At 41.2% G+C, this 223445-nt stretch overlaps 7 protein-coding genes and 1 long non-coding RNA gene across 24 annotated transcripts; 3 read left to right on the top strand and 5 right to left on the bottom strand.

Annotated features, from left to right (window-relative positions):
- Window positions 1–2639: 2639 nt before the first annotated feature.
- On the bottom strand, window positions 2640–35256 carry RMI2 (RecQ mediated genome instability 2). 2 transcript variants are annotated; one of them, XM_064390242.1, is made up of 4 exons: window positions 35105–35256; window positions 34303–34455; window positions 23272–23353; window positions 2640–3034 (listed from the first exon to the last, which is right to left on the bottom strand). In XM_064390242.1, the coding sequence occupies exons 1-4, from the start codon at window positions 35105–35107 to the stop codon at window positions 2886–2888; spliced, it is 387 nt and encodes a 128-aa protein (XP_064246312.1). In that variant the 5' UTR covers window positions 35108–35256; the 3' UTR covers window positions 2640–2885. The 2 variants fall into 2 exon arrangements, with proteins under 2 accessions (XP_064246312.1, XP_064246311.1); XM_064390241.1 differs by lacking the exons at window positions 23272–23353; window positions 34303–34455; window positions 35105–35256 and adding an exon at window positions 3518–3865.
- SOCS1 (suppressor of cytokine signaling 1) lies at window positions 28944–32640 on the top strand. Its single transcript, XM_064390507.1, has 2 exons — window positions 28944–29156; window positions 31020–32640. Exon 2 carries the CDS (start codon window positions 31095–31097, stop codon window positions 31716–31718), a length of 624 nt encoding a protein of 207 aa, XP_064246577.1. The 5' UTR covers window positions 28944–29156; window positions 31020–31094; the 3' UTR covers window positions 31719–32640.
- Window positions 35257–84898: 49642 nt separating the features above from the next.
- CLEC16A (C-type lectin domain containing 16A) lies at window positions 84899–145125 on the bottom strand. 10 transcript variants are annotated; one of them, XR_010348065.1, is made up of 24 exons: window positions 144920–145124; window positions 138812–138940; window positions 138048–138181; window positions 137184–137332; window positions 136421–136526; window positions 134454–134577; window positions 133391–133565; window positions 132381–132434; window positions 129877–129990; window positions 125226–125454; window positions 123732–123861; window positions 119586–119686; window positions 118733–118855; window positions 117274–117383; window positions 116748–116792; window positions 115465–115515; window positions 114625–114753; window positions 111244–111364; window positions 106832–106983; window positions 105927–106131; window positions 105051–105218; window positions 99615–99761; window positions 89196–89975; window positions 84899–88785 (listed from the first exon to the last, which is right to left on the bottom strand). XR_010348065.1 is itself a non-coding variant. In XM_064390239.1 (24 exons), exons 1-24 carry the CDS (start codon window positions 144997–144999, stop codon window positions 89635–89637), a joined length of 3237 nt encoding a protein of 1078 aa, XP_064246309.1. In that variant the 5' UTR covers window positions 145000–145125; the 3' UTR covers window positions 84899–89634. The 10 variants fall into 10 exon arrangements, 7 of the variants coding, with proteins under 7 accessions (XP_064246309.1, XP_064246310.1, XP_064246304.1 ...); XM_064390239.1 differs by adding an exon at window positions 93794–93913 and having other exon boundaries at window positions 84899–89975; window positions 144920–145125; XM_064390240.1 differs by having other exon boundaries at window positions 84899–89548; window positions 89649–89975; window positions 144920–145125.
- Window positions 145126–145838: 713 nt separating this feature from the next.
- DEXI (Dexi homolog) lies at window positions 145839–154593 on the top strand. The gene is made up of 2 exons (XM_064390610.1): window positions 145839–147010; window positions 153883–154593. The coding sequence occupies exon 1, from the start codon at window positions 146510–146512 to the stop codon at window positions 146789–146791; it is 282 nt and encodes a 93-aa protein (XP_064246680.1). The 5' UTR covers window positions 145839–146509; the 3' UTR covers window positions 146792–147010; window positions 153883–154593.
- A 1708-nt stretch (window positions 154594–156301) lies between these two features.
- Window positions 156302–194175, bottom strand: CIITA (class II major histocompatibility complex transactivator). 5 transcript variants are annotated; one of them, XM_064390604.1, is made up of 21 exons: window positions 193521–194173; window positions 189055–189909; window positions 178660–178801; window positions 176897–177010; window positions 176407–176466; window positions 175030–175113; window positions 174422–174484; window positions 171605–171754; window positions 170326–170466; window positions 170135–170191; window positions 168095–168160; window positions 165940–167647; window positions 165653–165826; window positions 164720–164791; window positions 163352–163432; window positions 162244–162336; window positions 161811–161894; window positions 160996–161079; window positions 160431–160514; window positions 159668–159760; window positions 156302–158378 (listed from the first exon to the last, which is right to left on the bottom strand). In XM_064390604.1, the coding sequence occupies exons 2-20, from the start codon at window positions 189064–189066 to the stop codon at window positions 159688–159690; spliced, it is 3342 nt and encodes a 1113-aa protein (XP_064246674.1). In that variant the 5' UTR covers window positions 189067–189909; window positions 193521–194173; the 3' UTR covers window positions 156302–158378; window positions 159668–159687. The 5 variants fall into 5 exon arrangements, 4 of the variants coding, with proteins under 4 accessions (XP_064246674.1, XP_064246673.1, XP_064246676.1 ...); XM_064390603.1 differs by having other exon boundaries at window positions 189055–189249; XM_064390606.1 differs by lacking the exon at window positions 170135–170191 and having other exon boundaries at window positions 189055–189249.
- A 274-nt stretch (window positions 194176–194449) lies between these two features.
- On the top strand, window positions 194450–204354 carry TVP23A (trans-golgi network vesicle protein 23 homolog A). 2 transcript variants are annotated; one of them, XM_064390609.1, is made up of 6 exons: window positions 194450–194895; window positions 198716–198752; window positions 199800–199889; window positions 201664–201789; window positions 203412–203541; window positions 203940–204354. In XM_064390609.1, the coding sequence occupies exons 1-6, from the start codon at window positions 194744–194746 to the stop codon at window positions 203999–204001; spliced, it is 597 nt and encodes a 198-aa protein (XP_064246679.1). In that variant the 5' UTR covers window positions 194450–194743; the 3' UTR covers window positions 204002–204354. The 2 variants fall into 2 exon arrangements, with proteins under 2 accessions (XP_064246679.1, XP_064246678.1); XM_064390608.1 differs by having other exon boundaries at window positions 198716–198860.
- A 595-nt stretch (window positions 204355–204949) lies between these two features.
- On the bottom strand, window positions 204950–210730 carry NUBP1 (NUBP iron-sulfur cluster assembly factor 1, cytosolic). Its single transcript, XM_064390607.1, has 11 exons — window positions 210662–210730; window positions 210481–210582; window positions 209903–210039; window positions 209660–209728; window positions 209108–209140; window positions 208147–208237; window positions 207833–207987; window positions 206677–206787; window positions 206454–206556; window positions 205692–205775; window positions 204950–205117 (listed from the first exon to the last, which is right to left on the bottom strand). The coding sequence occupies exons 1-11, from the start codon at window positions 210687–210689 to the stop codon at window positions 205065–205067; spliced, it is 966 nt and encodes a 321-aa protein (XP_064246677.1). The 5' UTR covers window positions 210690–210730; the 3' UTR covers window positions 204950–205064.
- Window positions 210731–213791: 3061 nt separating this feature from the next.
- On the bottom strand, window positions 213792–221841 carry LOC135281599 (uncharacterized). Of its 2 annotated transcripts, none has more exons than XR_010348195.1 (2): window positions 214950–221841; window positions 213792–214638 (listed from the first exon to the last, which is right to left on the bottom strand). It is a non-coding gene; the product is annotated as an uncharacterized LOC135281599 (long non-coding RNA). The 2 variants fall into 2 exon arrangements; XR_010348196.1 differs by having other exon boundaries at window positions 213792–214634.
- Window positions 221842–223445: the final 1604 nt, after the last annotated feature.

Genomic DNA, 223445 nt, shown 5'->3' with positions numbered 1-223445 from the left:
ACTGACCCCGGGCAGCTGCCTGCACACAGAGCATGTATGAGACACCACTCACACTGAGCAGGGCTAACAGCCACCCTCAGAGGTGACCAACAACAACAACAACAACCCAAACAAAAAAAACCCCCACAAAACAACAACAACAAACAAATCCACACTTAAATGAAGTGTTCCAGGTCACGTTCACAATTGGAGTTTAGCACTGATTCATAGCTGTCATGAATAAAGCCTTATCTCCATGTTTCTGCACTGGCAGCTGTGCCTTTGCTCCCTGCCTGACTCTGCTGTTAATGCAAAGGCAAATGCTCTGTCACACCTGTTCACCAAATTCCTGCCCACAAACACAGCAGTGTCACAGGCTGTGACAGGGGTTCTTCAACTGAACTGTGCAAACCTTTTAATGAACCAATAAAACCATCCAGCCAGACTGTTCTTAAGTATACCTTATTTACTGCATGGTAATGTCTTACCTGAGGAATTAAAAATGGAGCCCACACATCACCCTCCTGCCTAACAGAGAGGTGGCAGCTCCTATCAGCAAACACAACACCAGTGACAGGGGGATGTGGGGAAGCCCATCCAGGTGTACCTGGAGGGAGGGACAGCAGTGTCCCTGCAGGGCAGTGTGCCAGCTCCACACTAAACAGCCCTCAGGCCAACTGAGACACCTTTGTGATTTCTCATGGATGTGAACCTCTGGAGAAGAACCACCTTGGAAGGCTTTGACTGAAGCATTTATCAGATCAATCCATCAGCTTCAGTATTTCAAAACTGGCTTTTATCTCTGCACTAGCCCTGGCTTTATCAGGACTGAGCTGTTAGTAGATAACTACTGGCAACGCTGCACATTATTGAACACCTTGACTGAAGTAATCCAAACTGTTTATGCCTCAGATGCAGGTCATGCAGAATATAAATTATATATAAACTATACATATAAACTGTGTTGTCATATGGCAAATACATAATATGCACTGCATATCTCAGGGATCTCCCCATCACAACACACAGGAATTTCTGCCTCTGTAATCCTGCTGTGAGAGCACTTTGAACACACCTGCCCAGAGCAGCTGTCCTTGCAGGGCACACACAGGTGCAGTCGTGCTTCCCAGTGTAGTTTTAGTGCTTACAACTCACCTCCAACATGTTCTTTATAGAGAACCCCCATGATCTATAAAGTTCACAGAATTTCTGCATATCACACCAAGTTAACCCCGAAACAAGAGCTGTAACAAGAGCTCAGCCTTGACCTCCTCCTCAACACAGGGCTAAAGAATCCCCTTATCCTGTAACTTCTCAGTTACATACTCTGCTGTTCAACAGCAACAAAAATCACAAACCCGCGTTTTAACTGCAGAATTTGAGATATAAGGTGAGGAAAAGGGAGAATTCCCAGTACCCAGCAGAGCCCCACAATGCTTAACTGTGGAAATCCAGAAGCAAGGCCCTTCAGCCCAGCCTTAAACAGGCACCATCAGCCTCTCATGGTGAAGCACAACTGAGCTGGGAGTCAAAGCAAATTCCAGCAGTCTTTTGTTTAGAATACAACACTCACCTTGGCTACAAGTGTCTTTTGCTTTGAACTCCTAGGAAAAGAATTTTTAGTATGAACCTGTTACCAGCTGATATGGCGGTCACATGGATTATTTCTGAAGGCTACAGCACTCCACAAGCAAATTTTTTTCCAGACTTGCAAACAATAAATAAACCCAGACTGCCAAAAGTCTTTATCTTTGTATGTCTTGGATTTCATCAGCAGAATCTCAAGAGCACAGGACTTTACTGCCTGTGATATGGTCTGGTTTGGAACACCAAACTCAAGGCTGGAATTGTACTCTGAAATCCAGTCCTTAGTCTGCTAATATCTGAAATCTTTAAAGGATGCTAGTTAGTTTCCACATGCTTTGAAAACCTAGTCCCACAATTACAAAATTTAATTACCACCACTTGATTCTCAACTTAAATTGTAGAGCATACAATCAGAGATTCTCTTTTCTTCCAATATGCATTCCTAATTAACATAACTCCAACACAGTCCCCAATCACAAAGCCATTGCACACAGATACTGCAATGCATTCATCAGGACCCAAATTCTCTTTAGACAAGATGGAAAATAAAGAGCAGTAATATTTGTACTTTTTATAGAAAAGGAAAGATAATATAATTTAGAATTATTTAAACAGTTAAAAATAGAATACACTGGAAGAAAACAACTTTCAAAAAGGAAAATGCTCTTAGGGACAGAATGCTTGTTTCTGGAGGTAAAAAGTATTTACATCTTGCACCTGGAGAACCTATTCCAAGGAATCCTGCATCACAACTTTTCATAAACTTCACTGGAACAGAGGAGTCATTACCACTTTCAGTATTTCAGAAACCAGAGAGGTATTTTAAGTCCAAGACACTGCTAATTGTTACCAAGAGACACCTGTCTTACAAGCAGTTTACAGTCATGGTGATTACTGAAATACAAAACACAGGTGAAAACGATTATTTCCAAGCACAGCCTAAATGGACTGAAACAAATTTTGCCTTGATGCCAGGTGCAGAATTCACCCTGGTAACGTGAGCCCCGTTCAGCCCTGCTGTAGAACAGCTGCCTCAACATGAGCTCCCCCAAAGAGCAGCTAACACACACAGAAACAAACATACAGCCTTTTTAATAGCATGGACATCTTAATCAGAACATCAAATAGGCACTTCTGAAATATGTTGGTAGAAAAAGAGAGAGACGTGAACTGTGATTATGATCAGATAAGCACTGGTCCCCACACTTAACTGAGCCCAACTTCTCACTTTGGAGTGGTTACACAGAATTGTCCAATGTTCTGCACCAAAAAGCAAAAGAAAACAAATGTCCAGTTCTTTTAGGCAGAAAGTAAAAGTATTAGGGGAGGACTCTGTGCAAATCCTCCACTTCAAGGTCCCACATACTCTTATGGATGGGGTTTTCAGAGAGATCTGTCATCTTTATTGCTCGAAGAACAGGCTCCGGACTGCAGCACCGCACCACACCCATCACCATTACATACTTCCCTAAAAAACAAGTAAGCATTAAATTTAATTAACCTTTGTATTATCATTAAAATTCATAAACCAAATTACTTAAAGTCAAGTAAACAGTGCAAATTGAAGATGGTGATACTTGTAAGAAAACTCAGGGAATGAAGATTGCTTACAACTGAATTTCAGAAAAAGGCTTCATTACCTGTACAGCCACTTCTAAGGCATATTTAACTATATTTCCACATACGATAAGAGCCAAACAAACACAAATTTGTGCTGCTGTGTGAGGGCCTGAGGGTAGGTCAGAAGGCTGAAGTTTTAAGCAATGGGCCTATTTTTTACTGCAATTTCTGCAACACTGCAGACCAACACTTCTCCATTTGAACTGGCAGTTCTGGTGAAGGGAAGAGAAGGAAAAGAAAGCAAGCAAGAAACAGGAAAGAGAAATAGGAGAAGAATTTCCTTGTTCGGGGCCGTGCGGAGGGGATGTGCGCTGGACCCGGCCCGCGGTACCTGCGCTGAGGCACGGCCGGCCCTGCGGCACCTGCTCCACGCCCAGCACGGTGAAGGCGCCGCTGCCGTCCTGCAGCCGGGCCGAGCCGCCTTCGGCGCCGCGCTGCACCTCCAGCACGGTGCCCTGCATCCACACGGCCCGCAGGGCCAGCGGCGCCCGGCCCGCCGCCGCCCGCCGCAGCTCCCAGCAGCCGCCCGCGCCGCGCTCCGCCCGCCGCAGCTGCGCCGCCAGCACCTTCACCGGCGGGCCCGGCGGGCCCAGCGCTGCCCCGGCCATGCTGAGGGGCGCCGGAGGGCGGAGAGCGCCCGGCCTCCAGCCGCTGAGGAGGAGGGGAGCGCCAGGCCCCACCCCTTCCCTGAGCGGCGGCAGCGCTGCGGCTGCGGAGCGGCCTGTGGAGTGGGAGGTGCTGTGCGGGACGGGCGGCCCGGGCCCCGCGGGGCTGTGTGGGTGCGGAGCGCGGCGGTGCCCCGGCCGCCTCACCCGCCCCGGCGCCCTCGCTGCCCAGCGGCTGCACCGTGTGCCAGCCCCTCTCACCTGGATCAGCCCAGAGCCTGACTGGCCGTCATTTTACCTGGTTTCAGTTCAGGAGCGGCCCCTTCACGCGCAGAAGGCAGTGGAGCTGGGGCTCGGGGCTCTGCTCGAGCTGAGGGTGCCGCTGAGCTCTGCCCCGGGCCCGGCCTCCCGCCCCGCTGAGCGGCAGGGGCCGCGGCGTTCACTGGCGAGGGGATGAAGCTCCGCTTTCGTGAGAAAACAGGAAAATGCACATGCTGATTTTCCCAGGGATGTTTTCTGGGGAAATCCAGTGCATAATGCACTGAAACCATGGGCAGTTTTAAGATGGGAGTCTTGAATTCCAAGACTGTAAGGAATTTATTTACTGTCTGTTGATATTACTGACAGGCTGCAGTCAATATTTGCTGCAGTCTGGTATTCTTGAAATGATATGGTTTCTTTTGGGTGGGTGGGTTGACATTTAGTTTAGAAAATAAGCCAAGAAATAAGCTAGTGAAGAAAGAGGAGGATGGAACAAAGACAATAATCAGGAAAACCAAAGGGATGGGTTCATTACTTTCACAAGTCCTATAACCTACAAAAGTGCAGAATGGGTAAAAATACACTGATTACAATCATTCTTCTTTAGAAGAGCTTTTGTTCTCCATTAAAATAGGCAGATACTTTATTTTAAAAATCTGGTTTTGTCCTGAGTAGCAAAATACATCAAAAGACCTTTCTTCCTACTCACCCATCATGTTGTGAATTATTTATTCAGTTTTTTTTTTCTAAATATATTTTCTGTTTGGAGACATTCTGTAAATGGGACTGTATTCTTTTTATAGTGTAAGGAAGCAGTTAATTTTTTGTTACCACTTACAGTAAGAATAAAACATAATATTGGTAATAACAATAAAAACACTGACATCTAAGCACAATACAGAACCATGTAATCTGGCAATCAAATCATATAGCTTACAGGAATAGAAAGACATTAGATAGTTACTGTATATGAATGCACGATTTGAGCAAGGCTCACAGGAGAATATTTGTAATTTATGCCCTTAAGCTGCAGTCACTTGACAGCATCAATATTTAGTTTCACATAAAAAAAAATTAATTGTGCCAAATATTGATAAAAGTATTGTATTCCTATTTGTTACTGCATAATAGGAGTGTCTAATGCTTATTAAGCCATTAAATCTACAGATCAAGGCAAGACCCCTACAAGAGTGTAATCTTCAGGAGAGACTAAGAGGTCCCTTTTAAAAGATTTGCCTTCAAGAAATGGTGTTATAAGAAGGGCAAAAGCACTGGCAACCTGCATCAAGAAATGGATTTGTTTTCCTAAACCAGAAAATCCTTATCTTTCAGTAAAATGCATAGTTATGCTGAATTATCTGCGAAGCTCTGCCCCAAGGCCTGGTGCAGCTCAGCACAGACACGTTCTGCAGCTGCAGGGAAAATGTCTGAGGCCTCAACAGACTGAGCTGGAGGTGACCCCACAGGGATCACCCTCTGATTTAAGGGTGGCAGAGGAAGCTCAGCACACAGTTGGAAAAGACACAGAGGTGGTGGCTGCCAGGCTCTAAATTGCACTGGATTAAACATGAGCAGATTTTTTGAGAGCACGCTTGATGCGAGAGTTTTGGTTTGCACGGATTAAAAAAGAAGGAATCAATCTGTCTGATACTACAATATGCACCTCACTTCAAAGCAATCTTCAAGGACATTATTCCTCAGGCTGACACATACATGAGATGGTCACAGCATGGTGAAAAAAGGTCAGACTACACCTAGGCAGCACAGTCCAGATGGAAGCAGGAGTCAGGGCTCCCTCAGTTTAAGGGCTCCCTCAATTACACTGGCAGGGTTTTGTTGGTATGGTGCCAAGAGAGCTTAGAAAAGAATTTTACCCCAGATCTCTGAGAAAAGAGATTTCCAAGGAAGCAGCAACTTGAAATTTTCTGTCGAGTCAGACCTTTTTGTGCTGCTACTGATAGTACTACTTAAAATGGAAGCAAGTCCCTGCTTGTCTCCATAATTTTGGTAAAAGGCTGATACTATGCAAGCAGAAAAATCCTTCTTTCCCTTGGCCAGGAAGTCTGATCTTTTACAGCCTTTCATTCTACCTGAGAGAGTTTAAAAAAAATCCTTCTTTCCAGTCCACTGGCCAATGTGTACAGAACAGGTTCTTCAATTTTATTTCTCTTTCCTAGTACTGAGAAGTTATAAAATGGATTTCAAACAAATTTTTAATTTGTGGAGCTGGGAGCTCCACAGCTGACTGCAAGAAAAGTCACACAAAGTGTGGAGCTGAAAAATACATAGATTATAATGGTTATGTCTGAATGGCCCACAAATGTCCATAAAACAGATCTGTAAAAAACCCCTTGTCTCTGGTCAGCCCAGAAACTCACAGGATTCAGAACTCAGAGGATGTGACTGGAGCAGGCCAACATCTGCTCTATTCTGGCATCTCCAGCAACAGTCACAGAGCAAACTGCAAATGATATGATTGAGCCTTTCGTATCCTCATGCAGAAAAAGGAAGCAGCACATGGGAGCTCAGCATCACTGAAGGAAGATGTGAAAACAATCCTTTGCAACAATTACTCTGCAAGTGAGGGCTCTGAGATGTCTTCCTTTCCCTGGTATTCATATGAAACTTCACTGAAGGACAGATTTTAGCACATACAGTGTCAGGTTTGACCTTCAAGAGATCTGTCCTAATTTAGACTTATTTTCTTACATTGCACATAGAACAATACGACACAAACACAAGAATATAAAATTCAGTTGTTCCTGGTGTTTGTTTTGTATTGCATAAAAGATGCAATGTGGACATGCTGACTGAAGTGTGGAAAAACATCATCCTTCAAGGTTTTTTTTTAGACTATCTCATCATCACTGAATTTAATTAATGATTTGAAATTAATGGATCAATGACTTGGAATTAATGGGTTGGAAGTCAGTTGTATTTACATCCCTAACATGAGCTTCAGCTGCTTGTAATTTATGCTTTGGGGCAGAGCAGTCTGGCAGATGGGTACTAAATTGTGTTCGACCAGGAATTTCAAAAGACCTGGAGCCAGCAAAGTCATATGCTGAAACAGGAAAACTCTAGGTGCAACCTGCCAGGGTTTTAATTAGGAGGTGGCTCTGAATAAGTGGTATTTTAGATATGACTTGGACAGGACAGGTAAATGTGAGCAACAGACATCAGAACTCCACTACTTACAACAGCAAGAAGAGTCTGGCCGCTCGCATGGTGTCATCAAGCCAAAACCTGCTCTTAGAGTGACAGAAGAGTCACTCTAACATACGGTGACCTAATTTTGTGGCAAATACCATGAACCAAAGCATTAGCAAGGCACCTCCCAGTGCTCTTTTTCCTTGAGAACCTAATATAGATGCTCTGCATCCCATGTGAGCTCATGCTTGGTGGAATCTGTGGTGGATTATGGCAAGAGACTTCCTGCAGCTGCCAGGAGCTGCCAGCTCCACCCAGCATGTGGAGAGGATAAACAGCATCTCCTCTGAGAGTGGGGGGAAACCTCAGCTTGTACAGCCAGCCTTAGCACAAGAAATTATTTCATTGCTGCCACTGGCATGCAGATGTACCCAGTTCCTGTCACTCGCCACACATCCCTGCCGTGGGGCCTGCAGGCTGTGAAAAGGGCAGTGCTGTCCTGCTTAGCTGACTCATTTCATTTACAAAGAATACTTAGAGGAAATACTTAGAGAACTGCAGTTGTGTTCTGCAGAAGTGGGTGTCACCTGTTGGTTTCTTTCCATGGTATATATATGCTAGCATGTAAATTAAATAAATCAGTGTTCTGTGGAATAGGACTATAACACGATTAAAGAAAAAAATAATGAATCAGTCTTTACTTTTCCAGTATTGTTTGCTGCTCTGGAAATAGTCTGCAGAGCTGGCTTCCAGATGGGCTTATTCAAACTCCTGCACAAGAAAAAAGAAATCTTTCAATAGGAAATATGAATGGCATATAAAACATTAGATCTTCATCCTGACTGAAGCTGGGCCAGTAGCTAGGAGACTTCAGTCACTTGCCTTTTGGACTGAGTTTCACTTTTTGAAAGAATTGGATATTTAGCAAAAGCTTAACAAGACTGGAGAGTCCCTATAACCAGTGTAGGGGAATACAGATCACAGTGCCTTCCCTTGACAGCTGCTGCTCTTGCACAAATACACTCTGATTAGCATGGTCAGCATCCAGTTCATTCAGCGATGTGACAGAAGAATAACTTTCTAAAGAACAGTAAGCAGCAGAGTGACATTGAAAATTTAATTTAAATTAAATTTAAAGTCTGGGTTGTGAAATAGAAATCTACATAGAAGCCAGTAAGGCTGAGAAGTTACAACCATTCCAGAGAATACATTGGCAGGATTCTGTAATAATCAAGGCAATATTCAAAAATACATGAAATAAATTTCTGGTGCTTAGTAGGGAGAGGCTTTTACTAACAGTCAAATTTTCATGCAGGTAAGATCTTTCTCAGGTCCAGCAAAAAGACTGTCTCTCCCTATGAACTTTATCTGTTTTAAACTAAAAACATCACAGCTACAGAACCACATTGGATTCACAAGAAACAGCTGAATGACTGAAAAAGCAAAAAATAATAATAAAGGAAATCAACAGCAATGAAACTTTGTTTGAAGCTGCTCAACAATAGCACATGGTTTTTTGTACATAGGTGGACAGGGACTTCAATCAGCTTGAGTTTCCAGTTTCTTATTATGGTGTGCATTCTGTAAGGCAAGATTCAAACCCGGAAGAATTTACAGGCCTGGATTGAGAATGCATTTATTGCCATAGCCCCTACAAATAGCAGCCTGCTGCCCAACTATGGGCATGAGTGAATGAATGAATGAACAAATGTTGGCATGTTAATAGCAGTAATGTTAGATGGAAGTCACATTAATATATGAATATACAAGACCTACTTATCTCTTAATAGGTCTAGAAGATATAAAATATCATGTTAAATCACAGAGTTCTTCCTAAATCAGAACACTTAGTGTCTAATTGATGAAGTACGTTTTCACATTCTTAGGGTTCTTTAATTTATTAAAAAAGTCAAAAGACTGCATGAACCAATGGGAAGACAACTCATCAGTTCATTTTAGAAAGACCTCTACAAGCCATATGGAAATGTCATGTTTTAAAATACAATTTGACATTAAAATGTCACAAACTGCCTCCACCTCTTGATTTAAGTAATTTTAATCACAGGTTTTAGTTTGTAGTTTGTAAAGCACCTTATGATACGCACTATGCTGAAACTCTCTAATTTAGACCCATCTCTTTCCACTAAGCCCAGAATATGCAAGGTCAAATATGAATTTAATGGAATGAAGGTCAGAACTTTATTGCTGGCATTCACTGTTATTGAACAGCCATCACTGGCAACTGACCCATGAGCACATCAGTGGTGCTCCAAGATTTTAATCAGCTCCTCCAGTAAGACTTCAGAACCTCATGGTATGAACTAAACAGGAAAACAAACAAACCAGAGGAACATAGAAAGAAACTGTGAAAAGGACCAATGAGAAGTATTAAAATAACTTTTTATGTATAGGTAAGCTGACCTTTCTACTAAACTACAGGTTGTGTGACGTCTGCAGTGAGGCAACTGTAAGAACATTTATCTACCTGAATATATTTGAGTATTTACTAATGACTTATATGAAAATATTTGATTTTTATAGAAGGCTAGAAGATGGCATATAGTGTGCAACACAATGGTTGTTTCTGAGTGTAGTTCTCTATAGGGCAGCCTTCCAAACTAAACAACAAATCTTGGACTTGAAATTCAAATGCAGCCAAAAAAATGACTCATCAGGGATCCAAATATATTGAAGCCAAAAACTTAGCAAGCTTTCAGCTTGTCATGAAAAGCAGCAGTAAATGATAAATGCAGACCCAGTACACCTTATTTTCAAAACCTGACAAGCCCACAAAACCAGACTTGCAGTAGTGCACTCTATTGCAAAAGCCATCAGTGCTTGTTTGTTAAAATAGAAACTGTCAATACTGTAAGAGCCAACAGGAGACATCAGTTCAGCACAGATGGTGCCTCAGACTCATGCAAATGTCACAGAGTGTCTGTGCAGAGCTGGCAGGGCACTGCACATTTTTGGTTGTACCTTTGGAGTTTTGATGTTCCAAACACAAAGCATTTATATTCAAGTAATTTCACATTTACACAGGAGCATTTGAAGAGCTGTAGCTCTGTTACAATTTGAATAGATATCAGATATCAGACAATAGACACTTGAGAACGGAAAAAGGCAACACATGACCTTGGATTTGCAAGGCAAAGCTTGGCAGGTCTTGGGCTCCACTGCCGGTTACAGCTTCATTTATGAGAAATCATATTATCATATTAGGTGAAAGTGAAAGGCACATGCAAGTTGTTTTTTTTTCTTACCTGCAGATCTCTGATGTGCCAATACCTTATCTAGACTCCCATAAAAATAACACTGTGATTACTAATAACCACAAGATGTGGGTTAGATATTTTCATTTTTGTTGTTTTCATAGATTTTTAAGGCAGAGGGAGACTTGAACAGTTGACCCTGCTGTTTGACACAGACATTGGTTTATTTGCATTCTGGTACCTCTGGGTCTTCCTTTGCTGAGAATTCAGTGGTGTTTCAGTCCACTGCAGACCACAAGAGCTTCCAGCACTCAGTGGAGCTAAGGAGGCTGAAGCACACTCACTACTGCTTTCATGCTGCCATTTAATGGAATCGGTTTTACATTCATTTCTGGCAAATGAAATACTTGAGTGAGTGTCTGGGGATAGCAAAAATAGTCTCCAGGCCCCTTTTTTACATCTGTCCAGGTTTGTGAACAGCAGTTAAGCATATTGATGAAGGAATTAATACCTTTGGGCAGACATTTTGCAAATTTTGCAACTGAGCTGGCTCCAGTCACTCTCCAGTTCCACTGTTCTTCCCTGCCCGGAAAAATTAGGCATTCAGGTATGTAGGTTAGATTCAGAATACATAATGTGGATAGTTCACAAACCACTTTGGCTGGCCCAGTTAAATAACAGTATATACTGCTCATAAAACCAGTGCTGCTCATTATCAATCACTGATTCTTCTGACTGAAGGATGTATTTCCTGTTTTGATGGATACACAGTGCCTTCTGAAAAATGCTACACACTTCAGGCCTCCTGTGATATCAGCCCAAGTAATGGTCACTAGCAACTTCCAAAATCAAGGCTGGGAGGAACAGTCTTTGCAAAGAAAATCTCTGAAGTTTACTTCAGTCACAGGAGTGTTCATTTAAATAGTGCCACATTTTACTCAAAACTGGCAGCGTTTGGAGAATGTCCCTTTTGCTTGTGGCAACTTTCCCTTCTGTTTCTTAGAAATGTCATTCTACTACCCTGGGTTCTGGCTGGACATATGATGTCTGGGGAAAACATAAATTCCAGCCAAAGAAAACAGAACTGAAAGTAACTGGAGATCTTTCTCATTCATCTTTTGATTTGTACACTAGATAGATGTGTTTCCTTCTAAAGGCTGCATTTCCCAGATAGAAAGCAGTAAAGCTCCACCAGTACTTCTGCAATTTCCGTCACACAGCTGTGGAGTGCTGTGAACTGATAACGTTTGTAAAAAGTACTTGTAAAGTCATAAAAGGAGCGGTGCCATGAAATTCTTACTCATAAACTGTGGTAAAAGTTTCTGTCCTTGAATTCCAAGCATTTTTTATGTTTTGAAATGTCCTCAAATTATAGTTTATGGTCTGTAATCTTACACTAATCTTGGTTCAATTCCTGGTACATGAGTAGGAAAGAGTGTATTTATTATTTCATCAGAAGTTACAGATATATGCCTTAGGAGCAATGCTTTCATCTTTCCTGGTACCTGTGTCTTGCAAGCTCATACTGAAGAACAAGTTTCCATCATGGTTTTCATTTGCTGCTTTTCATTCACACGTTTATATTGTCTATAAATGTCTGGATATGTAATGCCTCAACTCAATAGCTCTCAAGTTGTATCTTCATGTTGCAGCTCTGCCTAAATGGGCAGACTGTGCATTTCAGATGGTAAGAAATGAACAGGCTCTGCATGAAAAGGCCTCTGGAAAGAAACAAGTTGTCTCCTGGGTCAGTCCCTGTCCTACATCCCACTGAGTGGCAGGAGGGAACTTCTGCTTGTTTTTCCAGCACTTCTACCAAGTGCTACAGCTTGGCAGGGCACAGTTGGCCTCTGGAAGCAGGTTAGCTCTGATCATACAAGCACAAAAGTCCTGTGAAGGTGGGATGAGACCCCTAGACTGCAGACCTAGGAACTCTGCAGTGTACCTAATCATGTCCAAATGCCTCAGCAGGATGGTGCTCCTGCTGTTGCAGAGCTGATTCTGGTTACCTCCTGCTTGGGACAGAGGCACTTCCTGATATCTTTCCCCACTCCCCTTCCTCTCTTCTTCCTTCAGTGTACACAGACCCTGCAATAAAACCTCAGTCAGAAGGAAAGGGAGCTCTTTATTGCATTGAAATTATAAAGCAACAGATGCCTTGCACCTGGGAGGTACTGCAGCTGCATTTCATCGGCCAGGAAATGTTGCACAGTCACAAAATGTTGCATACAGGAGAACTGAGACTACTTGTTTTTAACCCTCTGCCCTGCTGGGCATCAGTTTCCAAAGATGAGCTGGGTTTTCTAACTTCCCTAGAACTCAGGGCTACTTCTTTCTGGTCCAAACCTGTTGTAAACTCTAGCATTTATTTTGGCTATTGGCTGAGTAGTCATTTAACCTCACATGCTGTACTTAGAGTACATTCTAGGAAACTTCAATTAGTTCATGTTTTCATCTGAAATACAATTACATTTTTAAAAGAATATTTTTTAACATAGAACACCAATTCAGTATGTTTTTTCCTTCCCTCAGTGTTGCTAGTTTGATGTTTATAGAAAAATTGTCACTATTTTTTCAAACGGAATCTAATAATAGAGGCTTGAAGTATTTTGCAACCCTTCAGAGACTTCATTAGACACATTTTCTTAAAGGGGTATCATTATTTTTTTCAGCCTCCTCTGTTTTATTCAGCAGTTTACTAGTGAGATCTTTTGTGGGAATGTGGGTGCTTCAAGCTTCAGTTTGGGGAATCAGGCTCAAACCCCTCCCTGGCATGGACTCAAGGACATGCTTCTCAAGCTTATTTTGAAGTTAGGACCTCACACCACAAACTCATAGAAGGAACATTCTCTGGTCTTCCTGTGAACTTGCTTTAGTTCACAGAAAGGCTTTCAAGAGCCATTGACCTATAGAAAGAATGGGCCTTGCCTTTAGGTCTGCAGGTTGGGGGTTTTATTTGTCAGAGGTGAGCCACTGACTTCTGTCTCAGCCTCAAATACCACTTCAGTAGCTTATCTAAGAACTGATTAATGTGCAGTAAGCACTCAGAGAGGTCACCAGAATCCAGTGTTTCCCAGTCACAAGTGACTGCTCTAGATGTTAAGTTCCCAAATACTTAACAAATACTCCTCATTCCCTCTCAGTGAGAGGAGACTGCTACTTACTTGTTAGGACAACTGCAAGAAAAGGGAGAAACTGAAGTTTGACTGCTCTCTGCCAAGCAGGGACACAAATCGCACTTTTCCACATTCTGAGGAGGTCTAAGTACAAATCAGCTGCCCCAGCAGTGCTCTCTTGGCTTGCTCCATTTTTAAAAGACTGCCTTTCTTCAGAGACCGATTTTTGAACAATCTCAAGGGGGGAAAAGCTGCAGCTCTGTAGGCAATAGCTCCTTACTGGCTGCTTGCACAGCACACTGGCTGCTTTGAATCCCTTTCAAAGCTCAGTGCTCTCAATGTACACCACAGAGGACCATAAACAGGTCCAGCACTTTGTCTCACAAACCTCCAACTTTTCTTGGGCAGTGCTCAATGTTGTGACACATTTCTTTTCTGGCTTTTAGCCTAATTAACTAGAACAAGTTCACCAGGCAGTGTGTTTCAGAGCAGGGCTGAAATCCATGTCCTCATTCAATGCTGAAGCTATTGGCTTGTCTTTCTTTGCTGTTCCTGTTTCCTGATCTGTGATATAAAGCTGGTCCTTGCAAAAGGGTTTGTTGTACTCAAATGACAAACATGGTTTAACCAGCACATCATCTTGTCTTTCACCCACTGACCTGCTCTTGCCACACTTGAGAGACAAGCAGAGCAGTCAGAAAGACAAAGCACATCTCTGCAGTTTGAATTGCCTTGGAAAAGCATGTGGGTTTCTTGCAGTAAACTTTTCCTGTTTGCTGTATTATGAGTTCACTCTAACTGTGTGTAATGATTGCTGACAAAGGATGTAGATGATACATACGAGATATAGCAGGGGGATGAAAAGGGTGGACACTACTGAAAATAACTTAGATGGTAAAAGAATCAATTGAGAAGATGAATTTTCAACACACTGACTCATTCAGATGGAATAATTTGAACAAATTTGCAGTGATCATCCAGACTCTTCTCTTAAGCACAACTTATGACAGCTAATGACAGATAATAATAGAAAGGTAGTAAAGATCTTGTGAACTCTGAGCCTGTAATCACTTGCACAGTAAAAGCTGGAATGCTTTTACTAGATGTCTTCAGCATGCAGGGATGAAAACATAATTTTTCCCTCCAGCAGAGGGGGCTTGGCAGTAAGTTTTCTAAACACAAAACCAAATGATTTCTTTAGAAACTGAGTAATACTAACATTGAACTGACTTTTGTAAGAACTTGCGTAGTATTATAGGTAAAAGCAGAACTTCCTCCAAATGAGATATTTAAATATAAGCAGACACAATTCCAGTGAGTGTTTTTCTGGCTATCTTGGTTTGCCTTATTTCTCAGTGTGGCTTTTCTACTTCAGCAGAAAGCCCCTGCAGTTATACCTGACTGGCAGCGTGCAAAGTTCCTGCTAAATCTGTCCCTGTAAAACACTTCAATACATGCACAATTAAAAACAGAGAAGGCTCTAAGGTAAAGTCCTGGTGGAAAGTTTCCCAAGCCACATCAAAGGTGTGTATTTGAAGGCAGAGCATTTCCTCTGAGTAGTTCAGGAGTTTGCAGTACAGTTATTTGAGGCCATAAACAATTGACCTAAATCTGGATGGCCAAAAGAGACACTGGCAACATCACAATATGGATGAGACCAAAAGTGTGAATGTAATCCAAGGTGGTACAAAAGCCTATCTGAAGCTAATGCTTAGTGTTAAGTTGCACACAGTATTATGTAAAGACAAAAGAGTGACACAAAATTCCCTTTAAATTAAAACAGGCTTGCTAGTCATCTGGTAAATTCCTCTTTTTCATGGTTAATTGGACTTGTTCCCCAAGTACTGTTTCCTTGCTTGATTTCAGCTCTAATAGGGGAAAGGTACAGGCAGGTGCATTTGAATACCTGGGATTATATTCTCTTTATTTTTTCTAATGGACAGTCTTACTCCACATGCAACTACTTGAAAATGGCACTGTTTAGAGCTGTTCAAAACCTGATTCTTTGACTTCTAATGAGAACCAGCTGTCAGTTTTAATGACAGATTCTGGTAAATGTAATTTCACCTCTGTGGCTCCAGCTTCTGGTGAAGGAAATATTGAAAATAATGATGCACAGCAGTAACTCAAAATGAAATTCGTGCCAGATGTAGCAAAAGGTGCAAATGACTCACCATGACCAGTAAGGGTGCAGCACTTTCCCTCCCTGACGTGGGCACAGGCTGTCCTGTCACAGCCACAGGCAGCAGTCACCTTGCAGGATGCTGGCAGGTGCAGCTCCCCCAGCACTGGGCTCTGCCCACTCACTGCCCTCACTGGTCATTCTGGTGAGCTCTTCTCAGAAGGCAGGATCTCAGCACCCACTCTGTTTGTGGGGTACCTCCCACGTAGCCCCATAATCTTCCCTACGTACTATACTTAAATGAAGAGTATGTGGGGGAGGAAGAAGAGGAGGAGGAGAAGAGTTCTGGTCACCTGGTGAAATAAAATTGTCATTTATTGTGGATATCAGAGTGATCAGGTTGTCTATTAAACCTTCTATTTGGATGTACTATGTACTGGCACTATTTCTGGTATTTCTGGTAAAATAAAAAGGGGGTTAGGGCAGTTCATTGGGAGGAAGGGGGATGGGGCAGGTCACTGTGTGTCCTAGGTCCCCAAGCCACAATCCCAGCTGATGGCACCAGCTCTGAAAGATGGTGAGCCCCAGCCCCTCCTGCCTTTGAGTCCCCTCATCCCTGCCACATCTCCAGCACTTCCACCCACTGATGTCAGCTCCCCCTGTCTTTGGACCTGGTCCCTCTGCGTCCCTCACCCCACATCTCCAGTGGCAGGTCCCCAGTGCCAGCCACCCCTCAGCTCCTCTGGCCTCTCAATAACGTGAGTTCCTTCCTGGCCCCAGCTCTTTGGCTATCTTCTCCTCAGGTGCACTTGGGAAAACCTTGGCTCCTGCTTTTCAGATGGGAGGGCTGCAAACACACCAAGTCCTCCATCATTCACCCTTGGCTGAGGGAAAGCAACTGAGTGTCAGCTTTGGTAAGGCCATGCCCTGCAGAGCACTGCTGTGGGGGGCACTGGAGGGGACTGGGCAAGAGAAAAGAGAAGAAAAGTGGGCAGTTATAGGAATTTGAAAGAAAAAGAAGAATGTACTTTGATGCTAATGACTTGAGTCAGAATACAAAGAGGCTGAACTTCCCAGAAAGGAAGTTCACTAACAAGGAACCACAGATAACCTTCAGATGCCAAACTGAAAACTCTGGAGAAAGTAGACAATTCTCAGAATGGGAAAAAAATAAAGCCATGTACAAACTATACTTAATATAACAAAGAGAAAGAAAGCAAAAGGGAGACTGGATCTTGAAACTAAAAGAGGTATTAAGCAGAAATTAAAGGGTCACCTAGATAACATTGGGCTGAAAAGCAGAAAAAACTGGAGCAGAGTAAATTTTAAACCTGGGCCTGTGTATTTTAAATTTGAAACCTGCTCTGTGTATTTGTTCACACAGAGCAAGGTCAGATGGAACAACGTTCCAGCACTATTATGGAGGAAACCAATAAGGAGTTAGCTGGGACTAGCACAAAGGGAGTATAATAAATAAAATAAGGAAAAGGACTGTGGGGGAGAAGAGACAAGGTAGAAACAGAAGTGTAAACTAAGAAGCAGCATAATAGATATTGTATGGATAAAGAGGGGAAAAGAACAGTTTGTTCTAAGTCAGTTCATGGAAACCGGCAGATCTCCCAAACCTGTTTTATTAATTCCCAATGCCAAGTTGAAAGCTGTGTGTGTACAGAACTTTTCACATGGAGAGGCAACTGTCTGTACAAATTCAAATGGAAAGCATTATCTCAATGGCAAAGGATGTTCCAAAACCATGAGTCCAGAGGAGTGAAATGACATGTAACTGCTTCAGACATAAAATATTCTAGTGCAAGTGAGAATGGATGCTGCTGATCTAAAAGCTACTAGACATTGCTACTGCTATTACTTTAATATGGGATTCTTCCAGCTCAGTTCATCTTTCCATAGGTGTTAATTCTTTGAAGGAACAGTAGGTACATTAGAAAATGTATTATAAACAAATACATAATTGTCTCCTATTCAGCATATTTACACACATACTCTTAAAAAAAAGAAAAAAAAAAGGTAATTTCTGAGTATTCTTGCACATGAAATGAAAGCAAGAAAAATGTGATTTTTAGGCCATCAAGAGAGATGCATGTAAGAGCCCAGTAAAAGTATGTGAATATAAGTCCTATGAACTTTCATGTGAAAGATCCAAGCAGACACAACATTTTGCAGATGTGGGTGGGGTCACTGCTAACTGGAAAAGAAGTCTGAACAGTCCTGTTGGGTCTACTGTGAGATCATTACCTTAAGACAATAAAAAGTAATGGGTCATATTTGTCAATTCAATTCCTCCAGGGATGAATGGAGCCCCTCTTGGTATGGTGCAAAAAGAGAAGTAAAACCACCCAACCAGAAAAGGGTGTCTGTGCTGAGTTCCCAGTGACTGCACCGGCTGAGTCACAGCGGGTTCTTGGACATGCAGGGGAGTTTTAGCAGGAAACCGCCTACCACTTTATTTACAGCTCTCCTCAGCCCCGCCACTCGACTCAGCTCAGGAGGTGATTTTATCATTCTGCATGTTGGGGATGCAGTTGCACAGAGACACTTTCCAAAAGGCCTCATATGTTTAGTGTTGGTTTTTCATGAGGTTTCAATGCATTCACTTCAGATGGAAGAAATACTGTCCCTTCTGCCTCCTCTCCATTGACTCAGATTTGTTTGAGTCATCCCTGACCTGCCCAGATACTTTGCAATGCTCAGCTCTGTTTAGAAACCAGCACGATGGCACTGTGTGCCTTGTGAGCACAGGCAGATGCAGTAGCACAAAAGCACTTATCTTCAAAATTTGAACACTTCTGGTGTCTTGTGATTAATTTTAAGTAGGAGTTCCAAGATCCAGAAAAGCAGGGAGAAGCTCAGTTCTGCCAGCCTATCCTGCCTCAACTCTGTGATTTCCACATTCAGCACCTGGGAGAGTCCTACACTCCCACGTGCAGCACATTATCTTTTTGGCTATTAACATAATTAAAACAATAGTAATTTTGTGTTTAAAAAAACTGTTCTGGAATGCTAGCAAGGTTTCTTCTTTGTAGAACACAGGATTGTCTATAGGAAATTGTGTTTAAAAAATCTAATTGCAAACTCCAGGCCTTAAATTTGAGAAAGGCCTCCTTGTGTTTCCTGCCAATTCTGTCCTAGCTTTGTGAGAGTTGAGATCACACATTTCCCCAGCACCCCTGTGTCAGTCGGTGCACACATGTGTGAGTGGGCAGATTTCAGGTTGCATATGCAAATATAAATCTGATATTGCCCAGTTTTTCAGTTCTTGGCTTTGTAACCATGTACCATCACCGTGGTGTGTACCAGGTACAGGATGGCAACAAGGCTGTGGTAAGTGCTCTACTGAAGTGCAAACTCCTAATTAGGAGAACAGAAGAGGAAATGGGGTAACGATTCTCTGGAAGAGTGATGGGCTCACTGCCCAGCCTCATGACTGCACTGAAATCCCATTTTCAGAGGGGAATGGTTACTAAATCCCCAGTGATGAGCGCTTGTGTCCAGTCATGGAGTGCTCCTCAGTGTGGTAAACCCAGAGCAGAAAAATGCACGGACCTTCCCAAATCTGCTTCTGCCTGCTCAGGCATCTGTCATATTTCCCCAGCCCTGAGAAGGGGGCTGGGAGGAGATAAGGGAAGAAACAAAACCCAAGTAGATAGCTATTTGTGTCTGCATATAGCAGTATGCAGAATAGTTTATGTAAATTAGAATCAGCTACAGGACTTCTGGGAAGTTGGCAGTGACACTCTCAGTGTCTCAAAGTTAAGGTATGAGTGAAATTAAGAGAGGAAAGTCTCTTAAAGCTGTTTCTAAATAACACGTACAAACGTGCCGTTCATTCAGCAAGAATTGCTTTGGCAACCTACATTGGCAGCTTCAGACACTCGGGATCACTTTCTCCTTTTTATGCTTTCTCCTTTTTTTGTGCTGCTGCACAAAACTCTGCTTGTGGGTCATGTTTTTGAAGCCAGATTCAGATTCAGCTTTAGCCCTGCCTTTGAAGGTCACATTTGAGACATCATCATAGGTGGAGCAGCGGAAGGATGCTGCATGAATCATGAGAGATGATCTGTTTGCCAAAACCCTGCAGGCTGCACCACTCTTGGCATTTTGTGCAGCAGGTCTGTCACATGAAGAGGATTCATACAGAAAAAACTCAGTGAGTGCCACTGCCTAACAGCCAATGGGTTTTAGCTCCCCAGGCTCCAGTCCAGGGTTTCCCTCTCCTTGCAGATCACAGCCCTCCTACTCTTCCCCCACCATCACAACCACAGCTGGTTCAAAATGAACAGGAAATAGCCACACTCAGATCTGCCTGCCACCCGCTAGTGGAAACTGGGAATTCACTGGATTTCATGGAACTGGAGGCAGGTCACACACACATTATGCCCCTGATACCACAATGATGCCACGATTTATCTACACAGTTGATATTTTAGAGTTTCATGTATGTAGTTCAGTTTCCCTGACATTAACCTTTGGAAAAAAAATAACAAAGAAAGAGAAGAAAAAAAAAAAGAAAGAAAAAGAAAAAAGAAGAAGAAGAAAACCCCACAGCCTTTTGGGGGATCAGAAACCAATTTCAGGAAACATTACCAACTTTGATGGTAAATGCAGCCACTGAGAGTAAATGCATTCTTTTGTGTGTGTGTGTGTGTATCGGACCAAGTTTTTAATTGAATTTCCTACAAACAGAGAAGTAAAAGTGTGGAATGCTATGACTTACTGCTGCAATAACACAATGCACCATTATCAGTGGTGATCTATTTTTAGTATGGCCCATGAGCAGGCAAGAAGCGAGGGCTTTTTTGATCCAGGCAAGCTGCTTTTTCCAGCCTTGACACTTGGAACCCTCCAGTGCAGGTATCTCTTGGCAGCCCTGCCTGGGGCTCCCCTGGTCTCTAGCCTAATGGTCAATCAATGACTGTCCTGGAGAAAATGGGACACTAAGAAAGAAAGGATAAAATATGCAAGGAATAAAAAGCCAGAATTAAACTGGAGAAGTTAGGCAGTGTCCTTTAAGTTAATTCAAAATTTGTAATGGAAGTGTATCTAGAAGAGAGCTTTGAATGTCTTTGTCCTTAATCTCTTCAAAAATAGGCTATTTTTTAGCAGTAGATCTAAGGTCAGGACTGCTCTGTTGTGGGTGCAATCCTGCTTTTCCGTATTGTTAAAAACATCTACTTGGAGATCTCTGCCCAGCTGCCACTGGCAGCATTTTGGATGAACCAGTCAAGTCTGCATGTGAAGTCACATTTGCATTTTCCTATCACCACAGCACATCCATCACATTCCTAATAAAGCAACAGCACCAGCTAGAGAACAAAATGTTCACCTTGCATGACAAAGAAAAAAATTTCTGAGATACTTCCTAAGAACACAGCTACTATCCTATTGTTGCTGTGTTTATACACCACTGGAACAGGAAATCTTCTGAAGGGTTCTGATGAAACTCCTGCCAAGTCTTTAGCTAAGAAGTCTAAACTCGAGGAAATTTCCTCCTGATGAGAAATTCTGGGTGTCTGGCTGGCCTCTGAAGCTCAGTAAACTCTCAGGATATGCAGGACCATGTCTGTAGCTGCTCCACCTTTACCAAGGGTAAGGACAGCACTGTTTGAGGATTACAAAGGGTCTAAATGCAAAAAGTAGTAATTTAACTTGTTAGTAATTTAACCTTTCTTGCAGACCCAGGAAGAGAGTATATAAACCTATTTATATGGGAAGTCATGAGAGAGAGCACATTATTTAAATTTATATTAAATTTGCATTCATACATTTATTGGTATTTCTTGCTGGTACTGTAGTAGGTGCTTAATTGTATCCATTTGCCTATAAAAGCTCTTGAGGGAAAAGGCCCCAACACTTGGCATAGGAAGAATTCTATCTGCTTTTTCTTTACAACTTATCACACAGCTAATCTGAATTTTTAAACTGGTGATTAGAGAAATCTAATTATGGAACTTCAGCTTTGATATGGACTAAATCAGCATTACCTGAAGGCTGTATGAATTTATGCTGGATGAGGCTGCAGTGTCAGCAATATACTGATCACTTTGTTTAGAAGTAAATCCTGAAGGTCATGGACACAGTTTTGATACTGCTGCAAAAACTGAGAGGGAACTCAGTCCATACTCCAGTGGTATCAGAGACAGCACAGGGCAGCTGGAGCAAAGAACGAAGGAGAAGTACAAATGTAAACTGTTCTCCTGTAAGAATAGCTCCTGTTACCTTTCCAAAAGGCTTTTCTCTCAGTAAAGGTGTATTAGAATCACCAGTTGTTTCAGGCATCACAGGTCACTACCCACATGTCCAGTAAGTTTTACATAGTGATCTTGGCAAGCTCAATGCAATTAATGTGATTAAGGGTAAGGCTTCCTCTAGACTCATTATCAGAAATTTTCCAGTATTTTCTTGTGACGTTATTGTGAACTGAAATAGATTTGCAGTTGAAATGCAGCACAGCACTCATTTCCAGTTTAACACAAGTGACAATAGGACTTCTTGCACTCTCAGAGGACAAAGTGGCCCTGGAAAAGTGAGTCACCACAGACAGAAACCCTCCCTACAAGGGCAACTCTGTAAGGTCTCTCCAGAGCTCCTGCAGGAAATCCTCCAGGCTGGGCACTCTTCCCACTTTCATATTCTTAATTATCTAATTTACTGATAGAGGACATCAAGACCTAAGCATGCTAAGCTACACTAGTTTTACATAACATAATATTTCTTCTTAATTAATCCAAAAGTATGTGTGGTGAGGTCTGTATATAACTTATAAAGATATTTCTAAAATTAGAAAATGCTTCATTAATATCTTTGGATGATGTTTCTTTAATATCAGATGCCAAAAATTCTAAATTTAAAGTACTTTTTTATCTTTCATCAGAAACTGTCAGCTTATTCTCCTGATTCCTAGAAATTTTCCTGGAGCTGGAACATGGTGAAGCTAATCCATTTTGCACTCAGCTTGTTGAGTTCACATGTAAAATTGGCTGAGGTTTGCAATAAATCTGGAGAGGGAAAATGTCTGAAGAAAAAAATCCAATTCTTTTTCCACAAGAGCAATTATGGTGGGGTTTTTTCCTTTTATTTTCTTGGCAAATGAGGAATTAATATTTGTACTCTGAAGAAAACTATTGACCCACCTATCAGGACTTATCCTTTCTCCAGTGACAGAGGAGGAACAGCAATCTGGATCATTTCTCAATACTTTGAAGAGCATAAGCCAATAATAAAATCTATATTGGACCAATCTGTATAGTAGAATAAAAGGTGCACATTCAGTAGTTTCTGTTTGTTTGGTATAGGAGTTGTTATATACTGCAGAACCAAATGTATTCCATCATCAGTAGTTTGGTGGTTTATGATTTGGGAACTGACTGCAACTGTAAAAAAGATCTGTCAATGAAGTAGATTCCAATGACAGGAGGAATACAGAGGTCAGCATATCATGCCCATGAGATATGCCATGAGATCTTTTCTCATACCCATATGCCATGAGATCTTTTCTCTGAGTATTAGCAGTGATTTATTCAGATTTAGTCATCCAGGCTTGATGGCTTCAAGTTTTAAAAATCCAGCCAAATAATTTGAAAGTGCCTCAGTGAGTTACCTACCTGGATCTGGCTGAGATGCTGCAAAACACTGCTCTGCCATCACCTTCTCATTTCTCAACTTCCAGTGTGCTAATTCTGCCTCCTGTAACAGCACCACATCAGTCTTTATTCACTTTAAGAACAAGACCACTTTTTTCTTTTTAATTTGGAATCTCTCTACATCCAAAGAAATGGAACTGAGATTTGTATCCATTTGACTATATTAAGAATGAATTTTATTCAATTTCTGTGGACTGAAAACCAAATATGAGGGAACAGTTGAATAATTTCCTTTACCTCATCCCAACCATAAAAGTCTCCCCATGTGCTGATTAGGCCCAAGAATAAAATGTGTTCCTCTAGCCTGCACTGAAAGCTCTGTAGTCCAGCAGATGTATCTGGAAGCCAAACTAGCTTCATATGCTTCTGCTTCAACATCTCCAGCCCAGTATTTATGGCTGCAGTTCCCCTGAACAGCACCCTGCTACCTCTTCAATTAGCACCAACATTATTTTTAGGGATTCAAAGTTCTTTCATCAGTTGTGGAATATGCACATACAGACACACTCACACACAATCCAGCAAGACAAATTTGTCATTTGGATGAAAAAAAACATCACAAAGCAGGCTGCCCTTTCACAATTCTTTACCAACAATTTGACTTTCCCTTTTTTTTCCCCCAGTCAACTAATTACAAAGAAGGATGTCTAAACTACTGAAATGCAGAAAGCCCAAACCACATTTTCATGTGGTTAAGTGCTCAGCATTTGAATTCATGAGACTAATGTGAATCTTGATTTGACTTAGTTATATCAACAAGGAACTTCCACTGAACATCACACAGGATCCATTTAGTTTGGGCTCAAGGAAACCAGCATTAACTACTCTGAGAAAGTAACTAACATAATTCAAAATAAACAATTCCAGAACAGCCAGCTGAGAAAGAAACTTTTCTCATAGCCTCAGACAGTTAATTTATTGGTTATTTGAAAAATAGCAGTTTATATCTGTTACAGTGAAATATTTCAGACAACATGGACTATTCAAAGGAACTTAAGGGACAGAGAGGCTCAGCTGTTACTCAGCCTTAGTCCACAATTAAGCTTAATTTGCTTGTTTTCCAAACCTCACAGTTCTCCATTCTAGCCAGCACACATATGCATATCCTTTTTAGAAGACAAAACCACTAATTCCTCTTATCTATCCCATCTGGATGGGATCTGACTTAGACATTCTCTGCAGAACAGCACAAATTCCAGTTCAGACAGAATTAATTATTGCTGTACCAACTGACTTGCCCTTTTCTAAGTAGATGCTTATCAAGGCTTGATAACAAATTGGTGACATCCTCAAAATGTATTTTTTTCTTGGCATAATGATGAATTTGCTGTGACTGACAGCCTGGCCAGACACACATTGTTCTTCAGTGATACCTAGCATGATAACTAATACCAGTGTAAAGTGAGTCACATCTGTAGCTGTTTTACCTGGAAGAGTTGATTAAAAGGATAAGAAGATGAGCTGTATTCATCAGGCCCACTTTATTACCTCTTAACTTAGAAAATGATTGATTGGCCAGTATGGGCATGGAAATGTGTGAGGCAATGTGACAATGGCTGCATCTCTTGGACGAGTCCTGTTTAAATGCATCAAACTCTAACCCAAACACTGCATGAGAGTGGGTGACAGCTTCACGCTTGGCTCAGTGCTGCTGGTTTCACTGCATCTGAAAGCAGACTCACAGACAGTGTGGTGTCTAATTTACTTGTAAAATCAAAGAATTCCGATTTCAAGGGTTTCGTTTAAATGAAAATTCAGATTCTGGAGAAGAAAACAAAACCCACTAAAACAGGAAGGATGGTATTGTGGTTAAGTTTCTAGTATAGGGCTGTGAAGACCTGAATTATGTTCCATTCCTAGCCCTTCTGCAGACTATCTCACTCTCTGACTTCAAGCAAATCACTGAATCTCTTGGTGCTTCAGTTCCCCTTTTCTAAAGATTATGTTGGTGATTTGATCAGTGTAGATACTGAGCACATTCATATAAGAGCTATCATGTACAGTATCAGCACAAGAGAGGCTCCAACCTCCAAAGACAAATAGTCAAATATAACTCTATTTACTGAACCAAACTGTACCAAACTCTAAACAACATGCTGTCCCACAGACACATTGGCCTGTCCATTAATCCAGATTCATAACAGAATCAGTGTCTGCTTCTATTCTCAAAAGCTAGGAAAAAGCTAAAATGGGGAGTGCCTGCTGATTTCCTAAGCCTTTCAGGTTTTCAGATTTTTTTTTTTTCCTGGAGGACTGTCTCTGCAGTGGGGATGAATTCAGCAGGGTGTGGAATGCCCCATAATGGAATTTATCGTGGGGAATACCACACATGGTATCACAACCTCATCCCTCCTGGTGGTGTCAGAGGGTGAGGAAAGCTTTGGAGCACAAATAGAGGAAGCTCTGTCTGCATTATTCTGCTGTTAGTTGGGCTAAGTTTGGAACACTAACAAACAGGCAAATGTCTCACATATCCCCAATAGAAACAGTACTCTCTCACCTTCAAAACTATCTTCAAAACCATGTTTTTTCTCCTGCTGCCTCCTGGCAGACCTTACCATCCCTATTCCCAGTGCTTTCTAACAGATTCCCTGTCACTTTTGTCCTGTTTCTAGCCAGTAAGCCATGCTCCTGCTGCACAAATGTCCAGCAATTCCTCTGAATTTTCTGTCATTTTTCAAAACAATGTTTACAAAATAGGGCTAATGACTTTCATTTTTAACAAAAGCTGAGTTTGTTCTTTATCCTAACTTTTGGAGGTTTACTGATATAAACCTTCAGAGCAAAAGCATTTACTTTCCTGCTCTAGAAAAAAGGGAGAAAGGAAGATGGGGTAATGTCTCCCAATAATTTTCTCTCCAGATTTTGCTTTTCTTTCCTGAGACCATCAGCAGGGAAGGAAACACAATTTGTTTCTCCACATGGAGAAAAATAGGCATTTCACATGGAAGGCCTTACTTACCAAACAGACTCTAATTCACCTTGCAAAAAGCAGCAAATGCCCCTTAATCTGCCAGAGCACGGGTCAGAATCACCTGGACTGGCAGCATGTTTTCACCTTCAGACCTTTACCTAGAGATGCTTCCCCGTGTGCTCTGTCCAGCAGCTCTGCCCGGTTCCCCTTTCTGCGCTGCCCTCTGCTGGGTTCAGTGACAGCACCCTGTGGCATCCTGGTGGCACGGAGCTCCTGCCAGGGCACACACTGCCGGGGGGCTGAGGCGAGGGAGAGCATGCAGGAGAGAGAATGCAAGGACGGAATGGAGAGTTGCAAAACCAAAACATGAGTGCGTAAAACTGAAGATTTCCCAAGAAAGCTCAACTTGTGGGACCTTCACATCTAAACCCTCAACTCCTATCACAGAAACTTCACTCACTGTGCAAATCTCCTTCACACAATACAGCTGAAGCCCATTTCTCTTGGGCAAGTCTTTCTAAGGCACTTCATGGAGCACACCGGACCACTCTCACTGTGGGTCACGTAGGGATGGTGTCAAACTCCATAAGCAGCAGCCTGACACGCTTGGCTTCTGGTGTCCAAGCTGGCAGGTTCACTCCATCACTCTCCTCTGCATCTGGGAGTTCACCTGCCCAATTAAGCCTTGCCAAGTTCTGAAGCTTTGCAAGTGAATGTTATTACCACATTCCTGCTCAATGAACACAACTTATTGGATGGACACTTTGTCAGCTGCACTAGACAGTCTATGGCAGACAGACTGCATGAGCACCTGCAGGATCTTTCTTTCCCCTGTGATCTTACAAAATTAAAAATTATATGAGAGTGAAACAGCTTTCCTGGCACATCTACAGCAACCTTCAGCCAACTCTGTCTCATGTGAGAAACACGCACCCCACTGTGCTGCATGAAGTGCTCTGCCCCTAACAGCCACAGACGGCAGGACAAGGCTGCAGAGCAGGGAGGGAGCTCGCTGGGCGCCCCGGGGGCTGGGGGAGGAGCTAAGAGGATCTGAGCTGCACTTTTGGTTCTGATTTACCTTATCTTGACAGAGTTAAGCACTTCAAAGCCCTTTTCTTTGAAGAGTCGGGGGGAGGAAGGGGACTTTGTCTTGCCTAAGTAGACTTTAAGCTGTTAAGGGCAAGGCCTGGCTGGGCTACCTATGTGAACACCAACAGTGCCATGTCCAAACCAGCCGTGGAATCCACTCCTGCAGGGAGCACGCTGTGCCAAAGAGTGGCAATACTGCAGTGCAAATTCTAAGGGAAGTTTCAGTTCCACCAGTCCTTCATGCATTTGCTTTACACAAATGAGCTTCCCCCAGCAGCTTACGCCAAACCTTGACTAAAGCTCTGTTGCTCAAAACTTGAGAGAAGAGTCTGAGCATAAAGTGAATCTCTGTGCAAGGTCTTAAAATTAATGGCATACTGCTTCTCCAAATTCATGAGAATCATTCTCCTGCATGACAGAACATAAGCAGTAAATTTTGGTGGCTAAAACATCATCAGAAATGTCAAGATTCACCCATTGTACACTGGCTGCACATCACTGTAAGGTGCTGTATTGCCATCAGGTTAAGTCAGTCTGTGATCACACTGGATTTTGAAAAGAATATTTAGTCTCAAAGCAAGAAATACATTCCCTCAACTTCATCCCAAAGGACAACTCACAAGGCATTGCCAGCCCCTCTCCCCTTAATCACTTGACAGAGACAATTCCTTTGCATTGTTACAAAACAATCATGTTAACTACGGGGAAACTTGGCCTTTAAAACGTGGTGGCTATTTAAGACACATCCTATTTGGAAGAAAGCACACTTTACTGGGCCTGCTTAAGGGAGCACATAAGACACTGGTGTGGTATTTGAGGTTTCAAATCTCCTTCTGGGTGAGCAGGAGAGCATTCCTGCACTGGCTGCTGGCAAGGTTATAAATACAGCTGGGATTTGAACAGCTACTTTTAATACTGATTACTCTGGAGAAAACCCCAGGGAAATTCTGCTTTAAGAACTGAAACCCCAGTGTAGCATCTTTACAGTCTTCTCAGTGGAAGGATCATAAGCTTCTCTGAATGCTTTTTGCACTTTGAGATTATTAGTCTAATATTTTGTCCTTTCTTTAACATTTAAGTTATACATTATGTCCTCTTACCTCTTCTGTTCATGATGACAGAAGGTTAGCTCTGAGGAGAGCAGCTATTTTCACGTTAAACCTCCCCGCAGTGGTTGCTTGCTTGCTTTTCTTGCCATTTCCCCCCCACGTTTTGAGACAGCTGCCATCAGAGCCTCATCCATCACCTACCTCTAGTGTCCCCTGGCCTCCCTGGGGCCTCTGAGCGATTCCGTGCTCGGATTTCCCCCCCAGCACCTCTCGACCCTGCCCGCGGCCACCGCCTGCTCCTACGGGACTGTCCGAAAAAAAAAAAAACAAAAAACCAAAAAAAAACCCAAAAAAAGAAAAAGAAAAGAAAACAAGTAAACCCAGCGTAGTGGGATAGAAGAAAAGAGGTTGAAGAGCATCCCCAGCGGCGGGGCAGGGGACCCGGGAACCCGCTGGGCGTTCTCCGGAGGCGGTGCTCAGGGCCACCCAGTCTGAGGAAAGCGAAAGTGAACGTAAGCCACATGTTTTCCGAGAAGGCGGGGAGGAGCCGAGCCGAGCGTTAAATAAAAAGCCGGTGCGATGCGCCGCCACAGAGCGCTGGAGGGGCCGGGAGCGCTGGAGGTGCCGCTCGCCCGCCCGCCCCGCGGCAGCCCCGGCTCGCCGCGGCGCCAGGCAGGGCCCCCGCCGGAGGATGCTCGGCCGGCCCCCGGGGCCAGGACCTGGACTAGCAGCAGGACTGGGACTGGCAGCATGTGCTGCGCTCCGGGGACGGCCCCCACCCGCGGCACCCCGAGGTAAGGGAGGGTGTCTGCCCAGGGAGTCCGCGCCAACAGCGACGTGCACCGAGAGGGCTCGGGCGCCGCAGCTCGATGAGCTCAGATGTCCGGAGGAGTCCTGCCAGACGTGCCAAGAGCGTGGTGGCTTCGGGAGTGTTTGCCTTTTAATTATTTTTTTTAAAATACATTTTTTTCCTCCCTTTTTGGCTCAGTGTCTGTGCTCAGACAGACCTGTTGTGCCTGGTGTAAAATAGTGGGACAAGCACGAAAGGGAACACGCAGCGGGGTTTGCAGGGCCCGCGCCGGCGGTGGGAGCCGGGGCAGCCCCGGGCCCGCGGTGCCCGCACGGCCGCCGGGCCGGGCCGGGCCGGGCCGGGCCCCGCAGAAGTCTCCGCTCCGCCGCAGTCGTGGCGCCCTCGTCCCAGATCCCTGCCCTGGCTTTCGGGCTCCGAAGACTGGCGTGTCTCCTGTTCGCTCTGTGCGCTTTGGAAAGGCGCTGCTAACTCGCTTGGCTCCCTACGGCTTCTGCTGGGGAGCCCTTTGATTTTTAGATCGCGGGCTTAGTGCTTATTTCTCCCCAGGGTGTCCTGAAACTGAATTTTTAACTTTAAATACTGAGCGATAATCCTGGCTCAGTAACTGGAAAAGCTGGCATCAGTTTCCGTCTGCTGTGCAAAGCAAAGCGAATGCTACTTTCAGCCTGTTACTTACTAGCTTAAGGATTTTACAACCCTTGTAGGTGCTTGAGGAAGTAATATGACCTAAATGAAACTAAACATCAAGTTGTTAAATTAGCACAGACAGAAATCCAGCGGATGCTTTCTTAGAAATTCTCGTTAGCATGTTAACCTGAACTGTGAGACGGGTGAGGGATTCATTTCTGAGAATCCTTCAAGGTTTCTCAACAAGCTGCTGCTGCAGATCTATATCTGACTATAGGGATAAATCCTAAAATCTATGCTTGCCAGTAAGGTCAAGGCAGCCAGCGGAGATGTATTGAACCACACTGTCAGAGGCAGACATTTCAGGCCAAACTCATTCCTGGTGCAGCCCTGCTAATTCCTTTGAAGTAACACGAGGGATGAATTTAGTCCCTCATGTTGAAAGATATATCAATAGGAAGCAATTTAGATTGGGCCACTTAAAGTGCATGTGATACAAAAAAGAGAGAGAGACTGCAGAGTAATGCTTTAAGGGTTCACAGAGGTTGATTTGTATAAGCTAGTAGGTTGTAGCATTGCTGTCCCAAGGGAAACTTGGGAGAATGGAAATGGCCTTTTATGGCTGAACCTTAGGTTAACAGGAGAGAGGAAAGAAGTTTTAGGATTACTGTGTAAATTGACCTTGTTACAGGCTGTCCCTCCAAGTTACACTTCAGTCATACTATAGAACCTCACCTCACCTCACTCTCTTCCCCAATTATCTGGGTACACAGCCTTCATCCACTTTTTCACACAATGCATGCACCAAATAACACTGTGTGCTGAGTTCTGACATTGTAGTTGGGAAGGCAGAAAAAATGGTAATTCAGTTGATTTGTTGATTTGTTCTTTAAAAACTTGAGAATGGGAGAGGGTGTCCACTCATTGAGAAGTCATTTGAGTTGCTAGGCCCTGAAAGGGCTCATAGCAGGGAAACTTACTGTCTTCTGTAACTGTTAATGATCTTCGCTAAATATTTTTGGAGTGTTGAAGTTTGCCATAGTGATAGGCTTCTAATCTTGTCCAAAAGAGAGCAGTTGTTTGCCTGGTGTAAATTGGGAAGTGAATATTTTAATATTTGATAATGGGTGGGAGGTGTATCAATGGAAGAGCTGGTCATTCAGCGATTGCTGCCTGTCCCTGGGGATCGATCTCACACTGTCTCTCCTCGGCATTTCAGAGTAGCTGCTGGAAGGCCGCCCTGCCGTAGCCGCTGACGCTATGGAACACCGCATCCGCTGCTCTCGGCTGTAGGATGGTAGCGCACAGCAAGGTGTCAGCAGATAATGCACTTGGAGCAGACCCAAGACGGCTTCTTGACCCTCCGGCACGGGATTGCTCGCAGGCACGAGGCTTCCAGGGCCCCGGCCGGCCCGGCACTGTGCAGGCACAGGGCAACACACACTTCCGAACCTTTCGCTCCCAAGCCGATTTCAGTAGCATCACTCGAGCCAGCAGCCTGCTGGATGCCTGTGGCTTCTACTGGGGCCCTCTGACTGTCAGTGCTGCCCACGAGAAGCTGAAGTCTGAGCCCGAGGGCACCTTCCTCATCAGGGACAGCACACAAAAGAATTGCTTCTTTGCCATCAGTGTTAAGACTGCAACTGGGCCCACCAGTATCCGGATTAACTTTCAGACTGGGCGTTTCAGCCTGGATGGCAGCAAAGAGACTTTTGACTGTCTTTTCAAGCTGCTGGAACATTACCTAAGCTCCCCGAGGAAGGTACTGGTTACCCCCCTTCGCAAGGTCCGGGTGCAGCCGCTGCAGGAGCTCTGCCGCAAAAGCATCGTGAAGACTTTTGGAAGAGAGAACTTAAATCAGATCCCACTCAATCCTGTTTTAAAGGACTACCTGAAATCCTTCCCATTTCAGATATAAGTGCAGCATTAACTGTATAGGGACACATTAGACATGTGTAACAAAATCCATCTTCCTGGATTTTTAATTATGTTTGACAGTGAGCAAACTTATTTTTGTAGCAGTTTACTGTATTTTGTGATGGAACCTGAACACTTGACTTCTTATGTTTACAAAAATTGTTTGCACAAACCTGGGGTTTTAAAACCCTGGCATAATTTTTCTGCCAAGCAGAATATTTTACTATTTTATAATATTTTTAATGATATTAACATAATAAACTTTATTGTCACAGTTTTTAAAAAAATAGCATCTCTGGTTTTAGTTTTAAAGGCTCTGGCACCTATCCTGCTGGCAGATTAACTACTTAACTGAGTGTGTAAGTACAGACAGGTCTCCACATGGTCCTGCTTCTTTGCCCTAGCAAATTAGTCTGTCTTAGTGCTGGTCCAGCAGGCAGAGGATTCCTGCCTGCAAAAGCCTACAACAAAAAAGGGCAAGCAAGTAGAAAATATACTCAGGGTGAATCTGCCCAGGAGTCCACCTCTCTCCTAAATCCATGAGAGCAGGAACACTGTATTAAGACTGCAGTGATGCATAGTTTATGACAGTGTAAATCAAACCCTTGACTGAGCAAGCTGCACCAACACTGGTTTGCCTTATTTCTGTGGAAAGGTGCAAAACCCTAAGCTAGAAGACATTGCTGTCTGACATAACCAAACCCTATGAACCTCGGTGGGGAAAAATAAAATTGTCCAGAAATGCTCTTCACACACTTTAAAAGTCTGTGAATGCTGTATCATTGTGGTGCACTGGGGAAAGGATAGCTTAGTTCTCTTTGAAAATTTGCGTACACAAATGGCAAAGGTGCAGACATACTTACACATAAAAAGATGCTTCTAATCTTGAATTCCTCCTCATCTACAGAGCAGAGATTTGGCATGTTAAAAGAATCTATTACTTAGATCCATGACAGGATCCAGAGAACCTAAGCCTCTACATTTGCAGCTGTAATTTCTAGTGGCTATACTTCATTCAGAGAAAGTTAAACTACACTAACTGTTCTGTTTCCATCTGCTCATGAAACACAAAAACAGTGCCCCCAGAAACTGCAGCTGTGAATGACTTGAAATGCCTGATTTGGCAAAGTGTCACCTGTATTATGAGAAAATTATTCTCCTCTCCCCCAAGCATTTCCTGAAATCCATGAAAAGCTGACTTAGAAAAACAGCTGAACCAAATCACTTCAAAGAAGGCACAGAGTCTTTCACAGAAATGTACTCTATCAGCCCAGATCTACAGTGCTTACAGGAACTGCAAGCAGTAAATGAAGTAATCTTCAGAGTTTGGGAGATAAAAGATCTCTCTCCCCTGCTGTAATTCACATTCCTTTTAAAGATAAAGCCACTTTTAGGAGACTCTGAGTGTATGTTCTATAGTGATCCTTACTGAATCATTTGTTTAATATTTACCAAATCAGCTCTTACTTCATTGATATTTCTTTGGAATAAATAGGTTTCCTCCTTAGGGATGACTAAGGATCACTCAGTGGACTGGACAGGATGAAAAAAGGGAAAAAGAACGCACAGGCAGTATCACGTGAGTTTCTGGTGTGTTGCTTCCCTAAAAATGTTCTTTGGATCAGTCCTAAAACAGCATAAAGCATTTCTGCTTAATTCTAAAGCTGGAGTTAGTTGTCAAATGATGCATGTTTTCCCACAGCAGCTGCAAGGATATAAATTTGGGAAGTAGTGAATGCTGTGCTATGCAACACATAGGAGACTGGAGCAATACTGCCTGAATGTGAATAGCATTGTTAAACTGGGAAAAAAGTCTTTGTAGGGTGAAGGCTGCCAGACTGGTTTGCTGTCAGCAAAGATTGTTATCCTTTCCCCATACTCTTTCCCAGCTCCACATTAGTATCTTTTAACCCTTCAGGCTCTGAACTAATGGCTCTTGCCCTGCTACACAGAAGAGTGCCCACATGACAGCATTACTGGTAGAACAAGCACAATGTAACTGAGAAGGTTCTCTGCTGCCTCTGAGAAAACCAAGCAGAACTAGATCTAGATATAGAATAAGGGGCTTCCCACTGAGAGGTGTGGAATGAAAAGCATAAGAATTGAGTCAATTTAATTTTCTTCCTGGCAGAAACAAACCCATTTTCTTTTTCTCTTCAATTGCTTTAGAGCAAGTTTAGCAGAAATAAGCCATATCCTCCCACATGAGGTGCCTAAATGTCTTCATTTTGTCTTTATTATGAAATGCAAATATGGGATAACTCAGAAAAAATATATATAACCAGAACTATAAATTAGGACAAGAAGGTCAGAATTGTATAAAACGTCTCTTAAGAGGAGACAAAGCTGACTTGTATTTTTAAATTACATTATCTTTACCTGCCTTATTTTTCTTCCCCTTCCTTTCCTTCTCACTTTCTCCCCAGCATATAACATAGTGGCCAGGCAGATCCTCCTTCTAATAGGTATACATGAGTTGCTCCAATGCAATAAGGAAATCCTAACCACAGCATGTGTGTTCACAATATCACTCTGGCTTTCCTTCTATAAGAGCAAATGAAGGGCTCTCTAAAATATCTGCTTACCTGTGTACACTGATTTAAGGATGGTGTCACATCTAAGGAGCACAGCAGGAATCTCCTGAAGATTTCTGTAGTAATTTCAGCTGTCAAATCTCTCAGCCTCAGTTTTAATAAAGTAGCAGCAAGGTCAAATAAGGAGTTTGCAATACTCTGCACCTGAAGTAATAGAAATATGCAACAGATTTTACTCCCTCCTGCTAAATAGTACATGAAGAGTGGTGATTCCAGTCCCTTCCCCTCACCCAACTCTTTCCTCTGACCTTTGACTGTGGCTGAAAAGTAAACAGTCAATTAAAGGACTATGGGAGAATTTGAGCCATGCTCAGGAGCCCAGCAAAGCCATGCTTTTGAAGAGGCTGCAATATTTCCAGTTCGTGGGGAAGGGACAGCTTTGAGATAATGCCCTTTGCAGCGTGGCTGTGTCCCCAGAGCAGCAGGGCGGGCTCTGAGCTGGACCCGGCCCTGCTCCTGCTCCCGGCACTGCGCAGGCCGCAGGGCTGAGGCCTCCTCACTCCAGGCTGAAGCATGTTTTGCTTTCTGAGTAGTTAAATTACATACAACACAATAGACCTGTAGAAATTCAGAAAGCTGTTTATTTAAGCCATGGAGAGCTACTGAGTGCTCAGGAGGAGGAGCTTGAACGCCAAGCAGGGCCGTCGCCGCGCTGAGGCTGTGGTCACACTAATTCTGTTATGATTGAAGTCATTTACAAGAAATGAGCCTTCAGCTGCAGTCAGCACTGATGCTATTTTCAACAGACAAGAAAAAAAGTGTCCCCTAGGGCAACACGCTGCCCATATCTAACCATCAATACTCTTCACCCCGCTGGTACTGAATCCTCTGTTGAGCAGCACATCCACCATCCTTCTCCTCAGTTCCAGCTCAGCCCTTTCTGTTGTGCTGGGCTGGCATTCAGGCCCTGGCTCTCCTGCCTCCCTCCATTCACAGTGCCAACAGTTGTGTGAGCAATGCATTCATTCATTGATTCCACTGAGTTGTGACAAAGGCAGTGTAACAGGGGCTTATTTTGGGACTCCACATGGCTTTCCATGCCCTAAGTTTCCAGGAATTTTCTCCCAATTGCCACAAAGTGCCATTTAAGTCTTTTCATTGCCTCTGACTTGTCATACTTCTGCATAACTCAGATCCTGTCAGTGTGTGTGTAGTTTTCATCCACAGCTGTTTCCCAGTACAGCAGCCAAATTTGCAACACCCTAGTTGAATTTGCTCCTTGTGTCACCATGGAATAACAGAAACATGGGCCAGCAGGAAGTGTAAAGAGAAGCCCAACTTCTCCCACACAAACCACTGCTCAAGTAGGGCAAAGCAGCAAAGGCCAGAGTCAGAATATAAACTCCTGACTGACAGACAGCTGAGTTACCCATATGCCAGAAGTATTTCCCCTTTGTCTGCAGTTCAGTGACATGCTTTGGATGTAGCTATTGAAGAAAAGAATGATAGATAATTGTGCCTAGCAAAACAATTTCTCCATAGTCTTCAGCTATGAGAGGAGCAGATACACTGTGAAGATGGAGTATCAGCCAAACAGAATAAAACAATTAACTAGCTGCACCATAAGCCCCATTTGCTCAGTTTCTTTCATTCTGTTCTTCTTTTTAGCAAGGCAAAGTAGGATCACCTTTCTGTTGTCATTTTAATCTCAGTTACTCTTAATTTCAGTTTTTCTTTGTAGCTCCCAGCAAAGTAAATGAATGGTAAATCTGGTCATCACTCTTAAAGGGATACAGCAGATACCATCCAAACATCTGTAGCAAATTTTAGGTCCACCAAAGTCAATTACCAGGGAATGACCGACTTCTCTGCAGATAGTTTTATTAAATAACAGTAAGTATCTTTTAAAATTAAATGCAAGAGCTATGATTGCATCACAAAGATTTCTTACTTGATGGAGCCTCAACAAATTCACAGGCTGAGAATGCTCTGTTTTGATGCTGTGTGTACACAAGGTTGTGTGCAATTTCCTACCTCTGTTCCTTGCAGCTCTGCAGAGTATTTGCAAATCAACCCTGTGCCCTTCAAACTGAAACTGCCCTTCAAACCAAACTTTCCCCAAATCAACTTCCCTACAGCAGAAACTAATTATTACTGGAATTTGAGTCAGATTGAACTTTCAGGCTGAGATTTTAGGTCTTCTCTCTGGGATTTGAACAAAAGACTGGTTCCCAGTCTGAGCACTGAAAACAGAAGATAAAATATTGTCCCCAAAATGTCACAACATAGACTTGACTGAGGCTTACAGATTTTGTAATTTCAGTGCAATGGTCTCATTTGGTTATTTCTTGACCTGCCTGTGTACCATCACTATTCAGACAGTCTAGACAGTTCTGGAGGTGGAGTTGGTATATCCTAGACTCATGAAACTGAAGTAGGATAGGTATTATTTCTATTACCATCAGGATGAATTTAGGAGATAAATCTGCTACTCAACAAGTAAGGTTAGTAGCTATTTTCTTAGCTCTGCCCAGATTAAAAAAAAATCTTTTTGTTAGACTTTTCCAGCATCTATTCTACTTACACAGTCTGTTCAGAAGTAGCTTTGAGAAATGTTTCAGAAATTATTTTGTTTTCTGTCACACTTACATCCTCATTTGCTCCCATCAGGTCAGTTGTTCACACCAGCTAATTTAAACAACTGAATTAGATGAAAATCAGAAGCTTTCAGAAAGTTACATAACTGCCAGGACCTGCCAACTCGGTGCCTAAAAGACACTGTGTGAACCCTCATCACGTTTCTCCCTAGTTCCCAGCAAGGCCAGCTATACTAAATAAAATTAAGTGAGCCATGAAAGCTTTACAAGTGTTATATACAACTGCTTCTGTTTAAAATAAACTGAAACTACATTTCAGTACCTCAAGCCTTTTTCAGGTCAAGATAGGATCTTCCCTTTACTAGTACAGAATATTCTTTATCTAATCTCTCATAGTCTGTCAACAATTACATGATTAACAGTAAATCCACAATGGCCTAAGACTAAATGTTTGCTACAGTTTTCCTCTCTACAGATGCTGATTACAAAGGTTTAGGTGTACAATGGCATTTACAACCAATACTGTTGTTCTGATTTGTCAGCTGTGCTGACAGTGGTTCTTCTGAGTTTCTGGTCTGTAAAGAAAAGGAGAAAAGGCTGCAGTGAGAGAAATGTTTGACCTGGCAGGGAAATCACTACTGGCCTAGGGAGCAGAGCTATCTAAAGCACCCCAAAACTCATGCAGATTGCTGAGCACAGAATGCTGTGGTGCACTCCCAACAGCTGGAATGTGCACGTGCTGCTGTAACTCCTCACCTCACTGAACAAAGCACTTCACTCCTTTCTGGCATGGATAACTGAGGCAACAAGAGTCTAGAAAGATGCTCAGAGATGAGTGTTTGCACACAGGGACAGTGATTTCTCCATCTTCCTTTAAAGCCTGAGAAGCCAGACACAGTAAGCACCTCACAGGGTGGTATGGGTGACCTCCTCAGTGACCCTGTTTGTCTTTAGGGCCATGGCTGTCATGGTCCAGGTCACATTGCCATTTAGGGATGTTGTTAAGGGATTTCTCAGTAGGCTGCAGTGTCATTTGTCCTTGGGAATTAAATAAGAACATCTCACCTAATTTCTGTGTTGCAGTTGTAAAGGTCTCAAGCACTGGTGAGACTAAATGTCTTCAACTTTGTGCCAGGGACAACACAGTTCTGAGTACTCCAGCTTAGTACAGAACACACCTGGAACACATGGTAAGTTATAATAGGCAAAATTGAAAGAGTAGCCTACACTGGCTTTGAATTTTAGGAATAGGAGCCATGTACATACTGGTCAGAAGGATTTTGTGTGGAGTCTAAATGCAAATAAAGGAGGTCAGCTTTCCTTTTAGGAGCCGTGAGAAAGAATGTGAATCAGCAGGGCCTACTGAAGCTGTAAAGCACAAAGGATGATCCAGTTAGGCACACAAGTACTTGGGACAGGAAAAGAAAATAGGAAAGATCAGAAATCCAGCCCTTGGCTGAAGTGATACTGAAATGAGGCTTAGGACTCCGAACTCCAAACAAGGAAATTTTCTCTTGCCCTGTGATTTTTAAATATTGCATTATATAGTTTGAGTTTCATTTTCAACTCTGCCAGCAAATTATTCTATATATGATACTACTTTGCTTGCAATCTCCCCCCAGATTTTAAAGGGATAATTTAGTCTGATTTTCACAGCACATAACAGTATGTGTACTATCTTTTTTCTGGACCCTTAGCACTACAAGTGCCTCAGTAAGAGAGTACGCAATAAAGAGAGGTTTGGCCTTTTTCAGTTCATTAAGGCCTATTCTCTTTCTAGTCCTTTTACAGCTGCCCTGCTGAAACAACAGCAAACTTCACATGTTTTTGACACTAGAATAAAAGTCGCTTGATACAAACCTCCCCATGCATTCATTTCCTTATCAGTGCATGCTCTAGTCCTGGAAGTACAATACACAAATGAATTTAGGAAAAGTCTTTAGGGACTAGAAGTACAAAGGCATCAAGAAATACTTGCTGATTATTCTCTCATCTATCCAAGTATTACTTTATACCTGCCTTTAAAGCAAATGTGTCTAACAAGGAAAACATTATCCTTGTGAACTGCACAGTCTGCACTGTGTATCTTTTTATTATGCTTTGGAACTAATTAAACCTAGGTAATCTTTCTTCCCAATAAGTGTAATTCATGCACTGTGTGCAAGACCATACTCAATCTTACTGCCAAGGTAAACACAGTGATGATTTCAATCACTGATCCTGAACTAGCTTAGCACTTCCAAATCTGCATTAAAAGACACAAGTGAAGAGTCCAGGTAAGGCTATTTCTGTATACGAAGTATCAAGGGAGGGCTACACAGTCCAGGGCTGCCTTTCCCAGCCATCTTATTTTCTCCTTGCTCTCCTACATATTTAATTTCCTTTGTAATTTCAATATAGGTTTAAGAAGAGGGTGATTTCAAAATGCAGCACATTTCACATAATTCCAAAATGTACATTGGGTCTGGAAGCTCAAGAGAAAGGTTTTGGCAGTGAAACTTCCAGCAGGGAAGAACAATCTCTTCTGATCCCCTGGAGTTAAAATATTACAGTTTATCTGCCAGACATGAACTTCTGATTCATGGTGAGGAAGAGCTGACTGCTGCACACAGTCTGCTGCACACCAATTATTATCTGTTAATGTTGAATATAAGCCCAGCTGAAGCCCATGAGCAATTGTATATAAATGCTAAACACAAACCACATACACCTTCCATGATGGTATAAATAGGCTTTGAGTGAATTTATGAGTGCATGTGTAATTCCATGAATGTTGTAGATTGAGTGTTGGTCATTGGTGGAAGAACAACAAAAAAAACAACTGCAGGGCCAGCTTGAAGCAAGTGCCAGGTTTAATTTAGGACCAGCAGAATTCAGGGTCTAATTAAAGGGGCTTAATTCAATCTCTAGTGAAATCAACAGAACTGAGCTGAAAAGCAACTTTGGAAGAAAATATTTTCTTTCTAAAGAAAAATTCTGTGTGAAATATGGGAAGACTGTAGCATGCCAGAGAAAAGCATTCTGGAAGGCTGTGAAATTTTGGAAGGTGGTCATGTATTTGAGAGAGCCAGATAAACTATGAGCTGGGTTTTGAAAGTATTGCACAGGGACATACAACTGCAAGGGGATCCAGGTGGTCCACACAAGTTCTCTCGCCAGCTCTAATATCCATTACAAAAATGGAGTTCCAGGTGCAGAACAGCTCTGCACCTAATTTAGAGTTTCTAACTCTAACATTCAGGCCTGTTATGTAATCCAGCATAGTCCAAAACTGCTCAGCTTCCACTGACAACAGGGAAAGCCTGAGCCTTTATTGAGGACTTGAAGAAGCCAATTATTTTCCATGTAATTTATGCTACTGTTAGTCCAAATCTTTAAAACTTGAACTGACTGCAAGTCAGTTTTAACAGCCTCTAGTGCTAGAGGTGAAATAAATGCAGTCCCTTTTATTGAAGCTTAATCCACCTTAAGGGTACAATTAAGATAATGTGCTGATTGAAGAGGAAAAAAAGGAAAAGGAAGAGACACCTTTTAAGCACCTTCATAAGGAAGCATCTTTTTAAATAACCATTAGCAAAGTATTTATGAAACTCCTCCAGTCTGAGTCATAAAGTGTTTATGTAGCAGGCAGATTATGAAAGTAGCTTGGTCTCAGTAGTTCTAAAACATACAGAAGTGACTGGATTTTAACTACTCTCTGTTGGGTTATTTCTACTAGAATGGCTCTGACCAAAAGTAGCTCAGAAATTTCTTCAAATTAGCACCTTGAAAATTTGTTGATAATCTACAGCCTTGACCTGTGGAGACCATGTGGTGCTACATCAAAACTAATTAAGAGAAAAGAAACTAAATTCAAAGTAAGCGTATGTACTGTCCACTCACTTTAATTTTCTGCAGGTTTTTCTTTTAGTTAAGTTGCATAATGAGAAGTAAAGATTGTACAGTAAATCACTAGTGCAACAGGCACTGGCATTCAAACACAAGGAAAACAAATCCCTTCCTTTTAATTCAAGTCCATCCGGCTTCCCATGATTTCCTGTTCTCCAGCACAATTCAGTTCCTAGGAAGACTTGCACAATGCAAATATACTGTTGCCTGTGCTAACAAAATAATTGACCTGTCATGAAAAAGCTGGCATAAATATTATCTCCTCCTGGTAACTACTAACAGTGAAATTGCATGTGGTAATCCTTTTTGCTATTAATGTCATTTTAAACAGACATAATGTTTAAAAATCTAAACAGAACAAACAGTGGCATGCCCTGTTCCATGCAGGATGTACAATAAATGACACATTTACTGTAAAACAACTATATCAGCACCACCACAGTTAAAAAACATATCTCACAGTCACAGCCATCTAAATTTGCTGGTCAGATATGATTCTCCGGGAAATTAAGGGCTGAGGAGGGAAAGAGCATAATCAAACAATTCTTTCTAATGTTATTGGACTGGGGGGGAGGGGAGCAACCATCTTTCCACTGAACTCAGTTTCTGCTTTATGAATCAACTCATGTTTTCTGCTCTATATAGTTCAATACAAAGAGGTCTGAGGAGGATGAACTAGTCAATGTTCAAAATCTAGTCCAGTTTTACTAATTTTACTGTAAGTCTAAATGAAATAAATATACTCATATGATCAACTTGGAGCTCAGACTAGCAAACACTAGTCCTGCTTTGGAAATACTCCAGTTTGTGACCTTTGGCTTAGCCACTTTAGGAAATGGAGTTGATAACCCAGGAGTAAGTCCAGGAAAACAAATGAAGCATCTGGAAACTGCATAGGAGTGTGCTTAGGAGACGGAATAAGAATTTAACAGTGAAAAAAGAAAATCCAGAAATATTTCTGGAGCAGTGACTAAGTCACAGGATCTCTTTTGCAGACTTCCCCTGCTCTCTTCTGCTCAGCCAGAGATGCCCTAGGGATGCCTCACTGTTGCACAGCCTTCACAGGCCACAGTGCCTTCCCCTCTGCCACAAAAACCTGTGGAGTGCAGGACTTTCACCTCTGAGGGAGGCAACAAGGACTGAAACCAAATCCACTCCTGGCACAGGATCTCTTTGGCTGCTGAGGGAAGAAAAATCTTGGCAAATGCAACTACTACATCAGGAGTGTCATGCTGAATTGTGAAATGCTGTGAAAGGCCAAGCCCATCCATACACCTAAGACAACCATTTCCCAAGACCAAAAGGATGAAAAGGAGAACTTCTCAAGAACTAACTACTTCCATAAATCTCTGCTTAAGTAGGGGATATTTTGCTATGGATTTTAGAGGCAACAAAAGCAGAACTGGATCACACACGTACACAGCAGGCGTTCTCCCTCCTAGGACTAGGCAAGAGTCTTGACTTCAGTACAAAGATTTACTCACTGTGTGGCCCATCACATAACATCACCTGGCCTGCACCAGTCAGTTCTACCTGTGAAATGCCTGTGTAGCTCTGACAGTAAGAGAAACAGGGTGCCAGTACTGACAGAAAATTCAGGAGTACAAGAAAGTCAGAAGTGCTTCTTTGCCAATTCTTGCACAGACAGAAGGTGCATGACCTAATTCAGGAGAATCAGCTTGCAGATCAGAACATTGGTCTTCCATTTGCCATTTCACCAATGATAAAAATGAATATGGTGGCTCTTATATTTCAGGAACTTGCCATTGCTCAGATGCTTAGAGGCTCAGTTCTGATTTTTAGCACTTGATAAGAGTAACACTGAGATATCTTTTCAGGATTTTGCTCTTTCCTTTGTTTTATTTTGACAATCCCAAAGGACATAGCTAAAAGCCGTAGTCATATCTGGGTCAATATTTTCACATCTGATTATTGAATCTCTTGGAAAAATTATTTACCTGGAATCGGAGGGAAATTTATGTATTAATTTCCATTAATATAATATAATATAATTCTAACAGCTTTATTTTTGATCAATATCTAGCTACAGTTGTTGTGGAAAGGGGCTCAGCTGCTCTACATGAACAAACAGGGCTTTGCAGAGAACTTTCTACAGAGGCAACAGAGGGAAATCATGTCACAGCCTCATTTTCTCTTCTACACCATTTGCCTTCTCTTCAAACCCATGACACTCAAGGAGTATTTGTACTCACAGACAATCTGGGGGATGAGAGTTTTCTTAAGAAAACCTCTGCTGGCTTCAGAAACTCCAACATGGCAATCAGGCTGCAAGTAAGCAAGGAAGAGATAGGAAAAAGTGACAAGTGTGGATGTCCTGACTCCTTCACCCTCAAAAAGCTGGAAAATACAGTGGTAGGGGAAGGTGATCATGCCCTCACCCGTAAGTAGAAGTGGAGGATTTCCCGCCTTTTCCCAAGGTAAAATCTATAAGGAAACGATTGTGGCATTTCCTTGTGTGTCTCCTCCTGTGTGATTTCCAAAACTGCTGTTACACAAGTTGTGGAATCTGGCCTGTCCCTTCCAATTGGGAGGGAGCAAGCACAGACTTGCTGCAGCTGGATGACAGCAAAGGACAGAGGCAGGCAGACTTTATCACCCTGTGTCTATACTGTCACGAGTAAGAAGTTCTGTAGTACAGGAGGAGCTGGTTCTGAGCCAACCTACTCAGGCTTTCAGCAGGCATTAGTCATTTTGATAATGGTCTAAATGCAGCCACCCAGTTACTGCTTGGCAAGCTTGAATCTCTGTGCCATGTGCACGCTGATAGAAGGAGTTCCAGGCACCCATGTCAGCTGAAAGATACGCTGCCAGTGGCTGGGAGAAAGCGAAACAGAGGAGGTGGGTGTGGTGTGAGCACACAGATGAGTTGGGCCAATGAATATACTCAAGTAAGTAAGAACCAAAGCAGAGACTGCTGGACTGTTTGAAAGTAATGATGGAAACAGTTACCATTGGGAAAGTGGTGCCTGTTCACTCGTTATGATGTCGCTATGTGAAATTTCCATGATTTTCCTTAAAATGATCATTTGTTACACTTTGAAGTCCTTACTTGGTAGGACAAATACATTTACTCATGGAAAGTGAAAAAGGATCTCATTTCATCCAAGGAGCTGTATGGAATTCCTTTAACCATTCACACATGGCAGATCCTACTCCTCTTTCTAGCTGTAGCAGACAATTCTTTCCACTTCCCACATAAACACTGCAGTGCCCTCAGTCTGTTCCTGTAACTGAGTGGCTGATCCTCCAGGCTGAAACTGGTAAGCAGATTTAAAAAAGCTCTGAAAAACTAGACTCACCCATACTGTTTGTGGTCCCCACTCTTTACCTTACCTTTACCTATAAAAGTGTTAAAGGTAACCTGAAGGACTTAGACCAAGTAGCTGGGACCCTCAACAGCCAGTATAACCTTTCTTTGAGTTGCTCTAAATGAAAACTGCTCATGTCTGGTAAGTAAAGCCAGTCGTAATCCATATTTTGCATTTCTGAAAGTGAAATTTTTCTCCATAATTTATTCTTTTTTTTTCTTTTTTTTTTTTTTGTGAGACAGAAACTAGAAGGCTGCTGGTCATGTATTTTGCATGATAGAAACAATGTAGACAGAGCATTTTTAAACAGCTCAAGAGTGTGGAGTCAACGATAGCTGCAACAATCCAGCAGCTTCCCCCTCAACCTGGCCTTTCTCCATCCCCACTCCAGAGCCATGGAATCCTATGGTGGATCCTTTATAGTGGCTCTTGGACCCTTCTAGAGCCAAGACAACTTGTTATTTTAGGGGGAAAAAAAATTCAGTCATATCACAGGAAGGAGAAAAAATGGCTAAAAAAAGGTCCAAGCAATGTGGGAACTGATGCAAAGCAGAGGAGGAGCACGTGGCTGGGATGTGCCAACTCCTGTTTGCTTACAAAACTGGCAAACCCATCATACAGAACATCAATAAAAGACAAACTTCTCATTCCAGACCAGAGTCACTGGACAGCTATTGCAGAAACCTGCTGTTGAGTTTGGCAGAATCAGACTGGAAATAAAATGCTGAACTGAAAGCACATACCCCATAGCTGAGAGAAATAATTCAGAGTCTATTAATAATGTGACACGTAGGATCCAAAAAACATGTAAAGTGATTGACTTTGCTAAATCTGTCACAGAAAGTGCTTTTCTGATATGAAAATCCTGAAGAAAAGTTGAGTACAAATGTCCTCTCTTAATTCTCCAGGAGGGATAAGATAAAACTTTAAATACTAAATTTAGATTTCATAGCAAAAAAACCAAACAACCCAAACCCCAACCAATAATCCCAAACTAAAACAAAATAGCTGTAATTAAGGCTGAATACATATGGAGTAAAATGAAAGACTGCCCAAGAGAAAAAAACATGTCACTGGCTAATCAAAGAATATTTCAAATTAGTCATTGAATTTGCTGCAGAAAGTTTACAGTGGCCACAAAATTGATTTTCAAAGAAATCTCCAAAAAATTAGTTTATCCTAAAATATAAGAAATTTCTTTTTTGAAAAAAGTAATTGAGGGGCTGGAGGAAAAGCAGCCAGTTTTATTTGGGTAATTACCCAAATACTGGATTTAATTTGTGATTTTGTGGGTAGGGCCATCAGAGGTTAACTTTGCACAAACCATGCTCTTCTCAGGGGAGAGCTGCAGCTGAGCAAGAGCCCGAGTGTCTGATCCAAAAGCTATTGGCAAGGGAGAGAATGTTTCCAATGATCTGTGGAGCTCCAGACCTCAGAAGACGAAGAAATAGGGGAGTCTTTTCTGAGTGTACAAAGAACCAAAGCCTCTTGGCCAGCAGCAGGCACATGCAGGGGCTCCACAAGGATTCCTTGGGATGACTGGTACATACACATCGTCACTGCTTCAAAGAAGGCACATAAGACAATACTGAGTTCTTGGAAAAATGGGAAGAGGAAGGAAAAAAGGAGGGGAAAAAACAACAGTAATTTTTAACTTACTGGAATCCAAAATTATTTCCACAGAAAATGTGGTTGGTTACTATAATTTGGAAAATTATTTTTGCAATCTGCCCGTTGGTGATTCCTTGAAATGAAAGAGCAGGCTTTAGGCCAGTAGGCTTATTTTCTTGCACAGGAACTGTTAAGTCCTTTCATCTTGCTGCAGAATACTTTTTTAAAACTTTAACTTTCTCAGTGTTTGAATCATACATGAGGTAAGAGCGTAGCTCTGTGAGAGGAACCCCTCAGGGCAGTAGTTAGTTTCTCCCTGGAGGATGCTCTTCCCACTCAGGGAAGCAGCAGGAGCTGTGGGCTGAGGCTGGGTGCCGAGCCTGCTGTGCTTTGGTTATTCCTCCTGGCATGGATTTAATGAAGGCTACAGGGAGAACAAAAGGGGCCATAAACCAACTGCTCTGCTACATGGTCTCACCTCAACTCAGTGCAACAGCATCAGCCCTTGGCAGGGCTGGGGCAGCACAAATTAACTTTTTCACTGTTCACTGACTAGCAAAGTGCTTCTGTGGCTCAGAGATCCCTGCCACGATCATGTGTCTGCCTGTAGCAGAACTTGGCACACCTGTGCTTTCTGGAGGTGCTTCAGGTGCAGCAGGCACAGCACCAAAGAACTCAGCTGTCCTGGGAAACACTGAGGGAATACACAACAGGGATTTATTTGTTCCCACACATTCACAAAAACACCAGCTCAATCTGCACTAGAAACAAATCTGAAACGAAAGAGGATATTATGATGTATATCAACAAAATGTTCCCAGGCAAAGTTCTGGAGAAATGATTACTCAGCTAGTAAAAGTATTTTAACTAGATTTGCACAGCTGTTGTCATATATGCTCAAACATGTTTGCAGAAAAACATTCAGAGTGGCACATGCACGTTGATGTCAGCTCCAGTGACATGCTCTCTGCACGCCTGAATTGTCCTGACAGCAGTGTAGCAGCAAAGGCTGCTAGAACAGTTGTTTTTAAAGAGGTACAGGAGGTCAGCTCAACACGAGAAGTGACTGTAACTTTCAGTAAAGTGCCCGTTTAGTGAACTGAGTCTGGGATATGTTGTGCTTTTGTAGTTCAAAGGGAGCGTCTCTCTACACGTTTGGCTTTTAACACCATCCCTCCATGTGATTAAAGAAAGCCACAAGAAAGAGGTTTCTACATTATCATCTCTTCCTGGAAAACAAACCTGTCTGTTTCCCCGAAGTTTGCTGGTACAGAATTATGCAGCTTTAAAGGCAGCCAGACATTTTGGCTGCCCATCCACTTGCTTTCCTTGCAGCTGTCATTATCTCTGTTTTACTTTACCTGAACTTAACAACCCCTCACTCCCTTTCCTCCTCGGTTTCAGTAACTCTTCAAAATGAAAATCAATAGTGCTCCTTTTACTCCAAAGTACAGCCTTTCAGATAATCACGTCATATCGCGCAGAGCTGCTTGGAGCCTGTGTGGCAGAAATAGCCCTTGGATGAAGGGTTTCCAGTAAAGAAGCTGCCTTTTTCTAGCATTTCACTCTTAGCTTTTTACATTGGTTTAGTTCAACATTGGGTTTTTATCAAGGGATTCAAGTGACATGTTAGTGGCATGGCTAAGAAAATTCAGAAAGCTTTTAAAAAGTATTTCATGTAAGAGACACTAAATAAACAAAGATCTCAGTCAGTGCATTACATTCCTGTCAAATGGTCACTGAATTAAAACAAAATTACCTCAAACCTCTCATTAACAGAAGAACTGCATGTGTAATGTTTTGCTTTTAACAGGATTATAAATGGATTATAGTAATCCTACTCCTTTTTAAAAAAGTTGTCCTTATGACAGATACATGAAAAGGCCTCAGGAAACCCCCTCCCTCTTCCTCTAAAAGTGTCAGGTTTGTGAGGAAGAGATGGTATTGCAAAAGTCTGGACATAATTTAGCAAATTTTCCCAGCCAGACCCTGACACCCTGAGGATCCAGGGCAGTCTCCCTGCTGCTGCTGTGCAGATGGATGGCCTGGACCCTCCCTGGAAGGGAACAGCACAAACTGAAAGACCCGAGCACTGAAAGTGAACATGCTACAGCTGACAGTTCTCATAATCCAAGTTATCTGAAATACCAGATCACTTCAGAGACAAGCCAGGTTTCTGTCAGCACTGTGGAGAAGCTGACTTCTACAAACTTCTAAAGGAGTTCACAGTATAAGTGACACATGGAAAAGCTGAAAGTGGCATTTCTGAGAAACACGGTGACAGGGTTGTGGGCAAAGGACTGCAGCAAGGCAAATTTTTGCATTTGTTTTATCTTGGCTCTTCTTAAAAGAAAGCTTAGTTCTTCTAGTTGGTGTGGTTTGTTTTTTTTGTTGTTGTTTTTTTTGGTTTTTTTTTTTTTAAGAAAGCTTAGCTCTTATGTATTTGGAATATTTTTTATATATATATATATACACTACAAATGGAGATGACTTTGTGGTGAATTGTGGCACCATAATATAAATGCAACTAGTTGCCCTTCTGCTTTGTCCTTGTGAGCTACACATGGGCATAACTGTCCCTTTGGCCTGTCCATGGGACAGAAGTCACCCTGCTAAATATTTCTCTTTTTCTGTTTTCCTCTACCATCAGCTAGTGTGGGCTGTTGCCTTATGTTTCATTTGCCTCATCTGTTGCAACCAGAGTGAACTCTCAAGAGCAAAAATAGCAGGTGAAGACAGATGTTTTATCTTAAAAAAAGATCCAAAACTTTCCTTTAAGGGACTCATCTCTTTTAGTAAGAATAACTGAATGCAACACTGCCACAACATAATTTATGATTAAGCAATTTTTGTTTTAAGATTTCTAAGAAGAAATTGCCGTAACTTTCCTTTTCTTTCAGAGTCTTCTGCCCTTGTGTAGAGGAAACTTGGGTTTATAAGCAAAGAGCTAGAAAACCAAAGAGCAAAACCAATCACAATTTACAAGTGTGCCACTTGGCTAAGAGGCTGCCTTGTGACAGTCACAAAATCTTCACCATCATTCCCAGGCTAAAAAATGTTCTCATTGAAGAACCTGTACAGTGAAGAGTCCTGAACACTATTTGATTTACAAGGAGGGTCCCAAACCCCAGTGGAACTTGTCCATATTGGGGCATTTCAGGATGTCACATAATTTCAACAAAACCAAGGCCTGGTGAGAAACTGATTGCAGATTTAGACATGGGTGTCTCTCTCTAGAGTTGGTAAAAAGGGGGAAAATACATATCAGTCTTGGTCAGAGAATGGGCAGCCTTTTCCTTTTAGAGACAGTTGCATCCTACAGGAACACTGGAGCTGAGGGTGTGTGAAAGCTTTGCTGCAGCTGCATAGTGACCTCTTTATAACTTTTTTTCTGCCTGCATGAAGGACCAGTCAGCAGCTGTGTCACTCAGCCTGGATTTTAAGATTTCTTCCTTTACATAACCCCAGACAGGTTTTCCCTTGTTCCAGAGAATTGCAGCTGGTTTTGTCCCAACTCCCTGTTCCTCACAGCCCCTTCCTGTGCAAGCAGACACCCTCATCACGATGGCACTGTCAAACAGCAGCAGCTATGACTACACAGACTGCATTTGCTTCCTTCCTTCCTCCCTCCCTGTGACAGGCACAAGAACCCTGGATCTCTCTCTCTCCCCTGTTATGGTGCTGCCTGGCTGCCCAGGTAATACCTGGTGTTTTGCTGGGTTTGCAGTGTCTTCTGTGGGAAGAAATGACAGAACAGAAGCAAGGGTCCTGCAGGCTAAAGCTGACTCACAAGTGCCTTGGCTGTTGTAGTAATGTTTCCCTAAGTCCAGAGAAATGAGGCTGAATTCCAGGTGGGGTGTCCAGGGAGAGTACAGACACTTCATCTTTGTCAAGCAGATGGGAGAAAACAAGAGAAAGAAAGAGCAAACTTTTCTTTAGCTTACACACAGGCTGGTTGTATGATCTGATATCAGAAATACATATAAAGCTAGAGACAAATGTGACAGTAAGTCACTTAGTTGGGTGTCTGTTCATTCAAACCAGAATTACTCTACAGTGCCCACAATCCATTAGAGACAGAGTGCCTTAATTGAAAATAATCTGGTGAGAGACTTATTTAGCCCAGATGTTTGTGGATGATGAGCAGGAGTTCCAGGTTCCAAAATAGCCCCATTAAAGCTCAGCAAACTAAGGAAGCATCTATCCAATGATTTCTGCCAAATGCAGGACTCCAAAGCCACCTCATCTGGCAGCCTTCCAGAACTGATGTTCACTGAGAGTAATGATTCATATTACACTGTTCTTCCTCAAAATGCAGGGGAATTTTGAAGCATATCCAGACATGTGAAACTTTTCTTTAAGCAATAATCTCATTGCAAAATATTTATATACTGAGAATATAAATATATATATATTTATTTATATATTATATATATAATATAATTCCCCCTACTTCTGGAGGTAACTGCAAGATAGAAAGTAACAAAATACATCTCAGTATTCTGCAGCCCTGTCTGACTGGGGCACAGCTGAAATGCTTCTTGTTGGAACTTTTTAAGACATAGATTCTAAGATGAAGTCTTCAACCAGGACTTAAGTCCAGCTATTTTCAGCCCACATCCAAAGTTCATGCCTCACTGAATGCCATCCAGTGTTTTAAAGATAAGCATTTTGAGTAAGTGCCACCTTCACCAACGTTAAAAAAGTACTTCATTTTTGACTCACATTTTACTTTCTTCCTAGATTCCAATTCCCTGTTCTAATCAGCATTTCCAGTTAACCCTTATCCATTTCTGGAGATCTATATGTTCACTTGTTGGAGAGAAGAAACACTGGACTTAAGCACCAGAATTACTCAGTAATGAAACAAGGGTTTGCTTTATGACCAAAAAAAAAGCCAGACTGGAAAAAATGTATCCTCTGTGGAACTGACTCAGTGTGATGGAAAGTGGCAGACGATACTATTGATAGTATTGTTCTTCTCAGGGCATCCCGACAGGCTTCTTCAGTGCTGCAGTACAAATTACAGGAATTGGCCACAGCCAGACTCACAATCCACATCTTAGCAGCAATAACAAGGTTCAAAGGTGGATTACACATATGTTGATTATGGGAAGAAGGAAATTGATTCATTATTAGAGAACAGAGCATTTTATACAAGCTCTGTTACCAGGAATATTCAGAAATGTATTCCCCCTCAGAACTCATGTCACTCACCTATTCTGGAACAGGAAGTGAATGAGCTCAGACTTCACCTCATGCACACACGTCCTGTCCCCCATGCAAGTCCCTCAGCCAGGGTGCTCACAGCACTCTGGGGAGATGCCTGCTGGTGGTGCCAGTGCTGGCTGGCTGCTCATTCACATGGGCATCCCCAGCTGGGGCCTGGAACCCCCCTTGACTGCAGAGCCCTTCCTCACCTGAACAAATACTCCTGCTGTGGTAAACACCAACCAGCAATCAGGGTGAATGGCATGGAGGGGATAGCAAACAACAATAGAAAAGTTGGCAGAGAATTCAACATCACCAAAGGAAAATATAATTCAATATCATTGAGCTTAATTAGCTCAGGAAAATATCCCAGAATAGCTCTTATTTGGTAGTTAAAATTATTGGGAAAAGCAGCAGGAAACATGCTGGAGAGAAGGGGAAATCCTGCTGCTATACCATGAGAAGTTGAACACAATTTCTATTTTCACTCTAGGCTGCACTGTGCCACTTGCTCCTACTGACAAAAACCACACACCTTCAGTTAGTATCAAGACCACATTGAGTAGTAAACCTGCACAAAGTCTAGCTTTGGTAAATCACAAAATGAAAACACTCACATGGTAAATACTCCAATTCAGTTTGCTGAGTCTGATTAATATAGATGGATATTTAAATTTCTATCTGACAAATCTCAATTTTAGATTGTTCATACTTCCTTTGGAAAAAGCTATATTTATAACAGCTTTTTATAGAGCATAGTCAATGAAACTAATGTACAGTACTTTTAGTGAGCTTATATCTAAAAGGACACCACTTTAATATTTTAAGAGCGGAGAAATACACATAGGTTGAGAGAAACGAAAAAGAAATGTTTGAAGAGAAAAAAGGGAAGATGTGAGATGTGGAGTGTCTGCAGTGAACCCCAGAGCAAAAGGCTGGAGGGGGCTGAAAGAGAATATCAATCCTGTATGGTCAAAACAGGGGCAAGAAGGAAATAAGAAAGAAAGTGCAGAAAAAATTAAAGTCCAAGGATAAGGAAGAAGTGTCTTACAGCAACACAGCCATTGTAAAGCTCTTACCTCTAGTTTACTTTGGCACCTTTACTAGATATGGTTTGATCTGAGATGGGATGAAATCCTATATTGATTTAAGAACACTTAGTAAAATGTCCCAACTATGAACCATGCAGGGATTCCTTTTTTACATATATTTTAGTATAAATATTGCATTATTTTATTATTCTAAAAATGTGCTTTATTTGTTTTAGTATAAAAAAAAAATGTACACTGTAGTGTCCTGGAAGAGGATTAACAAAACAATTCTGTCACTGGGGCCCAAGCTTAAAAGGGCACAGGCAGTCAAACTGCCTTAAACTTCAGCTGGGTATTAGGTAAGTGACATATAAAAGATTTTGGTGGAGAAAATATATCAGAGTGTAGTTAAATGGAGTTTCTGGAATGCTATATTGGGTTGTTGTGAACTCTATCAGAAGAAATGAAATCCTGTTAGCAGGATTTTAAAGCACAATTTCACCCAGCAGCCTGCTGAGGTTTGCTCAGTGGCATCTGCTGAACATGTTGTCCAATTAAGCAAGACACTGCCAAGAGTCATAGAGCTGCAAAAGATTTTCTTCTCCTTTTAGACATTTCTCTTTTCAAGAACCAACCTTCAAAATTGTGTGTGGAGGGGGGTTCTGAGCTCCAGCTCTAAGCATAAAACACATTTTGACACAAGTTTGATCACATGCTAGAGGTGACATGTGGCTCCAAATTCAGTTCCTATAGTGCTGCTAGGGAGAGCAGAACACAGCAGAGCTTGAGAGCAAGAGCAAACCGTGAATGGCTCCACAGGAGCTGTGGGCTGGCTCAGCTGCTGGCCTCCTGCAGTGCCCACTGCTTCCAGGAGTCACTGCTGGGGCTGCAGGGACTGCAACACTGCCACCAGCACCAGCAGCAATAAACACAGGCTGCAGCTGCTTGCTGCAGGGACAGCAGCTTGTGGTGAGGGGAATCCTGTGTGTGACAGCAGTGCCAGATCTTCAGAGGCACGGTGCTAAGGAGCAATGTTTTAGGCTAAAACTAATTACACCAGCAAACAACGCACTGTTTATAAAGCTTATACTCTTTTGTTGATATTAGGTATGGAAAGCAGGCTTTAGACCTCCCACAGTGAAGATCAAAGCTGTTTTGAAAGGGTTCACATATCCCAGGATCTTAAGTCTTACCCTCAAGCCAAACCACTCCTTTAATAACAAGACTGTCAGCTGGCAAAGGGTAGGTCAGAGATTTGGATGTGGGTGAACAGAGAAAGACTTTAGCACAAACTTGTCATTCATGTGGGACACTTTTTTCTCTTCATCTTCCTGCTCTCAGCTTTGTCTCTTAACAGCTTTGAATCTCTTATCTTGGGCTTATTCCAGGCTCAACACAGCAACAGACCACAATCCCCCCTGTGCCTTGCGGGGAAAAATAGCAAGGAAACAGGAAGCCATCTGAATTGCTTCAAAGATAAAAGTATATCAAAAGTCTGTCTAAATTAAAAATACATTAAGTTCTTGTCTTCTAAGTCTTTGAATTTGAGTCTTGCGAGCTTTATGAGGTGACAATTCATATAGACAATTGTGCAGGAACCAAGAGTCGAAGCACAAACTGTGCTAAAAGGTCTGCCACTACTAATGAATTTCCACACTAACTTTTGGTCTAATCAAGCCTAGTTTTACGCTGCTAACATTACTTGGTCAAAACAGTTATACCAGAATATGCCCCACTATGAAGTTCACTCTCCATTCCAGTAGGAATTACCTTAATTACTTTAAGGCACCTCCAACTCTGTTCATTTCTAATCATCTGATGCTGCTGGACTCCATCATAACCCTACAATCATGAACAAGGACTTCTGCTTTTAGAGACATAATGGTCTCTATTCTAGTACAAGAGGTAGAAACCAAAAGGAGTTATAGCTTCATACTTCTTGTAAATACTCCTCTTATGCAAGCATGCTTCTGCCTGAGAGAAGCTTTTTCTTTTTAACTTTTGGTACCAATTTGTTTAAACTACAAAGCAAGGGCTTTATACTTGCAGAATTAAAGATAGATACAATCTTTAGAAAAAAACCCACATTTATTTTCCCACATCCTGGGCAGCTGCAAGATCCTTTGCATGTTATTAATGACCTTTCTATATACTTCAGACTCAATCACTCTGGGAGAATACTTTGTTTTAACTGCTTCTCTGAACCCCAAATTTTTCTTAATGCTTCTTACTCCCATGTTCCCCTCCTAACTGTGTCAGGGACTGTCATTCAAAGAACATTTTCTTCACTGCCTGCAGGGCTGTCTATCTGCATCAGTGTGGAATGGATCTTTCTCTTAATGATCTATGGTATCAATTCAAAACTATTTTCACAGTTACAACAGCATTCCATACATCCTCTTTCAAAGAGATCCAGGAACAAAAAAAGCACAGGGTTGCCACCAGCTGTCCTAGTGGGATAGATCTTGCAGGACCTAAGTGCCTTTGAGGCACACTGAGCAGGGTCTGACTACAGGAAACACAGATTGTTCCCAAGTTGCGCAGAGCTCAGCTGATGTTAACAAGAATTTCAACCAAATGAGTACATTCTGTGCAGGCAACAGCAGCTCATTAGATATTAGAGCACTCTGAACAGATAAGGTAAAAGATACCATATGCACTATTTGCTAAATGATTTAGCCAAATGTCTTGCAGGAAAATGTTGATGTATTCTATTCCAGGAATGTTTCCTGGGAAAAACAGCTGTTGATGCAGGAGAGAAGATTTCAAGGCTGCCTCCATATGACAGCTGCAGCTTTTAAAGTAGAACCGAATTATATAATTTAACTTATATTCATAGTTAGGGTATGTTTTCACATAATTAAATGGAAAAGAGGAAGGGCATCTATCAGTATGAGCAGATTATATTACACAAGCAGGACTAACTACTGAGGTTTAAAACTGGACCCACGAGCTCAAATATAACTGGAGAAAGGACTAACAGACAAAGCCTGTCCTGATGCCCACTCCCAAATGATATAATGCGAAACTCAGTCACTTTGCTACCTCAAATTTAGGTGGTCCTTGCTGGTTTCAGACTGTGTCCTCTTCTTTCATATGTATTTTTAGTGCTTGTAACTGTCAAAAATCTGAGGATATAGAAAACATCTTTTGCATCAGCTTCTCCTTTAGCTCTGCTACAAAGAACTGCTAGTCAGCTGAGCTAGAAATTGTGTTGGTTTTGACTAGTTAGCTGGTATGTGTTTTCAATTTGTGCTGAAAATAGTATTCATAATTCAGGGATGTTTTTGTTATTGCCAAGCAGTGCTTACACAGAGCCAAGGCCTTTTCTGCTCCTCACCCCACCCAAGCAGCCAGCAGGCTGTGGGTGTGCAGGAACTTGGGGGGCACAGCCAGGGCAGCTGACCCCAGCTGACCCACGGGATATCCCAGACCACACGGGTGTTATGCTCAGTGCATAAATCTAGACAAGAAAAAAGGGGGAATGTTCAGAATGACAGCATTTTCTTTCCAAGTGACTGGCATGACAGAGCCCTGCTTTCCTGGGATGGCTGAACACCCACCTGCCCGTGGCAAGTGGTGAATGAATCCCTTTGTTTCTGCATGGGGCTTTTGTATTTCCTATTAAACTGTCTTTATCTCAACCCACGGCTTTTCTCACTTTTACTCTTCTAGCTCCCTCCCACTGTGAGAGAGTGAGCGAGGGGCCGCGTGGGGCTCAGCTGCCAACAACAGAACAGATCGATGGGCAGCTTCTGTGTGCTATAATTGCTTTTGTGGTCCTTGCTATTCTTGCTTGTTTTTGCTCAGCTGCTGAGGAGGAAGTGAAAGGAGAGAAGATGTAACCGAAGGGGTTTGCATTGAGAAGCTGTTCTTTCTCATGCAATTTTTTTCACACCATCACAGCACAAGATTTTTCCGGCAGCACACTTTGAAAGTTGTAAATCTTGAGGGCAACAAGGGTCAAAGGTCCTGCATATCCAACTGGCAAGCTGAGAAGTGCTATCCCACAGTACTGCACAACATCACAACCATCCTGTCTTATTTGAATGCTGATGCTCTGACAGGTGAAAGCCACTTTCATGCTTGTGGTCCATCATACAAGAGCTAGATAGCACCTTGCTAAAACAGCACAGCACCTACTGATTGTGGGCATCAAACTGAGCATTTCTCCTGCTTTTTGGTGAGAAGTCAAAGAACAGGGAGTCCCTGCAGATGCCTCCACAGAGGGCAGATGGAGGAAGCTGTCACCATAATGATGACTGAGCAAGGTTGTTCCCTTGGGTACATCCTGTACCAAAAGCCAGAAGTGTTTAAGAAAACTAATAACCGGATATCCTGTTCTTTCATCTGTCATGCATGGAACTGAACATGCAGGGGTTTCTTTTCAAGGACACGACCAGCACCTCTAACCTACAGAGCCCGTGAGCCCAACCTGCAAAGGATGAAGAATGAATTGTCCTTCCCTTTATAAGTCAAGATGTTCCTGTGAGGAAATAATGTATGGTAGAAGCGAACCTACCAGACAACTGCAAGGCAAAATAATTTGGTAAAGCTGTGGGATATAAAAATGAAGAATATTAATGTTCTTGGGTAAAAAGCATAGATGAAAATAGCAGAAGAGTTTCAATTATGCTGAGCTGCAGTTCAATAATTGTACAAAAGTTTCATCTGGTGAACTCAGATTTGAGATGCAATCAAAAATGGGATAAAGCAGGGAGAGAGACAGAAAATACCATGAGGCAACCTTGATGTGTCTCAGTGTAACAGAAAATAGAGTAGGCTTGGGGGTGCTCATCATCTGTGAATTGGATCCTAAAAATTGATAGGATTGCATAAAATTTTGCAACTTCATAATTAACTTTGGATCCTGCTGGTCAACAATTTTTTTTGGTCTGGAGGTTTTAATTTTATGGTTTATACTTGCCGGTTATTTCTCCTTGACAAAAGCTTGGTTTTGTTTGGGCAATTTGTTAGTTTGCTGTTGAAAACAGACTGAAAATTTTATATCACTAAATGTTATGAATCTGTAATGAAACTGAGAGAGCTGGTAGTGCTGCCAAAGCCACTGCACCAGACACGTTTTCTGCTGAGCCTTCTGCTTTGTCTGAGTTCAGGGGCTCTGTGACCTGCTGATGCTTCCAGCTGTGCTATCCCCACCTTCCCTCCAGGAGACAAGGACAGAGGAGCAGACCCTGGCCTTTGCTGCCTCCACCAGTCACAGGCTGGAGGGCTGTTTGGTACAGTGAACCTTTCTAGTGCCATCATGTAGCCAGGAAAAGAAACTGCTCCTTAACAAAGAGGACAATGTCCAACATCCTCTGCTGCTCTGCTCCCCAGAACAGCGGCACCCCTCTGGAAAGAGAGGGGTTAGCTGCTCTCTGCACAAAGGAGCCCTGGCCTTTAAGAGAGGCTCTGATCTCTGAGCCTGCAGATGTTGGACCAGCTCTTGCCAATTAAAGAAATGACACAACTTCCTATTGCATAAGAGTCCAAAGGTTAAAAAAGAAGGCAAAGTAATATAGGATAACAGCACTGCACAAAGCCAAATCCTTCTGTTGCCAAAATAAAACTTTACCAAGTTATATTCTTCAGTAAAATCGCAATAGTATTCCATTTACAGCTTGGTGACTTGCCCAAGTCATTCACTATGTCACTAGCCGACTCAAAGAGAGGGGTTAAACATAAATTTCATTAAATGTAGTCGTGCCCCTGATTGATTTGGACACTAAAGAATCTAGCTGTGTTTCGTCTCAACCTAAAGCATAATCTAACACACTTCAGGGCATTTATGCCCTCAAAATGCTAATTTCTCTCCACCGACTCCAAAGAGAGCTTGGGGTACACACATCCATGCTGTGTGCCAAGGATGGGATACTGCACTTTCACAGCTCTAAAAGCTGCACTTTTTGAGAAGGAAAAGAGAAAGAGGGTGAAAAAATATATGGGACTAGGAAAAGTGACGCCATTTCCAAGAAGAAAACAAAGAATCCATCCAATTGAAGAAAAAAAGCAAAGAAAAAGTAGCCTTAGGAAAACTTGTCCTCTGAAAAACAATGCACTGAGATGAAGAAGAAAAACATGGGTAGGAAGGGCACGTGGTGTACTTGAGTTTTTTTGTTAGAACATGTGATTAACAGGAATTTAAATTTCCTTTCCAGGGAAAATTACTATTGCTAACACTGCTCTCATTTCTAAAATGTTTTCTGAGCTCCTGACAAAGATGTGTCAATGATCCACTCCTTAGGTGGCCCCTCCAGACACCGATGTTCCCTTGTTTTCCTTGGAAAGCCATTAACAGGTACACCTGGCACACCCCAACACCCCTTCAGGCGATCTGATCAGCTCCTGGCTTAATGATAACCCGACTGATCCTCAGCCCCTGATCTTTGTATTTTGGGAAGGTGGGGAAGAATATTTTGTTTCTACAGGGACTAAAACTGATGCCTGGAATGCCAAATGAATTTTCCTTTTCCTGAAACTCGAGGTCTCCGTGGCGCATCAGTTAGAAGGGCACTGGGCACCAGGAGCCATCCTGAGAGGGAAATTGCCTGCTGAGGCACCAGCACAGCTCTTACAGCTCTGCAAGGAAATCTTCCCTGCATGCTGCTGGAACAGTGCCAGCAGGACATGGCACGAGTGACTGAGGGGCCATGTCCTGCCAAAGGATGCTGCTCCAATCATTAGCTGGAAGCAGTTTAACCCCTGGCCTGCAGCACTCAGCTGTGGGTGTCTGCTCAGGCACACACATTACCTTCCCTGATCGTGTGCACAGGCAGGCGTAAGGAGGCAGAGGATGTTGTAAACCCTTTCCAAGCTTGTTCCCTGTGTGTATCCTGCTCTCTGCATCCCGGGGCACTCCTGCTTTCAAAATATTGCTCATTTAGTGTTTACAATGTCAGTTATCTCTTTTTTTTTAAATTTTTTTTTTATTTAATTGAGAAAGGAAATAAGAGAAAAAAAGAAGAGTGCTGCACAGACAGTCCTTGAAACTGCTGTGCATGAACTCATCTGATGGAACTTTGTAGCTGTTCCAACAGCTGTTCAGGTGATTGGGATGCAAAAAAATGTACCACAAATCAACACTCTATGGTGTGACAGCACATGCACACTCTGACCCTATCTCATGCCTTTTCTCTCCAGAGGAGGGCAAAGCCTTGGCAACCTCTAGCACAGTTATGACACATGTAAATGATTTTATGAATGCTATTTATAAAAGGCTCATCACAGTCTCTGTGTCCTTAAATCACAAATTAAGGGTGGGGATGTTATTTCGTTAGAAGACAAATCACATGTTCTAACATGAAGGCAGTTTTAAAAAAGAAACCACCCTAGAGCAGTTGGACCAGCTGATTAGATATTTTGCTCCTGAGCTTATAGGCTTGCCCCAGACAAGAAGCTGCTGAGCAGAACTGAGCCCATGCCAAGTCATTGTTATGCCTGGACAAACACAGAATTCTTCTCCCTGCTCGTGATATAAGATATCCTTGCAGAAACATAGCTGCTTTGAAAGTCCCTTCTCACACAAGAGAAAATCCTGAAAAAGCTGGGATCTCTATCATCAGGGCATCAAGCCTGTTTCACTCACATGACAGGAGATCTGTGCCTGTGTTGGGGGGTGGGGAATAATGAAGCCTCCTCTCTCCCCTGCAAGAGAGATTTCTTTAGCCAACTGGTAAAACATGCTTTGAAACCCAAAGAGTTGTGGTGGGTTTTTTTTAGACAAAGTCATTCATGCTCACACCACCTGAATTTAAGCTGATGCTGTTTTCATTCTTGTGGATGAGGTTTGGAGCACATACATATGCTTGCTAAAAATAATGAAGTGGCCACAGTCTTTTGAGACTGAGTATCACAGAGGACTACTAGTGTATTGTTCCTACTGTTATTTGTGGTCACTGAGTATTATCAGCCTCTTGGTTAGAATCTTCATTTGTTTGGCTTGGATCCATTAAAAAGGCATAAAACATGGCGATGGATTTTTAATTTGAAATAGGAGAAGGGAGTTTTTGGTCTTTTCTGCAACTGCCTCAAAGGAACCATTTCCTGCAGACTGCAGCCAAAGCACAGGGAAGCCAGGAGCATCCTGTGCCCTGCCCCAGACACTGCACTTGGGCAGGAACTGTGACTGGCAGTCGAGGCCAGTGCTTTCCTTGCTCAGAAGAGGTGCCAACAGGGCTCAAAGCCTTGAGCCAGTGAGAAAAACAGAGAGTATGTTGTTAGTGTGGGAGATCCATACAAGCACAACAGTAAGATGAAGAAAAATGATTCATAGCATTATTTGTACACCCCTCAATGTGAAAACTTTAACTTGTCAAGTGTAGAGGAATTGAAGCCTCAGTAATCCTGGAAACCCCTGATTCACTGTTTCTGGGGAAGGGATCACTTTCAGCCTCACAACGTGAAGGAAAAAGGCTCCATCCCAACCTTCTCTTCTTCTTCTTCCCACACCTCTGTATTTCCCCATCCTCAAACCTGATATTCAGCTCTGCCAGGTATGCTGCTGTCAGACTTGTCCTTGAATGACTCCAGTAAACTGAAGCAGATCAGAGCAGGGATAAATCTAACTTGCTGGCCTGGAAAACCAATATAGCTCCAACATTTGTGTTTGGATGAGGTTCCCAGATGGGAGCAGCTAAGCTAAACACTGGCTCCACACACTTCTTGGAAACATTCCCAACTCCCAGGGGAGGGGCTGTGTCAGTGCTGGCCCTGTCACAGAACAGGAGGGAGCCTGCAGCTCTCACACAGTTGTCTTTTGCTCTGACCTTATTCTGCAGCTACATTTTGAGAGATGCAGCACAAGAATCAAAGGATTTGCTGTGCAATCTTTCTTTAACCTGTGCTCTGCAGTGTCTCAACACAACTGACACTGCTGGTTCTTTCTGCTGCAAGGAGGGCAGCAGGGAGGGATTCATGCACTGCTTCTCATGACATCCCCACTTACTGCTACGTGTCAGACCAAAGACACTGCAGGCCAGTCAGTAACTGAAGGAATCATCAGACTTTTCTTCCCCAGGAACCTTTACTGTACTAATCAGTAGGAAAACACAATTAAAGCCCCAGATTTGTCTTTGGTTCAGCCTTTTTGTTCAGAGCCCAGGATGTCCCTTCTACCACCCTGTTTAATTTCTCAAGCTGTCACATATCCCTTGTTTCTGGAGGCAGAAGGCTCAGTCATTGGCCATCAGCAACTTTTGACACCAACACACAGACATCATGGCTCATCCTACACATACCACAATAAACCACTTGTCACTGAGACATAACTAAATGTACTGAGAAGATACCATAAAATACCAATAAAATCCAAGTCAGTATTTTAGGTTTTGACCTGATGTACCTCTTTTCAGCATTGTAGTAAACTCTTTAGTACCAATTCTCTAGTAATCCCAAGCTCCTCTGGACATCTTTACACTTTCCTGTATAACCTATGTTTAGATGCAGAGAACTTAATAGGTTTTGGGTGTAAGATGTTAAAAAGTTCTCCATTGAGTTCTAAACCTCTCCTTCAGAAAGTTTCATTCACAAATGAAATGTTTCAGGTTTCACATTTGATCTGCTATAAAGCAAATCATGGCAAGAAGCCTTTTGTGTGATGCAACTCAACACAGGGAGGTTTTCCCATGGCTGTGCAATGCTCTGTCCTTACAGCCCTGCATGGCTACAGTGGCTGCACTGATGCTGCCCCATACCAGTAAATGAAAAGCTTTTTTGTAATTCAGTCTAATTTCAAAGAGTAATCAGAGTTTTCTATGGTTCCTTCAAACTCTTCTTAAAAACCTACAAGAGTTTTAACAGAAATGTGGCCATCTTACTAACATTTGACTGAGCCAGATGCTCTCTGATGCCACGAGTAAGCAGGGGGGAAAGTGGAACAGTGAAGCAGTGGAAATGAGGACACCAGGGTGAAGGAGAGTAATGTAGCCATGCAGGTGGCAGGCAAAAGGCAGCATTGATTGCTAATGCAGAAAAGCCAAGGACACAAAATCTGTTTCCTGTTGCAGCACTGGGAGGAGAAAAGTGCTGCCTCCTGCAGGAAAGCCAGCCAGGTTTCTGTGATTTCCAAAGGTTTCTAAAGAATTTGAGTATTAGTTCCCTTGATTTGAAGATAAAGGCATAAAAATCCCTTTTGTTTCCTTTAGAGATCACAACACTTTTTGGCACTGTGTTGTGTGATGTCTATCATGAAGTGGATGAAGGCAGAATTTAAAAGATGAAGGCAACAGGATTTAACAGGACAGCAGAATCCAGCAGGCACTCAGGAGGCATAAAAAAACCTGGTGAGTCAGGTCTCACACCACTTTTAGTGCACTATGTAACACAAAATACAGTCTCTTGGGGTGGTAGGACATGACACCTCTCAATCTGCTATACACTATCACGTCATGAAGATGTCTGAACTGCAGTGAAATTTCTTCTTCCCAGGGGATGAGGACTCTTTTCAGTGATATCATAAACTGTAAAGAAATAAGAAAGATGCTAAGAATGAAAAGAGTTTGCCTGAGAAAAAGTTTCTCTGAGAAAGTCAGTAAAGGTGGATATAATGGAAAGTACTGAGGGTGTTACACACCTCCAGACTTGCTCTAGATAGTTCTCTCTTATCAGAGACAGACAGAGATAATATAAGGAACCAATTCATCATGGACTGCTTTGATTTTCCAGACAACTGCCATGCAACAACTGCTTCCAGCAGTGACGGATCCCAAATATTTTTGTAGGATACAGTTATTAGTCAATAAAGTTTTGGACTTGTTTTGGTAACTATGACTCGTCTGCTACTTTCAATGTGATATTTCTGGGCACCCTGCATCCTGGGGGTGGTTCCACACAGTCATTTTAAGCAACAGTTTGTCTGTCTTATGACAATCCCCCCCACCTTTTTTTTTTAACCTCCCCCACAGCCTTTTAGTCTCCCTCATTTGGCTTGGCATGGAATTTTAGCTTTGGATCCCAAGATCTGCATCACATCCAGTCTGTTTCTCCATTCTGTTCTGGGAGTGTATCCTGCTCTGCAACTCACCAGAGTAAATATGACATAATCCTCCTAATTCCAAAAGAAAGCACCTGTAAGCAGCCTGATCTGGGGAATATTTAAACAGGATGTTAATGCTTACAGACACAATTCCAGCAGAGCAGATGCACGTGAGTGCTAACATACACCCATATCACACCACAGACTGTTTTATATCCTGATTTTATATATGGTGGTGCCAGAGAGTCTATCAAGCTTCTCAGAAAACTGCTGTACTCTCAACACAAGCTGAGAGAGCCAAATAATGCAATTACCTTTAGAATGAACTTAAGCTAAAATACTTATGGGTACTCTCAAGGCTGAGAACCCAAAAATATGTACATAGAGAATCTTACTGATACCAGGAATGTTTGGATAACACCCTTTACTAGTTTCCAGGGGAATTTCATCCATCTGCTAATTTCTTTACCAGGGAAACACCTCTGCAACAAAAGTAGGTCATTGGGAATGCAGGGATCCCTTACAGCTGCTGTGTGGCAGCAGGAAGGCGTGAGGCAGCAGCTGGCTGAGGATGCAGCATCCACTTGTCTCCTTAGAACAATTTCTGACTGAAGTGCTGCACAGTCAGCACTCTATTAACAATGGCACACTGGAATTGTCTGGACACTCTCCTGCTTTTTAGTCAATGACTTAGTCAATACAGGACTAACTGCTGGAGGATGGCTGCGGACTGAATGGTTTTGGACAAGTGAATAGATCAGTTGTAGCATAAGAAATAACAGTCTGAGGATCATCAAGCTGCTGGGTGGTAGAGAAACAGCACTGATTTACTGAGCGGGGTCCTGAACACAAGCATGGGCTCTCAGCTGGGTGGGGAAGCCCCATGGCCAGCACAAATCACTTCCCAGCAATCTTGGCTTAGTGTGAATTGCACAGTTTGCACTGATTTCTTCATCAAGATACCGGAGCTCCCACTTAGGGGAAGCAACTCCTGTTGAATTCACAGGACTTCCTTCAGATACTTAACAGTGTTCAGCATAACTGAAAGTAAAGCTAGGTAGGAAATTTTCTGTGAACTTTAACAGAAGCAGCTTGACCACTGCTGCCAAGTTCAAGGCTCCTTCCTGATAAACAATTCAACACCATATGGAATATCAAGTTTACAAGATACAGCCTGCAATAAGCTGCCCACTGACTTTGCTTAGTAGTTTATATCCAGCAGTTTCTACTCAAGAGAATGTTAGAAGTAGGTTCATTTTTTTCCAATTAATCTACTGAGGAAAGAAGGTTAAGGAGAGTAAAGCTATCCTTGATGACAGTCAATAATTTCTCAGTAACTTTACGTGGTTCTCCTGATCATTGCTTTTGCTAAAATGCTTTGTTGAAAAGAGAGAAGTGTGCACATATGCAGATCTCCTATTCATGTAGGCTGATGTGACATGCTCTACTCTCCAGCAGTCTTTCTGGCACAACTTCTCCCCTAAAAACAATTTCAGAAACATCCTTTGCATTATTCTCTGTGATTTCTGCTGGCTTACTTCCAATACCCAAAATAAGCAGGGAGAGAAAAAAATCAGAAGGAAATTGGTCCATGCATAAAAATTAATTCTTTCTTTTCTCTGGAACTGCAATTACAGCTCATAAGCATTTGTGAGGCCACTAAAGGGCTGTGAGAGTCCAAGGAATGCTCACACAGTGGGAGGAAGATCATCCCACAACAAACACAGAAGGTTATTGGAGCAAGGAGGATCCTGAAGGGAACTGTAACATGCTCAAAGTACTTTCATTTGTTTTGTGAAGAACAGGAACCCTTCTCCTCCCTTAGTCACAATGCTTGCACTGAACTCAGCCTTGGGATCTGGGAGTGCGTCAGGAAGAGCAGTGCCAGCAGGGCAGGGAGGTGACCCTGCCCCTCTGCTCAGCCCTGCTGGGGCACATCTGCAGTGCTGGGTCCAGCTCTGGGCACCTCAGGACAAAAGGGACACGGAGCTCGGGGAGCAGAGGGTGACAAAGAGAACGAGGGGACTGGAGCATCTCTCCTGTGAGGAAGGGCTGAAGGAGCTGGGGCTGTTCAGCCCCCAGAGGAGATGGCTGAGAGCAGACCTCGCCAGTGTGTGCCAGTGTGAGCAGGGAGGGCTCAGGGCAGGGACCGGGCTCTGCTCCCTGGGCCCAGCAGTGGCACAGGAGGATGGGCAGGAACTGATGCCCAGCAAGTTCCACCTGAGGAAGAACTTCTTCCCTGTGAGCGACCGAGCCCTGGGACAGATTGTCCAGAGAGGCTGGGGAGTCTCCCTTGCTGCAGATATTCCAGAATATTCCAGAATTGTGTCTGGACACAATGCTGTGCTGTGTGCTCTGGAAGGACCCTGCCTGAGCGGGGAATGGGAGAGGGGCACTGTGCTCCCTGCCAACCCAACCCGTCCGTGGTTCTGTCTCAGCACTATCCTTACAATGTCATGAACCATTACAAACCCCTGAGCTGTACCAGCTTTAACAAGAAATCTATTTCCTTATCATTCCAGGAAAAGCCTAAACTCCAACAATTCCCTGGCCTTCCCCTATTTACTTATCCTGGAGTGGGATTTGCTTACAAAGACTTTAACAGTCACATTTTATTGCACAACAGCAATTAAGAAAAGCAAATTTCACCTTCTGATGAATCAGATATTACTTTCATGGTTCCAAATGCTTCAGTTGAGCAACTAATTAACTGCTTATTTCATTGAAGGAAAACAATGTGCAGAAACAGAAACAAGATAGTCCTTCTTTGTGAAACATTTCCTAGGAAATTCTGGTGATATTAACCAGAAAAGAGGAAGCAGCAGCAATGATTCAATTTTGAAATAATGAATACCTCTGTATTTTTATATTGAAGTCTTGCCAAGTGACAGCCAAACCATCTCCTAAAATAGGTTTACTTTCTGGGTATGAGGATGAGCCCTCCTTTCTGCACACACTTCTCATCACAGTCTATTATTTCCTTCTTCCAGGTCACCTGACTGCTGAACCCCCTCCCCTGCTCCTGATGCAAACCAGAAGTGCCTTGGGAAAATACATTGTAAGAGAACCTGGGGTAAATCTTCCTGCTGTGTTCAAGATCTAGGCAAAGTATGAGTGGCTTTGGTGCAGTCCAAAGCTGATCAAGGTTGATATAGCTGGGAGAAAGGAGGTGGCAGCTCATACAGCTCTGGACAGCTACAGGAGGGGGCATCTGGAAATGAGCTTTACAGAGCTTGTGAAGGTTTTGAAAGTACTGGACCATAAATCATCATATGTATATAATGACCTGATTTTCATGTGCATGCTTCACGTTATTTGTGCTTCAGATTTCTGAAGTTTAATATGGAGCAGAGAACAAGGGGTTCAAGTTCTAACAAGGACTGTTGTTTGACTATGCTGAAATCTGATTAAAGCCTAACTATCAACTTAATGTTTAGCACTGCATTTCAACTTTGTTTCTTTTTGTTTCCAGAAGCACAGAAACAATAATCTAAGTTTACAAAGAAATTTTGGATATATCTAAACTACAAAGTTTTTTTCAGGCTGGAATCCTGTCTAAACTGGAGAATAGGTTTGAGCTATTTGCTCCTTGCACATTTTTTGAAGTTACAGAGAAACCAAGGTATGTAACTGAAAATCCAAGATAAGATTCCATGTAATAAGGAGAGGTCAGAGGTGTCAAACTCAATCACTTACATATAAACTACGGCTTTTTCAATGCTAACACCACTGAACTACATCTAGACTGAGAAGAAGAAAAAAACCCATCTGGCTAAGATGTAATTAACTTTGGTACTTCATCTTTTAACATTTTAAGGTATAAGGAGGCCATTTACATAAAGTTATTGTGACCATTTCAGTCTAATTTGGAGTTTTGGAACTCAAGAGTCTTAAAAAAGACTACTTTTATGACCCTAATATCACATCCTAATATGTGATGAAGTAATACTAACTAGATCAGGCTGGTTTGGAAAAATAGCATCAATCCAACTAAGAAATCAACAGGACAAGATGTGGGAAGTAGGCATTGTTTTTTGGATGCCTAGCTGGCCAGAACAGACTTTTGCACAATTTCAGTTCCTAGGCATGGGCAAGTAAAAATAACTAGTGGCAGTGAGATGAGCAGCTATGTTTTCAATCATGACATCAACACACACCTGTCAATATTCTGTGGTTTGCACACATGCACACAAGTTTTCTGCTGCATTATTTTTGAGCACAGTTACAATGGCATGACAGACACATCCCATAGGTAAACATCACTAAACTCTCTGGCCTACTGGGCTCCTCATTCTAAGTGTGGTGGTGCAGCTGAAGCACTGAGCCAAGGAAGAGGCAGGCTTAGGCTCTGCAGATGAGTCCCAGCCCTTGGAGCTCTCTGCACAGACAAAAACCTGGCACTGCTCTCTGTGCTCTGGCTGCTGGTGCTTGGCTCTCAGCTACCTGCCAGAAAGGACTATCCTCAGCTTTACAGTGGATAAAAGGAATTGAGAAGTGTTTTTGGCTACAGCATTAAAGTCTGTCCACGCCTGTTTATACAGGAAGATAAACAATTATCTGTTCCTTTCCCTTTAAACAGCAAACACAATACAGTGAGGTTTTGAGCAGGTTTTTTTGTTTTTTTTTGTTTGGTTGGGTTTTTTGTTGTTGTTGGTTTGGTTTTTTGCCTAAACTAACATTAGACTTGTTCTTAGGGAAGCTCAGCACTGACTTACAGCCAATAGGGCCTTACTGGGCAGCAGCCAGATGACAATATCTCCTCTCAAAAGAGGTTTCCCTTTTCAGATATCTCTGTGTTATTTATAGGCAAAAAGCAATGCATACAAAACCTCAGGAGAAAAGGGAGGGGCAGCATCAAGCATCTTGAGACTTTATTCAATTACTGCCTGACAGAGAAATAGTTGCCAAAGTCTTTTTGAATAGTTTTAAAAATTTTCTATTATAGGAAAAAACGTCCATTAGTCAATGATCTGTCAGACCAAAGATAAGGAAAAGGCTTTAATTTCTAAATAGAAGGACACTTAGTATTTAAACCACCTGCAGCGTACTTGTTTCTAGAAAATGATGGAGGATTTGTTTGCTTTTGGGTTTTTTGGGAGGGGACTGAGGAGGGAAGCTTTAGCTTACTTTAGAAAGAATGCCTTGGATAGAAAAACAGCTGCAGTAGAATAGAGTGGAGGCAGAATTGTGGTTCCCTGGGACAGCCAGGAAATTTCAGTGGAACTGCTCCCTTGCTTTAAATTCGGCAGCTGCTGACGCACATAGCAGAATTCTCTCAAAGCACACTCATTTTTTGTCTTGATTTTTCAAGAAAATATAGTTCATGTTAATGTCCCTCTTCTGCCTCCTATTCCTGCCATGAAGGCTTCAATGGATTGGTTGATTCTAATCCAGTTTGCTACAGACCTTGAAACACCAGAGTTACCCACTCTCTCCAACCCTCTGAATATGCACAATTGAGAAGAAAGGAGAAACTACTTTCGTTTTCTCTGCTCATGTCTCTCAGAGGAAAAAGTACAAACAGCTCTACTTAGATTTCCCTGGGATGACTGATCTCCTACCTGGGGGGCAAGAGCCAGCAGCTACTTAACTCCTGGCCAGCCACAGGATGTGCTGCTCCCTGCCCTGTGAGCAGGTGAAATAAAAGAAGGTGGAGGCTTGGCCACTACGTACTGACAGGAGGGGAGTTAAAAATACATCTCTGAAGGAAGATGACCTAAGGAGGAGCTCAGAAATGCAGGACAAAGTCACAGAAAGATGCAATTGTGTAAGGTCTGCTGTTAACAGCTGAGCTGCTCTCCCACTGCACTCATCACCCAAAAGGCAGCGGGCCGTCTCTTTCTTAATTAGCCCTGAAAAGTTAATGACCCGTCACTTTGGCCGCGTTACAACTTCTGCTCATAAACAATAGATTAATCACTCAGGGACCAGCACCAACAGCAACAATCTTAGTTCAGCAATTGTGAAAGACCAAACTGTCAAACAAGGTAGTGCTAAAAGGAGGTTGTGTCAGGAACACCTGAACTCCCAGACCACAGGGAGCCCAGGAGCTCCCAGTTTGCCATCACAGGCCATTGGTCACAGAATCAGCAGAAACATTAAACGAACTACAAGTGATGGAAAGCCTATGATGTACTGACTTCCTCTATATTGCTGGATTTAAACTTCTAGGTTTTTACATTAGAAGGCAAGCTAAAAGCAAACATCAGAAACAAGGCTATGGAGCAATCAGTGAAATTTCTGATAAGGGCACTAAAATTCAGGAGAAACAAAATGTCAACGTTTTGCCATCTCAATGTACTCAAGCCTAAAACAACTAAATCTAGTCATTGTATACAGCCTTTTCATAACAATCTCTACCTCAGTTATTTTGCTCCGCAAATATAGAGGAAAAGTGGAAAGGCAGATATAAAAGGGGGGAATTAACATTGGATTTGCAAGGTAAAAGCTCCAAACCCCAGTAAACAAGACCTGATATAATTTTTACTTTGAACACTAAAGCTCTTGGCACATTCAACTTCTTTTAGGGTTAAGTAAATTACAACAATGTCAACTCTTGAATTAAACCAGGCAATTCCTGCATTTACACAAGTCTGACATGGTTTCAGTTGAAGGTAGAAAATCTACGACTACAGTCCATGCCCCTGGCTGTGCTGCTTAATCTCCTGGAGGTGGGAGCATCCCCCTGAGCCCTGCAAATGTTTTACTGCAGCAAATTGCACTGATTGTTCAGTTATCCAGGGGAAAAAACTGCCCTCTCTCCAGAGGCTGTGATGGACAGTGAGGGTGACCAGGTCCACCCAGATTTTGCTAGTAATTGAACTGAATGAAGCTCTTCCCTAGCCAGCTCTTTAGCCAGTGAGGCTTAGGACCCTGGTGACATCTTAAGTGTATTCAATTTAGATCTGCCTGAGAATTTTGTATATTATTTATGAGAATTGATTGATTTTTCTTTTCTGTGAGGGAATAATATAGCGTGTATCCCTCCCTCCCCATCATATGTACTTCTGATAAAATAGTTCTTACAAAAATACCAATGCATCACTGTCAGAAGAATTGTACAGTTTTAAAAGACTGCCTCATTTTGTAGTGCCTCACTTTACTGAGGTAACAAAAAATTAATGGAGAGGAAAAAAATACCTGAATACACAGAAAATTCACAATAATGTTTCCTGCTTGCTGTTGATAGCCCATTACAGTATAAGGTTAAGTTCTCCAGCTACTTCCTTACTGTCTTTCAATTACATGTTATACAGATATTAATTTAACCTTGTCCCAAAATATCTTAAAACTGAGAAGGAAAAAAGCATGGAGATGGATAGCAATATAATCTTACTTTGTCTCAGAATATAATTCATATAATTGCTCTTTCCTGGCTTATACTTGAAAAATCAGAATTCTTACATAATTTATGTCCATGTTTTTCTTTCACAGGATGAGGTTTTCATTTTCATAAGACATTTAAATACCCTTCCCTCCAGCAAGCTGGACAAGAAATATAGGTTTATGAAAGAAGATTATGGTAGATTTTGGGTTCCTAAATTCAACACTGTGCTCACAAATGTGCGATTCTGCTGAGCAATTTTTGGGCTCTGGAGATTCTCTTAACTCCAGTGACCACTTTTGGGTTTATTGCCAAAGACTTAAATGCTCTCTAGACAGCATGCTGGCTTTGCATCTGGTTCTAAGGGTGGGATTATAACAGAGCTCTGAATTATTGCTAGTGCTGTCAGCCTAGCAGGGGAAGAGTGTTTATAGTTAGGCACCAGTGGATTTATTTCTCTGGAACACTTGATCTCCTGTGATCCATCCAACATCAACCGTTTTCCACAAGGTTGTCCCTATTCAAGCAAGCCTTTGCCCCATATCCTATCAGTAATTTGTGTGTCATTGTTTATGTCAAATGTTATCTACTGCCTTCTCTTGATGAAGTCTCTGCTTCTGTCTCTGTGTTCTCCATCTGCTTTCTCCCACAACTATGGAGACATCAGTATTTCCACCCATTCCCTCAAGGAGACTGAATGAGGCTTTACCTTTGAGCAGGGAAAAAGAGTGGGAGATGGGCCTCAGACAAAGCAAAGTTTATTCAGAAATTTCCTATTGGGAAATAAATGGCTACAAAAGTTTGTTTAAATTCTGAGCCAATTGGAAAATACCACAGCAGTAGATATTTCTAAACTTTAAAAGAAAAAAAAATACAATGTGCACACTGAACTCAGAAGAGGTCCATCTTTATATTTCATGAAAGCATGTTTTTATTTATTTAAACTGAACTGAAAAAAAATAGGATTACTACTTCTGTTTCAAAACTGGAGAATTTAAGTTGTTTTCAATTTCCCAGATGCATTCACTGCATCGGGGAAAAGCAGTAAACACAAGAACCTGAAAGTGAAACAGTATCATAAAATGTCACCTGACTCCACTGAGCTACCTTATCTCAGGGTCTAACACAAGCTGGGGCAGCTACTAGAACACTGTCACAGCTCTGAGCAGCTGCAGAGGGGCTCACATGGCCTCCCATCCCAAAGCTGCTGTAGGACACTTCAGTGGTGACAAGAAGGTGCACCTTAAATTAATCAGCGGCTAAGGAAAAAAAACTTGGAAAAATAATTCTCCCCTCAGCTGTGGGAAAAACTTCTGCATAGAAGCAGTCTTGCTTGGTGCTGAGGGAGAAAAGAGGGTTGGACAAAAAAGCCTCCAAAGCTGAGATCAGTTCAGCTGCAGCAAAGTCAGTCTGGCAAATTTCCATGGATATGGTTTGTACTGAGGCTGCCCAAGGGCCAGTACTGAAACTACTCTGCTAAAAAATCCTGCAATTCCTTCTTGTCCAACACTGCCTTCCCACTGTGTGTGCCAATGTCAGTCTGCCATGAGTCCTGGAAATAAAACAGCACTACAGATCACAGCTCTGTGGCAGAGTTTGCTCTGTAGGAAGTTGCTCTAACACCTAGGACGGGTCCAAGTACTCACTAGGGGAAGAGCTTCACCCCATTTGGAAGAAAAAGAGGACTAAGTGCAATTTAAAGGCTCAGTGGTAAAAGCCTGGCCTCTAATCAGTAGCACATACATTACTGAAGTGTCCATATTGCCACTCCTGCATTTAGTTTTGCAAAACACTCGTTCTGACCTGCCAGACATCTCCAGTGCCCATGCACTGGCAGCATGGCATAGGGGTGCTCTGTAACCCAGAACACTTCAAATGTCCTGGGCCTGTGGCCAACACACCCAGGGACACTGCTCAGACCACAGAGGGAAAGCCTGAATGTAGCTGCACAGCCCAGTCACACCTCTTATGTTAGTGCAGAAATGAGCATTTGAGAACAGATGATTGTTGCACTTGGAACTGAGCCCCTGGACCACAAACCCTGTATCTACTGAGCCAGTGTCTTCCCTCCCCAGGCCATCCCTCATGCTCCAAAGAAGGAAACAAACCAGAAAGAGCAGAAGACTATAGAATCTGCTGGCTCCGATGCTGGCTAGAGTGATTCAAAAATAAGATGTTTTGCTTTTCTCAGTCCCCCTTCATTTAGGCATTTAGAAGAAATCTATTTCATATGTTCTGAGCCCTCATTTTAAATGGAAACGATACTGTGACCATGCCATTAAGGACTGCTTGCAAATACAGTTTTGATCCCTCAGTGCAAATTCCACAGATCTGCTCAGTGCCTTTCACTCAGCACTTCAGACTAAGAACAGAACAGGATTATCTGTTCCTTTCTAAACAAATATTTGTATAATAGTTAGAACCAAAAGGAAGCTACAGCCCACAGTACTGCTGAATGTACTAAGACCTGACAAGGGTTAAATCATATTTCTGAAGGGTTTCCTTTAAACTGGACAAAGATGAAGGAGTCGTAAAGTGAATGACTGGCTTTATTATAGAGATAAGAAGAGAACAGTAGCAGCAAATACTGTAGGCTCAGAGGAAGCACATGCCTTGCATTTGACCTGGGACATACTGAGAACTTTGAGTAAGATTTCATGGAAGTTTAAGTGAATTTCAGACTGGATGTTGCGGTCCTGTGCCTGTCCCTCCCTCCCTACATCTCTCTTGTGCCAGCAGTAAAGCTCATGTGGCTCTGTAACAAAAATGTCTGGCAAAGAAAGAAGAAATTAAGTATTTTGGAACTTTATTTCTTCTAGTTAGAGTTCAGACAGATTATTTCCCTCACTACAGTCACATGAGCACTGTTTGCTAGTAAACAAGTTCCCTAAGTCCTCACCTCAGTCCTTTCCAACCTTCTAGAAAAAGTATAAAAAAAAAATCTCAAACACTGCCAACCCACTTGACATTAATAAACTGAACCACTGGAACATTTTATCTTTAGACTCACCAGTTTGAGTTGCAGAAAAATCTTTTCATCTGAGTTGTACAGGTTGGCTCTCAATACCAAATGGACACTGATGTGAGGGGAGAAGAATTTCTGCTATGGGAAGATGACATCTAGCCAGAAAATGTCAAAAGCTTGGAAGCCAGTTCTTAGGAAACAAGCTGCAAGAAATGGGAGATGCCAAATTATGATTGTCAAATGCATGTCAAGAGAGAGGAAAGCAAAACATGGTTGACAGAAAACAACAATGTCTTGATAATCCTGCCTGAGAGCGGAAAGCGGCTGATGGCTGGCTACAAACATCCTAGATCATCAGCCAAAATAAATGAAGAAGATTCCTACGTTATAAATTATGAGGCTGAGTAGAAATCTGCTCAGCCACACCTAGAGTAAGTGTACTTCAAGCCTCTGTCAGCCTCTCTTCCCAGCAATGTGACAGTGTTCTCAGTATCAAACCATTCCAAGACCATGAAAGTGTGTTCCCTAAGTGCACCTCTTGTCCACACACAAAAAGTGCTCTGCACTGGGAAGGAAAAAACTGTACAAGATGGCCTGGCAATGCCTGTGAAACACAGGCAAGGGAGGGGGAGAGACCATCCTTCTCTGCTAGGTCTTCAGGCACTATGAATCTCTGGAAAGAGTCTGGGTAGTCTGCAGTAAATCCAAACACTGCATACTACTTCCTTCAATCTGGTATTCTTCACTTTCCATTTTGTTGTCTCCATGGGATTATTGGCTGGAAACAGACACACTTGATCATTTCTGAGACCTCAGATTCCATTATTCTGCCACAACATTTACTAATTATAAATGCTTTACCAAATATCCAATGTTTTCACTGGCTGAAAGCCCACACTTAATGGGCTGATAAAGAACAAATGCTGTCAGAGAATGGCATGTAATTGGTTACACAGGTCAGCTGAAACCGTGCACTCAGGGGGTGCCTGCCTGAGCAAACAGCATAAATGAACTTTTCCTGGGTAAGAAGCTGAATGACCTCTACTCCTAGAAGGGAATTTAATATGTTTAACTATTCACACTGCTATTAAGCCTTTCCCTTCAGTGATGAAAGATGTACATGTCATGCATGTTACTCTCCCAAGAAGGCTGTGACCTATCTTCAGTGACTGGAAAACAAACTGAGAGAGTTGACTCAAAGAGTGTGTGTTGGGCATGCATAAATACCCATTCCTCTCTTTTCTGGGCACACTGATCATACAGGAGGATGCTTCCAACACTAATCTGCACACCCTGGCTGGCATATATCCATAAGACAGTGTCTTTTTAAATTCTGCTGTTCTGCTTCCTCCACAGTTCCCTCACTCTGTTCTCTCCCTTTCCTGCATTACCACTGCAGACCATTGTCAATTCACACCCACAAACCTGCAAAAAACCAAAGAGAAATGAAAGCTCCATTTTTCTCCATTCCACCTGATCACTCAGAGCCCTGTTTCTTGGAGCAGGCCTAAGGCCCAAACCATCACAGGCCAGTGCAGCTGCTGGACCAGCAGTGTCCCACCCAAGCAGGCAGAACGGCCTCGGGCTGGGGAAGGGGCACAAGACAAGAGGTCTGTATCCATGTGACAGTGCCCTTGTGCTCCAAGTAATTGTTGGTTTCAGGATTAAATCCTTTCTGTGAAACCATGTCAATGCATTAGCTAAACAGAGTGTGGAAGTGAGAGCACAGAAGACCAAGCAGCTAAAGTAAGATGGTGATCAGTGAGAAAAGCTGCAGAGGACAACTCAGAGATATGTGAGATATCAAAGGGCTGTTTTCCAAAAAGCTTCAACAGTTGTTCTTCTGGCTTCAGACTTTAGTTGACTTTCTTTGCTTTGCTCTTTCCCTTTCCAAAAAAGCTTAGTGCTGGTGGAAAGGGGAACAATACTGAATGAGTATTAATATATTTGTTTGCTAGATTCCTCAGATATTTATTATCTATACCCTCTCAATAGCTAAAAATGGTCTTCTCTCACCTTCTGGAGGTTACACTGAAGACATGTCTTTAATTTGACTTATCAGCTGAATGAATGCTCATTCAGTCATCTGATGGCAGGCATTTGTAGGAAAATTTCCAGAAAAACAACCCCAAATAATAATTTTCCTTGCAATCAATCTAGTTCCCAATTAAAATCACTCATTCCTTAAACTTTCTTCCATGAAGTCTTTGCTTCTAACTGTGCCAAATTCAGGGAGTTAACCCTGTGAAGACAGGGTGAAGGGAAAACAAAGCAAACCCCACTGCCTGTCCTGTCACCCAAACTTGTCAGAAGTTTGAGGAACTGTGTGTGGGATCCACAGGGGAACTACAAGAAAAGCAATGGCACAGGTGTGCAGAACATTCTGGAAATTAGTAACTCCAGGGACAGCTTTGTAGACACAGTTCCTGACTTTTGTTGTTATTGATTATGCCCTTACACCTTTTCACTTATTTATTATTCATTTTACTTGCTATCTCACTCTTTTTTGGTAGTGCTTTCTTCTTAGAAGTATATTCAAGTAGTTTATTCCATTTTGACAGAGAAGGGAAACAGAAGCTGCCACCACCTGAGTGATTAATCTGAGTGATTAAAGGTATTTGCAACATTACAGACCTGGCCTTAACAGATACCTTGTAGGGCTGTCTTTTTTTTAGCTGGACTATTATTAACTCAACTCTGTTTATGATACTTTGGCTTACTTCCGTAACATCTGTTAAACGAACATTTTGGTATCACCACATCAGGATACAGAGTAATATAAAAGTGAAAGTAACTTATGCAAAGGCTGCAAGACAGGGGAAATTGGACTATTTAATTGCATCAGACAAAGTTTGCATCAGCCTAACCCATCCAGGTTAAAAGGCCTCTGTCTAGGTGGTAGGGAATTCAAACACCACTTTAAAAAGGAATATAAGTTTTAATACCTTTTCATACGTGGTTTAAGAAAAACCCCAACTTTGAAAGCTAACTTTGAAAAGCCTCACCTATTTCAGTGGTGGACATGCAAGAGCCCAGCCTGCAGACAGGTTTTTTACCACCTGTTGATTCCTGTGTTCAGGGTCCTGGTGCATTAGCAGGGAGCCAGAGGTGGAAGAATTATTTAACCAGCTGTCAAAGTTGAGCCTTATCTGAGTTCCAACTCAGGTGACACCTCAAAGTGCAGTTCTGTACCATCTTTGTTGAAATCCCAGAAGGGACAGCGGTAGTTTCACTTTTCGTTCTGCTGTGTCTGTGGAAGGGAGGAGCTCAGTTTCCGTTTCTCAGAAATGGTCTCTTTACCCGGAGGTCTCCTGCAGTCTGACAGGGACTGCTTCCAAGCTGAGGAATCCTCAGACATTCCCAGGAACCAGCAAATTCCTGACACATAAACACTGTGTCCAATGGCCAGGAATACATAAATCAGACTTCCCCCTGCTCTGGTCCTCCTTCAAAGCACAAAAATGATGGTATTTTAGTTCTGGACACAGTTTCACCCACATAACTTAAATTTGTTTCTGTTGTTTAATTTGTTTTCACTAGTGGACCAAATATGGCAAAAATCAACAATTTCATATTAGCTACTTCTAGCTTTTTCACCTTTTATATTTTATGTTTTTGTACTTTCAAATCCATCTCATTTAATCAAAACTAGTTGTAACACATGCAACCCAAAATGAATTGCATCAGTATAAACAAGGACATAGAAATTTAGAGAAAAAAGGCAGAATCAAATGACTTCTTAGACCGTTTTCTGCATGGAAAAATGCATTTGAATGATACAGTCCTGAGAGCAAGCAATTCAAGCTTTTGCATTACTAACTTGACATTAAAATTCCAACTCTGGACCACCGATAGTGAAATAGTCACCCACAGGATGAGTTTGCAGGCATGGCTTGTTCCACCAATGGACTAAAAAGGATAATCAGATATTTTTTCCATTAAAAAAATGGTTTGAGGTTTCTTAACTAATTTATTTTGGCAGGCCTGTAGTGGGTATTACTGTCTTAATGCTTTGAAGAACTCTGTTTTTTTCATGTTCCCACAGAAAATCATTTGAAGGACAAAAAAAAAAAAATCCTTTGCCTCTTTATATAACAAATGGCTATGGTCTAAACCAATATAAGAGCTTAAAATTAGTGTTTCTAATGCGACCACTGAGACATTTCAGACTTAATTACATCTGAGGCAGACTTAACCACCCATTTCTCTCCAGTTTCACACAAACAGTAATTGCCCTGTAGCCACACTGCAGCACTGGAGAATTAACCACATCCTAGAGGAGCTGGAACAGCACAAGGGGAACCAAGGAGACTCCAGAGTGGCTGTGCAGGCAGAACAGGCTCGGGATCAGTCCCACAGGTCTCCATTCTGCAGTGAGAACCAGAACCAGGCCAGTGGTGCTCTGTACCAAGCACCTGCACCAGGTAATGCTCCACTTCCTCTCTTGGCTTTCTACTTTAGTTCCTGTTGAATTAACATGGAGTCAGAGATACAAACTGGATATTCCTGAATTCATATGCATACATGCACTGACGCTCATCCTAATTAATCTACTTCTTAAAAACCCCCACTGTTTTTACTGGAAGCAGCTGTGCAGATTTTCCTGCAAGCACCAAACGATACACAACCCCTAGGCAAAAATATAAGTGCTGTTCAAGTTAGTGGACTAATATAAACACAAATAAATGATCTCTATTAATAAAACTGTTGAAATTAATGTTCCCACAAAATTCTTACACCTGCATCTTACACTGCAGGCCAGCAACTAAACCATGGAAGCAGAAATGTGGTTCTGCAGTTCCAGTATGGCTGGACCACTCCAAATATGCTGCTCTGTGGCAGGCAACAAATCTTCAGTGAAGGAAAAGAGACAGCAAGATATTTTTTTTTACATACTTTGGTCCCGTGAGTGAAAGTGCAAAGTACAAACTTAGGTGCTGTAATCTGTGGAGCTATAAACAAGATTATCTGTCAGCCACAGAGTTTGGAAACTGCAGAACCAAAGCCAAAGAGGCAGCAGAAAAGTCCAGGAGTTCCCTGGCAGGGTAGGTAGTACAATTCAGGATGCCTCTTCCTCGCTGCAATGCTGCTCAGCACTGTGGTAACTCTTGCACAGGGAGAGATTTGCTCTCATTTTACAAACCAGCCACTGCACACTGTTCAGAGAGCAGAGCTCCCAACCACCCTCCCACTGCTACGTGCTCCAGACTGACTCTGGAAGCAGCAGGGAGCAACAAGCTGTTTGCTTTGCTCCAAGATTGCAAAGTTCATTCAGGGCCCCTCGCTTTATGCCTTGCACATCCAGGTTTTGGTTTGCTGTCTTGGCTCAACCAGGTTGAATTACAGATTCCCACTTTATTATCTTTCTTCGCTGCCTGTTTTAATATACAGAATAGGATTTCACATTGCACACTGAGCTGAGAATCCACCCTCCCAAGCCTCCTGGAATAGAGGAGGAAAGCAAAGAAAACAAGGAGCAGCTGCTCCCATTTGCCTGGCAGGTTAGGCTTCCTAGACATCCTCTGGATACACCATACAGGTGGATCTACCACCTAAAAATAAGGCATCTTACAAGGAAATGTCACTGTGCACAGATTTGGAATTGCTCCAAAATGAATGCTCCACACCATGGACCAAACACTGGCTCACTCTGACAAAGGAGTGAAGGGTGCAAGTTTTCTTTTCCTGACAGACTGAAGCTGGGTACAGCTGCAGATCTAAACCCCAGCGCACAGGAGCGTCTTTAAAGGACCAGCTCATACTTGTCGAAGTATCACAGCTTTCTGCTTTCAGGTGGGATAGATTATGTTTTTAAGTTCTCTTTCTTCCAGTGAGAAAAAAACAAGCCAAACCAAAACAACAAAAACCATCACAATGGTAAATTAAGAACTGCCCCAGAACTCAAGCCTGAGGCACATCTCAAGCACGGACAAAGGCAGAGTATTTGCACTGCAATGTCTGGAAATTGCCCATTTGCGGAACTTTATTTCTGAGAGTTGAGAAATACTGTGGTTTTCTTTCCTATTGTTTCCTTAATCTAGAAGCAATTCAGAAACATCACAGCTCCATGGGTAAAGCAGAACAACAAGAGCTAACACTGACAAATCCCCAGTTACCACTAAATCTGTCTCTGTGCAGCCTTTCCCCTGAAATAGCTCTTCAGAGGGAAAGTGCATCCCACTGAACTCTGAAAGACACCTTGTGTGTGTGTGTGGGGGTCTGTGCTTGCTTGGGCAGAAGAGATAACTTATTGCAAGATTTCTAGTAATTCTGGCTAAGGAACGCTTGCATGGACATTTGTTAATGCACTTTTGAATTAAATATTCCCATTTAAAAAAATCTGAAATAGATTTTTTTTTCATTCCCATTTTCTCTTACCAAAAAGCTTGAAATCAGAGATTTTTCATCTAATCTCCCCAAAAATTTTTTGGTTTAGATAGCTCACATGAAACCAAACCATGCAAAACTGCTCTTTTATCAGTTCTTGTTGACAGCTGGGGCAATATTCCAGATGATTCTCATCCAGACTGGCTGAACAATCATTCTGTGCTTGTCCTATTACTTTTCTAAAAACATCTCTTTAGTCATCATATTATTCTGAGGACTAGCATTACATGGAAAAGTCTCCTTATACATATTAGTAAAAAGATCGTGTCTAGAAGATATATTTTAAAATCAGATATTACATATAATCTCTCTTGCCACTGGAAATTCAAACCAGCAATCAGTAAAGGCAGTTGCTTTGTGTTCAGTTGAGTCATTCACAGACTCCATGTACATTCTGAGCCATCAGTCTGTCATGTCCTTTTCTTATCTCTAACAGAGAAACAATGCCACTGCCTTGCACAAGTCACACACCTGCCCTACACACAAGTCATCCCCACACACTGTAAACAGGGTTTGACAATTCACATCTGGATTTTTGTTGCATTTTCAGTATGAGCAGGGATATCTGTGACATACCATGGTGGGGAATGAGGAGTTCTTGAATCAACTTCTGGTTACCCAACTCAGAGTCAGTAAGTAATTAAAAAAGAATACATCATTCAGTGTTTCACATTAACAAGGTTAGTCACAGGACTACTCAGAAATTTCAGTTTCCAGAATGAATGGTACATTATGAACCAGGGGGTAAGGAAATCCTACCAAGGGTACATTGTAGCACCATGTTGCAGTGAATTCTGTATTTGTTTTTTGAAAATACAGAGAAATCAACAGACTAGTTTCCCTCAGATACATTGCCTTCATTCACTCAGGTAATGTTTAATTTACTGTCTTAAGAAATACTTATCAAGTGAGTTTTGGTTAGGTCTTGTAGTGCTTTATAGGACCCACACAACTGGCCACTTCTGGTTCTTCATTTTGGGATATCTAAAAAAAACTTCAGAAGGAATTATCTATTTCTTTCTGCATACAGACTATCTATTCCCATTCCAGTTGTTCTCAGCTACTTCCTGATAAATCTTTTTCTAACAAACAGGCTCCACATGAAAAATTGCACCAAAACCAAGCTTCCTATGGTGTTTGACAGATCCTCTGTGCAAGAGACAGACCAACTGGGATTGCTGAATTATTCTGACAAACAATTCTTTATTGTACTTGACCTTTACTGGAGGTTCTTAGGCTCACAGATACCTTGTTTTCAGTGGCGTAACTGATAACTCAAGCAGTTAAGGATTTCTTCATGACTACTAACACATAACACTTCCCTCTAACAGAGCAAAGGAGGAAAGTTTCTCATGTCCCAGCTCATAGATGGCAAAAGGGAATGTCTACTCACCTACACCAAGCCCTCCACATTATTTCAGATTACACTTCCTATCAGTTTCAGATAAGACACGGGGCTGCCACTGAAGCAGATTAAAAGTGTTCCTTTTTAGTGACTTGGCATTTTACTGTCATATCTTGAAAGATTCCATTCTTGCTTTTTTTTTTTCAAATAATTTTGCTACTAATACCTGAGACTTTTACAGAGGTGATCTGTACATCACACTGCTATGGTTAAATGGAAGGCAAACTCTTCACTTTCTTGCTTTTCTTAGCAATATTATTCTCTTTCTTAAGTCTGTTTTAGCCTACGTATGAACAGATGCTTAAAACAGTTTCAACATTCTAAGACTGACTCACACATTCAATTTGATGTCTAAGAGAGTTAATAATTTCCTTACAGTCATTGCTTTGAAGCAGAAAAGATTGAAAAGGTTTTAAATATACTGATTTTTTTCCCTTCCTTTTTTTCCCCCCTAAATTTAGAAGAAACCAGGCTTCCTTTCAAACAAACCCATTCCTGTGAACTAATCATTCTGGACAATAGCAAACCATTGCAAATTATGACCAAATCTTAAATCACACATTCCTAGAAGCTAGGAGAAAGACTTTTTTTTCCTTATAGTTTTGAAGTTGTTCTGATGACACAGATATGGTGCAAACAAAAAACCAAATAGTATTTGCTTTGAAAATTACAGCTATTCAGCAGGAGCTACATTAACTGGAGCAAGCAGTAAGACTGGAATGATGTTTTTAATGACATTTCTTTAGACAAGGTGATAAAATGATTAATGCTTAACATCAAAGCACTTTACAAACACGAACTAGGCTTCCCAAGTGCAGCACTAATCTGTGTAAAAAGGGTGAACTCAGGAACAGGAAGGACCTGTCCAACGTCCTGCTAAGCTGAAGCCCAGGTGAAGCCTGCTGTTACCAGCCTGAGACACACTGTGCAGCGTGAGCTGACCTGAACACAGGGGGAGAAAAGGCACCTCTGATTTCCCGTAACAGCTCTGGTTTTCTTTGCAGATTCAGACAAAACAAGAGGAAGCTTGGCTCCAAGACTGTTGTTCAAAGAGATCTGTGGTTTGACAAAATTTGAGAAGTGTCCCTCCCTCACAAAACCTCTCATGTGCAGATCTGTTCAGAAACTCTCTAAGAGGCTTGCAAGACCTGTTTTCACCAAAATTTAGTGAGCTGAGGGAGCCTATCTCCCCCTCCAAAGCACTTTGGCAGCTACCTAAGACTGACAAATTATTTAACAGACAGTGGTTACCAACAACACTTTCGCAGGAAAGCCTTGAAGCTGATAAACTGTGATAAGCAAATTCAAGTGAACTGCACGGTGGAGAACAGCAAAGCAAAGCTTTGTTCCCAAGAACTCTGGAATTAACTACGCCCCTCTCACATCAGCAACTGGGTTTGCATAGGATAATATGGTGGTGGAGAAAGAGTAAGACTTAAACACAGGTGTGGCTATGGGCATTTGTATCTGATGTTCTTACAGGTGATGAGCTTTTTGTAGTATCAGTTAAGTAACTGATATCCTAAACAGAGGTCATGGTTTCATATAAAGTACTATAAAATGATGTTTCTTCTCTCTTGTCCCTCAAATTAGCTATTAGAAAGAGCGAGACTACTTTCCTCCTTTGCAGATCCCATCTCTCTGCAGACTAGAAATTCTTTTTCCTAAGACATTATGGTTACCTGCCACTCTCCTCCTTCAGAAACTCCTTTTTCCGTCTCTGGTAGCTCTGGCTGCTGAGGCAGAGAGCTCTGAGCACCTCTGCAGTGGTGACCCAGTCTGGCTGTCTTCCTTCTCAATGCACTGGTCCATCAACAATGCAGTTTCAAGCAGCTGCTTAAAACTGCTTCAAATAACTGACCCCTAAATGAGGACAAATTTGCACAAATATGTCTTCATTCAATTAACCAAAAAAACAAAATTTGTTTCTGTAGCAAAATAACAGCTTGTTTTCCCATCCGATGTAATGATGTTTATTCCATACTAAAGCTGAGAAAAATGTTGTGGAACTAAGAAATAGAGCTCAAGAATTCATCTGTCCTTATCAGTCATCCAAACAGGCAAAAAAAAAAAAATTAAACTGTGGCCTTTGTGAAATATAAACCTTCATTTGAGGACAAGACAGTGAGAATGGAATGCCGAGATCAGTATTTTCCACTCAACAAACACAACATTTCTGAGCTTTGTAGAGCTGAGTGTCTGAGGACAGGCAACTTTCAACTTATTTCAGAAAATCTCAAGTCTGAATAATAAGGCACTTAATAATCAGAAATTTCACCTCATAAAATCCATTAGAGAACTGGCATAGAAAATCAGTAATAATTTTAAGACCTAGACATATTTGCAGATAAGCTGATGGTAAAATCCTTCAGCTAAAAGCAGACACACAACTGAGCACCATCCAACCACACTGACTTACTTCTCATCAGCTCAATTGCCTTAACTGTGTGTGAACATTTGTCTGAAACCTTTCTTCCAATTTTGCTACTGGAAATTTGCAAATCCAGGTGCTGCAACTCCCTCTAATTCTCCTTATTTGAGAGACTAAGCATATGAGATTAAAACTCAATCAAATTTTCAGGGAACACTCATAAACAGCCATCTCTCACTCCCAGTTGTAAGCAGCACATACTCAAGATCACCAGAAAGTACCAAGACAGCTTTTGTCTTCACATAAACTCTAACATAGCAGAATAGAAATGCTGTTTCTTCTGCATCCATGAAGTCACAAAGAACTCCCTCCTTGACAGGGAAACAAAGGTTACGTGTCAAAGAACAAAGAGATCTCCAAATGCCATGTCTTTACTTAGACAAGAGTTACTTTGACAAAGACATATGTATTGGCAGAGTTTCACTTATTTTTATACCTATGCTGAAATTATCTTGCTGATAAAGACGTAGATTTACCTACAATAGGACTGTTCAAGTTGCTACACTTAGGTCTTTCTGGGGACTAAGAAAAGAGCGGACTAATGCAGCAGTGCATTTCTGCCCAGTAAATTTTCAATTTTCAGCATGACAAGAGGTTGGAGGCAGTGCTTTCATTCCCTCTCTGATCGTTATTAACTCAGGGCAAGAGGCTCAACCTGACTCAGTGTCCAAGCCTGGAAAGGTTTAGTACAGAGACACAGGAAAAGTGACAGGACAAAAAGCTGCAAGAGTTCTGAAGCATCAGGATACAGAACCACAAAGCAGTTTCAAACATGAAGGAAGGGACCTTCCTGACCACAAATTGGCATCCTTAAAGCAGTATTACTGGCAAAATGTAGGAAGTTCAGCTGCCAGGAGCAGATTTTAACTAATTTTCCACAATACACCATGATTTAATATTTGTATCTCACAGTAAATCACAGTGTTGTCTCCTACCTCTGATACCTAGCTTGCTTATTTGATGGTACAATGTAATTGAATTTCTTCCTAAGAAAGCTTCTGGAGCAATTACTATTTTGAGAAATAACATTTCCCAAGGAATGTATATTGACTGTGATGAATTCCTATAGATGTAGAGGGTAATTAACAACAACCTAACTAATAACTTGGTTGGATTTAAGCCATATAGTGATCTGGCAACATGCACCAGGGAAAAAGGCAGAGGGTGAAAGCATATATTTGGGGAAGAAATCACACATGACAGGCACTTTCCAAGTGGTTCACAGATATTTTAGATGTTGCCCAGCCCCTCTTAACCCTTGGTCTCATGTACTTTGCATCACCCTTCCAGGCCTGTTTCTGCTCCCCCTCCTGCTATGTCTTTCCTGCATACAGAGTGCAAATCACCCTGACTCAAAGATGAAAATGCCTAACAAGTCACATATGCACAATATTCTTCTAAATAAAAGCAAGGTTCTGCAAATTTTGCCTTTCACTGCTCGTGGATGTCCTTGTGAATCAAATGCATGCAGCATCACATGAAAGGGAAGGAAGTTTTCTTAGTAACACCATTTTTATTGCCAAGTTCCATTTACAAAGAAAGGTCTATTCCTTGTTCTTGTCCAGGTTTTCAATAGCCGCAACAAATTCTCAATGCCAGCAAATACAGACTGAGAAGTCTGGATTTCAGAAACATACACCAATTTTTTCTAATTCCACTCCCTTCCCAGATGCTTAGTTACATTGTTCTTTAAATTAACATAAGATATCACATTTACTCCAAACGTCTAACTTAACTTACATTAAATAATTAATACTTATTGCCTGTAGAAAGACATTTCAGAATTTAATTCACACCATGTTTGGGCTTTTTTCCATGTAAATGTAAGTGCATGTTCAGGACTTTTTTTCTCAAATGAACTACATTTCAGACAACTTTACTGAAATATATTTCATAGGAAGGCAGTCCATGTTCATTAAATGCTTTTTGTAGTGCTTAAATCCCAGGTACATTCATTCTTCTAGAAAAATACATTTCCACCTCTTTGCACTGAAAACAATCAAACTTACAAAGCAGCTAAAAATGAAGGAAAAAGTTTGCAACAAAAATATCAACACAGCTATTTACAAGTGGAGATGCCTAAAATGATCTTCTAAAGTTTGTAATGTTTCCAGAGGGTTTCCTGAAGTTGTGACAATGTATAGTTAGTGCTGTCTCTGGACAAAACAAAGCTCCTAGACATTGTAATAGTCTATAAATTTGCACACTTGAATCGATTCTCAATCTGTAAAAAAATTATCTTCATGTTCATTGTAAATACTTCTGCCACAGTTAGTCCTTAAATACAGCCAAACACTAACCCTCAGATCTTCTCATAAATGCTATCAGATTGCAATTACTATGTGTCTTAAAGTCACTTGAGTATGAGTATCCACAACCAAAAGTAATGGGAAACAAGATAAAAATCTCATGAATCTTCAGATAACGATCTTAAAAGAATCCTGTGAACTAGTCTGGACCTTAACTTTTGTTATCAAGTATTCTTAATCATTACCTGCTTAAGCCATTTTTAGTTACTTTTAAAATAAATGCACTCCACACATTTATTTATGGTAACAAGACAGCCCCAACAATGACAAGTTTTTCCTTTTCATATTAAGAACCGAACAATTCAAGTTAACAAAACAATAAACCAGATACCACCACAGTGCACATTTATTAGACAACCAAAATTTAGCTTTACATTTATAATACATTAACAAACACAAAATATATATTTTATAATACCTTGCAAAAGAAATCAAATCTGAGCAACGTGCAAATCTAAAAATGCTGGGAGATCAAAATAGGGAAAATTCTGTACAAATGCAATATAAAAATATGTTTCCATATGAAAGAACCCTCTGTTTGAGACTCAGTCATGAACTGCTTCTCCTATGTCTTTGTTGCTGCTCAAGTACTGAGCAGCAGAAAAGCCCCCAAGAACTACTCCCCTCCCAACCCCTAAAAACATCCCACCCTAGCAAGCCCTGCTTGGATCACCCTCTGCTTTTCAGAATCCAATGGGAGATGGGAAGAGTTATTCTATTTGTTTCTAATTCATGCTGAAAAAGTTGGGAAAGGTCAAGAGAAACACAGCAGGCAAGCACAGAACTTCTCCAAAGATTGCTAGATAATAAAGAGCAGTGCCCAGGTGAATGATATCCCAGGGTAGGGCAGTGGTGGTGAATCAGGGACACACCAAAAAACTCTTTTAAGAAGGACAGTAGCAGTTAAGAAGAGAATTTTCAACATATATTTAGATGGCTACATTAGGCTGTCTGAAAGAAGGAAACTAATTACCTTGGAGGCAAAAGGCCTCAGTCTCCCTGCCCCCAGCTGATGTCTCTGCAGATCTCTGATTCAACTACAGGACTAAACCATTTATTTTCCCAGGCAGCAGCTGCCTGCCTGGGCAATGCTCTTTTAAAAGCAAGTTTAACTTCAGCTGGTTAGTGGAGACAAGAGCAGGATGTTTAGCTTGGTAAAGGTTTTGTGACTGCAATTCCCTGGTGGTCAGTGCCACTGCTCCTGAGGCTATTCTGGGGCTCCCTGTGCCCTGCAGGGGAGTGACTGATTGCCCCAGAGTGACAGCACCACAGCAGTGACATGTTTGCTCTTAGTGGCTTCATCCTTACACTCAGTTTAACCTGCTTGTCTGGTAGCTTCTTCAAGCATAAAGTTTATTTTACTGCTAGTGAAATGACACTCAATTCCAGGGCAATTACTGAATTCCTGCATTGCTTGAAGTAATCACAAATTAACAGCAAACCTATTATTCTATTTTCCTAATAAAGCATCTAAATTATTTCCTGTGAAGCTCTCACTAAACAAGTGATCAAGAGATTTAAAAGCCACTCAAAGGTAATGAAAAGCACAAAGTCACCTTCCTTTTCCTTGCCCCATTTCTTGTGCAGTACAGCTCAAGGGTGAGATTATTCACATGCATTGAAGAGACTCCTTGTGAATGGGTCTAATCTTGCTAGAACTGAATTTGAAATGAGATAAATAAAGATCAAGGTTTTCCAGTCTAAAATGAATCCTATTTAAGGGAACTGAGCCTGCACAGTGGTATTTTGTGTAATCCAGGTCAAGAATTTAAGGTTAATAACGAACATAAAATGCTTTCTAATTAAGTGAGGCATTTTTTTATAATGGTCTTCAGAATATTACTCAGACTACAGTGTAATGCTGTACCATTTTAGAGAAAGTCTAGACTGCAATCACTTCAGCTAATAAAAATTCATGTGGTTCTTGTGCCCAGATTGCTACTGATGTGCTTGTTCAGGTACATGCACATTAGCTGCAATAGTGACTGCATGAGTGCAAATACATCTTCAGCATGAGACCAAAAAAATCCAAAAAAGTAGGCTCTTATTCCAGTAATGTGAGATTTTCACACAAAATCCACTGCAGTGCTGAGGACACCCAGCTCTGAGTTCATTTAGAGTCTGGGCCACTCTGGAATGGTCAGAGTATCAGTTAATTCAATTTGAGATAAAGTAGAAATCACAGAAAATTAGAAATCAAAACTGCATGAAAAAGTTAACAGGGGGAAAAAATTACTGGCATTCAGTAGCAGACACCTCATATATCCAGTGGGCAAAGATTCAATTATTATGTGAAGGAGAAGACAGAAAAAGTGAGAAAAGTGGTACCTGTGAATTAGTCAATCTCATATATACACATATACACACATATATATCTATACATGTGTGTATATATACATATATACACATATATACACACACACACAGAGAGGTATCACTGAAAAATCACTTCAAGTATTCCATATGACAGCCAGAAAGAGGTTCAATAAGCAACTGGGAAGTGTAAAAACTTTGCAGGTTCACCCGTTTGGTAAGAACTCAATGCCAGTAGAGACAGAATGAGGACACAGACTGCAGTGTGACTGAAATCAATACCAAGTAAACAGCAGTCCTGCTCTGAGGAACTGCCAGCTCAGTGTTAAGAATAGACCAGCAATGACAAGCTACTCATTTTACTATTAATTTAAATTAACTTACTTGGAAATTGATGAAAAATCTTAAATTCCTTTCATGTTAAATTATGTATCAAATCAGCAAAGCACATTCCAAACTTTAAGAAATATCTTTCCCTTTTCTGTCAACTTGGTGTCAGGATCTAGGAAGTAATGTTAACACTTTTATGTAGCAATGTTGTTTAACTGGGCTACTATCCCAGACAGGAAAAAAAAAAACACAATACCTTTCAAGATCAGACTTGCAAAGGAATTATCAGTTAGATATGGTGACTTTCTTCCTACATGAGTATGAAAAATTTGAAAAACCTCTTTAAAGTAAAACTGCTTCTGTCTGCTTCTTGAAGTTGTTGTTCAGTTGCAGGGATATCACCATTCCTCAGATGTGTAGCAATTTGACTGTCAGAAGTGAACAAACAAGCTATAGCAATCTTTTAAAATATTTTACATTCCTTTCTAGGTGGCTAAGCAAAGACTAAAGTAGTCTCAAAAATCCCTTATGTTAATTTGAACAAACATTGTGTTTTAACTTTGAATCAAACCTTGAAATAAATATTACATATGGAAAACATAATATTTAAGTCTGGAGTCCTACAAAGACAATACTGAATGTGGCCAAGCCTGCTGGTATTGTGCAGATCTCCAAAAGATGAACAAGATCAGGATTAAAAAAAAACCAAAAACCAAAACAACCAATAAAAAAACCCAAAAACAAACCCAAACCAAATAAAACCCCAAAACCCCTCTTCCACAAATAAAACCCCAAACCAAACTGATAAAACACACCCTGACTCAAATGGAAGTGTTACCTCTGTCCTATAATATATAATTTTTTTCTGGTCAATGGCATGTCTCCCGTTTCAGAGACGTAGTAATGCAGTACCATGAAGCTGGGTATCCAAAAGTCTCTTCACTTTGCCATAATACTGTAGACCTTTTACAATTAATTAGTTCCTATTAGAAAGACAGTAGGTCCTCTGAAATATGTCCATATTCTTGTATAAGAGAAACTGGTAGGAAAGAACCAATCCAGATTCAAAAGTTTGGGTTTTTCTCTCTTACCCAGTTCAGATATGCTGAGTATCTGATGTTGGCTCTAAAAACTGCTGACATTCTCTGTCACCACTTGGTCCCTTCATGTGGACCTGAGGCCTCTCAGGCCTCCAGAAGTATCTGCACTCCCAGAGGAAAAACAATCACAATTTGGTTGCACTTCCTTCACTGTTTATTACAGTCTGCATGGTGGCTTTAGTCAGAAGATTCTTCCTCTACCTCTTTCACCTTGTCAAGCTCCGTTTCAGACTGCAGAGAGGCCTGAGGGATGCAGCTGAAGGTTCGAATGCTGTGTGGATCCACTGGGGGCACCAGCGTGAGCGACTCCACGCTCAGCGTGTCCGTGCTGTCATCTGTGAGTAGGGATATCGTGGGCTGCTGTGCAGGAATCAGGCTGGGAGACAGGTTGGCTGTTTCTATGTCACTGCCTTTTACAGCATTTCTGCTGGACTTTGAAACAGCTGAAAGAGTTTCATCAGTCAACATCGTCTGACTGGAACTGGCCGTCAGAGGCTGCTCTGGAGCTGAAGCATCATCTGAGAAAAGAGAACACCAAGAACAATCAATATTCAAGTCAGTATGCACATTAAGCCTAACAAGACACCATTATTCATGAGTGCTCAAGAATAACTGGGTAGAGAACGCAGTTCTGTGAAGCACTATGTTTACATATCCACATTTTAGTAATTAGAAATAAAGCTAAATATTATAAAGGCATAACCTAAAATGCCAGCAGGATTATGTTCAAATTAGGAACCAGGCAATTATGTACATTTAGTATTAGAATATGTATCAATATTAGAAATATTCTTTGAGAGAGGAAGTTGAGGGAAAGAAAACCTCTCCAGTATGAACTAAAATGAACCCACTACCCCTTATCAGGAAGATCTTTAGAAATGAAAGAAAAAACTGAAGAACCACTCTACAGCCAGCTTTCCCAAAAGGGGCCTGTTTCTTACAAAAATTTGGAAGTCATTCTCTCAATTCATCCTCCAGATTCACATTTAAGCAACACCTCAACCACAGAAAGCAGAATTATGGCAGAAGAGGAAGGAGGATCATTTCCTTACTGCAACTGAAAGGTGCTGCAAGAGGCCTGCTTTACACAGCCTTGTGAGACATGGGCATTTTGTCCTCTAAGCATGGAGCATCCAGCACTCAAAACTGAGAATAAGCATACATGCTACTGAAAACTGATATGCTGCTGCACCTCCTACTTTATGAAAAAACCCTGCAACATGAATAGCTATTTGTGCTGTCCTTTCCCCCTAAAAATCCTAGTGAACTGTCAAGCAAGCTGTTCATTTGGCTCAGGATGGAGAGGGAATGGACGGGATGAGGTGAATCAGCCTTAGATGATCAAGTATGCCCAGAAAAGTCATTTTTTTTTTTTCTTTTCAGACTACAATAATAGATGCCATTAAAGTAACAGGTATCCAGCTTCAAGACAGACCAGTTTTAAAGCTTTTGTAAGAAACAGCATGTGTTCAAGTGTACAGGAATCCTCAGAAAAGCTTACGAGGCAATGTAGTGAATAAAGAAGCTAAGAATTAAGTTATGGTTCTAATACACAGTGACCTTAAAAATATTTCCGTTTCAATATGATTCCAATTAGTCCTGGAAAAGAACAGAAAGCATGAACATAAGACAAAGGGGAAAAAAAAAAGGAAAAGCAAAGTAGAGAATGGAATGGGTATCAGTAAGGTAACAGTGGATAACACTACAATTACTGATTTTTTTTTACCTTTCTGGTATGATAACCCAAACAATGGTGTAGTCTCACTCCAGAAACCACTCACATGTACTTTTTGCTGAATTGGTGACTAAAACTTCTTGCTTTGATAAAAAGATTTATAGATGGTAAAAAAGTCTACTTTTAAATAAAAGAGACATCAATGGTTATTTTTGAACTATAAGGACATATTCAAAGTAACCCCACAGATTCTTCTGTCAAGAAGCTTTAGTGAGAATGTAGCAACTGATAACAGAGGAAGTGATGCAAGACTTGCATGGAAAATGAACTGCTAAAACCATGAAATACAGGCTCATTTCTCTGAATTCCAAGCTAAACACTAACATTTCAGTATGCACAGAACAGTGAATTTCTGCTTTTTGAAACTACACAGTCTTAAAAGGACATCAAATGTTCTTTGCCAAGATAACTTTTTAATCTTACTTATAGTATAGCATGAATAGTCACCCAAATTCAGGATTCAGAAACCTGAGGCATTCTGGTAAGTAAAATATTATCAATCAATGGCATTCTGCTCAGAATGTTGTATACAGCACATTTCTATTCAACTTCTGAATCCGCACTTCATTTCTTAAATAATTCCTGCCCCTCTGCCAATAGAATATCAATGTCTTTTCTTAATACCTGCATTTACTGAAATGATGAAAGACATTATATTATTTTGTTATGCTGGACGTTTTGGTCCCCAAATCCTTCCAGGTAGGTTCTAAGTCAATGCTGAAATGACTCCCTTCTTAATGCCACAAACAAAAAGTATTTGGAAAAAGTCTTCATAAAAAAAAGTATCTGGAGCTAACAAGTCCAAACTTTCTACACAAAAGTCTCAAAAAATATTAAGAAAGATAAAAATATCAAAAACTGTAAGCAGAATATGCTGCCCAGTGTTTCAGTGGCAGCATTTGTAGAGAATACAAGATCAGAGCTCTCCTCTGCTTCCCTCCAGCTGTTATTTAGCATTGCCAGAAGCCAGTCTCTCTGCTCTCAGTGTCTTTAGTCACTGCCAGCCTCACTTCCACCACTGTGGCACTGAATTCAGGGAACAGTGGCTGACTGCTGTAACCCAGGGTGGCACTACTGCCAAAATGACCAGAAAGCAAATCCCAGCACAAGGAAGGGTGGAGGAGGGAGAGTTCTGAACACTGTCTAGAGCTCCCAGAAATGTGTCTTTAAGCAGGTACCAAGCTCTTGCTTCTAAAGAGTTTCATGTACCCAGCACGTTTACAGATTAATTTCTCTACTTATTATCTGGAACTTCCCTTTATACTATATATAAAAATACTAACTGGCTTTCAAAAAAGCCAAACTCCCAACACTTTGTTGCAGTTTGAATTTTGGATAGAAAGAAAATTTGTAATTTTTCCCTGGATAAAACCACCAGTCACTGAGACTGGCGCTCTGCTCTTAAATATCAAAAGGTTATTGCCTAATACTCGAAAACAGCATTTCTGTTTATCTCTCCCCAGTCTCTATGTATTTAGGCAAGAATGTTCTGGCACAAAATATATGCCAAATCTGCAACAAAACCAGGGAGAGTGAAGTCAGTTTCTTAAAATGGTTTTTAACTTAATACTGAGCTCTAACAGCCTTCCATACCTCCAAACTTACTGTACTTATTGAAAACAAGGTGTAGTTTTGCAAGTTTTGGGGTATTATTAGCTTTCTTTGGATGCAGAGCCTTCACCAGCCTTACATGTTTTTCAGTACTTCTTTAATGCTACAAAGATTATTGTCACAGCAAAAAACCCAACTAGAACATTCAACTTGTTATATTAACTTATGTTGAGAAGGTTTATTGTGAAAGAAGTTAGAAAAGAACAGAAAAAGGAAAGAATTAATATCATCCACAGAAAAGTGTCCTAAGCTATACAGCAACATATTATGAAAGGATAGCAAAAATACAAATTACAAGACATGAGGCAAAAAGTTGCAAAATAAATCTATAAAGATGAAAAAGGGTGTTTATAAAATATTAACAGAGTAAAATATCTTCATGCCATGACAGTAACAAAAGAAAAGAAAATTAGATACAAGTTCAAACAGATTATATAACAAAGGTCATCTGGAGTGTATTTCCATATTTGTTTGCATCTGCTCCTTCTCCTCACCTCCTCAGGTAAGGATAATCAAACAGTCCATGAAGTCATCTGCCAGAATCTGATGATCACAGAAATATTAAGCTTGTGCCATCAGAGTCCAAGGACAGTCTTATGCTGAATGCCTGCCCATTTGACCTGTGCTATAAAGAGATTTCTTCCTGCTGGCCAAGGACCTGCATTACTGTCCATTCAGGAGCCTGTGCTTACTAAATTTCACTACAGCCAGGGCTGCCCTGTGCAAATGAAGACATGGCTGCTTTGAAGCTGGAGGCTTGATAGCACAATTTCCACCTTTGGCACGAGTGCCCAGAGACATGGGAGAAGCTACAGACAAGGCTTTCAGAAACAGCTCATCATTGCTTCACAGTTGTCCCAAACAAAACGCAGAGACAAATATTATGACGTATTCTTCAGTTTCCTACCTCACTGTCATTGCTGTCAGCATGGAAAGCAAATATGTTCTATTGATTGTTATGGGCTTGTGAAGGCTTATGGAGGAACCTGCCTGAGTGGGTATTGCGGGAGTTTCTGCTGCAGCTGCTGCTGGAAGGCCTAAACCCAGTGTCCACCGTGACTGTCAGCCTCCGACAGACTAAACACCCGCCGGCGTCCTTTCCTGCCAGACCTTACTAGAGGGAAACACAGCCAGAAATCATACAGAGGCTTCAACAATGACACAGGGGAGGGAAACTGGAATGGAGACAAAGGATAAATGTTAGAGCAGCAACAAGAATAAGTGACAAGGACACACCCGTAACTGCTGGTATCTTGAATACAATCTGACACCACACCGAGAGCCTTCTACATTTGGGAAATACTTCTGAAGCTGGAAGTATTTACTCTTTAGAAAGAAATGAGTTTATATGAATTTAATGTTTTGCTTTCTATCTGAAAATGTTCATAAGTTTGGGCTATGTCTAGCAACACCAACAGAACTTACATCAAGGAGGGCTGGCAGGTATTTATTTGCATTACAATCTACTCACCTGCTTTAGAAACTTTGAGAGAAGTTATTTACCACAAATTCTGGTGACACAGAATTATTCTCCTTTCCCCTGGCCATGAATTCTATGTGGTGCAGTACTGTGCAGGTGACAACACTTCAGACCATTCAGCCCTACTATTCTGAAACCCAACAGTAGCATTTTCATTTGGTTTATGATAAAGTCAAATACAGGGTTTGAAAAGATAACAGCAGTTCAGATGATGATGCTTGGCGCATAGAAAGTTCCTAGAAAAGAAACTTTCTAAGAACAAAAGTACTTCCTCACCTAGTCAGAAAATTACTAGAGCTTCACAGAACAGGAGGTCAAACCACATTTACATTACTATTATAGAGGGAAGAGACAGAGATGGTTTCAATAGGAAGGCAGGCACTGCTCTTATAAGCTCTCCAAGCTTGATTAATCACCTTCTTGGAATGGAAATTTAATTTTACAGACTGGAATCCAATATGTTCTCTGCAACAAGGGACAGCTCTTAGTACTTATTTTAGGTCTTTTATCATCAATACCTGCCAGAAGCACAAAATACAGCTCAAGTGGCACAGATCAGTGCCTTGTGAAGCCCTCATTACCTATTGCTCAGATGTAAACATTTTAAGTACTGAAGCCAACTGCTTTTTATAAGTTAAGACAGCTTAAAAAGTAATAAAATTCAGCACAGATGAGATTAATATATTCATAATTCTGGAAGACTGCTAACTTACAGTAAGAGAGCTTCTATATCTAATCCTTGGCATATATGAAAATAAGCACTTTAAAGAAGTGTACAGTTCCAGCAGGGGTAGCCAAGACCTGTATTCTAAGCTCTGAAACTTGATGACTAAAATCTGGCTAATGAGAACATTTCTACCTTATGCATAGCAACATTTCAAAAGCACATGATTAAAAAAAAAAAAAAGTAAATACGAAGAAGAAACTAACCTGATAGCAGCACTTGCAGAACCCAATACTGATTTTTCTGTCTTGCTAAGCATTCTACTTTCTTTAAGGGATGATTTCTGCTTTTTCAATTTTAAAGAACAATAATCTTGTAAAGGGCTAAGCTTAATCCCCAAACACTGCAAATGGGGGAGTTTCCAGCCTTTAAAATATCTGTGCCATAAAGCAGTGTGACAACTACGAGGTAGGATAGCCAATGAACTTGGGAATCATAGGAGTTTATTTCACTCATGACAAAGCAACTGATGCAACATTGTGGGACTCTTTGATGCAGGTATGAGTGTTAAGCAAATTACTTTTACAAAACATTGAACTAACATAACTTTTCCCTTTTACACATTTTTAAAAGCTCTTTTGCTGTTTAATCATCAATACATCCTCTGTTGTAACATTTTCTCTTAATTAACATGCAATTTGTCCTTATTTTGTTCTTATCTATCACTGTTCTATATAAAAATTGGTGTCTATGTTCCAATCTTATTTCCTGAAACAACTCTGTGAAGATTTACAAGTACCATCTCTAATATATCAAACTCTGATCAGTTTAAATCTGTCAACAGACTGTAGCTTAGGACACTATAATCACAAGTTCACAGTATAAAAAGCTGTGTGGTTTAACATGTTGCTCTTAAGGAAGGTAGCTGAGGTAGTTTCATTGAAATCCAGATAGGCATCTCCCCTTTATCTAGTCTGGCCTTCTTGTCTGAAGTTCCTGAGCAACCCAGGATGCTTTTCACGCTCAACAGCTTCAGCAGGCGCCAGAACAAACAGGGGAGCAGGGAAGGAGGGGCAGAGAGGGGCACACACACGTGTGTGTGTGTTTGTGTGTGTGTACGTGTGTGTACATGTGTAAGTGTGTGTTCAAAATGGAATGGGAAATGACACAGATGTCAAATGTGACAGATGGCAGCAGCACCCCAGGGCTACCTTGGGACATAAAATAGATTTTGGTAACTGCTTGCTGCTCATCAGAGACTCGTTACTTCCTCCTCAAAGGAGCTACTTCACATCATGCACTGCTGAGAAGCAGAAGAGGAAAGGCACTTTAGTTTCAACTGTCCTCAAGTGGTTAGCTAAGGGAAAACCACTGCTTTACTCAGAAGTGAGTGAATACCAACAACTGTTTCCATATCCCAGCTGAGTGGTCAGTATGACCTGATATAACACAGACTGTGCTCATGGTGCTGTCACCGACTTCAGCAGAGCTCTGTTCATGCACAAGCCCACAGAACAGCCACCTGCACATGCCAAACAGACCAACTTTCATGCTACGTCCCTGTCAAGTTTCCACTACAGATCACAATTACATGTAAGTACTACAAAAGGGAGAACACTCAAACTTGCAGTAAACTGGTCAATCAGTTCATGCAGAGACACCCATCCCAAGAATGACACTACTGAATGGACACTGAGTATTGTCAAAAAGTGTCAAAAGAGCTCTGGGGGGTTGGGGAAAACCCTTCCTACATTCACACCTCCCAAAAGACCTAGCTCCAGGAATTTCAGAATTTTCACTAGTCTGTAATAAGGACCTTGAGACACCATCAGACACTCAGCCACAGGTTTTAAACCACTACTTGTGCTCTTTATTGCCTGCAACTACACTAAGCAGCTTGGTACAAACCAGGGCAGCAGCTTTGAAGAATTATGCACACTTATTGCTTTAGTCTGATTTCAGGAACAGTTTCTGTGCACAAATGAGATTCTTTTAGAAAGAAACTGAACTATAAGATATGCTGCAACTATGCACTAAATACACTTCCAACACTAACAGCAACATATTAATTTGACCTGATCACTGGTCCTTTGAACAGCCACATACATGGCAAGGATTCTTGGTCCTAAAGGTCAGAGCAAATATGGTCCAGCAAAATCCCTAAGCCACATGCATGCACCTCAGTACCAACTGTGCATTATCCTACTGTGATAAAATACCTGCTCATGCACATAAAGTCACTGCCTTCCTCTCTGCAACTGCCCTCTGAGGAGAATAAAAGCCATCCCTGCAGCAGGTTAGTGCAAGTTGCTGATTTGGGACTGAAGCAGCTGATGCCATTGGCAGGTTCATTTCCTCTGACTTGGCTGAAGGTGACTGGGCCCAGTCCTAGGACTCAGAATTGGATCCTCACAGCTACATTTGCTACAGCATCACATTAAAAAGAAAAAAATCAATGCACACCCAAAGACAGTCTTCCTGCATAACATGTGACATTTTGCACATACTTTATGATTAAGTCACAATGAAGGTCAAGGTGGGCAGTTCATGCAACCTAACTGGTAAAGTGCATACTGAAACCAGGCACTCCAAAATACTTTTATACTTTTCCTCTGGTTTTGGTTTGGGTTTTTCCATTATTTTCATCTTCATTTTTTGGGGGATGAGGAGAATAGGAAAGAGTTTCCAGTTTATTGTTGTTGTTTTTCTTTTTTTTTTTTTTTTTGGAAATCAATGAGCAGCCTCCTGTCACCAAGCTTTTTAAAATGCAGGAAAAACAGAATTTTATGATACACAAATGCCAACACACTGTGTAAGCAGACTGCAATTTTGTGAACTGCAGTCTGTGATTATACTTCAATAATTCACTATCTTTTCATACTTGATAACTAATTACATGATCTATGCATTTTTTTCATAGAAGCCAGATTACGTGTGCTTGAAAGACCTCAGTCTGAAACAAAGCATAGTCTTGCTTGATATTTTTGTGAACTAGCTTGAATTGCTTATACCTACAGAAATAATATAGATTCTTTATTTTCATTTCCTTTACCACAGTTTTCTCTCAGCCACTCTTGGTAAGAATCTGTAGCTGCATTTCTCTTCTTGACCATAGAGGATTCAAATAGAGCAAAGGACACTGTACATGAGCCTTTTCACACTGCTAAGGAGAAACACGTCATCAAATTCATGTTTTCTTCTAGTGTCGATCCAGCCTGAGGGTTCTGACAAATGACAGCACTTCTCTGTGCAATGACTACATATTACCTGGGCCATGAAGAGCCTGGGTAACAGCAATCACTTGCCAACAGAGAAAATAAAATTTTGAATAGATGGTATATAAAAAAAGGCTCCAAATTTTATTCTGAAATTACACATACTGCAGGACTATTTTGACCATATGTTAGTCTCTCAAGGTAAATAGATGCTTTTTAATCTAGAATCTGGGTGCTAGAATGCTTTAATATTTATTGCTCCTTAACTTCATCAGCACCCTTTCATTACCCTTTCCAGCAGTATTTCTTGCAGGGAGACTCACTTTAAACATATAATGCACATTGATCTGCTGACACTGTACAGTGAAACCTAAAAACACTCAATACCTAACAAAGTTGCATGATTTCCTGTAGGACTGCAAAAAAATTTAGATCTAGATGGGCCTTCCAAATAAAGGCAAAATGGCATGTCTTAGAAATGGAAGCCAGAACAACCCTCTCAAGGAATGATCAGCATTGGAAATAACCATTAAAATGAGGGCTTGCTTGAAAAGGAGTTGAGAATCAAGTTACCTCTATTGTTTTATAACCCAAATGAGGCAGAGTACGTCACTTCCAGCATGAAAACATTTCAGGATGCACTCTTTGGGACTTCCTTGTCTAGTCTCCAGCCTGAGGCTTTGCCTCACACAATTTGCACTCAGAACAGACACTGTTACAAGTTATCTACAAATACTACATAAAAAGGAGGAATAATACAACAAGAAGTTCCAGTTTAAGCATACCCACTAAAAATACCGACCAATGCAAACACATGCAACCTACATTTGTGAAAGTTACACTGCCAGACTATTTATATTGCAGCCTGTTCTGCACCAATGAAACAGCCTCCTGAAATGTGGAGGGGTTCAGCCACAAAAGTGTTATTGCAAAAACTTTAAATATTAACATCCTAAATAATTATTTTCAAATATTTCATATTTGGCCCACTGTTACAAATTAACCTGAGGAAGAGATACACACACAAAAGAACATGTCTCTTGAGTTTAAAAAAAGATGCTTCATGTGAAAATCAACTTATCCACTATGGTGGAAGGCTACCAGTTTACATTACAGATTTATTCAAAGCAATACTTCAGTTAAAACAAACCACGGACAAAAAAAAAACCCCTCAACATTCTAAACTGTTTGTGCTAGGAGAGAAGTCAGACAAACAGGACATTATTGCACCAGTACTTGAAGTCTCTACTGAAAAAGCCAAGTATTTGGAGTTCCAGAAAGCTGACGAGATCCCTGCAATTTATACCACAATTTACTTTTAATTGGCTTAGTCAATTAAGTGATCTAAAACCATAAAGCCCTACTCTTTTAATCCAATAACACAGCAACTTCATTTTACAATAAACTGCTCTGTATGCCTTAGTGCCTAGGCTGAAGGTGCTGAGTGAATACCTGCTGGGCTCTGAGCAGCAGAAGGAGTGGACGTCGAGCTTGCAGTCACTGAATCACAGCGCCCTGTACTGCCACTGCCGCTGGAAGGGGATGGTGATGACAGTGGGGATGGATTGTGCTGATTGATGCACTGGGCTACAGCAAAGCCTGCAAAACAGGACAGTAAAGTTTACAAGTTAAATATCATCTTGAAAGAGTTAAGCTGTTGAACAAATTGGGAAAGGGTAAAAGCAAATCCTGTATCAAGGTGAAGCCAACCTCATATAGTGACCCAGAGGATGTGCCCTCTCCCTCCTTCATCCTGGAAACCAAAAAAAGTCTGAATGTACCCTACTGAAAACAGGCTACAAGTGCTGATCAGTGAAAAAGCAAAGAGTTTAAGGGATTCAAAGCATTTTAAAACGTAGAGATTGCACAAAAAGTCAAAACACATCAAAACTCTTCATCTAGCCAATATATTCACAGGTCACAGACCTTAACATGATAAAGAAAATAATTAAGTCAAAAGTGAACAAAAAACCTCTAGGATAGAAGACATACATTTTTTACTAGACATAACTTCAGAAAGTTTTAATCAATCACATCTAATGCTGGCATTGAATTTCATCCAGCCTCTCACAAACTAATTTTTTTCCAATCTGAAGACTGGAAAGGTCTATATATACAGTGTCTGACAACACTTAGATGAGTCATCTTCTGGCTTCTAGTGTAATACTTCTTCAATCTCTTTGCATGTAGCATCTTTTTCTTTCCTGGCCACCTTGCATTCATTCTTTTCTCCTTCTCTAAGTACATACCTATAGCTACTTCTTCTAGCTTTGATAGCAATCAGCTTTTCAGAAGTTGATGCACTTCTTACAGCAAAAATAGTGTTTTCACCATGGGCTGTAGGTCAGGTGAGGTACAGCCTTTTTCTGCTTCTGCAGCTCTCCTCCTTCTCTCCCATGGCAAACTACTAATTCAGAAGTTTTGGCAGTCCTGTGAATTACTGATAGCAGCCACCACGTGGCCTGTAAAACACCTAACAATACTCTAGTTGCTACCTTCACTGAACAGTCAACGCTGAAAGGAAAAGTATCTGACAATCAGGTAAGACTGAAAATGCACCACACAGTTCTTTATTCTTTTATACAGGGAATCTCCCATGGCACTGGATGGATTATTCACTCAAAGAATCTCCAATATGGGGAAGGTGCTGGTACCATACAGGACACAGCCACCCAAAACTCACTTTAAATGGACATGTTACAAGAAGCTCTGAAAGCTTTGAAACATAGATATACAAGTCAGGAAAATGCTGTTAGCAGCAACACACTGACAGGCTGTGCTACAAGTGAAAACAACACAGTGATGAGAGCACAGAAGAAAGCTCACAAACATCTGTCATGTGAATAATCTGACTTGATCTGCAGTCACACCTCCTACCTCCCACACTTACCCAAGAACTAGACTCAAAACCACTTGCAGAAACACAATGCTATTCTGAATTTCTATAGTACTGCTGCATAGTTTCATATAGGTATTTAACTGTCACTTTTACAAAGTTAAATTACAATTCATTATGTCCAAGATGAACTTGAAAGAACCAAATCACCACCAAGGCAGGAGAGATCTCTTTCAGTGAAAAACAAAATAGTTGGTAAGGAGCTAATTATCCTATACATGTAAATAAATCCATGTATTTTATTTCAGAAACCAAACTGATCGATCTTCTACAATCATTTGGGCAAGTTAAACTGAGGTTACACAAAGTGACGCCTGACAGTCTGCAAAAAGTTAACCACAAACTGAACCACCTCAAATGTGAAAGACTTCCACATGTATCACTGGCCCTGAGTGCTACAGTCTTTAATCACAGAAAATGTACATTAGATTTTTCATACACAGTTCAGAGTTTGAAATACCAGTTAGGATGGGGAAACAAGGAATAACCAGTGGACTTGCGACCACAGAAGTGAGGCAAAGCCAACTGTTAATGCGAATGAAATGAAGAAGAGTTCCTAAAGGCACTGATACAAAAGAGCTTACATCAAGATACTCAGCTTCCCTTACAGTGCTGGTAAAAGTCGCACCCATCTGAAGCATTCTGTATCCACAAAGTTTGCACTTCAAGGGAGAAGAAACCTTCCACCCTCACCAGAACAGCAGGAATCAGTAAACAAGGTCTCCCATGACTGCCACAGGGAAAGCTGGCCTGATTTAGCAGGATTGCCAGCCCAAAGCTCCTGCAAAACAGCACTCTCTGATTCATGTCCTTACACAGGAGCATTTCCTTCAAAATGACTTCAACGTATTTTCTCTCTCCAAACAATTGGAAAGGAAGAATTTTAAGTGTGCTAACAGAAGCTAATTTAGGTAGGAGGAAAAGGTAAGCCTAAATCATTCACAATACTGTAACTAGGAAACTACTGACCAAGAAAAAAAAAAATCTAATCAGGAAACTCCTACAGGGAATACCTGGAAAGAAAAAGTGAATGGAACTAATCATAGCTACAGGAAGCAAAATAACAGTTAGGAGGTTCATCTGATGATGACAAGAATATTGGTTCATACTACACAAAGGGTTCCAAATCCGTGAATTATTTTTTCCTTCAGACTTTAATATTAAAGATGGTTATAGCTTGATTGCCATGCTAATGGTTAACCAGTTTTTCTCCTCCTTTTTTCCTCTCAAAACCTTATTATAATCTACTAAGATATTAACAATGGATAAAATATTAAGAGAAATCTATTGATTCCTTTTGCTTTTCAAAAAAAAATTACTTAGTAGGTAAGCAACCGCACTTGTTAAAATATTTAGATGTACCTTTTGCTGGAAATCGTTAACATTTCCCTTAAGACATGCTGGGCATATAAATCTCAGAATAGAGCTGATACTTGAAACAAACTCTTGAGTTTGCTTGAAGAGGAAGTCATTATTTATTTACTTTCAGTAGAAAACCTTTGTTCACAGGGCCCCTACCAAATCTGCTGGTTTCTTTGAAAACAGCGTTCTTTATTTACACAGATGGCTTCAGAAGTACAACACATTCATACACAGCTAACACAGGAGATGGTGAACAGTCCAGCCAGCTACACTATCCCTAAAATGCTCTAACATTCTAGCAAAGGCCAGTAACTTAAAATAGACCTTGGAGTATACTCATAGCCATGACTTCATGATGATAAAATTCATCAATTGATTTTGCTTACGTTGCTCTCTGCTGAGAACTGTCCAGTCCAGCAGGAGACAATCACAGCATGTCCCTGCACTTTTCATTGTGTTCAGGGGGATGTTCTGAAGCATCGTCTGTGACATTCCCATCACCCTCCACTTGCCCTGCACAAAATCCTGTTTTAAGCTATAACAATCCTCACCCTCTTTCTCCCAGACACCAAGATTTTAATTTTGCACTGTGGAGCAATGAAGGAAAATGAAGCCCAGTTTGACAACAATAAGGGACCACAGAAGGTAACTGCAGTTCTCTAGTGACATATGCAGAGCTTTATGTAGGCACTATGAGAGAAACTGAACCAGACAACTGCAATGAGTGTTCTCGAAAGTTCTAAATTCATTGACAATAGGAATGAGGGAACTGATTTAACAGCTGTATCCAAGTTCACAGACTGAAACTTGCAGGAGGAATGAAAACATTTATATGATAGTTAATTTTTTAAAAACCATGCTGGATGTACAGCACTGACAGCCAACACAGTCCTAACAAAATACTACTTAATTAGTATTCAAAAAATGTTGCCAGAAAAACAACACTGCTTTGAATCTACAAAGGACATCATCACCAAGGGAAAGGGAAAGCATAGTTTGATTCTTGAAAGTACAACCAAATTAACTGATTGTGAGAGCTCTGCAGAACTCAAACACCAGCTGGAGCTGTAGCAGTAAGAAATGAATACATGAAGCCAGTAATTTAACTGCAACTTGTTCAGTAATTTTTTCAAAGCCACAAAATTCTCTTGAAGTAAAAATCATTGCAAGCCTGATTAAGAGATAAGCACAAACAAATTCCTATAAAAATCATTAGCAACAAGGAAACCTAATTAATCCCTCAGCAAAGATAAGATAACAAACCCACATTTGATACTGGTTTTGTAATCAGATATAAAACCAGGATATTAATCCATTTTTATTATATTATTGCCTGTCATAAAATGCATTTCAAAGATGCTGTACTTGAAATACTTCAATTTCCGCGCTCATTTCTTATACTTTGTATCAAATAAAAACTTCAAAACACTTTTCCTTCTGGATCTGCAAGTGGAAGTCTACATTTCCTGGATTCAAATAAAGTATGTGGTTGCTTGAACAAATGACTATGTTGCATCATCCCCAATATTACCCTTCAAATTAGAAGATGAAGTCATTAGTTAGGAACACAAGTGCAGTCTCCTTAGAGAAAGCTGAAGTAGTAACTCTGGACTCTTTACAACCACACCTTTTCTGTGGAAGTCAGGTCAAACAAGGCAAACACTCCCCTCACACAACATACACTTGTCTTTGAAATACCTGACTGACAATACCTATGGTTTTATAATTTCTGTTCCCCAGCCAGGACTCGGGTAACTGAGCTCCAATTTAGTCTTAAAGCAGTAAAACATCTGTGTTCTAAGTAATATGAATTCTGTGCATTTGAATTCTGAATCACATTTAAAGAGAAATGCTGAGTTCTGTGAAATGACTGGCGGCAAGTGGTAATGAAATCTTTTGTGTAATACAGCACAATTAAGTACTTCCAAGCAGAATGAGATTTCTCTTTAAAATGACACAATCCAAAAGGAAAAATGTCACCATCTGGAAAAGAATTTGTGCAGAGAAGTCAATTTGTGAAACAGACAATAAGGAGATACAAAAGCAAAGAACTCATTGATTTAGAATAATTCCTTTAATCCCAGTTCCAAGCTAATGTTTTAGGAATAGCTGTGGCCCTTTTTTGTCTTGCTCACTCTGAGGGAAATGAGGCAGTGCACAGCATTTTTCACAATCCAGCATGAAAACATTCATAACCAAATTAAAGGAGGAAATATTCACAACTGACTGGGACTGGTCTTAGAATCTACATGGGAGGTGCTGGGCTGCAGCTCCAGAGCTGTGTCCAAAACCCATAACTTCAGCTGAAGACTGAACAGGAAGATCCAGATGTGTTGCATAAATACTGACTATGCAAAGCATGATTTAAACTAACTTGATTTGTAAGGAAGGTGAGGTATTAAGACATCTGGAGAAACTGCCATGGAAGTATTGCTCACAACATACCCAGAATACACACCCAGGTGTTACTTGTTTCTCTCAGAGTACCTTTTGTCACAAGCCTCATCCTGGAGTTGTGTGTTCAGGTACACATCACAATAAGCTTTTAACTGCTTGGACAAGTTATAGTACAGTTTCCGCAGATAGAAATCACAAAGCAAAAACTGCTTGTTAATGAATGTTAACCTTACCTGGGACTTTGTCAACAGATGCAAAGACAGAGCGCTGCACTGTGGGGTCACTGCTCCCACGCCGGGACTGGTCATAGAATCTAAATGGGAGGTGCTGGGCTGCAGCTCCAGAGCTGTGTCCAAAACCCATAACTTCAGTTGAAGGCTGAACAGGAAGATCCAGGAGAGCTATGTTTAATCACAATTGATAGTTTTTGTTACTCAAATACATAAAAGGAAAAAGAGGTGACAAGAAAATTGATAGTTTGCTCAGGACCTAAGACTAAACCAGATTTTAACATAACTTGCTTTCATTTGCCTCTTAGTTATGGTTACAAATGCACTAACAAATAAAGAGTCAGTGCTTCTGGCAACCTTTTCCACATTGCTGTCCACACCACATTCACACTAGGGAAACCTCAAAACACAGTGGAGAAGGAAAAAAACCCCAGGATTACAGGAAGCCCCTTGCACCAAAAAAACCATAGGAATTATTAACAATAAAAAACCCCTTTTGTTTTTCCCTGCAGAAATAAAATAATTCATTAGTTACAATGGAATACTGCAGAAAGCCAGTTAGAGGCAATGGGCTTTAAAATAGAAAAGAAATGCCTCTGCATTACATTCAACCCAAAATTTTTAATATCAAGTAGATTGTAATATCCACAAACTTGCTTTCAATTTTTTTTACATGGAGCAAGGCATTAAAGTGTGACATATCCACTTTATAAACTCAAAGTTATAGATGAAACTAAATCTGTTCCTTGGAAACTCAGCCCTGGTATAGAGCTTTCTGTGGCCCACCACTCCTCAGCGTGGCTCAGCCTTACATTACAGAGTGACTTGCAGTGACAGCCAGTTGTTGTCCCCCAGCACCCTTTCAGGACAAGCGCTCACCTGCTATCCTCTGCATTTTGGTGCGCCGAGCCTGGATGCGGCCTTTGGCCAGGCGCTGCTTGGCGATGATGCAGCGAATGTGATCCGCAAAAATAAACGTGGCCTGGAGGATGGGGAAGGGCTTCGAGTGAGGGCTGGAGGCAGGCTTGTGAATGATTATGTTCAGGGCTCTGCTGTCATCCTCTACTCCAGTCACCTGCATATCCTAAAGAGAAGAGGAATGCAAACAGTTAAAGAAAAAGTAAAGAAAAGTTAAAGAAAAAGCTTTTCTAAAACTACAGGTTAAATATTAACATTGAAAGAAAATACTATGAGAATGTTCCTTTAAAGCTCTTACTAAGACAGTTTCTGTGTCAAAAAACCCAACAAAATAAAACCAAACCAGACTCTGTAAGTTGTACAACTTGGATTTACTTCTTCAGAAATCGGTATTTATAGATTGTGTTATTTAAGCACAGCAAATTTTCAGGAAATACAAACAGTAATGGTTAAGGCAAGAAAGAGAAATGAGAAAAACTTCCTTAGATAAGCATAGACCATTTTGAAATTACAACCTGCCATCTTTTCTACCTGTGCAGGAAAATCAGAACTCTAAATGAGTTAATTAATGTACTATTTGAGTAAAGTGCTTGGACAGATGTGACTTCAGTGTACAAATGAGCACAGTCCAACATATGTTAAGGAAGTTACCCCATCTGCAATTGTGTCTCTGGTTACCTACGTAAACTTCTTCAGAAAATCAGAATTGTTTTAAAAGGCAGGAAGCAGAAAAAAGAGGAAAGAAACAAGGAAGCATGGTACAGAGCTTAAATACGTAAGCCAATACTAGTATTACTATTTATCCCACATAAAATGTAGATTTTCAGCTTGGAAAAGCTGGCCACCCAAACTACAACTTGCCTTACCTGCAGAAGGCCTGCAAACTTAACTACTCCCCATCCGAGTCTGGCAACATCTGGTTCAACCAAACTCATCTGGTAAATATCCACAGCCAGGAATCTTTGAACTTGACCCCCATCCTTTGTTACAACTGTGCAAGCAATCAGATCACTGTTATCTAAAGGAAGGAAGGAAGGAAAAAGGTTACATAACACTGAAGTTGAGGATTCTGGGGTGTGGGTATTTTACATAAGAGAAAATGTTAACATATAAAAATTTAACAATCTGGACAACACATGGTTAAAGCTTCTGTTCACATTATTAACAGATATTTTAACTTCCCTATCATAGTTACGCAGAAAGGGCAAGAGAGATTTTAACAACAGTGGTTCCCACATACAAGTTAAATGTAAGATGGGTACTAGATACACCTTGCTTTCTCTTAACGCCTCTATTACATTTCAGAAAAAAGCATCCTCCATCTCAGGGGTGAAATTGCAACAGTGCCAATTTATCTCACTATGTGAAGTCTCAAGAAGTCTTGTTAAAAAACACAGCCAGACCCAACACCACTGCAGGCCATGACTTCTACATTGTTGTAAACTTTGTCTCCTGACACAAGCTACCTTTGTACAGGTCTGAAACCTATGCTGGCTCTTGGATGCACTTCAATTTCAAGATTATTTGGACTCTCCAGGTAAATTGTAGCAGTGTTTTGACAACATTTGTTAAATGAGGTGACAGTTTTTCCTTTATCAATGTATTTCATTGACTTATATTGAACAAACATACCCTCTCCAACTCCAGAAACCCCTCCAACAAACCCTAAAATACATTCTCCGCCATTTCCTCACTGCCCCAATCCAGTTGACACCCATTATTAATAAAAAGGGACTAAATCACCCTCTTTACACCAGCTGAAATCTACCAAGCAGCCCTCAAACTGGCAGTGCCAACCCCTAGCAGAGCCCTGCTAACTACTAAGATTTGCTTTCTCCTTTGCTTCATACTGATACTCTCATTCATATATTTGATGCACACAGGTCTTTTCCGCTCTCATCTAGTACAACCTACAGCAAGTAAAATATTGTGAAGGCTATATAAAACAGAACTTATTTACTCATCCGAACATGAAACAAGCATTTAACACCATTTTTCATACAAGAAACATTTGCAGGATAAACTACAAGTGAAGTGTACAGCTCTTCACAGTGGCAGGTCATACAACTACAGACAACAGCCATAACTTATGGTCAGGAGGTGGAACAAATTCTTTTGCAGCAGGTTACCCAGAGATGTTGTAGAATTTACATCACCAAAGGTTTTCAAGCTTCAAAAATCAAACCAATTTCCTCTTCCCCACAAAAAAACCCCACAACACAAGTGAGAGATCCTTTCCAACTAACATTTATACGAATCTACCAATTACCCTTTACCAGCAGGATCCATTCAAAATTCATTGAGTGGTAGGAAAGAAAAGCATGAAATACAGAACCCTAACACAATTAAGAGGATAATTAATGCTAACCAGTGTGAATCTACTGTCAGCTTTTGAAATTTGAGAAAACAAGTTTAATCAATAAATGCAATACATACAGGACATGATTCAGTTAACGTGAGGATTGATTGCTATTACCTTCTCACAGCCCTGGAAGGCTCAAGAAATCCATAAAGGACTGGCAAACATTACTGTAAAAACCTGTGGAGGATCTGTTCCTGTTTAGAGAAGGAGCTGAGACACCAGGCAGAAGTGGATATTTCTCATTTTGGTATGCTTTATTTCTTGCCTCTTTTACTCTTTAACCAAATTAATCCATCAACATAGTTATTTCAGTTGACTTGAATTCCTGGAGCAGTCCTGTTCTTCTCAAGACACAAAGTGCTTGGATTAGGACTCCTTCAAACAGGGTATGTCAGGCTGATGAGTTTTTTGGGAGATATCAGCTAACAGGCCACAACACCAAATAGAGTTGAGGAGTTCTCAAATAGTAGTTTGTGACGAGCATTTACAAAGTTTGAAGTGCAACAGCAAGCGGGTTAAAATACTTGCTGTACAAATTCAACTGCCTAAGTACAAAAATGCACTACTTCAGGAACTCAAAGGGCAGAATGCCTTCCAGAACAGAAAGTTTTTATTTTAGACCTAACAACACCTTGAAGCAAAGCATTACTGTAAAAGTCTTTAAAAGAACAGAAAGGAAAGTCACTCATTTACTAGGCAACTGTTACAGGAATCCTTTGAGCCTATACAACTGAATGTAGTCATTTACATGACTGTTTCTAGTTCACAGCTGCTGAGGAGTCATAAACTGTCATCTTTGATGACAAAACAGAAGAGAAATGTGGTTAAACACATTTTCAGTGAACTGATATAAGAATACTTACAGCTATGCTATGAAACAGCTAGAGATACCCAACCACACTCAGGTGAAAATATCAAGCCCAGTAAACTTCAGTGCTATTCAAATTTAGTCTGATTACAATGAACCACAGGCTGAATGGCTTCCTGGTGTGACACTGCTGCAGAGAACTGGAGTGCCTCTTCTGAGAATAGCAGTAATGGCTAATTTCTCCTCATGCAAAATGAAGCTTGCAACCAGTTTGGACACTACACCTCCATTATATGGATCCAAGACTTCTGTGGACTCTCTCCAAGAAAAATCCAAGTTTTAGGAAATACAGCCAAGGAAGGAGAGTTTATAGACCTCAGCTGCTTGCAGTGTGGAAGATGTAAATTCAGGGAAAATAGTTGCCTGTGTTTATAAAAATATTTGCCTGAAAAGACTGTATTGTAAGAAATCTTTATGAATGTAACAGCTACTCAATATGGTCTAAATGCACCTGATCTGCCTTGGGGCTTGATCTTTAATGATTTTATAATTTCCAGTCATTCCAATTCCAGAAATCATCTGCAGACATTAAAAGCTCTTACAGAAAACTTTTAGCCCTTTGTACACACAGCTGGCAGCCCAAGATAAGCATTAAGCTGGAGATAGTGAATGCAGCACCTCCCACTTCACAGGAAGAACTGTTCCCAACAACAGGCAGCCCTTCTGGGATGATATTCTGCTTTACTAACTAAGAAAGCAACCAATCATGAATCCACCTTGTTCCCATGAAGTACATTTAGTTGAAGAGAGAGGATGTGTCCCTGGTCATACACCTGCACCACATTTTGGGTTACTCTCTTTGCCACAAATATGACAAATTGTCCTGGATGCCTTTTTTAGCTGACCCCGGGTTGAGCAGGAGGGTGGGACTAGATGATCTAACGAAGTTCCTTACAACCTCAATTATTTCATCAAACTTGTCTCAAATATTTTTTAAAATTGTTGACTGTGATGGCCTTTTAAAGCCTGCTCACTCTGTCTGCCAAGCAGGCAAAGAAACTTAACTATAATGTTACTCTTTTTTCTGTTTCAGCAAAGAAATAACAGCTTTAAATGTATCCTCATTTATCTCTTGGCCATGGCATTTAAAACATTAAACTAACAGAATCCTGTTATCACCTGAAACCAAGCCCTGAGGCTGGTAATTTGAGCTGCCAGTGACTTTACACAGTGAGCTGCTGAACAAGACTGAAAACACCTCCAGACTCACAGGCAGTCTAAGTTAAACAGTTGTCACAAAACACGTAATTGCTTCCAAACTATTTACAGTGGAAAAACACTGCAAAGTAACAGCAGTTCTAATTTTGGATATCTAATTCTAATTCTGCATATCCAGCAGGATGGAATGACCTAACTCTCTAGTCATACATTCATATATACTGGTGACAACCTTGCAACTACACCTAAAGGTTTGCATTCAACATATGTGCATCAAAATATTAACAATGCTTCTTTACAAGAAACTTGAATCCCTCATCAAGCTCACATAAAACACCATCATTACATTCAGGCAAAAGGAAAAAAGGAGCTATTTTGATACAGTTTTGTGGGATTTTTCCAAATCCAAACAGTAGCTGAAACCGTTACTGGATCATGTTAACCTCTACTCCCTTCTTGAAACCATTTGTATACAAACAAGCATAAACACTGAAGGCATCTTAATGTTCCCAAGAATTTTAAAAGCCCAACACCACCTCCAAAGTGATATTAAAAAGGCACGCAAATGTAATTTTTTGGGGTCATGCTTTGCCCACTGCAGTTTCCTCCCAAGGTCTGGCACCTATGCAATCATGTGCATCCTCTGTGCTTTATGTCAAAATGCTGATATTCTGCTGTCTCTCCTGTTTGGGCAAAGACTCAAAAAATACATTTTTATGTTACAACACACAGCAGAACCTTAACACCGTGCTATTTCAATTCAGGCAGTTTAAGTAAGAATAGCAGTTCAAGCAGTTTAGGAAAAAATAATTTATTAATTAATTAATAATTAATTATTTTTGTAATTTTTGTATCAATGAGACTGTTTAGGAAATTGAGGGGCTACTTACTCAAATCCAGAACATCATCTGCCTTTATCAGATCTCCCTCCCTCGTGAGTGGTAACTGAGTTTCCAGCTCACCTTGCAAGTGCAGCGACAGCGAACGGAGCATAAAGAAAACTCTGATTGCCTTGAGAAATGAAAGAAAAGATTATCAGAATATTTTTACACTCAATAACTACATATTTTAACAGCATCTTACAAACATATACTGGCTTTTACAACTCCCAAGTTTGCTGTCCTATAGTAAATCTTTTTAATACATTTAAAATTCAAATTAAAATTTTAATACCTTTTACATTGAAAAAGTAGAATGTAATCTCCAACTTAGTTTAAAAAAAGACACGAAAGAAGCTGAAACATGCCATTTATTTTCAGTGAAGCAGAAGTAGCAGAGCTTTTTCTTACTGGCACACTTACACAGATTGTGACTGACAGGGAAATGATTACAGGAGCTGTTTAAGCAAAAAAAAATCTTGGAATATTTTTATTTAATCATTACTTTAAGACTGATTGTATTTGCAATACTTCTATGCTATAGACACCTACACAACCAACCTTCAGAGACTCTCACATTTTTGAACTTAAAACAGTAATAACTTTTCTGGCCAAGTCCAGCCAACATGTCTACAAGTTAAGAGAGAAACAGAGGGGATTTCTGCATTTCAATTTGCTGTTCTCACTAAAACTAGCCACATGCAACGTAACTTTCTTGGAGTACTTAATTTATATTCTCAGAAGGTCTTCACCAGGGCAAAGCATTCTGAAAGCTGCAACAGTCCCAAGAAACTTTCAACAGCTGCTCTGTGAAATGAATATGCTAGTTTTGATTTACAAATTCATGACATATGGTATGCAAAGACCCAAGTGTCAAAGAACAATCATTTTATTAGCCACATTTTGAAAGGCACCATTTATAATCCTCTTTCCCTACAAGAACTGCATTTTCAGTACAGCAAATGAAAAATCATTTTTTATTACTTCCGGTGTTCTGCTTTTTAAGAGTTTCCTACACAGTAATTCTGTGGTGTACTGTAAATTAACTGCTGCTTTACAGTAACAGCATTGAATTCATGAACAGCTGCAGTGCCCAGAAACTCCCAGATTGCAGGAAGTATCAGGAAAAACAAATCTAAAGTGCTTTAAGGGAAAACCCTTCACTCCTCTATTTTTAAAATCAACAGAACAGTGGCTCCTGTGAAGTAGAACTGTGAGTGTTTGGCCAGCTCTCCACTGGCAGTGCTTCCAGGAATTTCTGGCAGAACAGGGATGAAGAGAGGGAAGCCATGTATCAGGTTCTTCCATGAAATGACCCCAAAGCAAAGGACATCAAGGGTATCTAACAAAAATATGATAATACTATTTAATTCATGAGAAGAGAGTCACTTTAGAATGCGAGATGATCACTCTCATTTAGGCAGACTGCCTTCTAATGTATTGTGGATTTACTGATATTATACAGGATTACTATAAAGCAGTTTTCCTACCAAGGGCTTCAAGAAGAGTTCACAGTATTTGGTTTAGTATTTGCCAAATTCAATCAAGAACAGGAAAATCTTGGCATTTTTGGTAACCCAAAAGCTAAACCAACAAGGTTTTTGTTTGGCTTTGGTTTCTTTTTTTTTTTAATTTGGAGGGCAACCATCACTCAGCTTTCACTTATCTTCCCCCTCAAAGCTCTTCCTCCTAGACTGCATTAATTTTTATCACATTCATTTCCTATAAAACTAATGACACTCCTCTCCAAACACGGAATCACATTTAGGGCAGAACAAAGTACAGGACAAGAAAATAAAACTAGAACTTCAGCTTTTGCAAAAAAAAAAAAAAAAAATCAACAAGAATATCAGATGAAATGGGAATTGTGCTGTGCTTCCTATGACACTGACAGCCCTCACATTCCCACAAAAAAGTGTTCTTAGTACTTCAAAAACTTCTCACAAAGTGAGATTTTTGAGAGCTTCTCCTGAAGTTGTTAAAGAGGAGAACAGCTGCCACTTACAGGGACTTTCTACAGCAAGGAAACAAGTTCCTAACAGTTAAGAACTCATAATATAACCAAAGTTCACTTGCTAGTGAAATAAAACTTGGAAACTTTCTGAATCATGTCAGAGCATGCTCGGAATCAAATCATTTCCATTTGAAACCATGCTTAGAAGCTCAGCAGGCTGAGTGGCAGCAGCAGTGTCACAAGGTGTACCTGAGTCCAGTGTTTTGTCATGGCAGGTCAGCCGGGGCGAGGCAGCCTGGCTGCAAGGAAGCAGCACAGGAAATGAGGAGATACCAAACCCTGGGTGCAAGGGACTGGGGAAGGAGCACCAAGGAATCATTCTGGGAATTCCAGCTCGTGATGGAGACGCTTTCATCCCAAAGGATCTACACGAATATTTGTATTGATTTTTTTATCTCCACCAACAGAAGTTAAGCTATTCCTTACTTAGCACATGAAAATCCTGGAACAGTCATTTCCCACTAATGTGCATTTCTAAGTATCCTTCTGTTGAACGCCACAGAGAGAATTTCAGGAAGCATTCCTGCTTTCTAAGAATAATACTTTTCAAAATAATTCACTGTATTCTAACTTGCTGTGATAACAAAAGCTGTGTGGCTTATAAGCAATGAAAACAAACCTTTCCAGAAGATTCCTGGAAATATTTTTTCTTCAAGAGTAGTTGAATATACTTACACAATACAATTATATAAATGCAAAAAAACTTAGAGAACAGCACTTCCCAAATAATGATTTCATGCAGTAACATATCTCTTAGATTTACTGACAGTGCAAGGCTGCTGGGACACACCCAGATAAGGGCCAAGAACTGATTAACCAAGAATGGAAATAAGGATGTTGTCACTCAGGTAAATATCACCTTTACAGATTGTGTCAATCACAAAAATAGATACTTTGCTGGTTCTCTCTTTGTTCTCAAATCTCTATCACAAATTATCTTGCCAAGATGAACGCTCATGTAAAATTAATTTTTTTGCCACGTCTAGAAATATGAGCAATACAAAAACAGTCAGACTTCCACGGAGAATATTACAGGAATATAATTGAGATAACAGATCACAAGAAAGCTGACAATATACTGAGTATTATCAAAATGCCTTTCTTTGTAGCTTTCTGTATGGTCTGAAAACTTAAAACCCCAATGCAAGAACACGTTGCATTGACTAGACACAAGAAATCAGAGAGAAAGTTTCTCCACTGGGGCAGGTAATTATTATATATACTCTACACAGGTCTGTCTCCAGCAAGCTTTTAGGATTTTATGGATGAAGCTTCCAGTCAAAGAGTTTTCAAAGAAAAGTACTTGTATTCCTAGAATTACTCAATGATTTTGGCATCATTTTGTCATGAGCAGATATAAGAAAAATAGTCTTACTCACCCTTCGTGTTCTTTCCACATCTCCACAAGGCAACCTTTTCACAAAATCAATCCCAGTCAGAGGTGTCCCCGTTGGGGGTAGCAAGATTGAGGCATCCATCATCAAGTATTCTACATTCATAGGTTTCATCTACAAGAATATGTTAGCACTGGTTAGTATACAGAACAATAAGCATTTGCCTCTAGCTTCAAATACAACTCATTGGTGTGTATTTTAAAATTCTGAGAATTTTTAATACCATATCTTATTTCCTTAAATAAGGAAATTCCTTACATTCAATCTTTCATTTACTACATGCAACTTCTCATTGTTCCAGACACAATGCCAAAGTTTTCATACAATAAAACACAGGAACAACGCCAGAACATTAGAGAAAAGACATTTCCCAAATACTGAAAACCAAATTCTGCCAGGTTAATTTTAATTTTTGACTTGAATTTGTGGTTACTTCAATCACAAGGAAGTTTCTTGTAACTTTTTCTGTCCAAGAAGAACTTTCTCAAAAGAGAGAACATACTGAGCTTCAGGTATAGGAAGATTTTCATATTGTTTAGGGAAATCCAATAAATCCAGTGTTCCATTTAGTAGGCTGAAGCAATTTTTGTATATTCAATTTTATAAGTAATGGAATTTTATTAAATGAAGAGCTGTGAAGTTTCACATAAATAATTTATGTAAGTATAAACACAACTTGTCAGACACAAAACCACCACCTATATTTTGTTATCCTACTCCCAGCAGTAAAGGCCCCAGTGTGCCCAGCAGCTATCAGCACTTGTTCTTGTTCCTGTGCTGGATCTGAGTGTGAGGATTTGCCTGGGCAGAGGGGGTCTCACTTACTGTCATACTCCGGTATTCATCTTCAAACATATCCAGAAAGATCTCTTCTCCCTTCCAAAAGAAAGAACATGGACACCCCATGAAGCCTTGCTGTTTGGGCTCTGTCAGGTTTGGTTCTGTACAGTGTGTCTGTGAAGGGAGGCCAGGGCTGCAGGGCACTGCTGAGCCCTTCAGCAGCACTGCTGACACCTCTGGGAAAACACATTTAGGAAGGGGAGAGATTTCTCTGCAGCCCCTGGAGGACCATGGTGGAGCACAGCAGGCAGATGTGCTCTGAAGGAGCTGCAGTCTGCAGGACCCACACTGAAGCAATTGTTGTTCTGAAGGACTGAGCCCATGGAGGAGGGGGCCCACACTGGGGCAGGGAAGGTGTGAGGAGGGAGGAACAACAGAGAGAAGCTGTTCTGGACTGACACCAAATCCCTACTTCCCATTGCCCCTGCACCATTACAGGGGGAGAAGGTTGAAGAGCTAGGAATGAAGCTGAGCCTGGGAAAAGGAAGGGTTGAGGGACAGCAGTGTTTTAATTTGTTTTTGTTTCTCACTATCTAAATTTTTTTTTCTTGGCAATAAATGAATTTCTGTGAAGTTGAGTCTGTTTTGCCCAAGACTGTAATTGGCAAGTGACCTCCCTGTTCTTTATCTTGACAAGATATTCTATTCTCCCTCCATCCTGTTGAGGAAGGGCAATGAGAGAGCAGCTGAGTGGACCTCTAGCAGCCAGCCAAGGTCAAACCACCACAAACTACTTATTTTTTGTAAGCCACATTGAGCAAACATCCTTCAAGAGAATTCTAAGAAAAACAGGAAGATATTTCAGACACTTGAAATCTGTCATGGATTTACTGCTTCTTATACAGAAGTTAATGCCTAGGGCTAAAAAATTTAATTTCTTTCATTGTTTACAACACACGTGTAAAAGTAAAAAGCTACAAACATTTCCAATAAGAAAAAAAGTTAGGCAAAACTTTAGATCACAATTTCAGATATGATACAAACAAAAAGCAATGTCAAAACCAAACATATTCCATATCAGTGTCAATGATAAACTTGATCTCCAGGACAAACCCTGTGAGTCTTCCAACAGCCCTTTGTGACACATGTCAGGGGGGCATGGGAAGGGTGGAAAGCGAGGAATTCTCCAAGAAAACACTTCCTTCTCTATCACAAATTTGGAGTTCCCATCTTAAGAAAGGTGCTTCTTTGGTCACTATGTAAAGACTGGGCTGCAGACATTCCCCATATGTAAGGGATCTTTTTCTCACAGCATTTTGCATATTTACCTTATAGAAGCGACGAAGGAGATGAACACTTTCCTCCCTTGCACCCTAGGAAAGAGAAAATGCATTTCAGGGAATACATGCACCACTTATTTATTAGTCACATTAAAAAAACACCCAAACACTCATACAGAACAGGAAATCTAATAATTCATAGCCTTAATCCCAGAATTTGATAGAATACAATTCTCGCACCTATGAAAATGCAGCTTGAGTTTATTAGTTATTATTTCAAAAGCACTTTACATTATTGAGATGGATAACATACAAGTTTCAGAGAAACAAAGAAATAAAGAACTGTTGGAGAAGTTACAAGTTAAAATAACACAGATGAGAACAGAGCATAGGTTATGATGTTCACAGCACAGAGCTACCAACACAAACATCTTCTAGAAGCTCAAATTTCACATTAAGGCTTATTGCAATCAGAAATGAAACAAATTTATTCAACTAAAATTTATTCAACTTGGAGTACCAAGACCCAGACACCAGTAATGCAGTGACTGGGAATTTGAAAGAAAATACTCACCTCAAGACAATCAAGGTGAACACTTTTTATGATCCTGCCATTTTTGGAAAACACAAGCTGCTTCAGCAATAGGCAGCCAAGTTCTAAAGTTGCCAAACGAATTTTCCCATCTGTGAAAAGAAAATGTCAACACACAAAATAGTAGCAGTTTTATTACAGCTCTTGTGATCATCCCATGATCTGAAACGTTTCTACTCTTCCTGCAATTGTCAAACTTTGCTCCTCTGTCACACCTCCATCAGACAGGGATGAGTGCTGGTGCTGCCTGACTATGCTGATGGCTATAAAGAAAAAAACTGGAAGAGTAATTTAAAGCTGAAGAAAATTTGAAGCAGAACCATTCCGGAAGAAGGCAAAGATTAATACCATTGAACAGTAAGCCCAAACATTGGGGTTTGCTGCCTTTATCAATCTGCTGCACAGGTTGAATTATGCTAAAATTACAAAAGGATCCCATACAGTTGGGATGGAAGAAGTTGCAAGGTGTCTATAGCACACTCATAAGGCACAGCTTTTCCTTGAAGAGAGAAAATGAGATGTTCTACACATCATGCAGCAAGTTGAATAAAAAATCCCCCATTTCCATCCTTCCCCAGCACCTCCCTTCCCAGACATGCCTTTATTTAAATAAATACATATCCTCATTTGCACTCCTTCCTGCTGCTGCAGGTACAAACTCTTCATATATTAACATGTTTTTCATCTCTGACACATCAGCACAAGTTAATATGCTGTAGAGCAGTTTTGCAAGTCAAACAAACAAATTTTTCTTCTACAGACATTCAAAAATTTAACAGTGTGTCAGTTTCTGGGGAAATCCAATTCTACCCATTTAAAGTTTTAAGGGGGCAAGTGCAAGGAGGAGAGGTGTGGCTTGAACAAAAATCTTATTTTCATGGAAGAGGTTGTGGAACATTGTAACCGTCATTTCACAAAAAAAAGGGAAGAAAAAACCCCATGTTTTCTGCAGAACAGTTCAGAACTGAAAATACAACCTGAAGTAAAAAAACAAGTATGGGAAAATTTGCTACCACCTAGAGCTGACATACAAAGGACTGCTATGAGCAAAGGACACCACAGTTTTCAAGATTATTTCTCAACTGAAATTATTTCTGCAAGCAAAGGTGAGACAGATCATATTTTCAGGATGAAATCCATTAAGGTAAAACCACTCAAAAATCTCAATTTTTGTTTATTCAAAAGTGCAAAAAGTAGGAATTAAGACAATAGATCCTCGTACAGTTCTGAGTATAAAAACTACTCAGCACAAATCCAGAGTTTCTGGTTTCTCACCAACAAAGGAAAAGCCAATTGTCTTTCAGGAACCACATCTACATGCTGCTCATCAAAGAGCATGCTGAACAGTCACTTTCCCCTCAAAGACAAGAGGCTAAGCAGCTTTTTTATATCTTCAAAAATTTCACCTTGGAAGAAAAAACAAATCCTGGAAAAGTAATACCTGGTTGTGCAGCATAATTCATTATCCTGATAAGCCCTTCTGCAAGGACATGATTGTACGAATTTCTCTCTTCAGAATGTTGAGCTGGAAGTTGAATTCTCTCCAGCTTGACTGAGTCAAGTCCTTTCATAGGGGTGAAGGAAAAAAATGCAAATTAGAAAACAGGAGCGTGCTGTGCTTGGAGGCAAGCATTCAACAGACCACAGCAATTTTCTCAGAAGAGAACAATTAGCAATAGGAAACTAGGCTTTGACTTTGTATTACAAGGAAAAGGAGGAACAACAAAAACCAAGCACATCCCTGAAAATTCTCAGCCTTAAATGAGGCCTACTGGGTGGCAGCCCTCAAATCTCAAAGTGGTTGGTGAAATGCAAATGATTCTGCTGTTTCTGAAATTCTCAGATTATTTGTTTCTATCTAAATAAAATCAAAGTCTAGCCATATATCTGGAGAGCATAATGGCCAAAGGGGAAAAGATCCAAGTCTGATTTTAAATTCTGCTTTGGTAGCTAAGTAATCTGTTCATATATGTTTAAATAGGAATTTTATTTTGTAGTAGGCCTATTTAGTATCCTCCCCAAGACAAGTAAAATTTTCACTGACTTGTTATATAAGGAAACTAATCTCATCATTCTTTAACATATTCCTCTGAAATATCAAAGTTATTTCTCAGGAAAGGCTGGTTTGCTGGGAGACCTCTTAGAACAATACACAATTATGGACTGTGGGGATCTTCCTGTCCCATTCTAAAGAACAGCAATAAACAACCCTATAAATCAGAAGATTCCTCTGTTGAGGTTTACAGTGTCTTCCAACCACGGCCTTGCAGTTAACTCTACATAACAGCACTTACCTTTGTTGTGTGACATTGCATATAAAAGACAGAGCACAAAGAGGGCATAGTAATCATCTTCAGGACAGTCCAGTGCATTATAGACCATATCAAGAAAAGGCCTGTGGAGAGGAGTAATTTAGAAACAGTTAAAAAAATCTATGGGTAACTCTCTTATTGTAGAGGTAGCCAATGGAAGAAGCAAATTCACAGCAATGCACATTTTCAGGCATTATAACAAAAGACTTCTGTTACAGAGTTTCTGTTGCAGATTACAGCCATGCTTTGTATTTATATACTGACAATAATTCTGACTTTTAACTGGATTCATTACATAATACTTTCCCAAGAACTGCTTGTTCAAACATTTACTAGGTTTATTTGTAACTTGTTTAGTAAGTACACAGAATCATTGCAGAGCTTGCTTTAAGTGCATAGCTAACTAAATTTAAGGACCTGCTATCACTGTTGTATAAAACAAACTCCTTTAAAACACATGTGCTAAACAGAATTGAAAAATTCTTACTATTACAAATAAGCATTTTTACCAGAAGTTTGGAGGAAGCTAGGTTTTTCTAAAACAACAGTTTTACTGTCCAACAGTTATAGGAAAGAAAAATTAACTAGGAGGGAATATCCAAAGAGAAAAAATCTGAAGAAAAAAAAAGCTTAGGAAAACAAAGCTCATCTGCAATCCAGAGTTTAAAGACTTGTGACCTATGACACACATATAGGAAGTTACAAACAGTGCTAAGTTCACCTTTTCTTTACCTGCACCTTGGAAAGACAACAAAAGTCAGTGTAATCCAGAAGGCATTTGGACTGATCAGATATGGCTGAGATTAACCTGATATTAGCACAGGCCTGATGGCAAGGCAGCTTCACTTCTGGTCTTAAGATGGCTTGCATCCAGCCAGCTGTTCAAGTTCAGAGCACATGCAAAAACTAAATATATTTTCACAACTGGCCCAGATAAATAAATGACGTGTCAGGGTAGTGTCACAGTCATCAGAAGATGACAGTGTGGAAGCCCAAGAGGAAAGGGTTTATTCCTATCTGTTAAACTGTACTTTAACAGTGAAATATCTTTACATTATCTAAATTAAATTCAAAGAAAAACCATTAAAATAACATCAAAGTCACAGAAGCAAACACACTGTGCTCTGTTCAGCCCTAGCAGATGAGAAGCAGGCACTACAAGCTCCCTGCTGTGGTTCCAGGGGTCAGAACGGCTGTCACAGACCAGAACACAAGACCCGTCAATCCCCACTCCATCCCCGTGGTGCCCTCCTGGTCACACCGAGCAGCCCCAGGAAATCCACAGGCATAAGAAAGCTCTGGGAGCTCCAGGCACGTGGCAGCACAGGGCTCCCTCCTACTGAAAGCAGGCATGACCACCACGCCAGCCCCGCTGCTCCCTGCTCAGCTCGGCCACAGCAGTCCGTGCATTCTGAGCCTGGACTGCAGCGCTGCTCTACACAGCTGCCACCGAGTGATCCCTCCTTGCCCGAGCTCAACACTGCTCTAAGCGCTCAAGTCAAATGGCCCACATATTGTGGATCTCAAAAGAATGTAACTGCTCAAGGAAAAACAACCTGAAGAATTAGCAATGTTGAAAATGAGCCAAGAGGGCCTTCAGGTTTCCTAAGCATTACCCAAGCCCCACAAGCCCCGTGTCACCCTCAGATGGGGGGCTTTTCACACCATAAAATGAGCTCAGCTTCAAGGTCTAAAGAACAGAGGACCAAGATATTAAAAAACTTAAATGCAAGATAACATTTGGTTGTTTTCAGACCAAGAGCAGACAGTAAAAAACCTAAACCCTAAACTCTAAAAGTACTTTTTAATATAATTTCATTAAAGCCAAAGTTTTACCAGGCCAAAGCTGCTGAGGTATCAGTAGTTGTTCCATTAACACCAATATTACACAGTATTAAATGACTTCTGTGATGTCTAATGCATGTTTCATTGTTTTCCCCATATACTAATTAGATTAATGAAATTATGAAACTTGAAAAAAAATCATTACACAGCAGCAAGAGATACAATTTTCATTCCAGATGCTTCTTCACAGCATCTTATCGGCATTATCTGTCTCAGCCACAATAATCTGAGGCTGAAACAACTTCCAAGAATCCCCCTCACCAATGTTCCTCATTTAGACTAAATACACAACAGACCCAGAAAACCTTCAGCCTAAGAAAATAGCAACACAAGCCACAACATAGCATGAGGATTTGATATGCTTTGAAAAAAAGCTGTGCTGTGCAGCATTTCATAAAATGAATTTAATTTAAAACATGTCTTTAAGCTTAAACTTTCCAGAAGTGAGGCCTATCAAAATAAAATAACACCTAAAATACTTAAGCTTTTTCTTTTGTTTTTCACAGTAGGAAAAGGGCTAAGGGAAATTAAAAGCTTGACTTAGCTTTTACAGCTGCAGATTTTTAACTGCCATCTGTGCTGTTTTCCAGTTATTTTTCAACAACTATTGGACTGTTTTAAACAAAAGCCCAGTTTTCATAGTAAAGGCTATATGGTAAGTATTTTCAAATGTATTTCTTAACTCTGTAAGCATTTGCTTCCTTTACTAGTCTTTTACTAAGAGTTTGATAGAAGCAGCAGATCCAATGCCATCCAAGTGTTCCTCAGATTTTTTTTTCTTGTGGAGTATGTCCACAACTGAAGACTGCAACACACTAGGAACCATTGTCACCACAAGCATTAATGATTATTGCAGGTGTGGAAGCTTCAGTTCCAGCATGGCACCATTTTCCACTCCCACATGGTGCCCTATCCACAAGGATCTGTGATTCCAACCAGGGTAGGACAGAAACTACACATACTGAAGCAAGTCTCTTGAGAAATTTAGCTGCTGTTTCAAATATTATACTTGGCATAAAATAATACAACATCTTAAGGTATAGCAGCTAATCCACTGACATTTCAAAAAAAACCCATATAAAACAAAGGCCAGAATTGCCCTATGCAAGGTATATTCTTGTTTTAAAACTATTTTTAGCTCTGCACATTCTTTGATGTTGCTTATTTTTAGAAAAGATGCAGAATGCTGTGAGACCACATCTGCAGATCAGGAGAGGCCTGAACTGCAGACATCTGCCAGATGCACTGGCAGCTCACTTCTACGCATTCTGCACTTTTCAAGACCCGAGCATCCCAGTCACTTTAGTATTCCATGCACTCACTGCCAATTTCTTTCTAAAAGCCATTTGGCACATATTTTAGTCAAATTATCAATAATCTAGAACAGTGTGCTTTAAAGCCAGTTCAAGTCAAGGTTCAATTTCACTTTTACAATGAAATTAAATGTTATCTTTATTAATGAATGTAATCTAAACTACAAAGCTATAATGGAGACAGAATGAAATTCTGGGAATACCAGGCAGCATTTCCCAAGTTTAAAAATAAATTTTAAATCCTATCAAACGTGTGCATTTCCCCAATGGACACATCTGCAATTACTTTTGTGTCAGGCACATTTGGTTTCTTAATATTCTATTAACAGGAATGCAAAATCTCTAGTGAGAAGGTGTCTTAGGGATATTCATTATATCCAAGCCTACATTTTGAAGTCAGGGTAATTTCTGCTCCCAGAAACACTTATAAACTGTATTTCCAGTAGAAGTTTCCAATAATCCTAAAACATACTAATGGACCCTGGAACCAGTAAAAGGTTACAAGGGTTTTCTATAACTACTGCTACTAAAATTCTGCCAAACTCAACCCTGAACTGATGATTTTTCCTTGTTTTCTCCTTATAGGTGCATACAAAATGGACAAATGCAACCATAGATATGATTAATGAAACTTCCACCTTAATTTAGAGGTTTAGGAAATTACAGAATGGAAACATTTATATTCTATTTTTGTCATGTGAATATTCTGCAATTTAACTTTACCAACTTAATGCATCACAACTGCCCAAAGGAAAGCACAAACTAGAACGGAACAGGATAATTTCCAAAACTGAGCAGTAGAGAGGCTACCCCTCACTTTTGTATTGATTCACTCACTTGTGATCCAGAAAAAACCCTGTAATTTTAACTTGAAGCAGATTTGAAACATCCCTTTAAGAAAAGCAAAAGATTTAAGGGGAGGGTAGGTAAGCAAACAATTTCAGCAACATCTTTTACAGTTCCTTCATACCTGTTCCAGTTTGTCATCTCACTCCCAGAAGCAGCTGCACTCTTTTCTTCATCTGTTGTATTCTGTTCTGTCACAGCAGAGATAGACAGCTCTGACAGCTTACACCTTTCCATGATCACCATCTCTATTTCTAAAAAAAACAAAACACACCACCAAAATGTGATATTTTCAACAAGATTATCACAAGCTCTTCTGTATTTTCTGTTTGGTATTGAAAGCATCTCACACATTTATATATAAGAGGTATACCATTACCTCACAAAGATTTGTAAGCAGATGTGGGCAAATTTTCTTCCCAGCAGAGCCAAGAAATTGGCTTACATTCGTTAAGGAATGTAACACTATAAAAAATGTATACATATAATATGTACAGAAAATATACATATCATTTTGGCAAATAAGCCACAGTCAGCTCCCTTCCCACACAAACCACAGGAAGAAAAGCCATAGAACCTCGTTCTGAAGAAAAGATTTGTGAAAAAGCTGGGTGGACATCAAGTTTCACTGAGGGTGTAAACAGGCCTCTACAACTGCAGCAAACAGGACACCTGGTCCCCAGTGCTTCTCACCTACTGAGTTTCAGTAGAACAAACAAATCTTGACTTCCCTTAGGAATTTGGACAAAGATTACAACTTAAATGCACCAGTTTAAACAGTAGATTATTTCAGATTTTCTTCAAATCATGGTGGAAAATACACCATCAGTTATTTGACACCATTTAAGGAAAGCCTTCTCAAAAAGACTGTTTACCTAAATCTAAACTCAGTCATGTTTGGACAGGACTGTCAAAGCATAACACTCTTGCTTTCAATTGCTTGCAGGCAATCCTGCCACATTTTTCTCAATTTATGTTTAATGTAGGTACTAGGACTTATATACATCCTTCTAAAAGTTAGTAACCATAAAATGAACAGTTATAATATGCTCTAAGACCACTCATTCTATAAAAGCAGTTCTTAGGTTTGTGTTACAACAAAAATGCAGAAAAAGTCCAAGTAAAAAAAATGTAAGAGTCAAAGATATTTTCAATTTTGGACTATTTAATATCATCTTCTATCATGTACTGTCACTTCTAGCACACCAGTTAAATTTTATCATTGAAACATACATAAAATACTGCTGATTATCTTGCAAAGGTGAAGTGCCTACAGCTCTCCCTTACCACAAAAGGACAAGTCACAAAGCTGTCAAGCTTGCTTATCCAGTGCCCACAGCCATGAACACTGAGGTGCAAGGCATGCATTGTGATAAGGGCCAAGGCCTACAGGCAGATATGAACACACTTTCTTAGCTTTTAATGAGATTAGAAGTACATGTTCTCACAGCTTGATTTAACATGAGAAAAAAAATCCAGCCAAAGCCTTAAGCAAGGGTTATAGTCCCATGTTCACCTAGTGCAGCAAGAGAACAAGTCATGTAAGTCATCACACCTAGGTCCATCAGTAAACAGAAGTACCTAAATCGTAAGCACTGTTTTCTTATGGAATACTCACCTTCATTTTCGGTGCTCATTCTTACACCCTTTGAACTTCCTTCTGTACCTTTACTTTTATCAAGGTCATCTTGGTTGTCCTCAGAGCCTCTCTCCTCTTCATCTTCTTCACCAACATTTTTATAGTTGGGTCTTTTCTGCATCCTCTTCTTCCCTTTCTGTTTGTTAATTTCAAGAGACCTCTCAAGTGATTCTGTGGGTTTTATGAAACATCTGATACTTGACTTTGCCTGTAAATTTGAAGAGTGTACACTGAATTACAGCACAGCATTTTAAACTCTAATTGATAAAGAAACTTCAGTTAATATGAAACGCAAATCAGGACACTATCCACAAATCTCAAATCCATTTTAAAATACAAAAAATTATACCAAATCATCAGTAGCACAACTATCCCCAAAGTAACATACCCCAAAGATCTATCATTAAAAAGCAGGCCTTCTTGAGACAAGACAATGCACAACTACTTATTTCATCACCACAAGTTTTAGATTGAAGGCGTGAGACATATTACACATAAAATTCAGACACCTTTTGTAAAAAGGATAAAGGCAGCAAAATCCTACATGTGTGTTGAAGAAAATAAATTTAGATAACAAATTTCTCCCAGAAGAAATTAAGTATTTCCAATTATGTGGCATCCTAACAAGACAGAACAATGGATTCTTATAAAAAGTGACCAAGATGCTGAAAGCTTTGCAAATAGAAGGAGTAACAAATTTTGTTTTTAACAATTCTGCAGCTTGTTTGTGAGCTGTGCTGTCTGAGCTCCCCTCTGCCTGCCAGCTGATCACCAGAGTACAAAATAAGCACTAATCAGCCAAACCTCTCTGTTACTGAGAAGTGAAACACATGGTTTGGAGCTTTCTGCCAGGTTTACACTAAACAAGACAGCTGCAGAAACCCCATTATCTTCCAGAGCTCAAAACCTCAGATTCAGCTCACACTGCCTAAAGGGATAAAACCTTAAGGGCAAGCCAGAGAATGAAGTAAGACTAAATACCAAACTGATTACATTCTTTGCCTTAGGTGACTCAGTACAATAAGCACTCAAGAGGACTGCATCAAAGAAACTTTTCCCCCAAAGTTTGAAAAAATCCTTCCCTTCACCTAATTAGGAGGATTTCTACATAAGAGATTAGGAAAAGATCAGGGAAGAAGCTGTCTACAAGCTAAAAGGCCAAAATTATTCTCTGAATCTTCTGATATTTTGCAAATGCTTTATAGAACTGTTGCATAAGTGAATTTACACTTGGCACTGAAACAAACCACATAGTGGGAAGAGTATTTTACAATACCAAAAAAATCCCCATAATACAAAATTTGCTACACTTATATCTCCTGATAACCTCTTGGATGCATTTTTTGTGTGATCCAACTGCAACACAGGAAGGTTGTAAAATGACCATGTTACCTTTATTGATGGCTGCTGGCTAGAAAAGTCACAAGAAAAGGGAAGAGCACCTTAAGTCCTATTATTTAGGGGAAAAACAGAAAAGTAGCATGCAAGTTGCGTAACACATTTTCCCCTTTCTGCATTCACTTCTAACTTCTGCATTGCTTCCTAGAATCTTGCAGCTACTTCTTTATGGAGAAAGCATGTACTTAACATCCTTGCATTTCTCATATGCTGTCAGCCACAAGAGCAAAGTACCACGAGACACCAGTAGACAGTGATGTGCTTGGAAACACTGAGCCATGGTCTGCTCCAAGAAGGAATGCTGTAGAAAAAACCCTACACAAATATTCTGTTCTGCTAAAGGCAACAAGTCTGTATCATTAAAACATTTTAAAAATCAGACTTAAAATAATTTTAGATAGCATTTGGTTTATAAGTTGATTATACAGGTTGAGGGTACTGCCAATTTATATATTTAAAATGTCTTTCAACCACATTTTCAATAATGGTTTATCTTGTGCAACGTGTGATAGTAAAATAAGGCAATACCAGTAACACCTTTTACGGGAAGGAGAAAGTAGGTTAAAGAAGAAACATGCACTAGGTAGAACTGGCCCACATCTGAATGATGCAGAAAACAGATCTCACAGGAAGTAAGGTAAACCTTAGTGTGATATCTGACAAGTTTAAATAGATTCTGCTGCCTAAACATATTCGGCTCTCATTATGACATAGGGTTTGTATTCTTCTGATGATGTCTAAAAGCAGAAATACAGGGAAAAAATATGGAATGATGTGGAGAACTTGTCATTGGAGCGTGGGCAATCACTACTGCCCAGTGATGTCCAGCAGATCTCCATAGGTAGGCTCTAGCCAGTTCATAAAATATCACCAGTTACAACTGCTGGTCATTTTTCCATAAACTGATTTACAATAAACAGTATCACTTGTTCCTCTCGTGAGAGCTACCACTGCCCTTTGCCCTAAATAACTCAGGGTATTTTGCATTTATACACAGCAATTGTGGTGCTTCTCAGTTTTTGTTTCTGTGAACTGTTCTTTACGCAGTGTCCCAGCAAGAGGACTCTGCATGTAGGAAACTCAGTCCTTACTCCATACCTCATTCCACTTTATCTTATTAGAAAGATGAATATAGATATGAGGTTCTGCTTACTTCTGGGTTTAGAAACTATGTGCTAATTAGAAACTGACAGTTACATTTCAACTTAAACATATCACGACATCTCAGTTACAGCAGTGTTAGGTACAGAGCCAGGGTTCAGAAATAGCTGCAGTTCACCACAATAGACAGATATCCCCACAACAACAAGCTTAGGACAGTATCAGAACAGTTATCATGACAAATCAGAACACAAAGGAAGTAGTAAATGATAAATTTGGGTCTGATTTAAGAAAAAAAATTATATTCAGACTAAAAGTAAGTTAAAAAATTTGCTCATCACTTTAACAATTCTAAACTAAATTCTGAAGAAGCTTTCAGTATTCAACAGAGGTTTGCTATTTCTTTGCAACAGAAAATAGCACAGCAATAACCCTGCAAGGATCCTGATGTATCTTCACTTGTACAGCTGATCTGAGCCTCCCCTGTGTCTCAGCAGGGAAGCCCAAGCAAAGCCTGCAGCAGCTCCCAGACAATCCTGCAGAACAGCTCCCTCCATGGCTCCCCTCCCTGGAAGCCGAGCACGGAGCTCTTCTGCTGGACACTGCACCCTGCTCCTTCTGCAATAACCAACCTCCACCAGTGGGCTTCTGACAGTCTAGGCTCTCCCCTCCAGGGTCTCACTGAACAATATAAGATTTCTTCCACGGAAGTTTTTCCCTTTACCCACTGCTCCGCACTCCCTGGAAGACAGCTCCACCTCTGGCAGTTTCTCTATTACAGAAGGGCAATACCCCTCCTCTTTAGTACCTGTTCAGCTACAACAGAACCCCCAGTTTACATGTTAAGAGGACACATTCTTTAAAGCCAAAAAGCAGCAGCAACCTAGTAGCTTCACGAAATTAAGAGATGAACAGTCTATAGGAAACCCTTAATATTCCTAACATAAATGCAAGTAATCAAACACATGCTATAGGTATTTTGTAACTCTGTACAGTAACCATGACAGGAAAAGAAAATCTCACTTCTGTAACAACTGGTACTCCACCCTCTTGCCACAAATTTCCTAGCAACAAAGCTCCTTCTGCACAAGTAACACACAACACTCAGTATGCTGTTAGCAGTATGTCAGACATTTCCTAACAAAAGTAAGAGATTGCTTTATCTTAAAGCAATCAGTCAACTCTAACATTCTACCATAGTTTTTTCTAAAAAAGGTTAGATTCTAAATATCAAGGTCAACAGAACAAAACACCAGAACCCAAAAGGTACTGGCTAAGATCAGTCCACACAGCTTCCAATGCCCAGTGGGAAGAAATCTGGAACATCTGATGTGTCTTGGAGGAGTTGGAACATATCTTCCCCCCTTGAAACTCCCAGAGCTATAGCCACTGCTAGGAAAGGAGGTGCATGAGAACCAATCTATTACTTGTTATGAAGTAAACATTCAGTCAGCAACTGCTGGCTAGTCAGCCATTAGGGGTCATGCTCAATTTTTAGGCAGAACTACAGCCAGAGGCCTGTTACAGTAAGGTCATGCCCCCCTACCTGTTACCATCCCCAAAATAGGCCTTTAAAAGGTAACAGGCAAGCATTACACAAACTGTGAAAGCCACAACAAAAGGGAAAAATATTAAAAACATGACACCTAGAAAACCAGTAACAACAGCATCAGCATCTAGCAACATCTACCCATGGTTAAATGTGAAGGTAGACAGCCACTCTCCCCTCTCTCTGTGGCTGCCCTCTCTTCTCACATGCTCACTGATGCACAATTTTCAGAGATGATCAGTTTTACTGCTAAAACATTGGGAATATTCAGACGAAAATGTTAAGCCTGGAATTTTTTTAAGTCTCTCATTTGTACTACAAGTTGCACAAGGAAATTTCACAGGAAAGTTGTGCTGAATCATTTTTATTTCACTACCAAAGGGCAGATAAAAACTGAACACAGAAGATTGGATTACAGAAGTGTCCCATCAAAATGATGGTCCACCAACAAAGTCTGCTGCTGCTGTCATCTCCTAAACATAAACACCTTGGCTTATCAGTTTCCAGACACCTGCTTTTATTTTTCAAAAATCTTCCTTGCCTTAAAAAAAAAAAATAATTTACAAACAGTTGGCCACTTACTGAGTTTTTCTGTATATCTTGCTCAATCTTAGAAGAAAACACTGAGAGGTCCCCATTGAGTATAACCTCAGCCAAGGAGTTCACCAAAGGAGCATAATGTATAATCAGAAAAACCTATTGAAAGAAGAGCAGAAAAAACAATCAGACATATTTATAGAATACATAGTTTCACAATTTCACTAGCTGAACATACTTTTGACCTTGTTAAGTGCTGTCTTTAGTTTACTTATAAGTACAACTGGTAACAGAAAGCTCATAAAATCGACTTTAAAACAAAGGAGACAAGGGTATCTGACCTCTCTACCTTTGAAGCTACCTGATTTTACTAATTCTTCATATTCTTTCCTCCTTCTGAGAAGTGTAAATTCTCTTTCTTCAACACCTTTGAAAGGAAAGTCACGTGATATTCTAGCAAGGAACTAATTAAAACCATTCCAGAAATTTTTTTTTTTAGAATCAACAAACTGATTATGGTGCACAGCATGCCCAGACCTTCCTGTGTGCCAGCAAGTGGCCAGACTCCAGAAAGTTCTGTGCACACAACCACTGTGCAGTGATTTGTGACTAAAGGCTGTGCACTAGGCTGAGCTGGATCAGAAGCAGCTTTCCTGGCTCTGAAATTGCAGCAAATCAGTGTGAGCTACACAATGGCCACAGAACACAGGAGTAAGGGCCACAGTGACTGGAGCATTGAAGCATTTCACCACAAGTGCTTTGGTGCTTTACCAGAATTCTATGTTTACACTGACTACTCTATTTTGAGCCAAGGCTTACAAGTCTGGGCCAGCAAACAACTGGCTCCTGGACAGAACCAGCTCAGGTCCAGCTGCAATAGCCTTCTGTCAGCTTATATCCATTCCCTTCAGAGGAATATCAAGGCTAGATCCCTTATCAGTGATTCTAGCTGTAAAATTCCCAAATAATTCCTAAGTCATTAAACCTAATCACAGCTTTGAAAATATTTAGCTAAATGTTCTCCACAGGTTTTCTGATTAAAGTCAGAAGCATTCCAGACCTCCAAAAGGGAAGTGATTATTAGCATGTAGTGGTGATCTACATTAAAGTTTAAAGTCACAACACACTTCAAAAGTGCTTTGAACAACCTCCAAATCACTCCAGCTTCTGCCAATTCAGCAAGTGTTGCTTGACTGTCCACAGGCCTGATCTGGTGCAAGAACAGCACATGTTCCCTTTGTCAGAGTGGCTGAGAAATCCCAGCAGTGCATTTTCAGGTGCTGGCATGAGTCTCTCAAGCACTTGTGTCTAATATAAGAGCAGTGCCTAGAGCAGATGCCTGGTGTCAGGAACAGAAACAGTCAGCAAGGTTTGGCAGATCCCACCCCACCACAGACAAGCTCCAGGTTAAAAGAGATGGGAGAAGATGTTCTGCCAGTCACAGAAACAGTCGCTTCATTTTCTATACCACATCCCATTCTGATACACAAAATATGTTCTCAGTTCTTTATGACTACTTCCATTTTCTTCTTTAAAGAGAATGAAGAACATAGATAAAAATCCTGAAGTGATACCTTGTCAATACTTCCACTGAAAGCAAAGACTTTAAAAGAGATCACCTTACACAACTGTATGATGCAGATCCCTTTGGTTCCAAGAAGCTGCTGCTCCCACAGTTTTATCTGTGGTAAATAACCCTCACACCACCACAATATTTTAGGTTTAAATTAAGGAGCATCAAATTATATTCTTCTAGGAAAAAAAAGCCCCAATCCCATACTTCCAGCAAAAAAGATGAAATTATGGGCCAGATCACAATGAGTATTGAGAAATTCTAAGATCAAAGAAAAAGAAGTATAAATTCTATGAACACATGTCAAAACTCTTTTCAGACAATGTAATTTAAAAAAAATTTGTCTCACAGAAATGCACTGAAGACTACAGGGAGAACAGATGCATTTTCTCTACAATACAATAAAATCTACTGTAAGACTCTTAATTTGAAAATAAGTTCCAGAAGGAAAAGGAGGTGGAACTGATACAAGCAAGACATAAGTACTAAATTACAGATTTAAGCTATAGGCATAATGAAATTCATATTGTGAGAAAGTGAGATTTTGGTAGTGGTGGTTTTTGGGGTTTGGGTTTTCAAAGAGGAAAATTCAAACCTGAGATTTTCCATAGCTCAAGCAGATTCAAAATGCAATATAGCATCTAGGTACATTTCATCTGCCATTGTACCAAGTTCTGACCCAGCATGTTGCAAGTCTATTACACTTGATTTATCAGGGGGTGTACGCAATTTGAAATGCTCTAAAGGTCACCATGTGCAATGGGATCCACAGAAATAAGAAGCTACTTCCAAATAAGAAGCTACTTTGTTTGCCAAAAATGTTTTACTTCGTTTTTCTCAATGAAAACAGAAAAGTTAGAAATTTGTTTTGATGAATTTTGATGGTTTTGCCAAAATGATGAAAATACACTATTTTATAATCACAAGAGTACTGCAAAATTTGTTCTGAAACAGGACAAACACTTAAAATACTTACTTGAGAAAGAAGATAGAGGGAAACCTGGAGACTTATTTTTGGACGCTCTCCACCCTACAGAAAAAGTTATGAAAAATGCTTACTTATTTATACAAAGAATTTATATGGCTTAATGTTTTATTTAAAATGAAACTTGTATTGTACCACATTCTGCTACAAAGTATTCAGAAAGCATCAAGCTCTTTATCTTTAACATTCACTACTTGTAAATTATTTGAAATGGAGACTCTCCAAATAAGCATATCCCTCACTCTTCCTTGGTTAAAAAAATTGCAATTAGTTACTGTCTCTCATGATCACTTCAGTAACTTAAACAGGTGAACATCTGAGAAGTACACTCATTTTCACTATGCTACTATTCATTGCAAAAATTCTTCTCACTTAACATTCATTAAAGACTGCTCTGAAAATTAGATATTCAGATAGAATGAAATATTACCCATAACAGAGAACTGAATGCAGGACCCTGTGCAGGTTTAAAAAAATAGTTTCTATTTCACTAAAAACCTGTTTGTGTGAAACCACCACTTAATTTAAAGGCTATGCTTTAAAAATAAATTCAGCTACATCATGTTAAAACACAGCTTCTCTACAAATAGAAGAAATGAGTATCAAACCCAAAAATCTGTATTTTCTACCTGGACAGATTTTTAGAACATGGCAGATTTGCTTTTTCTGCTTTTGCCAGAAAACAAGTTAGCTTATCAGAAAAGGAAATCACACATCTCCCAGTGTCACAGAAATTTAAACCCTGTTCCAAATTTGCAGTTCTTCTTGGTCTCCACTACTGTGAGCTTTTAACCACCATGTCACCCAAAACAGCATTTCTTTGGTGAATAAAATTTGATCTGCTGTGCTCTTGAATTCCATTTCAGGCTATTTCCTCTACAGCCACCTTATTTAAGCTGTTTTATGTAAACCACACATCATACACCTACTGCCCAAATCACTTTGCACACTGAAAGCAAGCAGCACCTTTGAGAATTAGCTGTTTGCAGGTATTAGCTCACCTTGTCTTGATTTACTAATGAATACACGTAGAGGGGAAGAAAGAGCCTATTAAGTAGGTGGTCTGTCAGCACATCATTTAAAAATTCACAGTTAATGATAAGGATATCATTCAGGTAATGCAAATGATCAAGATGTTCTGCTACCAGGTCACTCAGTTTGCCCCTATTTCTGTGCCTGAAAAGAGAGCAGAAATAAAAAAATTTATGTGATCAATTGTGCAAATCTTAAATGCTTAGGGAAAAAATTAACATACATCCCTGCCACAGATCACCTGGCTCAGGTAGACTGCCCAAAGCAGATATTTCAGTGAAGTCAACCAATGCAACTGTTAAACAGTTGTCTGTATTTTCTTTAGGATGCACACACCCAGTTTTTTTCCCAAGTTTTCACAAGACATGTTTTTACAAAGCTTTGCTTCCATTGCCAGTCTTTTCACAAGTCAACTACAAAAATGAAAAGATTTTTTTTCCAAAAATGAAAGAATTAGATGTTGTATTTAACACCTACCTCTTCACTTTAGGGAAGCAAGAAACACATGGCCACTCTCAGGTGGGGGTGGCAAGACAAACCAAGAACAACCTGAATCAACAAAGTATTTCTGTAGTTGACAGTGGAATGTTACGCTGTCATGTTAGGTCTGACAACTCACAATCAAGTTAATCTTTCTAGCTTAAATCTTTTTCCTAGAATCTTTTCAGAAAGCTCCTCGAATGAGATGACACATAGAAAAACAATGCTAGAAAGACAACGTTTATAAGATTGAGAAGCACAAAATACCTGTTGTGTCTTCTGGATATCTGCTATTTCTAGCAGAACAAAAGAAAGAAAGAAAAGGCTTGTTGCAAACACTAAATTTACTTGTAGGGATATCAGGACAGATCAGACACACAGCACTGTTACCTTAAAGAATCAACTAAACTTTAAAGAGTGAAAAGTCTGGACTGTCTACATGGGAACATATCAAGAAACTAACTTAACTGGACTACTATAGACAAAAAAAGGACACCACTGATATCTGGGAAAAGCATTTGCATTCAATAGGCAGCATTTGTAAAAGCTTACTCTTCATCAGTCTGCACGCAGTTATCCAGCTCTATCACGTGGCTGCCAATAAACCAGACGAGGTTGGAGAAATAAGGAACTGCAGTTTTATCTCGAATGTAATGCAGCATAGGCTGGTTGTCCACTGAAGAGAAATCATTAAAAAGAAAAATCAGTTGCCAATATTTTTTTATTGTTTTTTTAAGAAATACAATAAAATATCTTCTGAATTTGATTACATGCTGGTTTTCCATATGAGTATATACCTGACACAATCTTAAGCATGAAATGGAAATCTATAAAAATGTCACATCAATTCTTATCTGTCTTGAATGAGCCTAATGTTGATATATTTACAGATGTCTGAAAATAAACAAATCTAGTGGAATTCAGCAAGGTTCTTTTAGCACATTATTTATTAAAAAGAAGAGAGAAGCACAAGAATAAAGCAGTAATGCTGAGAGTCAAGCTAGTTAGACTTACATGACACTGCATTAAGGAACACAGGAATCATCAGTGAAGGAAGGGCAAAAGAAACAGACAACAGTTAACAGGATTAGGAACTGGGATAGTGACATCCTCTAAAAGGGTTTAAAATGCTAAAGCACAAAGCATCTAAACTAAAACGTATGGGGAAGCAGTTAGAGCAGAATATATGCAAACAGGTAGTCAAAAATATCAATCCTGAACATCTGAGCTCTGCCTTTTCAACTCTATATCACTACAACAGTCAATGAAAATTCTAGAAAAGTAATCTTTTAAAAATAAAAAAACTTAGTTGCATAAATATATCACAAATAGGATATGAAGCCTATAATCTGCTCTTTTGTGTGGGCTCATGTTTGCATTTACAGTTCCTTGAAGCAGAAGGCAAGTACCAAGTGCCCATTTCTCATACTAGAAAAAGTGTCGCAGCCAACACTGTAAAGATCCCATTTGCTGTGCAGGCTCTCCAGTCACTTGCAAAGCAAACAGCTCACTGTTTTAAAAAAGACCTCATATGCTTCTATGAAGACTGTCAAACCACTTCTCTTAATTGACAAAGTTGTGTAAATTCAACACTTAATTTAACTTAAAATGGACTAAAGAACAAGAGATCCTGCATGAACATATTGCATAATACATATTACTTTATAGCATGCTGATTTCAGAAGTAGAAGTTCAGAATAAACAATTTTTTACAGAGAACACTGTGAATAGTTTATTAAAAATCTTAAATATCCCAAGAAAAATTTAGGGGGAAGTGACTTTCTGACATTGGGTTTAGAGTAGACATTTTCAAAGTAGTGCTAACTTCAAAGTTCAACCAGGTTGCTGAGGTCCCTGCTGAGTTTTGAAGACCTCCAGCAATAGAGATGCCTGAGTTTCTCTGAAAAACTCATTCCATTGCTCAACTACTCTAACAGTGAAACTTTAGGTTTCTTCTTTATGTCCTACTGGAATGCCCAGCAGAGGAGTTTGAGACTGCAGCCTTCACTGAGCACCTCTGGTAATGGTCCAGCTCCTCTTGAGACTGGAGTGACTGCAGCACATAACAGTTCTCCAGTCACTGTAATGCACTTCCAGTCCAAAAGGCAGTGATGCTGGTTACTGCTTCATACACTAGAAAGCTCAATCTCATGAGTAAAAGATAATTCATTCTTAAAACACTCTGGCTTTGGGGTTGTTGTTTGTTTACTTTTTAAATACAGTCACATTCTGACCTCTCTTGGAAGGGAAGCTAAAGTTCCTTGTGTATGCCTGACACTTTTGGGGTTTTTCTTTCAACCAGTTTCATTGGCGAGAAAATGCTATTTATTTACAAGTACATACTGCAGGTTTGGGATAGCTGTCACAAAAGTAAAAAATGCGTACCTGAAACTTGTCAACATGCTAAGCTTTTCAGTCTCACAAAAAAGAAGAAAACCCTCACAAGTAAATAAGTCAGAATTACACTACAATGAACCAAGATTTGCACACATACCTTTTTTAATATATAAAAAGCGTACCTTTGTAGACATTTAAAGTTATAGTCCTAACAGCAATCCTGACCATGCTTTCGGGGTGGTTAAAAAATTTAATAGCTTCAGTGTACAAAGCAAAGTCGTTAGTGTGCTGTAACAAGAAGAAAGAAAATATTTATTCATTGAACATGTAAAGAATAGGGGTTGGGATTCTGTATAAATTATGTTTTCCCTATATTAACCTGGTATCTTTACCTTCTACTTAAGTAATCAAAATGATTTTACAATGTACATTCAGCTGCCTTTGTAGCTGTGCATTAAAATGAGCTGTTTTAAGCACCAGAGCTTCCCAGGATAACTGCACACATAGCCAGTGCTTTCATGCCCTCTTCTGGCAGAAAGCAGAGTGCAGAGGAAAAACCCAGTTCAACTTTGCCCTTTGACTCAGCTTTTTGGACTTGGACTAAACCTCTTAGAACCAAGTGATGCAATAGAAAAGATCCTGTTTATGAAAGCACAAGAAAACAAAGCATAAACAAGTTGAACTCTCAAGGAAGCAGACTTTAAAACTACTGAAATTATCCAACAGAACACTAACTTCGAGATTTTTAGTTTATCATAGTTGTAAGAGGACAAAGCCATGCTTGTGCAGAGATCCTCACAAACAAATTCACAACCACTGGTATGGCCATTATAAAAATAAAAGCAAGACATTATGAGACAAGAGACTAAACAGAGTATGGGCCATACTCCTATCAATTTCTAATTCAAGTCCTCTTATCATTATACTGCAACTTTCTTTACTTACCTCATTATAAAAGAAATGTACAGTGTGATTATTGAGTTTCAGGGAAAGAGTTTTCAAAAATGATATGTAATATGCCATGATTTCCTCATCAGAAAAGTCAAATTTGTGGACAATAATAGAATTCACATGGTTATTAGAGAGCAGGTAGTCTGAAAAAAAAATTATTTACACAGGTTAACAAAAAAAAATCGCTGTGGTAAGAGGCTGTATTTAAAGTGACAGCTAGAAAGCAGCAACCTGATGCTTGAAGATCACAATTTTGAGCCAAACAGCTCAAATGATGCCTTTGAGCATTAATATAAAGGATCTACTCCCTAGAAAGGTCTTTGCTACCAAGAACAAGACAACTGAGAATATACATTATCTTCCTCAATTCAGGTAGGCTCTGCAGCTAATCACACTTAACTCTCCAGGGCTTGATGATGACTTTCATAACAGTTGTGGAGTATTTCAAATTATTAATTCTCCATCCTCGATGTATTTTGCCAAAAACCCTGAAGGAACCTCCTGTGGCTGACTGCCAGCACCAATGATGTCAGAACAGTTACAGCACAAATGACACACCAGAGTTTCACCACATGACCTCTGGCAGCAAGTGAACATTTCAGATCACAAACAATTTGACTTAAGGAATCCCTTGAAATGTGCTAAATTCTTGTTGTACCAAAAAACCACCGAAAATTTACATTCAAAGGTATTGTGAAATCAGTTTATACCACATTTTTGGTAGTGTTCAATTTAAAAGACTGTTAGTAATTCATATAGTTCTGTTCAGGGGTACGAGGACTAAATTTCATTGAATGAAAGGGAATCCAATCAAATCTAGATCACTTCATCCTAAGCAGTTTGGAAGTGTGTCCTTACACAGGGATGTTTCATGGCTGATGTTCTCAAAAAGGATGTTCAGAGTCTGCAGCAGCTGCACACACACATAACGACCTGACTTCTGCCGCAGGATGTTCAGGAAGAACTCAAACATATTCTTCTCCAAGAAAAAGCTGAAATAAAATAAAGGTGTCATGAAGTCACATGCTGTAAGCAACAGGAACATAATCTGGCTAGGAGCAGGGATGATTCAAGGCAGCTTTGACAAACAGCATGTTTTGCTTTTATGAAGAATTACTTTGCAAAGTTGCATCTGTATAACAAAATAATATCTTTGAAAAAACCTTAAATACTAAACAGGAAGGCTTAAAAATTCAAATTATGCAGGAAAAAAGGGTATCAAGTAATCAGGGCCTTTCTTGCTGTATTTTTAGTATATTCAGTTTATCAGGCAGCTCTAAATACCACAGCTAGAACTTGTAGTATCTTAGGTACAGACGTACTGAGTAAATCTGGACCCTAAAATAGGCTAGAGTTCATATTTATATCAAAAGAATGGAGAGTCAAACAAAAGCAGTACATGAAAGGGGCTCTGGAATCCAAACACTTTTTAGAAGCAGCAAATTCCTGCATGACATGAATATGAACCTGCTCACACATCTACTACAGGACACAGCTTTTTACACACATTCATGAAATACATCTTAGAGGAGTTAACAGTAACAGTGTACAGAACTCTGTACAACCCAAAGCATTCTTCAAACACAAAAGCAGAGTCTCAGAACTGGCTCAGGAGTACTCACTCAAACACTGAGCTGTCATTTTGATCCCCCCAGATCAGGATCTCCGTTATGGAACGAATGGTCTCCACCAGCAGGTTGCGGTTGTGGTCTGTTACTACTGTATTTTTACTCAAAATATGATACATGTACCTAAAAGAGAAAAGAAGTACAAGTGATGTGCTATCCTGCCACTGTCACATGCACCAGGTTTGTCTTTCATCACTTTCCTAATGCAGACACACATATATGCACACACTAAGTCTAATAGTTGTACAATTTTAAAACCCTAAAATTTCCTTCTAACACTGATGCAGAGAGAAAAATAATTGTTAAACAGAGTGACAAAGGAAACAAATATCCCCCAGGCAGGTGAGTTATGAGTGCTTATGCATATGTTAACACAGAACTAGAAACTGTGCAACTGGTCCCAAGGTGCTTCTTCTGAGAATTTCTTTGGAACATGTTGAAGTCAAAGCAGTGATGAGCAAGAGAAATAGAAACAGAAGAAGCAGATAAGCATGCAGGAGCTGATATGGAAAAGTGGCAATGAGGTCCAACCCTTCTCTTGAGTGGCACATGAGTTCAATCCCCTCTCTTGCCCACAGAGCCCCCTCACAGACTCACATCAATTCTGATGTTTAATATCAGGACTCTTAAAGACTATTCATTCACCTTGGCAAAGCTTCATCAGGTTTCTGGTCCTTTGAGCACTCCCAGAAATCCGTATTTCCCAGAAACACTGATTGGAAAGGGGGTAAATCCAGCTTTGTCATTTCAAAGGGCAAGAGTTTCAGACTGTCTGGTGAAGTTTAAAAAAGGGTATGTCTATACCACAGGTGAGAGGAAGCTACAGAGAATGCAAGCCCTTCAGGTTTTAAGTCTCAGAAATTCTAACAAAAGCACAAAAACCACCACTGCTTTTCTCCCTCTTTTTTTTTCTTTTATATAGTGATTTAAAAAAAAGGGTAAATATAAGAAAGGTGCACAGTTTTTGAAAATAAATTTCAAAAGAGAGGGAAATTTCATGTCATTGCAGAACTGCACAAGTTTAGATTCCTAAACACAGCTCCTATGTTATTATGCAACACCTCAGCATTTCTGTGCAAATACTCACAAGTGTTTGGAAAGGATGACAGATTTCCCATATTATTAATCTTGCCATAAATAGTGGAGTTAATCAAACTTCCAGGATCTAATTCTGTGAAAATAGCCTGTGACCTGACCCTGGGGCAGCCTTCATTATTGTTTTGGATTCCATGAGAGTTTGTTCAGTGATTCAGACTAAAATTTTAGGAATCTCATTAATAGAATTTTGCCAAGCTTCTGTAAGGTTCCAAAAAACAGTGCATTTCTAAAAAAAAATTTTGGGGTGTCTGGTTTATGGCTTAAAGTAAGATGTTTAGGTCAAAAAACAGACTTGAAATCACATTTCAAAAAACAGGATTCCCATCAATTTTATCAACACTAAAAAATGGAATCACTGCCCTGGGCAAGCATGCAGCCAGAGATTAAAATGCCATTTAACTGAATACTCATGTGAGGCTGTTCCAAACAGTTATCAGACTTCCAAAGACAAGACAAGATATCACCTAGTTTCAGAACCTTTTGCTTGAACTCAAAATACCTCTCACAAACACACAAGAACTTTAATCATATCTACAATTTATTCAAAATCTGTCAAATTCAGTTTTGGAAGCCTTCTTCAACTGCTGAGCTGCCACTGAGTTGGGCAGAGTTTGCCAGGACTTGCAGCAGTCTGTCCTCACAAGCCATGCAGGGAACAGGTGCTATTTCAGAGAAGCTGATGGCAAAACACTGTGTGCTTCCTGTTCTTGATATTACAATCCTGCTGTGTTGAGCACTGCACAAGGACACAAGAGGTAAACAGCCCTCCGAAGTCCACAGCTCTCACAAACTTGAAACCACATGCTGCCTTCCCTCACGCCCCTAATCAGCAATGTGACAAAGCTGCACCACATCACCAAAGGCATTATCATACTATATATATCACCAGGCAGCCAAAAGGAGGAAAAAGGGACTAGGTGGTTGGGGGGGGGAGAGGTGGAGGGGGAATTGTTTTTTCTTAATCTTTCTCTTCAGTAAAAAAATTCTCTCCCTCTTCATGGTGTTTCCTCCTCTCACTCCTAAATCAACATTCATTTTCAAAGCCAAAACAGTCACTGATCACATTGAAACCACTCTAGGAAAAGTTGATTCTCAGCTGTGTCCTACAGTCACAACTACCTGGTCACTGCTGTACCACAATAGTCATTAAAAGCAAGGCAGAGAGCTCCTGGAAATCCTCTTCCACTAATCTGAGGATCACAGGTCAAGATTCCTTCTGTGGGACTGACAGTGGGATGTCTCACAGGGAAGATGGGAGAGCTTAAGGCTGACCACCTGTGAGAATTCCTGGGGTTTCTAAAACAGCACACGAAAAAACTTCCCATTAGGGCACTTAATCATCAGGACAGTGAATCAAAAGACAGAGCACAAAGTCAGTCCCTGCTCTGAGGATGCAGCCATTAATGGAGCACGGAACATCTGAAGAGATGGCAATTAGATCAGTTCATTCCACAATAATTTTAACAACTTCCTGAAACAGTTAGTAATTAATACTGTATTACTTCACATATTTTAGACTATTAATTTGAAGTCACAGAGAAATTATTGCATCTGTGAACATGTATTTCTCATTAATAAGTTACAATATACAAACTTGGGACTCAAGTTTACTCCAGCAGTAGAATTTTGGCTATGGGATGCAGTGGGAAGAATAACAAGCTATTATTTCATTTTGGGAGCCTATGGAACATAAGCATTACAAGCACACAAAGCAAGAAGCATTTAACAATCAGGAATACATTACCTCCAAATTTATTTACTTAGTAGCAGCATTACTGCAAAATTCCTTAATCTGTTAAGGCACTGATGCACTTAGAGGAAACCTGAGCTACAGCTTCAAGCTATTCCTTTTTATTTCATTTTTTATTTATCCTATTTGCTGGAAAATGCACAAGGAAGCATGCACATACTTGCTTTTCTTTACAGACACATGAAATACCATATTATGAGAACATGATATATCACACAAACCCAATATTTTTGTATTTAGATAAATCCTTAAGGGCTGAGTCTAAATGCTGATTACAGAGGGATCAGGTTTGTGCTTCAAAACATGAAACTATCAAAGAGGAGACTTCTGTCATCTCTATATCTGAAGACTGGGTTAAACAAAACCACATCATGCAGGAAGTGCCAAAGCACTCAGCAGCATCAGAATCAGTGGCAGATGTTGCCAGCACCTTAACAAACCAAACAAAATTTTGAACATTTTTTCTGGTTAGAACCCATGCTCAAAGGGGTAACATAGTAACTCATGAACATTGTAAGTGCATAATAATGACTTTCCTACTTATTACTAACAAAAATACACTAAAATAGGTAAGAGTTTAAGAAGTCAAGCGCTCAAATTTTAAAAGGCCAGACCTGACCATAACAGGCTTGCTCCTCCACACTGCCTGTAATCAGGTAATTGCACATTGTTCTCACAGAGGAAACCTGCTGCATGGCCCTGCCAGTGCCTCAGGAAATGAATCAGCCACGAGAAAAGCCTTCAAGCACACCTTTATGGACACTGCATGTGACCAAGGCATGGGAAATGTTCAGCACCCCATTTTAATGGCATGGAATCTTTTGTGCAATCACAATGCAATTCAAATACCAAGCACAGAAGCAACCATGGGAAATGTGCTTGACAGTAACAACAGGGCTGTGTAAAATACCATAGAAAAATAGGGGGGGAAAAGTCTGACTTAGAAACAAAGACACACAAAAAGATCAAGATCTCAGAAATACCCAGGCAGGGAGTAGCACTGTGTCATCCTTCTCTAGGTCACATTGCAGAACTGGATTAAATTTTAACTGTTTTCACTAGATTATAAACACCTAATAAAAAGTCTCACAATTTTCCTTCAGCCAATCCATTCTCTGGCATGTTTGCAGGAAGACTGAATATCAAAATTTCAAAAGCAAACCTCAAACAAACTACATTAAAGCTGATGAGAAAGATCCAGCATTTACAGACAAAAAGCAGGAATGCTGCTGGTATCACTGAGCATGTGGACTGTTTACAATTTAGACTAAACTCTACCTTATGCAAGTTTAAAAATAAAAATGTTCCCACAAGGCTAACCCAGACTGATTTCACCCCTGTAACACAGCATAATATACCTTTTACAGGCTGAGCTAACCTGTAATGGCAAGGCAGGTGTCTTGAACTCAGCTTCTTCACATGAAACACAAAATGGGGCTTTGATGAGTTGAAAAGATGAGAAGGTAAACAGCTCATCAAGTGAGCTTACTGAGACTTTCTTGCATGACCCCAAAAGAAAGGCTCACTGACCTTTTCCCTTTTGTTACTTTACCCACTTCAACACTTGGAAAAGACCTAAATTTCACCTTTCCTGTTGGCATCTAGCTAGAAGGTGAAATTCACACAGCCTGGATAAACAAACACTTGAAATATACATAGTAGAAACAGATCAAAGATCTCATCTGTCCTTTACATACGACCATTTCAGATTCATAATTACAGAAATCACATGCAAAAAAGCAAACAGACCAAAGCTTGTACTTCAGTAGATAAATACATACTTCAGCTCTCTGATAACAAGCCACAACACTTAGAGCCCAATTCCCCATTGCTACAAATGAGGTAGGGTATTATTTTTCTATTCTCTGTGGCCCCAACAGATCATATGGACACATTTTTTGGAAATGTGAAAGTAAGTCTCAAGTCTCTTTTTTTCCCCTAAGTTTTTTCAAATTTCATCACACATCAGCATTCTTGCTCTATCTTCAAGTCATGTATCAAAGCCAGACAGAGCTAAAGCTCCACTAATGCTGAGCAGTACACAATAACTACTCCTTGTATGTTCAACAGAACATTCCTATGTTTTCATTTGAGCATGACTTTTCCCTTTTTCCTGTAAAACCAGATTACATTGGCTTGCTAGTCTGACCTACAATGCTTTCAAAATTATTTCTGCAATGCTACTGCCTCATTAGTTTTTGAGGTCTGTGTCTTCGGTACAAAGCATTGCATTTCAGATAGTCGTGCTCATTTTGAACATTCTTCCAGTTTAGAGACAAGGACCAGAATCCATAAATCATCTTGATAAAGCAACTGCAAGATCCAAATCTTGTACAGGGCATCCTGCTCGTTACTGTCAGAACCCATTCATGCCCTCCTTGTAAGATGACTGAAAACTACTAGGCACTTTTTCTCAATGAGCTACAGAGTCACAGTGATTTCATTTAGAAAGTGCTTCGTCTCTTAATGACCTCTTTTTCTCGTTCAGTCCAAAGAGAAGCTATCAAGGTGGTTCTCATTTTTCTTGCAACAGCGGAACACTTAAAATGCAACAGGGAAATCAAATCTTTTATCCCTTGCCACCCTTCCAACTCTCCAGTGGCAGAGCAAGTGAAAAACTATTCCACCTTGGGCAGCCAGCAGTAACACGCGGCTGCGGGGCTCCGAACACATCCCAGCTCTGAAGCTCAGAGCTCTGCTCCTGCGGAGCGGCTGCGTCCCGCAGCGCCGGGCACATCCCGGCCGTGAGTCACCGCTGCCCGCGGCCATCCCCGCCCGCACCGCCACCAGCCCCCGCACCCGCGAACAAACAGAGCTCTCCCTCACGAGGAATGTGGCATTGCTTGTATTTATCACGCCTCGCACTCTACTCCACCGAAGACTCTGTGGCATTACTAAAAACAAAACAAACACGTATGGCAGCCCGGCGTGTGACATTACATGACGAGCTACGTCTGCCCTGAAGAGCTCCTGGGACGGATGAGCTGCTTTCCGTCAGGCAGACACCAGACCACAGAGCCTCCGCCAGCGGGGGCTGCTCCGGCGCTTTCCCTGGGGAGAGCTGCGGCAAAACGCCCCGCCGAGGGCAGCGAGCGCCGGGGCAGCGTCCTCCGCCCAGCCGCCCTCTCCTCGGCCGGCCCCGCAGCCGGCTCCGAGGGAAAGCTGCCCCCAGACCCGCCCCGAGCAGCTCTGCGCCCCTCCGAGCCCCCTCACAGCGCCGCCACCCTCCGCCCTCACCGCCGCCCCCCGCTCACTTGAGGTGGTCCAAGGAGTGGATGCTGCGGGAGGCCTTCCCGTGCCCGCCGCCCACCCAGCTGCGGGAGCGGCCGAACATGCTGGCGGCGGAAGGCGGCTCCGGCCCGCGGGCCCTACGGCCTCATAGCCCCGCGGGGCGAGCGGCAGGCGGGGACCGGCCCGGAGCCTCGGCGGCGGAACCGGCGCGCACGGCGCATGCGCGGCCAGGGCACGCCGGAAAGCGCCGGCCCGGCCCCGCCCCCGGCCCGCGGACTGCGAGTCCCAGGGAGCACCGCGGGGGGCGGGGCCAAGCACTCACACGGGCGGGGGGCGGGGCCTGCGCCGGGCGCGCTCTGGGGCCGGCTCCCTCAGAACAACATAAAAATAATCGGAACCCGAACCAGAAAAAAAACCCCAAACCACATAAACGTGTGAGTGTACGTCCTAAATGTATTGTAATTTGAGGTAGAATTTGGCCCCTGACATTCCTTGTTCGACTTGCACAACCCGAAGCTGCTCTGTGGGCTCAGCTCCTGTGCTGCAAGACGCAGCGTCAGAAATTCAGCTGCCGGCATTCCCCTTGCTGACGTTGTTCTAGTAAGATTTTGAATCGGCTTAAAAATTAAGGAAGAACGAAGAGAAGGGGACACTTGACTGTCTTGACCTAGTTTTGGATTTTAATTACTTTTTTGTTTTTGCTTTAGCCAGAGAAATAAACTAAATCTAGGTAAAAGCTGAAGAGTTTGTCAGGCAGTATAAAAAATGCACCGAGTTTAAAATCCCGCCTTCGGTTATATTTTGGTATGGGTAAAGCCTTGGTCAGCAGAGAAACACCCGCACCGCAGGCGAGGGTGCCGGACCCGCAGTGCTGCTCCAGGAGGGCCTCGGTCACAGCCGAGGGCGTGGAACACCTCCAGGGGCGAGGGCACAGCCCCGCGCTGCCCCGCTCCGCAGCTGCGGCACAGCTCGGGCAGGCGGCAGCGCGCAGCCGAGGCGGCGCAGCGCGAGCGGCCCCTGTCCCCTGCAGCCCCCGTGCAGCCGCAGCGGGACCCCAGTGCCGGGGGCGCGGGCCGGCCCGCGCCAGCTCAGCGCGGCGCTGGTAAACAACGGCGGCGTGCGGCGGGGCAGGCGCGGGGCGGGGAGCGAGGGGCGGGCGGGCAGCGCGGTCCTGCCGCGCAGGCCGGGCTCGCTGGCAGGTCCTCCGAGCCGGCCTCCCAACGCGCCTGCGGGCTCCTTCCGCAAAGTTTGCGGGCGGCAGGAGGAGGAGGAGGGAGCCGCGGCGGGACTGCAGTAGCCGGGCTGGAGATGCCGCTGAGCAGCCTCCTGCCAGCGGCGGGGCTGCGGCAGCGCCGCTGAACCCGCGCTGGCCGCCCGCCCGCTCGCCGGGGCGCCTCTTCCTCCGGGACTGAAGGGACCGAGCCGGCCGCTCCGCGCCCCTGCGGGGCTCGCTTCTTCCCGGAGTCCGGATCCGGCTCCTCAGAGATTCTGCCCTTTGCTGCCACCGGGGCTGCGGCGTACCGTCCTGCCCCGCTCCCAGCTCCGCTGCCGCCCGCCCCCCCGCGCCGGCCGGGCGGGTCGGTGCCCGCTGCCCCCGCAGCCCCCACGGCTGCATGACCGCCGCGGTCTCCGCACGTCTGGATTCGGTGGAGTCCTGGGCCTTCCATGCGCTGCTGGTGCTGCCCTATATGTTTTACGTGGGTTTATTCTTTGTCAATGTGCTGATCCTGTACTATGCCTTCCTGATGGAGTACATCGTCCTCAATGTGGGCATCGTTTTCCTGCCCGAGGATATGGACCAGGCTCTGGTGGATCTGGGGATGCTTTCCGACCCTGGCTCCGTGCTCTACGAGACGGACAGCGAGCTGGATGTCTTTGACGGGTACTTGGAGTGACGCCCCAGGGCGCTCCGAAGCGACTGAGCTCCGCCGCCGCCCGGCCCGGGGCAGGGGCCCGGCGTGCCCGCATGGCCGCGGCTCGGCCACCGCCGCGGCTGCTGCGCAACACCTTCCCTTGCAAACGACACCCGGCCCGCCGGTGCAGGGGCCAGAGGGCCAGCCGGGACCCGCTGCCGCCGGGCAGGCCCGCGGCGGCGCAGAGGGCTCGCCAGGGAAGTAAGTAACGCCTCAGTGTCCGGCCGGGCACAGCGGGCACGGCCCCGGGGCGCGCTCCGCCGCCGCTCCCGGCCCGGGCGAGCCCTGAGGGCAAAGGGCCGGGGCCGCCCCCGCCGCTGCCCCCGCCCCGCAGCGCCCGGCGCCGGCGGGGACAGCGACCCTCTCCCCGGGACTCATCCTCCGGGCGGCTGCCCCTGTGCTCGGGGGGCTGCCTGTACAGCCGGGCAGCAACTCTGCTGGTCCGGTCCTGAAAGCAGCCCGGAATCGAAATGAGCATCCCGGTTAACGATTATTACAATTCCGAGACCTTAATCGAGCCAGAAATGTTAATTTGTGTCCTTTAAAACCACTCTCTTGGATAATGACAAACTCCCCAGCTCACCATTTTAATTGTAGCACGAGGGTTTTGCTTGGTTTTTTTTTTTTTTTTTTTTTTTTTTTAGTTTTGAGTGATTCTAAAACTCTGGAAATGTAAGGATTTAGCATTTTAAAACTCTGAAATGCATTTGGGAAGAAAAATCACTATTTCTAGCTAGGACTTTCTGTGCCAAATGTATGTTAATGAAAACATTCACAGTTTAAATTAAAATGTGTTAGCAAATCTGCCAGCAGATTTTTTTAGCAAAATATTGTCTGTAAATCTGAAATCCAGTTCGAGACATATTTATTTTTTTGTTTGTAATGGTGGAAATAGGGAATTCAGTTATAAGGTTGCAAGTATAAACTCAGTGACCACACTACACAAATTCCAGTTAATATTAAACTATTTTAAGCAGTCTTCTAATTTAACAAACCCAAACAAACCTTTCCTGTAGTTCTGTCCTTCATATAGGTTAAAGTTATCTCCTGAATACTTCTAGTCAGATTCTGTGTAAAGCAATATTACCTGATTCTGGTCAGTAATTTAGAAGGAAAAATTGGACATTTTTGGTGTTGGAGTAACATTGATTGCACAAACACAGCTGAACAAGGCTTGGCCAAAGGCATGTGGGAGCCTAACGAGGGAGTGAACAGATTTTGTTGCTGCTGAAGAAATCTCACTGCATATAGTCACTGCAAATGGAAGTGTCTATGCCAGCACTTGGTGGTCCATCCCAAGCAACTGGATGAGAATCACTTCTGCTAGAATAGAAAGTGTGGAGCAGAACAATCCTCCCCACAAAACACCATTGACTACTTTTGTGGTTGTCTCCTTTTTCAGCTGGACAAATAATATACATGCTCTCTATTCCAGGGAAGAAATTCCTAAAAATTAATGGGAATTCAAGCAAAATCTTTCTTGCTAAAAACTGTATCCATTTTCTTTCCCAAAATACCTTTTCCTAAACTCCAAATCTTAGTGCTCCAATGCTATTTAGTAGAGGGATTAAAAATATTTTTTTAAAATCACTTTTTTTTTTCTGTCTAGATTTGTCTTGATGTGTTGTGTCTAGTTTTCAGGAAGACCTAAGGAGAGCATCAGACACAATTTTCCTCAGTGGGAAAAAAAATGCCTACTATACAAATAGCATTTGATATGAGCACATTTGATATGTGCTCATTCAGTTCAGTGTAGATTATTTGGCTTCTTAAAATTTTCTTTCTTATTAATAAGATAAGCAGCTCTGGAAACTTCTTGATACTCTAACTATAAAGTCGTCCACATGCAGAAAGCAAAATGCAGAGGTTTTCTCAAAGCTCAGAAGTAAGGCTCCATTTTTACCCACCAAGAGCTCATGGAGCTCTGCACAGGTACCAGCTCCAGCCTTCATTTGGAAGCTGTCAAGGTAGATGGTGGTTTCCACTGAGAATCAAATCACAGATCCCAAAAGTTTGATCAATTCTTAGGCAGCAAAAAATTTACTGTTTCATCTATTTATATATTTAATAATACTTACAGACATAGCAACCAGGCCACAAATTGCATAATTTCTTAGCTACCAGGCAAAGACACAGCCTTTCCACCATGAGGGATTTGAGTTCATGTCCTGTTCCAGGTTTCTCCACTGTTCTGTGCCTTTCCTCCTCGCCAGTTCTGTAGTAGCAAAGCAGGCAGAAGAGGGCCCTAATTTGGAGCTGTGTTTTCTGCTTTGGGAGCAGCACTAAGGCCCTGAAAGGGAAGATTTAGATTCTTGTGGTGCCTTGCCTGCAGTGACCGAGTTTGGTGTGAGTGTTAACCCCTGCCCCCCTGGCCTGGGAAGGTTTCCCACCTGCCCTGTTCCCTTCACCCAGAAGTGCTGAGGATTTACAAGACACTGCAGGAAGAATGGGTCTGTTTTGGCAGCAGTGATGAAAAATACGTCGGCCCACTCTTTGCATTAAAGAGCAGGGTTCTTCATGTGACTCACCAGTGATTTCTGAGAGCAGCCAGAGAGCTGTGATTATCCTGAGCTGAAACCTTGCAGCGTCCTCCGTGCCTGGGAGAGCGGTGCCTCTCACCCTGGGTGAGTGATGTGTGACAGGAAAACAGAGGGGGCACATCCCAGGAGGCCCTTCTGCAGTATGTGGAGAGGCTAATTTAGATGTAAAAATAAAAGAACACATGGATCAGAACAGCTCTGTGCTCTCTGGCAGCAAACCCCTCACTTGAATAACTCAATAGAAGTAAAATGATGTTGAAGTTTCTGAGCAAAATTGGTGGCAGAGATTGAAGGCAGGCAGATCAGTAAGCAGCTGAAAAATGTTTCCTGGCCTATTCAAATGAAGAAATTAATTTGTGTAAACTGAACAGAATTGGGCTTGTTTGTGTCATCTAGTGTTTTCGTGAGTGTGCCAGGTTATTTACTATGTATTTGAAGCCCCCTGGAATAAGGTCATATGACTATTCTAATAATTCCATAAAATCAGATGTGATTCATCAGAAAGTACTCCTATCAGAAGGAAAATGGGAAAAGTAATCAATAATGAAAACTGACTGAATAAGACGACTGAATTTATGTAATCTTGCAGTACATGCTTTACCTGTATTTTTTCATAAGATGAATTGTGATGAAAATCTTCAGTGAGCAGAATCCAGCACTCAAAAACCTGTGACTCAGCACTTCCAAGGAATGCCAGCATCTAAATTCTGAATCAAAAAACCCCAACACAGCTTAACTCTCCAGCTCATCAATATGGTGCCAATTAGAACTGCAGGCTCAGTGTCTATGAGACAGCCACCCCCTGTGCCTCTGTTCTGAAGCAGAGATGTCCTGCAAAGGACAGATCAGAGGAATGATGTCACTAGCACTGTCAGGATTCATTTAAATGTATCAGAATCTACTTCCTGACTTCTTTCTTTTCAGACTTTAAATATTAAAAATAAGAGCAGAGTGGTTTGTTACTTAATTTACCTTGCCATTTTTCACTATTTTCCCCTTTTGGTAGAGATTGCCAAGGTGATTTGTTGGCTCCATGATACAGAGCAGTTGGCTGTTTTATGAGTTACAGTAGCAACAGGATTAAGAGCATTTGCTATGATTTTTAGAACCATGTTTTGAATTTTTAGCTGTTACTAAAATTAATAGAAGTCTAATGTTCAAACTCACCTGAGAGCTCTGCTTTAAAGAAATACTTAACAGGAATTCCATTCTAGATGGAAGGAAGACAAAATCATGGTTAACTGTTCAGCTGTCCATACTCATTAACCACAGCCATGGACAGCACTAAGTGATTTTCTACCAAAAGCATTTATTTATATAATGTCGAGAGAGTAAGCAGATTTTTCAAAAGTTTTCCAAGCAGTGCTGTTAATAATGTGAATTAAAATGAGGCACAGAAATTAGAGAGATGTTCAATTTTTGATAGACATCATTTACACCTGAGTATTGCATGTGTTAAAAGCCTCAGCCACAAGTAACTTTAAAGAATAATTTTTTAAATAATTTGTCATTCTTTTCTATAAAAATCAAGCTTTCTGTAATAAACTTGCTTCAAGAGGTTACTGGTTAATTGGTTAATAGCCAGTTACTACTTTTAAGCTGTCAAAGGAATTAAGAAACAAATCCAATTTAATTCTTCATGTTTGTTTCCTCTGGAGGAGGAACAAAGTGACACTATAGTTCAGCTAATAACTATAAATCCTAAAATAGAAGAAAAGAATAATGTTCTAAATAATGTTTAGAGACATTTAGTCTCTAACTCTTTGCATTTGCCCCTCATAATGATCCTACCTTATAAGTAGTACAACTATCCCAAAGGATTAAATATGCACAAGTGGGTAAATCTTTCCAGTTGCTCAGGGAGACTGTCTGACTGTCTTTCTTTTCACAGCTGAATTTTATTACTTCGGCTACAGTTTAGGAAAGGAAAAATAGCTGAATTGTTGGAATGATGCTCTCTGAAGACGCAAGCATGTGTCTAATATATGTGATGAAAAGGGCAAGGACAAATAGGAGCCATGTATGGGAAATGATGGTATAATGGAAAATGATGATGTGCACTGAGTGATGGATTGCTGGGGAACCTCCAGGTCAGCTCACAGACTCAAGGCTAGATTCTCTTTTGCAGGGTCAGAAAGAAAGACCCAAGGGCTGCTCAGGCAGTGGAGCCCAAGTAGGCCATGAGAGCTGAAACACTGCTGCAGAAAGTGAGGAAACAGAAAGCAGACAGTGTCAGGATGTGAAACAGTCACACCATGTGTCCCTTGCTCCAGCCTGCATTGTGAGGAGCAGCAACTTCAAGGGCAGAATTAACAAAGATATTGTGACTGAGCTGTTAATGCTAGTACAGCCATACTGTTCAGTGCTTGCAGGTATGTTCCAGGCTGTTGAAAGTTCTAGTTCTGAGATCTAAAAAATATTTTAAAATATTGCCTACCTCTTGATTTTCCAGTTTTCTGCAATTTTTGAAGTTTTCTGTTAAAAAATAGGTTCCCATGAAATTTGAGGGACAGATTTCTAATCTGAAAATTAGAAAGGCAGGATTGAATATCCTGGCCAATTGTATAATTTACACCCCATTTAATATCTGCCACAACAAATCACAGTCTTGGACTAGCAGCCCTACAGCAGTGTTTGGAAGTACCATTAGACAGCTTTACCCTTTGCTTTGGAGGCCCAATACGTTTTGCTGTGCTATTTTTAAGTCAGCCTAGAATCTGATCTACAGTGCAGAATACTAACAACCACACTGTACTGTCTGCTGTAGATGAGGTTTTAGTTCCACTTGGAAAGCAATCAGATAAACATGAAGTGAATAACCTGGTCGAGCTGCTGTTCCCCCTTTTCATGTCCTCATTTTGAGAGAAAGGATTTTGAGCAGATGTGTTCTGTTAGCAGCTACTGTAGCTGACAGACATTTGACAGAAATGCCTCACTGGACACAAAAGTGCTTCTTGTTTCTGACCTAGTATCTGCAGTAAGTGGCACACAGGACCATGGGAAGTGCTGTGGTGAGTCAGACCACGATCTCACAGCCCTGTGTTCCACCTCTGGCAGAGCTCATGTCCCTGGCCAAAATCTGCAGGCTGCTCTCTGTTCTGTCCAAGGCAGAATGCAGGATGTTGGATGACACGTTGCTGCCCAGCCCTTTAGCAAATGTTTTCCAAACCCACCACCCTTTGCCCGCTCTGTGTTATGAAATCCCTCTGGATTTCCTTCCTATCAGTGCATGATCTGAATATTTGAAAGAGCTTATTTTCTGCAGTCTGGAGGATTTCTCTATTCATCCTCTTCTTTGAGTCACTAATGGTGATGAATAAAAATTGGTCCCTGGTATACTCTGCTACTGAGTTCCTTCCTACCAAGTTTTATTCTTTGCTTCCAATCTTTTAATCTGCTTTCAATCCATAAAAGAACCTTTCCCCTTGTCCTGTGTCAACCTGTTTCCTTTTGGCCTCCTTTAAGACCTGTGTTAATGACACTGTGGCTGTGCCTATCCAAGCTCCTGCAGAACCTGTGACATCAGATTTCATTCTTCATTCAGACCCAGAAAGGGGAAGGAGGGAGGAGCTGTCCATTCAGACACAACACAGAAATGTCCTGAGCTGCAGGCACCACCTGCTCGTGGTCTTCTGTACCTCAGCTCCTCCTCAACACAGACTCGTGCCCAGTCCCCTCTCAGAGCTGCACCATTCCACACCACACTCATTGGCCATCTGTAAACCACAAGACCAGGTGAATGCTGCCACTAGTGCCCAGCACCTTTGTAATCCACAGCTCTGCTTCTACTTAAAGGAGTCTTCTCAGCTTTTATTTACCCCTGATGATTGTAAACAATCACCTCCTAATAGCAGAGTCAGTCAAGGAAAATTAGATAAACTGGGATAAAGCAATATAACAGTAATTTATTCTTGGCAGCAAGACCAAGAGCTTACCCCAAAATGTTATTTAGCTCTGTAACTACTTACCAGTGGATCCAAAATAGTTGGAACAATGCAACTGAAGTGGGACAGAAAGTGACCAAAATCAGAGACTACATCAAATGTAGGCAACACTTAATGACCACAATGATCCAAACAATAAAAACACTCTAATGAATGGTATCTAGTCAAGATAATGAGCCAGTTCAAACATCAGTTTTAATTAGTAGGTGTAATGATATCAAATCTGGATAAAGTAGGTTATCCCACTGTGTGTCACAGCTGTTTTTACTCTTAAGAACATCCCCTAGGAATTGATGTGGTGCACAGCTTACTCTCACATCCCTCACACTGGTATCTTATGGCTCTGTTAAAACTCCTAAGGACTGGTGTGCTCTGACATTAACAGAAACTGTGGCATTGGTTTTTCTGAAAGGTTGTGCAGGTCTTTACTTCTCAAAGAACTATTATCCATAGTCACATAAGGGTTTGAGTTTTACATTTTTTTTTCTAATAAGTCAACAACATGGTGCTGTATGTCACATACTCAGTGACTTTTCTGTTCATTTTAGGTATGGAGGGTCACTGTATTTATGTGTTTTCTTTTAAACAGATTCATTAAACGCCTGAAATGGATTATGACCAGGTTAATGGATCAAGTCCTGGAAAGAAACTGTACTCTGAAATGTAGAGATGAAAATAAGGACAAGAGAACCAGAAGAAGAGTTGTCATCAGACCTTGTCAGTTGTGACTTCTCTTCACGGTCTTTGCCTCTTGTGTGTGCACTTACTGCAGTGATTCATGCACCATACTGGGCTTCCATAGGTAATTCTGGGATGGACTAGATGAAAAAATAAGATAAGCTATGTTCCATTGTAACAGAAAATCAAGTTGTTACCCAGATTTGATAAACTTTTGAATGAATACCATGTCACCCAAATGGACACACTCTACATATAGCTTAAGCCAGTTTTACAATCACATGTTGAAAATTCTACCAGCCAGTAGTTCAAAAGCAGTGCTTTCTCAGGGGAAAATGTGCAGGAGTGACTGAAGGAGGTTCTGTTCAGGGAGTATAATGGCAAGAACTGTGCTAGTAAGATATTTTATTTAAAATGAGAGTTTTGAAATAGATCAGAGAGTGAATTTTATATAAGTCAGGTGGATTCATTATTTAACACAGGATACTTTGCAGATTGTTTAAGCTCACGTTGCTATGTACAGATGTGAAAGCAATACAATAAAGACTGTCCTTTTCCATGAAAAATTAAGCAGTTTTGAAATTGTTCTTCTTCAGTTTGAAAATAAAATAATTGAAATATGCTTTCAAGGAAATTCCAGTTTTCCTGCAGCTACCTGCAAGTAATTCCAGATTGCTGAGATGGTCAGCAGGTAGGAAATCCTTCTCATGAACAGCTTAAACAAAAATCAGACCTGAACTGAAACATCTGGCACCGTGTGTGGGGGGAAGGGGCAGTAACCCACATGGTATTAGGGCAGGCATCAGACTGGTTTTGTTTTATTGTCATTATACTTTTTTAGAAAAGTCTGATTTTGTAACTGTGCAATTTTTAAATTGAATTAATGTATCAAGAACATTTTGGATAAAGCAGAACTGAAAACAGTTCTGCTGACACTCTCTGCACGGTGTCTGTCCTCTGCAGTCTGTGTGTGCATCTGCTCCCAGCGTGGGCTCCCTGCTGCACACAGATTGTGTCAGGAGTCCCTTTCAGCCAGTGTGAGGGAACAAGAGGGTGATGGCTTAGATCCCCCATGAAACAATTACAAACTTGTGTATCCTGATACTCCCAGTGTGTTGTATTTTAGTTCCTAGGCAGTAGAAATGAGCTCCCAGTTCCCAAAATTCTGTGCTCCAAATGCAATTTTCAGCAGCTGCTGCAGGAGGGGAAGCACTGACACCAAACCAAACAGCATTTCTCCAAGATAGGTTTCATCAGGTGCAGTTCAGGACCATTAAACACTGACAAGCGTTTTGTTCCACATAATCCCTGGACAGCAATTCAGGAATAAAGTCAGGGCACAATATTCTAACACATTATATATATATATATATATTTAGGGAAGACAAATCCCCATTTAGGTACTGTAGGAAGAATAACCAAGTTTACAAACTTGTCAAGCCCATTTGGTACTAACACAGTAAAGGCTGAATTTTGCTACTGCTGCCTCTGTAATTATTAATTCATAGTGTTCATAGAGGTGGCTTCACTAGTTGGTCAGGTCCCACGTAAGCCTTTTTAACATGGTTCAGTTTGTCACTACTGGTACTTACTGCAGTACCTAGGAGTTTGTAATAAATTCTCTGCAGTGCACACAGTGCACAATAAAACAATACAAATTTCCCTGAGTCAGTCACTTTGGAGATTCTGAATCTTAGACCAAGATTCCTGATTTCTCAGAACAGCTCAGCTCAATGCATTTAAAGGATGGGGAGAGTGTTACTGGCACTGACTTGCATTTTAGCAAGGCTTCTTTGACAACAAAAAGAGATGGACATAAAGAGAGCAGCATTTTTCTCATCCTAAAAGATTGTTTTAGAATAGAGATTTGATCACAACAGCTTCTTAGAGGATAGCTAGTGAATTCAGTTTCTATACACAAGGCACTTCTTTGACAACAATATTTTGGAGGAGCTTGGTGCCATAAGAATATCCAGACTTGCAAGCCAGATTAAGTTTAGAACTTTTAACTGCAAAGATTGAGAAAGGATGAAAACCCCTTTTTGCTTTTATTAGCAGGTGGCCTCAGTCAGCACATTTGTATCTCCTGATCCTGAACTTACAGTCTGTCAGTTGGCATTGCAAGAACTTGTTCCTCTTAAGAAAGAATTATTTCTCCATTTCCAGCTCACTGAACTGTTCTGTCCATTCTGTCTCCCTCACACACAGTGCTTTCCATTAGCCTGCAATACAAAGCCCCAAACCTGTTACTGTGGCAGAAGCCAGCAGTTCCTCTGTGGCTTCATAGTGTTTCCAAGAGAAAAATCAAAATTTCAATGGGAACTAGAAGGTACTGTTAAACAGAATACTTACTTTTATTAATACTTTAAAAAAGATATGTAAAGACAACCAAAACACTGTATCAAAATTTACAATCTGTACATTATAAACATACATTCCCACTAATTCAGAGAACAGCAGTACACCCAACGTGATTTTAGCAGTCCAGACAGCATCCTGTAACATTCAGCTGCCTGTGGAATATTTAGCACATTCTGAGACTCAGTCATGGTAAAGTTCAGCAGCAGAATATATCCCTAAAGGGCATTTGTCATCCAAAGCTTAGTTAGGAGAGGTCAAGACAAGGGCTCACCACGGATGTGTGTAGCTGGAGTGCCACAGGCTGATGGGAATATCACACCAGATTTGACTCAAAACTACCTCCCATTCAAGCTCCAAGAGGAGAGAATAAGTAAGATTTTTATCCATGGCTCTGGCTAGAGTTTGGCCACAGAGAACCATGCAGATAGTTAAGAAAAACACCACATCTAATTACAATCATATTCTCCACAGAGTTTTCCCACCTTGCTTTCTGTTCCTTTACATGTCACGTCTCATTCCCTGCTCTCAGAAATAACAAACAGACCTTTATTCCTCCCTTCTTTCTTTAATTTGTCCACTCTCTTTAATCTGTCTACATCCCTGCTTAAGCAGAGAACTTTCCAGAACTTGCTGGAAAGACAATGGATGTTGTGATTTTGAGCTGTTTAAATCTGGGAATTTTTAAAGACCAAGAAACAGAGTTTTTGGGAGGTTAGTTGAGAGATTCTAGTTTGCACAGATCCTTGGGTTGGTATTGTCAGTGCTTCCTAGCAGAAGAGATTTCAAAGAGGTTGTTGAACTAATCCTGAGCTAATTGTGAAGTAAGGACTTCCCAATTTGTAGCATTTTGAGCATTCCTAGCTTTTTCCAGCCCTTTTTGTTGTTCTGTCTCAGTCTGTATCTGGATAGGAAGGCTCCTGACCTGACAATTGCCTCTGCACAATTTTAAGCTCTCTTCATGTTCACAGAGCAGAAAAAAAAGAATAAAAGAGAAAATTGGTTTGCTGTTGCAGTCAGCAGGATGAATATTTGGCCCACATATGACTGAGACCAGCAGCATAAGCATGACAGTGCTTTGAAATGTGCTTTTGTCTGACTGCCTGGTTACTCATAACTCTGAACCAAAGGCCACATAAACCCCACACAGTAGTGATATCACTGTCAAGTATAAAACTGGTGCTTGTAAACATTTATGCTGCCAGCTGCATTTAAGAAATGAAATAACAATCCAGGTATATGAATTCAGAGTTCTCATTTGAGACAAAGTAAAAACCTTTAAAGATTGTTTGAGGATTGGTGTGCCATAAACTGGCTATTTTTATCTATTTGGATTTCTACAATAATGTTAGAAGAATCCTTCATAGTTTTTCACTTTCAATTCCTTTCTTCTCATTACTTCTTTCTTTTTCCCCCAATCTTTTTGAAGGATTCTGTAACAAGTCATAGAAGATATGTTTCTATCCCTTAAGGCAGCACTGATTATTAGAGAAGAAAAGAGCAACTTCTAGAATCTTGTGGATAATCTTATCAGAACATTTTCTAGGGCTGATGACTCTTTTTTATGCTCCTCACCCTAGTGCTTCCAATCAGTCCATACAGACAGGTGAAATCTGTAACACTGAGTTTTGAAAGTCCAAAATCATCAGATCAAATTTGATGGCAGTTATCATTGGCACCATGAAATAAACAATCAGATTTGATCTGTCAGTGCTTCAGATGTTGCAGGTTGAGCAGCTTTCAGTTTGTTCTTCAATGACTTGATGGAATTTTATACTCACAATATCCTTGTGGTTCCTGGTCTCCTTTAATGGTGGTCACAGTATCCAGATGCTCTTTTCATCTTTGATGTTGCTTAACTTTTACTACTTAAGTAGAAATACAGTTGGATTTTTGAATAGCATTTTAAAATTCTGTAATTCACCCAATTTAAGCATTGCTTAGAAACTTAAATGTGATTTTTTTGCAACAAACACGAGAACACCAATTCATAAAGCAGCAAGAAGACAGGAAAACACAGAGGACACCCTCCCCTCTTCTTTATGACACCTGTGAAATGATGAAAACAGAACATTAGATGCACACCCAGCAAATTAACCCTCATTAAGATTACAAAAATAATAGATTTAATGAGGTCTGTAAACAGACAACAGTGGCTGGTGGTGAATGTTTCAAGGTTGGGAGACAGGATCCAGAGTTCCTGCTGCTATTTATCCTCAGAGCTAGTGCAGGTTTCCTTACCATGATCACATCCCAAGTGTCCTTTCTCAAGAAGGTAGGGTTGTTCAACAGGACCAAGATTTAGTTGACTGTTGGCTAGTAAAGAGCACCACAATTTTTCACTGCTGCTGTATAAAGCTGGTGCTGTGGCACCTGAACCTTCCACAGCTGCAGCCAGGTCAGAGCCATACAGACAGCCCAGTCCACATCTGGAGAGTGCTGCACTGAGAGCAGGGCTCATGCACAAGCTTGGCTCACTGTGTGGTCCAGGGAGCCTCTGGCAGCTGGAGCACATCTGATATCTGGCTTGACTCTGGCATCTCATTCTTCACTAGGATAATTTAACTGATGCAACATGCATAATTTTTTTTTTTTTTAAGAGCTCGAGGAAGCACATGGCAGAAAACTGGGAACAGAAATCCTACACAAACCCCCAACTTCCCATGCTGGCTGCAGCTCCTTCAGTCCAGGACCATGAAAGCATCAGATCCTGGTAATCATTGACAAACATTAAATTGTTCACAATGCAATTACTTCAAGGATCCTTGAAACTGTGCAGGCAATGAAGTAGAAGTGGCTGCCAATGGTTAAACCACACAATGACAATGAGAACAAGGGATGTAGGAGGGAGTGTTTTGCTCTGAGTACAGTACAGGTACAGCTGCACAGTCAGACAAGCAGCTGTTGAGGATTTGTATTCAACAAAGGAAAAGTGAAAGGACTTACTAAAAATCATCACAAAACAAGTTCTGAGGAGTGCAGAACTCATCTATTAAACATGAGAAGTACACAGAGCTTTAGTTTTCCCCAACAAAAATGAGAAGGTAATCAGGGCAGCTGCCAGTCACTGAACTGGGCTGGACTGGGAGTTCTAGAGGTCCATTTTTCTTAATAAAGCACTTGCAGTCTGCTTGTGCAGGTGCCAGGGAGGAGGGGGTGCAAGGTGAGTGCAGGGAAAAGGGGCCTGGTGTGACACTGATCTGTGCCACTGCAGGGCACCATCTCCACACTTGCCCATGGACACGTGGATGCTGTTACTGTGCCTGCTGTCAGTGAGCCTGGAATCAAAGCTCCCACAGAAACAAACCTGGTTGTCTCAGGGAGCCAAGGTTTGTTACCTTTATGGAATCCTCTGACTCTACACACTGATCCTGGAGTCCAGCTGGTGCAGGTGTTCCAGAACTCCATAGGGAATGGTGGGATTCCACATCCTGTAAGGGCAAATTCAGAAAGGAATGATTTTAAGAAGTGTAATTTGTTTTACCTTCTTTTGGTGTGTTTGATGTGTTTGTGCCTTTTTTTGGTTGTTGTTGCTGCTGTTTTCTTTTTTTTTTCTTTCTTTTTTTTTTTTTAAGTTGTCCTTCCTTTTGACTATTATGCTATGAAAGTATATAGGCTATGGAGCAAAGGAAAATGCATTTTGATTTAGAAAAAAGCAGTTCAGTACTCCATAATCTTGTTGACCCTGGTTACAGGACACAACTGCACTCCCGTCTCTGTAACTGTTTTTAAACCTTTCATCAAATGTGTACCAGTACCTTCAGCCTATTTAACCTCTGATGATGGCTGCTCATTGTTTATCCCTCAAACACAAGTGGGCAGCTCAGAGTAGGTCTGGTTCTCTGGGAGGGTAGAAGATTAACAAAGGGAGGCTCAGTGGAAACTGTTTCAGTCAAGGCAAGCTCAGCTGAATGGCACCACTGGGAACTAATGCAGCTGAAACCAGAGACAACATTTTTTAACATCTCTGCTTTTATATTTTGCTGATGTCTTTGTTTGTGCCTCTTTTAAATCTGACAAATACAGAAGGCAGCTTTAGCATGATTGCTAACCCAGTTTTACAGGATGAAGGTACAGCAAACAGCCTGTCAAGAGACTTACACCAGGTTCTTTATATGGGGACATTTGCGTAGGCTGTCAGTCAGCTGCTGGGCTCCAACACCAGTTATTTTGTTATACTGAACACTGAGGAATAAAAACAACTTTGTTAAACCAAATCAAATGGTGTAATCAAACATTTTATTCAAAATAAAAATTACTATATAGGTTAATCTGCAGATGGGAGAAGAAAGAGAAAGGAAAAAACCCAAAACAGATTGTGGATTCAAAAAATCTCAAATAATATACTCAGAAAGTTGAATGGGAACTTCACTATGTTAATTCATCTGAGGGATTCCTTTTCTCATGTTCCTGAGGTCATTCTCTAGCTCCCCCATGAGCCTATTCTCCCACCTTAACACCAACATTTCTGGGTTTATGGTGAACTGTTCCTTAATCCTTCCTAATCACTGACTGTCTGGACTCTGCAGAAGCACATTCCCCTGTGAAATTTTCCCAAAACCTTCCTCAGTTTCTGTCTCCTCCAAAACCAAACATGGAACATTTGTATTTTCAGTCTCCAATGAGGTTCTCTTTCCTGGGCCATCTCAATACATTTCATACTCACTCTAGCACTCTTAAAGATTTCATTGCAGGAAGAACCTTTGCCAGATTTTCTGCTCCAAAATCACAAATGCTGTTATTGTACAAGCTGCAGAAAACCAAACCAGAATAGTCACAATTGAATAATGGATAATGTACACAGATATTAGATCAAGGGTTGTCAAATATGGTAAGTACATCTTAACTTTCATTTTATCCTTATTTGCAGTTAAGGTTTAAAACACATATTCATATTTCCTGTATCAAGCAAGGCAAATGGCCACATCCTTCTTCCCCCAGCACAGGTGCAGCAAAAGTGGTCTACATTCTATTATTCTATGGATAATAAGAACATTTCTGTCTACACAGATAAAATTAAAAATCTGCCAAAAAATGAAGTTTAAAGATTTGGGGAACAGAATTCAAAAGATTTCCACATCACCAAACTGCTCCAGAATTGCACACCAGGGTTTCTTGCATTCCCTGCTTCCCTCAGGCCTGTGCCAGATGTCCCAGTGCAGTGGGATGGACCATTGCCCCTGTATCAGCAGCCCCAGACAGCTTTGGGTTTGCAGCAGATGTGGTGCACATCTGTGCAGGGCATGATTCATAAGTGGGTATTATGGACTGCATTTAATCATCAGTCCAGTCCTTGCTATATTCCCAGATATCCTTCTCTATGTCTGTCATACTTCTTCTCCTCTTTCTGAAGAATTTATGCAAAAATGAAGTGAAAAGCTTGGCTGCTGCACAGTGTTACCTCTGTTCCCTGTTCAGTAGTTTCTGACAGAGACAGCAAGGGATGCTTCCAAAACAACTCAACAGGATACAGCTACTCACCTTAGTGTTTTTAAGGAAGACAAGGAAGGGAGAGCTGCAGCGAGGTTCTCTGCACCCAGGTCTGTTATTTTATTCTGTGATAAACTACAGTAAGTGACATCACTTTGTTAGTCGAGCACATTTATTCTCATTTATTACAATGTGGGGGAAATTAATTTTCAATTTTTAAAAAAATGTAATTTGTACAGTCTGTTTAGACCAAATGCAGAGAAAAAGGCGAGATAGAGCACTTGAAAAGACGCCAGGAAGGATTAATCTATTTGTCTAATGAATGTACTGATTAAGTATCTCCACAGGCTCATTCCATGCCCATGGGATACTTTTGCCCATAATTGTTAACAGACAGTCCCTTTAGTCTCTAGGTTTAATCTGTTTCTTCTCAAAATTTCCCTGTACTGTTAACCTTACTTAAATGTTACTTTAATGCACTTACTTTAATGTTTCCAGTGATGTCAGGGTTGGAAAGACTTCAGACAGACTCTTTGCTCCTTCATCTCCTATGCCATTTTCACTCAGAGCATCAAGGCTGTGTGATGACAAAGAGAGAATTAGCTTCGCTTTTAATCTAAATTTTTGTGGTTTATTCACCTCAGAGACCACTCTATCTATCTTGAAAAGCTTCTCTGCACTAGCCTCAATCAGCATGAAGCATCACACAAATTACAGCTTCTCTAATAAGCAGCTTTCTGCTGCCCAAATTTAAAGCATAAGAATTTTTCTTTCACTAGTTGAATGCCTTGACCCATTTCCTTTGATATGCAAGATTATTAAAATAGTTATGAAATAGCTGTGTTCCAGCTAAGCTGAAATGAGATTTCCTGTGCACACAAAAATACAGAACTGACAAAATCCAGCAGCGGCTGTAAATCCTTGCCTAACTGCTCCTTCTCCAGAAAGGGAGTATTAAAAATGAAGTTTTCCTCATATCTAGTCAGATACTGGCATTTCAGATACTGGATCCCTTCTAATCTGACAGATAATGCTGGGATATATTGGATATATTTCATATTTTATTGTTTTCCTGAAATATCCTGAAAAGGCCAGCTACAAGACAGGCAAATGGCCAATGGGCTGTGTAAGGCCAAGGCCCTCCCAAGGCCTAGGAACCTTCCCACAGGTGCCATGGCACAACCCTGACTGCTGCTGGTACACTTGTTTCTGGTGTAAGAAGCTTAAAACTGAGAGAGAGTTGGTTTGTCATGGGTGTTCTGGAGCTCCAGTGAAGTCAGAAGTCACTGCAGCTGTTGGTCAGTGGGGCAGGAAGGGGGCCCCAGGGGCTCTGTACTGAACCTTTACCCACCCAGGAACACCCCAGGAAGGGACTGAAGGTTCTCAACAAACCAACACCAGGTGTCTCCAGGGAGGATGGGGAGTGTCAGCTTTTAGACTGCTGCTACAGTTTGGGAATGTTTGTGCTGGTCAGTTTGGTCATCAAAGGAGTCTTGTTGGCAAATAAAATGTTTCTTGGGTGCAAGAGCTTCTCCATCATCAAGGGCTGCTGAGGAGAAATGTTAGCAAAGTTAATCTTTGGCAGAACTCACTCTAAATGCTGAAGTGATGGAAATGCTGCAAGAATTTTCACGAGTTTTAGCAATCCTTGAAGGCCACATGCTGGACCCAGCCTGGAAGAAAATATAGACATGCAGCAGGTTTTTCACAAACAGCCAAACTCAGGAATTTTTGAGTTCTTCCCCTGCAGCCCCCAGTGCAAGCTAGTTTACACTCCTCAGAAGGAGCCATTCCCTACCCCTGCACCAGGGAATTCTGCTGTGAAGCCTCCAGAGGACCAACACGGCTCAGGTCAGGCAGGACAGAGCTTGCACAGCAGCACTGGGACATTTCCCACTTTTTCCTCTCTGCAAGACTTACCTCGCTTGTTTTAGATTCTTGCATTTCTGTTCTCTATCTTTTTTCAGGTTATTCACTGTAAGTATAATCTTGAGATGAAATACATATCTATCTCAGTATAACTGAGAAATGGAAACAAAGTTATTTTCCCCCAACTAATAGCAATTCAGTCTAACTTAAGATCAACATTTTACTGCAGCTTAAATCATAAATTGCACTTTGGTACTCAAGCTCCAAGCATTTGTCTCTCATATCCTATTTGGAATGTCTTTGATATCAGAACAAGTTCAGCTATTTAAAAGGATTAGCATTTTAAACAAAATTTAAATAAGGGGAAATAGGAAGAGGAAATCAGAAGAGAATTAAAAGCATAAAATCAGAAGTGAGGCCAAGCATAGCTGTCCCAGGTTGGGTTAGATTTACAGAGCAGGAAACAGGTGAAAACACCTGATGAGAATTCTGCATTGCACTGCTGCAGTTTCTGCCCAAATGAATTCACATGCTATGGCAGGATATTTTGAGCAATGGAATAGCCTTGGAGGCTGCTTACAGTTTGGGGGAAAAAAAAGTAGTGTTACCAAGTCAACCTTCCATCTTCCAGGAAAAGGCTGCTAAATAATTTATTTGGGAGGCATTCTCTGATGTAATCCTCCCATGGTCTTAGCTCTGATAGGGTAGAAAGTTACATCAGAAGACTCAGATAGAAAAGTTCAGCATTTCTGGGGGGAAAAGTATTTCCAGGTAGTTGGATCACAGTCAAAATATTTTATCCCCTGTGGCACAAGAGCAGTACCTCGTGGTCAGGAGGTAACTTGTACTAAAACAACAACAACAAAAAAAGGTAGAGCCCTGTTGATCTGTATTTCTGGAGCCAGAAATAATGTTCTTTGAGTTTTGGCCATAAGTTAATAAATCTAGTTCAGAGAAAAGCAAGATAGCAATAAGTGGGGTTTATTTAAGGCTTTAAGCTGACTGTACATCAGTGCAATGGCTGTAGCCAGCACCCAAGACTGCTCCTCCTCAACCATGACCACCTCAATCTGCAGAAGTTCAGCACTTACGCAAATTCGACTTTTCTGAGGTTTCTGATGGCAGGAATTTCATAGCTGGTGCAACCAGATGCTTCTTGCACACTAAATAAATCACAGTAGAATCAGGGTGTGATAAATATTTTAGCAGCCAAAACAGTGCTTTAAAAATAATTTGTTAGCAAGTTTTTACAGAAAATAAACCACTGTTGCATTAACTGAGGAACCAGGAAACTTCAGAGTAACTTCTGCTCCAACCTTTCTACAACTGAGTAATTTCAATCCAATAATTGCCTTTCATAGTTCAATTGTTTGCTCTTTTTCCAATAAAACTTGAAAATACATCTTTCTAAATCAACTATTTTCTGTCAAACATGAAACTATTTTGACTATATTTTAATCAAAGTACTCCACACATATTAAAATAGAAGTCATCATTTAAAAAAAAAACCAAAACAAAACCCAAAATTTTATTTCTGCATGTTTTTAATTGCAACCAATCCCCCAACTACATCAGCAGCAGGGATGGAGCACAGGGTTTCTAGACCATGTAACACAAGATTTTACCTCCTGGGCTAGAGGACTGACTCAGGCCATTTGGAACCTGTGCAAAGGCTTTCCTTTATGCCCAGGTGCTACTGGGAGAAAGAATCAGCCCAAGTTTTGTAACTGAAAGCAAATGGAAGATGCCATACTCAGAGATTAAAGAGAAATGACAGCTGGCCCTTTCAGTGGCAGTTTTGGTGACTGCTCAGTGCTGTCATTGCTTGTCCCTGCCATGACAGCCACCTCACATGGGGGAGGAGAACCCCCTGAGATGACCCAGGAGCTTGCACTGCCTCAGTTACTTCTCCTCTGGACAAGCAGACAACTCCATTGTCCAGCACTGGTGGTGAAACTGTGTTTTCATAAACCGCTATTGGTATAAATTGCTATAAGAGGAGTTTTGATCATAAATGATCCTACCAATTCATCATCTTCTCCTGCATCTCTACAAGGTCGGAGAGGTCACTGATGTCCTTCATTGTCTTTGCCTTAAAGGGATCAAGAACAAATTTCTCTGTGGATACTTTCAGCAGTTCGTAGTCTTTTCTTTGTTCTAAAGATTTCCAGAGCCTGACTGTGTCACTGAGAGAAGCCCTGTGAAGTGACAAAACATGCAAAACCAACAGATGTGACTGCTGTTGTTGCATGAAAGTGCCATCTACACACAGTGCTGTGGATGGTGCTGTGGGGTACAGAGAGTGACCAACCTGAATGATGTCACATTCCTCAGGCTCACCAAGGCTTGCAGCCCCTGCATGTCAATGCTGCTGTTCCGCAAATCCAAGGAAAACTCTTTTCTTGACCTTTTCAAAATAGAGTGCAGTACATGGACATCAGGTGGTGTGAGAACCATGCCCAGAAAAGACAACTCTGGCTCGAGTCTTAAGGCCACATGCTGCAGAAGATAATTGTTCTGTGTTTCATAAACACAACACAAAAGCTCCAGCAGCCTCTCTGGACAGAGACTATTAATCTGCAGCCTTCTGATGTATTTCAAGAGTGTCTTCTGTTTCTTTGTTGATTGTTTTTCATCCTCATTTGAAAGAGAGCAGAAGTAGGGGTCATCCTGGAGGAACATCAAACCAGCCAAAAATCGAGGCATTAAATCTAACCAGTTATAAGGTTTTTTCTTCTTGGATAGAAAAGATAGGTACTTTGTTAGATTTTTATCCTTGAGCTCTTCTGCTAACAAAAGGTGAAGTGCACACAAGAAATTCTGAATGACAAAATCAGAGAATGTGCTCCCAAATTCCTCTTCTTCACTATCTGAATGTCTGGGGAATGCAAATGGCAGGAAAAACCCATACTTTAGAGCAAACTCTTTAACTTCCTTAGAAGGAATAAGATCACTTTTCATGGCGCTTTGGTGCTTTTCTCCAAGACACCAGGCTACACGAGCTAGGGTAGCAAGACTCTCTTGATTTTGTGTGGTTGTAACATCTGTTTGCATAAACATTATCTTCTGCTGAAAAAATTTCAGGAAGACTTCAGTAAGAGTTGAAGGAAGGCTTTTCTCTCCCATTTCAAGCACTGTCTCACAGAGAAAACAAACAAACCTACACATAACAGGACTGTAACAATGACTGAACAAGTACTCACACTCCCTGATTAATTTCAGTGCACTAGCACAGTAGAGTGATTCTTCAAAGTATTTGGTTATGTACAGTTCTCTCTGCTGAGGGGAAAATCCTACAATTTCAATAGTCTTATCCACTTTGGACACGTACTGGTACAGTTTGTCTTTTGGTCTTGCTGTAAATAATAAAGTACAGCCATTGAGTATCTTTTTTTGGATGAGTCCTGAAAGCAGCTCCTTTATACTGCACAAATCCTTTTCAGGCTGGCTGGCTGAGCAACGAGGAAAATTCTCGTGATCGTGCAACCCTTTAAAACCATCAAAAATCAGAAGGACTTTATCAGGATTTTGCAAGATATACTCAAAGATCTCTTTGCTTCCCTCTTGAGGTTTTACAAAAAATTCAAGCAGCAGCTCCTTCAGGCTGTATTGCTTCTCAGGCAAGCTTATTTGTTTGCAGTCAAACCAAAATACAAATTCAAACTGAGAAAACTCTCCATTGGACCAGTCCTGGCAGATCTTCTGAACAAGAATGCTTTTGCCCATTCCTGCTTTTCCCAGCACCACAATCACTTTAGTCTCCAAGTCTTTACGCTGTGGGATTTGAAATATTTGGCTTCTATCAATGGCTGTCTTTTCCTTCTCTTGCAGGCTGCAGGTTACCAGCTCCTTTTCCATTGCTTTTGCACTATTCTTTCCAGTCTTGGTTTCAGCTTGACTTTGAACAAGTGTCCCATCAATGAACAGGTGATCCAGATTTACTTCCCGCTCCATGCTCACAGATCTGCACGTGTCTCGGAAATAATCCTTAAGGGCTGAACAGAAACTTTCCACTTGCTCTAGAGAAATAAAGAGCACACACAAACTGAAGGAACCAGTCCCCAAACTACAGCACCATTTCATGGTGGCTCAAGTGCCTGATTGCAATATGGTGAAAGCACAAGCATTCCCATAAAGCTCATAGGGCTGGATCTACCCCATGCAACTGCAGCTGAGAAGTGCAGGCACAACACACACTTTCACATCTATGAACTGAAAAATTTTGGAGCTCTCTGTACAGATGATAAAACCACTGAAGTACACTGAGCTGCTAAGCAGGTACTACAGCTAGATATCTACAGGAAGCCAAGTCTAATATCTAGAAACCAGGAATTGTGCTCAGACCCTCAGAACAGCTTCACAAATTGTTGAATGATTCCTACAAGGAGCTTCTCTGTATGGAAAGAAACACAGAACCTTTTTCCAAAAAATAAGGGAAGGTTTAAGTTCAAGAGTTCTAAACTCACCTGGTCTTTTAAAAGGTTCTTCAGAAGGAATTATAGAATCTTGAGTTTCTTGAAATTTCTCTAAATCTGGAGAAAAAAAACCAATATACTTGACAAAGTCATCTAGATAATCACTGATTCTGCTTTACTAATTTTAACAATAAGTTTAATGAAAATTTCCAAGTTTATTGTAGCTTATATTCAGAGTAAGAAATATTTTGTTAATTGTACAAGGAAAGTGAATAAACTTCTCCCACAAGTAGAATTCTGCTGATGTGCACTGTTAGGGGCACAATGGCATCAAACAAGACCACAGCTGTTCTGACAGTTGGGAAGCAGATTTACCATTACCAGGTGACATCCACTGTTCTTTTCAAATGTCAGTTTTGCATAAATTCATGTTCACACATAGTGCTTCTTTATGTCTTCAAAAGCAATAGTTTCCTTTTGTTATTCTACACCTTGTAACCAAGCACTAAAGATGAAAGTGGCAGAGAAAAGACTCTTGGTAACAGTATTTACCCATTACTATCTCTGACAAAGTCCTGTTGCTGTCCAATGTTCTTTCTTTTCATCTGTTTGCTTTCAAACTACTGCAGATCTTTGCAGTTGGGTCAGGTGAACAGTGTCTCCTTTACACAAAGGAATTGGGAATTTTTCAGAGAGAACATTTTCTACAGATTGGTAATTGCAGAGTATCAGGTTTGACAAAACTTTTGGTAGGAAGAGCTTTGCAGATGCAAGATAATTTAAATTGACAGAGGCTGTAACAAACTCAACCTCAGAGTCTTGTAACTACACACAGCAGAGATGTGCAAAAAATTACCTAAACCAAGCCAGATTAATCTCCCTAAAAGTGTACAAATGTGTTTCATACCATAATATCATCTTGATTATCTTGATGTAGAGTATGGTCTAAAAGAAATACAAATCTTACAGTTTTCCCCATGAGAAATCAGGGTAGGAAATTCATTCCTACCCTGCATGCCAGAAACCTTCAGAATGGTTTGAGCTCAAAATTGCTTCTAAAAGGGAAGCACCACAGGCCTCCAGTAAGAAAGATATTAAATAAAGGTTGGGCAAGCATCTGTTTTTTATTTACTGTTTATTTTATTAACTAAGAAAACAGAATGGAAGAACGAAAAAAGAAAAGTGTAATGAGACATTTAAGTGGGAAACTGGTTAAAGCAGGTAGGAGTGAAGAACTTTCAAAAAAGGAAAATTAACTTGCTTGGCATCGTACGTGCTAATTTGTCTGCTGCTACATCTGGAATTCCAGGGCTTGTGGCATACATATGTTGTGAATAAAAAGTAGTAAATCAGTTGGAACTATTGGCATTGTTTATTTACATAAACAGTAAATATAATTTACAAAGACTTCCCCACACCTAGGGATATTTGCCTCTTAATGTCCATGTTATACTTCTGCTTTTGGGGCAGTGGAAGCCACCAGAGGGCAACAAACTCCTGCACTGGGCACAGGGACCAGAAACAACACTGATATCAAGTTCTGGCTTCCAACAGCCCTCTGAGGGCTGGAAGAAAAGTGTCTCAGGAAAGTTTGTTACCTGAAGTGGGACTGTTAAATTCTGACCAAGGCTCTGATTTCATTATAAGCCTTTCTGTGCATTAGGTTTCAGTATTGCTTAGTCATAAGTCATCATCATGGTTTTGGGGCTTCCATGGGAGCTGGCTGCAGTCTGGCTGCCAGCACTGAGTGTTTAAGATGCTCAGGCCATGCCAGCACCAGATCATCTCTGACTCTCTGGGGGTGCTCCAGCACCCTGGGCTTTGCATTGCCTTAACTAAACCTGACTTCTCCCAGAAACTGGATGCCATGGCAAACACAGGGGATTGGAGCTCTACAACTCTCATCTGTACATTTTGGATCAGAGTAAGCAGCCAGTGATCAATACAAAGAAAGAAATACCATCCATTTTTGGTTTTTTAAGGTCAATATGAGTAAAGCCTGGAGGGGAGAAGTGGCTTTGACTAGCAGCAATATGGTTTCTCTCCCAGTTCAAAGTGCTGCACATATATAAACCCCAGTTTTCTACTTACCACATAAATTAACTGGAAAACTTGGAGACATGAATGTTTCCATGGAAGATGTCAGCACTGGCATGAAACAAAGCATAGTTTTCAGCATATCACAGCTATCAGTAACCAAATTTAATCAATGCTGCTGTTGGCAGCATTGACTTTTTAGCACTTTATGCCTCTTTATGGGGAAAAAAGACTATTGCTCTTACCTGGATATACTAGAACATCAGATGTATTATTTTCAAGAACAAAGTTAAATATCTGCTGAGGAGGACCTGCCAAGCCCGGATTCTCTTGGTACCCTTTCACACTGACTGGTAGGCACTCTGAGGTCAAAGGTTCTGACAACCCTGAAATGAGTGCAGAATAATTACTCTTCTGTTTTTAAAGGATTCTGCTTTCTAAAGCTTTATGAGAGAGAAAAAGCTGTATGAGAGAGTCCTTTCTGGCAACTTCTAGACAAATCTTCCTGGTGGAGAATTCACAGGATCACATGAGGTCCATAGAACCCATTAAAAAAAGAATTCTTACAAGGCATTATGAGCTTGAAATACAAGGGATTACCCAGCTTTTAGCAGCCACTGTTTTCAATAGTCTAAAGAGAAATTCTATTATTATAAGGAAAAGTGCTTAAGGCAAAGTCTGTAATTCAAAGATCCAGAGAAGAGGTGTAAATAGTGTATCTGCATTAAATTTACCTTCCTTGCACTACATCCTTCCCAAATAACTGCACATCATGCAGGTTGTACAAGCATCCTCCCTCTCAACTCACACTGGGAAAGTTTTTTGATGATTCAGTGCTTGCAATTTAATCAGCCATAGCTCTGAATTTCTGTAGGTGGGACAGAATTTCTTCTGCTACTTTATGCTGCTTCAGCTCGCATGAGGTACTTCCAACTTACACACTGGTTTTGGTTCCTTTCCAGCACAGACTTAACAGTGAAAGGTGTTGAACTGGGCCTTTGTCATTAGCACTGCTCAGTGCACCACAAGCACCCTCTGCAACCCAGCATGGCCCAGGCCAGGTGCCTGCACAGCCCATCAGTGGGATTGCTGCTCAGTTTTCATCAGCTGAATCACAGCCTAGATTTTGCTCTACTGCTGCAAATGTAATTATCCCTCAGTCCTTTACAAATCTCTGGGTGAAAAAGAAATTGGAACTAAATTAAAGTTTAATAATGAAAATTTTGTGACTTCCTATTCTTAAGACAAGTAAGTAATTACTTAGATTAGCATATAGTAAATAACTGTTCTGTTATAACCTGTACCAATTAAATGAAAGATTCATTCTGTTCAATTAGGAGCAATGCCCTTTTAATTTCCCTTTAATATTTTTCATTCTTTTAGTGGATGCCACACCTTTAAGAGCTGCCAAACCTGCCACTTTCCTGGCATTGCTCATAGTCAATGACAAGATTTATAAGAGAGTTTTCCCCATGAGAAATCAGCCTGTGTACAGGTGCACACCCACAGCTGTACTCTACATACCAGGAATTATGAGGCTTCTTTCCAGCCCATGGGCAGCAGGAACAGAACAGGACATGTGCTGGTTAGTTAGGGAGGTGCAGCTCACTGGGTGGCTGTTGAGAGGCATAGCAAAGAAACTGCCATTCCCTGGGGAAGCTGCAGGGACTTCCACTTTAAAATAAAATAGCAAAACAAAAGGAGAGAGTTATTCATTGGTAGAATTTAAAGGAACCAAAGAAGAGGTCTCAGTAGATATGATAAACCACTTGATTCTGATCAGCTGTGTTTTGATTTTCTAAAAGCAAGAACAATTCACAATAGCTTTCTGAAAACTATTTAGTTCTCAAAATCCAAAATGTATTTATTAAATTCTGTAGTAGATCACTTTTTCTTCTCAGTAGTTTCTCTCTAAATTTTATTTTTCTTCGTCTTTTCTGGCCTCTCTTATTTCCAGATGTATCTAGATGTACATGACCCTACACATGGATGACTGACAGGTAAGACATAACAATGTCTTCCACTGGCTGTACTGATTTTCCAAGCACACTTTGCTGCCTCAATATTGCACGAGAGCAGAGGGGCCCACAAGCAATCAGCTGGGAACCTTGACTCCCTAATTAGACACTACAGTGCCTGTAAGGACAGAGTGTGTGTTAAGTGTCTCCCAAAGAACAGTCACAAACACCAGAGCTTTTAAAGATGCATCTCCTCTGAAGCATTTTTTTTTTCCTCCAAGAATAGAACAAATGGAGTGAGAGGTTTGTGTACGATTGTACAATTTCATCTGCTTATCAAAAGACTCCTACAAAGTCACACCTGCGTATTTGAATTAGTCTGTTAGTTTCATTGGTCTTACAACACCCCTATTCTCAGAGTTGGTTTTGCTTTTTCTTTCCCTCTCCTGTGTAGCTACAACAAGTAAGTCTGTACTTCATCACTTTCTGTGGTCTGATGTTTTTATGAGGAGCTACAAACCTTTCTAGGGTTTGTGCCACTATTTCATTCAATTCCTTTGAAAGAATCTCATCCTTGGCTTTCTGCTTTGAACTTTAGTACACATTATTCTCTTTGATGTAGGTAGTCTTGCACTTCTGAAGAGCTGATGCATTTTCCCTTGCAGGATCATACTGTGACACCCACGACAGGTTAAATAAACTCTTGATTTTGTCAGGTAGCTCATCTTTTTGTCAATTAGATTTTTCTACATAGTACTTATACTGTCTTGTGTATATTTTCCTTCCTAGCACCTTCACTGGGTCAAGGACAGTAGAGAAACTGATAATATCTGAGGACTTCCAGCAAAAGGATGACTGCAGCTTCACAAAGCACCTGTTAGCTCTGTGATGGTCCTTTCATATGGAATGCAGGTTCTGTAGGGTGAGGCATTTGGAACTGATGTGCCATTTCCTTATGGAAAACTATTATTATTAGTGTGGCATAAATATAGGCTTTGAAAAGTGCCAAATCTATAAAGGAATTTAAGCAAATAGAAAGTAATCCACCTTTAACGGTTACTAACTGCCAGGAACTTCACCTGTGTCTAAATAACTACAGGCAGCAGGTACCAGTTCAGTAGAAACTCTGATAACCTCCCCAGAGCTACCAAACATGTTTTTCTGCTCAGTTCTCCCTCCCCAGTCCCTCAGAACTCCACAAGAACAGCTTGGATCACAGTCATGGTGCACACGTCTGTTCTCTCGGATTTTCACACAGTCTGTGCCAGCTCCTTATCTGAACTGTGCTGAGGTGCAGCCCCAGATCCCAGAACTCTGGATGGAACTCTAGGTTACACACTGGTTTGGCCACCCCCTCAGTATGTACATGGCCCCTAGGGTTTGGTACAGCCAGAGTCCCCTTAGGAGGCTCGTGAGGTGTGCTGATATAAAATGAGTCAGATGTCCATTCAAAACACAATATAAAATAGTTAAAACTATTGCTGTTAAAACAGGTTGTTTTCACCTGGATTTTGGGAGAGTATTTTGTTGGTTTAGCTCTGCCTGAGATACCCCTTAGCCTACAGCTGGGTGAGAACATCAGCACCAGTTTACACTTAGGGGACAAGTTCCAGCCTGCCTGTTGGCCCCAGGTGTTGTCTTGTAGATGGTCTAACAATGTGCAAAACCTAGAAATTTCCCTTTCTCCCTTTCTTTCTTTGGTTTAAAAGACTTTATAGCATGAACTGGGCCAAGAAATCATCTTTTCACAGTTATTATTTTCACTTGGATGTTTCACTGGACTTTTGGAAGATGTCACACTTGGAAGAAAGAGGCTCAAACCCAGGGCATGTGGAGCTATGACCTGATGGGCAATATGACTCAGGTCATAGCTCTACATTTCCTGGGTTTGATCTTTTTTGGTCCAAGTGAGACATCTTCCAAAAATCCTGTGAAAAAAAATGATGTATGTGATAAAATTTACAAAATTTGGCACAGACCCAGGTCTCCATTATTTTCCTTTCTTCTCTCATGTGGATTTAGAAAAGGTCAACTGTGCCTCTGCTGATGTTAAGCAAGTAATTTTTGTATCACCTGGTAGGAACATGAACTTTTGAAGTATAAGGATCCAACTGTTCCTAGGCTACCATGTAGCTGATCCTAAGTTGCACAATTTAACAGCTGCAGATAAGAAGATGTGGATTTGTTACATCATAAATTAGTAAGGGGAATCTAAAAGTGTGATTTTTGCAGAAACATGAAAATGCATGATGATCAAAATCACCAAATCTATGAGAGCAAACTTTTCTGGAAGGTAGAGTTACAGTACCTAACAGAGGATGAGATTTTGGAACATGAGACAATACATGTTCAATAACCTTTTCTTATTCAGCCAATGACTTACCAGTTTTCTTATATTTGGGTTCTGAAGCATCACAGTAACTCTCTGCTGGGGAGCCTAAGAAAGCTGAAAGAAAGCAAGGTCATAGTAAGTGGCAACATTTTGGTAATTTTAAATTTACCCCACAAAACTTATTTTAAGTAGAAGGGGGTGTTGCCAGTTTCCATTCAGCTATTTCAGGTCCAGTGTATAAAAATGAATGTGAAAAGCCTCATGTTAATTTGCTCTGTGAAGTTTCAATTAGGTTGCAGATTTTTGTGCCAAAGATGTTTGCTGTTGTTCTTGCTATTAAAAAGGCAATTGTTCAGCCAGTGCTTACTGAGCTATAGATACACTGAAAACAAAGTCAGTACTGCCACGAGGATGACAAAAATGCAAAGAAGTATAACATGTTTAATGTTATGTTACAGGAAAACAAATTCTGCGAACTGTAAATTCTACACTTGGAAGAGCAGCTTTCAGTTCCTGCCATGAGCCTGAGCAAAGCCACAGGAAGCATGTCTGGTGTCACTGAAGAACTGCATGACAAGTGCACTGGGGCTGTGCTAAAGCAAAGGGCTGTAATGCAAGTTTAGGACTCAGGCACAAAGCCTCTCACTGTTTACACTTACTTCGTTTAAGACATGACTGCATCTTTATGTCAGGAAATTTCTCAGTGTTTTCAGCAGCAATGTCATCCAAAATAAGGTTCCCTGCTAAAAATATGAAATATGGTCCAATGTCAAACTTTGTTCTCCTAAAAAATTACAGAGAGGAGTAAAAGCAATAGAAACACACTAACAGAGATTAAAGATGAAATATGCTCCAAAGATAAAACCCAAATAATGCAATAAAAGATGTACCCAGATCCACATGACTTAGAAAGCCCACAGAGCTCTGAGTGCAGATTTTGTCACCCTGTATTAATTTCTGAACTGCAAACTATTAATCTACTGGCAGTGGCTAATAAAACACAAGTGCTTCTCAGTGCTCTAATGATGAGCAAAGGATAAAACATTGCAGCTGTGTCATAGTGTGATCTCAGTACTACTCTATTTATGTGCTAAAGGGATTAGATCCTTTAAGAGACAGAATAAAGGGTTCTAAAAAGATTTTATATTCTGTGCTGCAAGAACTGTGAAGTTATCCACACCATACTTTTACCAGAAAATACTTAAGAACTAATGTTGCATTCTGTTTTTTTCTAAAACCAATAAAAATATTGCCATTAGCTGCAAAACCCCCCAAATTCTAAACACACCAGGGAGCAGCATAAAACATTTGAAAAGCCATATGAGCTTCCCACAGTCAGGATTATTCCAGGGAAAGACTGACCTTTAGTAAATTAGTCCAAATTATTTTGCTCAAACATAAAATAGGATATACAGATATTCTGTGAACCTTCTGGTTCTATGGATTTCTCAACAGCCACCTATTGATATATCTGTTCTGGAATAGTAAATAGCTGCATTTGTGCTGCTACCAAAACAATGATTTGGTACCACAAGTAAAGCAATATCTCCAGTCAAGAATGGATGAAGGAATGATTTACTACAATAGCATTGCTGCATTAATCAGGGTGAGAAGTAAAACTTGACACGCTTCCTCAGGCAGCTCTGTGCATCCTGGACAGAAATCAGTGTGTGTAAACTGTATTTATACACATGCAAAGTGCTCTGGGGACTTATGTGTATCACCCCTGCTGTGCTCAGAGTAAGTGTGATGCTACTGAGGCTATTAATGCACTTGACAGTGAAGCTGTGCATATTCTGTGGCCATGGTGACATGATCAGCAGCTTGGTTAGAGACAAAACTGCCATCTTTGAGAAAGGCCTACAAAAATGCATAAAATCCTCAAGTTTTCCAAGAAAATCCTGGGACACTGTACCCAAGGGGAAAGAAGAAGATCCCAGAGGTATAGAAACTTTACTAGTGTTCAAACTGGGGGGATGAAGCACATGTGAGACAGAACACTGCCATGGAGAAAGTTTTTGCCATATCAATCTTACCAAAAATGTCTTCAACCTGCTTCTCCTGCTGATCCTTGAGCACATATTCTACTAATTCAGCTAGCAACAAAAGAAAAAAAAAAACAAAAGAGGAACACAGTAATGACACAGTAAATGTCACAGCAAAACTCTAGTAAGCTTATCCTCATTAACAGAACTCTGCAATGTAAGTAAAATGGAGGAGTTAAATTAAGTTTTTCTTGTAACTTGTTGTTCAGGAAATAAAGACCACAAGAAAAGAGAAGTAGAGAAAGGAAGTATTAAGCAGAAGGAGACATTAATAGAGAGATTTTCCCCCAACAACCACAAGCTACTGTTAATTGGTTTCTCCACAATGCACAGGTTCAGGTACTCTAAATTAGATCTACCACACATGAGGGAAAGGCTACTTAAGTAAATGCCATGGCTTCAGATTGAGAATAGAGTTTATAAGAAATAGCTATAGCAAATGATTGTAAAATAATGATTTTTTTAAAAATTGCTTTCATACCTATTTTAGCGTAAGCATCTGTGGTGTTGCAACAGGGGTAGAACCCGTCTCCATTTTCATAAGGGAAATCCATATTATTTAACTGTTCATAGTTGCTGGCATCAACTTCAAGATCTAGAGTTAATAAGGAATATGCATTGGCTCAATGAATGCCATAACCAAGCATAAAAAACCAGACAGCAGGACATGCAGAACAGGCAGATTGGTTACTTCAGCAGAAGGCTTTGGCTTTTCATTGTGTGTTGGCTAAGAAGGAACAGAACTGAACTCTCAGTCATTCACAGTCACCTGGAAATCAGCACTTTTCTTTTGCTAAACTCTGAGACCTCATCTCTCCTAGTAAATAGAATACTTCCTGAATCCATTCTATGATGGTACAGCTTATTAAACCTTCTTATCCTTCACGATATGGTGGTATCACCCAGATGCCCTGTTCAGAACAATGCTGTGCCCATGCTAATCCCTGAATTGCACTGCAAATTGCCTGTGAAGCTGCCAGTTGGCCAGGGACCATGCTAACACCTTCACAGCAGAGATGCCCAGCTTCCAGTAACTGGTGCCATGTCCTGATGATGTTTGATTTACCTGCACCATCTCAGACATTGCTAAGGCTCAAAAGTATTCCAATCAGTGAAACATCTGTGATAGCATGAGTCAGTGCTTGGCCCCTAATTCATCCTACTTTCAGTCACTGAGCAAGTGAGGCCATGGGGTAAGGAACACTCCAGCAGCTGTTTTTAACAGTCAGAAACTGAGAGGGAAAAGCCCAACCTGGGAAATAATCAATCACAAAGATAATTCTGGTGGTCAGTTCTCCACTGATTTGCCCATGTGCCTACTGGCATTGATCACTCAAGAAAGCCACAATGCTCCAAACTGGTAATATTTCCCACCTATTGGGCACAGAGCTGTAAGACTGCATGCCTGGCATACACCAGCTCTTCTCCTCTCATTGCCATTCTCAATCCATGGTCCAGCTCATTTCTTTAACATAAGCTCAGCTAATGCTCCATACCACAGACAGACTTTCACACTTTTATAACAGAACACTCAGGGAAGGGAGAGCAGATCAGTCCACAATTTTCACAGAAAGTCAGGAGCACAAAGTTTGAGATTTAGGGCAACCTCCTGATCTGATTACTTGTAGGAACTGAATTGCAAGAAATTATCAACTTTATACTCTTGCCCTTCTGCTTTCTCATTTGTAATGGAATTGTAAAATCACAGTGTCCCAAAAAGCTGGAAAATGGCATCTGATAATGAACCTCCATTGTTTTGGTACCTTAGGATTTCAGAATCTAAAGCTGTTTGCTCATGGACTGTGTTCATCACAAACTCATCTAAAAGTCTCTGTTTAGCAAAACGTTTGGCTTCAAGCCATAGACATGTAGACAATTACACTTGGCGAGCTTATGACAGGAACATTTGTAAATAATCTACTTACAGGAATGATATCCAAATGAAAGACACTGTCATGCCCTGATGTGTGTTTTGTTATACTGACTGAGTACAGTGTGTTTTGTTATACTGACTGAGCAGGATGCTATAAATATGTACAATTTAAAATCATGACAGTTTCTGGAAGCAGTCATTGTATATACAGACACAGACCAACTTACCACATCCTAACACAAAGGGCTTTAGACTTTAACTCAGTCACCATGATAAACTGCCATGAGGTGGCTTTGGAGCTGAGAGGAGATGGCAATAACTTACAGTGTGAGGAATAAACCAGTCAAGTATTTTTTTAGTGTCTTACTAACCTGTAGAGAAGTCACCTTCTTCATCTCCAGATGACTTAGGATCAAAGAAAGTACACAGATGCAATGGGTCAATATCACTGTGCAGTAAATCAAGGTAGCCATTTTCAGGCACAAATACTGAATCCATGGTTTGTCTCTTTGTCTGAAATCAAATTGCACAGCAGTTAGTTAACAGCTTTTGTTAGTCAAATCCACAAGTCTTGCACTGTGGCTTTCTGTTGACAAGACACAGATCTTGACGCTGCAGAGCTGGCATTTCTTACCAAGACCTGCACTGAATTATAACCCTGAGTTACTTAGAGATGCAGAGACAGCTTGCAGTGAGAGGAGTGGGATACTTCAGCCTGACCACCTGGACCAAAAGTGACAAGATTGAATAAGCGGCAACCCTGGTATCTTATCAGGATATAAATTATGCACAAATTCAGTAGGTATCAGGGAAATTAGAAGACTGCAGTGAATATGATGGGAGAATCCAGAAGCCACATTTGTTCATAAACTTTATCTGTTCCTCCACATCATTGTAAATTCTGTTCTATTTCCATCCAGTTACTGCAGCAGAAACTAGAATCAGTTCAAGCATTCCTCCTTGATATTCCACAAGTATAGAATAACACTACATGTTACTTATTCATCATCTCTATCAAATTATTTCAAACCCAAATATTGGCTCTTCAGTGTTTATAGATCACTGGTGTAAATGCCACCTGAGCTGGTGATCCAAATTATTTACTCCAGCATAATACTGATGTTGAAAAGAACAACCACCAAAATTTTCAGTCTCTATCCTGTTAAAATAGGTGTCCACACTCCACAACCATGGAAAGCTTCAGTTTGGCATCAAACAGCATATTTTGCAATGAAGAATATCTAATAAATGACTCTCAAATACTCTGCCCTTAGTAGAAGACCACTGATGTCCCTGTTTGCATTCATCTCTGTTCCTGAGGAGTGCAAACAGGGAGCAACTGCTGTACCATGAAACCTGCATGCAACATGGAAAAGCCAACAACAGCCAACACTGCAGCTGTGAGGAAAGAAGGCAGAGCAGACCCCATCACACACTACCACGTGCTGCCTTGTTATAAACTCATCTTCATTCCTCTTACCCCTCCATGGGGTTGTCCCTCTGAACAGCTTGGAAATGGATATTTCTGCATTTGCTGCAGAAAATGCCAAAATCTAGAGCCAGAAGTTTGAAAAGTAGGTGAACATGGTGTGGATCCATGAGCAGGAATAGCCTGCACTAAGATAGTTCTCCTTTTTCATGTTTTATGGCCTCACTACATTACCAAGATTACAAAAATTTGATATTATTGCCTGGCAGCTATAAATGGAAAGAAGAAGTTGAGAAACCTGCCTGAGAACCAAGACTGAAGTTATAAACACAACAGATTAAATTTTCAGTTTGTTGCAACACTTTGTTTTGCCCCTTCCATTTGTTGAATTAACAGAAAATCTAAAGAGGGCCTTTCAGAAGGCCAAGCTACCAGACTTTGTGAATAAAGCTGTTGAAAAACTACCTCTGGGTCAATATAGTTTTGGGGTTAGAGTCCATGAAGAAATTGGGCGAAGGCTTAAGGGGAATGCAAAACAGACAAATCTATCACTCCAAGTTCAGTGATTAGCAAACTGCTTGATTACAGCACAAAGAAAAGGGCATGTCCTAGGGAAGGAGACTGAGTAGGCCTACTTAATCTTCATGGAAATACCAGGCTTTAATTAATTTATAGTCATAAGAGCTTTTCTATCTTTAAGCTTTTCTTTTAATAGCATTTCTCTGTGGATAAATACATACAAAATGCAAAAATGTTTTATGCTATAATGGTCAATAAGTCAGGAAGCAACCAAGGGAAAGTCTTGGCAGTGCCAAGTCTGGCTATGGAGCTTAAAACTAGAATGTAAAAGATGGTACATCTCAGGTGCACAGAAGTGAGAGAAACATATTCGTCTACCTTAACAAGATGAAGATTGCCACTCTTTCAAAAATGAAAAACTTGGTTGCTTGTCTTTGTTTGCTACACCAGTCTGAAAGGCCCTCACCTTACTCTGGTGTTTTTTCTTCATTGTTCTCGTTTTGACACAAATCCTTGTATCAATGCCTCTCTATTGACTACACTGGATTTAGGATCCTGGGATTTCTTTCTAATTTGAACCAAAACATTTTTAATAACTGTATTAATAGCTGTATTCTGCTGCATTAAAACATGGTCCCACCATGGAAAATATACTGTGAATAAAGAAGCAAGTTTTTGAAAGGTGGAAATTTCTACATGGATAGGAGGCAGAGGCAAGGAAAACTACACATCAGGGACAGCAAGTGTTTTGCTGCATATTGCAACTGAAGGACACAAAATGAAACCAGACCTTTACCAAGCTTGTTTACAGCAGCAACTCCTTTCCCAGAGCTTCCCCTTTTTTTGTCACAGCATCCCAGCAGTCCTGTCTGAGGTGAAGGGTGAATAAGCTCAGTACTGCTCAGCACTTCCTCTGTTGTTTCATACATTATTTTAACTTCGTTTACTGATATTACATTCCCTTTGGGGTCTCATGGGACCCAGTATTGCCAAAATGGGTATTCTGGTCTCATGCCAGAAGAATAACAAATGTTGTGATGATTTCTGTGTTAGGGCTGTGAAGGCCAGTGGCAGGTCCCAGTAGGAGCAAGGCAGAGCTTGCAGGGACCTGCAGGACAGGAGTCCCAGGGCCACCTGCGAGGCTCCCACTCACAAAGGGCATGTGCTGGGCGGGGACAGACAGGGAGTACTTCCAAATCTATTTCCATGCCATTCAGAGAGTTCAGTCCCTTGTGGTTTGGATACTGGTTAAGACAAATATTGTTCCTTAAATAACACCTTCTTTCCCCAGCAGCCGATATGCTCCAGCTGCACAGCCACACTTGGCACCCTGTGTGCCCTTTGTGACACCTCTGCAGCGATTCTGGGCACACCTGACACTGCCAGGTCTCTGCTCAGGATGCATTTGGTTCAGCTCTGCATCCTGCATACATGGCATGACAATATGGTTCACTTCCAAGACTCACAATGCTTTTTTTTCAGTGCTCTTTTGGCATTCAAGGGACATGTGAATTAAAAAAGGCTGGAAAAGCAGTGAAAGAAACAGTAACCATCACTGTAAAAGGAAAAAGAAGGAGTAGGTGTTCACTTAAATCACATATTAATCATAAGAGTTAGACTGGTCATTTTAGATTTCTAAAGGCAAGGGAGGTCATTTTGATTCATCATTTTTTCCCAAATAATCTGATTTAATTGGGCCTTACATTTTAAAGGGTCAACATGTTAAAGATTCCAGGCAATGGGGTCTGCTACTAATTGAAATCAAATGTTATCTACCAGAACAAAGGATTATAAAGGCCAAAATGCAACATTTACTCCAACAATAATGTAAAGGACAGTAGATGTGAGGAGAGCTGTTAGGGGCTTTCCTTCCCAAACCTCTGTTGACATATGAACTAACAGGCAATAAATCTCCCACATGAGTACAGAGGTTAAGAAAATGAAAATTCATAAAGTCATTTTAAGAACAGAGGAAATCCCCCTCTAATTTAACTTTTGGACCGGTTTAGGAAGCTGAGGATAATTCATAGAAAAGAGTAGTAGTGCCATGCAAATCACACACTTGTTAACCAGAGGATGATATAACATCCAAGTCTTTCATAACATTCCAACTCCTAGAATTCAGAAAAATGGAACAGTGGGACTGCTGTGAAGACAGGAAGTTGAAAAATGAAATACAAAGATTGCTGAACAAATGCTATTTTCCTCCAACACCCCAGACCCATTAAGTGCTACCCATGAGTCTGAGTGAAACAAGCTGACAAAAAGCGGATTATATCAGGCTGTAAAAAAGGAGTCCAGTGAAACAGCAGTACTTTGATTTAAAAGCACTTTGATTGAAAAGCTCAGTATTGTTGGCCATGATTTTATAGCCTTGTTTTCTTACACCAACTTTAGAAAAGTTTTCTCTCATCTTTGTGCCCCTCAAAGGTGATGTCAAGGTGCACAAGGCACTCCCCCAAAGGCAGAGCTGTTTCCTGGCTTTTGCTGCAGACAATGTTTTGGGGCAAGCTTATCTGGGAGGTGGGCAAGCCAGCAGTGGGGAAGGATAAAATTCTCTCCATGTTCCAATCACTTATATCTTTTTCCTCTTCCCAAATAAATGACTAACAATTCCTCTGCTCCACAGGTACCACATAGACTTTTCCTTTCAGAAATGCCTGGATTATTTGTAAAATGCAAGCTCAATTTATATTTAGCTTTGAAGTTTTAGTTTCTATTTCAGATCTGTGAAAAACTTACAGTTAAACTAACAGTTTAAAAGTCAGTTTAACTTTTTCCATTGTATTACCCAGCTCAAGAAGAGATACTACTTTTGCTGAGAGCCTTTCTTTCTGATGGAATGGTGTTACTTTCCACAGAATTTATATTCTAAAATGAAAGAAAAACAGAGATGGAACTGAAAAAGAACCTGATCTATTTCCTGCCTGTTATCCTTTGTTTCTGTTAGAGATGAGTTTAGAAGAGTTTAATAAAGCACAAATATCAGGTAAAAGAAGTTTTTGCCTTTTAATGAGCTTGGCTTATAACCAACAATATTACTTGTCTGGTGCAGGAGATGGACAAGTTCAGGCAGAGTTGTAATAAGTGCCCTGCAGGTGTCAGAGTTGTGATTTAGAGCAGAACTTGCCTTTGATGTCCAGTATCACCTCCTGTGTCACAGCTGTGCCCACCTCCCTCATCCCAGCTATGAAATAAAGACCACAGCAGACTACATGTCTACATTTTAACTCAATGGCTTTCTTCAGGACAGAATTTCCTCAATGGGAAAGTAAAGCTCTAGGTTGTTTTGCCAGAGCTGTGAAAAAATGGAAATAAGCCAGGTTTTTTTTTCAGTGATTCTCAGTTTCACTTTCCATAGGCACAACATTTATACAAAAAAAGAATATTCTTAACAAAGTCTGAAACAAACCACAGCAACCCTTTGGGCAAGTAGCAGGGCCAGCCACAAAACAAAATCACAAAAAATTCTCTAAAATTTCACCCACATTTAGACATCATCCCACTAATATTTGAAGCAACACAAGTCCAGATACTGACACACCGCAATTACAAATATGTACAAAAAGCAAGACAAGATGAATTTACCATGAAAAAAAAAAGCATGCATTCAAGGGTCAAAGAAAAACTGACCTTAGGAAACTGGACAGCACCTGCTTTCTCTCTGGATTCAGTACCAAGAATTGATGAGAACTGGCAGCCCTGCCCAGGGCTAAGAGAAAGTGACAGCAGAAAGGAGGAAATAAGTAAGACCAGAACACTCAGAGGGGGAATTCCAAAGAGGAAAATTAAGAAGAACCTCCCTTCTAGCAGCCCCAGTATAACAAGCAGTGTTACCTTCACTGGTCATTTGTCCCTGATAGGAAGAGCTTGATCTTGTCACTAATTAGGATCCATTTATTTGGTTGGAAACCAGAATTGGATGAGTGCTGGCAGTAACAATTTTCATTGCTCCCCAAATTCTTCCTCTCCTTTTCCATTCCAGTTCAAATCTGTCCCAAAGCCATGCTGTTCAACAGTCCATCCGTAAGAATAAAGGCAGCAGCATGTGGGCACTTACCTTGCAGCTCCACTTGGTGCATCAGAAGTGAAAGTATGTCTTTCAGATGTTCACAGACTCTGCCTGCACAAAATAAGTTTTGCATCTCCTGCAAAGTCTCTTGCCATTGGCCCAAAATGACAAGTAGGATGTTCTATTAAACAGGAGTTTGTCTGGCTTGCACGTGGTGTTCACAGTTTGCTTGTAGCAGCATCCGACAGAATGTTTGTTCATCTAATCATCACTTGCCTTGCCATGCCTACCTGGTGTTAAGACAAACAACCTTTTGAAAACCAAGTTCATTCATGAGCTTTCTCTCATGATGCCTATAGCTGCTTCTGTGGTGATCTGCAAGCTTATTTGCTTAGTTTTCTATTTTTAATCATGCATAGACCTACAAAAATTAGAAATTAACTATAAAGAAGACTGTACTCTGGAGTGAACAGATACTTTTTGTACTATTATTCCACTGGCTATAGCTTTTAAGAAAAGTTCCACCAGAGTCTGAAGGGGAAAGGCAAAAGGATTTGATGAGCACAATGACATCCAGACTCCCTGCTTCAGACTGCAAGGTTTTTATCAGCTGCCAGTAAGAAATGGCTCCTGCACAAGACAGCAGCTCCTATAAGCAAAGCAGCTGCTGACCTGTATAAGAATTTTCTCTTTGCAGAGGAGATCCACTTCTAGCAGGTTCCATGGCATATGCTCACTGAGAAGAGACAAAGCTGTTTCCTTCCTGGGAGCAGCTGATTTCTTTGCAGTACTTACAGACATGGAGCCTGATCTGGCAGGACATGAGCCTCTTCAGGCTCTCTCACACCCAGGCTGTGTTGGAACTCCTCTGTGCACTTTTGAAGAAAAGCAACATCTCAGAATAACAGTGCAATGTTACTAACAGCACAGAAAATAATGAAAAGCTGCACAAATACAGATTCTGAATTTTAGTGGTCTGTTTTGACAGGAGACAATAAAATAATCACTGCATAAGAAATCTGTACAAAATTTCACGTGGCTATTTGTTAGCTCTATTCCGAGGTGCTGCACAACCCCTCAAGTGATAAACTCCCTCAGCAGCCCTGCAGGCAGATCTCTAGCAGCCTCTGAGGCTGAAATCCATGAAGCAATCCCTACACACATCAAGAACAAAAGTTTGGGGAACAAGAGTTCAGCTTATCACTGTGATTCCAGTTCATGACTGCAGCAAAGACTGGTTGTCCACTATTTGTCCAACACCCATAGCTGCTTGGAAAGAAAGGAATTGCTGGATAAATCATAGATCATCTAGTGGAGTAGTCTATAAAGGTGGTCTTTGAGAGAAAAGCAGACTGGAAAAGAAGAGGCTGTGAGACAGCTGAGAAGTGCCTAAGCTTTTCAGGTGACCATCAGCTTCTTTGCTTGGATGTTGACTGGGACACTACCCTACTGCTAAAGGAGGACACAGAACATGCTCAGTAGTATTGGAAGCACCAGCTTAAGTGATACCAGGCCACATTCTATGGTTTTCTACATTTAAAATATGAATTCCTGGCCTTAATTTGAATGTATAACGTGTGTGATGATAGAGGTCAGTATTTTGCCCTCACATGAACTATCTTAATTTGTATCCTGAGGATTTCCTCCTGTATTTTCATCCATGCCTTTGTTGTCCCAAAATGTTCTTTTCATCTGGTGTTAATAAGGCCAATCCCCACACAGAGTCAAGGTATTTGGTTTATTTACAGCTCTGTACAGAAAAGGTGGCAAATTCACAAAACCAGCACCACAGCTATTAGAACTTCCATTATTAATATGTTTGGCAAACAAAGGTGCGAATGCTCATTGGCTACACGTTACATAGGTTTCTTATTAATTTGTATTCTATCTTCTATTAGTTAAAAGATTCCCTCACTTCTCATACTAATTATTCTGTATGCTCAGTCTTTCTGTCCTTTTGAGTCTTGCTCCCTCAGTTCTCTGAGAATGTTTGTCCAAAGTCTGGTCTGAAAGTCTGAAATTCTGAAAGACCAGAAATATTTGAGGCCATAATCTCTCTTTGCATCTACTAGATTGGAAATTCTGAACCTTTTGAATTCCTAACTTCACTTAAAAAAATGACCTTCTGAGGAAGCTGCAGGTGTGACCAGCAGCATTGCAGAGTGTTATCTTGGTGTGTCTCACCTGCAGTGTTCACGGTGCATTACTGAGGCTCCTCATAGCATTTGGGAAGAAATATGGTAGGTGACACTAGAAATGTAGGCGTGGATGGATGCTGGAGGGCTTTGAAGCATAGCTAGTTTCTGAGGTGAGCAAGCAAGGAAAGGGTTTGATCAGATGGCTTTTATAAAAAGCTCTAGAGGAAAAAAACCCACCCTTGCAATCTAAAAACTGAGCTTTTATGCTCAAAACAACTCCAAAATATCACAGCTTTACCTTCCTACAGGAAGTCAGTTTCATAATAGACATAGAAAGGTTTGCATTAAGAGCTGCAAGCCTTGGTGGAGCTGCTGAGGAAACCCAGTGTGAGTGTGTATGTGTGATGGAAAGCACAACATTGGTAACCAAAGGCTCCTGAGACTCACCCACAGTATGTTCTGCAGCTCTGCTTTGCACAGTTCAGGAATGTGCTGGTGCTTATTCCCTGAGGGCCACGTTCTCTGATGCTCATGGACATTGCTGCAAAGTCCCTATGGATTTCAATACTGTATTATGAACAGGGAACTGTGCTTCCTTGAAAACTCCTTTCATGTTGGAGCTCTGGTTTTCCAGTCAGCTACTGTCCTTGGCCTTTCTGGCCAAAAATTGGTTTCCATAGCAGAATTTTTGTTCAGGATTCCTACTGTCCAGGGTGATTAGCTTTGAGGTACTGCTGGTTGAACAATTTCTCATAGACTGAAAAGTCTATTTAACAAATTTCCCTATTTTCTGATTATAATGATTCAAGCTGTACAATATATAGACATCAGCAGTTCTCCACTTTGCTTTTCTGCATGACTTCCCTTCCTGTTCTATGGATTCTCTTTAACTCACATCCAGCTTTTGAAGATAAGACAGATGTTTCATAGCAACTGTATCTCTCTTAGGGATTGTCATGGTAGTGTTCTCAAATCCAAAAGAAAATACATGTCTTAGCTATGGAAAGTGCTAAGCAATAGCTCCATAAGAAGCACCAAACAGTAAAAATGCATGGCCCGACTTAGTTCTCTTTTTCACACACATTGTTTGTGCTGTGACACATTATAAAGAGGAAAGTGAGTTGAAAAGGAGAACTTGTGCTTTTGATTTCTCTGCATTGAGGGGAAGTATCACTTCTAAGTAAATACGGTGGTGCACAAAGTCTACAGCTAATTTTGGAACCCAAATAATATTAGTAAAATGTCAGTAATTAATGTCACTATTTTTCCCAGGGGCAGTGCGGTAGATGAAAGTGTACCAATGTCCTTCAGCACATGGCATTTGGGTATGCCATGAACCACAGTAGATTTTGGTGTCAAGTCAGTAAGAATTTTTTTTGTTTCTATAAATGCAAAAACAAAACCAGAAATAGAAATCACATTTAATTATTGCAAATTAGGATGGTAGCAGCAGAACTTGAACCAAAGCTTAAGCTTCTCTAGTCCCCTTTCCCTTATTTTGGCCTCAGTTACAATATAATCAGCTTTGGGTTCAAAGGCAGAGTAGTTTTGGCACATTATTGCTTGGTTTGCCTAGAGCCCAGCAAAAGCCAGGGACAGCTCTGTAGAAATGAGGCTTCCTCCCAAGTTATGATCTTGAAGATCTTCTTGGAAAACTGTTCAGGAATACTTAGAACATATGGGAAGAGTAAAAGAGGAACAAACTTGAAATCCTTATATCTTAACACCCATTCAAAGTCCATCTTGCTTTTGATCTGTCTCCAATCTAGATATAACAGAGGAAACAATCCATTGCTTTGGTTGAAAAGTATATATCTCCTGGTCATCACTGCCTGGGAGCATTTGAAGGTGGAAATTGCCTAATGGGTGAAACTTGCAGGAAATCTGCTTTTCTCATGTTTAAGTGGCAAGCATGATGATGTACACAAGCTGTTTGCTCAGTTGCTTGTTTGCTTCTGGAGGGAACTATCCTGTGGAGAGGAGCTCTTTCTCCACAAGCAGTCTACCATTAGTGTACCCCTCCCAGCCAGTCACACATGTCCTGGAGCTCTGAGCAAGCATTTCCACCAGCAGCTGGCAGCTGCCTGGCCTGTAGATGGAGGAGAAGACACTGAGAAAACCTCTTATGCCTTCCCTTTCAAGTAGTCTGTGAACATCACAAATGCACAGATCCCTTAGCATTAGTGTCAGGACAGGCAGTGCACAACAGTATCCATCTTTTTAATAGAGGAACTTCTCATTTATCAGTAGCTAAGAGTAATTAAAATTAAAAAAAAAAGAAAATAAATTTGTATCTTTCCTTTCACCACCACTGGAATTCATATAAGTCCAGTACACTGGAACACTGGAGCATGTGACATAAACCCCCTGTAATTTCCCTTACACTAAAATAAAATAGAGCAAGAATGGGAAACAGCATACAAATGCAAACTCCAGCTAACAAGGAAAAGGATGCATGCAAAAAACCACAGCCTGTGTCAAGTTTCAGATTGAAGCAAAAAAACTGGGCAAAAATAATAAACTGACAGTTGAAGAAACCACATATTTTAGGGGCTTCCCTAGAGCATTTCTGATTTTTGTCAACTGAAACAAACACCAGACACAAAAGAGTTCAGAATCCACACCAGACACAGCAGCTCTGCCATCAGTTGAATGAAGGAGCACTTACCATGACCCCCATTCCAGTGGTTGTGCTGCTACTGTAACTGCACACACTGATTGGGGGATCATAGAAAGGTCACACCATCACACCATCTTCTTTTTCAGGAGCTTCAGGTCCACCACAGCTCTGCAGTGTGGTCTCTGGGCTGCTCTGCTATGGAGAAGGAGAGCTCTCACACCCTTCTGCTGAAGCTGCTCTGCCCTGCATGAAGGATGAAAATCAGACAGCCAGTGCATTCTCTGAGAAACCAGCAGGTTTGGGCTCTTGACTTCATCCAAGCTTTATTTCAGAATGTTTAACTGGTGATTATTTATAGATTTTAAAGCTGTGTGCCTTATGAATTCAGGCCCAAACACCCACCAGCTGGGAAGTCAGGCAGAACAGTTTTCATGGGAATAGCTGTGGAGATGTCCAGCACAGCCTGGAACTTCCTCCTCTTCGAGGCTGCGAGGTTGAGGCTTGTCACCTTGCAGGCCATAGAGGAAATTGTGGTCTTTTAAATCATGGCCTCGGTTGTAAAAGGGGTTCACAGGCCACAGACATGAACCTTGCTGTCAGTTTGCCAAAAGATCAGGCCCCTGCCTCTAGGAGAGGTTCAGAGTTATGTCCAGCAGCACCTGGTGCATCTTGTGAAAAACAATCAGTCAATGTGGCAGACCCCATCCAAAGCACTTAAAGTCCCTTCAGCTTATCTGGGGGATCCAGGGACCTACAGACCACTGCAGAGCACCTCCTCCTCTTTGTACCATTCAAACCCACAGAAATAGTAGGGATTTTGTGAATTTTAATACCTCAGATATCCCCTCAAGTTCTCTGTGCCTCAGTACAGGGAATACTAGGAAGCTGAAGCTATTTGGTGAACTAGAAAAATAAGTATTAATAAATTAGGAAATATACTACTAAACAGTAATGATGTAGAAGTAGGGATCACAGGCTGCTTCAAAAAATTTCACAGGTTCACAGAAAAATTCACAGAATTAAGAATGGTAGGTACAGGTTTTTTATTTCATTGCATCACCAGATTAGAAACCCTTTTTTACTTTGTGTTTTGTCTATATTTTCTTTGAATTTTTTCTGATAAAGTAATTCCCTTTATTATTCCCTATATTACAAACATGAAAAACAACTGCAAGCAAGCATGGCATGGCAAGAGCTGCTTCGCCACAGCCTCCACAACAAAAGATGAAGTGGAAATTGCCAGTCAAGGAGGTTGAAGAACTGTCCAGCAAGATTCTCAGGGAGCTGAGTGAGGTTTGGTAGGTACTATTAGCAGCCACAGGGAACAAAAGAAAAAGGAAACATGTAAAAAAATCTAATGAATAAGCAACTTAGAGCTTTCAGAAGCAAATTTAAGTTTTATTTCTGCAGATAAACCAGTAGAAGAAATAGTGTTCAATTTCTTATCAACCTCCTATTGTACTAACCTTCTCAAATTTTGGATAGCCTTTATGGTCTTTTATTTGATAGGTTAAGATTATTATTATTTTTTCGCAGTAAGAATATAGAGGCTTAAGGCAGGAGAGCTATTGGATACTTGTGTGAGAGTGTACAGGCATTTTAAATTCAGGTAGCAGAGGAAGGAAGGGATGCTAAGCACCTTTTCTGATGAAATCACTTCCACTCTGGGAAATGGATCTGGGAAATGGAAGGGGATAAGCTCTGCTTAATGCAGTAGCTCTATGAAGTTAAACCAAACTTTTGAGAGCCCAAGTTCCTTATTTTTGGAGTTCCCAATTGGAGAAATGAAAGATGATTTGCAAAATTAACAAAAAACAAGAACTGCAGCTGAGAGTGACTGAAGCTTTGAACACATCAGAGATATATAAAGCTAAACACATGGAAAAATCTGCATCCAAATTCTGGGAATGCACCCAGAGGGAAGAGAGCTGGTGACTTTGCCTTGGTGTGCCCTTGTTTTGGATGTTTCTAAGTGACCACCACACAGACTAAGCAGGAAAATGATTCTGAAGTAAACTTATTAATAATTTCAAAGCCTTTTGTTTCCTGGGTGACTGCACTAGAGATTCCTACAGCATGAGTTAAATAAGGCCTTAAAACCACACAGGCTTAATAAAATAAGGTATTTAATAAAATATGTAATGTTTCCTTGGTTTTTCCCTAATTGAAAGGAATGCAGCTGTTACAGCACTTCTTAGAATTAAAACCAGTTACTATGCAATAATGGGAATTTATAGTCCTTTCTTCACATACTCAAAAATTATTTTTCACCTTTTTGGGCATAGCTAAAGGAAAGATCAATACTTTTTTTTTTTAAAATCCCCATTTATATTTAGGGCCCAAACTTCCTCATCTGACATATTTTTCTGTTACCCATTTCTTACTGATGGCAGAACTTGATCTCTACTGAGAGTGTATTGCTATATATAAAATAAATTGTCCTGATCCCTCAAGTAAATCCTGTGGCTTCTCCTCTGTTAATACTGAGCTGCCAATTTCAACAATTCATGTATGTACAGCCAAAAAAATCTATAGAAATTGATTCTGGGCCAAAGCAGGAAATCATCTTTGACAAATTAATTAGAAAGTGATGCTATTAGAAATTTATCTATTTAGTACTTTCTCTGATTTGCCTTATCACACCCAAATGTAAACACTTTATTGAAGCACCAACAAACTTTTTAAGTGTATCTCTGATACACTTAAGTGTGAGGTAAGAGTTTTTACTGGATTAACATTTTCCAACACTCAGAGGAATAGAATACTCCACTGTAAACCCCAGTGAATGCCTAAACCAGAGCAAAAGCAATCAAGTTATTCACAATGTCCTTAGGCAGTTTACAGGGGAAGTCTCAGATAAGTCTCTGCAAGATTCTAGGGAGTGTTCCAAGGAGAAAGGGAAATCAGCTGACTTCTTGGTAATTGTATGAATAAAACATACAGGAAGCTCTATTTATTGTCGAATCAGAGAATGGGAGAGATTTTTCAGATATTACTATCAAGCCTCTGATAGTGTTCTACAATAGAAATGTCACTATTTATTGTGGGGAGGGAATTCCCTGTAAGGCAATGGCAAGGACACAGCAGCATACAATGTATTTTTGAACTACTTTATGCTATATACTTCAGCAATTAAGTGAAATCTTAACATATTTCATAAATGGTCTACGTTTTCCTGGGCAAAAACCTGAAAACCAAACCACAATTCATAAATTCATTGTAATGATCTCTTCATCTGGGGCTGCTGAAGCAGTATTTGAGGACTTACATCATCTTCAGGGTGCTGCTAATCTTTCCAATGTTTAAACAATTTGTAGTTAAGCTACAACTCAGAAAAAGTGTTGAAAATAGGACAGTTTGTTCTGTAAAATCCTAAAAAACAGAGGAAGCTTCTAATAAGGTTTCACTTGGATGCATTAATTTTAAAACAAGGAAGAATTCTTTTCTAGCAAACCCCAAAGAAAGAAATTCATTTGACCAATGATTCCTCTAGAGACCAAGGATTCTTTCTAGCTCCCAATTTGCTCTAAAAGAAAATGATGAGCCATACAATACTTTGAATAATCACACAGCATAATTTCATATAGCTTCTTAGAGAATTTACCAAACCTCTTTGCATGGTACAGTGACAGTCTCCTGTGGGATTATCTAGTAGAGTTTGTTAGGAAAACAGATAATCCTCCAGTGAGCCAGTGGAGATAGGCACTGGAAGGTGGGAAAACCAAGGAAACATTTAATGTTTTAAAATCAAAATACAAAACACAGCTTTTGCTTCTTTTCCAGTTATTTCATCACTCATGAAATCAGTTAGCAGCAGCAGTGTAGTAATTAGACACCTAATGCTGTGACAGGCTAATTGTCCCCTCTCCCATGGAGGTGCTGTTTTACATGGTAAGGGACACAGGACACAGTTATTTTCTGGTGCCTTAGAAGGAAAATGCAATGGCTTGGACAATACAGCAACATTACAGAATTACTAAATCCAAACCATCAGGTTTGCTGGCAGAACTGCCCTGGGAGGTGCAAGAGGAGCTGCTGCAGGAGCTGAGGTGAATGGTCTGGAGGCAGGAGGATGTGAGACCTCCTGGCACTGCTGAGGCTTCTGCCAGTGAGTTCTGGGAGCTGCTTCTGAGTCAGAAGCCAGCTCTGTCTGTTACTGTTAATTCATGGCTTGGAAGCAGAAGTGCACATTGATACAGGAAATGAAGTCAAGGTCAGCTTCAGAATGCACAGAATTATTTAATAATTGTATCACACGAGAGCTCTCAAAGACAGCTCTCTCTTTATATCTCCTTGGAGAGTGAAAGCCCACTTCAGGATTTTAATATTGTAGGTTATTTTGGGGCATCCTATTCAGTTTTTAAGTGGCAGTCTACGGTACTTAGTAGCACACTGTACAAGTTGTTTTAACACTACCAAGGCAAAAATATGACAATCAAAATATTAACATTAGTCACACCTTTCCTGCCTTACAATTATAATCCTACTAAGAACAGTTTATCTGTTTTTCTTACCTATTAGGTATTGCTTTGTTCCAATAAGTCTTGTGCGAAGCTGCTTTCCAGTTGATATTTTTGACAAGTTCAACTCAGTAGCTTCTGTACTTACTCAACAATCTGGGTTAGTTAGATGTTTTAGAAAAGACTAGGAAGTTATTATTTTGCAAGCTTATTTAATGCTAGTAGCTAGCCAGATCTACAAGTGGCTGTGATTAATCAGACCTTCCTTGACATTCCGCTTCATACTAAGCTGTCCAGACTATTTTCCCCCATTACTGTGAAACCCTTACCCCTATCCTGAAGTTTGGTTGTCTTGATTCACTTCTTTACCTCTGCTGCATAATCCCTGTGCATTTTAAATTAAAGCACGAAAAATATTTATCATGGAATCATAGAATATCCTGAGTTAGAAGGGACCCACAAGGATCATTGAGCCCAAGTCTTGGCCCTGACAGGACAGCCCAAGGTCACACCCTGAGAGTTTTGTCCAAACACTTCTTGAGCTCTGTCAGGCTTGGTGCTGTGACCACTGCCCTGGGGAGCCTGTTCAGTGCCCAGTCACCTCTGGAGGAAGAACCTTTTCCTAATATCCAAACTGAATCTCATGGCCCTGACACAACTCCAGGCCATTTGCTCGGGTCCTGTCGCGGATCACCACGGAGAAGAGATCAGTGTCTGCCCGTGCACTTCCCCTTGCGAGGATGCTGAAGAGCTCACTGCGGTGCTCCCTCAGCCTCCGGGCCGCGCTGCCCGCACTGACAGCGGCACACGCACGGGTTTGGGGAGGCACCCCCGCCCCAGAGCCGGCCCCACACAGGCACAGGGAGCGGGGACAGCGCTGCCCGGCTGTGCGTGTGCGCCAAGCGCCACACGCAGGTGTGCTCTCCCATTTGCACACCTACGTCCACCCTTCCCTCCACTCCTTCCTTTCAGGGTTTGAATTCAGCATGGGGCCGCAGCGGCCCTGACGCGGCCGGTGCGTGTGGCGAGCCCGCGGGGCGCAGCTGCCCGCGCTGAGGGCCGGGGGCTGCCGGCCGGGGCTGCCGGGCCCTCAGGCTGCCGGAGCCCGCCCGGCCGCAGGCACGGCCGCTGCAGGCCCGCAGGGAGGCGCGGGGGTCGCGGGGCTCTCCCGGGCGGTGCCGGCGAGGCGCAGCCGCCGCGGGCTGTGGCGAGGCGCAGGGCCGCCGGAGCCCGGCCCCTTCTCCCGGGCCAGCGGCGGGCCCGGGGCCGCGGCCGGGATGAAGCAGGTGGGCGCTGCGGGCGGGGCGCGGCTGCCCCGGGCCCTGCGCGCTGACGGGCCCCCGCCGCAGGCGCTGGTGGACGACACCGAGGATGTGTCCCTGGATTTCGGGAGCGAGGAGGAGCTGGCGCTGCGGAAAGCGCGGATCAGGTAACGGCGCGGAGGGCGCAGCACCGCGGCGCCCGGGCGGCCCTGGCTGCCCGGTGTACAGAAAACTCCATTTAAACACTTCATTCCCATTTTTTACAGGGAGGGTGGTCAAGGGCTGGAACAGGCAGCCCGGGGAGGCTGGGAGATGCCCGGGCTGGAGCAGGCGAGGCCGGGCCCGCTGCCCGGCACACCCGGTGACTGGAAATGAAAACCTGACACACCCAAGATCCCGAGCACACAGTGCTTTAGTGAGAGCTGGAGCAGTGGAGACGGCTCGCAGCTCCAGCAAAGCCCGCTGTGCAGCAGTGCTCAGGCTGAACCGCCAGAGAGCTGCAGTAAAGCTGTCATGATTTCCTACCACGGGATGTGATGCTGTGTGGAATATAAAATATCTTATGCTTGTAGACATTACCTGGGAAAACCCAGCCCTTTAACCCATCTCATGTGTCAAGCTAAGCTTGGGTTCCTCACCAGAGGTGTCACTCTGCAGCTCTGGCCACACAGAGGTCCCGGGTGACAGAGCTGTTCAATCAGAAGAATCTCCAATCAAAGATTGTGAAAGGAAGAGTTTTATGTCAAAAGGAATTAGGCATGCACTGATAAATAATTTATATAATCAGCTTTGATTTAGATTGCTTTCTCTGCCTTACCCCAGTTTGGTCTGGTCCATTCTAATGATAATATTTCTTGTAGGTGCAAACAAAGAAATATAATAGATGTTAAACCTGACACAACATTATCTGAGATAAAAAACAATCATGTAGCTTTACAATAACATTACTCTTTTACAAGTGTCTGGTGAAGCATTGCTTTGGACTTTGTCACTACTTGAGTCAGCCCTGACATAAGATTAATCTTCCCAGCAACAGCACACATTTTAAATGAAGGTTTATATTTTGGTGCAGTCTTGGAGAACATAGCTTCAAGGATTCAACTAAGCTGGGAAATACAGCTTAGAAGTACCTTGATCACATGAGCCACAGGTTCTGAGGGACCAGACTACATTTAGCATGAAGTGAAACCACCCTGGAATGTTTTAGGAGGTCACAGCACGCAGCACTTTAGAGATCTCAGAGATTCCTCCTGATTCATGCTGCTCAGCAATACAGCACAGGTGAAGTGTCAGCAAACTGTACTGCTCTGAGATCCACTTTGTGTACAGTGGCTTCATTAGAGACAGCTCTTCATTCTGGCCCTCAAGACAATATTAAAAGATGATGTAGTATTGAAAATTCATCTGCTGTAGAATGCAGAAATGAAACTGCTTACACTGCTCACACATGTTTGTTTTTGTATTTCTGAGGAATCTTGTGCAAATGAGCCTGGAAGTCACCTAGGTGCTGCAAAATTTTGTTCTATTAGAGGGCATAACTAGGTGTTCCAGTCATTTGTCTTTATTCCAATTTCATATATCTTGAACTTGGTTATAATTTGCATAGACTATGACAAATTGTGCTTTTGTGATTCTCTGATGGATGTGCAAAAGGGCTCCTTAAAAGCAAAAGGTTAGTGGTTACTTTCATAAGAAACTGGGAAAAGATAAAATACTTTCTGGAAATTGGGAAGTTCTTCCTCTTTCCTAAGAAATTGGAAAAAGATTGCAGTACCAGGACTTTGGATCTGGAAGTAAGGAGCATATGATTGCTTCTTTTACAAATCAGCCAGGAAACATAGTGAGCAAGGAGAAAAGAGAGCACATTTATTCAAAATTTGCCTCAATACACTTTGAAGTATCAGACAGAAAGAAAGAAAAAAAAAAGGGCAGCATGTAGAGTGCTGCTGTGGCACTTGTGAGCAGGCACCTGGAGGGTTCTCCTGTAGTTCACTGGCACAGCTTAGGCCTGACCCAGATTTGATTCTTTAACATGGGATGCAACTAAATTGCTTACAGCTCGTTCCTGTCCTAACAGGCATCATGCTCCCAAACTGAACAGAGGTTATCTTAACAAGGAGCTGAGCCTTGTTGTACATCACATGGATGTTTAGATGCAACAGCAAGTGGGTTACTGTCCCTTCAGGAGCAAATCTGTGCCAAGTTGAGCCATTGTAGAGTTGCAGTTTCCTTTATCCTTTCCAGAGTCCCAGTAAGTGCTCAGCACTGTAATAAATGACAGCTTCTTGCTCATGAGTTTTGTTTGTTTGGTTGTGGGGTGGTTTTTTTGGGGTTTTTTTTTAGTAAAAATTCAGCATCCAAGCAGTAATCCTGTTGTAATCCAGTAGTACTGCTCAATCTGCCTTCCAAAACGAAACATGAACTCTCCAAAGCTACTGCCACATTTGAAGCACTGATCCATTAGAAAAGCTCAGGCAACCCTGCTGTGCTTTGGGGTTGTGGTCTATGAAAGCTGCTCTGGACACAAGGGCACCCCTTCCATAACTGACTCTTGCATTTTCTTGACCAAGATCAAGGCTCAAAGCAGCAAGGCCCTTTCTGGTTTAGCCAGTTCACAATATCCCCTCCACCCACCTGGCTGCTTATGGCAGAAAAAGCCCCTTTGCTTAAAATGTCACATGTTCAGCTCTAAGTCAGAAGAAGTTTTTGGAAAGTTTGAAGTTCACATGGGCATGATCAGGAGTAAATATAAACTTCACCTGTGCATCATCCTTCCCTCCCCAGTCATATGTGTAGTACTACCAGCACAGTATTACCACAGGAGAAAGATAAACACCAGAACAGTTAAACAGCTGTAGAGTAATAATGTAACAACAATGCTATTGAAATGATAAAAGTTATTATACTTATATAGCTATAATTGAAGTTTATAGTAAGCAATTGTATATATATTATATGTCTCATTTTATTAAACACAAGAACAGAATAACATTTAATAGTTAAATAGTTGATTACGCCCTAGGCCATACTTGTGTTAATTGGCTTTTCTACTGTTAATTGGTCACAGAGGCATAGGAGCTTAAGGAGACAATTGTTGACTTAAATATCTTATTCAGATATTTTATTCTCTAAGCTTCAAGGAAGAAGTTACTTAACAGCAAGAGCCTGTACTTAATTCTCTATTTCAACTAATTAACACAAACAATTGCACAGAGTAAAATTTTTACTTGGCATCTTACCCTGAAAATTGTACTGTGCTCCTTACAGCATTCTCCAGCCCCCCACCCTACTGTGCAGGCCAGTATTCCATGTCACTTCTTACTGAAGTGAGTGACATGAAGTATTCCTTCTCAATTCTTACTTCTTCCACTGAAATTTCACTTTATTTTGTTACAGACAAAAACTTGTTCAATGAGCAAAGTGTAAATATTAGTGAAATTGATAAGCAGTAATTCAGAAGTACTGTTAGATTCCCAAATCATTCTGCCTAAAAAGGAAGTGTTTCGTTTAGACATTAAATATGAAAGTTCATTTTGTCTTATAGCAAACAGCTACAGTTTTTTTAGAGTTCATATTTTGTTTTCAAAGCTGTTCTGAAAGGCATAAGAGCTCTCTCAATTCTTCTGTGCTTTGCAATGCTGACTCATTTAATGAAACAACAAGGATTTTATGGTACTGTGTTGCACGCAGCCACTAAATTCCTTCACAGAGGACCAAAGAATCTGGTGAAAGGCTCCATATTTTGTTCTGTCTTTGAGAATGTTTTGACAGGAACACCACATTTGTCTTTTAGATTTAGACTGAAGCTTGGCTATTGAAAATACCATTGTTTGATAATGAAGATATATAGCAACACTGAAATAACAGCAGCTGCAAACCAAAATACCATTATAAACTTGAAATACCTATGTGGTGCTACATTGTCAGCAAGCACTGTAACATTCCCTGCTGTCCCACAACCTCACACATGCTCTGTGCTTTTTCTAGGCACCCACTGGCCACCTTTTTCCACCTGTTTTTCCGAGTGAGTGCTATTGTTACCTACTTGTTCTGTGACTGGTTCAGCAACAGCTTTGTTGCCTGTTTTGTCACTATTCTCCTCCTTCTATCCTTTGACTTTTGGTCTGTCAAGGTAAGATGACCCTGAATAGTAATTACCTTGGGAAGTATTAATTAAAAAAAAAAAAAAATCAAATATGTATAATGACAGAAGTGACAAAAATATTGCAATCTGTTGATTTATTAAATGTCTAGCCCATTTTAATGAAGATGTTCACATATGTTAGTTATTTAGCACCATATTTTCTATGGCTGACTACTAAGGTCTACTAATATGGTGGGAAAATTGCTTTGCCATAGGTAGATTTGTTTGTATGCTTTCTCCCTTAAAAAAATAAATTAAAAAATCAAATACTGGCTTCCAGCAATGGATGCCCAAGGATGTCAGGATCTGCAGCCTTGTGCCCAGACCCCACAGCAGGGGCTGCAGAAGATTCCTGAAAAGCCAGCTATAGCTCTGGTACCCTAATCCCATGCAGGCAGGTGGGTCAGGCCAGCCCAGGATCCAGGAGTTCCATATGTTGAGCAAGGCTTTTGTTTTGTAGAAGTGAAGTATTGATGCACCTCCAGTATTCTGAAAGCTTCTGGTTCATCCAGGTGCAGAAATATTTTCTTGGTTTGTTTTCCTGATCCTACACAGCTTGCTTGTCATTAATCTCCCATTTTCCAGTGTGTTTCTGTTCTCAGTATTCCTCTTTTACTGAGGAAATTTGTTTATTGGGTGCTTGTCCAACTAACTGACTTGAAAAAGATAAAACCTATAATTTCTTGTCTAAGTAAGTGCTATTGTGCTCATTATCACATTGAAAGAGAAGAGGCCTCTAAATTTGTAACTTCACCCATTGTTAATGGCTGTTGTACTCAAGCTGGAACAGCTTTTAGAAGTAATTTTTGTATTAGATAAAAGATGATTTTTGAACATGCTTGTCTTTTTAATTTTTTCTATTTTTAACTGTTATACTGACAAGTGACTTGTGCTACTGATTAATGCAAATAATGGTTTCATCACTAGAATGTGACAGGAAGACTCTTGGTTGGTTTGCGTTGGTGGAACCAGATTGATGAAGATGGAAAAAGTCACTGGGTGTTTGAAGCAAAAAGGGTAAATATATTAATAGAAGTACGCACAAGGCAAACAGAATCCATAGGAAATTTGTAAAGCAAAGTCAAACAAAGTAACAAATAGAGCACCTTTGTAACAGTTACTTTTTATCCAGCTTCCATAGAAAACAATGTCAGTATTCAGGTGGAAACACTGTTTGTCACATCCTGGAAGTATTCAGGGCAAAACAGGTCTCACAGCATTGTCAACACATGGATCAGCAGAATAAATATTCATAGCATGGTGCTATAGTTATGAAATGTTCCTGGTAGTTCTGTTTTATTTTCTAAGGAGAATATCCTGTAACAAACACATCTTTGCATTGTTAATCCCAACACAGAATCCTCTTCAGGAAAGATCTACATGGAGAGCAATGCTGAATAGTTCAGATTCAGTATTTTGAAGTTAATATTTTATTCACCTTCATGAATATGGTGGAAAAGAGAACCTGCATCAGAGCATTCTGATACTGCCAGTGCCCCCAAACACACTGAGGGGGGGAAAGAAGCACAATAGAATGGCATTTGGCATCACTGCCAGAGTCAAGACTCGGGGTTTTGATTTCACTTGCTGACATTCTCTCTGCAGCCCCACTGAACCTGGCAGAGCAGCACCCAGGTGCTGCCCACTGGGACATTCTCTGGAGCCTGCACACCCTGCAGCAGTGCCCCCAGCCCGGCCGGCTGTGCTGCTGCTGTCCCAGTGTGCGGGACCGCCGTGCCCTCTGCAGCTCCATCTGTGGTGCCCTCTGCACTGCTCTCTGCAGCTCCCTCTGCACTGCCCTCTGCACTGCCCATTGCACTGCTCTCTGCAGCTCCCTCTGCAGTGCCCTCTGCAGCTCCCTCTGCACTGCCCTCTGCAGCTCCCTCTGCACTGCTCTCTGCAGCCTCAGCTGCGGCTCCAGGTGCCCCAAGCACTGATGACAAAATAACGTGGTTTCTGTGAGTCTGAGGGAGGCCTGAAGACACAGTAGAGGAAACCTGCAGGACAGAATACATGGAAAATTCAATATAATGAAAATTATCTAAAAAGCTTTTCAGAGTGGAAGAGTGCAGAGGGTTTTCTTTTCCATTTGTGACGCTTCTGTTTCAGAAGTTGGCACTATTGGTCAGAAGTTTGGAGTGAGATTTTGAATTTTGGAAAGATCAGAGCCTTCTGAACAATTCTATTTAGGGTTTGGTGGTTTGTTTTTTTTTTCCTTAAGTGTGATGAGTGATGAGCCCTTCAGTGAAGATAGAGACATGTGAGTTGTGCTAACCTGAAGAAACCTGTAAGCAGGGCTTTGCAGCCTACTCTGAAGTGTCTGCTCCTCCTGAAGAACAGACAGAGCATGGGGCATAAGGCAGTTACAGTGTGCCCAACTCCAGCATGACACAAGAGGCATTTTCAAAGCCACAGTTCTTAATTCATGGAATGTCAGCAGAGTTCAGAAGCAAAACCAAGTATTTATATAATAGGAATACATAATAGTTTATATAATAGGAAAATAAGCTTCATGCAAGATATAAATTAATCTAAGATACAGCATCTTTTTATGAAAATGTACAAAAATGTGCACTTTTATAAGAATTCCAGTCTGAACTAGAACCAACTGATAAATCCTATGAATGAAAATGCTGTTGTGTACAGTAGGGCATCAGGAAGGAAACTGGGCATGAGCTACTTTTCTTAGTTGATCTTCTTCTATGCATATGATAAGTGAAATCTTCCTCCTCTGTTGTTTTTTATTGTGGGTTTTGACTTTGTGACTCACAGTCCCAATTTTTTCTTCCAGGTGCCTACAACAGCTGCCTCAACTGAAGCAGAAGCCCGAATCTTCTGGCTTGGTCTCATCATCTGCCCAGTGATTTGGACAATGTTTTTCTTTAGCACCTTGTTCTCCTTGAAGCTGAAATGGCTGGTGAGTCAGGGGATACTGAAAACAATCTTGGTAGAGGGAAACCCAGATCTGTTAGTTTTGAACCAAGTCTTTCAACAATAGAAAAATTTCACCAGCAGCTTCAAAGAAGCCCGAGGAGTTTTCTGCAGTCAAGGCTTGCACTATGGAATGGATTGGTAATTTTAGCTGCACTTCCACTGAGTTATCAGATGTCAACTCCTTTCTCTAGAGGAGCTCAGGTGGTGGGCAACAGGAGCTTCTGTTTAACTGTAGCAACTTACTCTGCCCCAACTTATTTCAGCCAAATACAACTAACAGGAGAGGACAAAACATGAACCAGTGATGTTGGTTTTCAAGTTTTTAGGTCTCCTGGGAACTTAAATGTACTTTTAAAAGGAAGGAATTTAGATCTCTGGTACCATTCCCTTTTGAAAAAAATCAGCATCATCAGTTCATAAAACCTTGATAAACTGAGCTATAAGTAAGTATTTTATAATTGCTCTACATGTAAGTCATCTACTTAAAAAACCCCCAACACTTTTTTTCTAAATATGAGAGGAAATTTACCCCATATATTGCATTATATTAAGATATTTTTGTCTATGAAATCTTCACATTTTCCCCTGTAAACATTAAATGCTCGGCTAACTGCCACACTATTCATTCTGTCAAGTTCCCAGCCATGCTCAGCACCATGTCTTAATTCAGTTTGAAAAGATAAAAAGCACCTCTGACATGTGCAGATACATAACCAGCAACAGCCAAGACTGCATATTCATTATTCAATTAAACAAGAAATTCAGCTATGGGGATGAATCAATTGCAAATCATTAACTGCTTTCTGCTGCCCCTAAAAAAGCAATAGTTAAAATTAAACCAGCACTCTTTGTTCATGGCTCCACCTTTACTTTTGAAAAGCAGAGATTGTTTGCTAAGCCAAGAGCTGCTTGGAGACAGAACTCTAACTGGCACAGAAGGCAGGTTGTCCAGGTGCTTGTAAAAGGCAAATTACACAAACAAAAATAAAATCACTTCTGGGAAACTTGTTCTGAAGGCTAAGAGAAACATTTGTATAAGTTACTGCATTAGTCAGATTGATTCCACCTGCTGCTAAACCTAAAGTACCACAAAAAGAATTGATTATTTTCACTGCCTGTCAATGCTAGATAGGGAATCTATCTATGGATGCTCTTTGTAAATCCATAAATTACAGATCTTACTTGTTTATAATAAGTTGTTTGTCAGCTGAACAGGCCTGCAGGTGTGCTACTAATCTGGATGTAAAACTTTTAGATACTAATGGGGCTTAAAAAAAGTGAAATGTTTCTGGAATTTGTTGAGTAGGTCCTTTTTCAAGTGCTTTTAGAAAAGTAATGAAGTCTTTCCAGATACAGAATGACAAAACTGGTATTGATGTTTTGATAAAAATAAATATTTGTAGAAAGGAGCTATTGTGTTTGACATGATTGGATGTCTTTGGAGGCCATTTATGATTGGGAATAACGTCCCCCTCTTACAGCAAGCTTATAGTGTGTGTAACAGTATCCAGCAAGCTGGACAGTGTTTATACACACACGTGTATATCCTACACAGTCAATGCACAGCCATGGATTTGCTCCTGCTGAACTCTTGTTTGTCCACAGGCTCTCGTGATTGCTGGGATCTCCCTCCAGACTGCTAATTTATATGGCTACATCCACTGCAAGTTAGGGGGACAAAAAACCATCAGCAGAGTAACCTCAAGGTTGTTTGGCACCACAGATGTTCCCAAGAGTGAGTACTGAGCTTCAGCCCATGGGGTAGAACAGCCAACCTGCCCCTCAGGGCTAGTGCTGGCTTTTCCTGGGTCTCAGTTCCTGCAGTGAGTCCAGGATAATCCTGATTCTCCACCAAGCCTCTGGCAGTGTCACATGGAAGAGCCATAACCCCAGGTCACTTTGCTCCATGTTTGGAAGCCTGCTGAGCTCCACAGCTGAGCTGCTTCCAAGCTCCAGAAGAATGTCCTTAAGTTAAATCCTTGGAGTTGCTATAATTCTAATGCCTCTGTTTAAGCAGAGCTGGAAGAGCCATCTTCAACATTCAGGCTTCCAGCTGGCAGCTCCCTGCTTTTGGAAGAGATCTCTGTGCCCCAGGTTATGCTTATAGCCATGTGTGCTCTGTTCCCTCAACAGGACAGAGCAGGAGAATTTCAGAAGATGGCACTGAAGAGCATGGGAAGACAGGCACTAGGTAACCAAACATGGAAGAGCTAAAGGATGAGCAGTAAAAAAAGTAATGAAAGTTGTTCTTCATGGGAAGATATATAGACAAAGCTCTTCTAGAATTATGCCTGCATGAAATAAAGTCATTTGTGTTTGAGTCTTTACATCCTGGAAGGTTTAAAGCCTTTGTTATTTAAAAGCTTCACCAAAAAATTGTTTGTGTGAGCACAGACAGTGCTCATGGTTTACAAGGAGCACGCTGCTTTCAGAAAAGCTGTCAACTAACCTCAAACTGTTGGATTATCTTAACCAGAAATTACATGTAATGAAAATATGATGCTGATTTGCTTAACTTTGGAACTACAATAAACAAAATGAAACAGCCTTTCTCTGTAGTACACAATACTGATTTTTCAGAGCTTTCAAACTACAAACACAAAGGGCCTCTTCATTATTAAGAATACTGAATGTTTATTTTTTTAATGTTCAAGCTTAGGGTCAAAGAGAAGAAAACAGAAATCATGAACCATGTTCACCCACTACTTATGTGAAGCTGGCAGTTATGTATAGTTAAAAAATTAATCTTGTTTTGATACCTGTAAAAAAATAAAAAATGCAGTGCACTTGTACTATAATACTACCCCAGGCTTTCACTCTAGACACACATTTTCCACTGAAAGGAGACACTTAAATATGTTATTCAGGGAGAGGGAAGGAGCATTGCAGCTCACCCTTGTGCAGCAGGCAGAACAAGGTTGCTCCACATGCCCTAGTGTCAACCCAGCATATTTTATATTCAACCTCCTAAGTAAAGTGTGGGTTGTATTCTCACCTCTTCAACTGCTACCTGCACAGTCAGGCTATTGGTACTGGAGGCAGAATGCACTTGATAAATCTGCTGCAGACTCACTTTCACAGCTTTCTAGTGAGGGAAGAACTACAAGAATCTTGAACTTTTAGAAAAAACATGGGCAAAAGCCTTTATATTAAGAATTTATTTGCAATATACAAAAAGAATACATTCCTTTAATAAATCAAGGCATAAGTTACTTTTCTATAATTAAACATGAGCTACATTTTTGTTCCACTTACAGATTACATTATCTTTTCTTCTTGCAAATGGTGTTGTTCACAGTATTCCTGAATTCCTGCAAAGATGAAGAAAAAGTAATATAAGTACTATTTCAGTTGTATATCAGGAGTTTGTTGTTGCTGCATCTGTCTCCTGAGGGTACAAGTATCTGAAGCTGGGCCTTCCTTACACTGAAAGTGGTTTTAGAATTATTTTAAACAGCACAGCACCAGCTCTTTAGGGAGTTTTTGCAAGGGGTTTTTGTGTAATTAGTTACAAGTGGAGGCATTGGTCAGTCAGCTGCCTCCCACTGGGTTATGGTGAGCACCCTCCACACATCTGCTTGAGAGCCTCAAAAGGTTCCTCTGAGCACAAGGACACCCCATGTCTGAAAATGAAAGTCTGACTTCCCTGAAGTCTAACGTTGAAACCAGTTATCAAATACAATTTCGTTATCACTTTAGCAGCCAGTCAGAAGTGATGCCCAGAAGTGAACACAGTCTTTGCACCTGCTGCTTTCAGAATTGTTGTGCCCCTCTCCTGATTTTATTATTTGTGGCACAGTAACACAAGCCCGTGTAACACCTTTGTATATCACAGCAGTGCTCGGAACAGAGGGGATTCATTTGCACAGTGATTCTCAGACTCACTTTGAATGATATTCCTGTAAGACAATGTAGCTGGAGACTCGGGTGCTTCAGCCAAGAAAGACTGGCCTCTGTCACAACTTTTTCCTTGAAGAACAGAGAAAAAACACAGAAACAAAGCAACAGGAAAAGATGAGCTTTTCTTTTTTTAGCCTTTATCCTGTTCCAGTTACACCCTTTCAAACAGCCACCTGCATCTATTCCTTTTGGGAAGCCCTGAAGTCAGTAACAGGACTAGAAATACAGTGTACAGTTTGACACAGGAATAGTACTAGCAGAAACCTTCAGTTGGGAGTACTGAGCTGTTCCTTGATGTCATTAATTCAGGTATTAATTAGTGACAGTTAATGGGCAAAGAAGCACACATCCTCATGACCCACAAGACAATCTGGGCCGTGCCAGTAACAGTGAGGTTAAAGCACTGGTTTTAATGCTTAACATCTACAAAATACTCTTCTTTGAAGTGGTTATGATTTCACTCCGTTTGCATTTCCAGGTGACTACCCAAAGAGAAAGATACGTTGTATTTCAGATATGATTACAGAGCTAAAAAGATGCAGCATGTAATCTTGATTAAGGAAAAATTAAGGAAATTACCCCAGCATTTCCCACATTCCACACCAAGCTACAGTCATAGTTCCAGACAGAAAAACATTCTATCTAAAAGTTCTAAGAGACATCAGTGCCCATATCAGGGTTTTGCAGAAGTAACATCAGTATGGGAGGAACAACTTGCTGTAAGTGCAGTGCAATAAGTGACTTTACCTATCTGTGGATCCAGAGGCACTTTACCCAGGAGAGGAACACTCAAATTCTGGCACATCTTCTCCGCACCACCAGTAGTCGGGGGAAAGATCTGAGATTCATTCTGGGACAACACGAAAATCAGAGTTAAAATACTGCAATTCTGAGAAGAAGGCATTTTTGGAGCAATGTTAACTATCCAAGCAATGCCAAGGAAAGAACACTAATACACAGCCAGCCTTACCTTACACTTGGGACACACAAAGCCACTCATGTTCTCCACAACGCCTATGATGGGCAGCTTCACTTTGCGGCAGAAGTTGATCTCCTTCCGAACATCCTGAAGTGACACTTCCTACAAATAATAGCAAACACTTGTATTTCAACTCTTTCATGCTGAATCCATTCACTTACCTCCTTAGAGCTACTTTATAATGAATTGTTACTGCTGTCTTAATATGTTTAGGAACATAAACCTGTGCTATGAGCTCTATCAACAGAGCAGGTACAACACTTCAAGCCTACTGGATGTGGTTCTGTTTTGAAATCTGATTCATCCATATTTATGTTTTTTATCTCCTATGTTCATCTCATATCTTCTTTAAATGCAAATTTTTCACATTTTCATCTTACAGAAGGACCCTTGGTATTCTCCACAGAGTGAGGACAAGAACCACCAGCCTTACACTAGCTACCTTTTTTCCAATTAAATTTAAAATATCTTATTCTCTCCTCAGAGTTTTCATGTATATGACTCACCTCATCCATTCTCCTGTTCCCTTCCTCCTTCACCACCTCTCTGGTACTGTCCTCAACACTTTGCTTCCTTTATGTGTTATCCTTTCTGCTGTTGTAGAAATACTTCATGTCACATGCTAGTTTGATCTCCTGTTCTGTTCCAAACCAGACATGAAAACCTCTGTTTGAACTGGGTGTGTTTCTAGTTTCAGCCTTCAGGGGCTGATTTCTCTTTTAAAAATGCACATGACAAAGCTGCCTACTGTGGTGGTTCACCAGGAGGTGACAGGCTGCTTCACAGGTGTCCAAGAGTGCACAGCTTATCACTTAAAAATGAAGCTTCTTACAAACCTTAACATTAAGCTATTGGTAAATTACAGATCCACAATGATGTTAAGTCTGATTCTGAAGGAAGAAATGAAACAGTGCATTTCCTTTCACCACGCTGGTCTCAATAGCTTTTGATTGTGAACTGCTGTGGATCCCCATCCAGCTCCCCTGAGAAATCCACCTAACCCACAGACCAGCCAGCTGCAGGGGCAACACAACAAAGTCATTTCCCTGAGATTCTGTACCCTTAGATTTCTGTGAAATCAACAGCCTGGAACCCAAGGACTGCCTTGAACTGCCATGATGCTTCCCTGGTGGATCCTGGCTCACACCTGGGGGGTGGTGACGATGACAGCGCCGTCGATGTGGGTGGCACTGAGGTACTGCACGATGGACAGGTGCTCATCTGATGTTCCTGGGGGCGTGTCCACGATCAGGTAATCCACTTCACCCCAGTCCACGTCACGCAGAAACTGCTTGATCAGCCCTAGAGGAAAGGGTAAGGATGTGGAAGACATCTTCCTGTATTTTAAATTTCTGGATCTTAGCTAACTACCCTATCTACATTACTAAACAAGCTGATGATATTTCCACACTTGAAACCTCTGAAGAATGTAAATTACTGTTGGAAACACTCAATACATACCATTCTTTTTTGGTCCTCTCCAGATGACAGCATCATCAGGACTACTAAGCAAGAACCCCACTGACATGACACCTAAGTTTTCTTCAACATACTGAAAGAGAAGTAGAGAAACATAACAGTGAAGAAAGAGAATCCAACCCTGAACCCCTATTTTACAGAAAAAGCAGATGAGGGGCAAGACATTAATGAAATAAAGGCAGAGAACCATCTTTCTTCACAGGGTATTAAACACTGCATCCTGTGCAACACTCACCAACTACACTGAAACTGAACATATGAAATTGTTACAGCAGTTTATGGAATCACTGGAGACAGTGGAGGATAAAAGCAGCTTTTCCTCTCAGCACCATGCCTTTCCAACAGCATGCACACTACAGGGGATCTTTAGACAACCAACAGTACTGCAAAACCTTCTCTGCATATTCTAAAGATTAATAAGGTTTGTCTTGGGTGTAAGATACTTCTTGGCTGTCACAGAAAACATGACACACTACAGCTGCATGTTACCCCAAAATAACAAACCCGAGTAACTTATATTTACTGCCCATATTGCAAAGTCAGTAAATACAAGGTAACAAAACCATTCTAGAAATACAGCATTATTAGTATTAAGAAATTTAACACTCTGATCTACATGGTCTATATCCCAATTCTGTATGATATGCATCTCAATTTTACAGATCTATTCCATATTCTGTAAAATCTGGATATACATTCTATAGTGTTCTCTAGATATCCCACAGAACATGGCTACAGGTTATATAGCTCTAGAGACTCTGGACATACAGACTCTGTAGATTCTATGACCTATATCTGTAGATTCTATAGAATCTGGGTATTTAAGTCATTAGAAAAGAATTAACAAGAGTAGTCCCTGCTCCTCCCTCATTTTTCACTGTAGAAGATGGTGCCCAACCCAAACACATCCAATGAACTTTCTGGAACAGCTGCACCAACTCACCACTGGAGACCATCCAGATCCACTCTGATGAACCTGAAAGTTGAAGAGATACACAAAAGTTGCAATAGCAACAAATGTTACACAAAACATGAACATAAGTCAAACCTGGGCAAAGAGTTCTCCTACCTGCAGGAATAATCCTGCTTTTGTGAGGCAGCTGAGGTAAAAATGCAAGAGCACCAGATCTCCATTAATAACTGAACAACAACTGTTCAACCCTTATGGAAGTTCACTCATCACTTTTTGCATTGGTAAGAAATATTCAAGGGCTGATAAAGCACATCATGCTAATACTACTCAAGTTTCAAAGTCAGCATTATGTGGCTGACGTGCAATGAAAGTTGGTTTGCAGAACCACTCATCCTGAAAGCAGATGACTCTTTTGCAAAATGTTATGCTGAACTTCTCCATGTCAGCTCATTTCGTTATCACTACCCCACATTTCCCATTATGCACTCTTGTAGAAGCTCAACATCCAAAAGGCCTGAATGTGCTAATGAAAAACTGAAAAGAAGAGAACCCCTTGAACAAGATGTTTGAGCATTCACTCACCTGTTCTCCTTCCAGACCCATAATTTTAGGAATTGATGGCCCACAGATATCTATGTCCAGCAGAGCAACCTGTAAAACAAACCAGCCAACCTGCCCCACTGGAAACAAGGCAGCACAGGGCAGTCTTTAAAGGTGATCTCATGCAAAGTCAAACTTTAACGAGCAAGGGCACACGATCGGTACCCGCCCGCAGGTGCTCGGGCCTGCCTCCCCACGGCCCGTCTGTCCGCGCCCTCTGCCCACCTGCTTGGTCTCGTCCGCCGCCAGCCCGTGCGCCAGGAGGGCGCTGAAGGTGCTCTTGCCCACGCCGCCCTTCCCGGAGAGCACCAGCACCGTGTGCCGCACCGCCCGCAGCCGCGCCCGCAGCTCCGCCGCCTCCGCTGCCGGGACACCGCGGAGACACCGCGCGGTCAGCGCGCCCACACCGCGCCCCCCGAGCGGCACCGCGCCCTCCGAGCGGCACCGCGCCCCCCGAGCGGCACCGCGCCCCCCGAGCCGGCACCGCGCCCCCCGAGCCGGCACCGCTCCCCCAGAGCCGGCACCGCGCCCCCCGAGCGGCACCGCTCCCCCCGAGCCGGCACCGCTCCCCCCGAGCCGGCACCGCGCCCCCCGAGCCGGCACCGCTCCCCCAGAGCCGGCACCGCTCCCCCAGAGCCGGCACCGCTCCCCCAGAGCCGGCACCGCTCCCCCAGAGCCGGCACCGCTCCCCCAGAGCCGGCACCGCGCCCCCCGAGCCGGCACCGCGCCCCCAGAGCCGGCACCGCTCCCCCCGAGCCGGCACCGCTCCTCCCTCACCGCCCCCTCACGGCCGCTGCACTCACCCGGGTCCGGCCCGGCCGCGCCGGCCGCGCACAGCCCCTGGTTGGGGCATCCCTGGCAGGCGGCCGCCCTGCCCGCCTGGGCGCTGCCGGTCCCGGGGCACTCTGCAAGGGACAGCGAGAGCTGGGCCGCGAGTGCCGCGGGCGGGGGGCCCGTCCCGCCCCGTCCGGCCCCGCCGCTCACCCTCCGGTGCGCCCGCCGCCTCCGCCATAGCGCTGCGTCACTTCCGCCGCCGCCGCCGGGGGCGGGGCCTCGCGCCCGCGGTGCCCGACCGCTGCCGCCAGGGGGCGCTGCCGCTGAGGGCTCCGGTGGCTTGGGGCACCCGTGAGGGAGCGCGACACCCGCGGGGCCCGGTGACACCCGTGAGGGACCGCGACAGCCGCGGGGCCCGGTGACACCCGGGAGGGACCGCGACAGCCGCGGGGCACGGTGACACCCGGGAGGGACCGCGACACCCGCGGGGCACGGTGACACCCGTGGGGGACCGCGACACCCGCGGGGCCCGGTGACACCCGTGAGGGACCGCGACAGCCGCGGGGCCCGGTGACACCCGGGAGGGAGCGCGACACCCGCGGGGCCCGGTGACACCCGGGAGGGACCGCGACACCCGCGGGGCACGGTGACACCCGTGAGGGAGCGCGACACCCGCGGGGCCCGGTGACACCCGTGAGGGACCGTGTCCCCGGAGCTGTGTCGCGGCGGGCTCCGCTGGCCCCCGCCGAGGAAGCGCAGCAATGGCTTCACTGCCGCGCTGCACAAGGCTCACTCCCAGGCTATGTATCACTCCGGGATAACCGCACTGTTGCGGCATTTCATGGCAATTCTGAGTATATTAATTCTGTATCTTGCTGATAGACGATTTCCATTAATTTAATTGGTACCTTTATTTGGAAGATTACACTGCCTTAACTTGGCCAATCAACTGAGCAATTAAGATGTCCCTGTGTTTGGTATATAAAAATAATAAAATCATTTTCCAAACCAAGGAAGTGTGCACCAGCTGTGATGTGATCTGGACCCTATTCCTGGCCACCTTATCCCAGTCACTGCTCCCTCCCTCTTTCTCCCATAGCTGCCTGAGCACAGCCTAACATCACTGCCTAGGTGCTGTAAAAAGGATATTTTCCTGATCTGAGCACAGATGGGAGTCTCAAATACTCCCATTTCTGACCGATTAGTCCCAAAACTTGTTTGTTTTAACATACAAGTGTGTAAGTTATTATTGGAGGTGGTGTCACCTTGGAAATAGAAAAGTATCTGACACTATTTGGAAAGCTGCCATGACATCTTGGTGTTAATTCTGTATTTTTGAGAGAATTATACTGCAAAGTTATCTCTTTTGGGACACAGCACTTCAACAACTGCAAACTTTTTAGAAAGAACACTCTAGGAATTAAATAAAAAACCAAGCCAAACACAAAACCAGTAGCTGTCCACCTACTAAAAAAAACAAAACCAAACCAATCCAAAGCAAAATTCCAAAACAAAACATAACAGTAAACCCCACCAAAAACAAACAAATGAACAAACAAAACCTAGAAAAAAAATCTGAAAATACATTTCATTAATGTCTTTGAGGAGCTTTCAAGCATATTTACATAAGGGAAAAGCGCAAGATCACTGGATATTTGTACAGCTCCTGCACTTACTGCTCTGTAATTACCTTCCATAGGAAACAACTGAACAAAAAGCTGTTTGGAAGTGGAGTCAAATGTTTAAGCAAGTTCAGATGTCTGTGGTAGGAGGAACTGGCCAGTAAGACATATCTGAGAAGTTTATACTGTACCTTGCCCTTGAAAAAGCTGGCTTGGTGTGAGGCCACAGCCCAGTACAGCAGTTCAGGTCTGTGCTTCCTGTCCAACATATGGATTAGATTCACTGATGTCAGCAAGACTTTCCACATTTTAAACTGAGGTACGTGTCCAAATATTTTTCTTTTGGGTCCAACAGATCATTCCCTGTTCCCAAGGTTATATAGAACATTCCCCACAAGAAGCACCAAAAAGGAAAAATGAATTCCTTCCTCAGCCCCCTGATCCTCTGAGCCAGCGAGGGCTCCTCGTGCAGGGCTCTCTGGGTGAACAACAGGCTTTAGAGTGTTTTAGGGTGGCATTCCTGCTCACCTTTGATCCAGTTCTATCTCCACATCAGGCAGACTGGTAGTAATAACAATTGGGAAGTCCATATGGCAATATTTACCAAAAATATCAATAAGTCTGCTTCTTCCTGAAGCTTTGCAAAGCAAGGCTTTGTCTTTGTCCTTACTACTCTATTCTAGCCCAAGGCTGCCAGGCCTTTCTTGCTTTTGGAAGAGCCAAAGGAGATGAAGTTACACCAAAAATTCCTTGAGAGTAAGAAAGCAAAAATGGAGCAACACATTTCCCTCTTTGTGATCAAGGTGAGCAGAAATGCTTAAACATATTTTTCCAGTGATGTACAGTTTGAATTATGCTAAGTGAATCTGTCCCCTAAAACACAAGAGATGGGAAACCACAACTCTGGTCTGCTCTTTCTCACTTCCAGCAGTGCTGGCATGAAGGTTCCCCCTGATCACCTCCTCCTTTTTGCACTGAGGCTTTCCCTCATGCCACACAGCTACCGGCTGTTTGTCACCCTTGTGGTCTGTCACTAAAATGACAAACATTAAAAGCTGTGTGTTAAATACTTTTCTTCAGTGAACTCACACTGGAGGCCAGTGGAGACGGATGGAAGAGCAGCTCCCTCCAGCCAAAGTTACAGCACTGAGCATTCTCAAGTCACTGTAAATGCCAGCAAACTCTAACATGAGGCATTATAGGAAGCTAATGAAAACAATTTGTTGTTTAGCACAACAGCATCAAATGTGGTTTAGATTAAGGTCTTCCCCCTTCTCAGCATCAAAAGAGATGAACAGATGACCTAGAGCAGGATTTTCCTGACAAAACTCAGGTCCATTTTATTAATGAGAGGTGCTTTAACCTGAGGAACACATTGGACAGCATCAACTGTTACCCTGGAGTGGAAAAAGCAGCTGAGACTGAGTGGCTACTGTAGCCTTTCCTTTGCCTCCTCCCTGCTGAGTAGGAGCCTGATTGAGCACAGGCCCTTCCCTCACAGCTGAGAGGGACGCAGGAAGAAGAGGTTTCTCTGTCCCAGGGCCCTGCTTTGCCTCGGTGTGAGAGGCTCCCCACCAGTTATTCCCTGCCTGCTCCCACTGCTGGAGGGGACAGTGGCACCTGAGCAGGGCTGTGCCTTGAGCTGGTTTCTCAGAGACAGCTGGATTGTATTTGTGGGGTGCCCTCGTGTTGGAAGGAATGATGAATTTGACTCTATGTTTTCAGAAGGTTAATTTATGATTTTATAATAATAATTTAATAGTATTATAAATAATATTATACATACTATTATATTAAAGAATACTAAACTGTACTAAAGAATACAGAAAGGATACTTACAGACTAAAACGGTAGTAATGAAAAACTTGTGACTCTCTTCAGAGTCCCGATACAGCTTGGCACTGGTTGGCCATTGAGTCAAAACAATTTGCATGAAATTAATGAAACAATCACCTGTTGGATAAACAATCTCCAAACACATTCCTAAGCAGCAAAACACAGGAGAAGTAAATGAGATAAAACTGTTTTTCTTTTTCTTTGAGGCTTCTCAGCTTCCCAAGAGAAAATCTTAAGCGAAGAGATTGTTCAGAAAATATAAATATGACACAGCTGTGCTGTGCTGGCTCCTCAGTCTCCAGCTCCACTGCACAGTGTCCCCTCTGGTTTTGATTTACACTCTTCTGTGCCTTCAGGTTACAAACCAAATCAAATCAAAATCCAGCTGAGGTGCGGGTAAGGGCAATGCAGCAAACAGCACACCAGTGTCTGCCACAGACTTCATGTACTGTCTGTAAAAGGGCTTGTTGTTGAGACCTTTGTGCATTTGACACAGCCTTAATGTTACAGACTGACACAAAGTTACTGAACTAAAATGCCCCATTTGTATGCGGTGTTAAACTGTTGATTCGCATTGGTGTCGTCAATGCACGAGCGGTAGCAGCAGCAGAGCAGTTTGCAATAGAGGGCAGTGTCTCTGTGCTAACGCCCTGTCAGCTCCCTTATCACTAACGCAGCAGCACTCCAGTGGTGAACGTACTTCACAATCTCAAATGATAACGACTCTGTCTTGTTGGAAGGAGGAAAAAATAATCGGTATTACTTGTTTATTTATGTTCTGTTTTTCATTAAAGGATCACCTCATTCACTACTGAAACGAGGGCATATCCAAAGGAAACTTGGCAAGCATTCTGCTGACTCTAGTACCACTACCTACTTTAGGATTAGCTATGAATAAAATTATTCTTGTCAGGTCTAGTAAAAAGCAGATTCATGTGGATAAGTTTTGCAGACCTTTTCCTTTCTCACCATCTATTATCCAAAAAACCGACATTATTCATTAAAGTTTTCCTGAAACCCTTTGGCAGTCTGAGACATACCTGCAGCACTCAGGAGCAGAGCAAGTGCTTTCTGCTTCAACAGACCCAGATCAATAAATTACAGTCTGAAAAAGCAATGTTAAAGAACAGATTAAGCACTAAGTATTTCAGATAGCCGAGATGGAAACCTACTTAGAAATTTAATTTTCTGATTAAAAAATAAATATAATCCATCAGATCACAGAGAAGAGGAGAGAAGCCCAACCCCAAATATCCTGCAGAAAATAGATCGAGATTGTCTGGGTCAGTAGCTGTGAGCAGTGCCAGCTCAGATTCAGTACACTGATTTATACACTTTACCATTGTACCAGGCTGGTTACCTGAAGTTTTTCAGAGCAGTTGCCTAAATAAGTGTGCAGCACTAAGGAATTCCAAATCACTTAGGAAGGTCAGTACTTCAGTTTGGAGACAGGAATACCCTACCGAAAAAAAAAAAAACCCCTGAAAAAAAGGCTACTGAGAAAACACCACTGACAAAACCAAAGTTAACCTTTTCTTTTTGCATCCTTTAATACTTACTTTTAGTGTTCAAGTAAAATCTAGAGTAAATGTGAAATAAAAAAAAAAAAAAAAAAGTGACTTATCCCTGCAAAAGTTTAATGTGCAGACCAAATTCTTATAAAGTTTTGTGTGGAGAAAGAAGACTAAATGCAGATACTTGTCTCAGCCTTTCAGTTTGGTGAGTAAAATACATGTACTTTCCATAGAATGCATTAAACACTTGGGTGAAGAAAGGGGTGATCTAGCAGGCAAAGCAGGGCATTAAAGAAAGGGTGAATTTAAGTCCCAAGACAGTAGCTTACACCACACCAGCCGTTTTGAAGCCAGGGGCTCAGGCTGCAAGTTGTTTGAAATCCCTGCTGAGTGCTTCAGCTCCTGCATCACGGGCTGAATTCAGTGCAGACAATATCAGGTGCTCTCAACATGCAGAGTCAACTCTGTCACACTCTGAAAGGATGCAGACTTGGACTGGAGAGCACAGCTGGGGAGAGGTGGAATCATTTAATCTGTATTAACTTGAGCTTTAATAATTGTGTTGCTGAAATAGCAGATGCAAAGAACAAACGCCAAAGACAAGTGAGGTATGATTCACTAAAAGTTGGCCATTGCATATTATCTTATAATACCCAAAGGGCATAGGAATGTTCTGTAGCACTGCCATCCTGGAAAAGCACCTCCTCACAAAGCACACCTGTACTCCCTTCCCTGGAACTGCCTGTGGCTCACAGCCAGCCTGAGAGGAGCCTGCTCACAGACAGATGTCAGGGTTTTACAGGAACCTCGCAGCATCTGCCCAGAATCACACACTGCTTATGTGCATTTGCAACTTACATGTTTAAAGTGGACAAAGATATCTTAGAAGGTTTTTTTTTCTATTTTACATTCATTGATAATACTCCCTAGCCATTTCCTGATGTAGAAATTGTACATTAATTTTTTTTAGAACAGTGAACAAACTTTGGAAAGTGTGCAAATAAAGAGGCCCACAAACAACACAATTATCTGTTTTAGAGGAAGAAGATAACTAAGCTTTTGCACATTTATTTTGCAGCAGCCAGGGAAGAGCCCTATCAACTAAAATTTAAAAGTATTTACATACAGAATGTCATTAGTCTATGATGAATGGAACTTAACACCTAAGTTCCAAGTTCTCCTTGCCTTTTGATAAATACATTTCCATATCTTTAGTCTGAATGCTGGTCTGGTTCTAGTCAGAAACAGTCTGATATTTCAAAGTGGGTCACAGTGAACTTTTCAAACATTTATTTTGCCCTTGTCCTCCTATTATACAAAGCAGAAATGGCACAGAAGTCAGACCTGTATTAATCTGTGTCTGTATTGCACTAAGTTTTCACTAAAATAAGTAGTGTGTTGGAAGTATATGAATTGAATTTTGAAACATATATTCTGAAGTTAACCTGAAGTTAACCTTTGTACTGACAGATAAAATTTTGTTAAGCAGCAAGACTCATCTGCTACTTTCATACAGCTCCACTCAGAGTTCTATAAGTTTTTCCATTAAGATTCTTTCTCTTGCAGAGCAGCCTCACGTTCACTCATTTTTTAAATGCACATTTGGAAACAATAGATTTTTCCTGCAATTCTATTTGTCATAAGTAGTTTAAGATGTTTTCAGTTTATTTATAGGGACTCTTAGGAAAGTTCAAATAACCAGCTAAATACGTGTAAGCTCACAGCACATAAATACATTTTCTTTTACTTTCCCTCCCCTGTCTACAAAGCACAAAAGATGTAGGTTTTTTTGTGTACTTTGCTTGTATATGGTCTGGCCAGCTATAGCACTTTATGCCTGAATTAGCTATCCATCTAAGTTTCTCATGGATGTATGAACATTTGCATCACATTTTCCATTGGTGTTTTCTATTGTTTTTAAATGCCCCTTTATAAAATAATTTCTGGCAGGAGGGAGCACAAGTGTGTTGTGAGATGTTGACACACAAGCAGGAATTTTGTCATGGAGTCCAGCTGACAACTGGATTATAATGGAAAAACTAGTAGCTATATCCCCATACTGTTACATCATTAAATAATAAACTACCTGGGGAAACTTGAGTACTTGTATTTGTGTAAAGAATAATTTGTTTGTATAGTATTTGTGGATCAAACGCATCAGAGAAGAATGAAGTCTCTTGACGCTGTTTCTGCTGAGTTACTGGTTAGCACATACATAGCAGACACTTCTCACAAACTCCACAGCAATGGAGTTACATCAGAATTACAAAATGCTAGAGTGGAAGCAAACAGCTTGTGCTGGTGAGGAGGAATTCAGGCTGGTCAGCATTGTCAAAATAAAAGGAAAATGCAACAGGTTCACTGAGCAAAAACAGTGCTGGTTAAGCTCTGGGTGAAGTTACATGGCAGAAGTCCTGGTTATTCTCCTGCTCCTGACTATACATCAGAGGAACCAGAGGAAGCAGAAGGCAAGTGAGGGCAGAGTGAGTTTGGATGAGTGCCCAGTTAACAGGTATCCATCAGCAAGCATCCTGGAGCACCATTTCTTTCTCCAGCCCATAATAATTAGAGAAAGAAGCATTGCTAGGATTGCTTCAACAGGACAGCCATTGGCTTTGTTCTTAAATTCTACCACAGTTCTGTTCTTCCACTGGGAAGTGATTATAGTCAAGGCAGCTACTACAGTTCCTGTTCCCTTCTCCTCCAATAGCAATTAGACAGAATGCTACAAGTTCAGGTTTTGTATTTAAAAAATATCAATCTTTCAAAGGCTGTTCTTGCACTGAGTTCTCCAGCAATGAATGCTACTCACAGAGACATCCTTCTTTCTGACAAATTTTTTTCCTAGCTAAGCAGGCTAGCTCCATAAAATGAGAGGAAAATCAACATAGTAATGATTTGCTATCTTGGAAGCAAAAAAGCCTGCTATTTTAATGAGGTCTTGAGCCCATTTTGGAATGAAAAATATTTTTCTGATTTGTGAAACAGCAAAATCTTTTCCAGATCAAAAAAATCCAACCAAAACCCAACCCCAAAACAACATACCAGGACCGTCCTACAATCATTTGTTTCTAAAATCAGTACCCTGAAAAAGGAAAGAATCAAAAACTACATGAGAGAGTAAACAGTGTGAAGAGTGCTGATCTAAAAATGATCCCCTGTTGAAATGGCATATTTCCTTCTGTTTATATCCCTTGCACATAAAAGTCTATGGTTAAGCTATTTTGCTTGATTCTGGGCTTAATTTTGGTTAACAATGTGAGGTCCATCCAGAATTTGGATAGTGGAACCCTGGAGGTGCTGGAGGCAGAAGGCTGAAAACCCTGGTGAGATATTTGGCAAGGGTTAGGTCACAAACCCAAGAAGGCATCACAGCTCCTCTGCATTTCATCATCACTGGGCTCAGAGCAGGTGCTCATTTGGGGATGCAAACATTCTGAGGAGCTCAAGCACAGCCTGGGACTCTGCTCAGACTCTCAGGGCACATCCTCAGACTGGTGAACAGAAAACAGTGTGTGCACAAATCAGTGAAGAAGAAGGTGGTGGTACATTGCCATCAACATACCTCAAGAAACACTCAGTTTATGCCAAAAGACGTTGTGGTAAATGTATTTCAGATTTGGTGTAAAAGTACACAAATCTCTAGGAAAAGGAGGAAAACATTTAATTGTGGTGCCGGCCCTCACTGATGTGTTTACATCTGCTTTCACCAATATTAGCATAAATAGTTACCTTGGCTTCAGTCTCCTGCAGTACCAATAGGCCAGGATGTTGATGGCCACGAGCTCTGGGAATCAGCCAGAGCAGGCAGCAAGTGCTGTGTTTGCCTGGTCCAGCACGGGTACCGTGTCTGAACAAGGATTAGCTCTTCCAGCTCCAGCACCTGTCCTGTGCTCAGGGCTGTCCCCAGCACCACCCTTCCTGCAGGCCTTGCTGTTCCAAGGCTGGGAGCACAGGGATCAGAAAGATGCTAGAAAAACATGTACATATTAAATGAAATCATGAAAAAATAACCACCCACTCCAATAAACAAATCATCGGGATTCTGAGTGTTTCCGCTGAGCTCACTGGGAATGCTTTTAGAAACAGCTTCATTGTGCTGGGGATTTTTTTATCCCTGGGGTGTGAAAATACAATTTATTATATCAATACAGGAGGGAATTTGACTCTCACTTTCTTTTTTGCCTATATTTTTACTTTCTACCAGAAGAACCTACAGTACTTTTTGTTTTAGTAGCTTACTCCTCAGAATGTGTCTATGACATGATAGAAAAACTGGTCAGGTTAAAATTAATTTTAGATTCCAGATCTGGATTATGCTTTCAGTCTAAATATTGCAAGTTATCATAGTACTTTGAAATAATGTGGCATATATACTAAAATTAATTGTGAAATCAGTAATGAGTATTTAATCAGTCAAGTATAACATCAACAAATATTAAATTTTACAAAATAATTTAGGCAAAATATGGAAGCATGGATGGAAAATATTTAGCAAAATTGACTAAGAAGCAAAATATTAAAGGAATTTAAAAATGAGAAGGCACAAGTATGCTCCTCCCAGCACATTACCTGGCTATTGCTTTTTGCATTCAGATAATGAACAGTGAGCTGACCTCAGAACCAGCAAAGAAGCAAAGCCAGGCTGCAGCATTTTAAAAGTGCTCATGTTGTACATAAGCCTGCCCTGAGTACATGACAGACCTTGAGTGGCTGCTCTCAGTCTAACTGTATCCAGCCATCAAAAATCACAGCCTGCTGGAACGAGAGAGCAGCAGGAGGAGTTTTCTCCATGCTCCCAAGAACGCTGCAGCACAGAACTTTCCTCGTGTCCTGGAAGGGAAAGTTTCCAGCGGGGCAGCTGCTGGGCCAGTGCCTCCCGCAGGAACACGCTGCTCAGCAGTTGTTGAGTTTGCTTCCTGCCTCTGGAGGCCATCCAGAAATGACGTGGGCTGGAGCAATGCTGTCTGGTGATCCTCACCACCAATCCCTTCCTGGAGAGCAGATTATCTAAACCACTTCAGCCAATGTGTGGTCAGAGTGAGTAATAGAAAACTGTTTGAACAAAGCTTCTGTGATGCATTGGAGGTGGTTCCCCTGAGGCCATTTTTCTTTGTATGTCTTAAATGTCAGCACTTTAAAAAAAAATAAAATAAAAATTCAGGAGCACACAATGAACCTAACCACATCCACTTACATGCAGCCAGGCAAGGCTTAAAGATGGGTGCATCTTTACATGTTTCAATTTTGAGCTCACAGCCAGGCTTAAACAATATTTTTTTAAGTGAATGAACGAATGAGGAGTTTGCTCTGTAGCACTAACCAGTTTCCTTGGTTGTGTATAATGAACTTGCGGACATTTTCTTGCAGAAAACATTAATTTCATCCTCTTCTCTAACTTCATTAGAAATAATTCAGCGTAAGAGAGCTGTAAGCTATCCCTATTCACCAAACCAATTAAATGCATAGACCCATGATCACAGGCCAGGCAGTACCAGTGGTGACTGCGTGACACCCTCACCACAGCACAGGCACGTGTGTGACCTGCAGCATCGCTCTGGGACTTGGTTTCAGTGTCCTGGTTCACTGCTAACCACGTGCTCTGCACTGTTTTAATTGCACTGTTTCATTGTTAGATTTGCTCTATGAAGATGAATCACCATTTCCAGCTGTTGCCCAAGAGAGAGTTTTACTACCAACACAGACCAAAGGCTGAACCACAAAGGTTCTACCCAGAATCTGAACCACAAGATGTCTTCTGTTCCTCTAGAAGTAGAAAACAGATAACCCATTCAATACTTTCTGAAACTGAGACGTAACTGCTCAGTTCTTACTTGTCTGAGAAACGTGCTGCTTTGTTTCATTGTTTTTACTTTGAATTATACTTTTTATTGAAAATAAATGAATGTGTTTACAATGTGCTCCCAGTTTTAAGTAGCATTAACGTAAGAGTCCCCACAACAGATCCACACCAGAGCAGGCTTTGGCTCCTTTGCAGGCATCAAGGCGTGGCATGGGAAACAGGGCTGTGCTGCCAGGGGGTGTAACATAAACACAGGAAAGGAGGACCCTGCTGAGCAGCAGGTGGCCTCTGGAAGCACTGGGGATCCTTTGCCTCACAGCCCTGGTGCATCCCTGCAGGCTGCAGGCTTTGGTGAGCAATGCAGGGGGACAGTGGGAGCAATGGGTAGGACTGTAAGACAGGCTTGTAAACCTCTCTCTGACACATCTGCTCACCAGTGCTGTCTGGGAGCTGCACCTCACCTTTGCAATGGATGGGTGAACACACAATATAAAATAATCAAGTCCTGACAATAGCACAGGTTACTCAAACTCTGCTTCTGAACAGCAGAAGACCCAAATCCTTGGTGCTCTCAGGGAAAAGGAAGGATGTGGGCTTGGTATATGATCAATATTTAATGTCATTAAGTCTCTTCCTGTAACCGGTAATATTGTAGACAAGATATAAAACAATGTTTCCAACAATGCTCTTTTATCATAAGCAGTTCCTCTACAAAGCAAGTAGCTACCAAAGTGCACTAAATTACCAACATAAATATTTCCTCTAAATCACAGCTAGCTTACAGTGTTTATCTGATTAAGAAGGAACCACTGCAGAATTAAATTATAAGGAGAAATTTACTGCTCTTATCTTCACTTTCTTCCATTCTGTGTTCTCTCCATACCAAACCAGATTTCTTTCCCTGCAGTCTATAATCTGTAAAGTTTGGGTGAAGGCTCTCTCAAGCATCTCTGTGAGAACCTACCCAGGACACAAAGGGCTCAGTACAATGTGAAAATGTGGCTTCAAATGTTCAGTCATGTTCACAGGCTGCCACTCCAGGGCCCAAGGTGATTCATCTCCTGCAAAACTGCTTTGCTGTAAGGGCTGAGTGGGTTTGGACAGTGCTAGCTGGGAGATCTTTCCCACTGCTCTCTGTACAGTGTCAACAAGCCCCTAAGGATTTGGACTGGATGCAGGCTCCTGGCATTCTTAACTCTTTGGGTTTTGCCTATAAATAATCTTTCAGCAGCAGGAACTAATTCAATTTTCAAACCACACACATCATTAGCAAATCTGGTACAACTTAGTGTGTAGACAAGATCTAAATAGCAGCATAATTTAAATCACATTATGCCATTTTTAGTGGTTGTTGAAATTCAAGTTGCATTGATTTTAGTAGACTGGCTGAGAAATGACATTAGTTCCATTTGACCTCTTCCACTCAAAGCTACCTGCAGGAAAAGCTTGAATGGGTTCACCACACTGGCTGTATGCATCTTGATCAGTGAGGGTAAATTAATAACCAATAGGCTAGGAAATAGAAACATTTTTCCTCTTGTTCAGGAGCATTCACATTGCAGCTACATTTACTGTGCGAGCAGATCATTTGTCACTTCTGGTACCACCACACAATCAAGGTAGGTAGGCAAACTAGCCAGTATAATCATTTTATTAAAAAAATCTTCAACAAACAGAACAAAACAAGATGGTCTTCAATATTAATACACAACTCCAGTTTTATACTCACTCTGAGTTTTGTTTTCCATGTCCACCCTGAAAATCTCTTTCACAAAACTGTCAGCAGCATTAGGATCAATATGAGTCTGGTCATCAGGATTTCATGTATCCAAAATACCAAACAGGTTTTAATTGGGATCAAACATGCAGAGTGTTACTTATCCCTTCTTCTTCCCACAACTGCCAGTCAGGTTGTTGATATTCTTAAGGGTCCTGTCTATTAAAAAAAAGGGAACTTCATCTGAAGTCACTGAAACATTAGAATGTCTCTGCATTTTTCTTCAGGTGGAGTGAAAGGACATTAACATGACATACTTAATACCCAGAAGTAGCTGGGGGTTCTGAGTCAGTCTCACTCCTGTGAGCTCCTAGGTCACGAAAGAGCTTCATAAAATGTCCCCCAGATACTCAGAAGTATTTTAGGCTTAACATATGTGCAAGTTTTCTGTCAGACTAATACGATTTTTAGTATTTTAACCCAAATGTTTATGTAAGTACAG

Source organism: Passer domesticus, chromosome 15, assembly GCF_036417665.1.
Source record: "Passer domesticus isolate bPasDom1 chromosome 15, bPasDom1.hap1, whole genome shotgun sequence".
NCBI lineage: Eukaryota > Metazoa > Chordata > Aves > Passeriformes > Passeridae > Passer > Passer domesticus.
Note: the sequence above shows the minus strand (reverse complement) of the source record. Positions and strands in the feature narration are given on the sequence as shown.

Excerpts from the sequence above, each read along its gene's own strand:
- RMI2 (XM_064390241.1), bottom strand. The coding sequence starts at position 3,794 with ATGGCCGGGGCAGCGCTGGGCCCGCCGGGCCCGCCGGTGAAGGTGCTG. Across the intron at positions 3,035-3,517 it reads CCGGCCGTGCCTCAGCGCAG|GGAAGTATGTAATGGTGATG; the intron begins GTACCGCGGGCC and ends CTTGTTTTTTAG.
- SOCS1 (XM_064390507.1), top strand. The coding sequence starts at position 31,095 with ATGGTAGCGCACAGCAAGGTGTCAGCAGATAATGCACTTGGAGCAGAC.
- CLEC16A (XM_064390239.1), bottom strand. The coding sequence starts at position 144,999 with ATGTTCGGCCGCTCCCGCAGCTGGGTGGGCGGCGGGCACGGGAAGGCC. Across the intron at positions 133,566-134,453 it reads TGCGTGCAGACTGATGAAGA|GCACAGAAATAGGGGCAAAC; the intron begins GTAAGCTTTTAC and ends CTCTCTTTTCAG. Across the intron at positions 123,862-125,225 it reads AATGAGCACCGAAAATGAAG|AAATAGAGATGGTGATCATG; the intron begins GTGAGTATTCCA and ends TGTTTTTTTTAG.
- DEXI (XM_064390610.1), top strand. The coding sequence starts at position 146,510 with ATGACCGCCGCGGTCTCCGCACGTCTGGATTCGGTGGAGTCCTGGGCC.
- CIITA (XM_064390604.1), bottom strand. Across the intron at positions 168,161-170,134 it reads TTTTCCAGTTAATTTATGTG|ATTTAGAGAAATTTCAAGAA; the intron begins GTAAGTAGAAAA and ends TTTTTTCTCCAG. Across the intron at positions 165,827-165,939 it reads AGGAATGTGACATCATTCAG|GGCTTCTCTCAGTGACACAG; the intron begins GTTGGTCACTCT and ends GTCACTTCACAG.
- TVP23A (XM_064390608.1), top strand. The coding sequence starts at position 194,744 with ATGAAGCAGGTGGGCGCTGCGGGCGGGGCGCGGCTGCCCCGGGCCCTG. Across the intron at positions 194,896-198,715 it reads CTGCGGAAAGCGCGGATCAG|GCACCCACTGGCCACCTTTT; the intron begins GTAACGGCGCGG and ends TGCTTTTTCTAG. Across the intron at positions 198,861-199,799 it reads TTGACTTTTGGTCTGTCAAG|AATGTGACAGGAAGACTCTT; the intron begins GTAAGATGACCC and ends TTTCATCACTAG.
- NUBP1 (XM_064390607.1), bottom strand. The coding sequence starts at position 210,689 with ATGGCGGAGGCGGCGGGCGCACCGGAGG. Across the intron at positions 206,557-206,676 it reads TTGTGTGTCCCAAGTGTAAG|AATGAATCTCAGATCTTTCC; the intron begins GTAAGGCTGGCT and ends GTGTTGTCCCAG. Across the intron at positions 205,776-206,453 it reads GCCTCTGGATCCACAGATAG|GAAAAAGTTGTGACAGAGGC; the intron begins GTAAAGTCACTT and ends CTGTTCTTCAAG.